We start from the raw sequence: 288,358 nt of genomic DNA on the forward strand, positions 1-288,358 counted from the left end.
TTATGGCGAACAAAGCAAAAACCAAAGGAAATGATGGACGGAGTGTTGAACATTGCAAGCACTCACCCCCAGTCAACTGATCTGGGTTTAATCCATCACCGTTCTTTAGCCCACTCTGCCACCCCAGTTCAGACATGGCCATATGCAAATCAGTCTGACCCTGTGCCTCATGGGAACAGTCCAGCCCGAACTGCCAAGCCATGTCTTCCCTGGACCGGAAACAAGCTTCCTAGGACCGGTTTCTGGCATTTCAGCCGTCTTCAGCCAGGCTTGCTTGAATCCAGTGGCAAAGTGAGCAAGGGACTCACGTCTGAGCATACCCTGCCAACTTATGGCCAACAAAGCAAAAACCAAAGGAAATGATGGACGGAGTGTTGAACATTGCAAACACTCACCCCCAGTCAACTGATCTGGGTTTAATCCATCACCGTTCTTTAGCCCACTCTGCCACCCCAGTTCAGACATGGCCATATGCAAATCAGTCTGACCCTGTGCCTCATGGGAACAGTCCAGCCCGAACTGCCAAGCCATGTCTTCCCTGGCCCGGAAACAAGCTTCCTAGGACCGGTTTCTGGCATTTCAGCCGTCTTCAGCCAGGCTTGCTTGAATCCAGTGGCAAAGTGAACAAGGGACTCACGTCTGAGCATACCCTGCCAACTTATGGCGAACAAAGCAAAAACCAAAGGAAATGATGGACGGAGTGTTGAACATTGCAAGCACTCACCCCCAGTCACCTGATCTGGGTTTAATCCATCACCGTTCTTTAGCCCACTCTGCCACCCCAGTTCAGACATGGCCATATGCAAATCAGTCTGACCCTGTGCCTCATGGGAACAGTCCAGCCCGAACTGCCAAGCCATGTCTTCCCTGGACCGGAAACAAGCTTCCTAGGACCGGTTTCTGGCATTTCAGCCGTCTTCAGCCAGGCTTGCTTGAATCCAGTGGCAAAGTGAGCAAGGGACTCACGTCTGAGCATACCCTGCCAACTTATGGCGAACAAAGCAAAAACCAAAGGAAATGATGGACGGAGTGTTGAACATTGCAAGCACTCACCCCCAGTCAACTGATCTGGGTTTAATCCATCACCGTTCTTTAGCCCACTCTGCCACCCCAGTTCAGACATGGCCATATGCAAATCAGTCTGACCCTGTGCCTCATGGGAACAGTCCAGCCCGAACTGCCAAGTCATGTCTTCCCTGGCCCGGAAACAAGCTTCCTAGGACCGGTTTCTGGCATTTCAGCCGTCTTCAGTCAGGCTTGCTTGAATCCAGTGGCAAAGTGAGCAAGGGACTCACGTCTGAGCATACCCTGCCAACTTATGGCGAGCAAAGCAAAAACCAAAGGAAATGATGGACGGAGTGTTGAACATTGCAAGCACTCACTCCCAGTCAACTGATCTGGGTTTAATCCATCACCGTTCTTTAGCCCACTCTGCTCAGATAAGTAACCAGCCACACACTTCTCTGTGATTATTATTTACCTTGTTTATGGTGATATGTAGAGAATCACGTGGGCCCAGATTTGTTCCTCGAAGTTAATAGACTGTTGCCGGTTTTCTACCAAAGGAATTCAACTGAACTTACTGCTTGTGTGGTTCCATTATACAAGCTGCGTTAGTGAGGAAAGCATGTGAGTAGACCAGTGTTGAGGATGAATGCCATAAACTGTATACATGACAGTGAGGTTGCTGCTGAATGTTAATGCCTCCTTCTGTTCTCTCTTACATACAGGGTCTCACGTAAGGCATACATCTCTTAGAGAAAGAGGTATTTCCCTTATATGAGAGTGAAGACTGAAGTGGCCTTCCTGTGGCATTCTGTTGCATTTTATTGTTTTATCCAATTCCCCGTGTGCATTCTTGCAGGGTAATGGTTTCCTTCACTCTCTGTGCATTTGCACTCATATTGTGCACAATATGGGTGCAAGGTCATAGCACCCAAGGTGTTAAAATGGGGTTAGGGGGGAGGTGTGGGCTATACACCCTCAGGGTGTATTGGGGGGTGACTTGGGGGTTCAGTTTGGGAAGGGAAGAGGTGTGGCACAGGGTGACTGGAGGGGAGAAAAATGGGTACACTAGTGTAGAAAGTGTGTGGGAGGTTTTTAAAGCCACCATTCGTGGATACATAACTGCTAAAGATATAGCAGCTAAGCGCCTCCGAAACACACAATTAGAATTAGCAGTTAGATGCGCCAAAGAACAATATATAAGGGATAAAAGTAGTAAAAATAAATTAATATTAGAACAAGCACGTAAAACTATGACAGATTATTACTACACTAAAGGCTACTTGGCCAATTCTGTATATCTCAGAGGAGTCTATGAGAAGAGTGAGTTCTCAGGTAAATTTTAGCATGGCAAACAAGAGAGAGACAGGCATACAATAGAATCACTTTGAGAGACAAGGATACAAATATCTGCATTACAAATGAAACACAGATACAAGAGAAGTTCTTAAAACATTATGAAACGATATATTCGCTTAGGCAAGAGGTTGATAAGTTAAAATTAAAGGTTTTTCTTAGTAAACTCTCCATTCCAAAACTACAGACAAGTCAAATTGAGAGTTTGTTAGCAGATGTTACATTAAAAGAAATAGAAGATGTAGTGCAATATCTGCACATGGAGAAGATGGATTGCCAGCTGAACTGTATAAAAAATGTAATTCAATATTAAATTCTGAATTAGTAACACTAGCCAATCATATCTTGAAGGGAGCCGAGATTCAACCCTTTTTTCGTACGGCAGTAGTAGTTCGGTTTAAAAAAAAAAAATAAAGACAAGAAGGACGTTAATTCTTACAGGCCTATAAGCCTCCTTACCACAACTATGAAATTATAGCCAAATTATGGGCAAATAGAATGAATAAATGTATGGGTCAGTTATACATTTAGACCAATGTGGATTTGTGTCAGGGAGACACTTGTCTTTTAATACTAGTTTTTTAGTTGAAGCTATAGACTATTTTAGTCAGAACAAAATGTTGGCACAGATCATGTAATTAGATGCCGAAAAGGCATTTGATTTGGTCTGTTGGGAGAGCCTTTGCTACATTTTAACAGAGTTCGGATTTTCTGATGAATTATTAATATGATATCTGAGTTCTATAAAGGGGTTTCAGTACAGATAATTATAAACTCCAGCACGATTGCTGTCTGTAAAATTAACAGAGGAACAAGATACGGCTGCCCTCTGTGGCCATTACTTTTCGCTCTTTTTACAGAGCCGTTAGCTATAGCCATTCGGTCAATTAGAAATTCAACATCTCTAATTCCAGGAATGGCAAACATCAAGCTCTATGCCGATGATATTTCTTTGTTTCCCAGACCAGACTTAGAAGTGCAAAAAAACATATTTGGAATCTTCCAGGAATACCAGCTAATTAGAGGATATAAAATAAATGAATTAAAGATGGAGATTTTACACTGCAGTACGGCACCTGGCACTTTAATAACAGACTTGGTAGACTGGTCAACACTGGGCCTAAGAGGTACCTTGGTATATATGTCTCTGAGAATATAAATGACTTGTACATGTAAATTATGTCCCGTTAATTAATAAGATAAAAGGGTTGTTTTCTAAATGGAATAATTTACCTCTTTCATATTGGGTTGGGCAGCACTGATCCGTATGTTGGTTTTACCTCTATGCAGCTTTTTATTCTCAGCCATCCCTAGTGAAGTACAAATGGAATTTTTTTTTAAAGTGCAAGGCATGTTTTCTACTTTTTTATGTGCAAACAAATCACCTAGACTAGCTCTGGATTGCCTTTTTTAGACTAGTTAATGAAGGAGGCCTCCCTAATTTGAAAGACTTCAATTTTGCGAATTTTGCACACACCACCTATAGATCAACTAAGTTTTTAAATATTAATAGATATGATAATTTGTTTTAGATATAATTCATCTAGAATATGATATTAAAGATTTTATGCGTTTAACAAAACAAAAAAAAAAGTCAGATATAAGATGCTACAGTGAAGTACTAAATGCAAGCAACAATTGTTTCGGTATTATGAGATTCCCATAAGTAATGGAGCAACATTGCTATCAGATATATACATACGGGAGGATCCTCTGATAGACAGGAACGCAATGTCTAAATGGATGAGCAATGGCTATGGGAAAATATGGGACTTTTTTGAGGGGGATTGGAAAAACTGAAATCAAATGGAGCCCAGTATTTGATACTGTAAAAAAATTATGCAATGGTCCTATATTAAAATTAGGCATTTTTTACGGGAATTAAATCCTTTACACATAATTGAAACAAAGAATCTTGCAGAGGAACTGATAGAATCTAAAACCCACAAGACAATTAGTAGCTGGGTTTTGCTCCTACGCAGCCAGGGGGCGGATAAACTGTATAGGAGAGCCCCAAAAAAATGGCAGTTGAAAGAAGGCCTCCAGATATCTAGCGAAGCTTGGGATCAGATTAATGAGTTTAATTTCTCCGTACTGAAAGGGGCCAATCTACGACATATGCAATTTTATTACAAATTTCTTATATATAGAACCTCTGATTTCCTCCATAAAATAAATCTGCAGATTTCGGCAAATTGTTTTCACTGTAATATGGAAGGAGGGGGGAGTTGGAAACATACTATATGGGGCTGCCCTAGGTTGAGTACGTTTTGAGATGAAATTAATGGGTATTGCACGGATAAATTTGAAATACAACAAAGGCTGGATGCTCAGACAGCAATTTTTAGATACTCTCCAGATTTAAAAGCTGACCTGCTGCAAAACAAACGATTATATAATGTGGTCTTATTAGCTAGATCTTTAATACTACAAAGATGGCGGTCTGGCGATATTCCGACTTCTCAACACCTACAGTGTAAACTTAATAGGATTAAGTAATCAGAAAAAAGCTATGCATTAAGATCTGGGTCGTATAGGAAATTTTTAAAGTAATAGGAGATTCTGGGCTAAGAGTTCTCAATTTAAAAATATATATGTTTTTATTTCAAGAGAATTTTATTATTTTAAAGGAGCAAATAAGGACATTAGATACAGGCAAAAGTGATACAATTGATATCAGACAAGGATAAATATTATAATAGAATGAAATTAAATAAGAAGAAATATAACATTAACATTCATTAATCTGCAGATATCATATAAATAAATTAATTAAGGAAGAAAAAATTGATATCCTGCAGAAGTAATTATCAAAAGTATCACCAACCGACAGCAAAATATGGATGAGAGGAAGAAAGAAAGGAAAGAAGAAAAGACGGAGAGAATAGGAAAGAGATGAAGAAAGAGAAAGAAAGACAGGGAGGAGTGAAGGAAGAGGAGAAGATTTCCAAAGGATTCATCCAACACACAGGACAACAATAACCAGACAACATTAACCAGACAAATCAAAAGGATATTGATCCACCAACCCCTCTGAGGCCAAGTCCATATACGTATCTAAAGCTTTCCAAACACCAGCAGATATAGAAGGAGAGAGATGAGCATGATCCAGTGACGTGTGAGCACTTCGTAAAAAGGAAACCCAAGCCCACCAAGTATGGTAAGAAACTGAAGAGAACGATTTCCACTCCATAAGAATTACTTTGACTGCAATAGTCAATAAAAGATCCAGCAACTGTAATTCCAAGGGATCTAAAGGCAGAGGGACCTGGGCCGCCAACGGACCTAAAAGAATTAAAGGAAAAGAAAGTTGAAACTCAATATTAAAGATAATCATAAGGTGTTTGTGAATTAAATCCCAAAAGGGTTGGAGAAGGGAACACTCAAAGAACATATGTTGAAAGTCACCTGGTACAAGACCACAACTCCAACACAGATTGTCTTCTTTGAGATTTAGCGAATACAAACGAATGGGAGTCCAGTGAAGAAGATTAATAGAGAAAAACTTAGACTGCATTAATGAGGGGGCGATTTTATTACGAAGAGAAAGTTTACCAATATCTTGCCATGTGTCTGAAGAGATATGATCGGTAACACTATGATCAAAATGATGTAGCCATTTTTGCTGTGCGACAGTATGGGAAGGAAGTGTAGAGGACGATAAGAATTTGTAAATCCTAGACGCTACATGACCAGTCCTGATCCATAATTGAAGCAGCGTAATCGTAGGGGAAGAAGGATGAAGGTGCACTTTAGCAAGTGCTACCTTTATCTTAAGAAAGGTATAAAAGTCTAAGTTAGAGAGGGAAAATTGTGGAGCTAGGGAGGAGAAAGGGAAAGGATCATTATTGGAGTCATAGAGATGTTTAACAAGTGAGATACCTTTCCCAGCCCAATAAGACATCAACTCTGGATCAATATTAATTTTGATTTTAGAATTCCGCCAAATAGACGACCATCTAGTTTTATGCAGTGGAATTGCCACTTTCTTATCCACCTTGCGAACTGCAGCAATAGTGTCTAAAATAATAGATCGAGAAAATGGAATAGAAAGGGTATTCGTGGTTAAAAAAGAGGCAGTCGGCAGAGGGGAGGCTAATTCTTGTTCTATTAGCAACCAAGATGGAACATGAGTAGAGGAAGAAGAAAACCAGAGAGCACCCTGAGACGCCAGAAAGGCAGTTTGATATTTCTCCCAATCAGGAAGATTACAGCCACCCATATCGTAAGATTTCCGTAAGAATTTATAAGCAATTCTAGCCCTTTTGTCATTCCATAGAAATTTGGAGGTGAGTAAATCAAGTTCGTGAAAGAAGGAATCAGAGAGCTTTACCGGCAGCATAGAGGAAACAAAATTAATAATAGGTGTTATCATCATTTTAAGAGTCTGCAATCGACCCCACCAGGAAATATGCTTCGGAGACCAAGTTTCTAAAAGACGTCGCACCTTAAGAATAGTTTGAGATTCATTATAAGTAGCCGTAGCATAAAGGGTGGAACAAAAATAAATACCCAGATATTTTAGTTGTTTAGATTGCCACTTAAAACCCGCCGAACCCATATGAGAAGAGAAACAGTACGCATTTAAGGGGAACATCTCTGTCTTATCTTTGTTCAGGGTATATCCTGAAACCCTTGAGAAAAGAGAAATCGTATCAGAGATAGCAGGAATGGCCAGTGCAATATTGTCAGAAAAAATAAGAACATCATCCGCATAAGCAGCTGTTTTTATCTGATGAGACCCAAAAGAGAAACCCTTAATGTCTGGATGTAAGTCAATCATTCTGAGAAGAGGATCAATGGATAACAAAAATAAAAGAGGAGACAAGGGACATCCTTGCCTAGTACCCTGGCGAAGGGTTAAAAAAGGACGACGTAGCTCCATTTACTCGTATGTTAGCTCTGGGTCGGGAATAAAAAGACATAACCATACGGATAAAAGAATCACCAAGATTATGTGCACATAAAACAGCTCGTAGAAAAGGCCAAGAGACCTTATCAAAGGCCTTTTCAGCATCAAGGGCCAAGGCCGCCGCCGGAAGATTGGATCGCTTGGCTGAACCGAGAATGTGACAAAAAGTACGGATGTTATCACGCGCAAGACGACCCTTAACAAAACCTGTTTGGGAAGGATGAACCAAATGAGGAATAAAGGATTCTAAAGGTTTAGCCAAGATTTTAGCAAAAATCTTAGCTTCCATATTAAGAAGAGAAATAGGGCGAAAATCTTTGGGGTCCGAATGATCTTTTCCTTCTTTGGGGATTACTACAATAGTAGCATCAGCAGCAGAACCAGACACGGAACCATCTTTAATAAACGCATCAAAGACGGATTGAAGTTGCGGCACAATCACAGACAGAAAGGTTTTATAAAACAAAATAGGATATCCATCAGGATATGGAGCTTTACTGGAGCGAGTAGCTTTAATCGCAGAAATAATTTCATCAGAGGTAATCGGGCCATTCAAAGAGTTATTATCTTCCTCCGATACAGTTTTCACAGGAACTGTCTTTAAGAACTCCTGGCATTGTTCAAAAGAAGATTGAGTAGAGGGGGTATATAAATTATTATAAAAATCTCGAAAGACCTCAAGAATTTCTTTAGACTGAAATTTTTTCTTACCAAGATGGTCATTAATAGAAGAGATTTGGGAAGATTTATAAGAAGATTCCTGGAACTTTAATGTAGCCGCAAGCATCTTGCCAGCACGATTTTTTAACAACTTCTTAGATTTCTGAGCCTGAAGACCTATATGAGCTCTCTTAGTGACTAAAGTATTGTATGTATATTTTAAATTCTTAATAGACTGTAGGTGAGATTTATCTTTAGATTGTCGAAAAAGAGATTCCTGACTTTTCATCTCAGCTGCTAAGTCCGTGAGTTCCTTTCTAATGGCAGCGTTTCTCCTTGACATACATTTGATGACCTGACCACTGAAAGTACATTTAAAAGAGTCCCAGAGAACAACAGGGGAATCGACTGAACCAACATTCTCAAGGAAAAACGTCTCAATATCATTGGAAAACTCTCGAACCTGGGAATCATCATGTAAGATTTCTGTGTTTAATCTCCAAGACCGAGATCTCGCTCTAGGGGCAAAAGACAAAAGTGTGAAAGTCACCGCGGCATGATCTGAAATTAAAATAGGATGAATAAGCGGAGATGAGGAAGATTGAACAAGAGAGGAGTGCACCAAAAGATAATCAATGCGTGAAAAAGACGAATGGGGGGAAGAAAAAAAGGAAAAATCACTGCCAGTGGGATTATGAAGACGCCAGACATCCTGAAGATGAATAAGAGAGCACATATTAATCATTTGTTTATGTGAATTAGGGGGATGAAAATTAAAGGCAGAATTCCTATCAAGGAAGGGATCCATTGGTAAATTAAAGTCTCCACCTAAAATAAGATTACCAGAATGAGGTGTGTCATTTAGCTTTTTGGTGATTGCTTTCCAAAAAGACGGATCATCCTTGTTAGGGGCATAAATATTCATGACAAAGAGGTCAACATTACCATCAGACAACTTAGATAGTAACCGACGTCCCTCTGTATCCTGTTCAGAGGAAACAATAGACAAACCAGAATGTTTAGAAACTAAAGTAATTACCCCATTTCTTTTGCCACAAGCATCTGAACAAGCAACATCAGAAACCCATTCTTTCTTCAAAAATAGCGCCTCTCTGGCGGAGACCTTCATCTCTTGAAAAAGGACTAGATCCGAAGAAAGAGGTTTGCAGTAGTCTAATATCTTTGACCTTTTTACTGGGTGATTTAACCCTTTCACATTAAGGGAAAGTATATTCAATCCAGTCATAGAACCAATAATAGGGAAAAATGATGCACCATATATAATATAGGAAACAGGGAGAATCCAAGGAGGAAATCCGAAGAGAAAAGGAGAAAGAAGAGGAAAAAGAAAGAAGGAAAGTGTAAAGAAGAAGAAAAAGAAGAACCAACAAGGAAGGTCTGAAAGAGACCAAATTCATACCAGGGGGAACATGGAAAGATGAGCAAGGGGACCATCACGAGGAATAAATACAATCAGCATAAAGGGCCCCAATACAAAACATAACCGATTATACTTAATTAAGAAAAAAGAAATATCTGAAATATGAACTAGAATTAATTGTAATATTCAAAAACAATTCATCATGTAAGACTATAAAGGCGACATGTACATGCCAAATTGATAAAAAGGTAACATGTAAAGTATATCATAAAAGAATGGAGAAAGTAGAAGAGAGAAAGATAGCTAATGCTACAAATGGAGAAATGAGGAAAAATAAGCCAATAACTATCTCTAATAATAGGTAGAGCGAAACCAAAGCAGACACCATGAAGAGCCGTAGAGAAAAAAGAGAAAGAAATATATTTCCAAAGAAGACTATAAGATAAAATATGAAGAAAATAAATGAAACATAATAGATAGAGGCATAAAATAGCTGAACCGTTATAACACTCAATAAAGCCCTATGGCAGATAAATAGAAGAAACCAGTATATATTTAAATATGTAAAAACTAAAGATAGACATCTAATTGACTATCCACAAATATATAAATTTATTATTCTAATGCAAGTCAAAGAGGCACGAGTATCGTAAATATATAACTATAGAAGTAAAAAACATGAGACTAAAAGTGCAATATAAATATAGTAACTTAGAACTAGTAGAGAAAGGCAGTTAATAAAAATAAGAAAACAAAACAATCAATGATATAACCATAAAATAGATATAAAAATTAGCTATACAGAAAGTAGAATTAACTCTATTTATGGCAATTAATAAGAGTCTATGAGGCAATCTATGTAACCAATCCAGAAAAAACAATCAATGAAGCCCTATGGAAGATAAATAGTCTTTAAAAATGTATATCAAAAGATAGGCATCTAGTTAACTGTCCACAAATATATAAACTTGTTATACTAATTTAATTTAAAGAAGTAAGAATATCGTACATATATAACCATAGAAGTAAAAACACATGAGAATATAAAGTGCAATATAAATATAGTAATTTAGAGCTAGTAAAGAGAGGCAGTTAAGAATAATAAGTAAACAAACCAATCAATGATATAACAATAAAATAGATATAACAATTAACTGTACAGAAATTAAAATTAACTCTGTATATAGCAATTAATAAATATCTATGAGCAATTTATGTAACCAATCCAGAAAATAATACAGATAATAATCAAAGGCGTACTCCATAGAGACAAAACAACAAGAGAAAAACAACACGCGAAAAGACCAAATAAAAGTACGGCAATGGAGGTAACATTAATTGGGGTCAGTAAGAAAGGAAGAACAAAAAACAGAGACAAGACCAAGTCACACACAAAAATTCTAAGGAAATAAAAGAAGCCATAAAGTGAGGTAAAAAAGATCCGGAACCTGCCATGGACAAAAAGCAAGAAAGGAGGAAAAAGATTGATAAGCACAAAAAAGAAAAACAACGAGCAAGAGAGAGGACACCCTATAAAGAAAACAATACCAAGAAAGATTAGAAAATACAAAAAATAAATATATCAGAGATAGTAGTTCACTACAACATAAAGATATGAAGGTAGAACAGATAAGGAAAAGGAGAAAAGAAACACAGCCCATCACATAGCTTACAAAGGCACACACAAAAAAAACAACAAACGCACACCAACAACAGTGGGCAATAAGACCACCACGCAGATCTAAAAAAGACAAACTTAATAGATCTGGAAAAGAGAAAACACAATGCAGTTATATGAAACCACATCAGGTGCCAGAGGAACCAGGATCCCGTGAGGCTTCCATTTGAAGATCCATCTGCAACTCCATCTGATTATCCAAAAACGAAGCCAAATCAGCAGGTTCATCAAAGATTCTGGAACGACCTTTGAAGGTAATGCAGAATTTTGAAGGACCAGAAAAAGAGAAGGGGATATTCATCTCAGAGAGACGCTTCCGGAGATTAAGAAAGCCTTTCCTCCTTATTACCGTGTCTCTGGCAAAGTCCTGAGAAATTGAAATGCGATGGCCATTCCATGAGACAACTTTAACCTTCCACATATGAGCCAGAATTTGCTCCGTATGTTGATGGCGCAGTGGCTTAAAAATTATCGCTCTTGGTTGCGTGGCTGATTTAGAGCGAAAGGTGGGAACTCGGTGTGCCCGTTCCAACTCAAAGTCTCTTTGGAATGAAATTTGCAGCGTAGAAGGAACCCATTTATATAAGAAATCAATCATAGAAGGTGCATCTTTCTCAACTTCTCTGGAAGACCAAAAATGCGCAGATTAGATCTGCGATTACGATCTTCTTGATCAGTGAGATCCCTCCGCAATGCCGCCATTGAGCGCTCAAACTGGCAAAGAGACCTAGATTGTTTTTGTATAGTATCTTCTGCACCACTAATACGTGTTTCTGTGGCTGAAACACGAAGGGACAGAGCCTTGAGATCATTTCTGATGGCTGACACCTCCACTTGCAACAAATCTGTGTTAGTCTTGGTAGACTGCGCAATTGCATGAACATCATTAAGGCGCGTCAGAATAGTCTCAAGAGTGGAATTTGTGTATTTTTGAGCAGCCTCCGGTGTAGGAGACACTTGTTTGGACCTCTTAAGAGAGGCTTTAGAATCTTTGGCGTCTTTAGAATTTGGTGACAAGCCCATATGCCCAGCCATAGAGTCCACAGTCACAGCGGGAGCAAAATACCCCCCCTCAGAGAAATGAAGGGAAGAAAAAAGCCAGAGGAAACTAGTATACACAATATGTAAAATAGAAATGCGCAAAAAGTAGAGAGCGCATGATCAGCAACCAATCCAGGATAATAATAATGGCGGGCTTACATGACAGAGGAGAGAATTCACATCACAAAAATACCATGCCCTGCAGGTAGCAAAAAGACGTCATCTGAAACTAAAAAAAAACAAGAAGCAGGGAATTATAAATCATGGAAGCGCCATACAAAGGTATTGGAGGCGCTCTGAAGAGAGGTATAGTAAAATAAAATCCAAACTGCTCTCACCATAGGCAGCAAAGTAAATTAGGAAAGGAAAAAAAAATCCAATATACACTTTATAAGTAAGGAAAAAAGTCACCTGTTTGCCACCATTCCTGACCAGTTCGAAGAAAAAACGTCGTCGTGAAGTGGAAAAACAAACATCTCCGTCAGTGAAGAAAAACAAAATGGCGGCCGCTCGTAAAAACACCGAGCTCCACCATAAACGGCATAAATACAGACACCGGCAGTTTCAGAGCACAGGAAAGACTCTCAGGCAGCACACGGCGTCCTCAGAAGCATGAAGCCACATTTTGGCAGCAATGGGGCACTTCGAAGCAGTAGAAAAGCCTCCGGCGGCCCTCGCTCGTTATGGAGCTCAAGCGCGATCCGCCATCTCGCAGCGGCGCGCAAGCCACGCCCCCCATTTAAAAAAATTTTTTAAATGAGAAATTAAAAAGAAAAATGTGCATTATTATGTGGTTTTTAAAAAAAATTTGGGGTGGATCGTGTATAAGAATAATGGGCAGTGTTTCCGATGCTTTTCTATACTTCTATGTAAATATGTATTTATGGATGTGATTAACTAAAAAAAACTCTGTGGATTTGCATAGGGAGTAGTGGGGGAACTGTCATCGCCCCTGCTAGTTTTGTGCCTGAAGTTAAGTGGCTTGTGTTCTCTGGTAACCTGACAGCAGAATTGTGTCTATGGTTGGCAGCAGCCCTAGCTTGCTGTCAGGCTCTGGAAGACTGGTGCCAGGAGCACGGGGGACTTCATGAAGGAGCCACACAGTGCAGGGAATCATACCTCCAACGCAGTTTACGGTGTTGTGTTTTGATTCCAACATGTTTGATACCAAACATGCCAGGGTTCGTTACAACCAGTTTATAGATAGCCATCGCTTAATGACGATTGGCCACAATAGGTATCGTAATGGCTGACGCACTTACAACGCCTGGAGAATGGACTCCGGGGTTTGTAGGGGTGTCCTGCAGGACCACTCTCACACTTATAACCAAGCATCCTGCTGTCAGGATTGAAAGGACTGCCTTGCGGGTGACTTATAGGTTTTAAGTGTGGTGACCTCCGATATAAGAAAACGTATATCTGTCGTAAGTGGTGCTAGCACTAGCTTACACATGCTGCAATGCAGGCCTGTAGTTACACTTTGAGTGGTCTCCCATGGGTGGCATAATACATGCTTCAGTCCATGGAGGACCCCTGGTGTACCTATGCCCTGGGTACGTTAGTACCATGTACTGGGGACTTACAAGGGTACTCCAGTAGCCAATCTGGGGGGGGGGGGTATCTAAGTACTCACCATGGTCCAATTTAGGGAGGAAGCACAGAGACTGGGGTCCTGATTAGCAGGATCCCAGTCAGACTATTCAGAAAGCAGAATGATACCAGCAAAAAGTGGGGGTAACCATGAAAGCAGATCCTACTTTCCTACACCATCCTCAGTTCCTCCCAATGCAGTTTATCATGTATTAGGGTATCAAGAGACAATATCATTTTCTTTACATGCTATCAATATTTCAACATCTGTGTATCACTCCTTCAAACACTTTCATATGAAATAGAAATTACAAATGGCACATATGTGAACATCGCTCTGCAGAAAGGCCAAGGGTTGGATAGTCTGAACACCTTTATTTGACCCCCGACAGGCACTATGAGAAGCTCTTGTTATGTTTCCTAACCTAGGCCTAAGGAGCAAAGTGACCTTTTACCTTATTTTGTCCTACCTTGCTCTGCATAATGGTTCTAGCAATGACCTTTTACCCAGTTCTTTGCTGAATAAATATCGATTGGTTTCCTTGAAACGAGCCTCATTTATTATGCATGAGGATCTTAAATCCCCTGCACATGATGTACATAACAGGCTTAACATACTCTGTACAAAAGTCATTGCTATTTTTATCCTCGGGCGACAGGGCTACTTTGCATAGTTACAATTATTGATTTAGGCTCATCTACTTAATCGTACTCACAACATATTGATTGTGGTAGAACCCTGAAGTTAACTTTTTGGCATAAATCATTGCACCTTCACTAGGTACCTAGAGGAGACCCTTCTACGATGACACTGACACAGAGGTCCATACACGCTGAGGCTTCAACAAGCAGCGGTCTGACAACCCTTGCGGGGTCTCCAACTTGTGACCAAGACAGGGTCCTTCATTCACTCCCATCAGGTAATGGGGGTTGGCTCTTTCCTAGGGGATTCTTGGCTTTATATCCACATACATGCTAGGTACATTTAGGTAGGATCCGCATCGTAGGAGTACGCAAAGATTACTGTTTTCATAAATTCCTGCATATATTTATTGCTTTAGCACCATGGTAGAAATGTACCTACTGTTAACTCTTTTGGTGCTTGTAATCTCTTACGTTTGCTTCTGTCTACTGATTATTGCAGCACATATGTTTTATACTAGAACGGCGCTGGTTCAATAAATGCTTATTGAAAAACGACCCCAACGTTTATTCTGTGTATCTCTTTGAGACTAAGTGAGCACGATTGACTGAGCGAAAAGTACTTTACTGTTTCCACGATCCCTGAAGGATCAAGGGTTGTCATGTGCGATAGTTGGCGGAATGTATTTCGCTCCTTGGTAAGGTTAGGGGGCTTAATGGTGGCACTGTGAACTAGCTGGTCTATAGGCTGACATATCATCTAGACACCAATCCCTTAGTTTATTTTTCACAACAAATGCGCAGATCATATGTACTTTTAGGAACTACACAACACTCTGACCCATAAACTTTAACTCATCCAGACACCTACAAATACTCAGAAACAACATTGTGTGGAATATTCAAATGCTTTTAGGGAACGTAAGAAGTGATTTTTTTTTATAGGTTTGGATTTCCATATAATGCATCATGATGGAGTAGGTACCATCTGAAATCTAAGTTAGCAAAGTATGTTCACTTCTCTATCACACCAACCCACATGGGGAGAGGCTCCATTACCTCAAGAGAGTTCATGTGTCTTATCTTGTCTCTTTGCCCATGAAAACAGATTTCCACAGCATCTTCAGCGCAGGAGAATATGTGACGTTACAACGCGATCAAAATGATTGTGGAACGTTATATCGCAGTTTTTACAATGCAAGTTGATACAACAACTTGCGCTGGAGGGCGCAGGACTTAGGAATAGTATGATTTACTATTCCAACACCAGTCTACGCACAGTAGGGAAGGTGTTGGAATAGTAAATCAGACTATTCCTTAGATTAGAGCGCCATCCAGAGCAAGTCGTTGTAACGACTTGCGTTGTATTACCCGCGATGTAAAAGCATTGCGATGCAATGCCCGCATGGTAATGGATGTTTCCCGCACAGGATGGCAAAGGCGATCTACTTAAGTTAGCGAGATAGCACTGCACACCCTGCCACACATATGCAATAGTAACAGTTTACAGGATCGTGTAAGTGATGTGAGCACAAACAGCATGAAAAAATTACAAAAACAACATGGTCTACAACATGAATATGGAGTGCAAGATTAAATAAAAAGTGGCTGTATTGCTGAATTGGATTACCAAGAGGCTGCTGCTGCCAGTTTCAAATACGTTTTGGAGCCAGATGCAAATATATGACAGAAACGGTCTGTGACCTGCTCCCTCATCTGAAATACAGTGAGGGGGCATGACCCCACTCTAATGCCTCTGACCAGGAACAGTTGGATAAGATTGCTGCAGTAGCACTGGATCTATCATGTGAGGCTGGTTTTGGCACTTAATATTATTAGTTTATTTAGCCGCCGCAGCAGGACCAATGCTCCAGCACCCCACGGGTGTCTCTGATGTGCGAGGCTGTCAGAGGACAAATAGTTTTTTCCACACTGCGCTGAAACAATGTTTCTGATTAAACTCTAAGATTAGCAATGAGTGAATCCCTCAGGCTGCAGTATATTAAGCTGTAAATAGTGTGCTGAGCCACCTGGAGCTCACCTAGGCGGACCCTCACCCAGATGTAGAACTTGCACATCCTCTGGCCAGGCGTGTCCAGAGGCTAAAAAATGAAAGAGAAGTCTTTATACCCGTACACTACTACTGCGTATGTGTGTGCTTTGTGGGCTGAGCGTGGTGCAGCGAGGGCCTACTGAGCAGTGGGCTGATCACACAGGTGTCCCTGCAACACTGGCGATGAGGGTGGCTTCCCTCCCATGTTTTGCATTCTCAGGGGTCTACCAACGCTTCTCCCTGACTGATACGGAGCTGTTTTGTTTTGTTTGTCAGGGCGTCGTTTCTGGTTCAGATACATCAATCATCATCTTCCACAACACCCTATTTATTCGTCAGTCGTTGGTAACAAACTTGGCAACAAGTGCGCAAGCTATCCCATTGACCTTTTACCACGTTAGTCAAATACATACAGTAAATCATTACATTTACTCCACCTGTCTTCATCCGTCCTCCTTACTCCCGTAGCCAAACTGGTTCCTGGATTGAAGGGAAGAATAGGCAAAAACAGGTTAGTGGTCCCTCCAGGGCCCCCCCTCCAGTAATGGGTAGGGGGACCCCTTTAGGTCCGCTGTCGTCGCCGTCGTTGACTGAGCCTTCCAGGCACCCCCCGTGTAAGGGTACAAGGGGACCCCTTTGGGTCCTCAGGTTTCGTCGTCGCTGTCTCCATCTGATCCGTCCAGTGCTGCGTAGTTGCACAGGAGGCTGTGGATCATCTCACGGCACACCAGGGTCGATGTCTCCTTTTTCCCTACTACCAGGCGGTTTCTGGAAAACAAAAGAACATCTTTAAAACAGCACAGGAGCCTCCAGCAGCCCTGGAGGTCACCTAGTGCATGTGTCTCTGGGAACAGTCCATACATCACAGAGTCAGCAGTGATGCAGGTCGTAGGTATCCAGACCCTAAACTTCGTGCCTAGGGCCTTCAGCAGGTCCTGTGCATACGTGCACTCCCAGAAGAGATGGTATGGTGCACCCTCTTGGGCAGGACTTGTATTGGTTGAGTCCTCTTACGTGCATGAAGGCTTTCACGGGAAATTCTCCTTGGATGGCCATGCATTCGATTTCTTTGTCCTGGTTCGTCAGGCATTTGAATGCAACGTTTCCCCACACGTAGTCTGATCTGGCTGAGGGCAGGGCGCCTATCGGTTCACTGATGTCCCTTGCACGTATCTGGCGTTGGACAAGCTTTGAAGTCCATGTGGGGGGGCGGGCTGCCTCCAAACCGAACTCCTTCACAAACTTCTCCACTTCCTTGTAGAACCACGGGGTCTGCCAGTTGTATGGGACGGCGCTCACCCACTCTGCCCATCCGAGGCGCCTCCATGTTGGTAACAAGAAAAAGCGTGCCATCAGAAAGCTGACGTGGCTCTCATCTTCGGTCCTCAGGGTGTTCCTCACGCAGTGGCACACGAAGATCCCCCTCAGGATGGTGGCGATGTCTGGCACTCATTTGCCTCCCTTGTCGTGGGTCTTGAACATCAGCACCCTCTTCATTCTGTCCATCTTTGAGCTCCAGATGAAGTAGAAGATCATTCTTGTGATGGCCTTGGCCATTCTGGGCTGCACAGGCCACACTTGAGCGACGTACTGGAGTACTGGCAGGGTCTTGTTTCACAGGACCAAAGACATCCCTTCAATCGCCAGCTTCCGGAGGCTCTAGAGTCCCAGCTTCTGCCTCGTCTTCGCCAGTCTTTCCTCCCAGGCCTTCTCCATTGCACCTTCTCTGCCGAACCAGACTCCAAGGATCTTCAGGAAGTCCTGCTTGATGGGGAATGGCAGTGGGTCTCAGGTGGGGGTGTAGTGTCCAAAGAGCAGGGTTTCTGGCTTGCTGCTGTTGATCTTTGCTCATGATGCTTTCCCAAACTCAATACAAGTCCTCTCCAGCTCTTTCACAGACGGTCCGTCCGCGCAGAATACTGAGACGTCGACCATATAGAGGTAGCACTTCACTTCTCCTCGTCCTCCGCTCCCTGGTGCTTTCACTCTTCTGATGTTCCTGTTCTGCCAATGCATTAAGCGAGGAGTTCCATCATGCAGATGAACAGAAGGGGGAAAGCGGGCAGCCCTGACTCACCCCTGACAGGACGGGGAACGGGTCGGTTCTCCAGCCATTTACCAATGCCGTGCTGGAGATGTCTTATACATTATTTTCACCACGTCACAGAAGAAGTCCCCCAGTCCCAGTGCTCTGAGTGTCCAGTTCATGAACTCATGGGAAACGCAGTCAAATGCCTTTTCCTGGTCCAGGCTGACCAAGGCCATCGGGACCTTGCAGCCCTTGACGTACTCGATCGGGTCCCGGACCAGGGCCAGGCTGTCCGCGATTTGCCAACCCGGTGTCCCACAGGACTGGTCAGGGTGGACATCTTCGCTATTACTTTCTTTAGGCGGTTGGCCTTTACCTTTGCGAGAATCTTGTAGTCCACATTGAGGAGAGAGATGGGCCTCCAGTTCTTGAGGTCTTCTCTCTCTCCCTTCTGTTTGTACAAGAGTGCTATCATACCTTCCCGCAGGGATTGCGGCATACTGCCCTTGCCCACCATTTCCTCGTAGAGGTCTAGCAAGTCTGGCCCGATCAGGTCCCACAGTTCAACATAAAGTTCCATTGGGAGACCGTCATTCCCGGGTGTCTTGCCTTTCTTGGAGGTTGTGGCGGCCAAGTGCAGTTCTTCCAGGGTGAAGGGCACGTTCAGGCCCTCTCTCTCTTCCGGACCCAGTGTCTTTGAGATGTCCTCGAGGAAACTATCCGCCTGGGCTCTCTCTGACAACTTCGGTGAGTAGTGTTCACCGTAAAAGTCGGTTACGACTTTCATGACTTCCTCTTTATCACCTTGGAGGTTGTCCTCCGAGTCCCGAAGCTCAACCAGCGGTGAGTGGGTCGAGTGAAGTTTCTTGAAGAAGAACGAGTTGCATTTCTCGTCCTTCTCGAGGTTCTCGGTTCTGGTCCGGAAGATGATTTTCTTGGATTCTTCCATAAAGTGCTCTGTGAGCCCTTTTCGGTTTTCCTCCAGGTCGTCATCCACGTCCCATCCCCTGAGCTTGAGTTCATACAGTTGCTGCAGTTTGCTCTGCAGCTTCCTGAACGTCCTCTTCTTTTCCCGTGCAGCAGCTCTGCTTGCATCCTGGAAGAAGCTCCGGAACCTGTCCTTCACCCATTCCCACCACTCGCTGGCGGAGTGAAAGAGGTCCTTCATGTCCCTCCACTCTACGTACACGGTTCTGAGGTTCGCCACTAACTCCTCGTTTTCCAACAAAGAGCAGTTCAGCTTCTACGATCCTGGGCCAGCGGGGAACTTCCCTGTAAGTTCCCCCTCGAAACTGACTGCTCTGTGGTCTGAGAAGTGAACGGCGACCATGGAGCTTCGCCCAGGCTTTACTGTTGTGGAGGTGAATAGGAAGTCGATCCATGAACGCACGGATCCGTCCAGCCTACTCCAGGAAAGATTCCTGGCATTCGGCCCCATGCTCCCGATGACATCCTGGAGGGACGCCTCACCTATCATCTCCACCAACAGCCTGGACGTCACATCCATCCTTGCAGAGCCAGACCCACTGCGTCCATCTACTATGCAATTGAAATCACCACCCATCAGAATGGTTCTGGAGGTCACGAGTTGCACCCTGAGCACCCTGAACATCTCAAGTCGCTCATTCTTCTCTGGGGGGGGGGGGGGGGGGCATAGCCCACGAGCCGTTCACGACCAGCACTCTGCTGTTGACCTGCTCGGTGACCGTGTCCACGGTGAACTGCCTCCCCTTGATTAGAATGGCCACTCCAGATGATTTGTAATCGTTCCCTCCAGACCAAAAAGATGGCCCGTGCGTCCACTACCGTTCAAGCTGGCTGTACGACTGGGCGTACGGAATCCCGCATTCCTGCAGAAAGTAGATATCTCAGTTCTGAGTGGACAGGAAGCGCAACGTGCCGACCCGCCTAACCTGATCCTTCATGCTTCTGACGTTCAGGGTGAACAATGATATCGCCATTGTCTCCGCGCTTTCGGTCAGTATCTGGTTCGGAACCTACTGGGGTTGAAGGCTCTGGGGTGCTCTACTTGGGGTCCTGAACCACCTGTTGGTCCTGCTCCCCCCCTTCTTCTGGGGTGTTTTCAGTGCTCTCGATGAGGTGACGGTGGAATTCTTGGAGGACTGACTCAACCTCCGCCACTTCCTTGTCTCTCTTGCCTGTTACGGAGCTGTTGCAGTAGCTGCCTGCACGTGGCCTGCCTCCGTGCAAGTGTTGCTCCCACCTCCTGCTCATCGAACGCGGGGCTCTTGATGCCACCGACTTACTGCTGCTGCCGCGCAGCCCTGGCCCATGGGCCCAACTATTTCCATCTACATTGCTTTGGGGTCTCAGCTGTTCCCTCCTGAGTGCGGCCTGCCTGCCTGCAAGCATGCTTCAGTGGGTGCCCCGCCCAACCTCAATTAAGCTGCGCACCACCCCAGCAACCTTTCATGCTCCTGCCCCCATGCAGCTCTTGTAGCCAGGCCCATATGTTCCCTGCCCGTTTTCGGCCTGCGGCAACAGCACTCCTTCGGTCTTCTGGCTTACTATCTGCAGCCTGGCACGTCACGTGCTCTAACTGTCCTACTGCTGTCCTCCCCTTGCCTGGGCCCTGTGGTGCCTCCCCAGCCTAACGATAAAGACGGCCCACTGTTGGACTTGCCTGGGAAGCATGTGCTTCACAGCAGGGGAATGGCATCATACGCTTCAGTCCACTGCATAAAGCCTACTAAACTAGATAGGAGACCAGACATCGCACAGAAACAAATAAGGAGAAACCAGAAACAAAAACACACAATACATGGAAAATTGATAAGGGTGGCAAGAGAGGACATCACACAAACAAGAACTAGTATGCAACAGCTTAGCAACCAAATAACTGCCCTTGACTTTTCTTGCCTCACCCACCATGGCTGACGACGCTGATGTTGCGCCCCCAGGGGTACAGCCACAGAAACAATTCCCTCCACAGTGGGAGTATTACAGCCATTCAATGAGCTCTTTGACCCAGCGAAGGCATTCCGTAGCTGGAAGACCTGAATTGGCATGTTAGAGAATTATTTTGTTGCGACACGTGAGACTGATGGTGCCGTCAAACATTCTTTACTGCTTCACTATGCCGGCAAAAAAATCTACAAAATGTTTGAACAGCTGCCAAAAACATGCCTTGACACAGACTATGATGCCACCTTCTATGTGCTCAATGCTCCCTTGGACCCGCAGTTGAGTCCCGATTTTGAGCAATTTAAACTCTGCCAGGCCCGCCAATGAAAGGGAGAGTAATTGATGCGTTGTCAGCATACTTACATGAACTGGCCAGTACCTGTATTGTGGATGATCAGTTAAAGGAGATAAGTGCCCAAATCATCCAGGGATGTCGCAATAAGACCCTAAGGGCCTCATTCTGAGACTGCCCAACATCAGCTTGGATGACATCCTGGTATTGACACGCTCTCAAGACCTGTCTGCCACGAGAGCCAATGAAATGGACCTGGCCATCACTCAAGCTCCAGAGAAGGCCCCTCCTATCAAGACAGAATGGGCGGATGATGTCTGCATGAAGAGCAAGACTGATCCATCCAAGGTTCGTGGACCCCCACAGTCGAAGTCTTCCTTTGGTTACTATGGCTGCGAAAAACACCCACCAAAAGAATACCCTGCACATGGCTGTACATGCTCCAACTGTGGGAAGAGTAACGACTTTGCATATTTCTGTCAGGAAGGTGTACGGAGAGGAGGCTCCAGAGGAGGACGACCACTGTTCAGAGCGGTGCGACAACTGTCCCTGGATGATCCAACAGGGCCAGACACCACCAGACCTCCACAAAGACAAGGTCATAGGCTAGAGGACTCATCCCCGGACGAAGAAGAAGAGGTGTTCCTCATCTCCATCACGAACGAGCTGCAGCGCCACCAGAGTCCGCAGCCCACGTGTGTCCTCTAAATTGCTGGGTCTGAATTAAAGGTCCTCATCGACACAGGGGCGTCAGTAAACGTCTTGGGGATTCAGCAATACAACTGCCCCCGGCCCAAGCCAGCGCTCACCCAGTCACATACCAAGATCTTCACATATGGAAGCTAATCTTCTCTGCCTGTGCGAGGGTGCATGATCATGCAGGTGAAGTCAAATGACCAAGAGGTCACAACAGTATTCCATGTGGTAGATAAGGAGGCCGACACGCTGGTAGTAAGTCACACCTCTGAAGATTTGGGCCTTGTATCATTCACCTACAACGTGAAAGCGCACTAGATTGACCACTTGTTGGATAACTTTCTGGGATTATTCAACGGACCTCCAGTTAAATTACACATTGATTGCTCTATTTAACCAGTGGCACTGTGCCACCGCCATGTATCTTTCCACCTGAGGCCATTCCTGGATCAGGACCTCAACATGCTCGAGTAGCACGTGTGTGTCAGGATTCCTGCTACATCTCACCACTCTTGACTATCACAATCTACCGTCACGACTCATATCATTCCTCCCAACACTTATGAATGAACAAATGTCTTGTACCCTGACTTTTGGCCATACTGTTGGTAATAGCTAGCTGCAGCTGGTGTTTCCCTGTTTGTTTGAAAAGGTTTAATAGCTTTTACAAATGGTTTACCATGCATATGCAAGGTCAGGTTTCAGGCGCCACGGAAACATCCAAAAAATCCACCAGAATAAGCATCAAGCAACTAGCATAGATGAACTCAACGTGAACCTTCCGGAAGACAGCCTCATCAAATTAATCATCTGCACCTGTTCCTTGCTATAAGCAATTAGAGCACGACCTTTGTGAACATTCTAAAACACCTTCTAGAAGAAAGCCTCATCAAATTAATCATCTGCACCTGTTCCTTGTCACAAACAATTAGAATGTGACCTTTATGAACTTTCTAAAGCAGTCTCATTTAAAGACCGTCCACACTCCTCCCCTTCGCTTAGCCTCTTCGCCTGCCAATTACCTGTCCCGGCTTCCAGGACTCTATCTTGCCAGCTCCCTTGATCCTCCCACTTCGACCTCACCGCAAAGAACGACCCGCATTAGTGTCGCACCTGGATGGAAAACAGAACGAGAAGAAAAGGAGAGACACATTAATAGACTAGATTTTACAACACACTGAGCTCAGTAGCAACATTGTGCTGCAAACAAAGGTAACCAGTGTTTTTGTTCAACTTGTACATTCTGCTGGCAGGGCTCTGCCTGAGAGGACTTGGGTTGAGCTAACCCCGTCCAAATTTGCTTGTTGGTTTGATGCTGAAATCATACTCACAACAGTTTCGAGAACTTTGATGGAGGGGTCTCTATGGACAATCTAAATGAAAACAAAACAACAACAAAACTAAAGGTTGGTTGAGATTTGAAAAGCTTTCGTTAGGTGACACCTTTAGAGATACAGTTAATACTAAACTAAAAGCCTTATTATTTTTTGTTTATAGGTATACCATATCTGCCGGTATCCTTCATCAGACTGGTGTGAATGCCTGCTGCAGTGTACTTGTTGAGTAGATGAGCCACAGCATCTTTGACTCTACATTTACTCCATCCCAACCCCCTTCCCCTTGGGATTTGCCACTGGAGCAGTGTCTCCTCCTGTAAACCGAGGGCAAGTCTCGGGAGGATACGGGAACTAGTGTCACCGCCCCATTGGAATCATCTGGGATCCAGACAGGTGGCTTATGACAGTGTGATTGAAAAGGTATCGAGATAGACGACCCTGGGTGCCCCCGAGGGTGATCACTGAAAAACCGATATAACCTGGGATGATAGACCTCTGCATCACATGTACCTCCCGAATCAAGCAATCAAGTGGGAATGGCATATAACACCCACTATGGATGATATCGTAGCTGACTTGAATGATTCAAGGTGGTTCTCAAAACTGGACTTAAATGCTGGATACCACCAGCTACTCTTGGCAAAAGAAGGTAGGTACATTACGACCATCACCACCCACCTGGGGTTGCATCGTATAAATGCTTGAAATTTGGTATAATCTTAAGCAGCCAAAGTACTCCAAAATGCAATAAAGAAAACACAGTCAGGCCTTCAAGGAGTCATGAACATGAGTGATGACAGCCTCATCCACTCAGCGACAGCTGCTGAACACCACCAACACCTGCGCACCCTGGTACCTGGTACCAGAGCATCACGCTACACAAGGAGAAGTGCTTCTTTTCCCGACCATCCATTGAGTTCTTTGGCTATGTCTTCAAAAACAATGGGGTGCAGGTGGATCCACGCAAGTCAAAGGCCATTAAAGGAGTGCCCGCTCCAAAGACAGTATCTGAAGTACGAAGCTTCCTTGGAATGGCAACATATTGCGGCCGCTTCATTCCAAATCTAGCTACCCTAGCTGAACCACTAAGAGCTCTAACGAGAAAAGGAACAATATAGAGGCTAATTCCGACACGGAATTGTCGGTTAAGAAAGCACAAAGACTCCAAACAATCAAAAACCTAAAAGCTGCCGCAAAAAACACTGGGCAACTGATAACTTCTCAACCTAGAATCTACACCATCTTTAGCCCTCTACCAAAGGATTGCTTAAGTAAATCTGGAAATAACGACAAACACGACAAACATGACAAACATCCTAGTGATCCAAATAGTGATATGAATAGACCCAGGGATGAGTATATGGGTTTTGTTGACACTATGGGTTTTGTGCAACTAAACTCGGAGGAAGGTACAGATCAACATCCAGCCTCAGGCAGATTAATCCCAGAACCCACTCTGAGAAAAGAAGGGGCAAAGATAACAACAATGGAAAATAAAACAATAATTAGATATCAAGAACAAATTAAAAGAAGAGAGGATCATCCAACAGGATCAATAATACAAGAATTTGCTCCCGCTCCAGCCATGTTAACATCTTCAATTGAGATTCAACAGCAATTAACAAATAAAGTAACTACTGAGGAAGACTCGGACTCTGATATATATGAAACTGGGTTATCTACATCAAGCGAATCTAGTGTTATTACAGATACGAGTGAACTGAGCTCCGGAAAAATTGACGATGATTTAGCCTCCTTTGATTCTCGAAAATCTGGTAAAATTGATACAGGCACAACTCCCAGGAAAATATTAGGAAAAAAAGATCAAAACATCAAAAACATAACAAAGCTGTACACAATGAAACTACTGACCCTGGTATCAATACTGACAGTGTCAAAGGAAAAATAGGCTCTATACGGAAAAATCCTTTTCCAAAGAGTATGGACGAAATGGAACAGCAACCCCCAGGCCTGGAAGAGATAAAAGGGGGAAATCTCAACCTGAAAAACTCTGGTCCAACTGCAGAACCATCGCTTAGTGAAATTCTGAGCTCAATTAATAATTTTCATAAGGATGTTAAAAAAGATAGTCAAAGAAATCATGCTTCTATTGAAAAGTTATAAGGTGCAATCAAGAAAGTTGGAAATACATGCACCGAGATTTCAGATAGAATGGTCTCTGTAGAAGAGCGCACAGAAAACTTGGAAATCGATGTTATCGATCTGCGCAAAAGGGAAAAGAAACACGACGGGATCATAAAAGACTTCATGCTTAAAATCGAGGATTATGAAAATAGATCAAGAAGAAACAATTTGCGGTTTCTTGGAATTTCCGAAGGATCAGAAGGAAACGACGCAAAAGGTTTCATGATCAATCTCCTTAAATCTACCTTTCCGGAACTTGAAGGTTGGGATATGGTTAAGGAAATACAGAGGGCTCATCGATTCCCCTTGATGTTACCTAAATATTCGCAGAAACCACAGCAATACCCTAGAGCTATGTTAATTAACTTTGGGAACTTCCTCCTCCGTGAATCCATATACAATTTAGCCAGACCAACATCTCAAAGGGAACACAAAGGGTTTAAATTCTTTGTTCAACCAGATTTCGCACATTCTACCATAGAAAGAAGGTGGAAGATGCGACAATTATTTACACCCTTTGAAAAAAAAATTGCCGCGACTGTCTATCTTCAAAATCCGGCGAGACTGAAAATAATATATAATGGCACTACGAGAAGCTTTACAAGTGAGATTCAAGCACAAGAATATTTAAATGGAATATCTGAGTCTGGGCCAAGAAATTCTGGAAACCCAGCTAAAAATACAGATAGGAAATTAACTTTGTGTAATAAAGAACTACAATTTTGAATGCTTGAACACAGGGGAGACAATATGAAGGGGGAAAAAAAAAAAAGAAATGAAGGGGGAACTGCTATATGCAACAATCTATGATTTTATATTGCAATAGAGCATATCTAGCATATTGATAGAGATGATTAATCATACCTCTTTTAACTCGCATTTCTAGGGATACAGGGGTAGGCCACTAGGGGGCTGAAACGGGTGGAACACTTGGACGCCCACACCTGGGTACTTTGGCACCTAGGATGCCTCACTTGTTGGTTTGGGGGGAGGGGGGAGCCGGGATGGGGAGAAGGTGGAAGAGAGAGGGGGGGAGTGGAAACTCACGCAAGGGGGAGGAGAACAGGACTCAATACTGCCATAAAGAATATAGTCAACATATAGAGACCATTAAAAAATAAAAACGTAGTAAATCTGATTGTGTCGGGAGAATGAAAAATTGTGATGGCTAGACTTAATATATTATCAATAAATATCTGCAGCCTTAACGATACAAAGAAAAGACAGAAATTTTGGAGGGTCTTAAAGCTACCGGGGCAGCCATTGTTTGCCTTCAAGAGACACATATCGAGGGGGCTCAGCAATACTTACTCAAAACATTAGGATATCGAATTATCGCCGCCACAACACAGGGGACACGTACCAAGGGGGTCGCTGTTTTATCAAAGGGCGGGGGGGTACAATTTCCGCAAGCTATAGCAGACACACTTGGACGATTTGCAATAGTTGAATGCCATTTTAACAACGGGGAAGGAAAACTAACTATATGTACAGTATATGGTAACACTAGTGACGATCCGGAGGTATCGATTCAGATTTCTAATGAATTAACCCATTGGCCTCTACCTATGATTATTTGTGGAGATTTAAATATCCATTTACCTAACGGATGGCTTACAGATCAAAGGTTTATCTTTCAGGGTAGGAAACGTAAAGTTTTTAATGCTTTAAAAGAAATGTGCATGCTTCATGGCTTAATTGATGGGTGGTCAACAAAATACCCTACAGACCCTGGCTATACTTTTTTTTCATACCCTCATTCAAAACAGGCAAGACTTGATTATATGCTTATGTCCAACTGTATGAGATCAGCTTATCAAATAGATAGATTACCCAGAGTTCTTTCAGATCACAATCCTTTAATGCTTAGCCTTACGAATATTCCAAAGAGATCTAATGTCAATACATGGACATTTGAAAGGGCGTTACTCTATAATGATGCATATTGCCAACAAATGAGCACATGGATCCCGGTCTTTTTAGAAGATAATGTTGGATCTACTACAATTGACATAGTATGGGATACATTGAAGGCTTGTGTCAGGGGCGAAACTATGAAATTCTCTTTTAAATATAACAATATTGAAAAACAAAATATGGCATTGTTAGAACAAGATCTACGAAGAGTTGAAGAGGAGCTAACTAAAGCAATACAGGAAGGCAGGGCGACAGATAATGAGATGGGCAAAGTGACAGTAGCTAAAAATTATATCTCCGAAATACTAGTTGGAAAAGCTGTCGCTCGGGCTAGCGCCAATATGGAAAAAATATACGAGTTTAGTGAAACAGTGGGGCACCAACTAGCTGTTAGAACTCGAGAAGAAATCTCATCTGCATTAATTAAAGAAATTAGAGATCCAGATCTGGGTCTAAGATCTGAACCCGCTGAAATAAGAATGGCTTTTCAGAAGTGTTATAGGAAACTATACCACAAAGATGACAATGATAGCGGTGACCCTAAAACATATCTGGATCTGTCAACCCCCGAATGGTTGAGATCAGATGACCGGGAATTTTTAGATAGTCCAATTTCTTGGGAGGAAATATTAATGGCAATAAAGGGCTTAACCAAGGGAAAAGCATCGGGTATGGATGGAATTCCTACTGAATTCTATACTAAATGTGCTCCACAATTAAGGATTATCTTAACATTACTTTTTCAACATATCTTCCAGGGGGGGAATCCACCGAAGTCTTGGTCATCCGCTAAAATAATTGTGTTCCCGAAGAAAAACAAAGATGTCAAAGAAACGGGCTCTTATCACCCGATCACTTTGATCAATGGGGACTCAAAAATCTATTCTAAAATCCTAGCAGCCCGACTGGCACCAATTATCCATAAAATTGTTTCGGAACAACAACACGGTTTCATTCCCGGGAGATCTACAACTGATCACATACAAAGAGTTATCTCCCTTTTTGATTACACAGGAGTGACAGGAGATGCTATGTCGCTTATACTGTTGGACGCAGAAAAAGCTTTCGACAGGGTCTCCTGGAAATACCTGTGGGCAGCCATGGCAAATTGTGGGATTGGAGAAAAATATATACAGGCAATAAAACAACTCTACATAAACCCCACCGCCCGTGTTTTGATCAATGGGATCTTGTCTGACAGCTTCACCATCAATAGGGGTACAAGACAGGGATGTCCTTGCTCGCCCCTTCTGTTTGCCATCTATATTGATGTATTTATACAAAGACTAAAAACTAATACCTTAATCCCTCCTATTAAAATACGAGATCTAGAAACAAAATGTCTGGGTTACGCAGATGACATTGCTATTGTTACAGGTGATCCCATTGAAGCGATGAAACATATAGAGAAAGAAGCACGGGATTTTGGTAGAATTTCCGTCTACAAATTGAACTCTAGTAAAACCCAGATAGTTGTAAATAACAAAATTAACATGAACGATATGAGGATTGTTGATAAAGCAATATATTTAGGGGTAAGCATTAGTGCTAAAATTGAAAACATTGTTGATGACAATATTCAGCCCCTATTAATCCAGACCAAGAAAGAACTATTTCGGCTGCACAATTTACATCTAACTATTGGCGGAAGAACCAATGTGGTTAAAATACTATTCTTTCCTAAATTTTTATATTTTTTTCAAACTATTTGCCTTGAATTTTCCCCATTAATTTTTAAAAACATTGACACTATGTTTTCACATTTTGTTTGGGGATACAATAAATCACGTAGAGCACTTAGATGGAGCACTCTACCTAGAGAACGCGGGGATGGTCATTACTGAATTTTAAATTATAATACTGGGCTACAGTACTAAAGTATAGCAATAGTCTCTTAATGGAGAATTCAATGGGTCGCAATACACCCAGCCCGCAAGAACTTATTCTGGGTGACGGCAGCATCGGCTGCCTGTGGCGCCATATGAATGATGATTATTTCAAAAAAGTAAAATTTAAGACTATCTCTAGCATTTTTAAAGTATGGAGCAGCACAAAAAAATTAGTCGTTTTAGGTCGATACTCATACTACACCCCCGTATTTCAGAATGCGGATCTCCCAGAAATATTCCATGATATATATATACAGAGATGGGTTGAATTAGGGGTTAAACGACTTGGGTGTTTTTTTTCTAGTAGCGGAATAAAATCATTTGATGAACTAAAAATAGAGTTTCACTTGACAAATCGGGATTTCTTTACATTTCTTCAGGTGAGGGACTTCTTATCAAGGAAAATGGGTGGCCGCATTAAATTTCAGCCTTGCGATATTATAGACAAATTGAGATTAGTTAAAACTCCGAGAATTGGGGAGATATATGCAGGGCTAAACGCTTTATTACCCGACGATATGGATAAACATTTGGTGGCATGGCAGACCAGGTTGGGAGTAACCTCTCAAATCTCCTGTGACGCCCATGAAATGTCACTCACTCATCTAATGTCTATGAAACTTCAGGCACAATTCTTTAAAACGTTTTTTTCACTTTATTACACTCCTGAAAAAATGGCAAAATGGGGGACGGGGAATGGAACTTCGTGTCCGCGGTGTGGTCTTCCAGCAGCAGATATAACGCATATGTTTGCCTCGTGCCCCATTTTAGCCAAAGTCCTATCTGAAATCTCCGACTTTCTCTCGGGTATTCTACACAGTAAGGTTAACATTGCGAATGTGCTGTTGGGCATCTCCAATAACACTCGATCTAGTGAAATACAAGGGCTGATCTTTGTTGGTATGGCCATCTTCAGGATGTGCGTCGCCTCAGCATGGATAGATCCAATACCCACTTCATTTTCTGAATGGAGAGCTCGGCTATTGGCGACTTGCAGTCTATAGGTTGCCATTTATAAGAGTAAAGGGAGGGATAAGAGGAACAGGGGTATGAAGATCTGGGCGCCTTTGATTGCTTCGACACAAGAAGTTTGATTGTGGAAATTTAATATTTATGTGTCATATACTGTAAATATGATATGTTTTTCATGTCTTCTATGTATAAATAGGTTTTCTGTTAATAAATATGTCAGATACCTGTTCTCCGGGGGAGGGAGAGGGGAGGTGGGGGGCTGATGTGATGTAATGTAAAAATTTGGAAAACAAATAAAATAAATTGTTTAAAAAAAAAAAAAGAGCTCTAACGAAAGTGGATGCCAGCTGGGCATGGGGTCAGAAAGAGGATGGCATGTTCCAGAAGATCAAGGATGCCCTCCTGAGCAAAACCACTATGGGCTAGAAGGGAACAGAACTGCTTGTGCACGCAAGCCCTGTAGAGCTGGGAGCAGCCTTACCCAGAAAGTGAGCCTGATAGGTGTGCCCCACTAGTGTTCCCTAGCAAATCATTGACCTTCACAGAGACACACTACTCCCAAATTGAAAAAGAAACTTTGGCGATAAAGTGGGAATGCGGACAGTTCCACTTATACCTGAGTGGCAGGCCTTTCAAAGTCATCATGGACCACCAGTCTCTGGTCCCACTGTTTCGAGTCTTAGCTCCACACCCTTCACCGTGAATAGAAAGGTGAGCCCTCCAACTACAGCACTACAGCATGGAGGTAATATATAGACCAGGTTCAAAAACCCTGCAGCCCTTCTCTCCCATCACCCCCCTCCAACAGACAGCCAGGACACAGACAACGCTAAAGCCTCAGAGGAGTACATTCACACAATCTCGCAGATGGCCTGCCCTAGGGCGCTAAGCCTAGGCGAAATCGAAGAAGCCACAAAATGGGATGTGGTAATGTTCAAAGTGACTCTGACTGTACAAGAGGGTTCCTGGCAGAACTTCCTGCGAGACGACAATGATTGATCTGGGCAGGACAAGGAGAGACTAATCAGAATGTGGGAGGTGCGTGATGAGTTCAGCACCACTCAAGATGGTATCTTGCTAAGAGGTTACCGGCCGGTAATCCCTGCCAAACTTTAATGCCAGATGATGCTGCTAGCCCATGCAGTGCCCCAAGGCACCATAAGGATAAAATCCCATATGTGTGAAAAGGTATAGTTTCCCAGCATCGAGGTCAAGGGTGAACGAAGTGGTGTAACAGTGCCCAGTGTCCCAAATCACAAACCCCCCAGACACTCCTAGACCCATTATCGCAGAGGAGTTGTGCACCACCCCTGGTCAAGGCTTAGCCTTGATTTTGGAAGTTACCCGGATGGGAGGACCACGATGGTCATTATTGATAACTACTCCAAATATCCTGTTGTCGAAGTAATTGACTCTACTGCCTGCATGAACTGGTGCTCATCCTGGAGAAGACATTTGCAATGTTTGGCCTACCCTCCAAGATCAAGCCTGACAATGGGCCACCTTTTCAGGGATCAGATTTCAGGGACCTACTGAACCACCTAGGGATAAATCATCATTGCATCGTTCCTCAGTGGCCGCAGGTGAACGGGGAGATTGAAAGCTTTATGCGCACTTTGAATAAAGCACTCAGAATGCAGTCGCAGAGAGAGCCAACCTTGAACTCAGCTTCCAAAACTTCCTCCACGAATATTGTGGAACACCGCACTGTACCACCCAGCAGGCCCAATGGACTCTCATGTTCAATGGACCTCGGCAAAACACGATACTCATACATCCAGGGTGGCTCCCAGTGCCCTATGATCCTCAAGAGACCCACAATAGGCGCAGGTGGAGCAACGTGCACGTGAGCCAGAAGCAGCGAGCAAATACACAGCTGATCCAACCAGATGACAAAGTCATCATCAGAGTTCGCCGGCTGGGGTGGAAATTCAGAACACCTTTGGAACTGGGGGTGTGGGCAGTACGAAGTGTCAATGGCACTATGATCACTGTGACAAAAGGGAGCGAAACAGTGGCAAGAAACATTTCATGGTTCAAAAGGGTTGATGCATCCAGTCAGCAGGCACCTGACACAGATGACACGGCTGAGGTCAGTTGGCCTGAAACTGAAGGATCGTGCGAGACTGTCACAACTGAAGGGAGCCAAACCAGACGTCCGAAAGGGAGAAGTTGGCCGAAGACACCCAAGCCACCAGAGTTGTTGGAGAGATGCTGGATTACTCACAACACTCGCTATTTGATCTCCGAACAAATCCTCGACCGAGTGAGCAGCTCTGAGAATTTGTATGTAAGGTTTGATTTTGATGATTTCCATGACTGAGTTGGGAAGGGTTGTAGCGAGCCCCGCGGAGCTCCACTAGGTGGACCCTCACTCGGATGTAGACTCTTGCACATCCTCTGGCTAGGCATGGCCAGAGGCTATAAAATAAAAGGGTGCAGACGTGGTCTTTATGCCTATACACTACTTCTGCGCATGTGTGCGCTTTGTGGACTGAGAGAGGTGCCGCGAGGGTCTACTGAGCAGGGGCCTGATCACACAGCTGCCCTGCAACACATAGCACAGCAATTGCCTGCACAGGCTGCTTTTATTCAGCCTGGAAGAGCCTCTCATGATCCTCAACTATCTCGAGGAGCTATGTAAATGCGTGACTGATGCAGTTTAGTGCGATGATGCACCCACCAGCACGAAAAATGCATCAATCTAACCTCTGATGCGTGGCCCTTGACAGGGCTGCTAAGGACTTTGTGCTTCCCATTTACTCAGTTTACCAGCTTTCATTCCCCACAACTATTTTTGTAATCATATTTATATAGCGCTTAGTAGCCCTGATGAGGCATTGAAGTGCTTTTTGGAAAGTAACTCACTACTCCGGAACCCAAAGGATTAGTGGTGGATTAGTATAGGGAAATTTAAGTTGTTAATTTGAGTGGTGGACATGTGAGTCTGTTAGTTTGAATAAATAGGATAAAGAAGGGATAGAGGAGGGAAGAGCCTAGAAAGTGTTATGTGGGAGATCATAGCAGTAAAATTAGGCTTGGGATGAGTCTAGGAGGGATAGAGGTGGGAAGAGTCTAGAAATATTATTAGGGAGACCAACTTATAAAATTAGGTTTGGGATGAGTCAATGGAGGGAAACATGAGGGAAGAGTATGGGAAGTGTTATTTTGGAGATCATGGTAGTAAAATGAGGTTTGGGGTGAGTCTAGGAGGGGTAGAGGAGGGAAGAGTCTAAAAAAGGGTTTTATGGGCGATCATAGTAGTAGAATGAGATATGGGGTGAGTCAATAAAGGTTTATTAGGGAGATTGTAGCAGTAGAATGAGGTTTGGGATGAGTCAGAAAGTGGGGGAAAAGGATATTTTGAGTGAGGTATAGGACGAGACATAGAGTAGTGCATTGGAGGGAGTTGAAGGCTTTTTTGTACAGTAGGAGTAAAGTAAGAAATATATAGATACATAACTACATAGAAACGTGGGTTTGCAAAAATAAGCTAATAACATATCTAAAACATATGTTCTAAAAAATACATTACACAACCATTGCTATGCATAAGGGTTATACATATTAAAGGCAATGTTTCATTCTAAGCATAGGATTACATTGGAATGCTAAATGAATTAACCAAAATATATACATGTGATGAAATGGCTCGTAAATACAGAAGAAAAAGGGCCGAAACCATTTCATATCAGGTTACATAAGTCAAATTGTTATTCATGACAAGGTGGCATACTGTCCCTGGAACTGTTATCAAAGAATTCTGTTCTCTATGAATAGTTCTACTATAAGCAGATTACTGTGCCAAAAAATGAAAAAAATACAAATTTGGAGAAAAAAAAACATTTGATCATAGGAAAAAAGGTTCCAAAGTCAGTAGCATGTCTGAAAAAGAATGAAGGCCAAATTCAGAGTCTCTCCGGAACACTGTGTGCTTGATTCAAAAGTCAGTGTGTGGGGATGGAGAAAACATCAAATGTTCTAAACTTGTAGACAACAAGTCGTCTACCATTGTGGGTGAGAGTTGGAATATCTCGTGTAGAAGATCAACAGCACAGAGATGCGAACTATCGCCTTCAGCATGGGAAGCATCAGCAATGTTTGGATTGGATGTTACCTGCGCGCCTGGTGTTTCCTCTCATACCTCAGCAGTAGCATGTTGCGTCTGTGAGATCTCAATGAATGCCGCCATCAGGATTGGTAGCCGCTGGGGACAATACATAGCATGGGCCGTAATCGGGTCCAGCAGAGTATCGATATCCGTAGGCATGACTGATGGGAGTGTCAGACAAATATCCAGCACGCATTCTTCACCGCATAGCAGGCAGTGTAGAACAGGTAAGATGCAATCTTGCCAGATTGGTCTGAATGACAGGGACCAAGTGGTGTTTAATTCTCGTAGACGAGGTAAACCCACAATTTGGACGATGCGCTCACGACACCTCATCTCCAATAGAGTTCTTTCCATGGTGAACTGGGTATCGCTGGTGATTTGGCTTGCCATATCGTAGCAGTAGGAGCAAAAATAGTATCTCTGCAACGAGTGCTAAAAGGAGCGGCAGTCCGCCAAACACAGAGTGCACGAAGTTTGGAAAAATTACGAGGACTGCTTGAAAAGGTGCTAACAGTCCTGCACACACGTTCTTAAATACATGTACAATACCGCTCGTATCAGACATGTTTAAGATACGACCTAACATTTCTGAGAAATGCACAGGGCAGTTTGTATACAAATGGGTATGTATCTCTACTGAAGTCCTTGCGACTTGGAGATCATAGGTTTCTTTAGCAGAGGTTAATGGCACAGTTTTTGTAAAAGAATGGCTTTCATTCTGCTTAGAGTATCAATTTGTATAGAAGAGATACTCAGTGAAGGCCATAAAGGCGACTCCCTGACTAGGTCTATTTGGGGAGCAAGACTTGCATACAGCAAGTGACCCTGGAAGTAACCATTACTAGATATGGGATATCTGGCAGCATGCCACAGCAGCTGTGATCATTCAACATAATGTAACTCCCATTTGGAAGTTGACCAAAGATTGGATTTATCACTGCTGCCGGTGAACCGTGCAGGTGGCAGGATAAGTTTGTAGTGGAACCATCACAGGCCCCGTGTTAGTTAATACCCTGACAAAGGAGAGAACCGCTTAGTGCGTGTTCACAGTTTTCACCGCTAAGAAACACTTCACGTCCCCCACTCCAACATCTGTGTGTGTAAGGTAAATCCCAGGATGTCTTGATGTATTCTTTACCCAACCTTTCATATTTGCCTGCTGGTATATTTTTTAGGCAATACTGAAAATGGAAAGTCGTAACAGGCGGAGTAATCTTACCATGTATGATCCACTCAGTAGCTGCTTTTTCTGCCACTGTGAATGGTAATTTCTCCAGTTTTTCAATGCTCAGCTCCGTATAGTCTGCTCCCCTTTGCGCCAGTTTGATCTATCTGTCAGTGAGATTGAATTCCGCAAACAGTGACGTTGTATTGATTAAACGCCAAGGCACATAGCCAGAACGCAGGTTTTGGAGCATCCAGAATAACAGCATGATAGAACGTAACTGAGACTGACCATATTGCAACATGACCAAGTCTTGTTCCATGATGTCTATGACAGAGGATACAATGCTGTCTAAAGAATATATCCTGGACGACAGAGTCGTTAACCCATTGTCTACTACAGAGAGAGATTTCTCTATATTAATACGATCAATTTCTCGTATTCGTTCTGCAGTCTATGCTTGGGTGACCTTCCATGCTTCATTATAAGCAGCGTAGATACCGGCATATATGAAACGTTTTTGACGCGGTTTTCTTGGTCCTAACAAGAATTCCCTATGGTCTGCATCTTCTTGAAGCAAAGTTAAGTGTTGTTTTACATCCTCTAGTGTAGCTTTCTGTAGCCAATCAAGGCAAAGTTTCCCTACACCGTAAGTTGTTACTACCCCCGGATGCTGTCTTTGGACATAACGTGGGTCTGGCCTATGAAAGGTAAAACCTTGTGTTTTATTCAGGAATCTATCTTGACAGTTGTTTGTGTCTAAGGGCCAGAGCAACCATTTTTACAATCAGGATCTGTTCTGTTGCGATGCAAAATATTATGTATGTCGACCTCCCCCTTTGTAGTGCTTTCACTTGTAGGAGCAGGTATAGACGGTTTGTTCATGTCTTTTATCTTGACTAATCCAAGGCATGATGTTTGTTGGACAGTGTCGTTCAAAAACATAATTTGCTCAGGGATGATACAGGCTTTAAACAAAGCTTCTATTCCCTGTACTTGCCAATCTTAAGTACCCCAGACAGTTTTTGTCTCAATATTGTCTTTCCAAAAGTCGTAACCCTGTCTAGACAGTTGGGCAATAAAGGCTGCAGAATAAATCTGTTTGGTATACGTTAACATATTTTTCATTCCTGTCTTATTGACATTTTTAAAGTAAAATGATTCTGCATTTGACACATTGAACCCTGAAAAATACGGAAATTTAATTGCAAATGTTTTCGAGCTACCCTTTGGTGGCGTAGGACAATGTTCCCATTGGTTATACATAAATACATTTCTGGGCATTGCAGATTTATGCAGGAAATGATGGCCATAGTGGTTATAGCAATACAGTTGTTCATAGTCTGATGAACCTTGTAAATATTCATTATTAGTAAATGCAGTTTACATTTCTAGATCAGACATCATATTATTAACAGTCTTGAAGTCCCAATCATCAGAAAAGGTACTAGAGGTAATAAGGTTACTTAATGAAATTTTCAATAAATGTGGAATCTTCAAAAGCTCCGACGGCCCAAAAATGTCATATTCTGTTTTGTCCTACACTATACCATCAGGTATAGGAACCGCTGTGATGTTCACTGCTGACAAGTCTCTTGCTTCACGATGGGATGATTTGTGCGGCTGGAGAAGTAAGTTCACTCTTGTACTTGCTGTGTCCATTTGAATATATCTTCCATTAATCAGCATACCCAGAGTTATTACCAGAGCTAACCAAAGCAGAAAGAAGAATATTCCCAAAACAATCGATAGTTCAATCCATGATGAAACCAGATAAGTCTTTTTCAGGAGTTGAAAAAAGTCTGTTGCTTGTTCTTTGAAAGTTCTATGTACTGGCGTTGTTTCAGGCTCTCTGGGATCCTCAGAAAACGTATCAAAGTTCATGAAATAGCCAGAAGTAGTTCTGTCAATGGTTGGAATTGCATCAGGATTTGTTGAATTCACTGGAACCAGTTGATCACTTGTTACTTCGTTGTAGACATGTGTATCAGGACAAACTGTTAATTGGCTCTCAAGAGGTACAAGGTCCATAGCATTGTTGCTTAGTCCTCTATTTCTTACTGTCGAATCTTCAAAGGTGATGAGTCTCTCAGTTTGAACCTCTTGGATTGTAGCTAGAGGAGTGCGTCTGCTACATTGGCGGAGTCCACTTGGGCTACTATTCAGTATCGGCCACATAGTGTGGTTTGATCAGGTCGATGGACACAAATCTTTTCTCCTTTTTACCAGCAAGGGGCGGCAAAAGTACTATTCTTGATCCGTGGATTGCTAGGACAGGTACTGGTTGTCTATAAGAAGGCCCATATTCCTTCTTGTCCACGATCTTTTCTCTGACTAGATCCCCAAGCTTTGGGACCCATACAGGCCTTGCTGGGACGGCCGGATTTTTCTCAGTGGTGGTTGGCTTCAGGACCACGTTGCTTTGTTGTTTTCTCAAGTCATTTAAGTCCTATAAAACAGCCAAATGATCTTTGATATCAAATTGTTTGTTTTCCACCACTGTGCCTTTCATATCCAAATCCGGAACTAACATTCTTGTCCCAAACAGGACCTCATATGGAGTGACACCCCCTAGAGAACTTCTTGGAAGGTTGTTTAGTGCTCGCTGGACCCCATATAGATGTTTGACCCACCTATCACCCGAACCTAATACCCTAGCTGTTATAGACTGCTTTATGTCCCGTTTTTTTCGTTCCACAACAGAATTTCCCTCAGGATGGAATGGAGAAGAATACCGCAATGCTACGCCCAGACTGGCCATGGCTTCTTTGTAAGCCCTAGAGCTAAACGCAGGACCCTGGTCAGAATGTAGTGTGCCTATTGCGTATGTGCCGATAAAGACTCGCAAATCTTTTATAACAGTTCGAGCGTCTGCCGAGGGCTGAGGCCATAACCATAGGAACCTAGACTTAGTGTTTCTGGGATTGCTTTTGTCCAACAGGACGTTTGCACGTAGGTAGTCTAATGCTGTCTAATAATGGTGTCTGACCTGGGCTGGCTATGTTGTAGTCAGGTATCTGGTGGCGTTCTGTACTGAGATCTTTATTGCATGCTATACAGTTATCAATGAATATGTGAATGTGAGTATTCATCCCTGGCCATCAGTACATCTCTCTTAATTCTAATATCGTTTTAGAGATCCCTTGATGTATCAGACCCTCGCCCAGATGTGCTTCGTAAATCAAAACTGCTCTACATTCCCTGTTTGGAATTACTCTCTCCCACTCCAGCGATTCAAGCAAACAGAACGCCATTCGCATCAATTATATATGAGTATTTAAGTGGAAACTTTATAGGTAATGCCGCACCGCTGCCTTTGCTTGATGCATTGACAGCCAGCATTATTTCGCTGTCTATTTTTGTTTTTGAACGAGTGATTGCAGCTACGGAAGCCATTTGCACAGCCCCTTTCACGGCTTCATAAGCCAATGAATTCCCTTCAACGTGAACGCCATCACGTTGGTGACTCAGCGTGTGTTTCACATGAGTGTTTTGTAGTCCGTTTCACAACTGAACTACTTGTTCCCAAAGTAATTTGTGCTTAATTGTGCCACCTTTTGCATCTTTGAAACCATTTTGAATCCAATTCAGTAAATATTCATTGTAAGATTGAACACAGTAAAAAAGAATCGCACACTATCAGTGTGGGGATTTCGCGATCTGTATTTTCGAGTGCCATCTTAAATGCTTGTAGTTCAGCTCGCTGAGCTGTACAATCTCCTAGAGATTGTGTTTTTGTGACCATTGGTCTGAATTTGCCATCTCGCATGCGACCTTTAATGATAGCACACGCTGCACTGTAAGCTTGTTTACTCCCCGTAGCAGGTTGTGCAGATCCGCCAGTATAAATTATAAATTCGTACTGGTCAAGAGGGAGAATTTCAGTAGGCAGAGGACATTCGTGTTCATATTGCAGGAATGCTTGTGTTTTTAAATATGGATGAAAAACGTATTCAACATCAGTTGCAGCAAGAGAATTAACCCATTGTATCCATCTCGGATATAAAGCTTTTGCATTTGGAATGCTAGCCTTTGTAACTGCCTCTAAGGCTGGTACAGGAGTCACAACCATAATGCGTTTCCCCTGTGCTAGGACTCTCTCTTTTGCTACAGCGGTTTGAACTACTGTCAGAATTTTTCCTGTAGAAGTGAATTTCATTTCTGCTTGTGTATACAAGTGTGATTTGTATGCAAAGGGTACTTTTTCACCTTCGTTAAAAGTTAAGTAGGTGAATCCGCACTGACCCGGAATTATTCGGATCACTAAGTTGCGTACGTTTACGCGTGTTTGCAAGTGTGTTGTTGCTAACATATCTGTTTGCAGTGAAAGCAAAATTTCAGTGTGTTTTTGTGTCCAATGTGTGATTTTAAAATCAGGTTTGATTAATTTGTAGAGAGGTTTAACCCTTTCTGCGTAATTTAAAATGTAAGTTCTTCCAAAATTCAGGAAACCTAGAATCGACTGTAAATTCTTCATTGTTTTCGGAGGTTGGAGAAGCGCACACTTTTCTAAAAAGTTGGCTGCCAGGCTTTTGCCTTCACTTGATAGTTCATATCCTAGGAATAGGACATTGAGGTGGGCAATTCTTGACTTTTTAAAGTTGAATTTGTAACCCTCTGAGGCGAAGCCCAATATTATGGTGCTCACCTTGTTCAAGTGCCTATCCAGGTCATCGTCTGTTAGATATATGTCATCGACATACGACAGTGCCTCATCATAATAAGTTTGTAATAACTCTGTTACCCTTGCTGAGAATAACCCCGGCTGTATTTGAACCCCTGTGGCAGTCAACAGAATTGACGCTGGGTCCCCATTATTGAGAAAGCGGTCAAATATCTGCTTTCTGGTGCAATATTTTGACAAAAGAAACCATTTGAAATGTCTAATGTGGTTTTATATTTTTTACGCACAATGTTATTCATTGATGCTGTACTATGTGCATTTTGCACTGCAGATGTTTTGCAACAAGAATTTAAGTGTCTGTAATCCAAAACTAGACGATATGTATTGTCTGGTTTGGAGACAGGAAACAAAGGATTGTTCATTGACGAGGTGCATGTTTCAATCACCCCCTGATATTCAAGTTGATCTAAAATCTCCCTGACCTGTGTTTGTAGCTTCTTGCTTAACTGGGTACTGCCTTTGTGCAGTTGGTTGACCTTTTAACTGGATTTTATGATGAGGTGACTCCTCATCCCATCCTGCATGATTTTTATACAGTGCTGGGGCTTGGGCTACTGCCCATTTCCTGGCTAATGTATATTTTAAATGAACTGGAACATGGTTGGAGAAGGCAGGCATAATGATGGCCTCGCCATGTGGGCACTCCCTGACAAATTCTGGTGGCCAGTCCTTTTCTGCTAGAAGTATATCATAACCCTTGAAAGATGCTCCCAAAAGAGTGCTTTCACTTTTCTTGGTATGTCTCCCTCCATCTGGAGTGTTATTTCATATAACCTACGTGGAGAACTAACCCTGGTGTCTACAGTCTGAACTTGTATGTCTTCACTCAAGTCCACTGTCTCCAGAAGTCCCTTCAGGTTCTGGCGAGCTATTGTAACTTCTGCTGCACTGTCCAGCATGGTCTGGGCCCAGTCTCCGTTCTGTAGTTGGGTTCTCAGTATTCTCGGCATGTCTGATCTTCAGACCTGATACCTTTTTCTTGGAGAATTGAGGTTTTGCTTTATTTTTCTGAACGTGTTGATCATCTTTGGACTTCACACGTTCTTCCTTGTTTTCTGACCGTCCTCTTCTTTTGGATGTCTGTGACGATATCTGAAAGGTACGAGAGGAACATGTATCATTATCTTGATATCTGTCAGGTTTTCTCAAATTATCCCTATTCCTGAGGTTGTACCTCCTTTCAGCGGGCTCCTTCTGTGACGGAGACCTGCCTCGGGAATGAGAACGCTTCTCTTTGGAATGCTGTTTGCTATTTTCCCACTTCTTTTTAGAAGAGGTAGGAATGTTTTTAGTAAAGACCTTATCAGGACTTTCAGACAGTTGTGGTTTTACTGGTTTCCCTCCCAGACTGTCTCTACCTAATTCCTCATAGGATTTTTCAATTATTCTGGCTAGTTCTTGAGGTTGTTCTGTTACATCAAATTCCCTTAGTTTCTGGGGGATCGCCACCAATGCTGCTTCTCCTTTAATATTCGATAATAATCTTGCTGACACCTGGTCGAAATTTTTAAGTAACTTCATAGCTAAATTCAGAGCAGGCTCTGCCCCGTATTAGTTTTGAATCTGTTTCAGGACAACAGGTAATACCGCCATTGACGGAACACCATGTGTTTTTGTGTAGATTGAAGCAAAGACTGTGCCCCAAGACGTGCAGTCTTCCAGATGTAGTTTGATCCCCATTGGTAAACAAATTATTAAAATTCTGTGTTTTTTCAAAAGGGGTAGTATTAGGAAATACTGCTTCGATTTGAGTAATTTTGTGAGCTAACCAGAATGGAATTTGTTCGCGTTTTGCGGGTAATTTACCCATGACTGAATGTAAAGTCTGTGGAGTAATTTTTAGTGTATTCCCCTGATAAGGGGCTGGATTTGGAATTGTTAATGGTTGTTGGACTGTGAAAGTCCACATGACATATTGAACCAATTGTCTATATATCTAGATCAACTCCTTGAGTTGAGCAAGTAAATCTATGTCTGACATAGTTTCAATGTCAGGATGAGGTGTGTAGCCGGCTAAAATCGGTCATGTTGCTCCTGGTCTACCTAGTGGACTGAGCCTGGTAATGTGATTGTAATGTTTTAGGGCGCCTTTAAACCAGAGCTTATGCTCCTGGTATGTGAGTGGAATTTCAATATCCTCAAAAGGAATATATTCCTCAGGTGGTTCATCTTCTTTGTAGAAGTGAAACATATGTGTTACTGGATTTGATTCTGGGAATACTATCCATGAGTAGAATGCCTCTGTCTGGTGAGATTCATGTGCCTCTATCACGAAAACTGCTCTACCACTTCTTGGTGTTAGACCATGTTTTATAAGTTTTAGAGTGATGGCTCTCCTTAAATTTGGTGTGATGTGTATAACACACGCTTCGTTTTCATTTCAACCTGTAAGGTCAGCCGCAGCTGCACCGTTGTCGACGACAGCATCTCCTGTGTCGGACATTGTTTAATGAAAAATTGCAGAGCGAGTTTCAAGGAAACAAATATAAGGTGCACAATATTTTGGAACACTGTATCCTTCAACGTTGAACAAAACCAAACAGCTAATACATAGGACTTACGTCCTACTCAGCTATGGTGGATATTATCCCTACCCACTCCAGACGTCTTATGGAGTTTTATGAGTAGAAGGTCTCTGAGAAAAGCACGACTGAGTTACTTCAGTATCTAGCGTTAAATTAGTGCCTTACCAAGCCGTTGGGCGCCATGTAGTGTAGTTCCTATATCCCTAATAGGCTCTGCGCATTGGAATAACATACACTATAGATTTGACATAGGACTAAGGTCAGTATGTCTCTATCGAGTATATTAAACTTAATTACTTGTGTGTGCCAGCTAACTCAGAGGTCACTAGAAACTTCTCGAATATACAAGAAGGGATTAGTCTCTGACAACCGCATAAACATGACAACTTTGTTTCCCTTTAGAATCAGAACAGTCTCAGAATTGTGGAAACAATAGATAACAGTTTAACTCAGTCAATCGTGCATGCTTCGTTTCTACAGAGTTGCACAGAAATAGAGAGACGGGCATTTTCAATAAAAAGGGTTTATTGAACAGTCTTATTTCTCGTGCAAGAGATATGTACTGCTACAAACGTAAAGACAGACTGCGAAGTACAATATGTACGAGGTTAGCAGTAAGATAAAATAATACTGCAATAGGGTGCCGTCTTACACGCATACCGTGAGGGGAACGGTAGTAGCAGTAGCAGTCACAGAGTCTTGAGCGCCGTGAGGGGAACGACTAGAACTACGTTGCCCAGCAGTCCTGGGGCCGGCGCACACCAGCCGCGCCACGCCACGAACGCGCCCGGAGGCGCTTTAAGAGCTTGGAACGCCTCCTGCACCGCGGGACGCGCGCGGGCAGCGCCGGGCTGAGCCCGGGCTGAGCCCGGGCAGAGGGCGGGCCGTCTGAGGCCGTCCGAGGACGGAGGAGGCCGGGCTGGGCCACGTTATATGGATCCGTTGATCAACGCTACTCATACCCACAGGTGACCGTTATGCATATGGGCGGCTGCAAATCCTGTCACTTGCTGACATTAGGGTGTGTTTAGCATTATATAAGTATGTCTCGACGTAAGGGAACGGTGGGAACACTGGACGCATTTATGACTAGGGCAGAGAGCTTACTCACACACGAGATTGAGCTGACTGAGCGGCGACTGTCCTTAGACTTACTTACGGCCCAAAGACGCTCTTCATTGGAAGCCCTAACCCAGGGGGACATACTACATCCTCGGCTCTCCGTATCACCTACCCTTTCTCCTACGCTTGAGGCACTTATCCCTCAACCACCCCCATCAGCAATCTTGGTTCCTCCGTCCCCTACCATCCCAAATAAACAAAAAGCTCGGACCCGGCCCCGCAATGCCAAAATGTTTATTGAGCCTAAATCCAAGGAACCACCAGCTAAACGCAAAAGGGGCTCAAACCTCACATCCAAATGTATCAACTGCATTGGAGCTCTTAGCGTTGGCCTTCTACAAACCCCAGCTGCTCCCACCACTGCGTCTGTTGGCACTCAAACCGACGACATAACTTGCCCCCCAAACAAAGATGACATTATGGCAGCCCTGGAGTCGGGCTTGAGAGCACTAGCTAGCCATTCCAAGGCACTATTCGATAAACATTTTCCTCCTTTACAGGAAAGACTTGCACGCATGGAGCAAATGCTAACCCGGGAGCCGGCTTCTGACCTCCCGCCTGTTAACTGCAACCCCCCAATTACAATTACTCATATGCAGGGGGATCTTACAATTCCCGACTTCAGGCCGATTGATGCCAATAACAGGACTCAGCGCCCTCTTAGTAGCTCACTGCAACAGCACCCCGTGGTTGCTCCCCTTCAATCACCGGTTCATAAAGACAGACAACCCATTACTGGTTCAATGCTGCCAAAGACTTGTCCTAAATCTGATGTTTTGAACCTTCCTCCCGCCTCCTATCCTTATGTGATAGTTTTGGCAGGAGTCCCTTGCTTGTCAGGTTCTGGGAAGGAGTCATGGGTGGAGCTTCGTAATAAATGTGTGGACTGGTTGAGGAAACACAAAGGGTTCGACCCGGCCAGACTGCACGAAATTTTAATGGTGCGAAGAGTGGGCTGGGTGGGTGAATCCGCCAAAAACGTCACCGGCGATTGTATTGTTGTTAATTTTTGTAGTCCCCATACTGTCCGATCCCTAATGCAATCCTGTGAGTTATTGCCGGGCCTACAGTCTAATATATGTATGTTTAACTTGGGTTATTTTTATAAACCTACCACCAATGCACACGTGCCCTTGTTTAAAACCCCTTCTTTGGCTAATCGCTTCTTTGCCTTGTCAGACTTAGATGTTCCTGACTGACCATTAAGAGTGAGCGACGAATCCCCCACCCTGGCACAGTCGGAGGCTATCTCTGTTTTTCCCCCACCTTTAGTACCCGCTACTCAAACTAGCTCAGATAGCTACTCAGGAAGTGTTGTGTTAAAAGCGGGTACTCTTAATGTTTTAAGTTGGAATGTAGCAGGCCTTCAACAGAGGTTATGTGACCCTGGGTGGCTTAGCTTAATCCAAAATTACGACATAGTTATGTTGCAGGAGACATGGGCTACCTCGAATCTGTACGTTAATGGGTTCCATTGTTATAACATCTTGGCAATTAAACCTAGCATTGGCCGCCCCTCCGGAGGTTTATCTATTTGGGTCAATATCACCATCGGAGGCATCACCAGGGTTATTTTTTTAAAAAAAACATTTTTTATTGTTTTCGTACCAACAACTCAGTACCGTTCCCAACAACCCCCCCCCCCCCCTCCAAGATAGTCTTTTACATTCAGCATCGCCCCCAAGTATGCAGGAGAAAAGTCGCCCTTCCCGCGTGAAGCCCCCCCTCCCTCTCCCTCCCGCACCCCATGTCAGTGTGCCCCCCTCTACCTACTCCCCTCCTGACGCGCCCCCCTCATTACTATGAATCGTGTACAGGTGCTCAACCTTCCCTAGGCGACTCGGGCTTTCCCCCATGTCAACCCATACTTTACACGTCCAGCCCTCATCACGACCCCCTGCCTACTACCCGCTCGCCGCTTCCTCCTGTCGATCAGAGGTGCTCCCTTCTCCGCCCACATCAGACATCAGCCCCTGAAGTTCCACCACCTGCGCCTCCCAAGCTCGGGCCGTCGCTAGTGCCTTTTCATCATCCCTCCGAAGGGCTAATTGCAACCGGAGATTGCCCTCTGCACCTGCCCATCTCGCAAACGCTGTCCTCCACCTCAAAAAGCTAGGCCCCGCTCGTGTTTTCCAATGCATAGTCAGTTCCCTCTTGGCCATGATCAACCCTAAGTCATAGAACTTACTGGTAATCTTTGTTCGGCGGGTGTGGGGAAACCAAAGTAGCAGGCAGGCCCCCATCTCCGGTGCAATAGAGCGATCTGTCACCTGATTCAAGCAATCTATAACATCTTCCCAGTAGTCACCCAACTGCACGCATGACCAGAACATATGACAAAAATCAGCCCCTTCTCCCCCACACCGCGGGCACTGAGAGTGTGCGCCCCCAAAATATTGCGATATCTTAACCGGCATCAAATAGGCCCTGTGTAGCGTAAAAAACTGAACCAGCTGAAACCGGGCATTACGCGTTCCCTTCCAGGCCCGCCGCACCAGCGTGGACCATGTCGACTCGAGGATGGGTTTCTCGAGGTCCACTTCCCACTTATCCCTCAACGTGTCTAGGGGTCGCAGGCATTCCGTCGACAGTCTGCGGTAGAGACCGGTGATGGCCTTGGATGTCCCCGCCGCCATCACTACATATTGGCAGCCCGCGGCGATCGGCGGCTCCGAGAGCCCCATATTCCAATGTCTCTGGAGGCCCGCTACAAGGGCTGCGTGAAGTAAATAGTCCCCCCACGGAAGCCCATAAGAGTCTTGCAAGTCTTGGAAGGGCAACAACACCCCATCTCTGAATAAATCACCCACTACTTGGAAGCCCAGTTCCTCCCAAGCGGCTAGTCCCGACCAATCGCCCCCGTGCGGGAGCGCCGTACACATACCCAGGGGGATCTCCGGGGCATAAGGGTGAGTTATGGCGGCCCTCTTCTGGCACCGGTTCCAGCACAACCTGAGGGTGCGTTCCTCTAGAGTAAGTTGGGCAAGGTCCATCCGCTGCTGAAGGACTATGAAGGCAATCACATGACGCGGGATCAACCTGCCCTGCGGGCCCTCCGGGCCTCTATACTCCCTAGCCACCGCCTGTGTGAGCCACTGGAGTTGTGCCGCCAGATAGTACCATTCGAAGACCGGGGCCGCCAGGCCCCCCTCCGCTCTCGGCCGCCGCAATGTAGTCAAAGCCACCCGCCGCCTTCCCGAGCCCCAAATAAAGCCCGTAGACAGTGCTCGAAGGCGCTCGAAAAGCGATGCTGGTATCCATATGGGCAGGGCGCGAAAGAAGTATAAGAGGCGGGGTAACGCCACCATCTTCAATAGCGCCACCCTCCCAGCGCACGAAAGTGGGGGCGTACTCCAAAAACCTATGCTACCGCGCAAGCCTCGAATGGCTCTGCCAACATTCCCCTCCAGCTGATCCGGCTGGGTGCGATATATATTAACCCCCAAATAGCACAGGCAGCTACCCTCCCATCGTATCTCTCCCAGCGACTGGGGAGCTTGTCCACCCGGCAACAACGGGAACAAGCATGTCTTGCCCCAATTTACCTTGAGCCCGGACAGGCGACCAAAAACCTCCAATAAGGCGACGGCTCCACGTAGCGCGCCAGCTGCATCTGCTAAGAACATCAGTAGATCATCCGCATAAAGGGATATATAGTGGGCTTCCCCCCTTAGTTGTACTCCAACGTAGGAGCGCCCCAGTCGGGCATGCGCCGCCAAGGGCTCAATGGCCAGGGCGAATAACAATGGGGATAGCGAGCAGCCCTGCCTCGTTCCCCTCCGCACTCGGTAGGGGGCCGATATGGTCGCCCCCGTCCTCACGCGGGCTGTGGCATCGTTATAGAGCAAGGTGGTCCAGCGTACAAAGCCATCCCCCAGACCAAATGCCTGCAACACTCGATCGAGATATGGCCACTCTACACTGTCAAAGGACTTTTCTATGTCGACCGAGAGCGTGAAGGCCTCTGGGTATGTGTCCCGGCCCACCTCCATCACCCGCAGCAAACGTCGAACTGAGGTGGCCGTGTTACGCCGGGGAATAAAGCCCGCCTGATCTGGATGAACTAGGGCGGTCATATGGGTCAACAGGCGTGACGCCAATATTTTGTAGTCCACCGTCAGCATGGAGAGCGGACGGTATGCCGTGCGGGCATTAGCATCCCCTCCGGGTTTCAGCAAAGGTACCACTATCGCCTCCCGGGCGGAGGCGGGTAAACGCCCAACTCGCCATGCCTCACTGTAAATGACCATCACCAGGGTTATACCTACACATAACCAAAACTTCCAGGCTATATTATTTGCTCAGAAAATTAGTTTTTTCTGATCAATTTTTATAACAATGATTTTAGTTCATCACCGAACTTAACTTTTATAAATCTTTTTAACTTTATTACCACCCTAGAATCCAGGCACGACTTTGTTGACACTAGAGGGCTTGTGTTAGGAGGTGATTTTAACGCCAAACTTGCTGCGGTTTGTCCAGCCACGGGGGAAGGTAGTCCTGGATCAGGGTGCCAAAGGGGAGCAGAATTAATCTCTTTCCTGAATTCTCAAAATTTGGAGAATGTAATGGATATTATGGCCAATGGTCAGGCAACAGTTCCCCCAGTACCTACATTCAGAGGCAGAGGTTGTTTCTCGACCATTGATTACATTTTTATTTCCCCCAGGTTGGCTGACCGCATCAGTGAGGCCATAGTAATCCCCACGTCTCAAGGGGACCACAACCCCATCAAGCTTACCCTAAAATCAATTCACCGCCCGGTGTATAACAAGGAATGCGGAGCAAGGAACCTCTCCATATGTTCAAATAACCTTAGACTTAAGTGGAGAGGCATTAACATCATGGGGACCCTCCAGACACTGGTTGGTGATAACTTACCCCTTTTCCTCTCATGTTTGTCAGACCTCAATCCGAACCCCGCGGTTGTTGAGGATTTTGTTAAAATATGCTCAGCTTGTCGAGCCCAACTTATGACCCCGCGGCGCATAGTTCCGGCTAGCCCAAGATGGTTTGACCACGAATGTTCCTTAGCCAACCGTGACTTGCGGCGTGTTTTATCTTCCCGCCCGAGGAATCTGACCGACGTAAAAAATGCCAGGATCCGATATAAATCGGTCATTAGGAGCAGGAAGGAGGAGATCTTAGAAGAACGCTGGGAGGTGCTAGCACGTACTGCCGAGCGGGGAAGGGGGGACATTTTTTGGGCCGCGGTCAAAGACCTGCGTTGTTCAGGCCAGTTTTTGACTCCAATAGACTGCACCATTTCTGGCGCAGCCTGGATGGACCATTTCTCCAAGATTTATGCTGCCCCGCATTCAGTAATAGCTATTCCCGTATTTAATCACCCCCCGTGGGCTGAAATATCATTGTTAGAAGTAGAAGAAGCCATTACTCAGGGTGCAGGGAATAAGGCCCCGGGTCCGGACGGCCTTCCCATTGACATTATTAAATCTCATCCTGACCTGTGGGGCCCCCTCCTGCTGAATGTTTTTAACAATTTAACATTTACTTCACCTCCACCTACTTGGTCATCGAGTATAATAGTGCCAATGTTAAAGAAGGGTGACCGGTCACAACCATCTTGTTATAGGCCAATCTCCCTTATTGATAATACTTTAAAAATACTAAGCAGAGTACTTTACAATAAAATTTTGACCTGGACTGAGGACAACCACATTTTAGAGAGTTGCCAACTGGGTTTTCGAAATAAGGTTGGTACTGCAGAACAATGTCTTAACCTCAACCTTATTCTGGGCAAATATACCGTAGCTCGCAAAACCCCCATCTACCTCGCCTTCATGGATTTATCCACCGCCTTCGACCTCGTTAACAGGTCGCTGCTCTGGAAGGCATTATTGCAATACGGCCTGGATGAATCTTTGGTTCATTTCTTGGCCTACTTGCATAGAGACCTGAAGGCCCGTATTAGGATCAGCCAAGGGGGAGAGGTGACTGACGTGGTAAGAGTACACAGAGGGGTTAGACAGGGCTGTGTTTTAGCCCCCCTTTTATTTATTATCTATGTTAATGGGCTACATAAGTCCCTGGTCTCCCTAACCCGTGACGTCCCTAAAATTAAGGGCAATTATCTTCCTGCTATGCTATATGCAGACGATGCGGTCCTTATGGGCCGCACCCCTAACGCGTTACGAACTCTAGTGAATGGTTTCGTCGACCATATGGACTCTGGATTTAAAGACCAATTTTAAGAAATCTTTCACCATGTCCTGTGGCTCGAAGAAACGACACATTGGAAGTATTGCAGTGGGGAACGAGAGACTAGGGTCTATTAGTAGCTTCCCGTACTTGGGGGTGGTCTTTGCTGCGAACAACTCCTGGAGTGGGCATATCGCCCACTCAAGGGGTAAGTTCTCAAAGGCCATTAACTCCATTTTAAGTCTCCCCCGCCCCAAAAGGACGGGCGCATTGACCGCTACTTTAAAAATATGTAAGGCCCAATGCGTCCCGGTAGCCACATACTGTGGTAAATAATTTAATTACCGGGACTTAATTTGATACGGAACATAATAAAAATAGCTCAATAAATAAGAGGCAGAATCCGTGGTATTAGAGGTTAGGAACGGGCTTTATTCCAATGGACGATTTCGAAATCGTGGACTCCAGGTTCCATCACCACGGAGGCTCAGGAAGTGAAGTACATACATTATTGATAATTAATTACTTTTATACAATAGGCATTACAGTGAAGCAAATGCGAGAGGCGTAACAATTGATAAGGAAGATAACATTATTCATGCGTAATGAAAATGGGCGTGATTGGGCGTAACAAAGGAACGTCATCAGGCATGATGTCATAATGGGGTGGTTCCATGAAAGAATTTCGCAATGTCAGCAGAAATACTTGGCAGAAATGCGCGCACAGCAGCATGACGTGTGATTGACGTGCAGCTAGGGGGTGAAGGGGACTTGACATTTAGCTCTACATGTGGCGACAGATGTCTAGAGGGTCAAGTCAACCTAATCCCAAATCATATCTAACATCCTATGTTTAAAGAACTATGTTATCCAAAAGAGAGGCCTTCTTGGAGTAGAATCTTATTCTATACTGACTATACTGACTGTTAGTGCGTGTACAAGCGTCTAAGTGTCTACACTAGATGCGAGGGCAGAAGTCTTCCATGGTAATAGGGCTATGAATTACTTGTATAAAGACAGAGAAGCCGGGCCTCTGCTCGGTAGCTGGCAGAATGTTTACTTAAACTACTAGACAGGAATGCATTGGATAGGGAACGGAGCAGATAATTTCGAAGGTGAAATACAGTTCTTGGCAGGCAGCAAGCTGATGTCAGGCACTGTGAGCCGCGCAGAGGATGAGACAAAGTTCATGGTCACAGATGCGAGTTCAGACTGGAGCTTTCAGAGGCAGAAAGCAGAAAAGCTTGATGACAGAATCAGGGCCTACTTGCCTGGACTGTAAAATGGCATAAGTGAACCATATAAAGCCGGTGGCCTTTCGTACTTAGGAATGGAATATCCGGCCCATTCATGGCAGGTCTGAAAGAGGCCATGTTAACGATGGACGCACATGTATTTGCGTCTTCATAACTGGAACTGGAGGGAACATACATGTACTTGTAACATGCGAATAGAACCGTTGGGGTCCAAGATAGGGGACATAACTGACCAGAAAAATCCATATTTCCACATTCCCTCCTTGTCCCCTACTTGCCCGTCAAGAGATATCAATCTTCATCAATCCATTGATCTGTTCATATAACATCATTTGTTCTTCTTTCTTCTTCCGGGATTTTGAACGAAAATTTTGATGTGGAATACACGATGTGGCACACAGACCACAAATCGCTGGTCCACATTGTAAGCATAAGCAGCAACTGAATAGTATGAGAAGGCCAATACCTAGGAAGGATAGAACTCTCCATCCCCAGGCTGATAACACGCTCCAAAACCACCCGGACCAAGTCCAAGTGCCTGGATTCTGGTGTATCTGGCTCACAATCTTATGAAGGCGCGTTATAGCTTTATATACAGATGGCGAATTTTCTGGTATGAAAATGCAACAGCTTGATCCGATGACCCTACAAGCTCCGCCCCTATCAGCCAGGATGACGTCAAGGACAAGACGATTTTGAAGCACAACAATCCGCATGGCAGACTGCTCTTCTGTTAAATTGCCTAAGGCGGAAATAGTTTCGTTCACTACTGCTTCAAGGGTTCTAGTTAATCTACGTATCAGCTTACTATTAGTAACGGTACCTATATAGGGAAAGAGACCTTTATTGAAGTCTGTGTATTTTTCCCATGCTGTTTCAGTGTAATCGACTATTGGGAGATCTCTCCTTTCTCTATTGTGTACTAAATGAGTATTTCTGTGATAATCAGGAGGAGCTAGAAAAACAGGTGGCAAAAGGAATCCAATGTAGCAGGTACCATCCCAATCTAGAGGCAAACGTACATATGCCGTCTGACCACATATAAAATAGGAATGGCGGGAAGCTCTAAATGTCGACTTGCCTTGATCCCTGAATTCTATTACAGTGGTGCATCTACTATGGCCCATATTTATGGAACCATTCTTTCTTACACATAGTTCACCTTTTACTGGGATTACTGACATGGCGGGCAAAATTGGATTAGCTTCGGATTCGATATTTAGGATCATAAGATTAAGCGTAAAGTTACCTAATCCATATACTTCATTTTCTAGATCAGTTCCTGTTCTTTTGGGAAGTCCCTCCTTGTTGGGGTGGCAGACTTTAAGTAAAACTAAGTTCAGATTTCCCCATACCCCGTTGTCTTGATAAACTGCGGAGTTCGAATCTTGGGAATTAAGTAAACTAAACCATGCTCCACAGGAGCCGTTGTGTGTGAACGGGTATGGAAAAAGAGGTAGAATTCCTTTATAGTTCTGATAGGGAGGGAGTCGGCCACATATCCAACAATTTGTAGCATTGCTAACCTGATGGGAATGATGTAACATACTTATAAAAGTGTTATTGCGCAGCGCAAATCTGTATGACAATTCATGCGGAGGTAATTCACTAAAAGAATGTTCAGCAGTAACATTATAAACATGTCTAGAAATAGGATAATATATGTGCAACAATATACTTGCAATAATTATTAAAAGACTTAAGAAGAACAAAATTAATAACGTCACTGTGCAATGACTACGCAGTGATTTACAGTATGCATGTCGTTTCAACATTTTTCGGGTTCTTTCTCTATTCAGATCTAAGGGATACATGTCAGAGACAAATTCAACCGCTTCACCTTGGAGAGGACTTAAACAATCAAACTGCCCGACTGATTAGACCTGAGTTTTAGTTTGTATTGTTCGTGACTACTTGAGTCAACCAAAGGAAGTTTTGAGTCAATGGGTGAAGACACGCGAGGTGTAGTTTTTACATCGGATGGTAGTCCATAAAATTTCTTGATATGACTTGAATGTACCCAGCCTTTTCTGCCTTCGATCTTCACGGCTGTCCTTGTGGTGAGCAAGACCAATTGCGGCGACCTCCACCTAGGATCCAGCTGAGTCTTTCGATCAAAGTTCCTCACTAAAACGAGATCCCCCGGAATTACGTCATGGGGTTTCACCTCAGTGTTGTCAGGAAAAGCTGCAGCTACCTGTGAACGACAAGATTGTAGTGCAGACATCAAGGAAGCCAAATAATCTGTCAGCATATTACAGTCAATATCAGTTATTTTACGTGGTATAGGCGTCCCCCACATATTTGGTGGTCTGCCAAAGATCACCTCATACGGGGATAGCCCTGTTCGAGAGTGTGCTACCATTCTCATGTAAAAGAGTGCAACTGGTAATGCTACTACCCAGTCGACACCTTTCTCCCTGCATATTTTGGACAATCTAATTTTCAGGGTCTGATTATGTCTTTCCACGAGACCTGCTGCCTCGGGGTGTCGGACACAGTGGAATTTCCACTGATAGCCTAACAAAAGTGAAACGTGTTTCATTAGTTCGGATGAGAACGGCTGGCCGTTATCTGAGTAGACAGCACGTGGTAAACCGTATCGTGGGAAGAATTCTCGAACTAACTGTTTGGCAGTAGTCGGGGCAGTGTAATCTGAAACCGGGTATGCCTCTGTCCAACGGGAAAGAGCACAGACAACTACGAGAACATATTTGAATCCTCGACATCGTTCCATCTGGATATAATCCATCTGGAGAATTTCAAAAGGGTGATCAGGAGGCTGAAATCCACCCTGCTCTACGGGAATGCTTTTTCCTGGGTTAAACTGACAACAGATCATACAGGTACGAACTTTTTGTTTCGCTGCTGCTCGTAAATGCTTGTTGAACCAAATGTGTTGAATGCTGTCTAGCATAGCTTTCTCTCCTAGATGCGCTGGACTATGGACAGTGTTAATAATGACTTGGACCATTGAATCAGGAAGGAACCACACAGATTTTTCTTTCGTCATCCATCCTTGATCCGTTTGGATCCCTCCTAATTCAGTCCATTTCCCTATTTCGTCTGGAGTAGCATGTGTCTGTATGTCAATTACATCAAGAGTGGGATCCTTAACCATCATGCAATCTGTTGGCGTCTGGACTATTGTCTTTGTCATATCGGATGTTTGAGTTTGAGCAGTCTGTTTAGCTGTTCTGTCAGCTAGATCATTGCCTTGAGAAATGATATCAGTAATTTTCGTATGAGCTTTGCATTTCATAATCGATATTGCAATGGGTAAATGTATTGCATCTAATAAGGCATGAATGAGGGGTCCGTGCTGAATGTGGGCACCGTGAGAAGTTAAATAACCTCTCTCTCGCCACAGCACGCCGAAGTCATGTACAACTCCGAATGCATAACGTGAATCAGTGTATATGTTGACTCTTTTATTTGTGGCTTGAATACAGGCCTGTGTCAGAGCGACGAGCTCTGCTGCTTGAGAAGACAAGGTATTTATACACTTGGTTTCAATAATTTCAGTGTCTGTTGTGACTGCGTAAGCGGCCACTAACTCTCCTGTACTTGTTCTCATACATGAACCATCTACATACAACGTCAGGTCTGGATCTGACAATGGGACATCTGTCAAGTCTTGTCTGGGTTTCGTCGTTATTGTAATAACTTCAATACAATCATGAGCTAGTGGGTCTGTTCCATTTACAGGTAAAAGTGTGGCAGGATTCAATGTGTTACAACGTCTGATTTCTATATGTGGCTGAAACAATGTTAATTCGTAACCTGTAAGTCGCGCTATAGTCAAGTGTTGTGTTTGCGTTCGATTCACAAGAACCTCTACTGCATGTGGTACTTGTACTGTCAATGGATGTCCTAACACTATGGCATCGCTTTGTCTGATTGCTAAAGCTGTCGCTGCCACTGATTTCAGGCACGCAGGCAGAGCCTGAGCTACGGGATCTAATGTACTAGAAAAATAAGCACACGGTTTGTGTGATCCTGCTTGTTCCTGTGTGAGTACTGACAAGGCAGTACCTTCTCGTTCTGTAACAAAGAGTGTAAAATGTTTTTTGTAACATGGTGTTGCTAAAACAGGTGCTTGGCATAGAGCTTTCTTTAAGCTTTCAAAAGCTAGTGTGTGTTCCTGAGTCCAAGGGAGGACAGTCGATGTGGCTGCCTCCTGTGTTGTTAATTGAATGAGTGGTTTTGCTAGAAATGCATACTGAGGGATCCACTGCCTACAATATGAAGTGAGGCCTATGAAAGCCCGCACCTCCTTTTGTGTCTTGGGTATTGGCATGTTAGCTATTAACTGAATGCGATCTGGTGTAAGCTGCCTTCCCTCCTTGGACAGCGAGTGACCAAGGTAAACAACTCGCTGGACACAGAATTGCAGCTTAGAAGGGGACACCTTGTGCCCCTTTTTGGCTAGAAATTGTAAAACCGTCAGTGATGCTTTTTCACATTCAGGTTCGCTTCGGGCGGTGATCAGCAGATCATCGACATATTGAAGCAGAGCAGTGTTGACTGGCATGTGTATACTGTCAAGTTCTCGTTTCAGTGCCTGGCTATAGATGCTGGGGCTTTCTGTAAATCCTTGAGGTGCGCGTGTGAATTTAAAGCTACGTCCATTTAAACTAAATCCGAACAAGTATTGACTTTCCGGATCTATTGGGACGCTAAAAAAGGCGTTCTTGAGATCAATTACAGTAAAGAACGTTGCTTCGGAATCAATAGCTGTCAGTAATGAAGAGATGTCTGGAACTACGGGGTATTGTGGTACAATACATTTATTTAATTCGCGCAGATCAATAACCAATCGATATACTGGGGGAGCCTTTGGATCAGTTCGTTTAAGAATCGGAATTATCGGTGAATTACATATATTGGAGTCGGTCTCCACAACCACTCCTTGGCCAATAAGCTCGTCAATGATTTGCAGTAAAGCCATTACAGCATCTGGTGGTAACTTATATTGTCGCATTCGTGGTAGTACCACTCCTGCCTTTAGTGTGACTCGATATGGTGTAATGTTCATGCAACCAACATCTGTAGGGCCTTGTGCCCATAAATGTGTCGGTAAAGTCTGCAGTCGGGAATCCATATCTCGAGACACATAGTGACCTTTGAAATCACGTAAAAACAATCTTACTCCTTCCGGAGAACAACATATTATAGCTCCTAGAGCTTTCAGTGTTTTTATACCTAACAAGTTTTCTGGACATGATTTAGTAAGCAATAAATCTGTAGTTCTGGTCAAGGGTCCTATCGTAAGAGGAAGAGGCTGTGATACTTCATTAACAATAGGTTTTCCTGAAAAACCAAGGGAAATATTCTGTGAGCCTGAGAGGGGTGCCCCTGGAACTTCACTACGTTTTATAGTTGTTCGACTTGCCCCTGTATCAAGTAAAAATTTTCTATCTTGGCCTAATAATTCACTATGTACATAAGGTCCTTCTTGGTCTACAGGGACCTCGATAAGGGGTAAGTCAACTTCCCTCTCTAGGCTGGTTCATGCATATCGTTGATAATCAGGATAGTCATACTGTGCGGTCTGGTACAGCTGTCGTGTCGTGGTTTGTGTGGCAGCAGCAGGCAACGCTGGTGCGGCTGGCACAAACTGTATAGACTGTTGTGGAGCTGGCATGGCCTGTGCATGCTGCGGTGCTCCTTGTTCATTCTGATCCTGTCTAGGTGGCCGTGGTCTTTCTTTTGTAATACCTGTGGCGATATTACGCTTCAGGACTGGGCAGTCGTGTATGTAATGTCCTGGCTGTTTACAATAGTTGCATGTCCCTTTTACAGGTCCTGCTGAATCACCGGACTGTGTCGTACCCTTTTTATGACCTTCAGCTGGAACTGTCGTGGAGACTAGCATTTTCATTTTCGTGTCTTTCATGCGTCTTTGTTCATGTTCTTGTTCTTCTCTAATTCTATTGTAATGGTACTGTAGCATTTGTAACATTTGTGATGGGGTATTACCTTGCCAGGTACTCTCGAATTTTAATACTCTATTCTTCACTTGGGGCAAAGAATTTTCAACTAATTTTGTCACAAACAGATGTGGGTATGACTCGCTACTTGCTTTTATACCACTATTTATACCAAAACATTTTTCGAATCGGGCATAGAAATCACTAGTGTCTTCATCTTGCTTTTGTTTACAGGCTGAGATTGCACCCCAGTCTTCCTTTTTCGTGGTTAATAAACGTGGCAGTACCTGTACTAGTAAACCTGGTAGTGCTTTAGTTTTGTCCCCAAGCCCCGAACCTGGACCTCGGGCCTTTTCTTCATTTTCTAATGCTGTCCAATCTATCTTTTGGTCTCCTACCTCCCACTCTCGTTTTGTTCAAACTGGTCTACCGCTAATCTCTCTTCGTGTAGGCGTTCTATTTCTTTACGGATCTTTCTGCACATGGCTATTATACATTTTTGCCTATCATGTCTCCCTTCTGATATATTTTGGCTCCATCTGGTAAGAGTTTCCATTGTTTCCGGGTCTACCCCCGGTCGGTCTTGATTTCTGATCACACAATTTATGAGGAAACGTAACAGTTCCCCCTGTATCTCCACTTTCTGGTATTCCATAGCTCTGTTAATACTTTCAGAATCTCGCCCTGTTTGGACAAAATGATATATATTATCTAGATGCACAGTCATTCCTGGTAACTTCCCTAAATACACCGCGGCTCGTCTGATACGTAATGATGCCAGGATCATTTCGTCCTCTTTGCCGGGCACAGGGTCATATCTACAATCTATAAGAAGTTCCTTAAGCGTGCGGGCATTTATGAGTTTGGGGGTACGTGGATGTGCTGACTCTTGAAAGGTAAGTTTATTTACTCTGGGCGGCGTAGAAAAAATGTTGGTAGCACCTCCAGTAGCCCCGTCTGGAGTATCGGGCGTGAAAGGATTCGTAGAACGCGATACAGCAACTATAGGTGTGGACACAGTTATAGAAGTAGCTGTAGGAACAGATGTGGAAACGGACGTGCTTGCCGGAACTTGTGTCAGGATTTGATGCTGTAAGGATACAGATACAGGATCTTGGCGTTGAACCTCCCCGGCCGACGGTCTATGTGGGGCGGGGTTAGCATACTCGGGAGCTGCGTCATCTAAATATGAGGAAAGAAAAACATCTTCTGCGGTTCTAGGATGCCCCTTAGGATGTACCTTTATTGGAAATAATGGGGGTGGCAAGTCTTTTGGTATCCCCGGAGTAGCCTTAGGTAATCCCTCGGCCAGAAGGGGATACATACCCTTCATAAGGGCATTTCTTTGTCTGTCTACTTGTTCTGATTTTACTCGTGTACCTTCTTCAATTAATAGATTTTCTCGGACTTTATTTGAATTCTCTCTACTCTTCTCTTCCTGTCTACGTGCTTTTTCTGTGCGTCTATACGATTCTTTACGCCATAATTCAATGGCGTCTTTCTGTGACTGTCTGGCTTTCCTTTTCCATAATTCTTCCTCTACTTTCACGATGCAATCTGCATCCCAGGTCCCAGCTGCGGGCCACCTCTGACTTTCTGGTAATTCCTTAGTGTAGTCTACCCATAGATCAAGAAATAATATAGCGTCTAGGCCGTGTTTATGATACATGAAGTACCCTGGAGTGTCCCTAGGAGGAATGGGAACAGCTTCTTCGAGTACCCCTTTTCTAGTTGTGATCTGTCTTAGTTTCGAAAAGAGCGGCATATTGAGAACTGGTCTGATACTTGATCTTGAATAAACTTAATACAATAAACCACGATAATGAACAGTCATTCACACCACAATATGCAGGACGTATTAATACATTTAACATTTAATATTTAATGAGCAGCGATGATGATGATGATCTAAGAAAATTTAATCATAAAACATAATTCTCGACATTAACGGAAATTATTCTGAATTTATATACTTGATATACCAGATATACTGCTAAACAGTACAGATACACTGCTAAAACAGTACAGACCGGATTTGTGTACCCAAACCCGTCTGGACCGGCACAACTTATGTGCACGCCAGAACGCCTCCCCAGTAATGGTACTCACCGGGTAGCTCGGAACGGAAGGCCTCGGAACGGAACTGAACTGAACTGGACCGGACTGGACTCGAAAACTTCGGACACGTCGGGACATCGGAAACCTGGTGGGCCTCTGTATACCTCGGATCTTGCTCTCTCAGCTAGGCTCTGGTCGGGATACTTCGCACTTCTCACCGCCTCGTCTGGGTGTTGATCGCAGCCTCAGTCGCCCCCGCTTGACCGGAGGGAGATACAGGAAATCCTGCTGGTACGCGTTGTTGTCCGTCCAGCTGTGGCAGGAGACCGGGCCTGCAACGCACCGCCGGCGCGTGAGATGAGAAAGTGTCCCTATTCGGGCGCCATTTATGTGGTAAATAATTTAATTACCGGGACTTAATTTGATACGGAACATAATAAAAATAGCTCAATAAATAAGAGGCAGAATCCGTGGTATTAGAGGTTAGGAACGGGCTTTATTCCAATGGACGATTTCGAAATCGTGGACTCCAGGTTCCATCACCACGGAGGCTCAGGAAGTGAAGTACATACATTATTGATAATTAATTACTTTTATACAATAGGCATTACAGTGAAGCAAATGCGAGAGGCGTAACAATTGATAAGGAAGATAACATTATTCATGCGTAATGAAAATGGGCGTGATTGGGCGTAACAAAGGAACGTCATCAGGCATGATGTCATAATGGGGTGGTTCCATGAAAGAATTTCGCAATGTCAGCAGAAATACTTGGCAGAAATGCGCGCACAGCAGCATGACGTGTGATTGACGTGCAGCTAGGGGGTGAAGGGGACTTGACATTTAGCTCTACATGTGGCGACAGATGTCTAGAGGGTCAAGTCAACCTAATCCCAAATCATATCTAACATCCTATGTTTAAAGAACTATGTTATCCAAAAGAGAGGCCTTCTTGGAGTAGAATCTTATTCTATACTGACTATACTGACTGTTAGTGCGTGTACAAGCGTCTAAGTGTCTACACTAGATGCGAGGGCAGAAGTCTTCCATGGTAATAGGGCTATGAATTACTTGTATAAAGACAGAGAAGCCGGGCCTCTGCTCGGTAGCTGGCAGAATGTTTACTTAAACTACTAGACAGGAATGCATTGGATAGGGAACGGAGCAGATAATTTCGAAGGTGAAATACAGTTCTTGGCAGGCAGCAAGCTGATGTCAGGCACTGTGAGCCGCGCAGAGGATGAGACAAAGTTCATGGTCACAGATGCGAGTTCAGACTGGAGCTTTCAGAGGCAGAAAGCAGAAAAGCTTGATGACAGAATCAGGGCCTACTTGCCTGGACTGTAAAATGGCATAAGTGAACCATATAAAGCCGGTGGCCTTTCGTACTTAGGAATGGAATATCCGGCCCATTCATGGCAGGTCTGAAAGAGGCCATGTTAACGATGGACGCACATGTATTTGCGTCTTCATAACTGGAACTGGAGGGAACATACATGTACTTGTAACATGCGAATAGAACCGTTGGGGTCCAAGATAGGGGACATAACTGACCAGAAAAATCCATATTTCCACAATACGAAGCTGAGGTCTGGGGAATATCTAGATGTTCACCCATCGTCGAAGAGGAAAATAGATTTTGCAGGAAGCTCCTTCATGTCCCTGTCTCTTCCCCTCATTATATTTGCCATAAAGAACTGGGGTTGCAATTTATCGAGGACTTTATTCGTGCACGGCCGGCTCTTTTCTGGTTGGCCATTTGGAAAAACCCTGCCGCTAAACTGACCCAGGATATTATAGAGGATTGTCTATGTTGCGACAGAGGCATGTCTATTCCTTGGCTCGCTGGAGTGCAGAGCGTTCTTGGTAGTGCGAACTTTCAAAAACAAAATTCAGACCCTACCACCACTTAGCTCCCACCCAAGTGTGTACTTAGACAAGCTCTCTATACATTGTTTAGCGACGAAAGGGCTGTGAGAGAGTCTGCGAAATCCAGTGTCACTAGATACCTTGCCCGTAATTTTTCAACACACCCCTTGCCCTGTTATTTAACTCTTCCAATGAGTTCTTGGGAGCGAGGCCTTTTATTTCGTCTTAGGGCTGGCACTATTAAATATGCTCTGAGCTTCCCATTATGGAATTTTAACGATCAAATTGCAGTGCCCTGCCCATGTGATTGTAGGAGTGACCAAACCATCTTACACTTTTTATTCTTTTGTAAATTTTATTCCAAATATATTAAATGGTTTTTAATTCCGTATTTTAAAAAATTAAAACCGATTAGCCTGGATCTTTCACTACTTATGATATTAACCCTGGATGAGCCCGAACTAGTTTTTCGCGTGGGTTCTTTTTTAAAAACTGCGGTTCGTGCCCGTCTGACCATGTCTTAACATTTGAATGAACTGTCGTTTTTATTATGTGAATATTTGTTCATCTTACATTTGTTCATGTTATTTGTATCTTGTGCTTTTATGGATTTTTCTTGTAATCCGAATAAAGTCTTTTTGAACTTGAACTTGAATACTGCAATAGCATGGTTTGTAGCTATGACATCTATTAATGAAAATACATACATAAATAACATAATGCTAAAATGTGATACTCATCTGATGCTTCTAAATTGTTCTACCCCAGTGTACCTAACCTAAGTGTAGTACGAAGTTTGAAGTAGGTGCTATTTCTAAAGTATAGCTAGCTATAATTTAGTTTAGCCAAGAGTTGCCAAAAGTTTCTCTAAGTTCTAGTCAGCTCCATACCTGAGAATGAGAGAGGTTGGAATCTATTTTCTGGACTCGATAGTCTAACCCCCGCAAGGGAAGTCAGAGAGCACTGGAGCTGGATTATCTGCGAGGAGGATGACAGCGTCAGGTCAGTGCATCAGGCTGGAACTCGATCTCCTTCCGAACTTGCCGTGGCAAACCGCATAGTCTAGGTTGGATCGAATCCTCCGGGAACTGCTATTTGCCAAGGCAAGTGCTGGTATATTTATACCTTGAAGGTGTCTAGGAATGCCAGTATTGACGTAAAAGTCGGGCAGAGGAACGTCATGAATGAACCCCTAAGGAATAGATGTTCATGCATACTTAATGAGTTCTTGGAGAAATCAATATTCAAGCTGGGGGAAATTCCTTAAGGCTTAAGGGACTGGTTTTCAAAGAAATCGTTGTGACGTAGATAGACGGATGTAGGTGGCTATGCCTGTATTTGGTTTGTACGGACAATGTCTAAATAAGGGCCGGATTTCTATGTCCAAATAAGGGCAATGTGAATTGTACCTACATAAGGGCAGAAATCGGGATACCTATAAACGGAATCTAAATCTACACACAACAAAACGGCATACATGTATAAGGAAAATAATAAAGAGATATCAAGTTGTATTGTATAACGTTCCATATGTGCATGTATGGATACATAGCTGAAAACTCAGACTTTCGAGTGTTGCTGTATGTAAATCTATTTATGTGTGTATTTTTAAAATTATTTTTTAATTTATAGTTATTTTATGATTATATTTTCCTAAATATTTAAATAGTGACGCACTTAAAGATACAATTGTTATGATCAAATGTACATATTGTGATAGATAAATAAAATAAAACAGAGACCCATAACCATCTAATCAAATAACTTATATGAAAACTATACAGTGACCTACATACATGTAAAGCATAAAATAGTGTATATATATATTTTTTAGCCACATGTAATGTAAACAGTTGTTAAGTAGACCTAAAGAATATCTATGATTTTAAACCATAGTGGTACAAAGAAATACACATATCTACATATGCATATAATCAAATATGTTTACATGCACAGACTTATGCTGTATATTTGTGTTTGAGTATGGTGGTCAAGTGGGAAAGAGCCAACTCTCTAGAAGTCTTCTGAAGATAAGATAGTTATCCGTGGATCTTATGTTTGGGGGTAGTAAATTCCTTATTAATTCCGTAGTTTGGCTGCTTGAACAGGGAAAGATGTACCACTCATGTTTTTAGGTTGACCCTAGGCAGCGCTTGCGCTCTTGCTTAGCAGCTTGTTATATAGGCTTTGGGGAGTTCTAACTCCACCCATTGCTTGCCTTTGATTTTCATTTGTCAATGTCAGTGTCCTTTAAAAATCCGTGCTTGCTAGTGGTCAGTCCTGCCTCTTTGTCCCTCCTTTTTTCCTTCCGTTCCTCCCACGGAGCAGGGACTAAGTACTGTCTCATTACGCCATGGTTCTTTACCTGTTCTTTGGAGGACTATTTTTGTCTAGGTTTCCTGCTCTGTTACTGTTTGCCTGTGTTCAGCTTCAGCGACGTAGCTGCTTACATTTAAATATAGCATTCCTCCCTCCCACCTCCTCTTAATGCCACATTTGTGTTAGTGTTGCCTCCCGTGCCATGCTTCCCACTTTGTTTCTTGTTTTCTTATTATTTTAATATTTTTGCAAATTTTGATGTCGACCCGCAGTTGGGTTTCTTTTGTTAAGAATACATTAGGTTTTGGGCTTCCTTTTAAGGGGGATTGAGCTAGCTTTTTAACTGGAGGGGTAGACATGCTCCCATCATGCTCTGCTTTGGGGGCATTGTAATTGCGGCACATAGATGCTGCATGGTGGCTGATTCCAGTACGCATGACTGCAGAGCAAGGACATATGGGAACCATTGCAGATTTAAATCTTTAGGTGATTGTTTTTACCTCTTGAACACATCTGAACATTTCAATGCGTATGTCTCTTGCGAACTCCGTGTCTCACACTTTTTTATCTTCTTAGTGGCAGATGTATGATGGCACTTTTCTGTGTATGTCTTGGGCAACCTTATCCTCACTTACGATGGCAGCCACAATTTTTCCATGAGCGTTCCAGTTTATTTCTATAGACTTGGCACCCACGAACTACATCACCAGCGCTTTTAAGTGCTTCGGGCACATGCGCAGAGCCCTCTTTTTAGGCGGGCACATAGTCAGCTTATTTTGGCCGCCTTTCAATCCGTTGCCATCGGCCCCTAAAACCTTCCCTACTCTAATGACATTTCTCATTTGGGCTCTGTACATTTCAGCGGTCGATGGGGGATCGTTATTGCTGTGAAGAGAGTTGAGGTAGGCAACTTGTTTTTCATTAGCGTAGAGTTACCACTATAGGCTATAGCTTGGAGTGTCAGATTGTGTCTTAACTAAATAAAAACACAGAGTCCCATGTCCTGAAGAACTGGCAAATGACCCTGTTGCTTGTTATTATAATTACCATTGTATTTTGAGTCGCCGTGTAAACGCTTTGAAGTTTTGATTCCTTTTTTCATGTGTTCTTTAAGCTACACAGTTGATGGGAGCTTGTTTGTTAATTTCAGTATGCTAATTATATTTTGATAGTACTTTAGTGTGTTGAGGCTTTGAAGGTTTCCTTCATTTATTTTTGGTGAAAAAATGGTACGTTTTGGTGCGTTTGGTGTTAGTGCTCTTCCGTAATGTCAGCACTTGTGGTTGATTCAAGGCTGTCTCTGTTAATCTCAGCAGAGGGTTTGCCATTGTAAAGGGGTTATATTGGTCCATGGGGAGCTTTCGGTTACGGTGGCCCACGTGTAAAAACATGCTCAGTCAATAGCAGCTCTATTTTTGTTTTCACATTTTTAATTTGAATTTATTGAGAAATACAATACATCTTGATTGAATTTGCCAATAATCAAATTACTTTCAGGTAGTCCCAGAGCGCATACGTGAATTTGCATAATTTCTGTTGCTCTCACCATCAGTTTTTCACGAGGAATATTAACACAAATAAGGTTCTTACGGTGCAGTTGCAGGTATAAGTATCTCCCCCAACTAAGCCTATCATCCACCAGTCTACCATTAAGATCTAACCAGGGCACGAGTCAGGGGTACACGCGGGTGGACGGCGCCCACCCGCTTTTTTCACAGGGTGAACGCCGTCTTCCCTGCCAAGAATTTGAGCCCCACTGAATAATGTGCTGAACTCATCCAGGTGTAATTTAAAAAAACGGAACACTTTCTGCAGCGCCTGCACATTGTCTGCTTTCCATCTGCAACAAAAAACAACATACAGGCGGAGACGGGCTTTTTTTTATTTAAGACTCCTGCTGGGCCCATAACAAAGGCCGAATTTGAGGGGTCATCAGGCCTCCTTTTGTTCGAGTCTCTTGGCTGGGAGCAGTCAGGAGCCTCACACCTGATGCAAATGAAGCACCTGGGAAACAAACGCTCACACCTTGTTAGCACTTCACACATACTTAAGAGAGGCAGCTTTTCACTTTGTTCATTCCCTGTTTAGGAGATATGCATGCACTGTAAGAATATCAGATGTGTTGGTCTTTCCCAGTATTTACACAAAGCAAATTGCATTTATATAGCGCTTACTTCTCCTGATGAGGCGTTGAAATAATTTAAGTACCACTATTTTTTCTTGTATACCCCTACTCATTCCAATGCAGGGTGTCAAAGCGCTTTACATCAACACGTGCATATTACATGTACAATAAATTATATACGTTTGTAAATGAATGTACAGGATGTGTTACATAAAACTGGGGGATTGCAAGGTGTTAGAAGTCACATATCATCTTCCATTGCCCACTGTGCTATTATACTTGCATTGCGCTCAAACGTACACATGATAGACCTGCTAAACATATATGTGAAGGCTTTAGATCTGATGTCACTTCTTGTGATGCCACTTCCTGTAAAGTCGTGGCTTGTGATGCCACTTTCTATGATGTCAATTCCTGTGATGCCATGTGTGATGTCGCGCGCCGTGATGACGCGTGCATACTGTCTAACTAGGTTAGTCCCCCCACTTCTTTTTTTACGACTTGTGCCCTGCATCTAACACATGTTTAACTATCCTTGCAGGTGCAGTGACGTATGGCCTTTAATACTGGCTGCTTCACCCTAATTGGTTATATAAAAGGAAACTATTTTATAGGTAACTGACTCAGCTCCAACCATAGCAGTTCTTTCTCATCAAAATACGCATAGACAACAGGCGTTTTCTTTCATCGTCGGTATTGTAATTACCGTTGTTTAGAAGCTTTATCAAAATATTTACAGTAAGTTTGCATGTATTTGCAAGCCTGCTAGTCAGTGTTTGATGCACTATTGTTTTGTTTTTTAATTCTGCCATTAACTGCTAACAGATGCTTAACTGACCTTACAAAACCATTTACGTACGGTCTATAACAGTGTCTGCTCTGTCCCACACAAGCGACTGACTCTGCCACTGCCCCAACATCCCTACCTATCTCAAAAGTCACTAATTCTGCACAATATTATTATCTGTTCAGAAGCATCAGCTGCCTCACACGTGTCTGAAAAAGCACCAGCCTTTCTGGTTTGTCAACAAAAAAAAAATCAGTTGAGCAACTCAGAGATTCTCTGTCAACAGACGCTTCTTCCAAACTACCAATTTGCCTTTCAAGTGAATATCACTTGCCCTCCTTATCAGCCCATGTGAAGCACCATTCTTTGCACAATTCCTTACATTTGCCCCTCTTTACCGGTACTTGTGAGACGTAGCATATCTTGCATATAAATAACTCTGCTCCAACCAGGAAAAGACAGCCCCCCCGCCCCCCGTCGCAATTGTTAGTCGGCTGCCATCCATACATCATGTTTGAATTCACAATGATCAAAGTGCTCTCCTGTAACACCAGCGTGCATAGGTGATTTCACACAATCTCTTTTAATCTCAGCAGAGGGTTTCCACTAGGCATATATACACAAGTAACCCACTTATGCTGCTGTCACAGGTATTATTAACTTCCCCCAACCAAACCTGTCAGCCACCAGTCTTCCATCAACATCTAACACATGTTTAAATATCTTTACAAAAACTGTAACGTACCGCCTCTAACACTGGCTGCTTCACTATAACTATTTATCCATAAGCATCAAACTATTTTATAAGTAACTGATTCAGCCCCAGCTCTACCAGCCCTTTCACACCAAAATGCACTCGGACAACTGTAGTTTTCTTTAAAACTTGGTATTATAATTATCATTATTTAGAAACTTCAAAGAAATATTTATAGTATATGTACTTTTATATGCAAACCTGCTAGGCAGCATATGATGCATTATTGTTTTTATTCTTAATGTTTTTACTGATGCATCATTGTATTACAATTTTCATATTTTGAGTCCGTGAGCAAAGGCTTTGAAGTTTTACTTTGTTTTGCGTGTGTTATTTACTTGTAATTCTTTATTTTTGTTATTATAATTTCATTTGTATTTTCAGTCGCTGTGTAAGGGCTATCACATTTTGATTCATTTTTTTATGTGTTGTTTAAGCTACATAATTGACGGGAGTTTTTTGTTAGAAAAATGTAGTATTCTAATTACATTTTGATAGTAAGTCAGCACGTTAAAGCTTTAAAGGTTTGTATTGTTTATTTTTGGGAACATTATGGTACATCTTGGTGCGTTTGCAATTGCTTGTTTACAATACAATACATCTCTCCCTTGTACTTCCACCAACCCTTTCATCTCTACCCCCATACACCCACTGACCCTCTCATCTGTACCTCACACCCCCACTAACCCCTCTCTTATCTTGCAACCCCAGTGCCCCCTCTCCTCCCTCCTTCTCACTACACTACCTATCACCTCGCTATACTGCCTGCTCACACATGCTACCTTCCTGTACCTCCTCACGCTGAGCACTGGTACAGTTCTCGCCCCTTCCCTCTGGGTGCCCCTCCCACACGTCCCTCTATCTCTCTCTTGTACTCTCTCTCACTTTGTGGGAATTTGGCAGAGATCGCTGTTAGCATGATTTGAGCTCCTGTGTGGGTATAAAAGACCCACAGTTCTTCTACTCCTTGTGCTACCGCATACACTGCCTGAGGGTTTTGTATAGATGTAGTTCCACTCATGAGGTTTAATAAACTGTTTTCTTGATACTAGGACTAGTGCTCATAGAAGGGCGAACCCCTAGCACCGTTAGGCCTTGCTGAGGTCTACTTCTACAAACTGGCGCCCAAATTGGGGCTCATCGGCGACTTGGATGCCCGACGGAGTGGTCTTGACGGAGGATTGGAATCTCGCTACGGATGAGCACTGCTTGAGGAGACCCGTGTCTTGGCAGCCAAGGTGCCTTTCCACTTTTCCCGATCTGACCCTCCAGGTGGTGCCGGTCCCCGACTGAGATTCATTCTGGTGTTCGCCGTGCAGAGACCATTTGGTCGATTCAGAACTTGGTAGTGGGAGGCTGGAGATTTGTGCTTGGTAAGGTCGTCGACATTTGTTTGCTTGTTTGGCCAAAAACGTGAATTGTCTGGGTATAATGAATTGCAATTTATATAGGCAGGCAATGAGAAAACTGTGAAAACTTGAACTGCACACTTTGAGCTAAGTGCCACTTTATGTATAATATTGTATATGCTACAATATTCTGGGCATGCCTGTTTCAAGCGCACTTCGTAGAATGTGCTGCTTTCTTGGAGGTACCAATGTGAATCTTGAACGAACTCAGCCGGCTCCCCCTGAGGGGACACCAAATAGGGATATGTATATTAAACATGGTATTTCTTCTATAATGTATAGTACACTATGGAATAAATATACTAGCAAGGATCCTGAGTTGCGCTGGCCTATAAATGGGTCATTCGATCTTAGAAAAATTCAGTATGTGGAACAATGTATGTTTAAGTGCAAAAGTAGACAAGATATGTTTGACTGTGTACGAATGTGGGAGAAAGAAGCACATGAACGTGTGAGACGAGAGCAAGCTTTAGCAGAAAAAGAACAGCGCAAAAATATCTATGCGAAAGCGCTGGAAATGAAACTTAAAGATGCGAAGGAAACAAAAGAGAGGGAGGCTAGGGAGCACCGCTTACAGGTAAATGGCCAATATCCTGTCTGGAGTCCCCTTTACCCTCTACTTAATAAACCACAGGACGATTCACTTCTATTAGATTGTTCTCGGCCTCCTTATACTTTTCCCTCTGCCCCCAAGGTTGATTCTGATTATGACATCTCTCTCTTAGATCAGGACAAATCAGGATCAGGTACTGAACAACAGACTCGCTCTTTTCTGACGGCTGACCGTGTGGCCACTCTTAGATCTTTTGCTCAGAAAGCGCCCCGTGGTGATATTTCTGCTCCAGATCTTCTAGCGGAAATTCAGCAATGGCCAGAGAAAGAGCAGTTATACTTTGCAGAGATGTTTACTGGAGAAGTAATTGAAAGGTTTAGAAAACATTCCACTGAATTAGAGCCCGTTGATATAAAAAATGATCATAAACAGTTGAGTGACGGTCTTTTTCTCCCTTCCCAGGTGGCTGACTTAATTAGACGCGTGGTTAAACGGCGAGCTGATGCATTCCGTTTGCGAGAGGAGAAAAAGGCAGCTGCTAAAGCTGAGCAAACAATTTGCACCTCCGTGTCGCAGGATGACGATCCGGGGACAGATAAGGCTATTGTCGTTCATGGGAAACCAATACGTGAAGCCGCGCCTTTGTATGTCCCTCCTAAGGGTGCGAGAACGGATGACGATAAAACTTCCACTGATGCGAAGGAATATTTTATCTATAATTCGGTGTATACTCCTTGGAGTAGAGCAGATGTTATGGCTCTTAAAGCCGCTTTGCCAGATCCGCTGAAGAATCCGGCTGATTTTTATGAAGAGGTTGAAGGAGCTATTAGTTCTTGTACCTTGACTTTGTCTGATATTGATATGTTTTTTGGGCTTATTCTACCCCCTGATATGTGGAGGTCTATTCGTAAAGTTGATGATCATGCAGTTTTTGGAGATACTTGCAAGGTACTAGAGAAGATAGATTTAGAAAGGGAACCAGCACAGAAACCGCAACAAGAGATTTTAGATCTTCCAAAGGCTATTGTCGTTAAATTGAAAACTCTTATTCCTCCTAAAAAGATAGACTGGACTATGTTAGCATGCTGTAAGCAAAAGGCAGATGAATCAGTCTCTGACTTTTTTACACATTTTGAGGAGACATTCCGCGACTTTAGTGGCCAGTCATCAACAGATGACACAGGCAGGCATCTGTTTGTCGATAAATTTGCTGCAAACATGTTGCCAGGAATAGTTAGTCGCCTAAAGGCCAGCGAGAGTTCATGGACTACGTCTTCACCAGTCTCTCTCTTGACTATGGCTCAGTATTATGAACGTCAGGAATTGAAAGCTAAGGGCAATGAGGATAAAAAGGCTAAAGATTTAAAAACGAAGGTTATGCTAGCTCAGGTTTATGGTCCATCTTATAGAGGTGACAGCAGGGGCGGACGTGCGATGTATCGCCCTGGCGCAACCTCTTTCACCCGAACTACTTTGTCTCCTGATCAGTGTGCTTATTGTAAGGAGATTGGACCTTGGGCTGCTGACGGTCTGCAATTGCGTGATCAGCGATATCAGCGTGGCCGAGGACAAAAGAGAAGCCACCCAGGGAATTCAGGATATAGGGGAGCTACGGACGATTGCACCAGGGTTGAGGCTGTTGAGCATACTCAGAATTCTTCTAATACTTTTGATAGACGCAACCAATATCAAATGTCTGATTATCCGATCGCTGATTTGAAGGATTCTGCTTATGCATAGGAATGCCTAGGATGGGGTAAGGAATCAGTTGAAGTCCCAGTAGATCAGAAGGGTACCTATGTTAATGCACGTGTTTTGGGTTCCACTGATCGGTTTTTGGTTGACACAGGAGCTACTCATAGCGCCCTGTCTAAACAATTGGTTCCAAGGGCTTCCCTGTCTAGCTTAACCATTACATCGATAGGTTTCGATGGGACACATTCCCTTAGCCCACTGTCACAACCACTTGCATTTCATGTTGATAAATTCTCTGCTGCATGTCCATTTTTGCTTTTCCCTAACACGCCGGACAATATTGTGGGTCTCGACATGCTCAAGCCTTTCAGGGCTACGATACATTGTTCCCCAGAAGGTGTGCATGTTATTTTGAATGACCACTATTCCTTGTTTGAAAAATCTTGTCTTGTTAGAGAAGATATTGCATTGGCTTCACTCCCTAGTATTTTGTGGGCTAAGTCAGACACAGATGTAGGACAAATGGTTATCCCACCAGTTCATATTCAAGTGAAGGAAGGTGCTTCATTACCTCGATTGCCTCAATACAAAATTTCTCGAGAAGGTGAAGAGGCACTCATACGTATTGCCCATGTTGCTAATTTCACTACATATGATGTGGGAAGATTGAACTATCAGCTGAATAATGTCTGCTATCCTGATGAGAAAGGAGATCCGCAGGCTAAAGGAACTGTATGGGAAATGGAGGAGTATCGCCGAGGATATTACTCTACACACTATGTTTTCCCAAATACTCGAACTGCTAAGGGTAATGGACTTTTTGTTATAACTGTTACTAGGGCTCGAGCAGACGTGTGTGAACAGTGTTGGCAAAATTCCCATGGGAAAAAGCAATTGTACTCTGATTTTAAATATTACTGGAGTAAATAACAGCAGTTTTACGTCATCGCATAATGCCTATTTTATATGTGGAAATAAGGGATATTATAATTTACCCATTGGCTGGTCCGGTACTTGTTTTGTGTCCTTTTTGTTACCACCTGTGTTTTTGACTCCTGCATCATATTACAAGGACTACAAACTGTTCAATGACATTTCCAAAAACAGATTTAAGAGGACTACAAATCATGATGAGGTGGATCAGACTGATACTACGCTACAGCAATATGTTGATTTCAATTTGGGGCTGTTCTTCTTTGTTGGTGCTGCCTTGAACAGCAGAAAGATCAGGTGTTTGACACGTGTCGTAGAAGCTGTGACCAACCAGACAGCTATTTCACTTGGGAACATCACTGAAGAGCTGCAGATTGCGAGGATTGTGGCCCTCCAAAATCATATGGTCCTGGACGTTGTTCTGGCTGATCGAGGTGGTGCATGTCGCATCATCAGGAGCAGTTGTTGTGTATTTATCCCTGATCATGCCCCTTCAGTTTTTGATGCAATATCCAAATTACATAAAATAGCTGCTGAGATTCACCCTGATACTGGAACATGGACTTTGGCCAGCTGGCTATGGACGTTGTTTACTACTTGGGGCTGGAAACTGTTGACAATATTATGTATATTGTTTGCAATTCTGATGACCTACTGCCTATGTATACAATGTGGACCTATGCTTTGCTCCTTCTGTGTCACTGCTTGTACACCTGCCAGACATGATGTTAAACAAATGAATGCCCAATTTGTACTAGACAAAGAAGTTGATGAAATGATGCAAATAGATGTACATGTTCTATACTTAGACTCTTCTAGATTATAGATGTCTTCAGCTAATGCTAAAAGGGTCGTCTGTGGGAATTTGGCAGAGATCGCTGTTAGCATGAGCTGAAGCCATTTTGTTTTTGGCAGCCATTTTGACTGACCATGTGCTCGCCATGTGCTCCTTCCTTCTTCGTTGTTGCTTACCCTTGTGCTTTACTAGAATAACTATCTATACTTAGCTCCTGCAGCACTGAGCATGCTCAGAAAAGTCTGTAGCTGCTCTTGCACCTTTCTTAGTCTGTAACTGTCAGGCTGTTTTAACTGATATCAGCAACTCATTACTCCTCCTTCTTTGTTGACTGTGCATTCTCTCTCTGACCATCTATGTGTGTAACTCTTCCTATGTGTACTTGTACCACATCTTTTTGAGCTCCTGTGTGAGTATAAAAGACCCACAGTTTTTCTACTCCTTGTGCTACCTCATACACTGCCTGACGGTTTTGTATAGATGTAGTTCCACTCTTGAGGTTTAATAAACTGTTTTCTTGATATTACAGCTTCCGTGCCAATCTCTACTTATTGGTCTGAGGACTAGTGCGCATAGAAGGGCGAACCCCTAGCACCGGTAGGCCTTGCTGAGGTCTACTTCTTCAACTTCTCTCTCTCTCACACATTATTCCCACCTCTCTCATATGATTGACTTCAGGTCTTAAAGCGCAGTTTCTTTCCAATGCCTTTTCAAGGTTTCTGTCCTTCGAACCCACGCTTTCCTCCTCCTCCTCTTAGGCTGCCTTCTGTGTACACAGGTGCTCCTTCTTTATGCGTCTATGTCCTGCTCTCCCCTTCTTTCTCTCTTTCACAAATACTTTCTGCTCCTCTGTCTCGAGTTCACTTCCTGCACAACCTAGTAAATACAGATGATCCGTGGTACAGACCATTGGCGTAATCAAGTTTAGACAGTACAAGAAAGATAATAGCTTGGACCATGTGTGGAAATCCTAGGTGGAGCATGATGTGTGGCAGAGTTTTCATAGTAATGAAGCTTGAACGTGCTAACTTGTCCACTTGCGCATTCATTGATAATTTGGAGTCCATGGTAATTCCAAGGTTTGTTACTTTCTGAGATACTTTAGGAGGTGGTCCCAGATCATCAGGCCAGGCGCAGAGTGGGCCATAACTTTTCCAAGCGACACATGTGAGTATTTCAGTTTTAGAAGCATTCAATTTGAGATGGCTCCATGTCATCCACAGATCAACGGCTCTGAGGCAACTGAAGATTTTTGAGCTTCCAATGTCTTTGGGGATTTCCATATTACAAAGTATTTGTGTGTTATATGCATAGTTATAGCATGTGAGCTTAAATGCATTGATCACTGCCGTAATGACTCTGTGTAGATGTTCAAAAGCATGTGTGAAATGATAGAGCCTTGAGGGACCCCTGCTTTTGTGAAGTATGGTTTGGATGAGATAGGGGGCGTATGGATGACATTTGTTCTGTTTTGAAGTTAGGATGTGAACCATTCGAGAGCAGTCTCCACCATGCCAACTTCATGGAGACTTTGGATTAGAGTGTTGAAAGCAGCTGAAAGGTCAAAGAGAAGTAGTGCAGTGACCCCGTTCTCACCTACTGTGTTTTTAAGGTGTCAAAGCACACCTAAACAGATAAACAGTCAGTCCACAGTTGTGGTATAATAAAGAGCAAATTTTATTTGCCCAGCTCAAGCGTGAACTCACAGTTTCTATCCGCCAAGAGTTCCGCCTGGCTGGAGGTACATTGAGTCTTCTATACCTGTGTGAATACATAGGAATACATTAGAAGAACTAAATCATCTACTACTTGCATCAATAAGGTCACTCTTACCGGACACTTGAAAGCATCAATTTCAACAGTTATGCAGCTTAGCAGTAAATCTGTTACCTACAGCTAATTAACTTACTTAGGTTCTAAGGCCACATGGCCCCAATCAAGCATTCTTAAGATAAAGTTGATTTTTTGTGCATGTCCTTGCATTCTTTCGGTAATTGGACAGGGAGTGGAAACTTCTTCAATCGAATGGGCTCACCCACGTTCTGCACCTGCATCCTGATAATAGAAGGCAAGTAATCGAAACTTTACAAGTTTCTGCCTAAACTACTAATTGGGAAAGCAACCCCAAGCAGATACAGGATGAAGGGTCAGTCACAGAATGTTCAAACAAAGTTCAAGCAATAATTAATTGGTACTTAAACACAGTTATCTTGATCTCCAAGGTCCTAGTTAAAGTGAAAACATTATTCTACCAAGGTTACATAGCTGAGCTGAGCCCACCCCTAGCCTGCATCTATGATTTCTGTCACAAGTGTCCATTAACAAGCTTTTACAGAATACGAGTACATTTTAAAAAGGTACTCTTGAAACAGTCATAAAATGGAGGACCAATGTAAAAACTGATTGAACGATGGTTCACTTATATATGTTTTTTTTTTAACTTTCACAAAAGTCATCTCAGGTGGTGATGAGGGCAGATTCTATGCCTCTTCCTGGACAGAATCCTGCTTGGAAGCAGGAAAGTATGGAGTTATCTTCAATGAACTGTGACATCTGGGTGAATGTTGCTCTTTTTATCAGTTTGCCCAGGAGAGGTCTATTTGTAATCAGTCTGTAGTCGTTTGGGCCAAGTGGGTCTAGGTTTGTTTTCTTTAATAATGGGGGTATGTATGACTTTTTTTAGGCCTTCTTGAAGGATTCCTCTAGTTAAAGAATTATTGATGTTTCTTCTTACTAGTGTAAGAGGAAGTAGTGTAAGAGGAAGTTAAAATAATATTCTTGTAGATTTGTGGCGGACAAGGGTCAGAAGGGCAGCCTGCTGGCCTTCTTGCTTTGACAGGATCCATAAATTCACTTTGTGATAGTTGTTTGAAGGAATGCAGAGGCTGGATTAGCTTGGATGGTATTGTTCTAAATGGGTTGGTTCTGGTGGTTTTTCTTTGTCTTAAATAGGAGTCCAACATGTCTGCTTTGGTTGTGTAATGATCTGCTAGTTTGTCAGTAAATTCTTGAGTAATAGGATGAGCTCCTTCTGTGCATTTAGGTTTACGAAATTCAGTGAGGATTTTATACATTTGCACATTTGGCATTTTGAATTCTGTCTGAATACTACCTTTTTTAACTTTTCTGATTAATTGCTGATGTGTATGTTCTGTTACGTTTGTGCAGGTGAAGCTTGCCTTGATTACTATATGTTTTGATGTCTCTTATCCTATCAACTACGTCAACAGGAAGCCCCTCAGTTGATCCTTGCCATCAAAAATGCCTCTGGTGAGGCACTAAGACATCCCCCAGATATGGTTCAGGGCTTCCAGTCATTTTTACAAAACACTCTATTAGGCAGATGGTGCTAATATGTGGTGTGACAAGTAGCACTTCCTCTTCGCTACCTTGCAGCCTAAATTATCATCAGAGGGGTCAAGCAAACTTGCAAAGGATATCATGGGAGATAAGGTACGTCAGGTTATTGATAGCCTCCCTATCTCAAAGTCTCTGGGGACAGATGGTTGCCCTACCGAATTTTAAAAGATAAATAAAGAAATGATAGCCCCCCTGCAAGATGTTGAATTCTATACATGAAGGATCTTCCCCACTTTCTGAGGCTCATAAAGCTAGAACTGTTGTGTTGTTGAAAATAGGCAAAGAGCAGCTTGATTGTGCCAACTACTAGCCAATTTCGCTGATTAATACCGAGCTTAAGATTCTAGCGAAAGTGGTAGCAAATCGATTGGGGGGCCTCTTACTGTCACTAATACACTCCAACCAGATGGGCTTCATTCCGCATCAGTCTTCAACTGCACACCTTCGAATGTTGATGCATATACTCTGGCAGGAACAGAACGATATGGATGAGAAATTGATTGTATCACTGTATGCTGAGAAGGCCTTTGATAGGGTGTAGTTGGGGCTTCTGTTCAGGCTCTTGGAGTCCATGGGCTTTGGCCCAGATTTTCTAACCAAGATCAAATGGTTATAAACATACCCAACTGCAGTGGTCTTATGTAATGGGCACATCTTCTGGCCCTTTCTGCTCTTAAGGGGAACAAGATATGGATGCCCACTCTCTCATTGCTATTCGTGCTGACACTAGAGCTGCTGGTGATAGTCCTATGTCAGCATCTAGAAATCCGAGGCATACCCACCTCTACTTGGGAAAGTAAAGCGTAATTATACGTCAATTACATCTTGTTGACATTGTCAGCTTTTTCTACCTTCCCATCACAAATTACTTCATTGATCTCTGCCTTTGCAGCCTTCTCAAGCTAATGGCATTAACTGGGAAAATGTCAGGCAATGCATTTTACCCACACCACCATGTTAGCTAGGGCCTCACCCTTTTCATTGGGAACCCTCCAAACTCAAATATTTAGGCATTCTCTTGAATCCAGGAGAATATAGTAGAGGATAATATGAATCCTCTGTTAACTAGGATCTGTCAGGATACGGAGAGTTGGGCAACCTTAAATCTCACCCTTTAGGAAAAGGTGCAAGTGATTAAAATGAATGCAGCACCAAGGATCAGCTATATATTCACTATGCTCCCATACTGTTGCCCGAATCAATTCTCACAGATCTTTCCTGTTTGATCAATTTGTTTCTTTTGAGGGGAAAAAGACCCAACTGAAACTTGGCAAACTCTATGAAAGTACGGAATGCAGAAGCCGCCTCAATTTACACAACCCTTAAATGTATTGGCTGTCGTTTCAACTTTCACATCTTAAACACTTCTTTGAAACACTGAGATGGGTGTCCTTTGAAAAATCCTTGATGGGTAAAACAGGATTCTAGAGGGTGCTTTACTCTTAGGAGACACATCTGCAGATCAAAGCACACCCTGTCCTCAGGGCCACCTCACATATGTGTGGCATAAAGCCTACACCTTGGTGTGAGTGGGTGGGAGACTACATACAGGGTGGCCTATGTGGGGCAATGCAGAGTTCAGATCGGCTACTGCGACCCCATATGGACAGATTTTATTAGTAGATGGATACTCCCCATTGACTATTTACTAAAGGACAGCAGCGTACTGTCGTTTGAGGGTGTCCATACCACTAACAAACCTTTAGTACAAGAGTCATAGAGATACCATCAGTTGTCACACTGCTTACATGCAATGTTGGGAGGCTCACTGTTGGACCTGTCAGCCCTAGGGTGGTCTCCCCATTTATTTTTGATCGTGCCTCATTTTTCCACCCTCATTTTGATGTTGGACTTAGGTCTCCGGGCGCCTTTTCATTGCCAATCAGTGTTAAGGTACAGGTGCTCCCTTCTCCCAAGATGGCTGCCACAGGCCCCTGCTACTGCAGAGTGGTCTTTATTAGTAGCACCCTAGCTGCCAGGAGCTGGCTGGAACCCCACAACAATGTTGCGACACCAGCCCGCCTTTTTTGTCCCATAGGTAGAATGGGGAAGCTCCTGGAATGTGCTGGAACCTTCTAGAAGGGAGGTGTGGTTTTACTTTTGCCGCCTTGGCTAGAGGTCACCTGACCTAGGGATACATAAGTGAGAGGGGGAACTTTTTCTAGTCAGTTGGCCAGTGGGGTAAAGCAGAGCTGGAGAATCCATGCAGGAGTGTAGGCGGTAGGGCCTAGCCAGGGACTTATGCCTCTGAGAGTGACAGGATTTAGGTGCTGCCTCTTAAGTGAGTGAGGGATTCTGTGAAACCCACTGATCTTGCCCAGCAGTAGGAGGACCCAGGGAACCTCTGCCCAGCCTGACTAGGAAGGACCTAGTCGCCAACTCACCCCCTACCCCCCTGTAACAGAACCCCTTAAGGGCGCCAGATACATCTGCGCCATCAAGACTTTCAAGAGCAAACTGATTGCCGGAACTGAATGCTGAGACTGCGTGTCCAGATTGAACCTTGAAACTACCTACCTAACCCATTGTGGTATCGCTGAGGATCAACCAGGTCTTAGCGCTGTGAGCCCTGCGCTCCCTGACCTGGCCTGGGATCCCCGGCAGTGTGCTCCGTTGAGCGCGGAGCCCCCCAGCTTAATTTGAGCCCCCCCTGTGGCGCGGAGGCTGAAGCGCGCTCACCGCTGCGGCCCGGAGGCCGGAAGAGCGCCCCTCATCGTCGCGAGGCCCGAGGAGAAGCCCGGGGCCCCGTCGCTGCCGTCGCAGCTGTGGTGAAGGTGCGTGAGGCCGTGGCCGGCCCCCGTCGCAACAGGATCGCCTGCGGACTTCGGAGCCGGTGTGGACGCCTTCCCGACGTCGAGCAAGGTAAGCCCGGAGGCTCGGGACTGACCCCGGTGCGCCCCCTACAGGCTGGGAGCCACACCGCACCCTGAGCCTGGGTTCCCTCTCCGTGGGAGTCCCCTGGTCACCACGACAGGAACTTTATGTCTCCCGAACTGCACCGGAGTACAAGAGGCTCGCTCCGTGCGACTCGTTGTGCTCCGTGAACTGCTCCGTTCTGAAGTACTCATTGCTACTGATTCCGAGAAGCGCTCTGTTCTAAATGCTCCGTTCTGAAGTATTCCTTGCTATTGATTACGAGTAGCGATATGTTCTAAATGCTCCGCTCTGAAGTATTCATGGCTATTGATTACGAGAAGCGCCATGTTCTAAATGCTCCGTTCTGAAGTATTCCTTGCTATTGATTACGAGTAGCAATATGTTCTAAATGCTCCGTTCTGAAGTATTCCTTGCTATTGATTACGAGTAGCGCTCTGTTCTAAATGTTCCGCTCTGAAGTATTCATGGCTATTGGTTACGAGAAGCGCTATGTTCTAAATGCTCCGTTCTGAAGTATTCATGGTTACTGATTACGAGTAGCGTTATGTTCTAATGCTCAGTGCTGACGTATTCACTGCTCACGGATTACGAGTAGCGTTATGTGCTAATGCTCAGTGCTGAAGTATTCGCCGCTTACTGGTTACGAGTGGCGCTACGTTCTAATGCTCTGCTCTGAAGTATGCACTGCGTGCTGGTTACGAGTGGCGCTATGTTCTAATGCTCTGCTCTGAAGGTGTTCGTCAGATTTGTCCCAAGGTAGCGGTAGGCCCGCGAGGTCTGCTCTGGGTCCCTGCACACCCCCAGGAGTAGCGCTACAATCCCCAAACCCTACCACGGGGAGTAACAGATACAAGGTACTGGTGAATATCATACTGGTGAATATCATACTGGTGAATATCATACTGGTGAATATCATACTGGTGAATATGGTGCTGGCGGATCAAACGCTGACATAAGTGAATTGCCATTGTCATCTCCTTAACTGAATTTATATCTCATGAAGTGCATATATATGTTATGAATTGCATTGTTATCCCATGAACTGCATTTATCTCGAACTGCTTGGATAAACTTGAGTTATTTGCATAAATCTCTACAGAGTGGCGTCCCTTATTGTGTGCGTTCCTTGCTTCAGTGGATGTGCGTGTTGTATGGTCGCTTTACACACAAGCCTTTGGGTGCCCAGCCGCTCGTGTCACGTTACCCCCTTAGGGCCTGGAGACCCCAGGTCTTACACTCACCCATTGCCCTGGTGATATCTCCCCAATGAACCTACCTTCAACAATGGGGAACTTACAAGGGAGTGGTCTCGAGACAATACAGACTTCTAATAAACTCAATCTCCTCTGTCCCGGTACAGAACCATATAAAGGAATGGTGGTCTGCGTGACTGGATTACACAGAAGGAGACTGGTCCACACTCCTCATGCAATACAAAAATATTTGTGTGAGGCCAGACTAAAATTAGCATACTTCAAGATCTTTCATAGGTGGTGTTGGTACCCACACATAGTACACATGGTGAGGATCTTTGGCGGTCTCACTTGCTGTAGATGCAAGGCAGCAGGCCGGTGACATAGTGCACATAATCTGAGACTGTCTGTCACTGGGGACATGCTGCAAGGAGGTTTATGGCGGAGTTGTGTGCACACGCAAGGATTACAGGGGGTCCAGAGAGGTGCAAGTGTGATGCTTCACGATTTCTCCCCTTACCTAGAACTCATCCACAATTGAGCCGCTGGTGCCCTACAGCACTGGCGATCACCAAACAATGCCTTCATCTAACATTGGAAGACAACCTCACTACCTACGATTGACACCTGGCTTTGGGAAATGTTCCTTATTGCCTCTTATGAACAATTATATACAAATTAGAGGACTACTCTTCTGGGCTAGGATCTGGAGTAAATTCATATGACCTTGACGCTGAATGCCTGTAGTTTTATAATGATGTTTTATGCCCGGTTCATGGGTGGGGTACGGCTTAGTAGCTGGAGACTCAGAATGGGCTGCCCCTAAGAGGACCAACCACAGCTCACAGTCGCATGGGTCCCAGGGAGGATAGGATTTTTGACTTTCTCCTTTACTTCTGTTTCCCGATTTCATGATATCCGTTATTGTTCTTTGCCACTGATTAGGGATGGAGCAGGAGAGGGGAGTACAATGAGAGTTTCTCAAGTCGTTGTACACTCTTTGTTGGGTTGACAGTTGCTATGTTTTGCTTTGAAGGTTATACGTCTCAGCTTTGATAGTGTAACCTTTAGCACATTCTTAGTTTTCCTAGTTAAGGTAATTATAAGTGGCAGAAGTCGGTACTAAGCTTCTTTCTGACTGTGCCGGTACGATAATTACTTGGACGTTCTTATGCTATCATCAGTACATGCTTGTTGTGTCTAGAAAACAATAAAAATTATTATTATAAAAAAAAAAAAGAACTCAATGAGTTTCACGCCAGGCAAGAGCCATTGCCTGAATGATGGTGTTGTATTCTACTGAGGCAATGGAAGTGTTGCATATATCAAGCATGCTTGTCATGGGTATTAAATACAGCTAAATGAGAATCCACATGGGTTTGTCCAGCACATTAGCAACATACATAAGTTGAAGGACAGCTGTTGTGACCCCTCCATGCTTTCCCTTAAGACTGTTTTGGAATTGTTGTTGTTGATTTTGATCTATTGCCCTCCATGGCTACGTGTTGGTACCGTGTATGGGGCTCGCTTAAGCCCCATTGTTGTTCTGCTGTACAGCACACTGGCACTTTTTTTTGTTTAGTGGACCTTTACAACGCTCATTTTTGTTTTACACATACTGTGATAGATATATTTTCGTCTCTGTTGTAAAGCACACTGATGCTCTGGGCCAAGTCTGCGCTAATTTGATTTGGTTGTATTTTGAGAGAGGGTCCAGTTTTACCATATAACAAATGCCCTTGGCCATCCTTATCACTCAGCCTGTCAGCTTGGATTGTCCTCAGGATCAGGTTGATGCTCAGGAGGGTCCACCTCTTGATATACCCTAGCCTTGATGGCCGTGATAGCCAAGGTCAAAGGGAGGATCAAGCGAGGGAAGGAAAGTATGGGTACAGCAGGGAGGGAGACCTATAATGACAACAACAATAGTAAATACCGTATGGTGCTCTCTAACTAATTTAACCAGTATAGGGCACCCCGAACCCATACACAGACCATATACCTGTAACAAATGAAAAGGACACTTTTGATTTCAGAACCTCCTATCTAGTATGCGATGAGCGGTATTAGCACCAATTGCTCCGTTAGGTCTCTAGTGAGGGAAACATAGAGAAAACCAATCATTGTACACATGACACAAATTCACAAAAGCAATGACCTATACTCGTGTACCATAAAAACATATATGAGTAGTTCCTGAACCTACCCTCTATAAGACTCCACTACACTTCACAGGGATAGAGCGTAGTCCCATACCACTCCGTGTACCACTGTTAAATAGAGCCAGAAAAGACAAGTAGAATATGAAGGAATATCGCTGCACACACACTGATAGTCATGTAAATGAGTAATGTTATCAATCAGTTCTGAGATTCAGCCAAGACCAGGTTATGTCACCAACATTCCGGATGTAGATAATCATACGAAAGTATACGTGTTCTGTAGTGCTTGGTTCAAACCAAAGATACACCAAACACCACAGAGAGCGTCTATGATCCAAGCGTGCAAAAATCCAAGAATCCCAATGTGACCGTATGAAAGCCACAGCTAGGAGGCAAGAACGCAGGAACCTGCCTGCTGCAAAGCCAGTTCACGTCAGTTAAAACCACTGACAAGCCCACACACTGTATGAGCCGGGAGAGGCTCTCCAACCGAGTAATGCCCAAACAATATCCAGAATACGGGGCCCAAATCCTGTATGAAGAGTATGGTGGTGCTCAGCACCCTGACCCTACCGCTACAACGGCTGGACACTCCCGACTGCAGGACGAAGAATTTCTGACGCTCTCGCGGGTGCCGCCACTTCCAATATGGGCGGTTCCGCGCGGCATAATACGTAAAGCCTTAGGCTTCATGGGAATTGTAGTTCGCGGCAGCGCTTCCGTTTTCAAGCGCCGCGGACCGAACTACAGAATGGCCTCCGTGTCGCCGGCAGTAGCGCGCTCGAGACTGCGCTCATAACACAGCCAGTATGAACCCCTACGTAGGCCCTGCTGTCTTTTTCTGTTGGCCTTTTGTTAAATTGACCAGAGTTCTGCACCCATTTTACTAAAAGAGCAGGCTCTAGGTCTGTCTGACTAAAGATCCCAGCCAGCTTTTCTCTGCGAGGCATACTACTCCAGACTGGGTAGCCCCCACCCTTTCCGTGTGTGCAAAGTTCACTGTCTCTCTCTCTACCCTGTTGAAATATAGCCCACCACATCCAGGATACGTCTGACTATGAGACTAGGGATGTTACCACCACAAGAACATAGAACCAGGATGATGGATGTGGCAACCCGGACATATATTTATATATATATTTTATTCCTTTACATTACATTTTTCCGCTTGCCCTATGCAACTTAAGACAAGCGCTTGGCCTGAGAACATAACCTTTCACCTAGTCTATGTTCCACATTTAGTAGGATAAGTATGACACTTCTGATAAATGTGCGACCCGTGGGCGTAATTGACGTAGGTAGGACTGACGTTGCAAAAGGCACTTTTTGCTTCAGATCCCAGCATTAAAAGGTATGAAAGGAAAGCCCACAGGGTTCTTGCTGGACTACCTCCCTGTCTGTATGTAGGTGACAGACTGAGTGGGTTTTCCCCAAGAGCTCTTAATATCATTAGGATACATTGACATATATCTATCTATCTATCTATCTATCTATCTATCTATCTATCTATCTATCTATCTATCTATCTATCTATCTATCTATCTATCTATATATATATATATATATATATATATATATATATATTATCTACTGGCGGTCGCCAGTAGATAGTTATACTTACAACCTAGTTTCCATAGGAAATCTCAAAATTCTATTTTGAATAACTTTGGCGCCGGTTGATGAATCCTCGCGAAATTTTCAAAACTAATGGGGCGCTCCGTTCAGCTCCTACCCTGAAAGTCTCGGGGTGATTCGTCAAGCGGACGCCAAGAAAAAGGGGGGTCCCAAAACGCATTTTCCCCATGCATTTTTCCATAGGACCTTTAGTCGCAGCTACAGCCCGAACGGCCTGAACAGAATTACGTGGAATTTGGCAGAGAGGTAGCCATAAGGTCAAGGAAGTGCCTTTTGCAGGTCTGGTGTAAATCTGTTCAGTATTTCCTGAGAAAACGGCATTTAAAAGCATATCAATATCTATACGCGCGCACCGTGCGCGCACTGTGCGCGCACCCTGCCATGCGCGAGCGCAATTCTGATTGGTTGTTAGATGTCGGTAAACATTCGAATCGGTCGAAACCAGGAAGTGTCAGCCGCCATTTTGTCTCTCGCAGTCTGAGGGGGTGAAAAACAAAGGTGGAGAACGTGAAAAGGGGGCAGAGTGGACAGTTCCTGACCCCCTAGCCTTGGTCAGGGGGTCACAGAAAGACCTCCAAGGGAGAAAAAAACAATTATTTTTTTTTAAATCGCGAGGTGCGCGCACCCTGCGCGCACTGCGAACCGTGGGCGCTCGGTGCGCGAAGCGCACCGAGTGCCCACAGAGCGCACCTTGCGCGCACGGTGCGCGCACGGTGTAAAACCTGAAAAAAATAAAAAAAAATAAAAACATAACTTAGCATTTAAAAAAACGTACAAATTCACTGAAAAAACCATAGGTTTCACACACGTTATAGTTATGAATTAGCATTTAAAAAACCTTGCAAATTCACTTAAAAAACCATAGGTTTCACACATGTTATAGTTAGCTGGACATTTCACTCGTAAAAAACCAATGAAATTCCCCCGTTATAGTTACTGCAGGCAACTATAACTCACGCGACCGCAATCCTCTGCTGATGACGTCAGATATTACATCACTGATGACATATGTGTCTTTCTGAAAAATAAATATTTGTAATATATGTATAGCTAAATATAATGGAAGAAGACATGGGTAAATAAGTGTCTAAATACAGTGATGTAATATCTGACGTCATCAGCAGAGGATTGTGGTCGCGTGAGTTATAGTTGCCTGCAGTAACTATAACGGGGGAATTTCATTGGTTTTTTACGAGTGAAATGTCCAGCTAACTATAACATGTGTGAAACCTATGGTTTTTTAAGTGAATTTGCAAGGTTTTTTAACTGCTAATTCGTAACTATAACGTGTGTGAAACCTATGGTTTTTTCAGTGAATATATATATATATATATATATATATATATATTCACTGAAAAAACCATAGGTTTCAGGGGTGTTATAGTTAGCTGGACTTTTCACTTGTACAAAACCATTGAAATTTCCCCGTTATAGTTAGTTCAGCTAACTATAACTTGCGCGCCCTCAATGCACTGCTGATGACGTCACATATTACATCACACATGACATGGTCAGTGACATCACTCATGACATCACTGATGACATCTCAAATGACATCACTGATGACATCACTGATGACATCATCCAGTGAATGTGTGTTTTTCTGAAAATTAAATATGTTTTATATATGTATATCTCAAGGTCGATGGAAGAATAAATGGGTATATAAGTGTCTAAATGGATGATTTGTTTTTGAAAAATTGATTGTGTAACTGACTGATTAAGTGTATCATAGTGAATAAATGGCTTAGTGAGTAATGTTATGTTTAAATATGTAAATATCTGTATCAGTCTCTCACTTTGTGTATAAGTGGCTGCATGGGTTGGTGAGTAGCTACATGGGTGTCTATATAGGTTATTAGTTGGTTTTTTGAGTATCAGTCTGAGTGTCTGCATGGTTCGGTGGGGGGTATTACGTAGTGCATAGGTGCATGAATGAGTGACTCACTGTTTGTATGTGTTGAAGACAGCATGTGTGCAGGACTGTATGGGTGGATGAGTGTGTGTATGGGTGTGTTAGTGAGTGAATGACTGTCTCAATAGTGTCTTTATGAGTAACTACATACGTTTTAAACTAGTATATGTGACTATTGGTGTATATAAGTGAGTATATGTGAGAGTGAGAGATTGAAAGAGTTCCTGTATGAATAAGTATGTGTTTCTATAAGTGATTGTTTAAAAGACTAAGTATGTGTAAGTTTCCGTAGAAGTAAGTGTGGTGGTGTGTGTATAACTGTATATGCAAGTAAATGTATGTTTGATTCTTTATTAGCATGAGTGACTATGTGTGTGAGTAACTCTATGGATGAGTGGCATTGTGTAACAGGATGTATAGGTGTATGAGTACATATGATGAGTGAGTACATGTATGAGTGAATGTATAGGACTGTTGGTGAATGAGTAGATGTGTATGTGGATCTTAGAATTACTGAAGAGGTTGTTGTAACTGGTATTGGTATGTCCATTGTTTTGAAAATTTTAGTCTCTATTTTTGAATGTGTGTATCAAAGGTTATATTAGGGTGATAGGAGGTCTGCCACTCTATCACAAGGATGATGTCATCAGTGATGTCATTTGAGATGTCATCAGTGATGTCATGAGTGATGTCACTGACCATGTCATGAGTGAGGTAATATGTGACGTCATCAGCAGTGCATTGCGGGCGCGCGAGTTATAGTTAGCTGAACTAACTATAACGGGGGAATTTCAATGGTTTTGTACAAGTGAAAAGTCCAGCTAACTATAACACCCCTGAAACCTATGGTTTTTCAGTGAATTTCTGAGGTTTTTTAAATGCTAATTTCTAACTATGCCTACAGAGATAGGACATGTGAAGAAAGAAGAAAAAATTCACAGAAAGAAAAATAACAAGTGCAGAAAGAAGCAACAGAAGTCCTCAAAGACGAAGAAAAGTGCAGGAAGAAGGATAACGTGCAGAAAGAACAAAAAGAAGAGCAGAAAGAAGCCTTGTTGCAAAATCATCCTGTACCCTCAACTTTTTCAGACGGATACTGGTGGTAAATGAGTCTGACTAACCAGTCCTAGAGCCAGTGCTATGTTAAAAGACACTTAGAATACAGTGAAAACACCTACATACACTAGGGAACATTATGCGTTGGGGTCCCCCTGTGATTAGCATGACCTCCTCTGTAAGCCCCTAGTATATAATAGGGCAGGGGGATTAAAACTACCTCTTAAAACAGGCCACAGGGTGTTTTTGCACACGTTAACTCAGGCCCCGTCCCCTCCCTTCACCACTGTTTAAACACGCCCTGTGTCCGTTTTTAGTTGGGAGATTAAGTTCATTTGAATCCTGAGGGTCCCTAGGGTCCAACTAGCCCACTAGGTACCTCCAGTAAGTGCCACAGAGCTGCGTTGCAGAGAGGTGTAAAAAGTGGCACGGCCTGGACCACCTCTCTGCAATACAGCTCAGTGGCGCTTACTGGAAGCACTTGGTGGGCTAGTTAGCCCCCAGGGGCCCTCAGTATTGAAGGGAAATTATATCCCCAATTTAAAACGTGCCATAGAACGTGTTTGCACACGTCACCTCAGGCCCCGTCCCCTCCCTTCACCATTGTGTAAACGCACCCTGTGGCTGTTCTAAGTTGAGAGATTAAGTCCCCTTGAATCCTAAGGGTCCCTAGGGTCAAACTAGACCACTAGGTACCTCCAGTAAGCGCCACAGAGCTGTGTTGCAGAGAGGTGTAAAAAGAGGCTTGGCCTCAGAACACCTGTCTGCAGCGCAGCTCCCTGGCGCATACTGGAGATGCCTGTTGGGCTAGTTGGCCCTCAGGGACCCTAAGTATTGAAGAGGAATTAATTCCCCAACTTACAATTCGCCAGGGGGCGCGTTTGCAGAGTGCTGCAAGGAGGGGGCGTGGCCTCCGGCACGATGCCAGTCTTTTATTTATTTACATTTTTTAAGAAGGGGGGCTGTGTGGTTCCCCTTCTTATTCTAAATTATTGGCCCTGATGACCCCATCCCCCAGGGCCTGTCTCCTAATTATATTTTTTTGACCCCAATCCCCAGGGCCGGCCACTGTTTTTTATTATTTAAAAAAAATATATATTTATAGACACACCTAGGACATGCTGGACAAACCGTACGTACCTATCACCATGACGATTTGCGTGATATTCATTAAAAGGCGACTATGCATACAATGAATCCACGTGGAATGTATTTACACCACTAGTGAAGCTCTGACATGTCTGATGCCCTACCGTGCCTAATCCTGGTAGATACCCTTGTCGTTTATTTCTACAAACATGGGTAGCTATTGACGGGCACATTTAATACACATGCACACCAAGCCATTCAAAGGGGATTCGACAAAAATTCGACCAAAACTATGCAAGAAACCCCCCTCACGGTTAATAAAACACACATCCACTGCCGGATGTGTAATACTTTTTATTTTACTTTCTGGAAAGGAGACGAACATCACTTGAGAGTCACAGCGCGCTCCTGGCAGAGCCCAATGCTGTGTTACACCCACCATTGCCTGCTGAGTGCCACACACCTCTCTGTTGTATTCCACTAGCTAGTGCATATGCTATGACACTCTCTAGCCCATGTGCACTGTAACACCACCCCGTGAATATGCCATGCCACACTTGTCTTCGCACGGGTTATATTGCCCCATCTAACGTGCCTTCCTCGATGCCTATGTTATAACGCACAGTGCTATGCCATACATATTACAATCTGAGATCCATATCTTTGTCACAGCGCATATGCAACGTTAAACTGCCCAGCACATATTTTATATTACTACTTTAGAGACTAGTTAGGTTACACAACACTGCCCTGTGCATATTACACTCCAAGGCGCATATCGCATAGCACGCGCTAGTGCCTGTGCTATCTCGCGCTCTCCAATGAATCTGTAATTGCGCACAATGTATTGCATATTATATTTCACGCCGGTTCATCTTATATCACACTTTTTGGTGCATAGTTTATACCATACACTATATCTAGTTTTCATTTTCAATCGTGCTCTCAGGACTATGTTCTATATAACACTGTGTTCACCTACCCTTTTCACGGGCATTACATTTTGCGATAGGGGGTGGAGGGTCAGGGGTTGTTTCTGCCAAGTGAGCCCGGAGTCACAGTCACAAACGTCCTCTTCTTCCTGGATAAAAGTGAGATTATGCTGCATACTTGTTCATATTTTAAGTAGTTCGCACAGACACACGTTTTAAAAACAATAAAGTTCCTAATACCCGCCTTCTCTGAACAGTTAGCTTGCTGCCCCATCCCCCTCCTCCCTATCCTCTGTTGTGTGAATCCATGGACTAGCCTCCTCCCTCCTGCCATGCATGGTCTGATGTGCTGCCACTGCCCTCAATTTAGTATGATGTACCATTCCACTCCTCCTGCCCTCCATTGCCCAATTCTATGCCCCATCATTGACCTCCTGCTTAAACTCTGTGCTTAGCTTGCTGCCCCTTTTCTCCTTCCCCCTGCCCTCCGATGTCTTTGTGCATGCCCCTGCTCCATCCTTTTTGCCCACCATGTTCCATGGACCTGCCACTCCTATCTACTCTGAGTGTTCTGTTGAGCTGCCACTCCCCTCCCACCTGCCTAGCATTGTCAGATGACTGTAACCTGTCCCTGCCACCTCCACCCTGCCTGTCCACATGCCATGCCCCTATCCTCTTCCTCCTGTCCTACATGTTCCATTGTACTGCCACACCCTTCTGCCCTCCCTGGTCTGTTGTGCTGCAACTGCTCCTCCTGCCTGCCCCGTGCGGTCTGTTGTGAGGCCCCTTCCCCTGAACTTTCTTGTCTGTGCACAGGTCCTGACCCTCCCTTCTATCCTCCATCGTCCTTTGTGCATGCCCCTGCACCCTCCTTCTTGCCCATCATAGCCATTGTGCTGCCACTAACCCTCCCACTTGCCATGCATGGTCTTCTGTGCTGCCATGGCCTCTCACACCTTCCCTGTGTGGTCAGTCAGCTGCCCCTGACCCCCTCCCACCTTCCCTCCATGGTCTGTGTGTATGCCATCACAGTCTCAGTGTTGCTCTTCATGGTGTGTCTTGCTTCTAGTGCCCATCCTGCCTGACCTCCATGGCTATCTTGCTGCTCCTGCCCTGCCCCCTTGCCCCCAGCCCTCTGTTTACATGTGCAGACCCCTACTCCCTCCCTCCTGGCTTGTCTGTTCCATTGTAATGCCCCTGATCCGTCCCTCCTGCCCTTTATGGTCTGTTATGCTGCAGCTTTCTCTCCTGTCTGTCCATTATGGTCAGCTAGCTACCATTGCCTCTTGCCCCTCTGTTCTCTGTTGTCCATGTGCATGGTCCTGTCCCCTCCCTCTTGCTTTCTATGGATTGTTGTGCTGCACTCCCATCCCGCATGCCCTGTGTGGTGTATTGTGCTGCTGCAAACCCTGATGCCTGCCCTGCAGGGTCAGTTTGGTGCACCTCTCCATGTCCCTCCTGTCCTCTGTTATCCAAGTCCATGTCCCTACCCCATTTCCTTCCATGATCCAATGTACCATACTTGCGAATTTTGAACTTGGTAAGAGGGAGATTTTGAAAAAAAACTGGGGTATTGATTTTCCCCTTTGAGTTACATTGAAAAAGAGGAGATTGTAGACAGGAGACAGATCAAATAAAGCCCATTTGAGCTTAAAAACATTGGACGTTTCCTGGCTGAATAGGGTCTGTTGGCATGTATGGTTGTACTACCATTGCCTCTTCCTTCTGCCAACAATGGTCTATTACATTGCCACAGCCTCTCTTGCAAGTCCTGTATTGTTGGTTTGTTGCCCCTGTCCCCCTTTCCACTGCCCTCCATAGTCTATTGTGCTGCCACGGCCCTTCCTGCCTGCTCAGTGTGGTTAAATTGTTGCCTTTGCACCCTCCTACCTGCCTTCAATTTTCAGAGTCCGTGCCCCTGGCCTCTGCCTCTCAACAGTATCCTAATGAACAACTAGATTGCTAACATTCTATATTTATTACAAAAGTGTGGAACGCCTGAAGTCATCTTGATGTAATCAAAACTGTAATACCTAGAGCATTTCCTTTAGAAATTACATATATGAGAGGGTCTTATTGGCATCAAAATTATGGTTAGTGCTCTAAAAGACTAAAATAAGGACATATTTTCTGACTTTTCAAATAGCGACAAAGCACTTTTAAATTATTTGTTATCTTTATGTTTTTTTATCCAGTTGACCACTTGATTAAATGTTGCACTTAGGGGAGAGGATGTGGTGTTACTTCCAGAACTGCAGACTTTGCAACTGGGGAACCAGGTTGGAGTTTCTGCTTCAGCTCTACATTCTGTGATTCTGGTCAAATCACTTAGTCTCCCCATGTCTACAACCAAAATGAATTTGTTCTTGTGTGATGTAACCAATGCTCATGTAAAGCACTCCAATACCTGACAAGTCTGCCCTATATAACACTGAAAAACACAAAATAATAAGTGTTTTGCACACTTCTGTCATTGGGCTATATTTGGGCTACATCTGGGTGATTTTGGGCTACATTTGGGCTCTTTTGTTTCCAGTGGCCATCTTGGGAGATTTATTTGTTTTGAAGTTTCCTAATTTCCTCATGTACTGCAGTCTCCTCAGTAGGAAATGCTTTCAGTTTTTTACTTTGATTCCATCATGAAGGTATTCAGATGTGTCACACATTTGCCATAAATTCTGAATGTTAGCACTCTAGTTGCTCATTAGATCACTGTAGTAAAACTACTGTTCACCATTGAAGTCTGCTCCTGGAATTAAAAGTGCATGTTTCAGTCTGCATGTCAGAATTTTTTAATGAAATAGAAGAGGATTTGAGAAGTCACTCAAAATGTGCCCTCATTTTCTTTCTTCAGCATTAATCATAATTTCTATGGCAAAATGAACCCCCTCATTCTGTTCCTTTTTAAATTAAATGTTTTAAGTGTTACCAGTTTATTCCAATCAAGATGGCTTCAGGTGTGCCATACTTTTGTCATAATGAAGACAGTAAGCGCTCTAGTTGTTTTTAAGAACACTCTGGGACATTCTGTCATTGGGCTATACTTGGGCTACATCTGGGTGATATTTGGGCTACATTTGGGCTCTTTTGTCTCTGGTGGCCATCTTGGGAGACTTATTTGTTATGAAGTTTCCTAATTTCCTCATTTACTGCAGTCTCCTCAGTAGGAAATACTTTCAGTTTTTTACTTTGATTCCATCAAGAAGGCATTCAGATGTGTCACACATTTGCCATAAATTCAGAATGTTAGCACTATTTTTGCTCATTAGATCACTGTAGTAAAGCTACTGCTCACCAGGGAAAACTGCTGCTGGTATTGAAAGTGCATGTTTCAGTCTGCATGTCAGAATGTTTTAATGAAATAGAAGAGGATTTGAGAAGTCACTCAAAATGTGCCCTAATTTTTCTTTCTGCAGCACTAATCATACTTTTTATGGAAAAATGAACCCCCTCATTTTGTTCCTTTTTAAATTAAATGTTTTAAGAGTTACCACTTTAATCCAAGCAAGATGGCTTCAGGTGTGCCATATGTTTATCATAAGTAGGACTGTTAGCGCTCTAGTTGTTCTTTGGAACACTCTGGGAAGCTGCAGTAGAACACAAAGGAATCAACTGACAGTCTCTGCCCTTGTTGGATGTACATGTTTTACTGAGAATGTCAGACTTCATTCTCACATGACTGAGAAAGATAATGTGAATTTACAGAAAATAAGCTCTCAGTTTAGCTTATAGATCACCTTCCAAACCTCTGTGGGAAAAGTATGAGAAAATATTTTTCTCTCAATCATGATATCCCAGCAGAAGGCTTTTTCACATGGTGAAATCACCTTAGAACATACCACAATTCCTAAAATGAGTATGGTACCATCAACAAATGATTTATAATGTAACTAACGTCTTAAAACCTTCTATTAACTGCAATGCTTTTTAATGAGGTGCTATCATGTATATTGGTCCCAAGATGGCTGCCAACACTTCTTGGATGAAGTGCTGACAGCCAATCAGATCTCAGGATGAGATGTGTGGTTAGGCTCCGCCCACATATATATATGATTTTACTTTTGATTTTCTCAGGAACTACTGAACAGATTGACACCAGACCTGCAAAAGGCACTTCCCTGACCTGAGGACTACCTCTCTGCCCAATTTCAAGTAATTCTGTTCAGCCGTTCGGGCTGTACCTTGGACTAAAGGTCCCTATGGAAAATTGCATGGGGAAAATGCGTTTTGGGACCCCCCTTTTTTCTCAGCCCCCGCTTGACGAATCCCCCCGAGACTTTCAGGGTAGGAGCAGAGCAGAGCGCCCCACCTATTTTGAAGATTTCGCGAGGATTCGTCAACCGGCGCCAAAGTTATTCCAAATAGAATGTTGTGGATTTCCTATGGAAACACGGTCCTAACTATAACTATCTACTGGCGACCGCCAGTAGATAATACATATATATTTATATACATATATATATTATCATACTTGCTGTATTATTTTTTTAACTGATGTTCACTTAATTTTAGGAGTCAATATTTACATTGCAATTGCAAGGCTGCTTTCTCTTATGTTTAAACGTGTGTATTTTCAGCATTTTAAACCAAATGTGTTTTGCATTCTGATAACATTTCCCTTGATCTAAGCTATATTTTTCATATTGCATTTATAAATATGTCTTTGAGGTTTTAATATGCACACCTTATGTTGCATTTTCTGAAGTGTCTCTCTTCTAACAATTTCAATGCCTTCTGAGTCCTATCGAAAGTCATATAAAAGTGACTTCTGAGAAGTGTGGCTTTCTGTGAATGCGAGGTCACTATATTTTGTATTTTGTATTTTAATGCCTTTCTCTTGAAGCTGCGCCTTCTAAATAAATCTGTTAAGCCTTTTGGCTTAGTTTCCATGACTCACACATTTGTTTCCTTAATTTTAGTATGAGCGTTCCTGTGCACCCCACCTCAAGTTAAGTTGCCCCTAGAACGCTCCTCCCAACATTTGGTGACCCCAACGCGATTTGCAGCTCCGGCTGACAGGAGACCACTGTGACCGCGGGCGCATACTGACCTTTGTGCCTCTTTCCTGACTGAACCACAGAGAACAGCCCTCGGGTAAATTTATTTTGGCTGCCTGATGTGCTGTGTCTGGGAACAGTAATTAAGGACATCTGTGTCCGATGTTTCAGTGTTCTGTCTAACTGGTCTCGCTTATTAATAGAACATTCCCAAGCTAAGGAAACGTGTGCGTAGTGGACTCTGAGCCAAAAAGTGACGTTAGGAGATTGTACGAATTATGTTTTTTTTATAAATAGAAATAAGTTGTTATTTGTGCCTCTCTGAGAGCTAGGGAGGGCCTCCGTCTACTTACAAGGACAGACAGGGAAGCGAAGACTGCGTCTTGCGTCTTTCATTGTGGATTTTGTCATTTGTGCCTCTCTGAAAGCCAGGGAGGTCCTCTGTTTAATTAAAAAGATTGACAGGGAAAGGAAGATTGCGTCTGGCATCTTTCAGTGATCAATTGTGGGTTTGCTATAAATAGATATACGTTGTTATTTATGCCTCTCTGAGAGCTAGAGAGAGTCTCTGTCTAGTTATAAGGATTGACAGGGAAGGGAAGATTGCGTCTGGCATCTTTCAGTGATCATTTGGTTTTATCGTGCCCCTCTGATGAAAGTCAAGGGGACTCTCATTCAATAGTTATGAGAAAGAAGACAAATCCCGTGCCTGCCTAGCTAACAGGTTTACAGTTTCCTCTTGTGTTACGGTTTCCTCTTGTGTAGGAGAGAAGAAAGTGGTTTCCCCAGGATCTACAAGAGTAATTATTAGTTTTTTGCTAGCTATAAGCATTTTTGTGTTAGTTTTTTTAGTGAAGTATTATGATAAGAAAGTGCTTTATCGTCCTCAAGTGGCCAAAGTACGCAATTGTTGTTTAAAAGTGTCAAACATTAAAACATATACATTGTTTTCTTTTTATTATAAAGCACATGTACAAAATGTTCGTCAATTGTTATGCACCTTTAGGATTCGTTAGTATTTACTTATGTATATAGGGTTTATTGTATTTATTAAGTGCTGGAGCAAAAAAAATTGTGATTATTGTATTGGAAGCCGCTGTCTGGCACAGAGTCTGTTTTATTAGTGAGACCATAATATCTAGGTGCATATAGATTGTACTGTTAAATTCCTTTTGATTATATATGGATATATTGATTGTATGAGTACACGTGTCAATTCTAAGCTGGCTGGCCTTATACCAACTCCATCATTTAAGGGTAAAGGCCCGATAGTTAGTGTTGCTGTGGTATGTATTACACCTGACACTAGCCTTACAGACCACCGCTAGTTATTGATGCTGTGGTCTGTAGTAGTACACCAGTCCCCTCACCAGCACTACAGACCCCGCTAGGAAGAAGTAAGTGAACATTTTTGTGTCACCCAGTTTTCCAAAACATTTTTTGTGCTACAGCTCTGTCAGGACCAATGAATAGAATACATGGTTACAGAACTTATAAGACTGCAGACACCATATATGTACAGGTTTCTATGGTAACACCAGGATTAGAGATACCCACTGTAGTGACAACTTCTTAGCCCCATAATCCCTTGCGAAGCAAGGTCCTTGTTGCTTGCTTGAGCGAACACCCTAGTGCCCTCCACTTTCCTGACTTTTCTCCAGAAGGTATTTATAACGTCCCAAACAAACAGGAGATTAAGGAGGCATTTTATCTTGTCATCAAAGAGGCACTAGGAGACGGCCTTGTGCTCGACCACCCCACCTCCTTGACCGCTGATACATAAGGGCAGCACTATATATATATCAGTAGGAGACACAGATGAGCCCTAACGAGCAGCAACCAGTTGAGATAGTTCTACATGTACTAGACAACAGAATAATAGCAGTATACTATCCAGTCACACAGACAATAACTACATTTCAGCCTCATCAAAGCAACTTGCTATCCCTAGCGTGGGACCTGCTGGGGGTCACATTTACATGGGGCACTGTGGTAAGAGTATCTGCACTGCACCTTGTGCAACTATGCCTCCCAATATCAGCCAATAGACCTACTACACGGAGCCAACACCCTACACTTAAGGGGCCACAATATTCACAAAGCTCCCCCTCTGTGGGGGACACTCAAGACATACCACTGCAACAATCACCAGTGTCCCCGCCAACAGCATATACTTTTGAAGACTCCTCCACAGAATATATCCAGTCAGTGGGAAGTGTAGTAAACAACGGGAACACTGATCTCACCCACCAGCACTCACCGACATCATTTCCTTCAAGCACCAACAGCCTAGGGCAGCGGGGAGTTTCCCAAGATACCCACGCCCCATTAGGCTGTGAACATCACGCATCGTTGCTGCAGGCACTCCGCAACCCTAACTTGCCCCTGGCTTGTGAACGTCACGCACCACAGCTGCGTGAACAACTGCAGCAACACCCCTCACCAAGTATCACAGAGCAATTACAACAACACCCCTCCTGAACAACACACTACCTATTATTGAGGGCATATTTGCAAAATCGTCAGTTAAGAGGAGAATAACATTGCCACCCCGCTATCACTGATCACCCTCCTCACCTCAAAGACAACTTTAGGGAATGAGCGAAACACCCACACAATATCCAATGTTACAGATCACAGTACATATAGTAAACAGGTATGTTATTGCTCTTTCTGAGGATACTTCAGCATCGTTTGTTCAGGTCCCATCCCTAACATGTACAGTCCTCTTGACACTGCTCTCAGCCCTGGGGATTGACGTGACACATCTGCAGCAGGTGAGGCTGACAGTAACACCCAGTGGTGTTTCACCGTCACTCATTTCCACAACGTTATAGAATAATGGCTACGCCACTGGAACACGTGATAAACAACTTCACAGCTCAGGAAAAGCGCATCATGAAACATTGTAGAGAGCTACACAAATTCACACATAATATGCTACACCCATGGCCAAGAGAAGGTACATTCAATAGAACAGTTCTAGACCACGCTGCAACATTCCTGGAGGGGAAGTACTCCGGTAGCAAACTCAAAAAACGCAGAGATACGCTGGCTCTGTGGAATGTCTTCAAGGAAGATGACAAGCCAGCCTCAATGCCCACGGCACCCCCACCAGCTTGCCACCAAAGTGGCATGTATACAGAGACCGTACTCAAGGTTGAGCTAGAGCCCTTATCCAATGACAGGGCAGCCATAGGCCATGCAGGCATCTCTGTCCCAGGTCCCTCATCCGAATTACAGGACAGTAGCCCAGAGAACGCCCAAGACCTACTATCATTGCACGCCCAAAGCCCAGTAATGCAGGGTGCAACATCAGGAATGCCAGGTCAGATTGACGCACTATTTACGATAAAACTTACACCAGCATCAAACTCTGCAGCTCCTCAGTCAGAAGAAGACTCAGAGAGCGATGGGGCCTCTAGTGTTTCACAGGACAGCTCCCCTAAATCGCTTTCCAGGCCTAGCTCCACGGCCCCCACATACTTCACTGAGGACCATGAACTCCTAGACACAGCAACCAGACATTAAAGCCCGTTCCTCACTCCCGGGCAGCAGCAGTTTCCTTCAAATACACGGACTCACTATAATGGGCGACTGCCCCTTAACACCAGTCCCAAGCGAGAGGGAGAGCACTCCCAATGCACCCGCTAACATTCAATGAAGGAAATAGGGATAGCGAACTGCATCCCTCTGAGGCAGTCACTGAGGCAGATATTAGCAGATGGAGAACAGAGCACGACCTATTTCAAAGAACAGGTAGAGGGACAGGGGACGTGTTATACGAACAGCGCTCACCCAGCCCCACTGGCCCTAACGCCAACATCCGGCGGTTATCAGTACAAGTAGACAAGGTTAAGGGGTAAACTCACTGAACTACTGGATGGCATGGGCCAAATTGGTAAAGAACACCGACTGACACTCAATGAATTGGCTAGTGCTGCAGGCCCGGCGGCTCCACATAGTAGTGGGGTCCCAACCATCTCGCCACAGCAGGTACCATTGATAGACTTACATCAGGAAGCCCAAAATGTAGCCACACCACAGACCAACTCAGCAGCTACCTTAAATACACCCCAAGCTCAGCCAACAGGTATTAGCCATAGCTCCCAGATGACACCACCACGTGTGCTTATACCTCAGATATCACCGCCAGTAGTAGCACCACCCAGGCCCGCGACGCCACAGTTAGAACTAGATAATTTGGACCGCCCAAGCGCAATTGAATGAGCAGAATACAGGAGGAGAAGGCAGAGAAGAACAGAGGCAGAAAAATTGGTGGTGTTGGGTACACACGGGCACCCAGACGACCTCCCATACGATTATACGGTCTCTGGCTCAGCACGACTGCGTTTCCATAAGGAACAAAAACTTGCATAACATTGCTCTCAGAAGACCATCCCTATCACTGACTACCGATCTGACTCCAAATGAGATAGTAATACTTGGAGAAGGGTCATAATTTGGCAGGTTGGATAGAAGCTAATGCACCTCAAATGAATGTCTGGCCTCGAGATGGGTCATTTGAGCCACAGGACATGGCCACAGCTGAAGAATGTATCTTCTATGGGGCAGGAGATGACGATTGGGATTATGATTATATGCGCCCAGCCCTTAGGGTCTGGCAGAAATATGCACGCAGATATGATCACACACGATCCACAGGGGTGACACACCAGATGCCCCTACTATTTAAAAACGCCAATGACTACTCCATCGATGTCCCATGGACACTGATGGACAAAGAAAATTTGAAGAAACAACTCCCGCCCCTCACAGAGGGCGCTGGGAAGTGGATACAAGCCTTTGAAAAACACACTGCAGATGTACCATTGGCTATTGGGGATGTAAAGAGTCTGCTCAACTCCCTCGAGAGGATGCAGAAGATATGTTCACACACGTTGACGAAAGAATTTCCACCACTGATACACAATGTGATAGTAATTCCGTCAATAAAATTAGAGCAACCATATGGAACCAACTGCGCCGTAAGTTTTCTGATGTCCCTGACATTGGGTCTTTGATGTCACAAACACTGCAACCCAATGAAGACCCATACATTTCAAGAATGAAGGAAAAATGGCATCAGGAATTAGGAGAGAAATGGGACATGACTGGGGGCAACTGTAGGTTCTTTTACCACACAGTAAAAAAGGGACTGCCCACCGCAGTACAGGACAAATTAGACAGGATAGTAGCGATGGAATTCAAAACATGGCCAAAAATACAACTCCACATCATTCACTTTTGCAAAAAGTAGCAGGAACAGGAGAAAAAGAGGCAATTAGCAATTGTACACGCAGCTGCTAAATTAGTACAGCAAAAACTTAAGAAAAGAGAGGCTCCTGACACAGTCATGGTAGCTACACCAGTGAGTCAAATGACTGCTGTCACCAATTTTCCACAAAATGTCCAGAATGCACTAAGAGGTAACGCACAGGTAGTAGCACCACCCATGCAGGCACAGCCCCCCTATGACTATGCACAGCAACACTCATATGGCAATGGGCAATAACATCAGTATTATGGTAATCAGCAGATGAGGCCTACAAATACAGGGATGCGGGGAAGAGGTAGAGGATTAGGCTTCCAGAGGGCTGCACCACAGCCCGGAACAACACTATCAGGCACATGCATCAATGTAAAAACCGGTCGCAAACGGGCAGATTCTCAGAATCTGCCCCTTTGCGACCGGTAATTTTGCATTTGGGATGCATCATCCCAAATGCAAAAATCGCAATTTAAGGAATCTCTAAATTGCGATTCCTTAAATTGTGATTGCATTTAAGGAATCCCAAATTGAGATTCCTTAAATGCAATGCATGAATGTGAAAAAATTAGCGATTTCTCTAATAGGGGGAGCAAATTACCATGAAGTTGAACTTCATGGTAATTTGCAAAAACTTTGAAAAATGCACTTTTGTGCATTTTTCAAAGTTTCATGTTGCGCACACACATGCCCTTAGAGCATGTGTGTGTGCAACATAGGTGCACAGATCAATTTCAGGGGTGAAATAGGGTGTCATTTTGACACCCTTGCACCCTTGAAATTGCATGAGCAATTTGCGAGTACCTACTGGTACTCGCAAATTGCTCAAGCAATCTCCAATTCATTCTTATGGGCTTGGAGGCCCATAGGAATGAATGGGACGGCATTCCTTAATTGCGACTCGCAATTTGCGAGTCGCAATTAAGGAATTTGTAAGAATCGCTATTTTTATAGCGATTCCTACATGCATAGGCTTTTGCATTTCCTTAATTGCGATTCCTTAAAAATCGCAATTAAGGAATCGCAAAAGTCTTTGTTGATGCATGTGCCAGTATGTTTCTACTGTCAGCAACCAGGACACTGGATGAGAAATTATCGTACTAAAATGCGGGATGAAGGGACGGTAGCAGTCAGAGGACACCCACAGCAAGCTCAGGCCCCAACCCAATACCTTCAGCAGTAGCACCCACAGCCACTTCAGCCCGAAGTAGTGTACTCCTATCTTTCTACGGCACAGTAACAGCCCATGCAACAGCAAGTACAATTACAGACACCTGTGATGGCCCAAGTACAGCCCCCAATTCAACAAGCACAGCCACAGATACTCCAGCCACAAACACCTGTATACCACATGATGCCCCAGGCGCAAGCCACAGTGCTGTCCCCTACTAATCCGTTCTCACAGGGCACCATCCAGCAGTACCAGGCTGGAGGGTATTCAAGTTAGGACAGCCCACAGACAACCCTTGTGTGTCCCGTGTTCTCGTGCCTCACAGATGTTAGAGAGGACCCAGTTGTGTATGTCACGATTAACAACAAAACGTATAGTTTCATGATTGACACAGGTGCTACATATTCCTGTATCAGGGAAGGAGCACTGCCCATCTCCAATCACATCGCAGACACACAGGATTTCTCTGGGGCAATAACAAGGGTCCCTTTCACCAAGCCAGTACCAATGGAAACAGGAGGTAAATGTGTTGAACAGCGTTTGCTGTACTCAACACAGTCCCCAGTAAATCTCTTGGGACGTGATCTCATGGCCAAATTAAATATGACAATACATTTTGATGAGAACGGCACGATGATTTGCTCCATTCCTGGTACACCACTTGCCAGAATGATGGCTGTCACTGTGGATTCCTCCCTAAAAGATCAGATAAGAGCCCGCCCAGCAGATGAACAAGCGTTCTCCACTGCGGTGCACATCGTTGTTGCCAACACGGCAGATATGCATGGCCGCACTGTCCAGCTCCCAAAAGAATTCCCTTTTCACCCACAATCTCAGGATTTCCCAGTACCCGGCAGGAACATGACCCTAAACATACATGCTCTTGAAATTACACCTAAATATGGGGCTTTCCTAGCAATTGACGACAATGCCCACACCTGGGCCTGCGTCATTTTCCTAGAACCTGGACAATTGGTGAGAAACATAACAGATAATGAACTCTTTGGCCCCCCCTGAAGATTTTGACAAAACAGAAATAGTCTATTTGAATGAAGTTCCTCTCTCAGTAACAGTGGAAATTAGGACCCCAACTCCAGTCACGCTGTTTGATACCACACCTGACTCAGACCTAGCTCAAGTACCCTCCAACTTGTGGACAACAGGTCCAAATGATGTGGGACTTATTCAATCAGCTGCACCATTCAGAGTAACACTCAAACAGGACACCATACTCCCTACAGTGCGCCAGTACCCACTGTCCAAAGAAGCAGAGGAGGGCATTGCCCCCACTATACAAGCGTTGCTAGACCAAGGTGTAATGTACCCCTGTGTCTCGCCTTGCAACACCTGTCTGTTTCCTGTGAGAAAAGGTCAAACTAATCAATGGAGGCTAGTTCATGATGTACGCTTCATTAACAGCATAGTGGTTCCAGAATTTCCCATTGTCCCAGACCCCTCAGTAATACTAACAAATATTCCTTAAGATGCACAATACTTTTCGGTCATAGACCTAAAAAATGCCTTCTTCAGTGTCCCATTGCACCCTGACAGCCAGTTTTTATTTGCATTTCAATTCAGAAATAGACAGTTCACGTATAAAAGATTACCACAAGGCTATTGCGAGTCCCCCAGCGTGTTCAACAGAGTTGTCAAAGATGATTTGTCAAATTTCTAATGTGACAGCACCCTGCTACAATATGTTGATGACATACTCCTCTGTAACAGTACAGAGCAACAGTGCCAGCAGGATACAATTGCTCTGCTTACAACACTAGCACAGAGAGGATACAAAGTAGACAAACAGAAACTGCAATACTGTCAGAAATAAGTACAGTACCTAGGTCAGCTGATTTCAGCATCAGGGGGAAGAGTTACCCCAGAAAGAGTAGAGGCAATCAGAAACACTCCAGAACCACAGACAGTCAAAGACATGCAAACGTTCCTAGGACTGGTGAACTACGTTAGACAATGGGTCTTTGACTATTCTACCATCACTGCACCACTCCCGAAAGCTGTCAAAATGGCCAAAGACAGACATAATAAGCTTGACTGGACACCTGATATGACATCAGCCTTTGCACAATTGAAAGTTGAGATTACAAATGCACCAGTGTTAGGCTCTCCTGACTACACAAAAGAGTTCTATCTGTTCACTCACTGTAATGGACAGGTCATGACAGTAGTCCTCACTCAGAAATACCCCATGGGCCACAAACCAATTGCATACTTCAGTGGCATGTTAGACTCAGTAATGAAGGGCCAGTATCCCAGTGAACAAGCTTTATCGACCGCAGCGTTTGCTGTTGAAAAAAGCACCCCCATAGTTATGGGTTCCCCTCTGACACTGTACACTGGGTATGCTGTCTTTGCAATAATACAAAAAGCTAAAACGACCCTTACCACACAAAGAGTGTCAGGCTACGAAGTCATACTGTCATTACCATCCTTGAAAGTTGTTAAATGTCACACTGTAAATCCAGTCACTTTCTTTGCCCATCCCATTGCCACCACAGATGATGACACTCATGACTGTGCCACATACTGTCCAGATGAGTCAGGAACAGCAAAGGAGTACCCATTGCCAGACAGTACAATTTACTTTGTTGACGGTTCCTCTACCATTGATCAAGAGACAGGGATAAGATACACAGGAGCTGCAGTGGTCAGAGCACAACAGAATGGCTCCTCCGATTCTCTAAGCATTGTACAGCAAATAACATTGCCGTCACATTACTCAGCACAAGCAGCAGAATTAGTAGCACTGACTGCAGCTCTAAAACATGGAGCAGATAAACGCATCACTGTATATTCCGATTCCGCATATGTCACCACAACAACACATTCCAGCATTGTGAGATGGAAAAGGCGTGGCTTTCTCAAAACAGATGGCAAGCCTGTGATGCACAAACAGTTACTTGAAGAGTTAATAGACACACTGACATTGCCAGCCAAAGTAGCTGTAGTGAAGTGTGCGGCACACACAAATGGCCAAGATTTCGTTTCTAGAGGTAATGCCCTGGCAGATTGGGCTGCAAAAGCAGCTGCCAGAGGACCCCAGCCTGTACCATCACCATTCACAGCATCACCACAATATCACTGTGCCCCCATCCTGCTTGCCCAAGATGAACCTTTACCAGTATAGGAAGATACACGTAGTGCAGTTGATGACACCAGTGATTCGCCACTCTCAGATACCCCTGATCCAACACTTCCATACCCTATTGACAGTACACAGCAATATGATCACATTGCACAGCTGCACCTCCGAGAGGTCCAGGAGAGTGCCCCACCTGAAGAAAAAGAGTTATGGAAGAAGAGGGGAGTACAACAGGATGCTTCAGATTTCACTTACAGGCAGACGATGACAGGAAAGCCTGTCATGCCACAGGCCCTATTGCAAATAGCACTCACTCAGTTACACCTTCCTACACATGTTTCTCGTGATAACAGGTCCACTATTTTACAGACAGATTGGTTCATCCCCAATGCTTATGAGCAGATACAACTCTTTGTTCATCAATGACTCATTTGTCAGCAATATTCACCTAACCCAACTATGAAAACAGTTGCTTCAACAAAACCAAAGCCCAAATGTCCTTCTAGAGAGCTCCACATGTACTATGTAGACATGATTGACAGATGGCAAAATTACCGGTACCTCATTGTAGTGGTATGCCCATTTTCATGGTGGATTGAGGCTGGACCGTGTGTCGATTGTGACGCAAAGGCCGCAGCTACTTTCCTGCTTCGTGAGGTCATCTCACGCTGGGGTTTGTCAGACGCCGTTCGTTGTGACAAGCGGGAGACATTTTTCAAACGATATTTTTGACATGATTACCACAATGTTAGGAATTAAACATAAATTGACTTCAGCCTATCACCCACAAAGCAATGGTATTTGTGAGCGTCTCAACGGCCTGCTCAAAGCTAAAATCAGTACGATAAGTGCCAAAATTGGAAAGAAATGGCTCTATTGCCCTCCCATTGCTCTGTTTGCCCTCAGAAACACTCCCAGTTCTGATCATCACCTCACACCTCACCAGCTTGTCACTGGCAGATCAATGAACGTAGTAGTTCCTGTTAGAAATGGGATTTCTGGTTGGCTAAGGCTTGAGCCAAAGCCAGGCAGAAACCACCAATCTAGTCAGGGCAAGGGAGTTACACGCCAAAGATAACCCCTGCTCACCCCCTTGGTAGCTTGGCACGAGCAGTCAGGCTTATCTCGGACGCAATGTGTAAAGCATTTGCGCACGCACACAGCAACAATATACCAGGCACACTACAAAAGGAACTCCACACCGGGTTATATCAAAAATAGCCTTTGTATGCTCATAACACATTAGAATAGTAAACACATAATATACATGGTGCCACCTGGCACTGGGTCATATTTACAAGGTATTATATACACCTGACAGTGCCCACTGGACCACTGTCAGAACCATCACAAAGTGAACTTAGTAAAAGTAAAACATATCATAAACGTACAACCAGTAATCACTGGTAACCACTGTACTCAGCATCAGCCTGTAACATAAACTACATTATGCACAGTATCACATTTAGGCGTGAAATACATTTTGCGCCAACCTCACCAGCATAAACACATTATGCAATCCTCTCAAAAGACTAAACGCATTAGACCTTAATCTCCTAAGTATAACTCACATTAGGAAATAATCTCAGTGGAACATAATCTCACTAGCATAAACCATAATATGCAAACCAACCTCATAATCATAAAAAACACATTTAGAGGTATAAAACAGGGTGCTTAAATCATACTAAATGAATCACATTTCCTAGCACCACATAAATCACATTTGGGCCTGGCGCCCTACAAACCTCCCAGTCCCCCTGGCCAACTGGCCTTCTCAAAAGGGGCTCAAATGCCCTATGTCCATAATGTCAGGGTGGCTGCCTGCGCTGCGGAAGTCAAGGGTGGGCAATTTGCACAGACCTAAACGTTGCAGCTGCCCCCTACTTGCTGGGCAGCTGGGAATATCAATTGAGGGCCTAAACGGAGCAGCTGGCACTAAGTGCTGCGCAGCTGTGACTGAAGAGAGAAAAAAAACACCATGTACTGGCACGAACTGTGCCTCTGGTCCCTCTCAGGGACTCTCTCTCAATTGTGCCCAGTTCATGGCACTTTGCATAAAGGAGGGGGGCCCGGCACCTCTGTGCTCTCTGGACCCCACTAGCATTAAATCACATGCCCCCATCGTTGGGGTGGCCCGCTCTCTTGCGGGACCACCCAGGCGCCGACAATGCGCCTCGATCTGACTCCGAGACTCTGGGGCCCACGGGGGCTCTCTTATGCACCCAAAAAGAACTTGCCCCCAAACGTCGGAGCGCACTGGCTCTGCAAATAGAAGATGCCCCTCTTGTGGGAGCGGTAGCGAAATGCGGCCATGGCCCCTGCCCAGCCCTCACTCACCGGACAATGTAGGGGAGGCTTCACTGCTGTGGTGCGCGTGGCTCCCTTGTGCTCAGAGGAGCCCCGCGTTGCATCTGGCTGCATCCACGCAGGGGGGTGGGCTCCCGTCTGCCTACGGCATCTCTCTCTTCACCCGGGCCCCCTCCTGGGACCCGGGGCTTGAACGTGGAGCCTGCGAGGCTCCAGGCTCCCTCTCAGCACGTCCCAGCGCGGGGTGGACTCCCGCCTGGGTTTTCCGGCAGCACTGCTCTTCCGCTTCCTGAGAAGGCCCCGCCCACATCACCACGAAGGTTGCCTGACTTCCGGTTTCGATCGGGCCGGCAGCGGTGATTATTTCTCAGCAGTAGAATACAGGGTGTGCACCCGCGTTTTAAAGATAAATATAACGAGGACCATGACGGGTAGGCTCCCTACTAATTTAAAATAAAAGTATGAGCGGGGTGGGCACCCGCAATTAAAGCACAACGGGGGAATCCCTATGCTGGGGATTCCCCCAGCAAGGGCTGCAGCTCAGTGTTGCGTAGCCCCCAGGCTCTCCCTCTCCTTTGGGTAAAGTTTTTAGGATAAAGCGCTCACAGGGCGCAGAGGACAGCAAAAGGTCCTGGGTCCTGGAAAAGAATAAGTCCCAGCAAAAATGTCCTCAAAGATGAAAAGGGCAATGTAGGGCCCAGGGAGGCAAGCCCTCCTGGTAGCCCCCCCCCTGGGCCCCAGTAGCAGCATGCCCTGGCAGGAACAGTACTCCAGAACTGAACATTTTTCATGGGGTCACAGCCCCTATATGTATACTAACATTTCCCTTTGTGTCACAGCACAGGGCTTGGGGATACTAGTCAGAACTGGTTTAGGGGGGATTTGGAGCACTTTGTTTTGCCCAGCTCCTCTTCCCTTTGTCAGGTGGGGGCTCAGTGATCAGACACACCACAGGGGGCGGAGCCAGCATTGTACTAGGGAAGCACCATCCTATTCAGAGTCAGGGGATTTCTCCTCCCACCACTCTTAGCTCATGTGTCCCAGCCTAGTTGACTCACCCTGCCCCTCCTGGAGTCACCCACACCTCTCAGCTCCTGTCAATCACAAGCCAGACATGCAATTCACATCAGGCAGGCAGACACACAGCACACAGAAATGCCAACTTCTAAAAGTGGCATTTCTCCACCAGTCACCATAAATCTGCGCACACCGTCGCGCAGCATTTATTCTCACGAGTTCATACATACTAAACTCGACCCTGCACTCCTCTCATACCAGGAATTACCATGGACACACTTATCCCCTATGCGTTCCTATGGGAGGACAGGCCAATCTCACCACACGCACTCAGAGAGCGCACGCACTTTACACTGGGCCACAGTGCTAAAGTGCCCAGAGGCCTAAAACCACTACCACCATGTCAGAGCTTAAGGCAAATAGTTCAGGGGTGAATCTGCCAAAAAGGGCCAAGTCCAACAGTTCCCTCCACAAGACCCAAACTAGATACTGAGACTTCTTCTGAGATTGTGAAAGCTGAATTGTTTGATTATTTATGTGCACGTACACGTGCTGCAAAGTTCCTTTCTATTCAGATATCAAAGAACAAGGGTCCTATTTCTGATGAACTTCCACCTATCTGCCCTGGGACACAGATCTTTGTAAAGAAAGGGATCCGAAAGTGGCGAGACCTTAAGTACGACGGGCCTTTTAAAGTCGTGGACTCTTCACCCACAGCTGTCCGAATAGCTGAGAGGAAGGCATGGATACATTGGAGCCACATGAGGATCCACCCGGCACCATCCCAGACATAAATGATGAGCAAGAGGAGGGCGTCTTGTTTCCACTGACTATCCAAGAACAGGAGGATGGCGATCACATGGTGGTCTATGGACTGAGACGCAGTAACAGACGCACCCCTCATGAGGAAATCTCATTCAAAAAGATATGTACTATCGTCATTATATTCCTTGTTACGTTTGGTTTCGCAATTGCTGTGTTCCACTGGCTTGCAGTACTCTCACACTGCACAAATAGAGAGAAGTGTGCTATTGACAAGATTAGAACTGCCACCACCACAGTGCACCCCAGGTCCAAGACACTTCCTGGTAACGCGCGAACTAAGAGAAGCACCATTAGTTATGGAAAAGGTCCCAAGACCTTTGTCAAAAGTACTAGCACCCCCAAGAGTGAAGAGAGTTCAACATCCCCGATCTGTTGGACTAGTAGCTATGATTTCCGTGTACCCCCCCACAGTGACACCATTCCCACCCCCTGACAACCATACAGAGTGGGACATGATACTTGATCTCACCCTAAATCCCCCTGTGCCAGATACCCCTAAACGTTCCCGCAAACATAGACAAAGTATTAGTTATAAATTACGTACCCAACGCGAGAAAGCGCTGGTCAGGTATACGTTACGTACCCAACGTACGAAAGCGCTGGTCCCACCAATCTCAGACTGGGTCAGTGATCTCCAAAACACAGTTGTTAACACTTTTGAGCAGCACTCTACGCCTGACTTCCCCTCCCAGCGCCCTGACAAGCCAGCAGGGGATTATGGGGTACATAACTCACTATTAGACAACATGTGGTATATGGAAGTTGGGAAGAAGGTTACAAATGAGTCCTGTGTTGTGTGCTCACACATTCCCCACGCTGTAGGCGCAGATAAACTGATTTTTCCCAGAGAAGTCCCACCACCCACCACCAAATGTCTTCTCCACCTGTTTCTTTGCCGTATACATGGTCAGATTCAGCTTCATTCAGCTGAAATAGACAAAGCACTTGTAAATACTACAGAATGGGATTACAACTATGTTACATTCACAGTTGTTACTGATCCACTGGAGTTTGAAAGGGGAGTGGAAGTTTACTATAGCATGAGAGTGCCTATCGCCATAATAGAAGATTGGAACAGAACTTTAAGAGATTGGGGTACTTCACCTTTCCAACACCTCCATCAAAATGCCACTCAAATGACCATATTGGAGTCAACCATACAGCTGTCAACTGCCCTTGTCAGTGGAGAACAATAATTCGCCTAAAAGCCAATATTTATTTAAACAAAAAGTGGAATAGCCCGCATGACTTGATATGTAAGGCAGCCTCCTTAGGACGCCCCATTGTAGATACTGAGCACAAGCATGATATTGATTGGGATCTTGGGAAGGAGTGCGCTGAGGCATGGGCACAGGAAACTAGAAGATACACCTTCAATCAGGGCACAACATACAAACCGAAAAGAGCATACAAGCTAAAATCACCTCTTCTTTGCTTCCTGGTACAGTTCCTGTGGGCCAGAACACCAATTGCACAAACACTATTTTTAATTTGGACCTCCAGTACGGCACCTCTAGCCTCATGGACATCTATTGGGCCTGCGGAGAACACATATATCTGCAGCTGCCTCCCCAGTGGAACGGACTCTGTACTATGGTAACAATGCATGAACTGCATCTGGTCGTACCAGCAGCAAACATTTCCCACATTCATGCCCACCCGATGACAGGTGATGCCATCCTGCTCCACCGACACCGAAGGGGCATCATGTGCTGAATAATGCCATCAATATACTCGCACCTGCACAAAGGGAAAGAATTAGGGACAAGGGGAAAGGAGCTCCTTGGTTTAGTGATGCCCTACGAAGTATGAAACAAGAGCTTCGCCAATGTGAGCGAGCCTGGCGCAAAGTCTATGATCCCGATGCCCGATTAAAATACCATGCAAAATTTGATGCGTACAAAAAAACTATAATAACAAGAAAATCAGAATTTTATGAAGTCAAGATCGCGTCCGCTAACAATACACAAAAAGAGATTTTTAAGACCCTGAAAGAACCAAGACAAGTGAAGGAACAGAAGCCTTCCTTCTGTAGGGAAGACAGCAATAAATTTCAAGCCTTCTTCACTTCTAAAGTGAAGGATCTCCTAACTGAAATCCAGCGTACCCCTACGCTCCCCTGCCTTTTAGAACCAACACCCCAGCCTCCCCTCTTTGACAAACCCCTCACCTCCTTTCCTACACTTACGCCTGACTCTTTGGATATACTTATAGGGCGTGTGAAATCAGGTTCGCCTGCTGACCTTTGCCCCCCAAGGATCTTTAGGATGGCATTCCCTGGGATCAAAGCCGAGATCCTCTCACTTCTCAACGTATCCCTAGAAACAGGACAAGTCCCTAGGGACTTCAAGGAGGCACGTGTCATTCCGCTCCTAAAAAAATCGGGGGCCGACACAAAGAACCTGAAGAGTTTTTGGCCTATCTCTCAACTCCCATTCCTTTCAAAGATTCTGAAACAGCATGTTTTACTTTCACTATCACATCACCTAGAAGTTAATCATCTCTTACAAACTAACCAGGCAGGATTTCGGGCCCACCACAGCACGGAACTGGTCCTGCTCTCGGTATTGGATGGATTGAGACTAAAGGCAGATACAAAAAAAACATGTGCCCTGGTTCTGCTAGATCTATCCGCGGCATTTGATACTGTCAGATAATCCCCAGACGAAGGCTAAATAGCCGAAATGCATTGGGTTTGAAAAATGTATAATTAGAAGTTGGATACTACAAAACAATTCTTCCGGAAATAATGCATTCTGGGATTTGAAGTTTGTTAATAATATTGTGGCAATATAACAATATTAAACAACATCAACATTGATGGATTACACTTGTTTTATTTAACTCAACACAAGCCATTGAATCCTGCGATAAGGATCATACCTGTGCCCGGGAGACACACCCCAAGGATTTGGGGGTGCATCCATAGATACAGTCTAGGCTCTGGCAGATCATGGAGGCAATGGGGATTGATGTACAGCTGATTCATATTATCCGCGATCTATACTCAGGTGCCTCAGACTGTGTTCGCTATGGAACCGGAGGTGAATGCACTATGCACTTTAAAATTGCCAGAGGGGTGAGACAGGGGTGCGTTTTGCCCCCCTTCTTATTTGCATTATACACTAATAATGTTGAATCCGCTCTTCTGGGAACCACTCCGGATGTTCCCTACATTAATTCATTACAAGTGCCAATATTACTATATGCGGACGACGCAGTGATTGTAGCCCATACCAGCAATGCTCTGCGCTGCCTACTGATGGAACATACACAATTTATGAACAAGTTAGACATGAAAATTAACTACTCAAAGTCATTTCTCCTAGTGGCAGGCACGAAGCAGAGGAATCAACCCCAAATCACTGTTGAAGAAAGCACGCTGGGAGTCGTGGACTCTTTAAATTATTTAGGGTTTATGTTCGATCGCCAAAATAATTAGCTATGTATGGTCATAAACAGGGGGTTGCAGATGGGAAAGAATATTGGGGCACTTTTGACATTTATAAAAAAAAAACAGGCTTAAAACCCATTGAAGCAATAAAGACAGTCTATGCGGCAAAAACAGTATCTGCTGCCACTGATGGAGCAGCTGTCTGGGGGCATTAGGGACTGCTCTCAACTGCAATGTACAGAAGATAACTTTCTAAAAAAGTTAGTCTCATTACCAAAGTCGTGCTCCAATTTTAATTGTCATATGGAATTAAATGTCCCATATATAACTGACAAAATATATTTGGCGCCAATCCTAATGTGCCACTCGGTATGGCAGAAGGAGACTCTCTCTCTCACAAAAGATATTATAAATGACGTTCTGAAACTAGATGGTGTGGGTAATATTAGTTGGCTACGTTATGTTGAATCTACATTAAAAGCATCAGGGTTACACCATCTCTTTGTTGACCCTATATCGTGCCAGTCTATTTCTAAAAAAGATATAAAAACTCACTTGTTGTCTAGTTTGCAAGCAAGAAGGAATTTTACAAATAGTAAGTTATCAAGTTATCAACAGTTAGAGCATACCTGACTGCCCCGAGTATCTTGCAAATAGATATGAATTCAACTTATTTATCGTTTGTCACTATATTACAACACAGGTATATATTAGTGAGATTTCGGCTAAATTACATCCCTTTGATGCTGGGCCTTCCACTAAACATCTATAAAGCCTCTGATCTCCCATTTTGTACATGTGATGATCGATCTATCCAAAATGATTTGCACATTCTGTTTTTCTACAAATACTACTGCGATGAAAGAAAGAGGTTTATTGTCCCCCTGTTGCGTAAAATGAATTTTAAACAGTTTTGTGTGGCCCTTTTCTTTTTACAGTCTTTATCTGACCCCTTTACATGTTTTCAGTAGTGTCTTTCTTTTTATCAGCTTTAAAAAAAGAGACGTTTAATTCAATGAACTCTACACTCAATATAATAACTGATTTACTGACTTGTCTCAATAACTGCATGTGTTTATGAATGATATATATATATATTTTTTTTTAAAATCTTTTTAATGAGACCATTGTATTTTATCATGCATTTGCTGCTGGAAATGTGTAATTTTTGTATTTTAAGCCTATTGCAATATTGAAATGTTTTATGTGTAGTATACTTTTTATGCCTTCATTGTGATGGCGAAATAAAATTATTCTGACTGACATAATGATTTAAAAGCTATATATAAAGGCTTTAAATTCTATTTTTTTTTTTGCCCCTGGAAGCCAGTGCTAAAGAAAACAATTGTTCTGTCAGGTAGATACACTAATTTGCACTAGGTATTTTATACCTTTAAACAAAAATATGTTTTCATTCATATACCCAAGCAACACACAAGGTACACAGCTTTTTATGATCAACAAATGTTTTTCCTTTTTATTAGTATAGATTTGAAATCAATAAAATTGCTGTGTTGTGACATGAAACACATATGGCGAAAAAACCACTGGTTATGGTGTACATTTAGTGACTGGTGGTGATATATGAAAAAGGTGCTGTACAAAAGTGACATAAATAACACAAATAACAAAAACAGATGTTTTAGTTTGCAAGTCCAGACTAAAAAGCATAAATCCCAGCAGTAGTTATGATTCTGTTGTTCAAGTCATGGAAATTGCGTGGACTAATTGAGATAATAATGTCGACGTTTTGACCCTTAACACATGTGCAATGGATTATGCATCAGAGGTGGGTCTTCATCAGGACAGGGGGAAGAGCAATGACAGCCTGTTGGATAAAAATTGTATAAGTAAGTAGGTGTGTGTGCTTGACAAGGAAAACAACAGCACCTGGTGCATTAGCAACATCATGCTTACCAATAACTTTTGGTCCTAGTGTATGGGCATTCAACTTGCATCAATTTTCAGGGAGGTGTCAGCCGACACCTCCGACCCACATCCAGTCATTGTGGTCTACAAATAATGCAGAGCATTAATTCAACAGTGATACAGGGGTACTTACCACAATAGAAATGAAGTGACAGTGCTCCCTTCATACCTGTTTGTAACGTAACTTCCGTCTTCGCCAGCCGGAGGAAATAATTATTTAGGGAGCCGCCAGAGCGATCAATAAACTGTGGAGGCAAAGGGGGCCATCAGTACATTTGCTAAGCCAGTGCAGCTTGACCAGAGCCTGAGACACAGATTGACACTTTGGAATTCCTGAGAGGAGCCGAGCTGATGCATTTTGCAGCATCTGAAGTTTGTGGAGAAATCTTTTCTGAATACCCATGAATAGGGCATTACCATAATCCAGTTTGGATAGGGCAAGGGTGGTAACCACTGTTTCTTGAAGGTCTGAGGGGCTAAACGGGTAGATTTTCCTAATAATTTTCAATGCAAAGAATACGGAGGAAACTAGGGCATTAACCTGATCTTCATAGTTAAGTTTATTGTTGAAGACAATTACCAGGTTCCTGACTTTTCTCACTAGTGAAGGGAGTGCACCCATTTCCTAAGGCCACCAACTCGGTGACCAGAACGAGATATTGTTTCTTAAGAGAAGGACCACTGTTTTCTCAGAGTTAAACTTTTAAAAAGTAAGCCTCATTCAACAACCTATATGTGCAATACGGGAGCTAAATCTAGGGGCAATGTCTTCTGGGTTGCTGGATACAGATACCACTATTTGGGTATTGTCGGCGTATGACACCACCGAGAAACCAAATGATTTGATGGGTCTTGCCAGTGGGGTGATGTAAGGATTGGGAGTAGGGCTCAGCGAAGAGCATGGCAAGCAGAACTGGTTGAAGATTAATTATCCCATGGCAATTTGTTGCATACTTTCTGATTGGAAAGATGTATGGCCAGGTACTGCCTAGACCCCCTCCTCCCTTATCAATACTAAGACTGTAATACGCTTAGCACAAGGAAATTTTGGATTAGGGAGTCGTTAATCCCCGGCCGTATTTATTAACATAAAATTAAATCAACAATTTTATATATAATACTTAAACAATACGCAGAAAACCATTACATTGATTACTTGGATAGGTACAGATGTAATTTGCTAACCTTAACATATCTCTAATACAAAGATATTCCTATCCGAATCTAAACATACAATAATCAATAGTCATAATAATAACATTTCATTTCTGCGTATCCCTATTTGGGCCTACGGCAAGGTCACTAACTGGTGCCAGATCCTTATCAAATTTTGCCCGCACTCCAACGGAGTGCGCATACGCAGGGGGCCCATTTACCGTGAGGGTACTTCCCCCCAGGTCGCCCCCGTACGCCCTTATGCCCGCCCTCCAACCAGAGTGCGCATGCGCAGAGGGCCCGTTCCCCGTGAGGGTACTTCCCACACCCAGGTCAACCCCCTATGCCCTGTAAATTATCTCCATAAGGGGCCCTTGCAGTTATGCGCCATTTACTTGTGCCATTGTGCACGTGCGGGGTGGCCAAGCAGCCTACTGGAAAGCGTGACTCCCCCTACCCCGCACCCATACAGCCAACTGGCTGTAACTGCCCCTGTAGTTCTATGAGAGACCACTTGTCCCTCCCCCTTGGACGATGCTATTCAAAAATGGCGCCGCACTCTAAGGACCTTAAATTTACTGCTCACCAATCATGACCTTACCGCCTGACCAAGGAATCGCACTAAAAATACGACAATGAACATAACTTGTTCAAGGAAACAATCGCCTCACATAATGGGAAAGAAAAGTTATCACACATATGAGTAGACATAACCATATCAACTTGACGGAATAGCACTAAAATATGACAATAAACATGACCTGTTCAAGGAAACAATCTCCTAAAACAATGGGAAAGAAAATCACACATATGATGAACATAACCATGTCAACCTGAAAATTAAATTCCTAACAATACACCCTGTAAACCCTGCTTTTAGGGGACGGTGGGTGGGGAAATTAAAATACAGGCTCCTAGCGAGGCTGTTGTGCTTTAGGGCAGGCTGTGGGAGCGGCGAGCAAAGAGGAAGACTCCGCCACTCCACAGCCTTTTATTCTAAATCCTAATCAAGCCAGACCGGTTCTAACTGGCCAGCACTGATGCGACGCATGCCCCGGAAGTGATTACAATCACTTCCGGGGCACGCACCAACAACCCGGAGACCAATCATTGGCGGGGCGTGCCTGTCGCGTCACCATTGCGTGCGACAGGCCAGCCCCTGTGTGGTCCTCACGGCCGGCACGACCGCCATATCGGCGGCGTGTCTGATGCCGGCCCCGCCTTCCTATATGGCCAGGTACTGCCTAGACCCCCTCCTCCCTTATCAATACTAAGACAGTAATACGCTTAGCACAAGGAAATTTTGGATTAGGGAGTCGTTAACCCCCGGCCGTACTTATTAACATAAAATTAAATCAACAATTTTATATATAATACTTAAACAATACGCAGAAAACCATTACATTGATTACTTGGATAGGTACAGATGTAATTTGCTAACCTTAACATATCTCTAATACAAAAGATATTCCTATCCGAATCTAAACATACAATAATCAATAGTCATAATAATAACATTTCATTTCTGCGTATCCCTATTTGGGCCTACGGCAAGGTCACTAACTGGTGCCAGATCCTTATCAAATTATGCCCGCACTCCAACGGAGTGCGCATGCGCAGGGGGCCCATTTACCGTGAGGGTACTTCCCCCCAGGTCACCCCCGTACGCCCTTATGCCAGCCCTCCAACCAGAGTGCGCATGCGCAGAGGGCCCGTTCCCCGTGAGGGTACTTCCCCCACCCAGGTCAACCCCCTATGCCCTGTAAATTATCTCCATAAGGGGCCCTTGCAGTTATGCGCCATTTACTTGTGCCATTGTGCAGGTGCGGGGTGGCCAAGCAGCCTACTGGAAAGCGTGACTCCCCCTCCCCGCACCCATCCAGGCAACTGGCTGTAACTGCCCCTGGAGTTCTATGAGAGACCACTTGTCCCTCCCCCTTGGGCGATGCCATTCAAGAATGGCGCCGCCCTCTATGGACCTTAAATTTACTGCTCACCAATCATGACCTTACCGCCACAGGCCTGCATAGTTGACCGACTATCAGGCCCCCCCCAAAAACACGCACTGAAAGGTCATGCCCTAACTTTGACAAATGGATGCCGTCTTTTTAAGAAGCACAACTCTATAGTCTGGAGGTGTGGAGCCCTAGATAGCCTCCCCCTTAGGGGATCCCTGCAGTCTTTGTGCCAGGGTGTACCCCGGGCATAGACGTGCCTACCAACCTACTTCAGTGATTAGTGTTTCGCCCAGCCCCCCTATTACCCAAACGTACCTGATCATTCCCACCCCGAGTGTAGGATAATAATGCTAGGGATGACTGGCTAAGAGGAAAGTGACACATCGTCTGGGAGTCACTAAATGGCCTCAATTGATAGCAGCGAGATGTGCCCGATAGACACGTTGTCCCAGACAATGATACCCATTGCTGGTGGAACTGTACCATTGGAAGGCTACACAGGGAGTGCCCCTACGGGCCCCACGATCCCCCATTAACATATCATGGAAATCCGTGAACAACCTACATCAGACCACCATGTTCTGGGATAGGATCTGCGCAAGCTTCTCCCCCTACTACGGAGCATACCAACAGCTCGCCTAAGATGGCACCTGCGAGCACAGGCACCGTAATGGCAGAATACCTTTTCCCGACCAGGGGTGTTGGATCCGCCTTTTATCCCTGGGTTCAGTCAAGCTGGCAAGGCATACACCTGTGGAGTAGCGTACTGCTAAATTACCAGATCTGGCAACAACAAATGGTTGACACACCTACATCTGTAAAGTAGCGAACTGCTAAAATACCCTGGTTGGCAACAACATATGGTTGACACACCTATATTCAACCAATATAGTGCATGGCCAGCACCATCTCACCCATGCACGCTGGCACCTCTTGAGCTTTTCTATTGATCGCCCATCAGCCTTGATGCCGCAGCTTGCCACTCCCGTCCCGGATCTTCCGGTCCGCCTGCCTGCCCACATCTTGCAGTCATTGTGGTGTGGAGTGCCTCCCAAGTAACAGTCATGGATCCAGCCATACATAAATGAAAATCAAATACAGACGATTAGTGCTTTTTGTCTTTGGGTAAAAGATACAGTGTGATACAATGTGTGACACAAAACTAATGCAAGATAACATAGGCATGCAAAACACCATAAGTGCACAATTCATGAGCGGTAGGTACAGTGTATCACAGGAATAGATTGCAGAGATACTGTGTGACAAACCATAGGCCTATAATGTTTGATCAGGCATATAGGGTGCACCGGTACCGTGTGCCACAACACAGACATCCAATGAACCAGTGCTCAGGCACCTGGGTGCAGAGGTACTGTGTGACACAATACATTAGTAGTATGCATACATACAAGTAGAGCACATGGGTGCACCTGTACCGTGTGACAACCACCGGCATATATTGCTGCACCCTCCTTGTGACATAACGGGTTTCTAATGTATACGTGTCGTCGTAATGGGTGTCTAGATGCTTTTTGGCAGTCCCCTACTTTGTATGTGTAACTGCACACGTGTGCTTAAGTACTCATGAAGGCGTGACAGCAAGGCATGGGACGTACTGATGTGACATCATACATGGCGATAATGCGCTTGAGTGACATAACCGGGGCCAGCGCCTCGCAAGACTGACCTCAAAACCGTGGAATGGGTTGTTGTCACATGACGGCTTGGAATATCTAGATGTGAATGGCCACCAAAAGGCAAGTCATGTTTCGTACTACAAATGCCAATGGTTTGGCCATTCTGGTGGCAACAAATTGCCCCGGCCAGGTCTTTGGTGGCAAAGGCCTGCCGCTGACGCACTTAAAATGTGACCATTAAAACACGCATGGGCATGTAACCTTGAGGTCTTTGCATTCTGATGAACTAGCCCCCCTCATCACGCTAACAGTAACTACACCAGTCAGTAATACCCCAAAATTGGACTAAATGTGGAATGAATGTGTAACTGACAAAAGCTGCATCTATAACTTGCATTTTTTTTTTTTTTTTGTGAAGCGGTCCAAACTCAAATTTAACCGACAAATGCTGAATCTAAACTTGCATTCCTTGTGAAGCGGCCCAAACACACTTTTCCATGCATGGTGTTACAAACCATCATGGGAGCGCAAACCTTTTGCTCTTCGTTTTTCTATTCAGAAGATAAATTAATGTGCAGAACATTGACATCAGACTTTTCAACGAGGCCTAGCATAGCACCAATTGCCTTACCATCAGACTGTCAAATGAGAGTGCTTAGCATAGCACCAGTTGCATTACAGGGTTTGCTCAGTTAAAGTTTCTTGGATGACTACAGCTCCTGGAATGCCAGGATCTGAGCATAGTGCTGCTAATTAATTAAAATCATCTGTTAAACCTAATTCCTATATTTGCCTCCAAATGCATTGTTTCTGAGTTTATAAGTAAGCATGATAAAGTGAGGAATCAAATCCTATCACTGTGTTTGCAATCCCATGGAATACAGCTAAGGCACAGACCAGAGAGTTTCTCAGAGGTAGGAAATGTGATCGCTGGCTAAATGTGGGCTTTTAGAACCAAGCGGCGTGAGTTTTAATCATGGCTGCCTATCTTGAGCAGACCATATGCTCCTGGGCTAAACCCTACACCTAGCCACTCACTCACTGTAGATCATATAAGGCATATATGGACCCTCTCATACAAAGCTGGCTTTGTACTCTATTGAAAGCTGAACAATATAGCACCTGCGCCACAAGTATTTGAGTTATTTCGAGGCAGCACTGGTGACACATGATGCTGTACAAAAACTCCCTTTAAATTAAAGTCTCCTTGTCAGTCATGTACCATAGCTGCCACCACCAGTAGAGCTCAGAAACTGGCCCCCTTTTAACAAACAGACAACCAGTTCTATTCACAAACACAGGCACGTTGATGTAATATACACCTAACAGAGCAACTTGACAATGTCTGCAAAGTGGCAATTGCTTAGCTTTTGGCATCCCTGTTAATATCTATTATCTTACCAAAACGCCCGTGGGATTGTTGCTGACGAATTAGACGTCACCTCAGTATTTAATCATCTGTAGGTACGTAACTTGATTATCACGAATTGACTAGTTATCACATATATTGTTTGAGGTGCTTAAAAGTTCACTTTGAAGCAATAGTTAACAGACAAGTTGTGTCTAAACATTTGCCAAGAGAAAGTCAGCAATACACAACATTGCCAAGAGTAACTGTACCGTATAGCTGCAGAAGCCTTAACATACAAACGCCTCCTTAGGAGTAAACCTAATATAAATGCACATGTAATACAGTGCCACAAAGTAATAAAAATGCACCGACGAGCCACGGGCTAATAAACACTTCAGGTGTTGCTAGCACATTCTTGACAATTGGCAAATTCGTTTAAGGTGACGGAATTCATGTTTTGCCGTTTGGTGGCATTAGTGCGCCTTGACACTTGAGAGTACGCCTCGACGTGAGAGGCAGGGGACGTCCTTGCCCCTGCCGAAATGATGGCGCATTCAAGGATCAGCAGTGCTGCTCGCCCAGAATACAGGCCTGGGCATAGGCTCCCAACGCAAAGCTTGATTGCCTCACGCGCTGCCAAATGCAACTTTAAAATTCCAACAGCTGATGCGAAAGAAGACCTTTACTATCGAATTCTTATTACAGCCAACAGGGGTATCAAACGTTATATCACCATACGCTATAAGCGTGTGTTTACCTATGTTGAGACAGTAGCTGAGCAACCCAGGAGGCACATCACAGCTGATCCCTTCTCCGTTGGCGAAACCCTGATCTTGCACCGGCCCATCCGCTCAGCTCCCGCAGCTACTGCTGGCCTCTTCTATCCTCCGGCGATCAAAAACCAACGATGTGGGTATTTTATCGACAGGGCTGCGTACACTGCATTGAATCCCAGTTGCTTGTAACCTAGAATACAGCAAGAAAACAGATCGGGTGATGCCTCCGGTGAGGCCGAGGAGCAGCCGTGCCTCCCATGATCCAGGAAACTGGCTTACTAAGGATAAACGTACCATGAACAGCCCTTGAGTCTCAAAACAGCCTAAATATGGTGCTAATAAACAATGGGGAGAACACTGCCCAATAGCGCTGTCCAGATTTCTCACCAAATACTTTTCAAAAGTCATCAGCGCTTTAAAAACGTAATCCTCCCAGCCCCTGATCCCCACTACAGTCTAAATGTGGTGCTAACACAATGGGGAATACCCACTCAACAGGGCTGTTCAGATGTTCTACATCTACACTTTAAACGAGACCCCAGCGCTTTTAACCTTGTTAAGGCCTACATCTTTAATTGAAGATACATTGAAATACCAGCAATCGAACACTCAAACTTGAGCGTAAGAGTCTAAGACCGTAACCATTGTGCCACAGTGACTCTCCCAAGGACCAGCAGGCGCTTGTTAAATAACGCGCTCCAAATACAGCTTATCTGTTCTATGCAACCAACAGCTGATCCCCTTGTGGAAGCGTGCAATGCAACCTCGCGTCAAGCGCTCCTTAATAAACGTGCTCATTTATCGCCCCTAACATCCGCGCTCGGCAACCCGGGGGAGGCGCTCTGTAATCAAGCCGCCCCGCAGCCCACAATGATGAAGGTGCTCCTCACTATCGCGCCTTAAATCGACCGCACGACAACGGTCAGCTGCTTTGCCCGCTGCTCCCTCTTGCCGCCGCCAGCCCGCTTTCGCTTCCGCCTGAGAGAACTTCGCTCCCGGTACTCAACACAGCGCTCCTAAATTGAAGACAAACCGCAGGCGAAATACGCGGCGCTCCTTTGTGAAAGCGCGCGCGCGTCAATTACTGCGCTACTGGACTTAAAACAGCGCTCCCGGTGCTGGAAGCTACACGATCATGGAACCTGCAGCACACTGCTACTACGTGCTCTAAAACCCCCAGCCTGGCAATGAATCTGCGGCGCACCCAACACATGGCATTAGCGTTAGTAACAATACCGAGTCTCCGCTGAGCCCCCGAGAACGGGTCACTGCCCTCCGCAGCCCGCAAAGGAAGAACAATTCCGCAACCGCCATCCAGCAAAGCATCCCACGGCGACTGTCCTTGATCCCGAACCTCCTGAAAAAGGGAAAAAAGAAGAAATTAAAATACAGCCTCCTAGCGAGGCTGTTGTGCTTAAGGGTAGGCTGTGGGAGCGGCGAGCAAAGAGGAAGACTCCGCCACTCCACAGCCTTTTATTCTAAACCCTAATCAAGCCTGACCGCTTCTAACCGGCCAGCGCTGATACGACGCATGCCCCGGAAGTGATTACAATCACTTCCGGGACACGCACCAACAACCCGGAGACCAATCATTGGCGGGGCGTGCCTGTCGCGTCACCATTGCGCGCGACAGGCCAGCCCCTGTGTGGTCCTCAGGGCCGGCACGACCGCCATATCGGCGGCGTGTCCGATGCCGGCCCCGCCTTCCTATATGGCCAGGTACTGCCTAGACCCCCGCCCCGCCTTCCTATTATCAGTCTAAGAGCAAGACCTCCTATTCCTAGCTCAGGGAGCCAGTCAATTTAGATGTATTATTGACCGTATCGAAGGCCGGGGAGAGGTCCAATATAATTATGCAGCCTTACCACCTCCATCTAGAATGGACCTCAGCACCTCTGGTGCAGCTATTATTGCTTTCTCAGTGCAGTGTATACTTCTAAATCCATATTGTGTAGAGTCCAACAGATTGTTGGTGTCTACAAGGACATAAGCTCCGTATTCAGAGCCTTTTCCAATATTTTGGCTGGAAATAGTAGCCTAGATATAGCCCTACAGCTGCTACGTTCTTGTGGATTGATACAGGGTGTTTTTAGTAAGGGGAGACTAGAGGCTTTCTTCCATTCGAGGGGAAAAATACCGGTTTTGATCATTTCATTGAAAATCACAGTTAGTTGTATGCTTAGGATATCTGGGACCAGATGTGCGATTTTTGGAGGACAGGGATCTAATGGAGAGCAAGATTTGGTGGATTTAATTTGGTTATATATAATAATAAAATAATAGATGAATAGAATAATAAATAAATACATACATACATAAATAAATAAATAAAATAAAACCCACTCCAAATGAGACGGGGGTCCAATTTAAGAACCTGTATTTTCTGTGTGCGTGGCCAACTCTGAAACACAATCGTCTAGCGAGGGAGGTTGGATATAATAAAAGGTGAGCAGGGAAATAAATAATCGCTCCCGAAAATCAATGATGGAAAATCGAAGTTTCACCCCCTCCTTTCTTTTAAGTCCACGAATTATTAATAGTAACTCTTTGCTTCCACTGGATAGCTTTTGAAAGAGTGTCACCGCCGCCTAATGACTCACGAGTGCAGATGCACACGACTCTCGCTTGTGAATGTGGCTTGAGCGGTGGAAGTCTCGCGAGACGCGGTGGCTGTCTAGAGGCTGCTCATTTTAGTGTTCGCTGAGCTGCGTCCTCGCTGTAGTTAGTGTGAACTGTTGTTGTAGTAGCTGTGTTTAAGGTGAGTAGCGAGCGCAACGCACACCTTTGTAGGCTTTTGGTTTCTTTCGGCTTGGTGAAAGTGATGCGCCAGACCATTCTTCGCACCTTGTAGTCGTGTACGACAAGCAGCGCAAACACGCAACCGAAGCGCCACTTATTCGCGTGGACTTAGCCGAACTCGGCAGGTTTTGCTTTTTTTATTTAATCGCGTGATTGCAGATGTATTTTACGTTCAATGTTGCACGGAAGTTTTTTTTCCCGACTCCGTACATTTCAGCGTAACGCATACCCGTCAGTCCGCCCATATTTGGAGTTTGTCGCTATTCCCTCAACCTCCAAACAAGCAAAATGTCTCTTAACAGATTTAATTCAAGAAACAACCCCTCGCCCACAATGTGTTTATTCATTTCCTATGCTATCACGCACCAAAAGTAGTCCATGTTATGTTACGTGTATTTCAATACCACGCCCTTGAACACTAAATTTTGAGAGATGGTAGCATTGAGGAGCGACGTGACCTGCGTGGGGCGCTCAGCGTACTCTGTGTAAATCGGAAGAGCTCCTTTTTGTGCACGGAAGCTGAACAAATGTTTGTTTATTGTGTTGTAGGGAGATACCGCCATGTCCTCGGTAGTTGTTGAGCCGCAGCAGGTGAGTCCACTGGCCTGAGGATTTATCCATGTGTTCTGCGGATTATTTGATTCTCCGGTGACTTTAAGTGTTTCTTCCTCACAGAATGTGGTGTCCCGGGTGGTCAGCCTGCCCCTGGTCAGCTCCGCCTACGGCATGGTGTCGTCTGCGTATGCCAACACCAAGGAGAACCACCCCTACCTGAGATCGGTCTGTGAGGTGGCGGAGAAGGGAGTCCTGACTATCACCGCTGTAGCTTTCACCACGGCCATGCCAATCCTCCAGAAGATGGAGCCTCAAAGTAAGTCCAGCAGTAAAATTAATACTTATGAGTGTCTCGCGACCCTTGTCCGAAGTAATAATGTCCTCCTCAAGCCCTACAGTTAATTAGTTCTAAATGTTTTCTTTACCCTCTAGAACACCCATTCTGCCATATAAGCGTATTACATTGTTATGTCTTGTAATAGCACACTCGGCCCACTTACCGCTGCGCCCCCACTCCCTGCAGCGAAACTAAAACAAGAAGGCAAGTGCTGACGGGAAAGCCATATCTTTTGACAGACTTCTGACACGCTTTCCTTTTCCTATGAGCTCAAATCTTGCATAAAATACCGCCTGTAACCTTTCATCCACTTTCAAGCTGCGTCTCGACGTCCCCTTTGCCTAGTTTACTCATCGTGAGTTATTTGGGATTGGCAGCAGTGCACTGTTTGTGTTGGCACACATCTGCCATTGGAGCATATCGGTTCTGTTGTACTTAAACTCCGAAAAATCTTTTCTCTTTCTGCCAGGCCATTTTGTTTATATTTTTCTAGCTGTTTGCTCTGTGGTTTTTATGATTAGGAGCAGCATTCTGCATTCCCACTGACTTTCTGTTCGTGGGTTGCTCGATCTTGCAAGCCCATATTTCTAGCACCAGCAGTGATTCGCTTAAGTCAGAAGGCCAAACATACCACATTGTAGGAGTCGTTTTTTAAAAAAAATTGCTTTTGTGCAAGTTAAAAAAGTTAAAATATCATGTCCAATTTTCCACTCGACACTTTTTGCCATATATTGAACAATACATCTTTGATATCAGTAAAGTGTGTTAACATTCGCCAATCTTATATTTAATTGAATGCCATCTTTTTATTGTGTAAATGTTATCCGTGCTCTTTTCTGACTTAAACTATATCACCACCAACTCTAAAAGTGTCATACATTCCCTCAAGCACTTAATTAAATTATTCATTTGTGGCTGAATCGTTTATTTGCCTCATGAATGTTCATTACAATTATTGCTTTTGGAGAACTGGGTAAATGGATAACATCAGCACCAAACTCTGTTCTCTGATAGATGGAACAGTCTCCAGAGTGTCTTGCTTTTCGGTTATACTCCAGGTTCCTGGTTTATCAAGCGGACACATAATCTTATGTCTGTACCTTTTAATGTTTTGTCTTGGTACACTAAACCTGAGCAGACCCAAATTTAACTGGAACCCAATGTCTGCTGCTGCACTGTAACTTCTCAATTCAATTGTTTCTTTATTCAACCTTCCGAAGACAGATCATAAAAGGTACACATTATATCATTCAACATTAAAACTAGACTCATTAAAAACAACAACAAAAACACAATTTCCATTTAAAATACGAAAGATCGCAGGCAAAAACAATGGTTTGATTGTATCTAAAGTGGCAGTGCAAGTAAACTGAATAGCAGCAGGTATAATCCAATGACATTAAATATTAGAATCAGTCTTGTAAACGAGTTAGCAACAATAAGCATTATAGCAGCAATACAAGTACAATAAATACAGGAGCTGATAAAATGTATAAATATTAAAACAACATATTCCTTCTTTTTGCTAAGGTGCATTTCAGAAAACCCGCAACAGCAAAGCAAACGTCAGTCATTAAGTTGCAGGAGAAAATACAAAGCTGCTTTACAAGAAGTGGTAGCAAAACTTCCTAGTGAATGGAAGATAAAATTGACACACACAAAATGTAAAATAGTTTGACTCGAATGTTAATCACGAGCAAGTGATAAAAGTTTCAGGAGAATACTGCCCCAAGGGGAAACCTATGAACCAGCTAAATGACTCGAGCCTAAATCTGGTCAGCAAATTCTTTTTGTAAACATTATTTACATATAAAAGATACTGGGCGATAGAGGGGGGTACTTGAATAAGGCAATAATATGACAGTGGGTTTTGACACTTTAGACAATTCCCTAGAAGATTCTTTGTGCTTTCGGAAGTTATCCAACACCCTCTGTTGGTCCCCTTTGCAAATTGATTCTGGGTGCTCAAACAGTGAGGTCCAAGCAAGTTTTGATGTATTGGAGCCAAGGAATAAAAAAGGCCTCGGGAACAACTTAAACAGTCTCTAATAATTGCCCGGTTTAGCTCAGCTTCTTCCTTTGCCCAGATAGAACACCAAGTGACTAGAGGTGCTGCATTTATAGTGTCTTGAACATAATCAAGACCTAACTCCAAATGAAGGGATAAATGCGGCGGTGAGGGGGGCACTCCTAGTATTCTATGACAATCTATTCTCCTCAGTCTGTATAGCAAGTGCATCCCCAAATACCCATAACATATGTTAAAATCGGTATGCATTTAAGATTATGAATCTCTAAAATTGGGGCAATAGGCTTTTCACCTATGGCCATTGCAAGGGAGAAAGTCGTCCCAACTGCTTGCGTATATCGTATTATTCTATTTTTTATGCAAGTGTGCCATGTGCAACCTTCCTCAAATTCCATGCCTAGATACAGGAAGGAACTCCAGTCTCTTGCCATCTACATTCAGATAGCTGGATGTAGCATTTTCAGGGCCACAAATCATTATAAAGGATTTTTTTTTTTTTATTTCAAATACTTTATTGAATTTTTCAATAGTATACCAAAACGACCAAAAAGACAAGCTTGGAGTAATGTACAAGCTGAATATTTGTGCTAAAGTTACAAACTATCACTGCATAAAATTTTGCAATCTACCAAAATTAGTAATCCAAACCATGTAAACCCAAAATGAAGTGATAGAAGGACTAAAAGAAGAAAGAAAAAAAAGAGGGAAAGGAAGGAAACTTAAAGTCCTTTAGAAACGGAAGGGAAAGAAAAGAGAGAAAAAGACCATATGATAAACAAGAGAATCCTATATTAGGGAACTGATATCCTTAGTATATAAATGTTGGAAAGTTCACTGTAGATCAAGGAAAAAAAAAGGATGACAATCAGAGCATCAAATATTATAGGCGTAATATTACAGAGAATACAAACGAAATATGAATAATCACGGAGGTTTGTGTGTGTTGAAGTAAATGTCCAAGGAGTTTCATAATCTAAATGAGGGTTTCCAAGGAGAGTTCTGTAGCACAATATTGTCTGCACCCCTAAGGTGAGTAACCCAGTTCATCCATCCACTATATGAAGTCTTGTGTGTCTCTTTCCAATTTAGAACCATCTTCAATGCTGACTTGAGCAAAAGGTCCAAAAGATCTCTGTCCGTATCAGTACATAAATCACACGTTAAAAAAAACAATAGTTAGTACAGAAAACTCTTTTTAACTCGCATTTAAATATTTTGGAGAGAAAAACAAAAACCTTGTCCCTAAAAGAAGACACAGCTTTACAGTGTAAAATAAGATGGGCTAAATCCCAAGTTTCCTCTTTACAATTCCAACATAATGGATCATCTTGAATGCCCAGAGAATATAGCCATGCTGGGGTCCAAAATGCCTTATACAAAAGCCAATATTTAGTTTGAGATAATACTGGGGATATTTTATTGCTTGTTATCGAATTCCAAACTTGTGGCCATGAAGAATCCGGTATTGGGTCAGTAGAGTGCGAGTCCCAAAAAGCAACCAGATTATCATTGAGCTTAGAAGATTTTGGTTGAAGAAGTTTATAGATATGTGACACTTGGTGGCCTAATTTATTAATGTTTGTCACAAACATTGGTAAAGATGGAGGCCCATTATGCAATTTGGCTCTAGTTATTGCAGCTCTTACTTAATTTTTTTTTTTAATAAAATTCGATGTTATCTAAATTATAACTGGTTTGAAGATTTGCAAAAGTCACTGGATACAGAGAGTGTTCCAACTGATATGGGGAAAAAGATACCCTTTTTTAATCCGATCATCTTGCTTTAGTGATTTCCCTTTGTATAGTACCCTACGATGAAGCCATAGAGACTCCATCTTAGAACCCCTAATGTTTGTCTGATTTCTTATCTATCAACAGAAGTGCCAATTTTGAATTTTTAAAAATAGATTTAAATCTTTTTCGGTAAAGCTGGTTAGAGGTAAGTAATACCAGAGGGTTAAGATTATCAATAATGGATTTTTCAACATCTAACCACACTGGGTTATAATGAGTTGGAGGTGAAATCCAATAGGAACCCTGTTTTGCAACAAACGTTAATTGATGCATTTTAAAATCCTCTAAATTGACATACCCCCCCCCACCCCCGGCAATTCGAGTATTTTTGCAGTGCCATAAAAACATAGTAAGGAGGATGTCTAGTTTATGATGAGTCCTCCGTCAGGAGAAGAGGGAGCATGTTTATAAGATAATTAACCAAAGGTGTGATCATCATTTTTATGGTTTCTATCCTTCCTCATCATGTAATACATTTTGGTGTAATCCAAGAGGTTTGTTATTCCACACCCCCCCCCCCCCCCCCCCCCCATCCCCAAGGTTACCTTCTCGTTGTGATGCAGGGTATCCATGATATTGCAACCAAATTTGATCCCTAAATATTTTATATTTCCCTGTTGCCAAGCCAATCCCGAATTACCTAAAACGTCTTTTGTGCAATGCACATTCAAGGGTTTAACTTCTGATTTGTCCCTGTTAAGTTTATAGCCTGAGTGTACGGAATATTCCGCAATAGTAGCCATCAAGGCCGTAATTGAAGGACCCGGATTTTCAGTCATAATTAGGATGTCATGCACATAAGCAGCTAATTTAACTTGAATATCTTTAAAACCTACCCCCTTTTATATCCAAGTTTAATTTAATGTCTTGAATTAGTAGTTCCAATGCCAAAACAAAGATGGGGACAAGAAGCAACCTTGTCTAGTGCCTTGATGAAGGGAAAAAGATTCCGAAAGAGATCCATTAATCGCAATACGAGCCGATGGCGCTAGGTAGAGGGACATTACCATTTTTATATATGAATCTCCCAAATTAAATGAATACATACATTGTTTTTAAAAAGTCCCAAGAGACTGTCGAAGGCCTTTTCAGCATTTAATTTGATAAGAATAGCCGGATCTGGTTTAAACGCAGCATTTTCTAGAACATGACACAACAAGCGAGTATTGTCATTAGACATGCGACTTTTAAAGAAACCTACTTGAGAATTACTTATTAGACATGGCAGAACATTGTCTTGTAGCTAAAACATGTTAATACATTTTACAATCGTCATTGATGAGGGATATTGGTCTATAATTCTTTGAGAGTAGTGGATCCTTCCCCTCTTTAGGTATGACAACTATGTTGGCTTCTGTCATGGAGTCTGTAGTGCACCCTTCACTAGCTATATTGTTAAAAACTCGCAACATGGTCGGTTGTAAATGATCTAAGAAGGTTTTATAAAATTTGGCTGTAAAGCAGTCTGGACCAGGGGCTTTATTATCTTTCAAGGATTTAACCAAATTCGTAATCTCCTCTGCATTAATTGGTTTCCCTAACGCTAGTTTGTCTTGTTCACACAATTGGGGTAATCTAAGTCTGTTCAAGTATTGGATGCAGTTCTCTGAATTAAGGTCTTGACCCTTTTTGTATAAAACTTCGTAGAAGGATTTAAAGGTGTTTAATATATCTTTACGTTTTTGTGTGTACCTGATCTCTGGTATCCTTGATGGCCGAAATAACTTTCTGTTTATGCTTAAAATATGAAGCGAGTAAATTACTCCTTGTTCGCTTCGCGAAGATTTAGGGCTTTACATTTATTAACCCATACTCCCGCTCGTTCGCTCAGAATTTTATTGTATGCCTATTTCTTTTGTGTAAGTTATGAAAGAAGAGAATTGCCATTTAGAGAGCTGGCATGAGAAGACTCCAGGTTTATTATTATTATTCTTTTAAACAGATTTTATTGGTCAATTTGCATATATGGCGCAGGACCCTGCACTCCAGAGTCATCTGCCAAAGCAAACCAAAGACAAGCATTACAGCAAACGACGACCCCCCCCCCCCCCACCGCCCCCCCTCTCCATGAACAACAATACAAAACATAATGGCATTTGATGATGTTGCCCTACACCCGAACTCCTGCCCATCCCCTCCCCCCCCACCCCCCGGGCGCTCTAAACCATATCCCTCCAACTGCAGCATCAAGGAAACAATCCACAGGTCCTAACCCAGGCTCGCCACCCCCCCTGCTCCTGCTCTCCCCTCATGCTGGACTCCGGACTTAAACCGATATCAAAGGCTCCTCCATTACCGGAGGTTCCAGCCAGAGGCCCCAGTACTCCGCCCATCTCTACCATATTTTATAATGTTTGTGCGGGCACCCCCTGGCCACAAAGATGGGCTGCTCCAGACCCATGCAGAAGTCTAGGCCATTTTTCCAGGCCGCCACGGAGGAAGCCCTCGTCGCCTTCCATGCCTTGGCAGTATCTCGTTTTGGCAAAGTTAGGCTGAGGAGCAGGAGGTGTAGTTTATATACATTTCCCCCCACCCCGTCCATAACATGCAGCAGCGCCAACTTTGGTGTGTGGATAAGCTCCCATCTCAGAACCTCTGAAAGACAGGCGAAGACCCCCCTCCAGAAGTGGTCTAACGCCGTGCAGTGCCTAACCATGTGTATAAATGTACCCTCCGCCCGTCTACAGCGAAGACAGTCCGGAGATGCGATCATCCCTGCCCGCCACAATCGTGTCCGGGTGAAATAAACTCTGTGTAGGTATGTGAATTGGACTAGACGTAAGCGAGTTGCTATGGCCGCCCCCCCCCCCCCCCCCCCCCCCGCGGGGCTGCCAGGTCCTCCGTCCAATCCTCCTCCTCGAGCCCATCCACATCTGCCTCCCAGTCCCCCCAAAGTTTCTGTAGTGTGGGGGAGCAGTGTATGACCAGGGACTGATAGATACGCGAAATCTTTTTGTCTAGTAAGTCCCCCATAAAAACTTACGCTTCAACAGGGCTAAATTCGGGTATGGACTCCAGGCCCTGCAAACTAGGGGACAGCGCATGGCGCAGCTGAAGATAACGATAAAATTGAGCCTGAGGCATATGGAACTCCTCCTGAAGATCACGAAAAGATTTCAGTCGTGCCCCTCAGGACATCACCCAAGGTGGAAATGCCGATGTTATCCCATCCCCTAAACCCCGGAAGAGCCGCCAATTGGGGCAAACGCCCATTTTCCCACAAAGGAGTCTCCCGGGTCAGAACGTTCCACCAGCCCATGCGCCGCAGCGCCTGCCTCCAAACCATGAACACTACTCGAGTGGCTGGTGGCAGTTGACTCCGCAGCCGTGCTGAGTAGAAGATTGTATGCAGGGTGTGGTTCCCCATGAGATAACGTTCCATGGCGTACGCCGGGTCCCCCCCTTCCCCATACCACCACTCGTTAAGGACCAGCAGGTGCGAGGCCTGATAATACGAGAGGAGGTCCGGGGAAGCCAGTCCCCCACTATAGGTAGATGAGAAGCATGTTCGTATGGCCACTCGCACCGTCCCCCCCCCTCCCCACAGAAACTGTCCCAATACGGAATTCACCACCCGGAACCATTTAGGCAGAATCGGGTATAGGTGATTCTGTAGCTGATAAAGAAGTCGGGGGAGTGCCACCATCTTGAAGATTGCCGATCGACCTAACAGTGTCAGGGGCATGCGAGACCAGGACTTAAGGTCCGCCCGAACGCGATCCCACACAGGTGTCAAATCACGCTCCCAGGCCACCACTGGTACATCCAACAGTACCACCCCCAAATATTTCAAGCCACCTGCAGCCGACTGGACCTCGGTCGCCCACGAGCCCACACCGTCTGGCCTCCCAACACCCACAGTGTGGATTTGCGGGGATTCATATATAGACCCAACGTTTCCCCAAAGATCTGCAAAAGCTGTGGCCCCGTCCTGTCTAGTGCCATCAGGAAAAAAAGGACGTCGTCTGCATATAGCGCTATTCTATCAGATAGGCCCGTGGCCCATTCAAATCCACTTACCTGGGCGTCTACCCGCACCCAGGCTGGCAAGGGCTCCATGGCGAGAGCAAACCGATACGGCGAAAGGGGGCATCCTTGCTGCGTTCCCCTCTGAATAGCAAAGGTAGAGGAGGTGGCACCCGCAACCCCCACCGATGCCATCAACCCCGTGTACAGGAGTTTCACGTAGGAAAGTAAGTGTGGACCCAGATAGTCTAGGAAGCAGAGCAAATGGGTAAACCCAACTCAAGGAATCAAAGGCCCTGTCCATGTCTGCCAAAAGTAGTGCCGCTGGTTCCCCCAACCGCTGGATCGCCGCAATCACCACCTGCGCCCTTCTAATATTGTGCCGGGTGGCCCGCTGAGGCATGAACCCCGCCTGATCAGGGTGCACGAGTGATGTGATATGAGGCAATAGTCGATTGGCCAACGCCTTCGCCAGAACTTTGGCCTCCACATTTAGAAGAGATATGGGGCGGTAAGAGGCATGATGTTCCGGGGGACGCCCAGGCTTATGGAACACCACCACTTCTGCATGTATCAAATCCGGAGGGAGCAATCCCCTGTCCCGAGCCTCCTCCACCACTGCGCGGTATTGTTGGGCCAACTTCACGTGGTACCGACAGGAAAAACTCACTCGGAAACCCATTCAGTCCGGGAGCCTTCCCAGGGTTAAGTTGCCCCAGGGCCGCTCCCAGTTCTTGGTCGGACAAGGGGGCCTCCAGCCTATCCCGCAGCTCGTCCGATAACGCCCTGGGAGGCAAATCTGTAATACATTTCTCAACCATATCTGCCGACAGACATTCCCTGGGGGCATAAAGGTCCGCAAAATATGTAGCAAAACCCTCTGCAATTGATGAAGGATCAGTAATCTGGTTCCCCTCAGTGTCTAAAATGCCCGGCAGGGCTTGAGCGTGGAAGGTGCCCTGGCACAGGCGATGCAACATCTTACTCGATTTGTCCCCCCATTGGTACACTCTGCTGCGTGTTGCCAGCCATACCTGCCGTGCCTCATCCTTCAGCAGAGCTGCACACTCCTGTTGAACCCACAGCAACCGTCGCACTCCCAGAGCACTCCCCGACTCTCGGTTTGTCGCTCAAGTATCTCTATGTTCGCCTCAGCTTCTTCCTCTGCTGCCTGCGAGCCGCTGCGCACCAAGAGATGTCCACCCCTCGCAGTGTGTGCTTCAATGCCTCCCATAAAGTGGCCGCACTAGAAACGGAACCCACATTTGCCGTTAGATACTGAGCTAGGGATTCGCCCACATGCGCTGCATATTCTGCTTTCTGTAGATTCCATACCGCCAGGTGCCAACGAAACAGCTGCCTTCCCCTGCCTGCCTCTAGTTGTATGAGCACTGGGGAGTGATCCGAGAGCCCCTGTGGCAGAATCGTCGCCGCCGCCACCCTCCCAGCCATCGCTCGGGGAACAAAGATGTAGTCCAATCTAGAGAAGGAATGGTGGACTGCCGATAAGTACGTATACTCCCGAAACGTGCCATGGGCCCGCCGCCATGTGTCCGTCCAGTCCCGTCACCAGAGAATGTAATTTAGTTGGGAGATCTCTCCCCCGACCCTCCACACCCCTTGTCCTGTCCACGCTTGTGTTCATAACATCATTCCAGTCCCCACCCACCACAGACATTATATCCGGCATGTCGGCCCACAATGTTGGTAGCCGCTCAATTAAATTCCACTGCAACGGGGGAGGGGCATATACACTACCTAGGAGCAAAGGATCCGACCTTACCCCGGATAAATAGGTAGCGACTCTGCCCATCAATCCACTGCTGTTCTTGCGTGTAGGAGACCCTGCGATGTATCAAAATAGCCACGCCACGAGACCCTCTCATAAAGCCTGCATGAAAGACCTGTTGGAACCCTTAACGCTGCAAGCAAAGGGCCTTTGTGCCCATGAGATGGGTCTCCTGCAGCAGCAGAATATCTGCCTTCGCCCGCTTCGCATGATAGAGTATGGCCCCCCGCTTAACCTTGTCCAGGACCGCTCGTACGTTCCGACTCAGGATACAGTGACCACCCTGCGTCCCCTGCCCCCACCAGACATTTCAACCATGGGGGATGGCATCACTATCCCATATTATCATGAAGCCTCGGAGGCATGTGTACAACCTGCGTTGGACCTGTAGTGGACGTGCGACCTGAAACTGACAACAACCCTTCCCCCAACAAACCCCCCACCCCATACCTCAAAAAACCCTTGAAGTATCTTGTCGCGGCGGGGCAGGCCCCCACCCCCCCAATGGGGGGATGTGAACCACCCCAAACAATGGATCCCCAAGTCACAGCCCCGCCACCGGACAGGTAATTTGTCGATAGGCCCCTACCTGGTCGAGCCGCCGCCGCCCTTGTCTCTGGTCATGTTGATGCCGTGTGCGTCTAGGGCTGGCCCGCCCCGCCTGAGCGATGTACAAACCCAGGGAATAGTGGATCCCGCGGCCCGATCCAGCCGCCGAGCGTGCTCTGGTCGACCCCAGATTTTACTCCTCCGAGCACCCCAGATGTGGGGGACCGCGGACCCCGCCTCACCAACTCCCGCAGACACCAGGCGGAGCTCACCCACTCGCACCGGCTAGTATTTTTGCGTATGTCCCTCACCCCTGCAGCTCAATCCAGATAGACACCCTGGGTAAGTCCTGAAGCGGGCGACGGGGTCCAGACGGGTGACCCGATCCTCGGTCCCAGCCCCGCGACCCGATGGTGCCACCAAGTCCTGCTACTTATTCCCCTCCATGGGGCACAGGATCCTCCCTCTGGCTTCCACACCAATTCCACAGCAGGCCCAGGCGATCTTAACTGTTGGCGGTGGCAATTCTGTGGGACCATTGGCCCCTGAAGCTGACCAGCTGCCCCTCCGCTCTCCCACTGTGGCTAGCTATGCGGAAGAGCGAGGGGTGCGCCACCACACTGCATATAGACCCCCAAGCGGATCCTCCCACGTGGCCTGATCCAGCCTCTGGTCCTTGTCTGCACTGCCGAGAAGGGGGGGGGGGGGGGAGAACCAGGGCTCAGCCACCGCTGCCACCCCAGAGCCAAAAGGCAAAGAAGCCAACCAGACCCCCTGTAGCCCCCACGCGGCCTGACTGTGCTGCCGGTCCCCCCGCTACACCAGAGATATGGGGCACTGCAACACGTAGGCCCGCCGCCTCTGTCGCCGGCCACCTCCGCCCTAGAGCGTCTCAGACCCCACAGAGACCCAGGATTGGCCGCCTCTCCCGCCGCAGGCACTCCTTATTGCCGCGGCCCGGCCGCCGGATCACTCCTACTCCCCCTCTCAGGGCCCCACAGCTCAATCGGAGGGCAAGCCTCCCACCGCAGGACCAGTCCGCTCTCCCCCGTCCGCCCTTCGCCCTCAGCAGGGACGCAGCACGCCTCCCCTGGGGCCTTCTGCGCTCGGCTAGGCCTCTCCCGTGTTGCGGCGAAATCACAGCGCTACCGCGGCTCCCCGCTCCCAGACTTCACCAAACAGGAGGGAACCGGGTACCGCGCCTCAGCCACGTCTATAGTTGCCTCAAAGTATACCGGGATGCCAGGATTATCGTCGGATGTATGGCGGGCTGGCGGAGCCGGCCTAGAACACGTCCGCCATGTTGGCTTCCCAAGCCACACCCCCAAGACTCCAGGGTTTTGATTTCGAGCTGTAATCTAACTAATTCAGCATTAATGTGATTTGTTTATTTTCGTTTTAATTTAAATAATTATTCCCCTAATAGTGGCTTTCAAAGCATCCCATAGAGTATTGACATTAGTGTCTGCAGTGTCATTATGTTTAAGATAATCTATTATTGCCTCTTCAATTTTCTTTGTCCTCAGGGTCTAAAAAGACATCATTATTAAAGAGCTATCTTTTTGGAGACGGTTCATTATGACTACCTGCCAGTTTGAGACTCATGCATGAGTGATCCGACACCAATTTAAGGGAAATGTCTGAATGTTCAATTAAATGTGTGAACGAGCCTGAAATGAGAATGTAATCAATTCTAGTATAAGAATTGTGTGGGGTAGAGTAAAAAGTATAGTCTCTAGAATCTGGGTGTTGAAGGCGTCATGCGTCCTTAAGATTAAATTTAGAGCATATGATGTGAACTATGGCATGCGATCTGGTAGGATGGTATTTACAGTTGGATTGTCTATCAATTATAGGATCCAATGGAATATTAAAATCTCCTCCAACTATATGATCCTCCAGGTGCAGATCCTCTATAGTTTTAGATATACCCTCCCAAAACTCTGGGTCATCTATGTTGGGGCCATATATATTCAGCACATGTATACGGTCTTCTCCTTTCTTTAAGTGGGTAACTAAAAGTCTGCCATCACTGTCATGAGTTTGTGATTCTAATAAAACATTTGAATAAAACATTCGCTTTTTTAGCTCAGTGTGATCACCCCCTTCCTCTTATGATCTGCTGGTGAACAAGCAATTTGTGAAATCCAATTATTCTTAATAAAAGTAACCCCTTCTCTAGATAATTTTGTTTCTTGTAGTACGATGATGTCCCCTTTGGTTTTAGCTAAGTAGTCAAATATTTTTCTACGTTTAATTTGGTGGTTGAGCCCTTTAACATTTAGTGATACTACGTTGAGATCTTCAGCAATCTTGTGTGACCTAGGTTGTGCCATCATAAATAGGATTGAAAACAGGTTGTTCTAAGCTCGTACCTTATAAAATAGTAGCTGACTTCCACACTGAGGACTAAGTCACTATCGGGAAACATCATCACAACATAGATATAACCTGTCATGGCAAGAAACAAGCTGTAAGTGCCAGCCATAATTATATATGAAACAACCAATAGGTACTCTTGTCTGATAGGGTCCAAGCATTGCCCAACAAATAATAAAGGACAGCGAAAAGAAGAAAAAGAGAGAACACAAAGCAATAAAACCCAAACATCCCTCATCCCCCTCCCTCCCCACCCAACCCTGCAAACCTCAAAGTAGAAGGTGCGAAGACAGGAGCGTCAACCTGTCGAGCAGATATTGATAAAATCAACATTAAGATTTCCCAATACTTGCATATGGAGTGAATCAATTTAAGTAGGACATAAGAACCTCCTAAAGAACAAACTGACTTGTATGCAAGGCTACTAAGTAGATAACAAACAGAGAGAGGCCCCACCTTTTAATCATCTTATAACACAATAAATGTAGCCGCTATAAACAAGCTCCATATCTTGAAAAAGAACTCAACTAGGAATAAAGATCTGACCACAATATTCTAAACTTCACACAAACTAAGCAGCTAAGTAACCAATGACTTATTTATACAGTAATACAATCATTGATTAAAAACAAAACTGGTGTTAACTGTTATCCGGTTAGTAAGAATATGAGTATCATGATTTTCTTCTATTGGAAGCAGATTGTGCAAAGTCCATGTCTTGAGGTGGGGACCCCTCTAGAAAGTTAAGTAAATCTTTAGGATCCGTAAAGTAGTGTAGGCGATCATTGACTATAATTCTAAATTTACTTGGGCCTACAAAGGAAAATTGAATGTTATTGGCTCTAAGTTTGTCTTTCAAGCTGAGAAACCCCTTTCTGGTATCTACTGTAGGCTTGGAAAAATCCTGTGTAAAAATTATTTTGTGGCATTCCAAATCAATTGACAACTTTTACGAACAAAGCTGAGTATAGCTTCAGTATGCTGGAATCTCAACGGCTTACAGATAATAGGACGGGTTATTTGACGTGAAGAAGAATTGAAAGTAGGTACCCTATGGGCACGATCTAGCTCAAAAGGATTTGAAAATTTTATACCAGTAAACTGAGGTATCTATTCTTTTAAAAAGGCCATACAGGAATCTGCTGAATCGTCTTCTCCTTCCGGAACACCTAAAATCCTTATGTTACCTCTTCTATTTCTATCCTCAAGTTAGGCTGTTTGTTTCCTAAGATTGGCTGTAATGTCAATGAGGGATTTCATCTCCTTATTGGTTTTAATAGAAACATCTTCAACATCACTAATTCTCTCTTCCACTGCTGACACTTTAGTATTAATTGCACTCATGTCTGCTCTAATTGCTTGAAGTTCTAACTGCAAAGTGTCTGTATTTTGTTTTGTAGACTTGGCGAGATCATGTACGTCTGCAAGCTTTTTAAGGATCATATCCATAGTACTGCTCACATCTGCTTTTGCTTTGATGGGAGAATCGGATGGTGAAGGATCCCCTTTGATTATAAAAGATTTCTTATAGTTTAGTTCCAGCCCCAGGTCCTTCATAAAATTGACATAGCTGGCAATAAGTTTTCTTAGGCTATTTGCAGTCCTTGCCAAAAGGACTGCGTCGTCCGCATAGAGTAGCGCTGGCACCACTTTTTTCTCCACTTGTGGGACGTCCGCCCCAACTGGAGCTAAAGTGTTCTCCAAATTGTTGATGTAGAGGAGAAATAAAATTTGGGCAAGGACGCAGCCTTGGCGCACCCCACGCTTGATATTGAACGAATCTGAGCACTCTCTGGCATTACCATACCTCACTGAAGCGGAAAGGTCGTGATGAAGGAGCCTCCGAAAGGAGACCAGCCTTGCATCAACGCCCATGTTTGTTGGAATGTCTCACAACTTAGAGTGTGAGACAAAGTCAAACGCACTGGTCAGGTCCATAAAAGCAAGATGAGTGGAAGCACCCTTCGCGTATTTATATTTTGCCAAAATGAGATGGAGGTTAAGGCACTGTTCGATTGTGCCTGGCCCCTTCCTAAAGCCATATTGACTGGGCGCCAAGATATGATTGACGTTAATCTAGTCCAATAGGCGATCTAGCACAACTCCCCCCAATGACTTTGATGGAGGAATCCAAAAGGGATATCGGTCAGTAACATTTGGGGATTGTGCACATTTGCCTTTTTAAAAACGGGCATTATGACTGATGAACGCCAAGACTTTGGCACTCCCTCTCTACAAACTTAGTTAAAAACTACAGTGCGTACCGGAGTCCAGAATGCTGGATCTTCCTTTAATAAATCCAATGGAATTCCATCTGGCCCTGGGGCCTTCTTGCCTTTACTATTATCAATTGCCTTTCGGACTTCCTCTTCATTAAAAACACGATTTTGACATACTAAGTTCGACTGTACTGAAACTACCTTAGCAGTAGAATCAATAGAATTGAAACCAGCAAAATGCGTCACCCAAGTCTCAGATTATATATGAACGGTTACCTTATCAGCCAGTAGGGTGTGAGATAAAACTGACCATACTGCTTTCCAGAAGGCTTGGGGATCTTTGGAACAGCAAGCGCCCACTATTACATCTCACTTCCCCTCCTTCAGGGCTGACTTTTTTTTTTTTTGTGACCAGCTTGTACAGTTTCCTGCTTTCCGTAATCACAATCTAGTCTCTAGGTTTTTGCTTGGAGCCCTGAGTAAGATGTTAGCTTATCTACAGGCATTGTCAAACCAAGATGTGCATGTAGGCGTGGCTGGGTAATAGGTCTAGAGAGTAGAAATTTGACTTTATCTAGTAGGTCTACTAAGCTCGATAGAATGCGGGCTGAGTCAAGTGGCATACAACTGCAGCTGAGCACCAGGGCAGAACTAATGGATATCACCTGGGACATTATGCTATTCATATTCACTGAATGCCATACCACCCTACGCCCAGCGACCTTAGTGGATAGTGCCTTAGTAGGTGGAGGCTTTGGCTTTTTGCGCATGCATGGTAGCACTGTCTTTGCAGAAATAGGATTGTGATCGCTATAGGACAGAATAAGAACCTTGCAATCTTCAATTAGGGGAAAGATGCTCCAAGTGACAAATATATAATCAATAACGCTTCCTGCATCCCGTCCTATAAAAGTGGGAATATGTTGGTCTGTCAATTTGGGGGCTGTATTGACCATACCCCGTTATAGTAAATAGGAAAATAGGACCGCCCCGTATCATCCGTCATATTATGGTCCGGCTCTTGGGAGATTGGCTCAAAGGTAGTTTGGGAAAGGGACAGAGGATACCCTAAGTTTGCTTTGAAGTCCCCTGCCACCACCAGCTTGAAAGGGCAATCCACTTGAGCCTCTCTCTCCACAAGCTTGGTAATCTGCACAAATTGGCCATGGAAGTCACCTTTGGAAGAAAAGTTATTATAGAAATGTATCAAATACAGCTTATAACATTCCAAGTAAGACAAAAAGCCTGTGCTTCCCCCCCCCCCCCCTTTTTGGTGTGATAACTGTACAATCAGACCAGCAATTTCTACTTTGAACCAGGCCGTCAGTCCCCCCCCCCCCCCCCCCCATAGTTCTAACTGCTGTAGATGGAGTAGCAGGCTCGCTAAAACACGTGAACCCATCAAATATAATATCCTTACTCTCCCAAGTTTCTCGTGAGTCATAATGAAGGATCGCCATCCCTCCATCATAATCTTTAACACTACTCCCGCTATATTCCAACGTAACATTTTCAAGCATACACTGTCTATTTGGACTGCATCGTTCACCCCCCCCCCCCCCCCCACACACACACGCTGGTCCTTAGAGGGAAATAATTCTGTAAGGGGCCGGGGGACAGTTGGGGAGTAGAAGATAACGTAGCAAGAGCCTCCTCAGGGTTCTCATTGCAGGGTCCTACATCCAAGAGATCATGAGGGGGAGAGAGATTTGCTTGTACCGCCAAGCTTGAAATACAAGGAACCCCAACCTTCTCCGTAGGTCCAGACATCGTGGGCGGATTGTGATGGGGTGAGGGTGGCAGTTGGGTAGCAAAAACTATATTATCAGATGACCTAACCATCACCTGGAGGCCAGAACAGACAACCACCTTCTTAAACAGTCAATCAATATCTTCCAGCCCAGCCAATGGGCCAAATCTATTGGTCAAATGGAGTGATGCCAAAGGAGGGGGGTCTGGGCAGCACAGAGTCACTGAGACCAAGACTACCAGGAGTACAATTTTGATTCACAAAGTGCTGATAGAAAAAACAAGTGGGACTATCTTGATGGAACTAATTTTGACCATTCCCATACTTGCAGTATTTCCTCGACTAATATCTGGGTGCGAAAATTAACCACCACAATATCTCAATTATTTCCAAAGCCCCTGCCCCCAATGCCTCCCACCCGTCTAGCCATCAGAATATCTATAGATGTATCCCAGTCACCAGTGATGCGGTTATTAAGCCAATGGATGGTTTTGTTCATTTGGCCTCTGATGGTTTCCATGTTGATTCCTGTAAGCATGGGCACATTTGTCAGTACAATGACGTATGGTGCTGATGCTGTGAAGAATGGCCTGATTAGGAGCACGGGATGCCTGTTGAGTGACAGGGTTGATTGTTGGTACATTGTCACATGGTTGTAAGGCAGCATTGCTCTGAGGAGGAGTAGTAGAAGTAACACTGGAAACCGAATACTGAGTACAAGTAGAAGACCTGGAATCCGGCGACTTTGCCAGAATGGATTCAATTTTAGATAATCGATCAAAAATGGGGCATAGGTTTGACTCCAGGGGGGTCACCAAGGCATTTACTCAGACCACCCCAAGTATTCTCGTTCGCTTCAACTGCTTCCCCCAGACAGGATTCCATCTGTAGCCTTATTATGCTGAGGAGTTTTGCTGCTTCTGACAGTTTCTTGCCTTAACAGATATAGCAGTTTTCCTCCTCCGCTTAGCTCTTGCGCCACTCTCCCTTTCAGAATCGCAAAGCTGATCACCACCGTCTATACTGATTGAACTAGACACAGGCCCCCCTCCAGGTACCCCACAGTCTTTACCTTCACCCACATTATGGACCAGCGACATGGAACAAGCCTGGCTCGGTAGTACCACAGGTGGGCTTGTTGCCACTGATGCACTCTGTGTTGATAGATCACAGCGACTTTGATCAGTGGGTGGATGGGTGATCTCTTCCGGTGTAAGGGAAAGGTGACACTCTACCAACCGGATCTCATTTTTAACCATGTCCACAGCTCGGGTTAGGTAGTTGTCAATTGTCAAGCGGGTACAGGGGTAGTATCGTACTTGAAGCACCCTTTCTCTTACCCATTATGAAGACCTGACTAGCAGGAGGGATTATATCAAGCACAGAAGTAAGGTCAGCAGAATAAATGGGCGTAGTTTAGACCAAGCAAGTGCGGCCAGCCACCACACTCTCATTGCGTCAGAAGATAAAACACTGTACCTTGGGCCGCATACCATCATGAATGTGGAGAAGTGTGGCTCACTGGTTAGAGTAGACAGACCTGGAAGCAGAGGTCAGCCCGGGACCAGGGTTCAATTCCCGGCTCGGCTGGGTCTTGAGTCCATAAATTGTCCATGGACTCGATAATTCTCGCTCCAGTGCATACTCGATTCATGGGTTCACACTCTGCGACTCTGGGCAATAGCTTGCTTAATCTCCACAATGGCCCCTCGCGGCGGGATGCCTGGCTTTCACCTTGTGGATGCCCTGCTGGGTTATCTCACAGGGGAATACCAGGACGGGTTCCCTAAGCAAGCGCTTAGAGACCGGTTGGTGATTTGCGCTATATAAATATCTGCACATTTACAATGCCAACGAATTCCACTGTAGGCCTTGGGGGTGGGGGTGGGGGGGGGGGTGGCCCAGCCCAGCCCAGCCCAGCCCAGCCCAGCCCAGCCCAGCCCAGTCCAGGCTTTGACGGGCCTGCGCGAGTCCCACACTGCGGGAGCCCGCAAAGGATTTTAAAGCACCTCCAGGCGCAGGACACTAACGTTGGCAGCAACGCCGCTTGGGAGGCTGGAACTCGTGGTTCTGGTCCCCCTCTCCTCTCAGCAGGCGGCGGCAGCAGCAGTAGTAAAGACTGGGTGTAACTTCTCAGAATTGTCAGCCTCAAACCTTTTGCACTACTTTGCCAATGGATCTGCCTAAACTAATATATTGAGTGTGAAGATGGTGGCAGTTGCAGCCTGTATTACCTGTCTTTTATCAGGCATCTGAGCAGTTTCTTTTCAGAGGTTTTTGACCCCAATCCTTAGAGACCTGATTATCTCCTGCCCTCTTTTTTTCCCCTGTGTGGAAATAGGGGTTGAAGAAATGGAAGCATTGAAAACCAAAGCCTATGGTCCGAGGGGTTGTAAATGTCTGATATATCTTTGAGGTTCGGGATGGGATTAGTAGGGTTTGCAATAACGTAGACTCTTTATTCGGCTATTACCCACACCTTCCCATACTGAATAACCAAATTTAATTTTGTCTACCAGTAACAATAAAAAAAAAAGTGTGTGTGTGTGTGTATATGTATATATATATATATATATATATATATATATATATATGTGTGTGTGTATGTATGTGTATCACGATTTTCTGCTCTCCTCCACTCCAATATGTTGTTAAAAGCAGACACGGACCACTGAATCTGTACGCTGAAAATACATTCTTTATTGGTCGGCCATATATATTAAAATTCACTGAAACCCAAAGGTTACAGGGATGTTATAGTTGAGCTGATGTTTCACTTATACAAAAACAGAAATTCAGCAGTTTTAGTTAGCTGAGCTAACTATAATTCGTACCCCTGCAATGCACTGCTTATGACCTCACATATTACATCACTCAGGACATGGTCCCTGACACCACTGATGACACCACTGATGACATCATCCAGCAACTGTTTCTAAAAAGTTTTGAGTGTTAAATATGTACACACCAAGGTGTATTGTTGAATCAGTGGGTGTATTAGTGCCTGTATGGGTGATTTAGTAGGTGCGTGACTGACTGCATAAGTGAGTGATTAGTTGTCTCCGTGAATGTATGGGTGAGTGACTAAGTTGTGTGAACGGCTGTATCGGCCTGTCAGTTGGTGTGCAAGTGGCTGTATTGGTTGGTGAGTAGGTACGAGTGGCTGTATGGGTTATTGATTGGTTGTCTGAGTACCTGTATGAGTGGGTGAGGGTGTGTGTGAGACTGCCTGCAAGGATTAGTGAGTGGGTGAGTCAGTGACTATGGTTTCGTGAGTGCATCTGTGAGGGGCTGTATGCGTGAGTGTGCGTATGGCTGTGTCTGTATAGTTGAGTGTTAGTATCTGTATGAATAAGTGAGTTGGTGTGTTTATAACTGTATAGTTGAGTAAGTGGCTGTGTGATTGACCCTATGGATGAGTGAGTTGGTGTGTGAGGAGCTCTATGGGTGACTGAGATTGTGTGGCTGTATGGGTGTATGAGTGGATATATCTGGGGCTGTATTAGTGAGTTGTTGTATGAGTGGCTGTATGGGTGACTAAGTGGATGTGCGTGTAGACCTATGAATCAGTGGGGTGGGTGTGTTCGTAGTTTTTTTTGTTTTTGTTTCCCCTTCTTTCGGAGGTTTATATAGCGCAAACTTGACATGAAGGTATCGGAGTGCTTTACATGAGCACCAGTTGTTACACAGGGACACATTAATTTTCTTAGGCACAGCGAGATTAGGTGATTTGCCCAGAATCACAGGATGTTGAGAATCATTGCTGAGACTCTAACCCAGTTCCCCAGATTTGAGATGACCGCCCTAGCTGTTAGACCACATCCTCTCCCCTGGTTGTGTCAATGGTTTTGAGCATGGTAGTTTGGAAGTTGGAGTGGGTGAATAAAAGGTTATATTGGGGCATGAGTGATTCTGTGGATGATGTCATCAGTGACATAATTTGAGATGTCATCAGTGATGTCACTGACCATGTCATGAGTTATGTAATATGGAGGTGATAAGCAGTGCATTGTGGGAGCTTGGGCTATAGTTAGCTCAGCTAACTATAACTGCTGAATTTCTCTGGCTTTGTAGGAGTGAAATGTCAGCCTAACTAGAACGTCCCTGTAGCCATTGGATTTTTCAGTTAATTTCTATGCTTTGTAAATGCTAAGTCCTAGCTATAACGTCCCAGTAACATTTGGATTTTTCAGTGAATTTCTATGTTTTTTAATTGAGTAGTCCCATTTGCAGAGTAGTGGAGAAAGGGGGTGGGACCTACGACCAGCTCTCCGAAATTCCGCTGTGTAGGACTTCTAGGAGATACCAAGAGGGTTTCTTGACACCCCCCCCCCCTCCCCATCCTTCCCCCCCCCCCCCTCCCCCCAGCCAAGGGGACTTCATCCCCCAACTAGAAGTGCGCCAGGAGGCACGTTTGCTGAGGTAATTCCAACAACCTTTTGTGTGGGTCTTACACTGTTTGCCAGGGTTGTTGCTGCCCTTTGTCCCACTGTGCCAAGTACCTGCCTAGATGTCCTAAAGCTAGGTTGTGTGCACACATTCTCATTGTTAGTCAGCTAGAGCAGTGGTTCTTAATATTTTACTTCTGTGGACCTACACTGAATCAGTACCAGAAGCCAGGGACCCCCAGCTAAGAAATGTCTGCTATTTGAACCTAAAATCAATACAAAAATATACAGAAACCACTAAACATCAGATATACAAATTGACATTTTATTTAATTCATAAACAAAAAAATGTGATAGATGTGTACATTTTAATAATAAGATTTGAGCAATCAAAAGTTTATTTTATTTCTGAAAGACAAAGCAATATACTAAATTCTAACACATCACTGTCTTTTTTGCTCCTAATGCACTTGTTTTGTCGGTGTGTACCAGTGCTGCTTTAATTGAGGCTACTAGATTCCTTTTAATGTACTTGCACTGCTCTCACGAATCAAGATAAAGATACCAACTTAATTTTTAGCTTCCATTTTCAAACTCCTTCACATTGGAGCATTGTGAAACTTGCATGTTTGCTTTTTATGCATATGTACTTTATTAATATGTTAATATTTTAATTTTCCAAGCTGTTGCGGACCACAAGTCTGCTTCCTGGACCCGCAGGGATCTGAGGTCCGAGGTCCACAGGTTAAGAACCACTGTGCTAAAGAAGAGACAGAAAAAAGTGTCCCAGCTTGTAACCCATCAACTCGTGCTCATTGACTGTTAACTAATCTCAGTTGGTGTATGAGCCACAATTTGGAATTTCGCAGGGATTAGGAAACCAGTTAGTTGATGGATCTGCATAACTGGATCAATCCAGGGACTTGAGGTCGTGTCTTGACCTCCTCTGATCATGTGTGCTAAGCAAGATATAGTCTTTAGGGTTTGTGGGCTTGTTAGTCAGAAAGACAGAAGATCCTTGATAATATCTAGAGGTTCACCCTTTGTAAGTGCAGCCTGTACTCTGTAACTTCTCAAATAAAGAAACGTTCATCACACTGATTGTATGACTGTGATCAATGAGAGAGGAGAAGTAATGTAGTTCCTGGTCTATTAAAAACACTATTGATAGCACTTGATAATTTTAGATTACTACGGGGCATGATGTGGTGATCCCTGCACTGCACACACTGATGCTTGGACTCTTCAGACCATTCCTTTTAACCACCACAAGTTGTTCAATTCTGTGGCCTATCCTACTGCAGACCAAGATCTTTACCATACTCTACACTCATTCCTCACGAGGGACTTGCCATGACCAGGGATTGTACAGCATATACACTGATATCAAAAGATTGAAAACTCGTGGCAACATAATGTCTTCTGTTATAGACTAATGGACATCTATGTAGGCAACCGTCATACAACCCTCTTGTTGCATGATGTATTTTTGAAACTCTGTGGATATGTAATGCACATTTTAATTCCAAGATTCACCCTTCTGGATACAGATTAAGATAGTCATTTCATCGTTTTGTGGTGTTTAAAATGGAGGGATACCCTTCCTGTTCCAAGCGACGGCAGTAGTTGACTCGTCTAGTTGGAGCATCTCCATAGGAAATCTCAAAGCCCCAGTAAATTGTATTTGTGGCTGTGGTCTTCTTTCATGAACCTTCCAATAGCTGTTCACTTTCCTCGATTCCTTTTGCTAATTCTTTCTGTTTAAGATTCTTCCCTTCCACATCCTCACTATTGCCACCACTTATTGTAGCTTTGGATTTTGAAATCTATTGCAGATTTTTTTCCCCTGTCATCCCTCTCCCCAACTTTGAAATTAGTACCTCATAGTGATGCTTGGGGTTTTCGTAGTTGTGCCCTTGAAGGTTTCATGCAACTGCTGGGTGTTTTTATGTGCTTTGCTATAGTACTTCTAATTGTTGTCCTCCGAACTTGTTGTAATCAGTTTGTACAGTGATCACTGCGAATCTTGTCACCTTAGCACTTTCACAGCATTTTACATTTCAACTACCCACATCGTTTTAGGTTTGACGTACAGTGGCCCCTGCACCATTTATGATGAGCATAATGTATTTTGTATGAACACTAATGAGCTTTTGTTGGCCAATGGTACTTTGGGTCAGGAATTTCTGCAGTTTACTTGATAATAACAGTTGTACCATGGATCAGCTCCCAGGAGTATTTTAGTTTCTCATTTCTTTAAGGTGCTCAACTGTGTTCCCCTCCCCTCCCTCCTCTGGAATGCCTCTACTAAAATGTTGTTGTGAGTATATATGTGTGTGTGTGTGTGTATATATATATATATATATATATATATATATATATATATATATATATATATATATATATATATATATATATATATTTTCGAGGCGTATGAGCTGCAGCTCACACACTTGGCATAGATCGCCATCTAGTGTTGGGCCCTGATGTTTGCGCTTGTCTTGGAAAAGTCTTTGGAAGTCACGGGACAGGTGACTCCTCCTTTGGACTATAGTGCACATTGGGCATTGGCTCCATCCTCCGATTGTTTTTTCCCGCCATCGGGCTCGGATGTGTTTGTCGCGCTCCAGTTCGGAACCGTTACGATTCCACTTTCGACGCACAATCTTTCACCCTTTCGACGGTATTGTCTCGATTACGAACCCTAATCGTTGCGCATCTCTCTAAATCGAAGTCCTCGATTCAGATCGTCGACGAAGGCCTACGGACTTAACTGGGCCTTGGCTTCTGGCTCATAGAAGTTTCCCCACACTGATCTGCATGAGGTGTGCAACCTCTGCCTTTCACCAGAGCACGAGGGCAGAGACTGTCCAGCTTGTGCCTCTTTCCGCTCGAAGACCATTCGGGACCGACTCGCGCGAAGAACCATGGCTCGCTTGTCGACAGCACTCCCCGACGACATCGACGTGCTGGAGCGAGAGCGGGTCGATGAAGGCCTAGTCAGTGCCTGAGAAGCAGACGTCGTCGAAGAGCTCACTCCGGCGCAGTGGGTCGTAAGTAAGAACTTCGACCCTGACCCCCTCCCTGCACCCTCGAAAAAGACTTTGGTCACACCTTCCCCATCGGGCCCGGGTGCACACCAAGAGACTGCTTCCCATGCCCCGCCCTCGGGCACGGCAAAGAAGCCTACTAAGCCTTCAGGCAGCTTGGGCTCCAGTCAGCCTGCTTTCGGTACCGAAACACAATCACTGGCACCGAAAAAGAAACGGCCCTCCTCCTCCTCCTCCTCCTCCTCCGTGCCGACAGCTGCGTCCACATCCAAGCACACAGCAGCAAAACCCACAAGCACCGACTCGTCGACACTGAAACATACTGAGCCAAACAAAAAACCACTCCCGAAGGGCTCTGATTCGGAGCCAAGGAAAGCCTCGGAACCGAAAAAACAGCCACAGAGACTGTAAAGACGCACGGTTCCAAACCAAAACACCACAGAACCGCTACAGTCTATGCCGAAGAAGCCTACGAAACGGAAACGCTCTGCACCGAAAGACCAACCTACAGCAGAAGAGCTGTTCACACCAGACCCTGCTCAAAAGACTCTCATAAGGGATCCTAAAACTGGTCAATTGACTCGAAGTTCTAGGAAAAGACCACTAGAGGCGCTTGCACTGGCTCCACCACCTAAAAAGAGTGACATTGCTACATCTCCTCTAAGACTCCCTCCTCCCCCACCCCCACCACACCGTTCCCCTACACCAGTAGACTGATGACACCTTGGATGACATGGGGGAGGGTCCGGACGATGTGACACTAGGGGATCCTAGTCCACCTTCTTCCCCAGACCCCTGGGATGACTATAACACGCCAGATGTCCCTAATGTTCCACAGGACGACATCTACCCCTCCTGAGGACACCATGGGCTTTAATCAGCTCGTCTACAGAGCTGCCCAATACCACGGGGTTGCCTTGCATACAGACCCCATAGAGCAGGACTTCCTAATGGATACATTTGACACCACTCAAAGACCCACCTCAACACTACCGGCGTTAAGCATGCACCTGAAGTCTTTGAAGATCCTGTTAGGGCTCGAGTTATTAACCCCAGGATCGATAAAATATAAAGATGCCCCTGACGACCCAGCTTACATTAAAGGCCCAGTAACCTTAGACTCCCTGGTAGTTTCTAATGCTAGGAAAAGGGCCAATTCTCAGACATCCGGTGACGCTCCACCACCTGACAAGGAGTCTAAACTCTTGGATGCCTCTGGCAAGAGAACAGCCTCACAAGCGGCTAACATATGGCGCTGTTAGCCAGGTATGATCGGGCACATTATGATGAACTAGAGTCCATAATGCAGCACCTCCCAGAAAAATACAAAAACAGGGCCAATGAACTCATACAGGAGGGTAAGCTTATCACCAGAACTTCAATACGTGGCAGACACCGCCTCCAGAGCAGTAAACACGAGTGTCCTTTTGCGCAGCCAGGCATGCGTACGCATCTCGGGTTTTAAACCTGAAGTTCAGAGCTCCATCCTCAACCAGCCTTTTGATCAGGAGCACCTATTTGGCCCAAATGTGGATTCAACCCTTGAAAAAATGAAAGGATACGGACACAACTAAATTAATGGGAGCTGCAAGCTCCCAGACGTTCCTTTCGTCGCTCACCTTACAAGGGCACCCCCAGAGGCTACTCCTCAGACAACCCCTCCACCTCTTACAAGGCTCCCGCCCAGTCTACATTTACCAGAGGTTACCAGAGAGGAGGATACAGAGGCAACAATAGCAGAGGCAAGACCAACAACACCCGCTCTGCCTCCACCCCTACCCCATGACTTCCCTCCACTTCCCCCAGACCATTCCACTCCAGTTGGGGGAAGACTACAACAGTTCCTGCCTGTCTGGACCAACATCACTACAGACAGGTGGGTACAACAAATAGTTCAATCAGGTTACTGTCTGGAACTTACTTCTGCCCCCCACACATACCACCCAAACAACGCCCAATGTCCTCACAACACTTAGTTCTGCTAAAACAGGAGGTCATCTCCCTCCTACAAAAGGGTGCAATAGAACCAGTTCCCCTGCAACAACAACAAAACAGGAGTTTATTCCCTGTATTTTCTCATACCAAAGAAGGACGGATCTATCAGGCCTATTCTAGACTGGAGACCTCTAAACCTGTGCATACAATCGCACCACTTCCACATGGTTACACTCCAACAGGTCCTTCCTCTTATTTCACAAGGCGACTTCCTTGCTACTCTAGATCTCAAGGACGCCTATTTCCATATTCCCATTCACACAGCTCACAGGAAATATCTAAGGTTTGTAGTGGACGGCCAACACTATCAATTCAAAGTGCTCCCTTTCGGAGTCACAGCAGCACCACGGGTATTCACCAAGTGCCTAGCGGTAGTGGCAGCCCACTTAAGAAGACAACACATTCACGTCTTCCCATATCTGGATGACTGGCTCATAAAAGCCAGCTCATACAATCCGTGTGTTCGTCACACTCACACCACTATCCAACTACTCCACAACTTGGGGTTCACAGTAAACTACCCAAAGTCTCATCTACAACCGTTACACATACAACAAAACCTCTGTGCCACAATAGACACCTCAAAACCATTAGCCTATCCCATCTCCACCAGGATAGCAAACATGCAAGCTCTCAAACACATTTCAGCCTCAACACTCTCTCCCAGCAAGAGCTAATAGGGATGATGGCATCTTGCATACTCATAGTAACTCATGCAAGACTCCACATGCGTCCTCTCCAGGAGTGCTTAGCACGCCAATGGAACCAGGCTCAAGGTCAGCTAACAGATCTGGTGTTGGTATACAGTCGCACTCATCATTCTCTGCAATGATGGAACACCAAGAACCTTTCCAAATGGCGACTGTTCCTAGAGCCAGTTCCACAGATAGTCATGACAGCGGACGCATCGCTCTCCGGCTGGGGAGCGCACCTATCGCAACTGGCACAGAGCATATGGAGATGGGCTATACCCCAAAAACATCTTTCTCCTAGCTCAACATGTCCCAGGAGTCCAAAACACTATAGCAGATCTGTTAAGCTGTAAAAACGCAACATTTTCACGAGTGGGAACTTCATCCACTAGTTCTTCAGCCATTCTTTCAAATGTGGGGGCAGCCAGAGATAGACCTCTTTGCCACCCACGAAAACGGCAAATGTCCAAGCTTAGCCACCAGGTATCCACACCCATTGTCCAAAGGCAATGCGATATGGATGAGTTGGTCAGGCAGATTTGCGTATGCCTTTCCACCTCTCCCACTCGTTCCAATGGTGGTGCGCAAACTACAGCAACATGCACGGACTCTCATCCTAGTTGCTCCAACTTGGGCCAGACAACTGTGGTACACCACACTACTGGAAATGTCTGTAGTTCCGCACCGAAGACTACACCTCTCCCCACGCCTCCTAACCCAGAACAGTGGCGAGATCAGACACCCGGACCCAGCTCAGCTCAACCTTGCAATCTGGCTCCTGAGGTCTTAGAATTCGGTTACCTTAATCTACCCTCTGAATGCATGAACATCATTAAGGAAGCTAGACGTCCCACCACTAGAGCCTGCTATGCAGCCAAGTGGAAGAGATTTGTAATATACTGTCGTACCAACAACCTCAATCCCCTAGACGTGTCTATCCAACACATCATAGGTTACCTACTACATCTCCAAAGGTGCAATTTAGCCTACACATCTGTTAGGCTACACCTCGCTGCCATAGCAGCCTATTTACAATATAGACCACACCGATCACTTTTCAGAGTGCCTGCCATCAAAGCCTTAATGGAAGGCCTCAAAAGGATAATTCCACCTAGAGTACCACCCTCGCCTGCGTGGAATTTAAACATTGTTCTCACAAGACTAATGGGTCCTCCCTTTGAACCTCTGCATTGTGAGCTCCAATTTCTAACATGCAAAGTTGCTTTCCTAGTAGCTTTCACTTCTCTTAGAGTTAGTGAACTGCAAGCGTTAGCTATTCAGGAACCTTTCCTACAAATCCATCACAATAAGGTTGTACTCAGAACAAATCCAAAATTCCTCCCTAAAGTCATTTCTCCTTTCCACCTCAATCAGTCTGTAGAGTTGCCAGTGTTCTTCTCACAACCACAGACCGTCGCAGAAAGAGCTCTTCATACCTTAGATGTCAAAAGAGCATTGCTCTATTACATTGAAAGAACACAAGTTTTTCGTAAGACCATTCATGTCATTTTCACCTCCACACAAAGGCAACCCCATATCAAAGTCTGGGATAGCTAGATGGATTGTTAAATGCAAACAAATTTTCTATCATAAAGCAAAACGTACTTTATCTGTTCCTCCTAAAGCCCACTCAATACGAAAGATGGGGGCTTCAATGGCATTCTTAGGGAACATTCCCTTAGATGACATCTGCAAAGCAGCTACATGGTCTACACCGCACACATTCACAAAACATTATTCTGTGGATGTGCAAACAAAACAACAAGCTAGTGTGGGCCAGGCTGTACTCAAAACACTATTTCAAACTACTGGTGGTTGGGGGCGTGGCTTGGAGGCTGATGGGGATGGTCGCGTGAGCTGCGAGCTCCGCATCCAGCCCGGCCGTTATCCTGATCATTGAAGCCCCGGACCTGCTGTGAGCCCTCCAGGGGCTGGACCTGGCCGCCCCCGACTCCCGCCACTGCGACGCGGCCAGCCGGGTCCCGCTGAGGTTGAGCTGGCTCCCGTAGCGAGACGGCCGGACGGATTGCCGCCGGCCATTTTGTGCGGCCTGACATCGGAGGGCAGTCCCCGGAGTGGCGTGACTGGGACGCCGGCCGGAAGTGCGGGGCGACTGGCCAGGAGAACCGGAAGCTGGGGCTCGGAGTCGGAGACCCGTTTGCAGCACTAGCGCGGTGGATTGGTCGGCGAGAAGGCGGAGCAGGGCCACCGGGACTGCAGGTCAGCGCGCAGCCTCGGAGCCCTTGTAGTGGACCCTCAGACTGCGGCGAGCCCCTAGAGAACGGGGTGAAGGCAGTTCCCACCCCCCCCCCCCCGGCGCCATCCGACACTGGGGCCACCGCGTAGGACACGACTGGGGTTGTGAGGTGCCTCCCGGGTGGTGGCGACAGGCGCCGGGACAGAGCGCTTGACCTGGCGGCCCGTCCCGAGTGGCGCACGTTCAGCGGCGAGGCCGGCTGTGGGCCTGAAGACGGAGCGGACCCGCTTACTCTCCCGTGTGGGACGCGGAGGGCGAGCCACCCGCCCCCCCCCCCCCCTCCCCCCCCCCCACATCCCTTGCTCCAGGTCGGCTGGGACGCTCTGGTGACTGGACAGGCTCCTCACGGCGGCGGCGCGATCTGTGAGAGCGTTGAGCAGGGTTGCCTTGTCGCTCCCCACTGGCCATCGTGGTGGGTGCCGGGCTGTGGCCTTGTCCGGCATCGCGTGGGTAGCCGAGAGTTGGAGCAGTGGGGCTCCGGACGAGCTGCCCTCACTTGACCGTGGAGTGATGGGGAAATCATACCTGAAGCAGGGCGCCGCTGCCATTGACGCAACCGGGGACACGCATGATGAGAGGGTCGGAGACGGAGTGGGAGACCCTTCGGGGGGCCTACAACAAAAGCAGTTGGACCAGATCCTACAGGCCATATCTGATACACGGATCGCACTGCAGCAAGATATAGCGCAAGTCTCCACGGACCTGGGGTTGCTCTGGGGGGGGATCACCGGAAGCTGGCCGATCGAGTCGAACAGACGGAGGCCACGCTTGCACAGCTGGCACCAGCCCAGAAAACCTCTGAGGCCGCTATTGAGGATCTGAAGCGGAGGATGCAGACGCTGGAGAAGAGAGCTGAGGATGCGGAGGGACGCAACCGCCGCAATAACATATGGGTGGTGGGGCTGCCGGAAAAAATCGAGGGGAGTGACATGCTCGCTTACCTGGAGACTTGGCTGCGAGACGTGGTCGCACCTGAGGGTCTAACACAGTTCTACACGCTGGAGCGAGCACATAGGGTCCCGTCTCGCCCCCTGGACCCTGGCAGACCGCCCCGCCCAGTGGTTGCACGCCTGTTGCACTTTAAGGATCGGGACATTCTCCAGAAAGCCAGAACGCAGGGCCCTTACCGCGTGGAAAATATGTCGGTCTCCATCTACCCTGACTATTCCTTCGAGGTCCAACGACACCGGTCATCGTTCCTGGCGATCAAAAAGGCTCTCAGGGAAGCAGGCATTCAATACGCGCTGTTGTTCCCTGCTCGTCTGCGAATCATACTTGGTGGCAAAACATTCTTTTTCAACGACCCTGAGGCTTCATGGAGCTGGCTGGAACTGCACAGATCTGGAGCGCGGGACCACGCCGCAGGAGGGGAATCACGGATGTCTTTGCCGAAGCCTCGTCGAAGCTGACGTAACAAGAATCGGCCGTCTGGAATACGGGCCCCCCTGGCGTCCCAGACGGTGATGGAGCGGAGAGCAGCATTGCAGGCGGTCTCCGCCATTTCTGGTGCCACTACGTCCGTCCCTCCCGAGGACTCTGGCTCCCACAAAGGGTCTGACACTCTGCAGAGGGATGAAGCCGAGGACGACGCTGCGGGGCTGCCTCATGTCACGCCGGGGACGGCGGACGGCATCCTGGACACCTGAACTATTCCTGGCTTGCCGATGACAGTAAGGAGGGTTGCCGGGGGCTGGAGGGGCAATATGTTGCACTGCCGACCCTGCCCTGGGGATGGGGCTGCCGCGGATCAACAAGGGCTTGCCCGACTTTCCACGATTGCGGGGGTGGGGGGGTGTTGGGGCGGACGTACCGGGGGCGAGGGGGTATCCGGGGAGACACTGTAGAGACTGGGCAAGGATGGTTGTTGAGAACTCTTACCACACCCGTTCGGCCCCGGCCTACCTCCTCCTACTCACACTAGTTGTGAGGCTCTGGTGGCTATCAGAGAAGTTGGTTAATTGTATTGTATTTGGATGGGTAACTACGGTTGGGAACCTGTTCTGGGGGCGGGTGGGATTGGGGGTTGTTGGGGAGTTGTGAAGGGTTGGGGGGCTGTCAGTGTGCCTGGGACTGGGTGAGGTGGGATGGTATGTGTTGCACGGTGTGATGGCATCCCCTCATGAGTTGAAATACATGACCTGGAATGTGAGGGGGCTCACCTCCATGGCGAAACGCTGCAAAGTCCACGCTTACTTGGTGCGCAGAGGGGTGCAGGTGGCTTTTCTGCAAGAGACCCACTTAGATGGGACGGAAGGGCGGACCCTGCATAGGCGCTGGCGGGGTCAATTGTTCTACACCACCTATTCCAAATGCACACGGGGTGCCCTGATCTGGGTTAGAGCGGGTCTTCCCTTCCAGCCCCTTGCTACACTGGTGGATCCAGAGGGACGGTTTGTGGCGGTCCGGGGCAGGTTAGATGGGAGGGATGTAACTCTATGCAGCCTTTATGCCCCGAATGTAGAGCAGGCGGCCTTCTTTACGCGCCTCTCAGGGACCTTAGCGGAGTATCTAACGGGTCCGATCATAGTAGGGGGTGACTTCAATCACTGATGTCCACCTGGATCGCTCTCATCCACCCCTTCCCCAGTCAGCAATGCATCGGGCGGCTAGAAGTAGACGGGACTGGCAGGCTGCGTGGGGGTTGCTGGATACCTGGCGGGAGCATCACCCGATGGAGAGGGACTACTCCTTTTATTCCACCCCACATGAGCTGCATGTGCGCCTGGATGGCATATTGTGCTCTCCAGACGTACAGGCTTTGACTCGCCATAGTGAATATCTGGCGAAAACCATATCGGACCACAACCCTTGCTTGGTTATAGCTCACTGGAGTCGGCAGCGTCAGGCGATACCCACCTGGCGCCTAAACACGCGGATGCTGGAGGATTCTGTCTTCCAAACGGAGGTTCGCGATGGCATAACAAATTATTTTGCAGAGAACACGGGGACAGCGTCGCGGAGAGCATGGGAATGGGACTCATTCAAGGCGGTCATCAGAGGGATCTGCATTTCCTCCACGTCCGGGGTCCGGAAAACGCTATTGGGAGACATAGAGAAGGCGGACACCCTGCTGCGCACGACGGAAAAAGTCCACCACACGGGGGAGAAATCCCATGATGAGGTGGTTGCGGCACGAGAGCGCGTGGCAGTGCAAGTGGAAAGGCTCCGCTGCTTTGACTACAAGGCATACCTCACCAGAGCGCATGCGGAAAGGGACAAAGTTGGGTCGCTCCTGGCCTGGTTGGCGAACCCAAACGTGCGCGGCTTTCCCATACTCTCTTTGACTACTGGGGAGGGGACGATGGTGTACTCTCAGAGAGAGATCAACGATCAGTTTCTGACATATTATACCGCCCTTTACACTAACACCATGTGGGATGCTCCTGGGGAACTGGAGTAGTTTCTGGCAACGGCCCGACTGCCGAGACTAGATCCCACCTACAAGGAGGCGTTGGGAGGTGACATCTCGCTAGGCGAGATTCAAATGGCGATCAAACATATGGCTCATAGGAAAACTCCGGGGACGGACGGGCTCCCGGTGGAATTCTACGCGACCTACGTGGAATTGCTTGCCCCGCAATTACAATCCGTCTACAGGGAGGCCTGGAAGGAAGGACAGTTGCCCTCTTCCGCGCGGGAGGCACTGGTTATACCTCTCCTGAAAAAAGGAGGGGAGCCGGGTGCCAGGACGGCCTACCGCCCACTCTCCATGCTAACGGTGGACTACAAGATTTTGAGCAAAATCTTAGCCACGCGGTTGTTGGCTCATATGACCTCCTTGATACACCCTGACCAGGCCGGGTTCATCCCTCCACGTAACACGTCGACATGTATCCGGCGCCTGTTGCGGGTTATGGAGGTGGACTGCAGGGACTACCCAGCCGCCTTGACACTATCGGTAGATATGGAGAAAGCTTTTGATAGTGTGGAGTGGCCGTACCTGTTTAGGGTCTTGCAAGAGTTCGGTCTGGGGGATGGGTTCGTGCGATGGACTAGGTTGCTCTACACCAACTCGGTGGCTAGGGTGCAGACGGGGACCACGATATCTGCTCCCTACCCAGTGCTACGGGGAACGAGGCAGGGTTGCTCGCTCTCACCCTTGCTGTTTGCCTTGGCGGTCGAGCCCCTGGCGTCTCATGCACGACTGGGACGCGCATATGCCGGACTACTATTATGGGGGGAAACCCATTATATTTCCCTTTATGCGCATGATTTATTACTCTTCCTGGCTGATGCGGATGGGGCCCTCCGGGGCGCCAAGGATCTACTGAAGGACTTTGGTCACTGGTCGGGCCTGAAAGTCAACTGGAACAAGACTTGTGTGTTCCCCATTACACAGCATGGGCGGACCCCCCCCCCCTCCTCCCTGGGAGCTGTGCGCTGTGAAGACAGCTGTCTGCCGTATCTTGGAGTGCATATTTACCACACCCAGCACGACCTGTTGGAGGGGAATGTGGGGAGGGCAATCAGGGGCCTGGTGGGCAGTATTGGATTCTGGAGCACTCTTCCGCTCTCGGTGGCTGGACGGGTGGCGTTACTGAAGATGGTGGTGCTCCCACGCCTGTTGTATTTATTCCGTACGCTCCCTATTTGGGTGCCGGTGTCGCTTTTCCGCAAGCTCACGGCCATGATCACGGGTTTCATTTGGGGAGCGGGCAGGAGGCGGGTGGCGCTGGCCACCCTTCGACGTCCCAGAGCGGAGGGTGGGCTTGCGGTACCTGACTTCGAGTGGTATTATTTGGCCGCCCAGCTACAATGGCTCACGCAGGCGGTGGCTAGGGAGTTTAGAGGCCCGGAAGGCCCACAGGGCAGACTGATCCCGCGCCATGTGCTTTCTTTTATTGTCTTCCAACAACGACTCGATTTGTCACAATTAACCCTTGAGGAGCGAACGCTCCGGCTGTGCTGGAACCGAAGCCTCCGAAAGGCCGGCATTGCTCGCCCCTACGCCCCGGAGATCCCATTAGGTATGTGCACGGCCCTCCCGCATGGCGGGGATTGGTCGGGACTGGCGACCTGGGAAGACCTAGGGTTACAGATGGTGGGGGACCTGTACCGAAATGGAGTGCTTCAGCCATTCCAGGGGCTTCAGGACTCCTTTGGGATCCCAAGGGGTGACTATTTACTCCACGCAGCCTTGGTGGCAGCTCTCCAGAAGCACTGGAATGCGGGACTCTCTGAACCCCAGACGGCTGCAGGTTGTCAATATGTGGTCATGGCGGCGGGCACACTTAAGGCCATTACATGCCTATACCAGAGACTGGCAACGGAACGTCTAGCCCCGTTGAACGCATTGAAAGGCAAATGGGAAATGGACATCGGGAAACTTATCCCGGCACTGACATGGCCCAAGCTGCAGCGACGGGCTTGGAAGAGCACACGTAATGCCCGGTTTCAACTGGTGCAGTACTTCATCTTGCATAGGGCATACTTTACGCCAGCTAAATTATTTCAGTATTTTGGGGGCCCCATACCGCCTTGCCCTCGCTGTGGGGAGGAGGGGGCTGACTTTAAACACATGTTCGGGTCCTGTGAGGCATTAAGTCGCTACTGGGAGGAGGTTATTGATTGCATGTCCCAAGTGACAGGGCTCGACTTGGGGGTGGAAATGGGAGTTTGTCTGCTGCTATGGTTTCCCCACACTCCGCGCACGAAAATCACGAGCAAGTTTTGCGATTTAGGGCTGGTTGTGGCCAAAAGAGAGATCACCCTGCACTGGAAATCGAGAGCTGGTCCCAGCTTTAAGAGATGGAAAGCGACCTTCACTAAATGGGCGGGTAGTGAGGGCACGCTCAGGCTACAGTCAGCGCTGCGGGGGACCGATGAAAAGGCGCTGGACATGGCGCGTGCATGGGAGGCGCTAGTGGTTGAGCTCCAAGGATGGGGAACGGATGTGGTTGAGGACGATGAAACACTGGAGCAACTTGCAGAGGCGCAGTCATAGAGAGGTACTTGGTAGAACACACGAGCTGGCGCGAGTGCTTCACTTCTCCTTATTGTGCTGAGCCTGACCATGGGGAGGGGGAGTGGCCCGCAACCAATCACACGGTAACTTAAAAAGAGGAGAATTATCCTTGTACCTTGTATTATGGCACACTGACATGGGGGAGGGGGTATATGCATATGAGAGTGCTGATGGTCAACGAATATCTGGATGGTAGTGGATTAGATGATATTATGCATTGGTTCCTAGAAGCTGGATATGACCATTGGCACGACGACACTTCACGATGGTAATTGTAACTGTGTGATGCAATAAAAATTGTTTTTGCCCAAAAAAAAAAAAAACAGGTACTGGTGGTCACCGCTAAGGATGGGTACTGCTATACAATCTATGCTAAGAGTGTGATCTGAAGCTCATATGCCTCAAACGGAAATGCTACTTACCAGTATGCATCTGTTCTCGTACAAAACTCTATAATTTCCCTGCTGGCAAAAAAACAATCGGAGGATGGAGCCGATACCCATGCGCACTATAGTCCAAAGGAGGAGTCGCCGGTCCTATGACTTCCAAAGACTTTTTCCAAGACAAAAAAAAGTGCAAACATCCGGGCCCAACACCAGATGGCGATCTATGCTAAGTGTGAGGATCTGCAGCTCTACATTCCAAGAACAAATGCATACTGGTAATTGGCATTTCCCATATATCACTTTCAGCCAGCCGTATTTATCCATTGGTCTGTTGTTGTGCCATTCACATTTTTCTTGTACCGACTAGCAGCATACATCATTGGCAAGTGGGTCAGCCCGATGTAGCCATGCGCGTTCTGCCTTTTCAAAAGCTACCCATCTTCACACTAAGTAGTTCTCTTCATTGACCAGACTACCATGGCAATGCATGCTTTTTGAGACCAAATGAAATTATGCTTTTAGACCTTTTTCCCCTTAAAAAATAAAAATAAATCTATATATATATATATACTTCAAAAGATGCCCTGCATTGACAACGCACTCCAAAAGCGGGTGATTTTCACAGTCCTTTATTACAAGAAACCGGCATTCCATGCCGATCATTAGCAGTCCGTGCCTGACGCGTTTGAGCATGTGTGCTCCTTTCTCAAAGGCAGTCGATTGCACCAACAAAAACTGGCTCCCACAATTCCATTTGTGCTGGGATTCGTGGTCCAATACGCCCTATTTTACCCTCCAGGGCGTATTTGACCACAAATCCCAGGGTGCAACGTAATAAATTCCACTAAGGAGGGCACACCGGAGGCTCATAAAAGAAGCATGAATGGAATTGTGGGACCCAGTTTTTGTTGGTGCAATCGACTCTCCCTTTGAGAAAGGAGCACGAATGCTCAAACGCGTCGGGCGCGGACTGCTAATGATCGGCATGGAAAGCCGGTTTCTTGTAATAAAGGATTGTGAAAATCACCCGCTTTTGTAGTGGGTTCTCAATGCAGGGCATCTTTTGAAGAAATATATATTCACGAGCGCCTAGCAGCTCCCCCAACAATAACGTTTTTACCATAACAAAGCAAGCACTGACCACGGCAAAACACTTGTTTCCAGTGCCTGATGTATATGCTTTGCTTGTGGCTGTCTAATTGTTTGCACTGCTATAGGCATTTTCTTTATTGCTTTTTACGACCGTTTTATGAGAATTTCAAACTTGCTGACTTTACTATTGCTTGTTATCCTTCGGTTTTCTAGTTTGATTTGTTATCTATTATGTCATATTTCCTTGTGTTTAGAAAATTAAAACAGTACTTGTTGGACAGGAATAATCTTATTGTCTGGCGTCCCAGCAACTGAAATCAAAACAGGATGTCATGTTTTGTTGCTTTAGTTGACATCATATAAGTAGACTTGGCTTGTGCAAATGGGAATATCTGCCGCGTCATTAATACACGTTGAGTGACTCCAGTAATGTTTTTGTTTTTAGTTGCAGTTGCAAATACCTATGCATGTATTGGTCTGGACAAAATTGAAGAGAAACTACCGATTCTTCATCAGCCATCTGACCAGGTAATGTATTTACAGAGGTAGCAATGGTGGTGGAAGAAGACTTCATGAGGGGACGATTGCTGTGTGTTGTAAATACCCAGGCACAAAGAAACAAGACTGTTAGTTGGGTGGATGAGACATGGATTGAAATTCGGAATTAAATCTGTAACAACATTTCTTGGATGGCTTTCTTTGGTTTAAAATGTTTTACGCATGACTGAGTAATTTTGCCAAGCGAGCTTTTTGTCTTGAAACCTTGGTTTTCTATCCATTTTGTTACATATTTCCGATACCTATGAATAAGATGGCTACATGTGGAATCTATTTACTAATGGCATTCAATGCATAAAATATTTGTTGGTAAAGTATTCATTATAGAGAGTACATTTTTCCTTGCATTTCAACAGATAGTTTCTAAAGCTGCTGATATTGTGGTTGGTGCCAAAGATGTCTTGTCCAGCAAAGTAACTGGTGCCAAAGATACTGTGGCTCATACAATCACTGGAGTGGTTGTCAAGACCAAAGAAGCAGTGCATGGCAGCGTGGAAATGACAAAGGCTGCCGTGAATGGGAGCATTAGCACTGTGCTGGGTAGTCACGTTGTTCAAATTATGAACAGTGGTGTAGATACCGCTCTAACCAAGTCTGAGACTCTAATAGACCAGTATCTTCCATTAACAGAGGAAGAGTTGGGTAAGTACACCTAATGCTGCTTTTAACTTCCACACAAATTATATATGTGTTTTCTTACCTTTCCTTTACTAGAATCGGCCACTTGGGCTTCAAGGCGAACGTGGAGTGGTACTATGGGTTTGTATGGAAGGTTAAACTTGCAGTTTAGATGCTGTTGAATGATAAATTCTCCATCTACTTTCTTTCCGGCTTCTTAAAAGGAGATGTTTAAAAAGGTTTCTAAGACTGATTGTCTTTGAGTTTTAAGATCATCTGTTAGTGGCAAGGCTAAGTCCTGTCTACCTGTGTAAAGTTGGAGGCAAAAGGGTGGTGGTGATACGAGTGGATGCTTTTAACATCTGGATTTTTTGTTTAACAGAATATACAAATAATGAAGACTTTCACGTGGCGATGCAGAAGCCAAATTGCTATGTTAGACTGGGGTCCTTGTCTGCTAAAGTTCGCAAGCGTGCATATCAGCAAGCCTTAAACCGTGTTAGAGATGCAAAATCCAGGAGTCAGGAAGCCATATCTCAACTCCACCATACCGTTGATTTGGTGAGTACCACTGCATAACGAATACTTTAAATCTATCTGAGCATATTCGATAATGCAAATGTATTTTTACGCAGGTTCATTTGCCCTTAATACAAATATTCCAGATGCGGTATACTTTTTTCGTAATAACAGCTCTCTCGCCTTTAAGCAGTCTTAACCTGTGTCCCCCCCCCCCCCCCCCCCCCCCCCCCCTCCAATAGAAGTGCTGTTTGGTTGCATGTTACATGCATCATGCATGACCTGCTGCTAGTCATCGCAACCTGAGCTTCATAGTTCTATACCAATACTCTGACCTTAAGAGGTGTCCTAGGTGTGTCAGAGGAGTGCCCAGCCTGGCCAGACTCCTTAAGGAACTAAAGCAGGGTGTGATTGGCCTGTAATGGGGTGACCGCCGTACACTGACCAGACATAGGTTCCCATTTACATATTAATGTTGGGAAAAGTTAATATTTTGAGTAAACTTTGGAAGGACCATTTCATCCAAGGTTTTGAAGTGCGTCCATTTTGAAAAATGTTTGTACTGTGCAGTTGTTGGCATTGTCCTGCAGTTCCTACTTTTCCCTGTTTGTTTTTATGGCTTCCAATTTGTTCTGGTGCCTGTCTTCCTGCCGCCCCTGATGTTTCCTTGCCACTTAGTATGTTGAATCATGAAGGAAAATGAATTGGAGACTCAAACAAGCTAAGAGTCGAAGCTGGCAGCTCAGACCGTTTGAAAAGCCTCCTGGGAATGCTGGTTAGTTCACACAGCTTATTTGCCCAGTTTCAAATCTCTGCTGCTGCTGCAAGGCAGCAAGATTGTCTTTCTGGAGGTAAAGATATTTGTTACATATTCTACTTTCATGAACGTATCTGAAAAATTATTTTTTAGGCTTTATCTTTAATGCTTCAGCCCTAGCCATGTTTCGGAACATATTATTGTAGATGGTAGTCCCAATGAAATCGTATATAGGGAGAGACTACCAAGAGATGACTGGGAGAGAGTATATGATCTCTCTGTCAGAGGGGAACCAGATTTTTAGACGCCCTCTAACAGCAGGGCAGTGGTGTGTCCTCTACAAAGATTCCTATATGTATACCACATGAACTGAAAGGAGCCTGACATTGCCAGAAGCAGCCAGAAAAGGCACATGGAACGAAGATGAGATACGCATTGAAAAGAGTACTGGAATAATGTGAAGTAGCTCTTGCCCACAACATGGAATTTATATAGACTGGATGCAGGCTCCAGCTAGGACCACAAATTCAAATATTGTATTTATTCCATGGAATAGAAGACAATACTGGAAGTATGCTCACCCCACGACTAGGGGAACAAGAAAAGAGACCTCATCCAAGCCCCTATCCCTTGAAGCATAGAGCTGTGAAGCCGAAAGGCTGCTAGTGCCTGTTAGCAATTCTGGTGTTCCTTGAAAGAAACCAAAGGATGAGGATACTGGAAATTGAAAGGGTAGATGAGGGAGCAGGGTGGCTATATTGATCCAGCCCTAAACATGACTGATATAGCTCGGTTAGATTGAGGTTGTGAAGAGGTGCACCAACTATGCTTAACCCATAAGAGAGACAGATGGTGGGTCTGAAATCCAGCCCGAAATAAAATTGGAAACCATTGTATTCAGCAGTTAGACAAGCATTCATATCCTCATTGAAACCTTCCCAGGCCGAGATCAAGAGATGATACTGGAAGGCTTATGCAAACAAAAAAGAATATGGCAACACCTTTGGATCAAATGCTCACGATCCAGATTAACAACCAAAGGTACTCACCAATGTTCCAGAACTCCTTCATTTAAAAAATAAAAACAAAAAAAGAACCCTCAGAGGTCCTGTGAAATGAGGCTCTTGCATGTCTGAGTAAGAAATTTGGGCAAAATACAGTCTGGTGCCAGAACTTGGAGAGCCCTTGGTGGGTTCAGATGGCAAAAATTACTGCATCATTAGCAGCTGTGGAATGGGCATTTTGGCAGATTACTTAATGGAGAATTACAAATTTGGAAATAAAGTCTTCCGTGTTGGCACTCATTATATTTCAAATACCTCGCGCTCTTCCCTAATTCCTCTGCAGCCATATTCAAAGAACTGAATCTATACTAAATGAGAGCTGTAGCCCATCACCTTACAGTCGTTTCTTGTTGATTTAGCTTGATTTTTCTGTTTTCCCCTTTTCTTCGTTAATGTTAAAGCTTTACTATGCTTAATGAGCTGTATGTGTACAGTTGTATAAAAGGCTTGTGTAGCTGAAAGTTTTCAATAAGAAGTTGATCTTGAATAATCTTAAATGGGAATGTACTGGAATTGCATTGACTTTCCAAATCCTGACGCCGCCATATGCTGTAAATAAATTCCATGGTTGTTTGAATTGTGATTTGTGTTGGGCAGTGATCAGGCGAAAGTGTATCTGAAAAAGTGGTAAACCATGCTATCAGTCTTTTGATGTTAAAAATAAATAAAAAGCATGATGTCTATAATGGTGTAGACTTTCAGGAGGTCACCGCTGTATTTGTATTCACACAATTAATCCAAATGGGTTTTATTCACTTGCGGTTTTATCATGACACTCTTGTAAGGATCAGTCCCTATGGACCAACATTGGAAACCTGATTAAAGTGTTATCTGCTTGGAAGATTTTCAGGAGTACTTGTACATTGCCATTTCAACTTGAATTGAAAGGAGAAGAATAATTCACTGATGACGCCATCCTTTTTTTCACCAGTGACCCCAAGATGACCTGCAGAAACCTCTAGTCCTTTCTCGGTTCATTGTTGGCATTTACCGTAGCTTGAACTAAATAACTGAATTGGCTTGGATTGACCCGTACCCCTAAAACTGTAGCAGGCTAGTTAAATTGTCCGCTCATATGAGAGTTCCCTGGGTGAATCCCAACATTGTACCACTTAAGTACCTCCACATTTTGCACTTGACCCAGGAACCCAAAACATAGTCAGATTAAAAACACTTGCATATCAGGCTATGCTTCATACTGCAGTCTTTATTGCTACCATATTCTGTTTTTCGTCATAGTGTGGGGCTGAAGTGCCTCCTTATTGCATTGTAAGCTAGTGTCCTTCCCTCTATGCTTGCGAGCCCCTTCCCAGCACTACCTTCATTTGTAGGGTCTAGCTACATACCGCTTTAGCTGCCTGTTAGCAGAGCTTATGCCATCCGTGAGCCATAGAGGGCACTGGCAAATCGTGCACAGCTTTACGCTTATACTTACTGTACCATTACCATAATAATATGGCTTTCTTATTACATAAAGTAGTGCCCACAGTTAAACCAGCACTGCCTTAGGGTGCCATTGCGGTGTGTACTGTGTATTAATGCACAGAACAAAACTCTTCCCATGTTTGTCGCCTATTCATTATATTGCTCTAACATTGACTGATTCATAGCAAAATCGCAGTGTACCAATCAACTGGTATTTGTCCCCCAACTCTTGCTCTGCCCTCTACTTCCTTGACTTAATCTTCTTGTTTTTTCATCTTCTCAGATAATGCATAATCACCTTCACGATTCCTCCATGCCACTTTAGCAATGAGTTACAATTGTCTCGAAGCTTTCCCCACGTGATGTTTATGCACTGCCTCATGCTTAGCCGCAAAAAACACTTCTGTGCATCAGCTTGCTTCTTCAATCTTACATTCGTTTTCTGCCTTCAGTGTACCAGTCCACTTAAGAGAGCAACTTGCAGTTCTTCATCACCTCAATTGCCTCTTTTGTCTGTTGTCATCAATTGAACAATGCCACAATCTAATCTTGGGTATTGTACTTTCTCTTGTGAAACATTAGAGGGCATTCTAATCCTGTTCTCACAAATCCTGCAAAGTTCCCCAGGTGTCTTTTGTCCCAGATGAGTAAGGCGCCTAGCAATGTAGCACTCTGCTCTATTGAGTTATAACCTTTTTATAGCAGTAATCAATGTAATACTCCTTCCCACTCAAGGAGGCATTCACCCCTTACCCTGTCCTACTTGTACTGTTTGTATAATTTTCTCTTGTTGCATCCCTTCATTGAATCACTACCAGGTGGCCTTCAAAATTCAGCTTCTGATATGGACCACCCCAAGAATGGCGTCCGCACTATCGGCACATTAACTCAGGAAAAGAGACCGTTCTCAAGAAGAATAGTTTCATAGACCCTATTTTCCTAAAGTATAGCTGTTTTCCTTACACCCCTTTCTTTCCAATGCATAATCTATCCCCTCTTTAAGAGTAACGAGCCAAAACATTGGAATAAACCCTTTAACTCTTGGAATCTTTAGTCTCTTTTCACCAAAGTCTTTTCAACATGATATCATTCAACAACAAAAAAAGTGAGATGGGTGCCTAGTTGTGTTAAAGACTGAATTGGCCCTAGGGCCATATATTGCGCAATCTCGATAACTTCTGTGTGTTCTAAAATATTCTAACCAGTTTTAGGATTTGAGATTGATGCATCTTGGCCCTACTGTGCCATTTGTGCTCCCTGGTTTGACACATTTGAAGTGCAAATATGTTAATTTAGTTAGAAATAGAGCTCATTAATCCAGTAATCTAACTTTAATATTTCAGTTTTACTTGGAGAAAAACTTATTGTGTCTTAAATTTGAATATAAATAGATTGAGTATGCCAGGAGAAATATAAACAGTGCCAACCAGAAACTGCAAGATGCCCAGGAAAAACTATATCAGTCTTGGTTCGACTGGAACAAAAGCATGGTCCAGAGTGATGGGGAAGTGTGTAATGGCACAGAGGTAGGTTCTTTTCATTTGGTGCTAATTTTATTTAACAGTTTTCTATAGCGGAGTAGCTGTGAATTGGTATTGGGTCACTTATTGTAGAGAACGTGGATGAATAATATAGTTGAGGAGCAATGTACACATTCAAGTTTTTTCTGTACAAGTTAGTACGTCTGTGGCTGGAATTGTTCCTTGACAATTGTATGCGAACCCACAATTATGTGCAGGTGTAATTTTCTGTTTAAAGTTGAAAGCTGTGAGTTGCGACCTGTGTCTGGTACAAATATGTGTGACCATAAACAAACACCTTATTTCAGTACAAAACGTTTGGGCATCTTGACACATGCTACTGATAACTGCCTGGTTTTGTTTTTAGGATGTTGAGTCTCGCACCCTGGCTATCGCCCGTAACCTGACGAAGCATATTCAGACCACCTGTATTACATTGGTGTCCAGCATACATGGTCTGCCCCACAACATCCAGGAGCAGGCTCACCACTTGAGCTCAGTGGCTGGCGATCTATACCAGAACTTCCACTTGACCTCCTCTGTCAGAGAGATGTCGGACAGTCTCATTGCAACCACTAAAGGACAACTGGACAAAATGAAGTATTCTTTGGATGATGTGATGGACTTTGTTGTCAACAATACCCCACTCAACTGGCTGGTAGGTCCCTTTTACCCCGAGTTAGGTGGGTCTCTGCATGCTGAGCTCGAATGGAACTGGGAGGACAGTTCCAGCTAGGATGCTGCCGCACTAGCTAAACAGCCCAATATCATATCACAGAGGGTTATCCCGAACTGTTTTTTTATTTTTATTTATTATAGTGCTTAATGCTGTTGGGAGGTGATACAAACTGTTTCATTGCCCACCTTGTTCAACTTGCTTTAGTGCTACAAATGTGTGTATGATGGGTTTCCAATAACGTACCATAAAGCATACCATAAAACTAATGAATGAACTGAATCCTGTGCCTGTTGCCAGTGTGAATTATATCTCCAAATCCTTTTGTCTTCAGTTTTTGGGATAGTCTTCTCTGTTAATTAAGGCATCTATAACCCCCTTGTACATATCCAGTATTTGTGTGGTTGTGGTTCTTTTGTTGCTTTGTATATTCCTTGTGTAGCACTTTGCCCCTATTTATGACACATAACTGGTAGTTGCTTTCAGAAAGAATTTTCTTGAGCTCATGTACTGACTCATAAGCCTCAAAACAGAAATGTAAAGGCTACTTTGCATTGGTGAGTGTTTAAAACAGGTGGGGATATGACTTATGAAGGCATGGACAAATCGATGCATATGAGTGCCATATAGCTACCTCCGGTTCCAGTTTTGCTGAAAGAAAATACATTCTCTGCTATTTTTGATCCATCTGGTGGGAGTACAGAATCGCAAATGACTTGTTACTGCAAGTTTACTATATAGTTGCTCAGATTGGATAGCTCTGCCTTTCCTGGCATAAGCCTAGCTGAGTGTGGTGTTGGTTGGGATTAGCCATATTTTAGCTGAATCCATTGGAAAAAATCAAAACTTTAAAAATCATAATTGCTTGAGGGGATGGCAAGCAAAAGATGCCAACATGCATGACCTTGTTTATGGGTTAATCCATTCTTTAGACCTTCGTGTGTAACGTAGTGGACAGTTCTGTAGAGCTTTATCCATTTGCCACATGCCCTCTTGTCTGCCTGATTGACATATCCCATAACATCTTAATACTGTTTTAGAAAGCTGTTATGCCCTATGTTGATTAAATGTATATTCCTGGCTTTTGCTAAACGTTTTGAGTCCTTTTAGCTTAATTGATGTTCTTGAAGCCCTTAGCTTCTGCAAAATTGGGGCCACCCCTATTCTATGTCACCAGCAGTTTGATGCGCTGACATATTATTTTAGGGTCTATTACCTCGGGATACAACAGTCATGGGGTAATCAAAATAACAAATATTCTGGAGAAAAACAATGGGGAGGCGTAAAGGTGATTAAATAGTTGCTGTTAAGGGAAAGGTAAAGTCAATATCCTAAAATAAATCGCAAGCTTTGGCACACATGATGGGTCTTGCCTACGAAAGGTATTGGCTTTGTCAATGTTTTTTAGTTATGTTGTACAGCAGCCCAAAAAAAGTCCTATGACGTAGGCACCAGTGTCTGTGTCATGGCAACCTTTGTTTTCAATTTTTTTTTAATGTATTTTTTTTTAATTGCTCGATGAGAAGCAACGCGGACAATGGAGACTGGGGGCAAAAAGGTATTATGATGCACCAGCAGTGTGTGCATCTGAGTTTTTTTTTAATGGATGGTGAAGGGGGGCAACATGGACAGCGGTGGAGCAATAGAATGGAGGGAGGCAGTTGGGGGCATTTACACTTACATCGGAGTGTTGGTGGGGGCAGTACTGACTGAGGGAGAGTGGGTTGGGGCAACCTGGATAACTGAAGGAGGGCATTGCAAAATGGAGGGAGAGCGAGTGGGGGGGGGGGGGCAACATGGACAGCCAAGGGTAGTAATGAGGGGTGGGGGGTGTCAAGCAGGACAATGGAATGAATGAATGAATGGTTGGTTGGTGGGAGGGAGTGGTTGGGAGCAAAGAGACGAAAGAAGGTGGGAGGGAGGAACTGGGGGCATAGGAATGGACATCTGAGGGTGGGCAGGCAGGAGGAACAAGAAGGGGTCAGTAGTACACGAGACAACTGAAATGCACGCACTCCCTTAGAGTGCTTAAGCACAAAGAAAAAAGTAGCACATGAAAAAAAGAGCAGTGGTAGGACACAAGCAATGCATCCATGCTCCAGGGGAGGGACAAACACATGAGGATGAAGGAAGCCCATGGCAGCTGGCCAATAAGAGGCACGCAAATAAGTGACAACGAAGCCAACTAATGGTAGGCAGTGGGTAACTTCTAAGCACATAGAAAACAGAAGATCTTGCAAGTGCTGTTTAAGGAGGGATCTAAAGAGGTGCAGCTTTAAAAATAGTCCTGTTTATATGTAGCACAACACTGCCATCTTCGAACCGATATCGGATAAAGACAAGATATTTATTCCGATCTAATTTCTAAAAAGAAACAGTTTGGATTCGAAAGGAATTGCTGCTACATTAATCTGAGATTAATCGGTCCTTAATTAACCCACTTTAAACACTTGAAACCACATGCTGCTGCGGGAGATGCTTTTTCCATTTGTTTCAGTTTTTTTTAATACTGCTGAGGCACCTCCTTGCTACAACCTGGAAGTGCTTTGGTATCAACCAGTCAGTATTTCATGACTGGATGGAGAAAACCTGTTTGTACTTGTCTGTACACTCCGAACTCCATTACACCTACAGAGGCAGGCATATGATGCCTAAAATAATACATCAAATGTGACAAAAGGATAAGGATTCAGCTGCAATCGAAGTAGTTCCTCCGTGTAGACGTGTGATGTGACAGCTAAGCAACACTGCAACTGGAAAAGGCTAGTTTGCTTTTCTCACTTTAACTAGTTCTCTTGTTTCTGTATCTGGATGGTCCTATTCGACCTTGTGTCTGGGCTTCAGCAAACAAAGGCCTCTATGCCCAATCTGAAATGAGCATGCGCTCTATGGAAGTTTGTCTTCTGTTGGTAGCGAAGTTACACAAATTCTCAAAGGATTATTTTTTTGAAAGGGTACTCAATAAGTGCTTAACCTTTTCCATAGATATTCGTTTCCACAACCTGGTGTACTAAAGTGGTGTGCTGAAACTTTTTATCCCACAGATCCACTGTAGTCTATTTCACTTTTTTCCCTTAAGGACTTCAGTCTTCTTAATTGCCACCAAATCTCTAACCTGCCTCTCTTGCTCTTTTACACCATGTTTAATATCATACCTGTACTGGTTTTGAAGTTCCTTAATTCTTTTGGTAACGATGTTATGTTGAACCCTCGCTGGATTACCACAAGTCAACCAGTTAGGAGTCCAATTAGTACCTGGTTCCCTTCCTCTTGAGGAAACAAATGGTGACATGCCTGTAAGAGAATTGGGCAGGGTATGGTATGGCCATACCTTGTCTCGTAATAATTTTTCTACACAATTGTGACACACATTAGCTAGTTGGATACAACATTCCTTCATTGACCTTTTGGCCCTCTCCACCAACCCATTACCCCTAGGGCAATACAATGCTGATCTCTGGTGGCATACAGACATTTTCTAGAAACTCTTTATGGAGTCAAAGGTAAATTGTGCACCATTATTAATATGCTAGGAATGCATTCAATAGAAAAAATACCAGTCAAAAATTATAGCAAAACCGTGGTGGTAATTGGGCCACGTAAAAATGGTGAACACTGTGAGTGATCATCCACGAAGACAAATGTGAAATGTTTGACAACATAGTCTGTTTATTGATCCAGTTATGTCCGAACCTAATTTGCCCCATGATTTAGATGGAACCTCCACTGGGGCTAAAGGATGCTGGAATTTGATCAATCTATCAACCCACAAGCATAGCAGTCTCTTACTTTATGATCAACTGTAACATCCATGTTGAGAAACCAACCAGCAACTCGCACTCTACTCTTGTTGAGACTTTTTCCCAGATGACTTTCAAGTGACATTTTCGCTTATTCTCTCTGGATATATGATTTTGCTTGCTCTTGATAAATACAAAGTCACCTTGTAAAGAAAGCTCTTGTTCGAGGCATATGAGCTGCAGATTGTACACTTAGCATAGATCGCCATCTGGTGTTGGGCCCGGATGTTTGCAGTTTGTTTTTCTTCTTGGACAGTCTTTGGAAGTCACGAGTTTGGTGACTCCTCCTTCGGTCCGTACTGCGCATGGGCTTCGGCTCCATCCTCAGATTGTTTTTTTCCGCCATCGGGCTCGGATGTGATACTTCGTGCTCCGGCTTCGAACTTCTACGGTTCCAGCCTCGACGGAAAATCCTCGTTTCTTCGAGTTTCTTCATCTCTCGAAGCGGCACTTTCTCCATCCCGTACATCGGCACCGGCCTTCGGGCCCTTCTCGACTCCGGTCCCGGCCGATGGAAAGGACTCCGTTCAAAAAGTGCCCAAAATGTGGGTCTAAATTTCCCCACACCGACCTCCATCAGGTGTGTAACCTTTGCCTCTCTCCAGAACACGAGGCTAGAGACTGCCCCGCCTGCAAGTCTTTTCGATCGAAGAAGACCATCCGAGATCGAAGAGCTCGACGCACCATGGCGCACTCATCCTCTGCAGCTCCACCGGACATCTTCGGAGACGGCGCCGAAGCTTCGGGGCAAACACACACCGAGCAGGAGGAAGACGTCGTCAGCGCTTCCGAGGCCGACGACTCCGACGTGGAGGACGTTACACCGGCGCAGCGGGCCGTGAGTACTATGCCCCCTCCCACCCCCGCGCCGAAAACCAAAGAGACTCAGGTTACTCCCTCGCCTGCCGGCCTGGGCAAAACCAAAACCAAAGCTTCTATCACCCCACCTACGGGCCCGGTGTCGAAGCCTCCAAAGTCTCATGGCAGCTCGGGATCGAGCCAGCCGACGCCCGGTGCCGAAAAACAGCATCCGGCACCGAAGAAAGCAATATCCAGCTCGACTCCGAAGCCACCGGTGCCGAAGCCTGGACACTCGGTGCCGACCAAACACAAACACAAATCTGTCGGCACCGACGCCCCGGCGCCGAAACCTCATTCGACGCCGAAACACCAGGAGACCTCAAGAAAGCATGGCGCGCACACACCATCGAAACCCTTGGTTCCGAAATCACCGGTGCCGATAGACGATCCGGCACCATTGGCTCTGTTTACACCAGACCCTTTACAAAAGACTCTGTCCAAAGATCCAAACACTGGGCTTTTGACTTTAATTACCAAGAAAAGACGCCTTGATACTCCGGCTCCTCCTCCTCCACCCAAAAGGAAGGACTCTGCTACTTCTCCCCTCAGAGTGCCCTCCCCACTACCGCCTCCCCTACCTCCTCCACCTCCTCCACCCCCTCCCAGGTCTCCGCCACCTCTACCTCACTACGATCCGGCCCCATCCCCAGATCCGGATGACGGGGACCCGGACAATTACCCGGCGGACGCCCCAATGGATCCCACTCCACCAGGGACCCCAGACCCATGGGAGGATTACAATAACCCTGATATACCAGATATACCTCAGGACGACCTATACCCATCCAGGCCGTCTCCTCCAGAGGACTCCTTAGGGTTTCATCATTTAGTGCAGAGAGCAGCACACTACCATGGGGTGGACATGCACAGTGAACCAGTGGAAGAAGACTTCCTACTGGATACATTTGACATGCAAGACAAATCCACTTCTATTTTACCCATGCTTAAGGGTGTCACCAAGCACGCTACAGAGGTGTTCAAAGACCCTGTCAGGGCCAGAGTACTGAACCCTAGAATAGAGAAGAAGTACAAAGCGGCACCCACAGACCCTGCATACATTAAGGGCCCTGCTCCCCTAGATTCCCTAGTTGTCTCCACAGCTAGAAAGCGGGCTAACTCCCAATCCTCAGGAGAAGCCCCACCGCCAGACAAGGAATCTAAACTTCTGGACGCGTCTGGTAAACGCACCGCCTCCCAAGCTGCAAACATGTGGCGCATTGCAAACACACAAGCACTGCTTGCGCGATATGACAGAGCACACTATGACGAACTAGAGGCTCTTATGCAGCACCTTCCAGAAAAACACAAGCGCAAGGCTCATGACCTGATACAGGAGGGTAAACTAATTACAAACACCTCCATTAAGTGTGCCCTCGATGCAGCCGACACTGCTTCTAGAGCCATAAATACAAGTGTCCTGCTTCGTCGCCATGCCTGGCTCAGGATCTCAGGGTTCAAGCCTGACGTCCAGGCGTCCATACTCAATCACCCCTTTGACCAGCAAACTCACTTTGGGCCAAAGGTAGACGAAGCGTTGGAAAAGATGAAAAAGGACACAGACACAGCAAAGTCTATGGGGGCACTCCAAACACAAGCCTCTTAACGTTCCTTTCGACGCTCGTCCTTTCGTGGCACAGGCAGAGGCTCCTCCACCGATAACGCCTCTACCTCCTACAAGTCCCCTCCTCAAAATACCTTTTCAAAGGGCAATCAAAGGGGTGGTTACAGAGGCAACAACAATAAGGGCAGGGGCAAAACCAACAACACCCGTTCTGCCACCCCACCCGCACAATGACTCCCCTCCGCTCCCCCCAGACCATCCCACTCCAGTCGGGGGCAGACTACAAGACTTTATCCACACATGGGAGTCCATAACATCGGACAAATGGGTGACCCAAATCATTCGGTCAGGGTACTGTCTCGAACTAACATCTACCCCACCCAATATCCCACCAAGGCACCGTCCAATGTCTCAAGAACATTCCACACTGCTCAAACAAGAGGTACTCTCACTCCTCCAAAAACACGCTATAGAGCAGGTCCCCGTCAATCAACAAAATCTAGGGGTCTACTCCCTATATTTCTTAATACCAAAGAAAGACGGTACCCTCAGACCCATTCTCGACCTCCGGCCTCTAAATGCCTACATACATTCAGACCATTTTCACATGGTCACCCTACAACAAGTCCTCCCACTCCTCTGCCAGGGAGACTTTCTCACAACCTTGGATCTGAAAGACGCATACTTTCACATTCCAATACACCCCTCTCACAGGAAATACCTCAGGTTCGTGGTGGACGGGCAACATTACCAATTCACGGTTCTCCCCTTCGGGGTCACCACCGCACCACGGGTGTTTACCAAATGCCTAGCAGTAGTAGCAGCACACCTCAGACGTCAACATATTCACGTCTTCCCTTACCTAGACGACTGGCTGATAAAAGCCGCGTCCTACGACCAATGTGTGCAACATACAAACAGCACCATCCAACTGCTCCACCAGCTAGGCTTCACGGTGAACTACCAAAAGTCCCACCTCATACCATCTCACACAAAGCAATATCTCGGGGCCACTATAGACACCTCCAAGGGTATTGCCTATCCAAACTCAGCCAGAATCACAAGCATTCAAGCCTTACGCAAAACATTCCTTCCTCAACACTCTCTTCCAGCAAGAGTGTTTATGAAGCTCATAGGAATGATGGCGTCTTGCATCTTCATAGTGCCCCATGCAAGACTCCACATGCGTCCACTTCAAGAGTGCCTAGCACAACAGTGGAACCAGGCCCAGGGTCAGCTAACGGATCTGGTGTTGATGGACGGCCGCACACATCACTCTCTGCAGTGGTGGAACACCACAAACCTTTCCAAAGGGCGGCCGTTCCTGGACCCGGTTCCTCAGGTGATTCTAACAGCGGACGCATCGCTCTCCGGCTGGGGAGCGCACCTCCTACACCTCACCATGCAAGGTCTATGGACGCCACAGCAAAAAGCGCTCCACATCAACCATCTGGAGCTCTTGGCGATCTTTCTAGCCCTAAAATCCTTCCAAAAACAGATTTCGGGCAAAGCAGTCCTCATTCGCACAGACAACATGACTGCGATGTATTATATACAAAAACAGGGGGGGGGGGGGAGGAGCCTAGCGCGCATCCAAGATGGTCGCGTGAGCACAGGGCTCCCCGGACCCTTGCTGCTCCTCGGAATTTATCCTGAGAATATCCTGATGTGGTTTATGGAATCTGGTAGATGAAGACCGGCTGAGCACGTATCTCTTTTCAGAACTCGAATCGGACCTGGGAATCCTGAGTTGTCGTTGTTCGAACTTTTGGGACCCACCCGACGGAGGTGCCCGGGGCGAAGGTGAACCGTGGAGCCGTGTCGTAATTGAACAACAGCGGCTGCAGTACGGTGCCAGTGGCCGCCCTACCACTTTCGGTTTCACTTTCGGACTTCAGGGGGCTGGCCTGCGAGGGCGCTTGTTGTGGCGGGGTGTTTCCTTGGCCTCTGCACGAGGCCTTGTCTCCGCCTGCCACAAGTGTGCCCATCGCCTTGGGTCCCCCCGCACCGCTATCTTGTGGTCCCTGGTGAGGCGCTGGTCTGCGGTGCCCCTACGACTCTTGATCGGCGGTCCCCTTCGTTATCCGTGAACACATGGGGGGCAAGGGGGGCCCCGAGGGCCGTAAGACTAAGGCCTCCCTCCGCGGGGGACCGGTCCAGGCCAACAACATGGACCGCTACACTCAGGGCAGAGGGTCCCCTGGAGCGACCGCCCCCCCCCCCCCGGATGCCGCCGGCGGTGGCACGACCGTCTCTCCGGGGCTTTCCCTGCAGGACATCATGGGCGCCATTGATGGCATCAGGGAAACCATCGCCACGCAATACGAGGCCCTGGCCCGTAAAATCGACACGGTGGCAATCGATGTCACTTTAATTCGGGCAGACCTCTCAAAACTAACGAGAGGGTTCAGGCTCTCGATGTGCGGACCTCCACCCTTGGTGCGGATGTGTCGGACCTGCAGGCCGCGCTGGGTGACATTAAGGCGGTCAACGACCAGATGGCTCGGCGGCTGGAGGACTTCGAGGGACGGGCCCGACGCAGCAACATCCGTGTCATAGGCGTACCGGAGTCCTCTGACGACCGCCCGGTTGACCTCCTGGTCGAGGAACTCATCCTCCAACAGTTGGCCCCTGCAGGCCTAAGCAAGTTCTTTGCCGTGGAGCGGGCCCATCGAGTTCCGGGCGGTCGGCCGCGGCCGGGGGCCCCCCCGAGGCCTATCGTGGCCAAACTGTTCCACTATAGAGACCGAGATGCGATTCTGCAGGCCTCACGGGTCCACGGCCCGGTTCGTCATGAGAACTCCTCCATTAACTTTTATCCGGACTTTACCCAACTTGTCCAGAAACAGCGGATGGGATTCCAGGGGGTGAAGCGTCGTCTCCGTGAACTGGGCCTAAAGTACTCTATGCTCTACCCTGCAAAACTCCGAGTGGAACATGAGGATCGGACTGCCTTTTTTGACTCTCCTGTGGCCGTGAGTGACTGGCTGGACTCGCTGCCGGACAGAGGTGGCCGTCCCGGGCCCTCTGCAGGCGCCGAAGGTGACGGGTCCCCTTTGGAGTGACTTTTGTTCCTTGAATCTGCCATTTTGCACTGTTCAGCTGGGTTTTACTTCTTTTGTTCATTTTGTCTCGCTAGGACCTGTGTGGGGGGCGGGCGGGGACGGGTCCCTTTCCTCCTCCGGGGTCTTTTCGTAGAATGGGGTTAGGAGGGCGACAGGCACACTGCAAGTTGGGGGGGGTTTTCTGGCCCGCAGGGGTGCAGGGTGGGGGGAGTTGGATTTGGGGGGGGGTTGGGGGGAGGGAGGGGTTGTTTTGCTGTGTTTTTTTCGTTTGCAGGGCGAGGTACTGATTTTTGTCCAGATTCGGGAACTGTGCTACTGAATGGGGGGCCTTTGATCTATCGGAGGGGATGGGGGGGGGACGGGTTGAGGCTGATGTCATGGAACGTCAATGGGTTGGGGGACCGTATCAAACGGGGTGTAGTACTGCAGTATTTGCGCCGTCTGACTCCTGATGTGGTGTTTATCCAGGAGACGCATCTGGTTGGTAATGTTTGTCATGCAATGAACAGGGGGGGATACCGCCTCGTGGCCCATTCTGGTTTCACAACTGGTTCCAGGGGGGTGGGCATTCTCCTGCGATCCTCACTTCCGTTGGATATCACTAGGGTAATCTCGGATGACAGAGGGCGCTGTGTGTGTCTGACTGGAAGGTGGGAGGGGCAGCCCCTTTCCTTGGTCTCAGTTTACGTCCCCCCGGGCCTCCAGAACTCCACCTTTGCGGACTTGGGTCGAATGCTGCTTGAACTTCCGGATAGTCTTTTGCTTATGGGCGGGGACTTTAATTCGGTGGTTTCGGGTGACCTGGATCGTCACCCACCCAGGGCCCTCCCCGCTGCCCAGGCATGGCTTGGTGGACTGCTGGAGACCTTCGGTCTGGTAGATAGTTGGAGATTAATGCATCCGAACCAATGTCAGTACACCTTTCACTCCGGGGCGCATGGGAGTCTTTCTAGGTTAGACTATTTCCTTATGCCCGCGGCACAGACTGGTCGGATACGAGAGATTAGGCACCTGGCGCGGGGTATCTCCGATCATTCCCCGCTGTGGTTGCTCTTTGACACCGAGTCGCGGTCTGCAGGGCGGATCGCTCCCATCAACCTGTGGTACCTGCGAGACCCTACGACTCGCGACAGTCTGGTTAAGGCTATGGACCAATACTTCCTTGAAAACGAGGGGTCGGTGTCGTCCGCAAGGTCCCTGTGGGAAGCCTTTAAAATCGTAATCCGCGGACACGCCCTCTCCCAGATAGTGGTGGCTAAGAAGCATAAGAGTGAGGCAGTGGTGAAGCTGGAGACTGACATCTCGGGGCTGGAGTCGGCCTTGGAGACGGGTGTCACTCCGGACGGGCTCCATGCCCTCAGCCTGAAACAGTTTGAATACAGGTCTCTTGTCACTGACGCTGCCAAAACGATGTATAGGGAGCAGCAGGGTCGATTGTATGATGCCGGGGACAAGGCGGGAAAGTTGATTGCGTGGCTGGATAAGAAGGAGAGAGTGAATCGTGTGGTCCCGGAGCTGCGTGTCTCGGATGGAGTGTGTCTGACTGAGCCTGGCGAGATTGTGGAATGTTTTGCTGACCACCTCCGGGCCGTGTACTCCCCGGTGACTGATAGGGACGAGGAAGACTCTTGCCTTCTGCTGAGGGATATTGCTTTGCCCTGCCTGTCCGTCGAAGACCGTGAGCAGCTGGACGCCCCCTTGTCTGTAGATGAAATTGCATCTGCGATTCGGTCCCTTCGTTCGGGCAAGGCGATGGGTCCCAACGGTCTGCCTATTGAACTATATAAGTTGCGCCTGGATAAACTCGCTCCCTTCCTCCGTCGTATGTTTCAGGAATCCCTTGAGGCAGGCTCCCTTCCTGACGACCAGCGTCTGGCTACGATAGTCGTGATCCCCAAGGACGGTAAGCCACGAGACCGCTGTGCCTCCTATAGGCCTATTTCACTGCTAAACGCAGAGCCTAAAATCCTGGCCAAAGTCCTTGCCAATCGTTTGTTGAGCGTTATCTGCGATCTGATTCATCCTGATCAATGCGGCTTCATCCCTCACCGTAACACCGCTCTTAACTTGCGGCGTCTTCACGGCGCCCTCGCCAGGACGGCGTACCTCTCCGAACCGGCCGTGCTGGTTTCTTTAGACGCCACGATGGCCTTTGATACCATCGAGTGGCCATTCCTCGGTGCTGTTTTGACCAAATTCGGTTTTGGGGAAGGATTTCTTGGCTGGGTGAAGCTTCTTTACACGGGACCCATGGCTCAGGTGGTGGTTAATGGTCTGGTCTCTCGGCCCTTCGCTCTCGGTAGGGGTACGAGGCAGGGGTGCCCGTTGTCCCCTCTGCTCTTTGCTCTTGCCTTGGAACCGCTCGCTGCTTGGCTCCGCTGGGAGCCCTCGCTCAGAGGGATTCGGTGGGCCCCGGGCTTCGAGGATCGGGTCTCGTTGTATGCAGACGATATTCTTCTGTATCTCACCTCGCCGCGGCAGTCGCTTAATGTTCTCTTCGATGTTCTGACTTCCTTTGGGAGAAATTCGGGTCTAACGATCAACTGGTCTAAATCCTGTGTCTATCCTATCTCCGGCGACCCTCCTCTCTTGCCGCCTCGGCTTCCGATCCAATTATCTCTGTCCGGCTTTAAATACCTGGGAATATACGTCTCGATGGACCCGGTGGCTCGCTATGAGCAGAATCTCCTGCTTCCACTTCGGCGTTTGAGGGAGGACACGGCTCGGTGGTGTAAGCTGCCCTTGTCCCCGCTGGGTCGGGCAGCGCTGTTTAAAATGATGTCCCTTCCCAGATTCCTCTATGCACTTCAGAACTCCTTCGATGTCATTCCTGTGTCCTACTTTCGGGAGGTGGAGAGCCTGCAGAGGAGACTGGTGTGGGACGGACGGGCTCGTATCGCTCTGGCAAAACTTACTCTCCCCTGGTATGACGGGGGCATCGCGCTTCCCGACATTCGCAGGTATTATTGGGCCTCACAGCTATCGGCCATTAACCATGCCACGTATGCGCCTGGCTTGAATCCGGCGTATGAGATGGATAAATTCCTGCTTCCCGGTGGAAATTATAACAGGGCACTTTACTCCAGCTCGGCTGGACGGACCCTTACGGGCCCTACTAAGATTGCGGTACGGATCTGGAGGGCGGCCAATGCAGCCATGGGCTGGAGTGAGCGATTAACGTGTGCTACTCCCCTGTTTGCCTCCGACCGACTGGGAAGCCTCTGGACAACGAAGGGGTTTGAACGTTGGGACACGATTGGTATTAGTAGAGTGGGAGACTTATGGATAAAGGGTGCGGTTAAAACATTCGCGGCGCTCCAGAGCGAATACGAACTTACGGAAAGGGAGTTCTTTCGCTACGCCCAGGTTCGGCATGCCCTGCTCTCGGTTTTTGGGGAGGGGACCAAGATCCCGGCTTCTTCGCCCCTCGAGGACCGCATGCTTGATGGTCATGTCCCCGACAGTACTATCTCTTTAATTTATAAAAAACTTATCAATAATCGGGCTGACCTCTTGGTGCGCCTCCGGGAGGCGTGGACGGGGGATGGGGTGGAACTGGACGACGAGGACTGGCAGTCCGCACTGTCGTCCCCCAAGGAAGTGACCATTCCAGCCCGTCTCCGCCTGGTCCAGCTTAAGATTCTCCACCGGGTGTATGTGACGGGTCCCCGTTTGGTCTCGATGGGATTTTCTGAAGACGGGCTCTGTAAGCGGGGATGTGGGCTCAGTGCCACCTTTCTCCATATCCTTTGGGAGTGCCGCGAGGTGGCTGAATACTGGCGCCGGGTTCATGAGGTCATGGGACAAGTCACCGGGGTTGCGCTGTTGCCAGAGGTGCGTCGCTGTGTCCTGAATGTGTGGGAGCCCAATGATTATAACGCGGCTCAGACTCGGTGGGCGGCCCTGGGGAACATGATTGCCAAGAGAGATATAGCGCAGCTATGGGGTTCCCAGCGGCCTCCCACCGTGTCCGTATGGAAGGAGAACATGGACTGGTGCATGTTCAGGGAGAAGACTGTGTATGTGGCTCGTGGTAAACCGGGGGCATGGGGTAGAATCTGGGGGCAATGGAACGCGTATCGTGGAGGTATCTGTACTCCCCCCCCCCCCCCCCCGCCCCCCCCCCCTAGTGGACACCGATATTGCTTTGTCCCCCGGACCCTTGATGGTTCCTTGCGACTTTTGGAATAACCGACTATAGACGTTCCTCTCCCGTGACCCCCCCCCCCCCCCCCCCGACCTATCAGTACTCCTTCCTCCTGATAGCTATTTGAAGGTCTGAAGTAGAGTCCCCCGGAGGTAGCCTGACCCACACTTTTTTGTCCTTATGCCTCGCCTTTTGTTTTTATTTGTTATTTATGTTAAACCTATGTATCCTGCTTCCCTAGGACTATCCGGAGCCGTGTACGGGACTGGGCCCCGGGAGTCGACTACTGCCTTAAGTACTGTATGAGCCTTTCTGAATCTAGCGGCCGGCCCCGGTGGTTGTAGGCCCATGCTTGTAATTGATTTATTGTTCAATAAAATTTTCAAAAAAAAAAAAAAAAAACAGGGGGGGACACACTCTCCCCAGCTCTCCCGCTTAGCCCAGAGCATATGGAGATGGGCAATTCCCCAAAACATCTTTCTCCTGGCACAGCACGTTCCAGGCGTACAAAACACCATGGCAGATCTGCTCAGCAGACAAACGCAACAACTACACGAATGGGAACTGCATCCACAAGTTCTTCACCCATTCTTCCAACAGTGGGGGCATCCTCAGATAGACCTCTTCGCCACCCACGAAAACAAAAAATGCCCAAGCTTTGCCGCCAGATACCCACACCCATTGTCCAAGGGCAATGCGATATGGATGAACTGGTCCGGCAGATTTGCATACGCCTTTCCACCTCTCCCACTAATTCCATTAGTGGTCAGGAAGCTACAACAGCACTCCCTCACACTCATTCTGGTAGCTCCCACGTGGGCCAGGCAGCCGTGGTACACCACGCTACTACAACTATCAGTGGTACCACATCAAAAACTGCACCTATCCCCATGCCTCCTAACCCAGAACCATGGAGAAATCAGGCACCCGGACCCAGCTCAGCTCAACCTGGCGATCTGGCTCCTGAAATCTTAGAATTCGGATACCTTAACCTTCCCCCTGATTGCATGAACATCATCATGGAAGCCAGATGTCCTACCACTAGAGCATGCTATGCCGCAAAGTGGAAAAGATTTGTAATTTACTGCCGTAATAATACAATCAACCCTCTAGATGCATCCATACAGCACATCATATGCTATCTGCTCCATCTTCACAGGTGTAACCTGGCATATTCATCCATACGCCTACACCTAGCAGCGATCGCTGCTTATCTACAAAACAGACAGCATTTATCACTCTTCAGAGTGCCCGCTATTAAAGCCTTCATGGAAGGCCTTAAACGAGTAATTCCTCCCAGGGCACCACCTTCCCCTGTATGGAATCTAAATTTAGTTCTTACACGACTAATGGGTCCGCCCTTCGAACCAATGCACAAATGTGAGCTACAGTTTCTCACCTGGAAAACAGCCTTCCTTGTAGCTATCACTTCCCTTAGAAGGGTTGGTGAAATACAAGCGTTCACCATACAGGAACCCTACATACAAATGCATCACAGCAAGGTCATACTTCGCACAAATCCGAAGTTTCTGCCCAAAGTCATTTCCTCCTTCCATCTCAATCAATCAGTGGAATTACCTGTCTTCTTTTCGCAACCCCAATCTGTTGCGGAAAGGGCCTTACACACACTTGATGTGAAAAGGGCGTTGCTATACTACATACAAAGAACGCAACCCTTCAGGAAGACTAAACAATTGTTCGTTTCCTTCTCTCCACCACATAAAGGCAACCCCATTTCGAAATCAGGGATAGCTAGGTGGATTGTAAAATGCATACAAATTTGCTATCAAAAGGCAAAGAGAACATTATCTGTTCCTCCTAAAGCCCACTCTACAAGAAAGTTAGGGGCTTCTATGGCTTTTCTAGGGAATATACCCTTAGATGACATCTGCAAAGCAGCCACATGGTCTACACCGCACACCTTCACAAAACACTACTGTGTAGATGTGCATTCCAAGCAGCAAGCTAGGGTGGGCCAGGCTGTACTAAAGACACTTTTTCAAACAGCTGCAACGGATACCGGTGGTCGCCGCTAAGGTTGGGTACTGCTATATAATCTATGCTAAGTGTACAATCTGCAGCTCATATGCCTCGAACGGAATATGCTACTTACCAGTATGCATCTGTTCTTGGCATGTAGAGCTGCAGAGTTGTACACGCCCACCCGCCTCCCCGGCTACCTGTATCCGTTCCAGTACATCTTATTTAGATACAACACATGGGTTTCTCACTGTTATTACTACGCTCCATCATTTCCCTGTTGGCGAAAAACAATCTGAGGATGGAGCCGAAGCCCATGCGCAGTACGGACCGAAGGAGGAGTCACCAAACTCGTGACTTCCAAAGACTGTCCAAGAAGAAAAACAAACTGCAAACATCCGGGCCCAACACCAGATGGCGATCTATGCTAAGTGTACAACTCTGCAGCTCTACATGCCAAGAACAGATGCATACTGGTAAGTAGCATATTCCTTCTGACTTCTCAGAATGGTTTAATAGCTTAATTCACTCATTCGGTTGGGCCACCCATCATGAACAAATTCTTTGAGAACTTATGTTGTCTTGGACCCATCAATAGGAATGTAAGACAAACGGGTAGCTGTTTGGTTGTGGATAGCAAGAATATACTTGATAGTGAAATTATAATCTTCCAAACCCAATCTGATGATTCTGGGAGTAGTTTTATCCAAACCTCTAGTGGAAAATGCATACATCAGTGGTTTGAGAGGTAGTTATTACAAAAGGTAAACCACATAGTAAAATGTAACATGGTTTAGAGCCCAATAGCATTTACGATCTTCTTTCAATGCTAGAATAATTGCACTCCGATTTTTAAGAGACCTGGAGATGGTCACAATCCTCTTTGCCATCAACTTTTTGTAGAGTGTGTCTCCAAGCCCCTTTTCAACTGCCACCTGTAGTTAAACTAGTTTTGAATTTCACATCAAATTTACCATTGGTGGGAGCATTATTTGTCTAAAAGGCAGATTGATAATCTGTTCTATTGATTGAAAATGAGTGTCTTTCTAAAAGAAAGCTAAGGGGATGAGCATGCTCTGCAAAGTTCTGAACATACTTTGACATTTCAATCAAGCCTAGAAAAGACTTAAATTTTTCTTGGTCAGAAGGTTGAGGAGAATCTCTTCCTGCATTCACAAGACAACCTTGGGTTGACCTAAAAACTCAAAAGAATTCACTCCTGTGACACTTTTTTCTCTTTATTGTCAGACCTGCTATACGCAATCTAGCAAGATCTTTTCTAAAGAGCCAGTGTGTACTTTTCAGATGGGCCAAAAATGAGTATGTCACCCTGAAAGCGCACCACATTGTGTAGACCTTCTAAAATGTTAATAAATAGTTGAAATGTAGCTGCTGCAGAGTCAAAGCCAAACTGCATTCATCCTGCAAAAGCAATAATGCTCCAAAGGGAGTTATAAAGGATGTGTGTTCTTTAGACTGAATGTAAGGCCATCTGGTGGTATGCTGAAGAGAGATCGAAAACACAAAAATAATTAGCTCCTAGAATGATGCTAAAGTACTTTATTCTGGTTAGCAGATGTTTGGCCAACTATATATTGGTTTTCAAATCTCGCATCTATGTGTAAACGAATGCTTTTACCATCGCCTTTGGTAGCTATAATTATTGGAGCAAGCCACTCCTACCATTCAGTTTTCTCGATAGCCCCTATTTCCTTAGTTTAAGTTCTTTTGAGAGAGGTTCCTGCATCCAAAGGGGCTTTGTACGAGCCCTGTTTGTTTTATGGGTTTAGCCATTTGTTAAGTTTAATTTTATGAACGGAATCTTTATGTAATCGAAAGCAATCTGAAAATTTCTGGAAAATCCTCGCACACTTGCCTACCTATAAAGGATCTATCTAAAAGCATGACTTGTTGTTTATTGTTGGGAACCAGTTTGATTCCTAAATCCTTTTGGTGTCTCCATCCCAAAAGACTAGAACCCTGTTAATACAAGTATATTTTGCCTAGAGTCGACCTGCCTTTAAATATGTGCATTCTTTCTAGCAGTATAGGGGCCTTATTATATTGTTCTGGTTTAATATCAGGCAGTTCATTGTCATAGTTTCTGCTCCCCATTCTTCTTTTAAATGTATTCCTGTCAGTGGGGGTAAATGGCAATCAAGAATCGACATACACCTCAAATGGTATATCATCAAGACTGATGGTTCTTGTGGGATCAAATGCATTATCATTAGAAATGGTGGTAGTGTTAACTGGAAATACAATTTTACCCTTGCGAAGTGTCCTCTTTTGCTACACTTCTTGCAGGTTACCCCTCCTAGCTGTTTCTTTTGTGGATTCACTTGATACTCCCATTTCTTTTATGCGTAATGCTGTGTTCAACACTTACAGCTTCTTTTAATAGGCTTATTGAGCTCAGGATTAAGCAATACGTGTTTTTTTTGTGTGCACCTTGGGGATGTTGATGCATCTAATATGAATCTGCCAGTTGACCAAAATCACATGTCCGAGATAATCCTCTAAGGACCACTATGTATCTAAGTCTCTCATTTTTACTCTGACTTCTGTTTAAGTCTTTTTTTATGACTGTATTAATTTTTGCCCAAGAATGTTCTTCTGATTTCTTTAAAGTAATTTATTTATTAAATTGTCATCAGCATTTGCTTTACGATCTAAAATAAATGTATTACAAGATACCACGATTGAAATCTCCACAAAAATCCAGGTCTTTACAATGTAAAAATATTTTACAACACACACATAAAGACCCTTTTGTATCAGGGCCTGTTCATTAAACGGTCACAGATTGCATCCCATATAAAAACCACATATCACTACGTGATCAGATCTTTTCAATAGTAACAGTCAAATACGGATCTCTAGAGGGGGCGAGGCTTGCCTGGTTTGAAGATGGTTGCTATCTAAGCAAGCTCCTTCAGCCGCATTCAATATCCTGTCGACCTGAGTGCGGGAGGTGACCGTTATGCACACTCGGCTGAGTGTGACACAACTACCTGCTTGCATCACACCTGTTGAGTCAGGAGGGACACCTGAATTCCAGTATTGCCAGACGCTGAGCTAACTGGTATTTAGGGGAAGACCGGGTGTGCCAAGCAATGCTTGACATGGGGTCGGGTATGTGAACTTCCCTGAGCTGCGGATGGGTGGGCAACAGTGAGCAGAGTAGGCTTTGGAAGAGTGCAGTAGCGTGCTATTACTCAATAGTTCAACAGTGCTGCCTGGCCTGTGCGTCCCTAGATAGTGCGAACAGGCGATCCTACCACTGTGGATTGCTACAAACAGTCATTGCAATGTCGCACAATTCCCCCAGTGGAACCAGAGTCCAACATGGGGAAAATAGATAAGACACAGCCCAAGCTACAGTTTGAATAGATTATGCCCCAGTTACCCTAACTGCCTTTGATGGCAAGCTAGATGCGCTAATGTACAGAGAGTGGATAGGCTGTCGGAGGGGATGGATAAACACGCAGAGTGGATATTATGGAGCGCAGGGTGTCTGACAACGAAGATGCCCAGGGTTCGGTCGCAGAGTCCCAAAAACAGTTTGGAGGCACGTTCAAGAGGTAATCTTAGAATCACCGGAATTGCCAAATCCACAAACATTGGAAATGTGAATAGATTTGTAGAAAAGCCGCTGTCTGAAGTACTAGGCCACGGTACATACTCCAACATCTTTGTGGTGGAGAGTGCTCCTAGATCGCTGGTGCCTCCACCGCTGCCGGGGGTAAGGCCTCGCCCCATTATTGCGAGGATCTTGAACTACAGAGACCGTGATGTGGCGTTGTGCCACTCTAAAGAGCTGCAGACACTCCGATACGAAGGAACAGGGATCTCCCTATATCCGGATTTCACACCACAAGTCCAGGAAGCACGAAATAAATTCCTGTCAGCAAAGAGGTAGCTACAGGAAATTAATATTATATATGCTATGCTCTACCCAACTCTCCTGAAAATAAATGTCAACAGCAAGCAAAAGTTTTTTGGTGACCCTACGAGCTTGCAACAGTTATTGCAACAGCAGGAGCGAGCTGGGAACAGACCTAAATCTCCACGAGGGGACAATTGTGAACTAGTGGCTCCCTCCAATCTGGAAGATCCGAGTTAATGCTGACTTCCAAGCGAATAAGTAGATTCTATATTTTTAACTTTACAGGACTCAAGTTACCAATTTCTGGAATGCTGTAATATGCGAATTAGTAGGTCAGGTGCCCCTGGCACAATGCTGTAGTTAAGATGGGGTTAGATAAGATACAGGAAATACTTCGAGATAGGAGGGCTGCAAACTGTGGTTCTTTCTCTATCTCTAATATAGGTAATTTACGCATGAAGGTCCAGTTTATGCGGCCCCCTCCGCACTATGTCGTGGGGTGGGGGAGGGTCTAGTGGGCTGTTTCTTCCCTATGGGTGCACCGTCACCTCCAATCTGGATATTTAAGATTATTATTTTTACAAGGCATAGGTAGATTATATACTCTTTTCTCGTTTGTTCCAAGATGATGGAATACTATATAGGTGGAATTAGCAGGCCAAGCGCGTTTGGGCTTATTGTAGATTGCTGTAATAGTCAAGATGTGTTTAATAAGAAACAGGAGTTACTTTAATGCATGAGAGTTGTGAAAATACGTTTTTTTGTCACCAACATTGGCGTATGGTGCATGGAAGATTACTATATTCAGCCCCCTCTGTACTTTCCGTTGCGGGGGTAACAGGTGGGCTGCTCATGCCCCTATGTGTACACCACTGCCGTATCTAGAAATAAGTTGTTCTCAGAGGGTGCGCGGGGAGTTGTTCATAAGGGTTATTTACAAGAATGTAAGGTCTTTGGCGCGATTGGGGTGCTAAAGTGGGTGGGGGAAGGCACTGGTTGGGGCTGTTAATGATGCGTCATGACACCAAATAACATGACAATAACATAATACTGATTAACGCTGCACACACAACACTACCTTACTCCCCCAACATGTCAAATAGGTCGGCGCATGGCACAGAAACATAGGCCTCTAACTCTACTCACTTGGAATGTGAGGGCACTAAACAATCCCCAGAAAACTCTGCTTGTTTTGGCATACTGAGATCGGCATAACATGCAAGTCGCACTGCTTCAAGAAATGCACCTTACCAAACACTCTGAACTTAATATAGGCGCCAGATGGGTGTCTGTACGCATAGCCGCCTGGTATGACTCCTATGCCCGATGCGTGGTTCTAATGGTTAAAAAAGGGACCCCATTTGTAGTGCTACACACGGGTAAAGACACACCAGGCCGAATTGTCATGGTTCAGGGTGACTTCAGTTGTACTATCCTGACATTGATAAATGTGTATGGGCCGAACATGGATGACCCTGCATTTTTCGCTCAGATGTGGGCGTGACTGCACAAACTACTATAAAGAGAAAGGGTCCCCCTAAAAATACTTTGAGGTCTAAGAGGAAGGGGGGAAAAACGAGAGGAAAATACAATTGAAAGACCTCTATCCAGACCTATATTCCTTTCAATCAGACCTATTCAGGTTCTGCCCTGCCAACAGCTAGTCAGTAACACTCCATACATTGGAGTAAATGCAGCAAACTATTTTAAGCTAATTTTTATTATTCATTTTTTTTTAAAAAAAAAATTTAATTATCCAATAACACACATTTGTCATTTTGTATTATTTAAATACATTCAGTTGTGACTGCGTGAACTGCCACCCTCCGTGGTTAAAAAGGAGATTTCAATAACTCTATAGATCCAGATCGAGCCACTCACGTTGATCGATATGGTAAACAAGCGTCCAAGGTACTAATAGAGGGTATGGAGGAACAAGATTTAGTAGTCCTATGGAGGCTGAGACACCCGACTAGGCGCGAAGGCACATACTCCTCTCTCACACACTACTCTTGGTCTAGGATAGACTACTGGTTAGCTACTAAAGAGGTGTGCAACTGCACAAAGGCTGTAGAGCAAGACATATGGGGCCCACTGATTCAATATCAGCGGGTGCATTTAGATACCCCACTAGTTGATAGGTAGGGAAATGATCTCGCTGGTCAACAGATGTTGGAGGCCAATACAGTAGATGTTTTACTCAGGAATGTCCCATTGCAAAGAAAGCTGTAACATGTTGTACTGAAAAGATGTGTGTAAACATTTAATGTACATTATGGTGATTTATGACCTAAACTGATCAAAAATACTGAACTCCAGTTAGTGTTGAAACAAAAAACGAAGATGACATCCAATGTCGTATTTTTGACTACTCTGCCCATAGGCAGCTGCAACAGTAAGAGGGTCATCTCTCCTAATGCAAAGCATCATTGCTTTCTCTGCTAACCAACTACTCTTTATTCTAAATAATGGGTGGGTTTATGCTCCTCAATAAATTGTGTTCAGGACATCATTAGGTGCATCACAGCATATTTTCCGCCTACCAAGCAGTTATAAATACTCACTTTTTGGATTCCCTCCAAACCAGACTAGATGCACCTTAGTGAGAAAAATCCTCAATTTAAATCTTAAGTAGAGGAGCGCTTCAGCTCTGAATATAACACATCTGAGTACTTGAAAGTCCGTTGATATAAAGCCAGTCCTCATACGCATTTGTATCTGCAGCTGTTAAATTCTCAAATTTTCCTACCATGTGTGTCTAAATTACGTAATATGCGCCACTTAACGTAGAGAAGAAAACTTCTCTCACCCAATGGCCATTGGTAGGCTTCAAAATGTTTTACCCAAGAAATGCACCTTACCAAACACTCTGAACTTAATATAGGCGCCAGATGGGTGTCTGTACGCATAGCCGCCTGGTATGACTCCTATGCCCGATGCGTGGTTCTAATGGTTAAAAAAGGGACCCCATTTGTAGTGCTACACACGGGTAAAGACACACCAGGCCGAATTGTCATGGTTCAGGGTGACTTCAGTTGTACTATCCTGACATTGATAAATGTGTATGGGCCGAACATGGATGACCCTGCATTTTTCGCCCAGATGTGGGCGTGACTGCACAAACTACTATAAAGAGAAAGGGTCCCCCTAAAAATACTTTGAGGTCTAAGAGGAAGGGGGGAAAAACGAGAGGAAAATACAATTGAAAGACCTCTATCCAGACCTATATTCCTTTCAATCAGACCTATTCAGGTTCTGCCCTGCCAACAGCTAGTCAGTAACACTCCATACATTGGAGTAAATGCAGCAAACTATTTTAAGCTAATTTTTATTATTCATTTTTTTTAAAAAAAAAATTTTAATTATCCAATAACACACATTTGTCATTTTGTATTATTTAAATACATTCAGTTGTGACTGCGTGAACTGCCACCCTCCGTGGTTAAAAAGGAGATTTCAATAACTCTATAGATCCAGATCGAGCCACTCACGTTGATCGATATGGTAAACAAGCGTCCAAGGTACTAATAGAGGGTATGGAGGAACAAGATTTAGTAGTCCTATGGAGGCTGAGACACCCGACTAGGCGCGAAGGCACATACTCCTCTCTCACACACTACTCTTGGTCTAGGATAGACTACTGGTTAGCTACTAAAGAGGTGTGCAACTGCACAAAGGCTGTAGAGCACGTCAAACTTTCTGACCAAGCCCCTGTTCGCCTAGTTATTGCTACCCACTCATACACCCCAGCAGATTACTTGGCGTTTCCCGGCTGCTGCAATGCTAGATCAAGTTTTCAGGGCTGAAATCCGACAGGCCAATATTTATTTTATTTTTATTTTTTTGACCTAATACTGGTTCGGTCAAGTGCGCGATCGCAGTAGGAAGCCTTCAAGGCTACATTCTGTGGGGTCTCTATTGGCAAACAAACCAGGGTCCTTTGCTACATCCGCCAGCAACTACATATGCTCGAAAGGGACATTCAGGCGTTGGAGAGAAAGAACACGAACGGACTCTAGATGTGACACCATTGGCCACTGTTTGAGAAAACATTTCTGCATACCAGGGATGGTGGACAAAGAAATTCGATTTTCATACAGCACTGGCACACGGTGAAGATGGCTGCCAAGGCCGGATTCTGGCCAATAAACTAAAAACAGCGAGGAATCCTACATAAATAGTGCAGACAACAGACAATCAGGGTAAGGAATGTCACAACACACCATCTATACTTCGTGTCTTTACTGAATATTACTCGCACTTGCATTCCGCACGTATGCAGGCCTCTGACATGGAGATTGCTGATTTTCTACAAGACCTCTCTATGACCTGGCTCTCGGACGGGCAAAGGGAGTATTTTATGCAGCCCATCACAGAAGAGGAGGTTAGATATTCAATACACTCTCTACCAAGTGGCAAGGCCCCGGGGACGGACTAATTTCTGGGGAAAGTTTATATGGATTTAGGAGATTTGTTAATTCCGCATCTGCTTGAAATGTACACGGGGGCCTATGAGCAGGTTTTCCTTCCAGCGACACTTTGAGAGGCGCTACTAATCACAATACTTAAACCGGACAACGGTCAAGACTATTGTGACTGCTATAGACCGCTCTCTTGTGTAAATATGGATACCAAAATATTGGCAAAAATACTAGTGGCCAGTATGCAGCCTCTAATGCATAACCTGGCCCTGCCTGATCAATCTTGTTTTATCCCTGCTCGGTAAACGACCTAAAATGTGCTCATGAATTTTTGCCCTTTTCCACCAGCTGGACTTAGATTTGCCGGCAGCGGATGCTTTGTTGAACGCCACCAAGGCTTTTGACTCTGTGGATTGGGGATATCTTTGCGGTCCTGCGTAGGCCAGGGGGATCCCAACCCTTTCTCTGCTGGATCCAGCTACTGTACACTGAACCGGCAGTCAGGCACCAGGTAAATGGTAACACAGCGGAACCATTTAATATCTATAGAGGGATGCGGCAGGGCTGCCCTCTATCTCTGCTACTGTTTGCTCTAACATTAGAACCACTGGCGAACAAAATACGACAACTACACCCGGAAACAGCGCTGAGGTTTAGATTGAGACCTTTTAGCATATCTCTCTATGCAGACGATATGGTCCTTTAAGTGCGCAACCCAGCAAATAACTTGGAGTCACTAATAAGGGAATATATCCACTATGAGTGAGTCTCTGGTCTAAGCATATATTGGGCTAAATCTGTAGTTATTTCGCTAACCCCCTGCACGCAACAGTTCACAATAGAATTTCCCCTGCTTTGGCGTACGGACCTGGTTAAGTATCTAGGGTTCTGGGTACTTCGGGATCTGGGATTGGTGATTTGCGAGAATTGCGGAAGGGCACAGGTAAAATTGGAGGATCAGGTGGCCCGCTTGATCCGGTTGCCTTTGTCCTGGGCTGACTGAATTGCGATTGGAAAAAATGGTTATACTACCACGTTTATTATATTTATTTATAAATATACCGATCACCCTGACACAACACTCCTTCACAAAACTGCGCTCTCATTTGATCACACTTGCGTGGGCAACCCGACAGCTGAAAATCGGTTGGGAAGAACTCACTCGTCCGTACGCCCGGGGTGGTTTTGGGGCACCAGAGCTGTATCTCTACTACCTCTGGCACAAGCGCACTTTGCGCAGTACTCGCATGAATATGTCCCAAATGTTGCCATAGAATCGGATGAGTCTTATCATTCGATTGTTCGCCCTTCTACCACAGAGAAGGTTGGGCATCCCAGAAGTTATAAACCAGTACAGAGTACAAATAAAGCATGGAGCAAACTAGCTCAACAAGCACACAAGACTCCTCTCTGTTCCCCTGCACTCCCCTTTTAACATCACCCAGACATGTCAGTCACACAAGAACAGAAAGTACAAGAGTTGCTGGGCACGATGGGCTTGCGTACCATGGGGGATATGTTGAGAGTGGCTGTTTAACTCCCCGGGACCTTTTCACCGGCATGATGCAAACCCCGCTACTTCTCTTCAGATACATGTGTTTACGGCTTGTCAGAACCCTATAAGTCCTTCCTGCAAGAACCACCAAAACTGTAGGCATTACAAATGTTGCTGTCGGACCCTTCACTGGAGCGCCTAACTGCCAAACTTTACTATGCAGCTCTACAGGAGAAATACAGAGACTCCGAGCGGGCACTAGAGAGATGGAACACTGTTCTAGATATACCTCTGTCTAGAGACGTGTGGGGGTTTTGCTGTACACTCCGATGCGAACGCCAAACTGTAACCTGCGTTTCATTAATTTCAAATTTATGCAACAAATGTATTATACACCTGTACAATTGCACAAAGACTGCAGGGAAATGGTGCTTTATCAGGTGTGGGGATAAGCAGGCAGATTTCTTACATATCGCTTAGGCATGACCCCCTTTTTGAAAGTATTGGAGGGAAGTGACAGATGGTATGGGAAGTATGTTGTCTGAGCCTGTCTCCAATACTCCACAAGAGACTCTACTGGGTCTGGTAAAGACCCAGAAACCGCCCAACCGCAGATTAACTGTAGTAGCCCTTTTACTGGCCACAAGACGCATAGCCATGTACTGGGGTGCAGAATAGCTCCAAGAACAAAATGCTGGTTTAAAGACATGGTGTACTGTAAAGAGCAATTGGGAACATAGGCCCAGGAGCTATCTGCGACTTCAAGGCCGAAAGACATATGGGGCCCACTGATTCAATATCAGCGGGTGCATTTAGATACCCCACTAGTTGATAGGTAGGGAAATGATCTCGCTGGTCAACAGATGTTGGAGGCCAATACAGTAGATGTTTTACTCAGGAATGTCCCATTGCAAAGAAAGCTGTAACATGTTGTACTGAAAAGATGTGTGTAAACATTTAATGTACATTATGGTGATTTATGACCTAAACTGATCAAAAATACTGAACTCCAGTTAGTGTTGAAACAAAAAACGAAGATGACATCCAATGTCGTATTTTTGACTACTCTGCCCATAGGCAGCTGCAACAGTAAGAGGGTCATCTCTCCTAATGCAAAGCATCATTGCTTTCTCTGCTAACCAACTACTCTTTATTCTAAATAATGGGTGGGTTTATGCTCCTCAATAAATTGTGTTCAGGACATCATTAGGTGCATCACAGCATATTTTCCGCCTACCAAGCAGTTATAAATACTCACTTTTTGGATTCCCTCCAAACCAGACTAGATGCACCTTAGTGAGAAAAATCCTCAATTTAAATCTTAAGTAGAGGAGCGCTTCAGCTCTGAATATAACACATCTGAGTACTTGAAAGTCCGTTGATATAAAGCCAGTCCTCATACGCATTTGTATCTGCAGCTGTTAAATTCTCAAATTTTCCTACCATGTGTGTCTAAATTACGTAATATGCGCCACTTAACGTAGAGAAGAAAACTTCTCTCACCCAATGGCCATTGGTAGGCTTCAAAATGTTTTACCCAATCCTTTTAGAAGAATAGGATCACCTGAGTCATTAAGAGGTGGGGGTTGTGATATGATGGCTACAGCCCTGGTGAAAAATAAAAAGGAGAAAATGGGCACTGAGTGCGAGAAGAACATGTGCAAGGAGAACCAAAAAGTCAGAGTGGTCCTAGGAAGCAGTATTGAACTAAATATAAAAATTGTAAAAAGGACCAAAAAGAACCGAGCACGAGTCTTAATTTTATGTAGCTAAAATACAGTCTTCCTTTCTGTGGTGCTTTATAAAATTGTACCTATCATATGATCTATTGTGTGAGTGGGTGTTTCAATGAGAAAAGGTCAAGTAGATAGGCAGAAGGAACAAAAGGGAAAATCTGGAAGCTTCAAAACGTAAGAGCCTACACGTCACACAAAAGGTAAGAATACATTGTATGTATTAAATTAAACTTGATTAATGCTAGAATTGTGAAAACCAAGTGAAGAAATGGTAAGTACAACAGCACTTGAGTGGTGCCTGAGATTTTACCTAGAAAGGAAGCATTCCAATCCTTTGTAAAGGAGGCCTATTATGAAGAGGATGAGACTGTGAAACAAACCACCAGTTGTGCTTTTTAGTCCTTTATCCTGTGGAAAGTGAGTCTGTGCCGACAGGAGGCTCAAGCAACAGGAGAGATAGCAGCCCCCTCAGAAGAAGAATAACGGTTCAACACACTGCAGGAAATAAACAAAATAAAGTGAGGGAGTGCACCCTGTTGCTCCGTAAACTGACACCTGGAGGTAACCATACCAGAGGAATAAGAGGCTCCAGAAACCAAATGCTGATTTTAAAAACTGGTGCCTTTAGCAGAGCCTACTGCTTCACAAAAGGGAAGGTGGATCTCACCTTAGGTCCATGTGAGGCGAATAGAAGATGGTTGCCTCTGCTATTATAGCCAACCTCAACTGGAGCCAGCCAACACAGTAGTGGGGACTTTACCGTCCTGCTTCCCCACCAAATAGTGATCGTAAATTTGTCGCCAGTTTTTATATTGCAGTTCCAAGAATTGAAACGGAAAAAAAGAAGAAACTTAGTTTATTAGCATCCTCCAGCTCCACACCAGTGACAACAGTATTCCTGTCACCAACATTTGAATTTAACTTCCAAAGAGGCAAACCATTGAAGAGGAGACAGGAGGGGGAACAAATGGGAAGAGACTGATCTATCTCACGGAGTCCATAAATGTAACATGTTAGTTTTAATTTGGCTTCCATCCTCTGTTTGCCTTAGGATTGAACACCACCATAACACACAAACATGTAAGGTCAGAAAGACCTCCGCTTGAAAAAGGGTTGTAGTCCACACTGGGACAGCTTCTGATTTTATATGAGGATGTGAGCAAGGTCTTCCGTCATTTGAACAAAAAGGTTTATTAAGAGATACACTCTCAGTAGGGATAGAACTTAGGGATAGAACTTAACTGCTTTTATTTTCTTACCTTTTAAAGGATTTGTCATTTTCTTCTATTTTGGTTTCCTATGCAGCAAAGTAAGCCAACAGCATTAAATCAGATAGTGTGCTTAGACTGTATTTCGGTGGTGTGCAGGCATGGTGTGCTTGGACATGTCTGGCCACCATAGCAGCAGTTTGCCTCAGAGGTTTCTTAAACTCTTCCCTTGTTCGCTTGTCATCTGGATTCAGTATCTGTTCTTTACCTCTTGTGGAGTCTGGGAAAGTCATGATATTGGGAGTCTGACTGGGCAGCATTAACATGGCTCTGCTCTTACCATCTCTATGGAGTCAGATGTCCTTAAAACAGAACGGTTAACAGATGCTCCTTCAGTCTGGTTTAAATAAGTGAGATTTTCAGCATGCCGGGCAGTGTCTGTGTTGCCAAACTCTGGAAGGGAGGTGCATGTCCTTTTCCTTTCCTCGACCCTGAAGCATGCTCCCTACTCCTTCATGGGAGTCGGTTAAACTTCCTTCCTCTTTGTAGGAAACGGAGTTGTTTTGCCGCAGTTCCATTGCTGCCAATACAAGTGATCAGGGAAGCCATTTTAAAACCTATGCTGGACACTGGTGAAAACGAGTACCTTTAGCCACATGATGCCTTCACTGAAAAATAAGGGATGTTTGGTATCAAACATCTGGTATTAATAAAACCAGCACTGATTCAAGTGATGTATTTATTAATACATGCACTCAGTGGGCACCTTGAAAACCTACCAGCCACTGGTGTGCTGGCTGACTGACTGGCTTCTGCGAGCCTCCCACCAGAGTGGAGTTGCTGGCCCCTAAGGTTGAGGACCTCTGCTCTCAGGAGGTCAGAAGGAAAGCCTGCTCATGCAGAGGGTGGTTACACCCCCTCACACAAGATGACCTGCAAATTAGCATTCCAGGTCAGGGGAGCTTCAAAGATACCACTGCCTTTTGGTATACTTATCCGGATTCTCACAGGAGAGGATGCCACCCCCCCCCCCCCCCCCCTTTTTTGTCCAGAGCCCTTTGGCCCCTGGACAGGTGGGAAAATTAGACAAGTAGGCATGTCCACCCTCAGGCTAGTGCCACCCCTGAGGTGGACTACCTGAAGTGGATGCGACTTTACAGACTTGGCCATCTTGGTGATGGCAAACTTAGGAAGTCTGGGACAGGGTTATGCACATTTCCCACAGGAAGTGTTCATAAAGGGGCGTGGTGACCCAGAGGTCAGTAGCCCATTGACAACTACCCTAAACTCTCCTAACACCCCTAAAGTCAGTATTTGGGGGTGGGGCCTGGCACCAGAAAAACAGATCCTGCTTAAAAAAAGAATGGCCGAAGAGCTGTGAAAGCAAGAAGTGGAGAAGAAGCAACTGACTTGACACAAGCCCTACCAGCCTGTTCGCCTATTCTCAACAATTGCGCACATGTTGTCTTGCCCTCAAAGCTGCTGATCCTCCAAAGACTCTAACACCCGTGAAGTAGCGAAGCTGTTACCCCTGCATCTTGCAGGTACCAAAGACTGAGCTGTGAGGCGCTAAGACCACAAAAACCAGACACCGCCAAGCACCACCGCACCCAAGCCCCCTAGCCTGAGTCGAAGTGGTCCAACAGTGTCTGCTTTGTCCCCAAGCCCTCGAGACAGAATACACCTTGGCTTCACCCCTCGTGAACTGACATCGCCTGCAGCCTTTGTGTTCAGGCCATGTTCAGACCCCTATACCGTGAATGCTCCCTTACAAAGAAACCGGACACCTCAAAGAGGACCAGCAGTGTTCCCATGTACCCTAGCGTTGCAAGACTTTAACCCACATCTGGGTTCAGCCCGACTGGCCTCTTTCCAAACCTGCAGTTGCTGTTCTTGAAGACCGATCCCCGTTGACTTGCATTGGGCACCCAAAGCTGTTTTGCACCACTGCCACCCGTCCATTCTTGTGGTGCTCGAGGTGACCCGCTGGTGCTGCCTTGGCCCTTACCCGATATTCACCTGAAGTCCATGAGGTTAGTCCTGTAAGTCGCTGCAAAGGACTTAAATACCGTTTTGTTTTTCCTCCCATAAGATAACACTGCAGCCTATGAAAAATGCACTGTTGACTTTTTAAACACAAGTATTTCTCTTCGAAAACTTACTTACCTGATCGTATTGATTCTGGTGCATAAACCTATATAAAGATATGTGATATTTTTATAAATTGGTGTATCTCCTTATTGATTCGTGTGCCTCCTTTATGGATTTGCAGATGTCTAACACTCTTCTTTGATAAGCCTAAGGCTGCGCGACCACACTACTCCCCTAGAAGAAGCCCCTATCCACTCAAAGGAATACCTAGACTCTGCATGGTATGCATCTTTTTGGTATGCCATATAACTACACTCTAGTATAGTCCTTTCTGCTCTACTTATGTATTGAGCTTCTTGCAGTGGATAGGTGATATAAAATTACTGTCTCACGGTGCCGTCTTATTACAAAACACTGACCACTCTAAATTATCTGGCCAATCAAATGCAGATGTCATCAAACCTATGGAAGGAAACAGCAAATGCCATCCTATGGTAGGTATAGGTGTTCAACTGCAACATCCGATAGAAGTGCTTAGTTGCTCTGGTTTCTATGGTAAATGCCGGCATGTCTTGATGTTCGCAGATATGTACTTCAAGCCAGAGACTGTTCAAATATTCAGATTCCGTTGCTGGATTTTTGCTTTCTGGGCAAAACTGGATGCACTGGCTGGGTAGGCGGGTTATAGATTTTGTGAACTTTTTTTTTTATTTTATTTTTTTATATTGCAGTGGCTAGAGCCTTGTCTACATTGCTTTGTTCAATTGTCCCTTTTTCCAAAACTGGACATTGGGAAAGTAGACCCAAATGATACTTTCAAGAATGCAACTAACGGCGCATCCAAGATGGTCGCGTGAGCACAGGGCTCCCCGGACCCTCTCTGCTCCTCGGAATTTATCCTGAGAATATCCTGACGTGGCTTATGGAATCTGGGAGATAAAGACCAGCTGAGCGTATATCTCTTTTCAAAACTCAAATCGGACCTGGGAATCCTGAGTTGTCGTCGTCGGAACTTTTGGGACCCACCCGACGGAGGTGACCGGGGTGAAGGTGACCCGAGGGACCGGGCTGCAATTGAACAACAGCGGCTTCAGCGCGGTGCCAGCTGCCGATCTACCACTTTCGGTTTCGGTTTTGCACTTCAGGAGACCGGCAGGGAGGTGCGCTCGGGGTGGAGAGGGGCTTCCTGGGCCTCTGCATGAGGTTTTCTTTCATCTGCCACTAGAGCGCCTATCGCCTCGGACCCCCTATACCGACATTTTGTGGTCTTCTTGCTGGTGCCTTACACCTCTTGATTGGAGGTCCCCTCGGGTGACCGTGTTCACATGGGGGGCAAAGGGGGTCCCGAGGGCCGCAAGACCAAGGCTTCCCTCCGCGGGGGGGCAGTCCAGAGCAATAACATGGACCGCTACACCCAGGGCAGGGGGCCCTCTGGCGCTGCTGGCCTCCCCTCGGATACTGCGGAAGGAGGCGCGACCGCCACTACGGAACTATCCTTGCAGGACATTATGGGCGCCATTGATGGCATCAGGGAAACCATCGCGACGCAATATGAGGCCCTGGCCCGTAAGATTGACACTGTCGCGATCGATGTCACCCTGATCCGGGCCGACCTCTCCAAAACTAACGAGAAGGTCCAGGCTCTCGACGCACGGACCTCCACCCTCGGTGCGGATGTGTCGGATCTGCGGGCCGCGCTTGGAGACATCAGGGTGGTTAACGACCATATGGCCCGGCGGCTTGAGGACTTCGAGGGACGGGCCCGACGCAACAACATCCGCGTCATAGGTGTACCGGAGTCCTCTGACGGCCGCCCGGTTGACCTCGTGGTCGAGGAACTTATCCTGAAACAGTTGTCCTCGGCTGGCCTAAGTAAGTTCTTTGCCGTGGAGCGGGCTCATCGAGTTCCGGGCGGTCGGCCACGGCCGGGGGCCCCCCCGAGGCCTATCGTGGCCAAACTGTTCTACTACAGGGACCGCGACGCTATTCTGCAGGCCTCACGGACCCACGGCCCGGTTCGTCATGAGAACTCGACCATCAATTTTTACCCGGACTTCACGCAACTGGTCCAGAAACAACGGATGGGATTCCAAGGGGTGAAGCGTCGTCTCCGTGAGCTGGGCCTAAAGTATTCGATGCTCTACCCTGCAAAACTCCGAGTGGAACATGGGGATCGGACAGCCTTTTTTGACTCTCCTGTGGCTGCAAGTGACTGGCTGGACTCTCTGCCGGACGGAGGTGGCCGTCCCGGACCCTCTGCGGGCACCGCAGGTGATGGGTCCCCTTTAGAATGACTTTTGGTCCTTGATTTTGCCTTTTTGCACTGTACAGTCGGGTCTTATTTCATTTGCATATTGTGTTTTACCAGGACCAGTGAGGGGGGCGGGCGGGGACGGGTCCCTTACCTCCTCTGGGTTCTTTTCGTAGAATGGGGTTAGTGGGGCGACAGGCACACTGCAAGTTGGGGGGGTTTTTTGGCCCGCAGGGGTGCAGGGTGGGGGGAGTTGGTCCTGGGGTGGGGTTGGGGGGGAGGAGGGTTTGTTTTGCTGTGTGTTTTTTGTTTACAGGGCGAGGTACTGATTTTTGTCCACATTTGGGAACTGTGCTGCAGGCTGGGGGACCCTTGATCTATTGGGGGGGATGGGGGGGGACGGGTTGAGGCTTATGTCATGGAACGTCAATGGGTTGGGGGACCGTATCAAGCGGGGTGTAGTACTGCAATATTTGCGTCGTTTGACTCCTGATGTGGTGTTTCTCCAGGAGACGCATCTGGTTGGCAATGTTTGTCATGCAATGAATAGGGGGGGATACCGCCTCGTGGCCCATTCTGGTTTCACAACTGGTTCCAGGGGGGTGGGCATTCTGCTGCGAACCTCACTTCCGGTGGAGATCACTAAGATAGTCTCGGATGACAGAGGGCGCTATGTGTGTTTGATTGGGAGGTGGGAGGGGCAGCCCCTTGCCCTGGTTTCAGTTTACGTCCCCCCGGGCCTCCAGAACTCCACCTTCACTGACTTGGGTCGAATGCTGCTTGACCTTCCGGACAGCCTCCTGCTCATGGGCGGGGACTTTAATTCTGTGGTTTCGGGTGAACTGGATCGTCACCCACCAAGGACCCTCCCCGCTGCCCAGGCATGGCTGGGTGGGATGCTGGAGACCTTCGGCCTGGTGGATAGTTGGAGATTAATGCATCCGACCCAATGTCAATTCACCTTTCACTCGGGGGCGCATGGGAGTCTCTCTAGGTTAGACTACTTCCTTATGCCCGCGGCGCAGACTGGTCGGATTCGAGAGGTCAGGCACCTGGCGCGGGGTATCTCCGACCATTCTCCGCTGTGGCTTGTTTTTGACACCGGGCCGCGGTCTGCAGGGCGGATCGCTCCCATTAACCCATGGTACCTGCGAGACCCTACGACTCGTGACAGCCTGGTTAAGGCTATGGACCAATACTTCCTGGATAACGAGGGGTCGGTGTCTTCTGCAATGTCCCTGTGGGAAGCCTTTAAAACCGTGATCCGCGGACACGCCCTTTCCCAGATAGTGGTGGCTAAGAGGGTCAAGAGTGAGGCAGTGGAGAGGCTGGAGACTGACATCTTGGGGCTGGAGTCGGCCTTGGAGGCGAATGTTACTCCGGACGGGCTCCATGCCCTCAGCCTGAAACAGTTTGAATATAGGTCCCTGGTCACTGACGCGGCCAAAACTATGTATAGGGAGCAGCAGGGTCGACTGTACGATGCCGGGGACAAGGCGGGAAAGTTGATCGCGTGGCTGGACAGGAAGGAGAGAGTGAATCGTGTGGTCCCGGAGTTGCGTGCTGCGGATGGTGTGTGTGTGACGGAGCCTGACGAGATTGTGGAATGTTTTGCCGACCACCTCCGGGCTGTGTACTCCCCAGTGACTGACAGGGATGAGGACGACTCTCGCCTTCTACTGAGGGATATCGCCTTGCCCTGCCTGTCCGTTGAGGACCGTGAGCGGCTGGACGCCCCCTTGTCGGTGGATGAAATAGCGACCGCGATCCGCTCCCTTCGCTCGGGCAAGGCTATGGGTCCCAACGGTCTGCCCATTGAGCTATATAAATTGCGCCCTGACAAGCTTGCGCCCTTCCTCAGTCGCATGTTCCGTGAGTCTCTGGCGGCGGGTTCCCTCCCGGCCGATCAGCGTTTGGCCACGATAGTCGTTATCCCCAAGGAGGACAAGCCGCGAGATCGCTGTACTTCTTACCGGCCCATTTCACTGCTAAATGCGGAGCCTAAGATCCTGGCGAAAGTCCTTGCCAATCGTCTGTTGAGCGTCGTGTGCGATCTGATTCATCCGGACCAATGCGGATTCATCCCGCATCGTAACACCGCTCTTAACTTGCGGCGTCTTCATGGCGCCCTTGCCAGGGCGGAGCTCCTCTCCGAACCGGCCGTGCTGGTTTCTTTGGATGCCACGATGGCTTTTGACACCATCGAGTGGCCATTCCTCTGGGCTGTCTTGGCTAAATTTGGCTTTGGAGAAGGATTTATTGGCTGGGTGAAGCTTCTGTACACGGGACCCATGGCTCAGGTGGTGGTGAACGGGCGGGTCTCTCGGCCCTTTGCCCTCGGCAGGGGCACGAGGCAGGGATGCCCGTTGTCCCCTTTGCTCTTCGCTCTCGCCCTGGAGCCACTCGCGGCTTGGCTCCGCTGGGAGCCCTCGCTTCGAGGGATCCGGTGGGCCCCGGGCTTTGAAGATCGGGTTTCGCTGTATGCGGACGATATTCTCCTATATCTCACCTCACCGCGGCAGTCGCTCAACGTCCTCTTTGACGTTCTGACTTCCTTTGGGAATAATTCGGGTCTCACGATCAATTGGTCTAAATCCTGCGTCTATCCGATCTCCGGTGGTCCTCCACTCCTACCGCCTCGGCTTCCGATCCAGGTATCACTGAGCGGCTTTAAGTACCTGGGGATATACGTTTCGCTGGACCCGGTGGCTCGCTATGAGCTGAATCTCCTGCGTCCGCTTCGGCGATTGCGAGAGGATACGGCCCGGTGGTGCAGGCTGCCCCTGTCCCCGCTGGGTCGGGCCGCGCTGTTCAAAATGATGTCCCTTCCCAGGTTCCTCTATGCACTCCAGAATTCCTTCGATGTCATCCCAGTGGCCTACTTTCGGGAGGTAGAGAGCCTGCAGAGGAGACTGGTGTGGGACGGGCGGGCGCGTATTGCTCTTGCTAAGCTTACTCTCCCCTGGTATGACGGGGGCATCGCGCTTCCCGACATTCGCAGGTATTATTGGGCCGCGCAGCTTTCGGCCATCAACCATGCCACGTATGCGCCTGGCCTGAACCCGGCGTATGAGATGGACAAGTTCCTGCTTCCCGGCGGGGACTATAACAGGGCGCTGTACTCCCGCTCGGCTGGCCGGACCCTTACGGGTCCTACTAAGATTGCAGTGCGGACCTGGAGGGCCGCCACTGCGGCCACGGGCTGGGGTGAGCGACTGACATGTGCTACTCCTTTGTTTGCCTCCGATCGCCTGGGGAGCCTCTGGACTACGAAGGGGTTTGACCAGTGGGACACGATTGGTATCAGCAAAGTGGGAGACCTGTGGCATAAGGGCGCGGTTAAGACTTTCGCGGCCCTTCAGGCCGAATATGAGCTTACGGACAGGGAGTTCTTCCGCTATGCCCAGGTTCGACACGCCCTTCTCTCGGTCTTTCGAGAGGGGACCACGATCCCGGTTTCCTCGCCCCTCGAGGACCGCATACTTGACGGACATGTCCCGGACAGCACTATTTCTTTAATTTATAAGAAACTGATTAATCATCGGGCTGACCTCTTGGTGCGCCTTCGGGAGGCTTGGACGGGGGATGGGGTGGAATTGGACGACGAGGACTGGCAGTCTGCACTGTCGTCCCCCAAAGAGGTCGCCATTCCAGCCCGTCTCCGGTTGGTACAGCTTAAGATTCTTCACCGGGTGTATGTGACGGGTCCTCGCTTGGTCTCGATGGGATATTCCGACGATGGGCTCTGTAAGCGGGGTTGTGGGCTCAGTGCCACCTTTCTCCATATCCTGTGGGAGTGCCGCGAGGTGGCGGACTACTGGCGCCGGGTACATACGGTTATGGGACAGGTCACTGGGGTTGTGCTGCTGCCGGAGGTGCGTCGCTGTGTCCTGAATGTGTGGGAGCCCAATGATTATAGCGCGGCTCAGACTCGGTGGGCGGCCCTGGGGAACATGATTGCCAAGAGAGATATAGCGCAGCTTTGGGGTGCCCAGCGGCCGCCCACCGTGTCAGTATGGAAGGAGAATATGGACTGGTGTATGTTCAGGGAGAAGACTGTGTATGTTGCCCGTGGTAAGCCGGGGGCATGGGGCAGAATCTGGGGGCAATGGAATGCTTATCGCGGGGGTATCTGTACGCCCCCCCGGGTGGACACCGATATCGCCATGTCCCCCTGACCCTTGACGGTTCCGGGCACCTTTTGGAATGACTACATATGGACGTTCAGTTCCCTTGGCCCCCCCCCCCGTCCCCAGCCTCCCGGTACCTCTTCCTTTCGTGTGCTGCTTAATGGTCTGACCGGGAGTTCCCCGGAGGAAGCCTGACCTGCGCCGTTTGTCTTTATGCCTCGCCTTTTGTTTTTCTTTTAGTTTTCTGTGTTTGTTTGATCTAAGTCTCCTGTGCCTCTAGAACTATCCGGACTCACTACGGGGCCGACCCCCGGGAACCGACTGCAGCTTTGATAAATGTATATTTCATTCTGTACTTAGCGGCCGGCCCTGGTGGTTGTAGGCCCGTGCTTGTAATCGAATTATTGTTCAATAAAAACTTTAAAAAAAAAAAAAAAAAAAAAAAAAAAGAATGCAACTAACCCAACTCATATTTCTGCAGCTGGACGGTGGTGGTTAACGGTAGGGGGACGGGTGTGGAAATTTTAAGCTGGGCAGGTGGAAACTCCTAAAAAGGAGAAACTGCATCCTTTTTGCTTAACACTGTGAAATACATGCACAACTCGGCCTACATGTATTCGGGGGGGATCCCCAGACTGGGGCAGCTGTATCCAAACACCACTCGCATATGTCGGAGTCAGGGGGAATGATCAGGCTCGGCCTTGACGCAGTGTGCCAAAACACAATCACCCCATTTTGTGATTTATTTAAAAAGGTCAGTCCTGCTAGAACTATACATCAGGTGTTGGCTTTGTCATGGCATGGTTGTTGGGCAGGTAGTCATTCAAGATGGAACAATTTCCATGTCGGATAGATCTCTTCTATCGAAACGGCAAGGTCAGCCTAGGTTTCATATATAGCAGCTGTCAGCAGATTCATCCTACAGAAGAAGTGTACCAGAATGAAATGAGGAACAGTATGGAATATGGCGACCGTGGCAGTGATCTGCAAATATATTTCTACGAGTTACTTATGTTAAAAGGAAGTGTTTCCTGTGATTGTTTTCTAAACCAAGAATGTTTAAGAAATGAAAATTTGACAATGAGTTACTTAATGGTGCTTATGGGTGAAGATATTAAACTAATATGTATTCAAAGAAAACCTATGAGGAAGTCCTCAAAAGATATCTTCTCCGCTTTACAGTGGAGAGTAAAATGCATTAAGTTCAAGTGGTTTGACCTCTTTAATTGTTACACGTAAATGAATGTGCTAGTCGGGACCGTTTGAATTTATACAAATCCTGCAGGCTCGAACAATTGAGCCTCTTTTCAGTGACCTTGTCCTGACCTTTTCAGTGTGTGACTTCAGTTAATTCTATCAGTAAACAGTTGATCTGTTTAGGCGTGGCAATACACACTTAAAAGTGAGAAGAGCAAAAAGTAAGATGCTGTATCTAATGCATTATGCTGCAGTCTAAAAAAAGCCTGGATTTGCAGATGCATCTCATTGGGTGTCTTGCAGCATCTCTTCATAACAGATTTGCTTCTTCAAGGCTTTTAGTACTAGTTTAAATTCAGTCACGCCTCTGAAAATAATTGAAGCAGGGCTCAGTCAGTTGCACCTTAGGATAAACTCTGGAAGGACAGCTGTGCTAGAGCAAAATCTCATACCAGTTTTATAGCGGACGTGCAGTAGTGTTGAGGCAGAATTAATAACTTCACCACACACTCCTAGATCTGATTGACTCTACCCAGCACTGCTCTGCATCCCAGGATGAAAACTAAGTAGAAACAAAAACATAACTGGTGTTTTCGTAGGGAACAAATTCCATGGACGGCCTCTTGGCACTATTAATTGATAAGAGGTGTTTTTGTGTGGTTTGTTTTTAGGAATCTCAATGATACTAATTTTATTAATCTCAGAAAAATTAAAGGCTGTAGAAATTTGATCCTGGCAATGTGGTCAAACACAAATCCTTGCAGTGGAGGAACCGCATCCCATATTTGAGACCATATCCATGATATATTAAAACAGTAGTTAATTTATACACCTAAATAAAAACAAGTTAAGGTGGACAATCTGGTTGGCCTAGTTAACTTTATTATGTTACTCAACCAGAAGGAATGGTGGCATATGATTGTTCGGGCCCTCTGATGAAAAAGTAGTATTTACATGTAAGAAAGTTTTTATTTTTTTTCCAATTTATATGGTCATGTAGGATATCCTGAGCAGTGCAGAGGGTTGGGATGGTGAGGATCGACATAGCTGCCACATACCATCAGTCTTAGCATTTTGGATTGTATGTATTATGCTCAATCATTCAACTGAGATTTTTCCATAGAATTTCTAAGGCTTTTGACTCATAGGTGTGTATGTATCTACAATATATAATGCAGTGTGTACTATGCTATTTATTACCATTAATGAGTTTGGGGAGGGGCTATGACTCAAGCATGGCAAACCCAACGTTCCTTTGATTGTTTTTTTGTTAATCAAAACCTTGTGGATCTACTGCTGGATGGATTACAGTAGAAAAAAACTCCCTAATCCAATGTGGTGCAACTTTGTTTTTTGAATAACAGTTGTAAATCCTCAGTGGATTTAAAAATCCATGTATGAACCACAAATTAATGGTCCAGTTATATCTAAAATTTGACTTCATGTCTAAGCCATTCAAGTTTTTAACTGGTAATTTCTCAAACTACTGACTAGGAAGGAACTTCTGAGCGTAAATTTCTACCTTCATACCAGTTTGTGTAATTCTTTTATTTTTCTGTAGCAAAGAATCCTATGGGATTTGAAATGAAAAATATTGCTTTTGTGCCCCCTTACCGCGTACTACCTCCCGAAGGACCCAAAGGATGTATTTTTTGTTTTAGAAAGTTTTGTGCAGTTGTCAAAAATTGAAGGAGAACAAAAAAAAGCCTTTCCTTTTGTAACTCTGTTCTAGCCATAACCCTACTGGTGCTATACCTGACAGTGTAATATAGATTATGCATCTGTTACACTGTGGTGGTCACTACAGTGCAATTATGGCTAAGCTGCACTCTCTATTGAAAGAAAGCACATTTTTTTAACACTAATTATTATTTGATTTTCAAAAATGAACACATGCCATCTGGCATAGTATATAGCGAATGCCTAGATATAACTTAAAACCAAGCATTATATGAATAAGTAAAAGGACCCACATTGAGCATACAACATTCCATTTTCTTATAGCTATGTCCACATTCAACAAAAAAAATATTTAATGAGGTGATGGGAAGTATGAGGTTGGGGAAGTTGGACCAACCAACATTCTGCATCTGAACAAAAATCCCTTCATGTATTAGTAAAAAGAAAAAAACACTTCAGGAAGTTGTTGCATCTGAGCCATTTCAGTGTTATAAGACATAGAATCTGTTTCAAATAAGGGAGGTTTTGGTGAACCTCCAACAGTCCTTTATCAGAAGAGCAGTTAAGACCGGTTTCATGTGGTTTCCAAAACGTGCTTTGCGGTGATAAATTATCTTCTCATGGTTTGCTGCTGTTCCTATGACTTGTAGTCACTTATGGGTAGGTGGTGGGCACGGTTTTGATCTTCGTAAAATGCACATTTTGGCATAACCAGCACTTATCAGTCCATCTTTTCTTGTGTTTGGTAATTCCCTGTTAATCTAATGTGTCTTGTAGGAAAAGCAACACAGGGGGGCAGTCTAGAACTGTGCAATTTGAAGAGTTAATTGTATTTACTACTTTCCACCAAAGGGTTTGCAGAGGTTGGCAGGACCATATTAAATGCATTATACCTCCAACTGGGTCACCACACTGCCAAAAGTTAGAGGTTGTAGTCGTATTGGCAAGTCATTGTCTGAGGAGCCCAGTGCCAGTAATGTTGCCGTTTAAAATGGCTGTTTTTTATCCTTGCTTCAGAGTTCATAATCGGGTGCCGTTTTCCTCTGAGTAGTCTTTTGTAAGTTTTGTTTGGCATTTCTCTTAAGTGCTGTGGCAGTGTTTTGGAGGGGAGCTCTTCAATTGGAGTGTTGTATAATCTAGAAAGAACACCCATACAATTGCTCCATCTCTTTAGGTACAAGTGTACTTTAAATTAAGGGAGGGAATCCTGCAAGGACGAGATTCCTGAGAATTTACAGTGTTTCACTTGGATATGCCTCCATTTTTGTTTGTCCTCTAAATTAAATTATTTCTGGAGAGTTTCAAACGATTTAGCTCTAGATTACATTGTTTGACCATTCTGTCCAATTTATTTTATGGTTATCAGTCTTCAATATTTTATTATTCTAGATGGAGCATGCATGTGCAGGACTCATTGGCTATTCAGTCGTTTGTGGGTTCCAGCCCATAATCGTTCTGTTTCCTTTAAGATTGGGTGCAAAGTCACTTGAGATAGCTACACTTTCATATAGCGAACCAGAGTCTAGCCGTGTCCTCATGTGTTGCTTAAAACGTAACCCAGTTTCCAATGTTTTTATCAAATGAGGTGATCTGACACCAGCAGATGTCAGTCATTTAGAGCTCTTTAATTGTGCTCTCTGTGATCCCCATTTATAATCTTTGATTATTTTGTAATGGAGATAAGGAGAAGGGGAGCATCCCCAAAAATATAGTTAAATGTGGGTGTTGTCGTCCTTTTTGTCTGTACTCTTTTCCAAAGGATAGCTTTAGACCAGGCCATCTTGTAAAATCTAATTTTGTCTTTACAATGAAGAGAATTACGTTATTGAGGACTGTTGCTTTCATATGTTTACCAATATATATTCATATGTACTTAATCAAGGATGGGGAGACTATCTAAAGGGTAGGCTCTCTGGTGAGGACGTAAGTGTGAGAATTTACCTGCAGGGGATGTACTTTTGTCCCATTTTACTCTGCATCCTGAAAATCGGTCAAATTGTGACAATTTCCAGCACACTGAGCAACAATGTGTCCTGTTTTGTAAGTAACAGTACTATGTCATCTGCATGGAGTAATTGCGGCTCGACAACTACTGTAGGCAAACCTTATATTATTCAGGAAGGTCTATTTCCGCAGCTCTGGACTCCAGTGCCAATGAAAAAAGAGGCGCTGATAAAGGACACCATTGACATATGCACTTACTGATCTCATTATAGGTAACAAACTGTGGGGGATTAATAGAGCCAAATTGTTTTTTTAATCCACTTTTTTTTAGAACTGGCTCTCAATAAGGTGTGGAATAAATAAGGCTAATTTGACTCTACTCTATTGAAAGCTTTTTCATAGTCTAATCCACGTTCTGTTCTAGCTTGCTAAATCCGATGTGAGAGCAACCTCTTAAACTCGATGTGAAATAATGGTGCTATGAGCTTTTTTCAATTGTTGATCCAGAACCTTTGCTAGAAACTGTGTTAAAGGATGCGAGCCAATAGCTACCGCGGTGCAGTAGATCCTTATTTAACTTCAGTAGAAGAGAAATTGCTGCCCTATTTAATTCCAGAAGAATCCTGTTTTGCCTCTTTCCTTACAGATTTTGCGTAGCAGTGGGGCAAGCAGTTGAGCGTTCATTTTGTAGAATTCAGACTGAATTCCCCTGGGGAATTTCCCCATAGCATAGATTTTTAATAGCTTTTTCTGTGTCCTCTACAGTAATGGCATTCTCCAGTTCTTCGGTTACCTCAAGGTGTGGCTGTTGGAAAGCGCAAATTCTTGAAGTCATCTTCTATTTTATTGTTGTCTTCATTATTGTCTGAGGTATACAAGTAGAATACTGCAAAATCTCCTGTCTGTATTGGAATTATTAGTGCACCCCCTCGGGTTCTAAAAGCTGGTATGGAGCATGGAGGTTACATCTGCTTTAGTTGCATCACGAAGGCCTGTTGGCCTTTTCACCTTGCTGAAACGTCTTCATTCTTAATAGGGTTTTCTCTGCTGCTGAAGGGAACAGCAAGTTCAGATCAAGTTTTATAGTGTTTGCCAAGGATGACACTTTGTATTGTTTCTGTACTTACCTGGATTTGCTTTTCCAGTTATAGTTGGTGTTCCTTCGCTTTTTACTGTGCAAGTGCTTTTTCTTTTATTAGTTGCCCTCATACATACGTCTTGCACCTTGCCCATTGTATTTGAGTCAGTGTGACTGAATGCTCATTATGGACCACGTGCTCTTGCAAATGTGTTTTTCTCTTCATGGTTTTTTAGTTTCCTCATTGGAATTCTCCAGAACAAGCCCCTAGGGGCAACAACACACAGTATAATTTCTAGCTGCAGTGCTGAAGGGTCTGATAGTCTGTTATCCAGTATCCTGTAATCTTGCAGTTTCAAAGATAATGTTCCAATCCTCTTATTATGACCATGGTGTAGCCTGTTCACATCCGCATAAAAGACTGGCTAGTTATTGTTAGACACATATATTGACCCTATGATTGTGAGAAGTTTGGATACCCCACTTGGCAAACCTTCCGTTGGGAATCAGACTATAGTTTACATATGCGAGTCATCCATTTTAGATGGCGTAGTATTTCAGCACCACCTCTCCTGTGCGATGGTCCTGATGCGAAGAACACTTTTTTCTAAACTAGTTGTTTATAGTTTCTGTGATTCAGTTCTTGATAAATGTGTTTCTTGGACTAAAGCCATTTCTGTTTTCTTTGAGGCGAATTATGAGATTTTCTTTTATTCCTTTTATTATAACTATTGAGTCCTTCGACATTCAGAGTATATAAGTTCTTTATTGCAAGTTTGTTGCAGTGAAGTGGCCATGTTCGGATTGTTTCAATCATTCAAGAAGTATGAGAGGAGGGCATTACATTGCTTACAATTAAGTTTACCACCCCACACTATGCTTCTATATTAGTATGTAGTGGTAGTTGATGGCTAGATACAAGTGAAGTATAGTACAAATAGTGACAGGTAGGTCGATAATATTTCTTAAATCAGCCCAGCATGCGAAAAATTTAAATAATATGAAAGGAAGTGTAATAATTGGCAATTATATTTTTTGGGAACAGTTATACTGTTAGAACTGTGATTAGCAAGCTCTGAGGCATCCTTGCCAGACTAGTTCTTCATATAAAATTAGGTTGTTTCTTAAATCTATATAATAAGTCAAAGGAAAAAAAAAAGTGTCATTGGGATTACACTTCACTTAGTTCTCCAAGGTGGAGAGGTCTCACTAAGGATGGGGTTGTTGCTTGTCAGACTTGGGGACCAATATGTGTATTTTTCAGAGGTGATCTCAATGTATCCCTTTTTGCTAAGGAAGTATCCGGGTTGTTTCTGCGCTGAACCACCTCTGAGCCTGTTCAACTGGTAACCTTCTTCCTAGTTCCACCAATGTTTTCTGTTGCACTCATTCCTAGTTCTCATGTGTGGATATCTGACTTTTTGTGCTGGGGTCGCAGCAGTGTCCATACTCTATTCTTCCAATGACTGCAACAATTTCTCCAGCTCGTCTGGGTTGTGATACTGCTGGTATTGCCATATAGCATGACAGTCATCACAGTAGGGTCTAAAAGGCTGCCTCTAATGTCTCTTTTTAGGAATAGGTCTGAGGCCCAGGAACCTTTTGAATAATATTGATCTGCTGTGAGAAATGTGCAGTCACGGAGACCTATAGTTTTTATATTGATAAGGACCGTGTAGTCTGATCACCTGAAGTGTGATTCTTCCGTGGCCATAGTGCAGCAGACAAGCAATTACAGACCTACAGCATCTTGGCTGGTTACATGTTCTGCAAGAATCCTGTGTGCCCTCTGAAATTCTTGTGGTTGATCAAATTTGATAGGCTGAGTTGGGAACCATACCTTTTAACAAATCTTCCATGTATTGGGATGCCAAAAATGCGTATGTTATCTCACCTGTGGCTATCTTCCAGATCAGTTCTTTATAGATTCCATACTTTGTTTTCTTAGTCAAGCAAGATAATTATCTTCTGTTATCACTCCTCCACTCTTTAATCTGTAGAGTCCAATTTTGATTTGAAATAGGGTAAATTAGGATGCATAGAATTTTAATTCCTTATTAATGTCCATTGTTGCCTGCACTGCTGTCTTGAGTGAGCCCTCATAGTGTTTAATGAAGCCACTACATATCTTGTACCGATTGTGGATTCAGATCACTAGGGCGTTTTCCTTCTGTACCTCTGAAAAAGGAGGTGTCTGTATGGCTTCCCTTTTAACAAATATTAAGTCCACAGTGTTTGTTATTGGGCCCTCAGTAGAGCAAGTTAGAGTCCAGTTGAAAGGTTTTGAAAATCTAGAGTTTTGGCCCTTTTTAAGCGATTTGCATAAATACCCAATGTCCCGGTGTGAGATGCTGGTCTACTGCTAATCATGCATATGTGGTCATTAAAAGGCTTTAGTGCTGCTGCTTATGTTAATCAACATTTCTGCATTAATTGCCTTGAAACTGTTTAGATTTCTTTTTCTGTTGAAACCAATCCTATAAACTGGTTAGCACTCTTTAAGCCAGTAGAGAGCAGACATGAGGGAATGTATCTTGGTGTTCTGGTTGGTGGTTCCTATTTACTTTGACATCTTAATAATGGCACCTTTACTAAGTTTGTAGTCTACACTTTTGGGCACCCAGCCCAATCCAAGATGGCCTGGAATTACGGGCAATCCACAGATTTCTACAAGTGGGCTCACACCAGCACTCCACGTCTCTTCCCACTGACCATTCTGAGTTCCTCGCTACTAAGGGCAGAAAGACACCTGTCGAGTGTGGGGATGGTAGTGGCTTACTGACACCAGGCCTCAGTCTCGGCTGCACCAGCACTCGCACAGACAAACTCCCCAGCAAGCCTCCAACTATGAGGAACATCCATCATTCCTCCTAGGGTGCAAGAGGAAACCTGATTTCCGTCAAGACCTGTCTTGTTTGGTAAAGCTCCTTTAGAATGCAGCAGTCTTGCCTCCTCTCCCAGGGCATTTTTTAATTTGCCTATAACTTTTGATCCCCTGACCCCCTCCCCCTTTGCGATCTGCACCAAAATTTGAGTAAATGCCTGAGCTCCTTCTCCGGGATAGTATGCACTGTCGTAGAATATTTTGCTCCTCGTCTGAGTTTCCCACCCAGTTCTAATTGTGAGTAAAGGAAACCCCATGGAAAAGGGGATTGAGAAGAGATACTGCGACCAGTTAACTATAGCACTAGAGAATGGTCGATTACCTTCGGAAATAAACATACTTACTATGGACATAATAGTGCATGTGGTTTTATACACCAAAGAGACGTTAGTGCTGCCTGAACTTTCTTGGCCGTCTGCACTCTTTTAAAATACTAGTCTTTTTTCCTGTAAACACTGTTTTAAAACATTATGCCTTTGTTTAGAACAAATAAAGGAAAGAACAAATTGTTGCAATTCTACATTAACTGTTAACCTTCCTACTACCTTCACTTTTTTCCTGAATCTGGTTTCAAAGTCCAACAAGAAATACTTGTCACTAGCGAGGTATTAAAAAGTAAACATACAGAAAAATAATCTCGCCCCAGGTTACAGTCACTTTTAAACAGATAAATGCCATAAATGTAAATCAATTATAAAGTAAAGGATATGTTCCTGAGTTGAGTTTTACATCTTAAAAGAAAACCTTCAAAGTTCTGTTTTACATTACCAACTTGTAAATAATTGTTAAATCTTCACCCTGGACGTTTGCTAACTATTAAAGTCAAGCAGCTGAAAGCTTGTAAATACAAAGCAAACAATCAATAAACATTGTTTGAAATCTTCACACTCGACCATGCTAAACTATTCAAGTCCAGCAGCTGAAAATAATAATCCTTAATGTCTTCAAGTAGATTATCAGCAGAACAGCTTGCACTAAAATAAACACCTCAGAATCATTGTGTTTGTGTTCCCAAGAGCTTTCAACTTAACTGCACCAACAAAGACTAAACCATAGTTGCAAAAAACTTCAGTATGGCGCGTGAAGCTACATGCTCATTCAGTGCTAAAATTCCTTTTGATACCAGTATGAATGATGCTCCGAAGGCAATTCCTGAGCTGGTATTTGAGAATTTTTTGCTGGAAACTTTAACTGAGGAATTTATTTTAATCGAAATAGAGCAGGCTTAATAAACTTTTCCAAAATACAATTTCTCAGACAATCAGTCCAGAATCTTCATTTCGTACACCGACAGGGCAGTTTTGTAGGAGATAAAAAGTTACTGTGGGGTTAAAGTTTAGCTCCCCTAGGCAATTTTGTTTGCACTTCCTGGAGTTAACGCTGGATGGATTTATGTCGCATTTGATAACATAGTAGAACTTCACTCCAAAATTGTGATTTCATTGGATTGGTGTAAATCCATTCAGTAGTTTGTTATCTTTGGAAAAAATAAAATAAAAGGTTGGGTAGGCTTGAAAGGGTTAACACTTATATCTTCACCGCTTTAAGTCACACTTTAAATTAATTTTTATCAACAGTGATTGGTTAAAGTGCTCAGAATATCTTTTCCTGCTATCCTTAAACTCATGATTTCAAACAAAATTACAATTTTAGTTATTTTGGGGGAAAACAATCCGCAGCCATGGGAGGCAGGCTTCGCAAAGCCAAAAAAGACAACACAGTCTGGTTTAACAGCCTGCAGTGATTAAGCACAGGGTGGGTGTTGACCAACTGCAGCTATTTGGATGTTTTTCGATGTGTGTTGTCCACTCAAGGCGGGGTTGCCCACACACGGTGGCCAGCCGCGGCTCCACATAGCCAGGCCTTGTGCCACTAGACAATGAGTGCCTGCCTTCCTGGAGCTTAGACATTGCCTCTGTGCTTTTGGAATGCCTGATTAGAGAGAGGTTGCTCACTTTGGAGGAGCCAAACTGCCTGTGGCTTCCATTTTATCTACATTAGACCCTGAAATCCGTTGCACTCCCAGGTTGCATGAAGAGCATTGCTGCTGTTTGTTTGCTATACAACAGAGCGAGGGGATTGTGATGGGTTACACAATTATTGTCAGTGCCTCATTTATTTGGAATTTTTGCTGACTTAGTCTAACTCCGCGTTTGGGAAACGGTATCACTTGTTTATATTTGGTCCATCTGCTAATAGCTGAGAATATCTGTCAAATGCTGAAGTATCCTGAATTCTGCTACACTCTTGCCAATGCCTTGTTAAGTTTCCGATGAAGATAGTGAACGAGTATGGATTTTACAGTGCTGTGCACCCAACCCAGACATTCACGATGCACGACTTGAATTGGCTGATTTGATTTTGTTTGTATATTGTTCTTGTCTCTGTGACAATCACGTTATTGTGAGAGCAGCATATGCAGTTTACACAATAGCTTACATTGTTGAATCATTTTACTTTTTTAATGTAATCTCAGCACAAGTTGCAGAAGTGTTTGCCCTTAAGAGCGCATGCTATATAGCCAGTGGATTGAGTGTCACACTGTATAGATAACCAAACTGGTTTTGGAGTTGTGCATGACTTTGGGCAGATTTTGTCTAAAAGGGTTTGGTAGTCTAGTCCCATTAGAAATGGAGCAAGAATTTTGGATTTGCTTCGTGTGCTGCAGTTAACTAAGGAAGTGGCTGTTGTAAAATGTGCAGCACATAAGAGATGATGACATGGTAACTCTTAGCAACCGATCCATTGATGAACCATCTGAAGACTGGAACTCCAAAAAGGAATGTAAATTGTTGTCAAAAACAGTTCAACTGATAGGAACTGCTGAGAATTCTGAAAAATAATGTACCAAATGATGAAAGAAAAAGATGGATTGCACCACGTTGTATTATGAACTAAAGTGGCATTTGGAAGTCACCTGATAACTCAATGTCATTCAGCTGAAAATATTTGTTTGGGTGTTTTTATAGCCTTTACACATGTTGGATGTGATGCCATGTTGCACGTTTTCAGAAAATGGTGGCTTAAACCCCATTTCAGAGCTGCATGTGAAGGATCTCGTCAGCGTTCTCACCTTTCTGCAGTTAAATATTGGAAAAAAGATTCTAGTGACTTAAGTCATGCTGGTCAGTCTCATGGCCCGTTTACCAGAATCCAGATTGACTTTGTCAAAATGCAAAAGTTAATGGTTTACATTACATTCGGATTGTTGTCTTTGTTCTCAAGATGGGCGTTTGCCTTACTTGACTAGGAGATGTGACAGCCTGACCGTAGCTAAGCTCTTCAGGAAATTTTATCACTTGATTCAGTTTTCTGCCTTCTTTAGAATTCGCTCTTTTCAAGAATGATTTGATGAGAATTTTGTGCACCACATTGAAGATCGATCAGCATTTCTATGGTAGTTACTTGCCTGAAGTATCCAGAGTAGAACGGTAATCTCAAATCGAACCTATCCAAGATTTACAATTCAACATCCCTTAAATAGCCAGATGCTTAGTTTGCCGTTGGAATTAATGAGTAGAAGCACCTCTAATAACAGTGATGAGAGTTCAGATTTTTCTGCTGCATAACATTTCTGGTGAACTTGTACAAGGGTAGGGCGGATTTGGTACACATTTTCATCAGGTGAGGTTGACAATATCATTGTCAAGTGAGGAGCCTTTCATGACCTAGTTCCCTGTGACTGGCTCAGCCATTGGCGTGTTTATGGGGCTGCATCCCAGTCTATTGCTTTTTCACCCACCATGCCACCTCAATTTAGACCCAGACATGAAAATCAGCCTTGACCCTGCTCCAATAAGAACAGTCCAGCCGAACTGCCAAGTTCTAATAAGACTGGGCTCACCACATGAAGTTCTCACGGGAAGAGTGATGAGAATTCCTGATTTTCCTGCTGCCTAACATTTCTGGTGACAAGTTAGACTGCTGCAAGGGTTTGGCTGATATGGTAGTGAGGAACCCTGCCATGACCTGATTACTGGTGACTGGCTTGTGGTGAAGAAGCACTTGAAGATCTGCGTCGACATAAGTTAGCTTGGGCCCGACCGAGTTATGTTTATGACTAGTACTGCTGTGAAGTGTGCAGGCTTGCCACAGTGGATCTACGCATCTCACACAAAGAGTGAAGGCAGCAGATAAAGTGGTGACAGCAACCACTGATTAACAGTGTCCAATTTGTTACGTGGATCCATAGTGTGGAGAAGTACAAACTGCACAAGAAACCCAAGTAGCACAAAACTCATAACAAAATGTTTCAAAAAACCACAGAAAAGTCAAACTGTTCTAATTGAAAGCTGCACAGATCAGGTGGCAAGTGAAAAAAATGATGATGCAGCAGTTGTCATAAGTGGGTCTTAAGATGAAAACTGGCCCCAAGGTGGTTTGTCTGAGCATGGGACGGAGGAAGAGAGCTGAGAGAGTCGCAGATTGGAAGCAGTTGACAGAGACTAATAAAACAGTGCTGCCAGAAGTAGATTTGAGTGAGTCTGAGAAGCCAGTGGTCAGAAGGTCGACAATAGGAAGTCCAAAACAAGAAGTATGCAGTACCTTAATGAAAATCCAGCCACAGCAGAGCTATTGATTTGAAAGAATATCTGTTAATTTTTGAAGAACTACTGTGAACTAGCTGAATAAGCTCTTAAATGGAATTTAAGAATCAGCATTAAATATAGACTATGGAGTGTTGCAGAAACCATTTCTTTTAAAAGTGCTTACATTATTTTTCCAGATTCTGATTTCTTGTTTGAAGATTCATTTTGCACCTTGCTTTATCTATCCAATGAAAGATGGTAGTTTTTATATGAACATTGTCTGATGGAATCTCTTATTAGTGGTATATCCATTTTAAAGAGTTTGAAGATATTTGCATCACACAATTCAAATTTAGACTAGAAGTTTCGATTTTTTTGTTGTTGTCAAAAGTAGTCCTGGCTGAAATGAAAAAAACTGTTCAGCTTTGCAAATTTTCTGTCTTTTTTTGAATTTTTTTTATATTTTTTTTTATAGTAACCTGATTAGCCTTTGTTCTTTAGTGTGAAACACCCCACCAAAATCTGAAATTGAATCATATATTAGTACTAAAGCTTTTTGGGATAAATGAAGTAATATTTGAAATGGTTATTAAAGAATATTCAGAGACGGTTTGTTGAAAGAGTGATTTGTAATTAAGGTCTCAAATGTTTATGTACCTATTTACCTGTTTCTTTTCCAGAGGGTTGTTAAATATAACCAGTTGCTCTTCACTTATGAACTCGTGTAGCTTTTTCGCTATGATTCTTCGTGATCAAATCAGATTTCCCTTTAGAGAAGCTGCCTAAGATTGGGGATTTGTTCTGTTTCAGATCATATTCAAATGATTAACATTATTACCAGAACTGATACTAACAATATGAACAGTGTGTGTGTAAATGAAGTAGTATTGAACAGAATTTTACTAGAGCATTTAATGAGGCGAGTAAACATTAGTGGTAATGCGAATGAAGCAAGAGACTCTGTTGTTATATGAAGCTGAAGTGTAGTTTATAATTTCGAAGTTGCAGTCTAGGCTTTAAGTTGGGTAAAGGAATTTCATTTGTAATTTCAGTGACCTGCAAAGGTACCGGGTTGAGTTTGGAGCAGATTCAGTTGTAATTTAAATTTGTCTCCATCACAGAGGCATGAGTCAAAACCTAGTTCAGGAGTTCTTTCCCACTGAAATCTCCCCGGTGTCCACTGTGATGAAATGCAAGTCTTTTCAGTAATGCCACAATGCACTCTTTGAAGCCACGTGACACCCACTACCCCGCCAGAGCTGTATTACTCCAAAACCTGTAGCGGTGCAGAGGATGCTGCATCTCCTGTTCTTGGATCGAATATACAACTGGAGTCTCCCCATCACACTAACAGGCAATCCAATGCCTTTTGATCCAGCCCACCATAGTGGTTGTTTGTCTTTAGGGTGCATCACCGTAAGAGTAAGCTACGTTTACAATGCATAACTCTATTAAATCTACCAAACTCTGTGACCACTACTTTCATTTCTTATCTTTGGGTGCATCCTTGTTAGCCCCTGTAGAGGAGTAAAACGAAGAATAAAGTATCATGTACCCACCCTCTGTACCTAGTGGCTTGCCTTATACATTTACTTGAGTTGGATGTGATCCTTGTAATACTTCAGACTTTATGCTTCAGCTAAGTTGGTGTGGCTGAATTCTGCTCTTCTTTAATATTCCACCAGTACTGATCTTCTTATGAGACGATTTTACGGATTGCTGTCCTGCCATAACTCATCATTAGCTACACTCCCTCCCACCTTTTGATATCTACGGAGTTGTCTTATCGTATCAATATTGTTTGATCTTCGTGCTGTGTGTCAGACCCTCCTTTCCACTAAGCTGTAAAGTACATTTCCAGCTCTCCCTCTGGAACTCCTATCCAAACATCCACACTGGATACATCAATAAATATTGTAATTTCTAATGGCACCCTCCAGTGACACAATAAAACCTTCACTGAGTGAAGAATGTACAGAGCAACCCAAGGTGCAGTGTCTCAAAGCACTTTTGCACAGGCTTACTCCCACCCTTGAATACCCATAAACAGAGTGCAGCAGCTAGAAATACCAGTCTCCTATCTGTGCTTTGATCCACAACAGATAGGAACTGACATGCACATTACCTAAATCACACTCAGTCAGTTAACATAATTAGTCTATTAATATGCCACATGTATCCGCTTCCCCTTTAAGGCTTTTAATTATTGTATCAATAGAGGGATGAACGATAATTAGGAAGCAAGATTGCTTCCCATTTAGTACCACACTATAGCAAGAAAGAAGTTGGTCACTGTTTAAAAAAATAAATAATAAAAATCACCATAGACCATTCGATTCAGGACTTTATTCAGCAAGTTAAAACTGGCATAAAAGTACATACAATTATAAAATAATTCAAGCAGTACAAATCCTAAACGATAAAATCCTTTAAGATATCATCAAATAACATATACAATCTTATGCCCTGGTCAGAATCTAACACAATACGTATCCTTAATTAGAACATTGGAATGTTGGAAGCTCCACTGAAAACCATGGAGAGCTCCGGGCTTATAATGGCTGGTATAAGCCCGGAGCTCCAACATTCCAATGTGTCTTTGTTCACAGCTCTGGCTGTGAATAAAGACTTCAGGGAGCCTGAGGGGATATCAATCCCCTCGCGCTCCCTGAAGGCTTTTTTTTGTTAGAACATTCTGCTCTCTAGTGGCAGAATGTTCTAATAGCCTTATAGCCCTTTGTAGCAGGGCTATACCGGCTTTTAAAGTCCCTCTGCTTTGTTAAAGTCCCTCGCCTTCGGCTCGGGCCTTTAATGCTGCAGCGGGCCTTTAACAGCTGGTATAGCCCGCTACGGCGGGCTATAAGGCTATATATAATAAATCGCTTTTAGAATAAAAAGGGCAGCACTAAAACACATAAATTAATCTTTTAGCGCAAGCAGAAACGTCAGTGCATCTTTATAATTTCTTACTATCTAAAAACCCTTTATTATGCAGAATATGACATTGCCACTCCTTATAAAACTTACTGAATTAAATTAAGTGATGTGCGCTTTGCTTACTCATTCCATCACAGGGACAAGGGGTTTTGTCAGAGGTACCAACATTCATCTTTGGAAATGCTACTAAGTGATGCCCCATGCCACATCTAAGTCTAGTTAGGACATACCGATGTTTGTTATTTTTAACACACTTTAAATACTCCTCACACCCTCCCTTTCCATGAAGGACATATTCATAGCAACCATCATTTTCTTTGTCTCTACACGAAGTCTTCCTTCAGACCTATGCAGAAAAAAAGTGGCCTTAATGTAACTCTTGGTTAATGCTAATACCGGGGATGGCTTCTCCCTTACTACCGAATTAAACCTACACTTAAACGTGGAAACTATATAGGCCAACCATCATATGCGAAAAGCATAATCCAGTTTTAAACAATCCAGTAATCTGTTTGGTAAAGGCCAGGGCTTTAAGTGGGCCGGGTCTGAGCACCGCAAGTTTTTTTTGGGGGCCCTCGAAACGGGTCTCTATCGGGCTCTATTTTCGTGGCTACTAAAGGTAGTCCTTTTTTTTTTTTTTTGTTTGTTTTTTCGGACCCGTTTTGAGGGCCCAAAAAAAAACTGCCGGTGCTCAGACTCTGCCCACTGTTGCTGCACTCATGGGCGTAGGAAGTGTGGGGGACGCGGGGGATATATCCCCCCCCCCCCCCAGATTTTGGAGTGGGGGGGACACGGGGGACAAGGGTGGGGGGGCCGAGGGGACAAAGGAATTTCCCCTCTCCCTTCTGTTATCACAGGGCCATTAGCACGTGAAAGCGCTACCTAATGGCCCTGCACTTGACCTGCCTGGAGTCAGAGGCCACCCGCCCTCTGCCTTTTGTTATGCTGCAGGAAGGCTCAGCCGTTCTGGGAAGGGCAGAGAACGGAGAAAAAATAAACGCTGTCTCTTTTCCTTCATGGCAAGGACCGTGTCCACTACTCCTGACCTGCCTCTGGCGGCTGCCCACCTCTCTTTATTCCTCCATCTCTTTCTGTCTCTGTCTCGCTCCTGCTTACGTGCTGATTTCAAGAGGCAGCTCTTAAGGTACTCTCTCTTGCCTCTCCTTTTCTTTATTTTTTCCCCTGTGAAATTGATCCAAAAAAGGCTGAACACTTTGGCTGTAAATGTCCTCATTTTCTGACCGTTTTCGATTGAAAAGAAAAACCTCGGAATGGAGAGAAAAAATAGTTAAATACCTAAATAAAGCAATACAGAGTGGACAGCAGACAGGCCAGACTGTTATTTACACCCACACACATTAGCGCCACTTTACAGAGTTTGCCAGTGAAAGCGCTACTTTCTTTTTATCTTCTTTCTTTGAACAACATTGTTTTCCCAGGGTGGGTAAGTGCGCCATTCCTAAAGAGACTGCAATACCTGGTTGATGGGTAGAGTGGAAACGTTTAATATGATCGTTTCCAACTTTTTAATTATTTTAGCTTATAAAATGCGGCTCTGTGTTTGGGGATGTGGTCTTTTTTAAACCAAACTGCATACATTTTGAAAGGATATAAGCAATGGACATTGAAAGGGGTCCCTTCCTGGTCCAGTAGCCATGTCTTGAACTTTTCAGGCAAAATCACTTACTGATTTCTGAATAATGAGTTTAAAACCGTTAATGTAACCATGTTTTTTTCTGATTACAGTTCGCATGCTTTGCTTATTCATGCATTCCCTATGAGTGTTTGCTTTTTCCAGGGTGTTATTCCTTTTTTTTCAGGCAGCATTTTACTGTTGCTTAGTGCATAATTTGAATTTAGTCGCAGCACAATTGAGTTGTGCTGAAGGCAGTGCGAGTTTCTCTCAGTGGGGCAGTATGGTGTTCAGTGTGGGAGAGAATGTGGCACTCTGGCCAGAGCTGCTGAATTTGGAACTGGAGAACCATGTTCAGACCTTCATGACCAGTTCACCATACCACACTCCTGACAGAGCTTATTCCGATGCTACACCTTAGAAGGCCCGATAGACCTTAGAAGCCCAGGTGTCTTAGCACCCGCAGGTGGACCTGTCCACCACAATCCATACTGCAGTTCAATTCCAGTCTTGCGGGCAGGCATATGAAGAAGCACATCCTAGATCGACAGTGAATCTGTCACTGAGGTCACAAGACCCTTGAGGCCAGTCCACCTCACCCATTGGTACCTCCATTGGCCTTTTTCCAGCACTAGCAGTGCAACTTGCCAGGGGTTGGCAATGTACGATTTGCATGCACACCAAACTTAGGGGGTGATTATAATAGTGTGTGGGACCACCACGTCACCCCGTCGGTGGCGGTCCCACCGCCATTGGTGACTGCGTCACAGCCCGCCATATTACAATGGCGGGTGGTTACCTGGCGGTCGGACAGACCAACCACCACGCACCCGACGGGCTTTTTGAGCCCGCCGGTGTGGTGGAGGGGCTCGTGGTTCCTACAATGCTGGTGGTGCCTACCATGCACTGCAGCAGGGATTACGATGTCCCTTAGCCGCCAGCTTATCAATGGCGGTTCACCTGCCATGGAAATGCTGGCGAAAGGGACATTGGGGGCCCGTAGCAGGCCCCTTTACCCCTGGCCCTCAGACTTGGGTCCTGGGGGGCATCTATGATGCCCCACAACATATCACTGAACCATGTGGCAGGCACCGATATATTTAACATGTTCCTTTTTTTTTTACTTTGCGGCGGATGATGCAGCCAGCAGCACCTGCTGCAATGTAAAAGATAGGCACTGCGAACACCGTAGTGGCAGTCGCATTGTAATGCCTATCGTGGGGCCTCCACCTTGAAGGCCAGCGGTCCCATTCCCCGATTCGATGGCGGTCGTACTGAAGTCCATTTGGACTGAGCTGAAAAAGGATAAGATTCATAAACTGTAATTTTACAAAAATTAATGTCACATCTAGCATGAATTGAATTTAACAAAAGAAAATTGTGTGTCCTCCTACTAAAATATTGACAGGAGTTAAAGTATATAATTATGGACTACAGCCATGTGACAGATAAAGGTCACAGTTAAGAAATCCTCAATTTGTCATCTGGCCGTGTGTGAAAGAAAATGGAAAAATCTTCATGCCTATGGATAAAACTCAATGGTCCTCCATTTGAAACATTTGACTCAAAGCTGTATGTAAAGAGTTGGCTTGCAAAAGGTAGAAGGTCTGCTGAAGAAAATTGTTGTGAGAAACCCCAGCAAAACAAACACACTGAATATCTTCGAGGGTTTTGGGGAATCCTGCAATAGATTTCTAAGTAATATAAATATTCTTTACATGTTTTTTAAAGTGTTTGGTATTTTTATGGGTTATACTTAATAAATATACCTTTTTGCCTATTTTATTATCCTTTGCTGGATGCGACTTCATGATTTTCTTAAGCACACAGTGCTAGTTATTTTGATTTAGACCACGCCCCTACTCGGATAGGCCACGTCCCTTCAAGACATTAACCACGCCCCTTTTAGAGCACCCCCCGTTTTTTCCCCCACTTAAAGCACTGGGTAAAGCTAGTTTCTTCTTTCATCCAGATGGAGAGCCAAAGCAACAATGGCTTCATTAAAAGAAAATCCTTCAGATGAAACAACCTCTTTATGCACAATCTGGGATGGGGCTGACACAGGCAAACAGAGCTGTTTTTAAAAAGATGTTTTCTTCAACTTGAAGAGGTTCGCTAGGAGTGTAACCCCACAGTTCAAAGGCAGCAGGTATTATTTTAACCTGTTAAATCTCAATAATAGGGCGCTGACCCAGTTTAGATGAAAAATGAAAAATCCCTTCACAATTCCTGCTCATTTTAACTTTAGCTTTGGCAGTCTGTGGTGCCCATATGTCGTAACTTGTAAACTGGACCGCCAAATAGCAAAATGTGTTCACTCTGATTTGGGAGCCTTCGATATAAAAGGGCATTCATTTATTTGGTTGTTTCCCACATATTATTGTGGAAGTCTTTGATTTATTGATTAGCATACTGTTAGATGCCATAAACTCCTCGAAGGCTGCCATCCATTTCTGCAATCCACTGGGGGTCCTAGATATTAATACGGCATCATCGGCATATAACCACACCGGTATAGGGCACCACAAAATGAGGGGTACATCTGCCTGAAGCGCCTGCAGGACTTCATCTACTCCATTGATAAAAAGGGAAAGCAATAAAGGGGCTAGTACGTAGCCCTGTAATACCCTTACCTACACTAAAATCGGGTGAGCACTCGCCCCGTGGACCATAGCCAATTTTAATTATTTTTTCAAAGAATATATATAAACCAGATAGCCTCAACTTAATTATTCCACACCATAGCAACTTGGAGCCTTGAGATAATCTAGCAGCTGGTTATGTATGGTCCTAATTTATTGGTTTTTCTGCAAGACAACCAGGCACTTATAAATGCTGTACTCTGCAACTAAGATGGAGACTTTTAGGATAAGTGTATCCAAGGGCAACAATGCAGAAACTTTATCCATACATTGATGTGATTTAAAGATGTAGGTACCAGTGACTAACCATGCCACTTTGTGCAAATGCCACAATTATGCTTCTGAACTAAACGGGGGTATGAACTTCACTCAGCTGCTGCTTTGCGTACTACGTGGACATTTGTCCTGCTTCATATGGTAAAACTATACATGATAAATTTCTCCACAATTTATCCTTCATGGAAACCTTTCTGGAGAGTTCTTTGAGTGAGCAGGTTCCTTCAGTCAGGTAGATATTTCGATTGGACTGTGTCATTTGTGATGCAGTACTCCTCTTGGGGGACCTATTGCTCCTCCATTCAGTCAGTCTTCTAATTTATACTCCGTTACCTAGCTGTCAACTCTCACGAGCATTCCAGCTAACATTTGCAAGGTGCACTGTTGTATTTGGTGCACTTTCCTGTTGCTTTACAAGTTTTCCTTGGACTTTCTTCTGATCACAAGGTATTGCATGTATTGCCTCGTGGCTTGCTTCTGGTAACAGATGAAAACGTCTGTGAGTGGGTCAGACTAAAAAGGGACAAACCACAGTGATGTATTCCCAACTCTTCATGGTCGCACTGAAAATCTGAGTTTCCCCCTCCAGGAATGGTTCACACAGCATAAAAGGCTCCATGACTTCACTTGTGGGAGACCACAACCCGGAGCATTTAATGTTTTTCTTACAATAGTCAATTGTAAAATAAAAGTGGTTGTTGTACTTCATTTATGTATACACGTTTTTTTTTTTTAATAAAGCAAAGATGGGAAAGACAACGGGCAGATAGACATTCGGCTTCATTTATTGGGAAAACACTGCATTTAAGACCCCTGCTGTCTAAGATATACAGGTTTGAGGCCGCTGATTGGAGTTTTTCAGTCTCAGACTGGATCCTGCATATGAGCTCTGCGTATTGCCCACATTTTGTTTGTTCAGGGTTGAACCAGATTACGATTTATTTAATATTAAAGTGCTTCTTTATTTTCTGTCGTTCTTTTACAGTCGAGTACTGTATTGCAAAGTGCTTTGATCCAAATGCACCACTCTTTCTCAATTTCGTGAAATGCCTTTCGTGTGGCGATTCAAATATTCAGTCAATCACTATTATATGATCTGTGCTTTTTTTTTTTTTTTTTTTTTTGGGGGGGGATACCGCATAGAAGGAATGCACATTCCTTCAGGACACGTGCAGAAGAACGCCTATGGGTAAGTGGAGCATGTTCTTCGGAGTCCCAAGTAGAGAATATGAAAGCTATTGTTTCCACCTGGCACTTTCCGAGACACCTTTGGTCCTATTCTTGAGGTGGGGAATGAAAAGAACAAAAACACTATTGCCATTCCTGGCACTTCAGTCACTGCCAGGAAATGTGCGGTTTAAACTCTTCACATCAAATACAATGTCTGCGGTGAGGCACATTCCACATCAACACATTCAACAGGAAGAACTTTGTCAGTGAAATCAACATCAATCGACTTGTGATAGAGGATGTCTGTGTCAAGGGACCCGCATCAACTGCTTCAACATTGAGTTGGATGGATCCTTACTCTTTTTGGTAAGTGAACAGGGCATTTTATTTTGTACAACTCAAGAGGCTACCAGCAACTCACCGTCCCATTGCTTCAGAAAATTCCTCTTAAAAGGAAAACATTTTCCTGCCTCCTGAGACTTCAGTTTGCAAGTATAGTTGCATCACCACTACAAGAAGACGGCCTAAGTCAGGTTTCATGCTGTTTAGCTGATATTAGAATGTCCCCCTCTAGCAGATGAAATGCAAGTCTGAGGGATGATAGAACTTTGGATTATTTGTTGCTTGCGTATATAGCCCAACCTTAAACCATGTTTTCTAGAGGTTTTTGCAAGGGACATCAATAAGCTCCACATTCTTCTGCAAGTGATACAAGATGAGTGCTTGCTGTTTTTTAAAGTCCAGAGATCCAACCAAGACTATTAATCCCACAGTTGTTTCATCCTGCTACTGTGTTTTTGCAGTTGTCTTGAAAGCAGCAAATTTGCAGTGTTCTTAGTTTATAGGTACTCCTCGTGGTAATCAGGAAATTTGCAGACTATTGTCATAAATAAAAAAGATGAGGCTTGGTTCTCTTCAAAGCGAGTAACTGGAGCATCTGCCTACGCTACAGAATTGACACCATCTCGATTTTGCAATTGCGTTTGTGAAGGTCTTTGTACTTTAACTCTATGGGTTGAAACCTACCTTCCTCCAGCACATTATACTTCAGTACTTCTGCTGATGAGGAAACGTACTGAATGTTATATTATTTTAAAACGCTGCCTATTTGGATTCCCGCCTCTGTCTTTAAGCAGCTTCGGTCAGTAGTGGTTGGGTTCCTTTGGGCCTCGGGCAGACTGAGGGTGGCACTTAACACGATGATGAGACCGAGATCGGAGGGCAGCTTAGCAGTCCCTGATTTTGAAACTTATTATTTAGCGGCGCAGTTGCAGTGGCTTACTCAGACGATTGTACGGACATTTCGGGAGCCAGCTGATATAGATGGGAATCCGGTTAATAGACGCTTTCAAGATTAATATTGCAGTAACAGCTCCCGACCTCCTCTCTCACTCGAGAAATGGTGACGTTTAAACTCTGCTGGAACAGAAGCCAACGGCTAGCACAAATAGCGAAGGCGTATGCCCCTGAGATCCCGCTGGTAATGTGTACTGCTCTGCCACATTGGGGCAATTGGGGGGCGCTGATTGACTGGGTGGAGAAGGGGCTGACCACCATGGGGGATCTATATGCGGATGTTGCTGTACTTACTTATGAGGTATTAGAAGACAGATATGAGTTGGCCTGCGGGGGCTACTTGATGCACATGGCGCTCATGACGGCCATCCAAGCACATTGGAAGGAGGGGCTTAGAGAACCTCCAACCTCAATGGCTTGTCAATATGTAGTTATGGCAGCTGGCACCATTAAAGCGGTTACGTGCCTGTACCTCCAAATGAAGCACAAGAGACTCACCCCTCTGTGTTCACTTCGACAAAAATGGGAGGGAGATTTGGGTGTGGACATCCCTGAGAAAGCCTGGGCGGGTCTAATAGAACGGGCATGGAAAAGCACGAGGAACGCGCGCTTCCAACTGGTGCACTTTTTTTATACTCCACAGGGCTTATCTTACACCAGCAAAAATTAATCCGCATTTTAAAGTGAATGCGGCAATGTGCCCGCACTGCAGTACGGTGGGAGCAGATTTCTCCCACATGATGTGGGGGTGCCCTCAGCTGGGAACGTATTGGGAGGAGGTGGTAACACTTTTGCAGGAGGTCCCGACTAGGGACATAAAACCCACTATAGGCCTCTGCTTGCTTCCCTCACACCTCTAAGAACAAGATAACGAGCACATTTATAGATTTAGGGCTCTAATCTGGGCTACGCCCCTCCAGGGGTGCTCATTAACACCCGGATGCCTTTATATGTGCCAGCACACTTAATAGATAAACAGAATAAAAAATGGAATACTTTCAAAGGCAAGTTCATCTGTAGAGGTCAATCGAACTGTAGCTTTAACTGCTTTTTCCCCAACCTTTTATACACCAACTAACTCTTCACACTAAATGTACATTGAGATACTGTATTGAAAAATGTGAATTTGTTCCATTGGCACAGTAATTATGGCGACATCCAAGCAGCTTTGATTTTACTGGCTAGTCACCTGTACTGGGCTTTATTAGAAAGCAGACAGCCTCTTATCTGGTAGATCCAGGGACCCTTCATCCAGAGGAAAAGCGGCAAACACAGCTCTTTGGAAGACAAGCCTTAGCGAAATCTGAATGCAGCGCAGTCATCCGTTTCAGTCTTTATTTCTACAAAGTACTAGCTCAAATGTGGCATTGTCAGACTTTTCATTCTCCCCCTCATATTGTGGTATCTTGTTTACGGGGTGACTTTGCCATTCTGTGCAGTATTCAAGAATACTGGCCGATATTCAATGAAGAAGGAAAATGCAGTCCTATCCCTGGTTCCCCTTCACGGTAATCCTTGTTGACTGCTCAGACAATCCACCTTCCTCAGAAACTGAGAGACTGGGTCGGCTTGGGAACACAATTAGGCCCGGGCACCCAAAGAAAAAGTGGCCCACATTTGTTGAGAACGATCTTTCATGAAACGTTGCTTAGTATTGGGAGTAATTTTGGGAGATATCTCTGGTAAATTCAGCGTTCTAAGCTCGTGGGGTCAGTAGCATTGGCCAAGACTAGACACACCACTACAGCGGAACCGCGGGAAGGACTCGCATTGAGCCAGGGTTTTCAAGGGGCACCACTGAGTTACCTCGCCCTATCCACCCGTGCTAGAGGTTCGTGAGGCATTGTTCTCTCATATAAACACCAAAAAAAGCATACCATGAGGTATTGTATACTAATGCTTTATTAATTGTATTTTCACTTATATCAATAGTCTCTAATTAGAGCACACGTGATCTATACAGGAGGGATCCTGTTCTTGTCCTGACGAAGATGCCTTGCTGCATCGCAACATGTTGACCTACTAGGAGTATCCGCACATTACGCAGGACATCTCCGCACTACCTTTTTACCAGCACCAGCCTCCCTTGACCTATTAAAGTTTCTACGTCTAACGAGGCCAGGTCCTTTTTAATACACCTACCTACATTCACTTCAGACCCTCCCTCTTGCATCACACATAGCACGACATTATCAGTGCTCCCGTGTAGTCGCAGGTCGTAGCACGCCCCGTCCCGCAGCGGGGCGGGAATACCTATGATGAAGCATGACACCAAGGGCCATTCTGGTGTGTGAGGGGTATTTAAACAAACAGTGTGTGTCCAACCACAGTAGGATACACACCTTCCACCATCCTAGATATCTGAACCCAGGTTCTTCTCCACCCCATTTTTATTTTCCCCCCCAGAGGTGGATCCTCTTGTATTGTAACTGATTCTGTGTGGAGAACGTATCCACCTCCTATGCCCGTGGAGGGCTTTACCTCTACACTCCCCAATCTTGGTATTTATAGACACACCACTAAACATACCCTTATTCCACCGCAACTCACTGGCAGGCCCTCCCCTGATCTTCAGGCCTATACATTTCTCGACTTTAGGGGCCTGAATGTGTTAGTCACCTATTAGTTTGTATCCCCTCCCCTAAAGATCTCTGAATAACCTGTATTATATCAGGCCATGAGTCAGAGAACCATCCCCATCCTTCTTGTCTAGAGACTTCTGTTCACCTGTAATGTAGTTCCTATATTACCCATACGGGGACCTGCGCGTTTGGATAACAAACTGTAGGATTGGTGGCAGACTAACTCTGAGCACCCCCACAGAGTATATTAGCCTGTTTGCATTAGTTAGCTTACAGTGCCACTATAATCTCCTCTTATCGGGGAGAGAATAGTTTCTGGCAACCTTAGAACATGACAACCCTGATCCCCCGAGGATCGTGTAAACAATGTACTACCTTTCGCTCAGTCACTCGTGCGCACTTTATCTCGGAGAGTTACACAGAAGAAACAGTTGGGCGTGTTACAATAAGTATTTATTGCACAGTTGTTCTTCTAGTGTAAAATATATATGCCGCGACAACCGTTAGACAGCAGAGATATATGATCAGCAGTACAGTGAATATAAAAGTATAGTACAGTTCTACCATTTTGCAATAGTCATGAACACATACATGGATATAAAATGCATGATAAAAGAAAGCGTGCGTACTCCTAGGATGCCTATTTAGATGTACGTAAGTGTACCTAGCATGTGAGTAGGTGTAAAGCCAAGAATCCCTCTAGGTTTAGTCTAATCTCATTACCTGAAGTAAGAGAGTGTAGGACCCCGTCCTTGTCTCGATGTGGACACCCCACAAGGGATGTTTAGACCGCTGTCAGCTGGAGTGTCTGCATGCAGGAGCCTCAGCGTCTCTGGTCAGTTTGTTGGGCTGGAAGTCTTGGTTCCCTCTAGCTAACACTAGCTAGAGGTGCTGAATTTATACAGAAAGAATCTAAGGTTTATTTGTCCCTTGTTTCTTGTATTCGCCATTGTTGAGTATGAGGATGACGTATGGGATGAACTGTGTACATAGATATGGGGAGGAAGGTGGTGTAGCCCCAGCCTGGTTTCCAAGAACACTTATGAATATTCATTCATACTGTGTCAGTCTGAAGTTGGAGTCATAGAACGCTATTGTTCAGGGAAACCCTCCTTCTGCGCCTAGGACTAGAACTAGGTAAAGGTTCAATCCTAAAAATCTTGTTACTGTGTAGTGTAGGGAAGGTGATGTAGGTGAAAGGGTATGATGCTACCCGGGCCTATATTTGGGTACCTATATGAAACATAAAACACCCTCAAGGAACTAGGGGTCTTCCTCTTTTTGTTGTCACTCAGGAGCCTCTCCGCAAGTGATGTGTTATGTAATGTGGGTAGTGACTTCTTTTGAATCTGGAAAAGCTGCAGGAATCGACTCCAAATGCCTTTCATTCTCTCTATACTCTTTTCTTGCTGTGTGCACCTCTCTAGTTCTCCCTATCACTTTTTACCCCTCTCCTAGTACTTCCTTTTTCTCTCATACTCTTCTTTTCCTCTCCTTGGTGTCTCTCCATACCTATGTCCGTCACTCAGTCTGGCACATATCCCCTTCTCTTTTCCTATCTTTCTCTGTCTACAAACCCCCTCTCTCCCACTCCTAACTCCCCTGTGGGCTCTTTTTTTTTTTTTAGTTATGTGTAAATCTCTCAGGCCCATATTCCTCCTGTCATTTTTTTTTTCTCTCTCCTTGAAGTTTTATTTCATATTTCTGTATTGCAAATCATTCCCTTTTCTCCTGTCTTGCTCTCTCCTGTCACACTTTCACATCCCTCTCCCCCCATGAATTTCTTTGTACTACACCTAAAGTTATGTTGTGTGTCTCTTTTATTGCTTCACTGTAGACAGTAACAAAGTCCTCATGTGCCTGGAGGCATCGTTTAAACCAAAGGATAATCCACAGGTGAAATTTCCTTTGCCATTCCAACCATTTGATGAAGGAAATTCCACTGGTGGATTGTAGTCTACATTTAGCATTACCTCCTTGAATGCCAACAACCTCTAAACTAAGTGGTAGACTGAGTGAGAGAATTAGGATGGTGCATGGGAGTTGGTAATCATCCTTCCTTTTTTCTTGTAGACCAGGAAATGTTTGACACCCTCGCCTACTTTCCCCTCCTCTCCATCATTAACTTTGCCATTCCCTTTTTTGTAGTTTTATATACGGCACACACTACCCAATGGTATTGAAGTGCTTTACATGTACATATTCGTTTTTTAAGGTACTGGGTTAGTGATATTCCCAGAATCTTAGAAAGTTGAGCCCACGCCAAAACTCAAACCTGGTTCTCAAGTTCCAAAGTCTACAGCTCTGGCAAGTACACCACATCCTCCATCACCACTTTCCTGCCTCCCCCTTCTCCACATTCTCTGTCTTTAACAATTTCTGGCCTTCTCGCCACTCCATTCCATCACTACTTCTCCCTAATCTCTTCCCCCTCACTCCTTCCATCTCTGCCACTCTTATCCTCTCTCCTCTACCTTTCCTTTCTTCCTCACTTGATTTTCTTTTCCCCTTATATTTTTGTAATTCTTCTCCAATCAGCTGTCTCACTTCTCCTTTTGTCTCTCTATACATTGTTCTCCTTGCTCGATCCATTTTGTTACTGTCCTGCCATGTCTATTCTCCTTTCCCTTTGTCATTTTGGCCCCAAGAGAACGTTTTTCACACATTAATTTGTGATGTCAAAAACCTATTTCTTTTTGCTATTTTGATTGCTTACATTATTTGTTATTTTCGTTCACTAGTGAACCGGTGTCCCCTCCCAGAGAACAAGGTGGCAGAGTGCTGCTAGTGAACCAGAGTCCCTCCCAGAGAACAAGGTGGCGCAGAGTGCTGCTGCTGAAAACGAAAGTAGAGCCTCTAGATGGCCCTTGCACATAATCTTTCACCATGCACAGCCCCCTTTCACTCCACCCCAGGTAACATTAGAGCTGGATGTGATGCTCAAAAAGAGCCCAGCCTCTCCCAGTGGTCTCACTGAGAGACTCGGGATAGGAGGGGGACCCTTGGCGTGCTGTGCCTGCTTAGTTTGGCACATTGTCCTACTGCACAAGACAATGAGCCCTCCATTCTCGGTACCTGATTATAACGAGCTCTGCTCTAAGGCTACTGCAGCATTTAAGCTCCAGCGCAGGAAAATTTGATTTTATCCAAGGCTGAAAACACAACCCACGAGCTGGTCTTTGCTTTGGGCCCCTCGGGCAATGTCAGATTGCCCGCCCTGCCAATCCGACGTTGCTGAGGGAGAACGGCTTTATGGACCATATTAAATTGTGATTCAGACTTTTTAAATATGCTCCAAAGTTAAGTGCCTGAGAGCTGTTAGAGCTGTGGGATAACACCGGGTCAACCTCGAGTCTTAAATGCATGTCCCCCTCCCCCCCCCCCTATACATACAGGACTGATGGCTGCCTGACACTTCTCTTACCACTTTGTTGTCCAAAAAAAAATGACAAATGGACCACTAAAATGTTGTGAAATTTGTGCCCGTCAAATCTAACTAAAACAGAAAAGGGTGTGTCTCTTGATGGGTGCTGTGCAGAGAGTCATTCTGTTTATTTTAATTGATGATTATGGGAAGGGGCCAAGACTCGCAAGAGGCGAAGCCTTGAGTGAGTCATGATTCTCTTCCTCTCCTTTAATAATGGTATATATTGTTTAAGCCGCGGCATTGTTTAAGATATTTACCCAAAACCAGTATGAAAGGGGATAAATTTGCGCCGACCTTGTGACTTTTATGAGTTATTCCCCAGTTTAAAGTAATTGTTACATTCAGTCTGTGAAGATGTTAAAACGTGTTCCTAAGGTCAAGTTTGCTGTAGTTTATTACCACCACAGTACAGAAAAATCGATACTTTCTAAAGCCTGACAGATTACCTGTAATTACTTTCTACGGGGAAACAAGTACAAAGTACTAGTCAGGAAGTCTCTTAAACGTAATTTTATCACAGTGCACAAAGTTAACCTCATGCGTTGTGCTTTGGGTTAAGGACCTTCATTTTTTTTATGCGCACTGCTTTACTTTTCGTGTCTCTAGTAATATCAAAACGTTTTCACTTATGATATTCATAATGAGGGTTATTTGTTAATGTATTGGGAAGCACAGTAGTGTGTAAGCTTACAAGATTTTGAAGTTACTCTTTGCAAAGTTCAGAAACAAATGTCTCCCCATTGCTGTTAGAAAGTTCACATTTTGTTTTCCTTGACTGGATAGAATGTGGATTAAAAAGGGCTATAAAGATGCTAAGCATTGTGTTTTTATGCTTTCATAATCTAAATATGGTGGTATGTCGGAAAATAGTTGACTGGTTTGAAGAAAATTAAACTGAGGTTAATCCGCTTATTGATTTAAATCCATACTTTACTGGCATGCAAGATTTATTTAATTTAATGTTTTGAAGCTACATAGCAGACTTTATATAGCTCTTCTGTTTACAAGTTGAATCACAATCAAGGAGGCAAACTCAATTATATGTGAATTTTATATGCCCATATGTTTATCACTTTTCGTTTTTACTGTGTACACATTTATAACCACACGCTCTATACAGTGGCAGAACGAGATCACCGCTACACAAAACATATACGCGATATTAAAACAATACATTTATTTTAAAAATCTATTTAGCATTACTTGGATACAGCAAAGGTTTGAGATTCAGACTAACATACTCCATCAATCTTGCCCAGCGCTTAGCTGTCCTCTCACGCAGGGCACCAAACCCTAACAATGCCGTACCCAAGTACCTTTTCATTGACTTTTGAAGCAATAAAAATACGATTCCCGAATATTCGAGCAAAAAGAACTTCTAAAATATTAGTTGAGTGGTCAAGAAAAGCAAAATTTTAGCAATTTTTATTTCTGCTTTAGTCCATATTATAAATGACAGGAAAACGCAGGCAACGTGTTGTGCGACCTCCCTGTACCACTATCTTCATGCTCAGGTGAATAATATATTCCATTGCAAATGAAGGTTCAGAAATTGCAGTTATTAGCAATACCCTGTCAAAAAAAAGTTTCCTCGCACCATTTAGGCCAATGACTGATTCTTGCTGTGCCCTTTCTTTCAGGTTAACACAGGCTTACTATATGGCACTGAAGAATTGTGCAAGAATGTTTTCCTCAGGCCATGCACTGTTAGTAGTGTATTAAGATATATAAAAAAAATGTTTTATACATGTGTACATTTAAAATTTGTTTCAGCCTACAACATTTATCACTGTCTAGTAGCACAACCATCTCCTACAGTATATAAAGCTAGTATTTTATTAATTAACATGATATAAGATTAGTAATTTGTCTCAGAATTTACAAATCAAATTTCATTGACCCTTGGAAGAACCTGTAACCTTATGGACATTTAGTTGTATCCTAGACACTTTATCCCCTGAATAATACTATCAAAATGCCTGCCCTGATATTTGATCTATGGAACAGATGCTGAATTTTGGCAAACTGTCCTGTACACTTCTTATATTACAGCTGACGTAGAATTGCCTCACTAGAGTGTACAACACACACAAAAATTATCTCCTGTTACGTGAGATTAAGGTAGCATTACTAGTGGTTGTTTTACGGGACTGTTTACTTCCTTAAGTGAAAAATCAGACTGTGAGAGAACTCAATAGTGTACTATGTGTCTGCTTGAAGAATTTAAATTGGTGCTAAAAAATGTTTTTTGAGAATAAAATAAAAATGAATACTTTGTCTCCTAGCTGAGACCAGTTTCTTGCCAACCTCCAGTTTCAACCTGGTCTAGTCTAGGTCCCTTTCTATTGTGCTTAATGGTCCCTGGAATTACGGCTCTTGGAGATACCAGACTGAATACTCCGCTTGTACAGCCCAACCAGGCAGACCCCATTCTTGTCTGGTAAATACTGTGCTACAATATGAAATACTTATCGGAGTGGGAGTGGAATGGTGGGTGATGCATGTTCGGTACTTCTTGACTGCGGTGGTGTTAGAGCCTTAGGTGGAGCCATGGGCCCAGCACCATCCAGGTCAATAATTACCTGGCAGGGCCCTCTTCCTTGGATAATAATGTTATTGCATATCCCACCATTAACATTTGGAGTGATGTTCACAAAAATTGCCTGTTTTATTTGAGACCATGTAGGCATAAGGTTTTAAGAAGCAAACCTGTTGGATTTTTTTGATGGTAAGACTGACATTTTTGACCCACTGTAATGCATTGCAGCGAATGCCTGGATTTGAGAGCAGAAAAAGGAGCAAATGGAAAGGGTAATTGCAGATTTTAGTCACAATATAAATGTTGGGTGTATCATACTAATTATTGGGATGAATTCAAAGATTTGTAAGTATGACATCCTCTGGGATTGTATGAACCATGTTTCAGAGGAAACCTTTATTACGGTTTTCTCATGGAAATTAAAGAAGGTGCACCCAAATCTATATCAAGGTAAAAAAAAATGTATCCATTCACAAATCACTTCCTCATCCATGTTAACTACGGTATGGTTAATGCTCTCTAAAGCTAAAACGGACATATTTCTTTAAATCTTAAAATATCTTTCTCATACATGTCTGAAAAAAAATCTGGCATGCGGAGTGGAATTTGTAGAACACCAGCAGCAGTCTGTCACTTGATCCCTCTGTGTTCTACTGCAGTGTTCTCACGAACAGTTACTGTGCTAACATTATATATTCATGATCAAGTGAGGCACACTTTTGACTCCATTTGGCTAGTAAAGGAGCTATTGAATTTAAAGCCTTTCCTATCAAAAAGGCGAATGTAAATGGGCATTGCCGTGTTAATGCGGCTATGAAACTAGACTATTAGAAAAATAAGGGCGAGGGGGGAGTATGGGTTTATTTATACCATAATTAGTTTTCAAAATAGTTAATGAGAAAAATCGCTACCAAAGGCGAGCATCTCCTTTCCACATCGGTTTACTCTTGCTACTTCTCCTCTGTGTTCCTTAATACCGCCTCTGTTTTAAAATAGTAACACGCTGGTAGACATTGAAGCTCTTTTTTAACTCTTCCGTTTAAATCTGAGTTTAGATATTATTTAGAGGCTATTTACAACAAAAAGATTTGCGGTCCAATAGAATATTCGACTTGGTTGCTGTTGGGCATTTGTTTTTCTTAAATTTTTCTCACTTTGGTTTCATATGGCTGCATGAATGTGCACTGGCTGCAAAATAGTTTTGTTATTGTGAAAGTATGTTAGAAAAAGTCTGAAATCCGTTTGTCTTTAACAAAGTTGCTCTATATAATTTATAAACAACTTCAATCAAGCTTAGTTGAATAAAACATTTTAAATTAAGTAACAATGTAAATCAGACAGTAAATTAAGGCTCCAATTTTAAAAAACAAACTATCATGGACTATCCAATTTTCACAGAATTAACAATTTAAATATGTAATACAAAAAAATGGAAAGGAATGTTTTCAGTAACTCCTTTATATAGATATCGAAATGACCCAATGCAATACTTTTTTGTTAGTGTACACCTGTTTAATTTACAATGTTAAATATTCTGTAGAGATTATTGATGCTTGTGTGTTTTTGTTAATCTTTCTTATTGTCAAATGTTAACTGGATATTTGTGGGTAACGATAAACATTTCAGGATTATCACTGAAGTAATTTATCTTGCCCAGTACCTAGTTCTAGTGTTAAACTCGGGCATTCTAGTTTTTGCTGTGAATGCAAGACGTAGTACGTGGTTTGGGGTGTTTGTGAGGGTTTGAAATATTTAGATGTTTTCTGTCTCTAGAGTTCTAGGCATGCAATTGGATAAAATGTTCCATTTTGCATCTACAGGTGCCAGACTTCACCATCTCAGATCTGTCTTCAGAATCCGACAGCCAGGATATTTTGGATTTTGATGACGAGTACCAGCAAGACTTTGTTCACACTAATGGCCACATAAACACATTACTGAGGGCTGAATGAATATTTTTCAAACAAATCTTTTATAAGGAGTTGTCTGCAGTTTGCTATGTTTATTTGTGTTTTTGTTTACCAGGTAATTTGACACGTAAATTTGGAGCAAAATAAAATGTTTAGGCCATTTGACAGTGCCATTTTCTAAGCTGTTATGGAAGCTATGTTGCACCATTCATGTAATTACTTTTGAGGATAACTTAAGAACGGGTAAATATTGCATATATCTCTGGTACTTTGTCATTTATAGTGATTTATTTGTACATATAATTGACATTACTTGGGCTGTTCGAAACATTAAGGAATTCTTAATTGTATTGCTCGTCAAGGTGATGATAGCAGTCCTTTATACTTTAATTTTCTCCTTTTGTGCTTTCAGTTTTCTTAAATTGTAAAATATTTTCCGTACAGTGGCATAAGATTTCACTGCTTAAATTCTCTCATGTGAAACTTCTCAATAAAATTTAAAATTTACAATATGCATTTATTTTGCAGTCTTATTGTAATGTATAATGTGGATCAGCATTCTTAAATTATAATTGTTCAGTGCAGCCGATGGATAATAAACTCGTCTGCTTGGCATAGTCTGTATCTAGAGTAAGCTGTATCTGTATTTTTTTTGTTCCCGTTTTCCTTCATTAAAAAAAGGGAGTTTTGGCTCCGCAAATGTGACTTTTGCTCAAATATGGGACATTAATTTAAAATTATTGAACTGGTGCTCAAAAAGCTCTATCAACTCTTCACAGAAAAGTGGGCATAACTACTCGTATGAAAAATGTATTGCCTGATCCCATGGGGGAACACAACTAATATATATATATAAGACATCAACCAGACGTGCCGCAATTTGGTAGACCGAATTATTGGCCTGAAAATAAGGGGCTCCTAAAAAATAAATTAGAGGGGCTAGACCATCTCTTGTGTGAAAGGGTTTGTGCTGGGTGTAAGAAGAATTGTTGAAAATGTATTGCCAGTATGCGTGGTTTTGGCACAACCTGTGGCTGTGAATAGTAGGATTGTATAATAAACCCAGTCTATATATTAGTCATACAAATGTACGCTCGCTGCATGGTAATGAGTTTACTGCAACAGGAGTTTTGCAGCACAGTATTGGTTGATTGTGTTTTCCTTACCTGCTTAAATCAAAGTACTACTGATCCAGCGATCAGGGACTAATACATTTCATCACCTAGACCCAATTCAGTACCCTACAAGTCCCTTTCACGTTGGGTGAGTGTAAACCAAACGTACCAAATTTTTAGTACCATATCATCCTCGCGTTATCTTTTGTGGCGATGTAATATTTATTATGTAATCAGGGTTTGGCAAAGTAATACTTGGATCTAGAATAAACTATTGTACACTCTTCATATAACCCAGTCATTAACCGTAATAAAGACAAACTCATTTATGAGTCAATAATGCTTTATCTATAATATTGTGATTGCTCATAAAGTACAATACAGCTCGAATCATAAAGTACAATACAGCTCGAATCATAAAGTACAATACAGCTCGAATCATAAATCACCACACAAGAGAAACATCAATGGAAATAACATAAGAACATCTCAAATACAGTGGTCTGAGTGAGTGGAAAGGCGTAGAGACAAAAGAATAGAGACCTAAGTCCTTTGCAAAGCAGTTATGCAAATTCAGAATATCATACTAACTAAGGTTCAAGAAATTTGGAAAGCTACCCTCTGGCCATGAGAGTAAGCAAGGCCCCTCAAGAAGAGTTGAGGAGCAAAGTTCAAAGTCAGGTAACGGCAGCCAGCCCATAGAATTTAGGAAACAGCAACACAGCTCTCTCCTCTCGCAAAGTAGGAAAATCACACCTAAAACCCACCCCTTTCTACAACTAATTATACCCTAAATTCACGAAAGTCCAACCCACATTGTATCATAACACGCAATTTCATTTTGTTCTATCACACCACTCTTATCATGACAATTTCGCAAAAAAAATCCATTGTCAGTTTATTCATTTTATCAACTTCCAGCCAAGAAAATACAGTTTGTACGCTTCCTCCATCTCAGTCATGTATCAACTTTTGTGCCACAATTGTTTTAATGCGCCGCTCACTGATGAAGTGTTCCGTTCTCTTTATTCAAATTGTTTCCTCCATTCAGCCTTGTCTGCACACAGGGACTCGCGAAGGACAGTTCACAATTTCTTCCCTTCTACATTTCTAATATGCTATATTAATTTCCATAAGTGCCACTTGGGCCTTTTCTGCAGAGCAGAAAAATGACACTTCTAGGAAAGACAAGTGTTATCGTTTATGAAGCCATACTATTAAAATGCCCTGTGTGAGTGATGCATATTTTTCTCACTTTATCTATGCCCATTTTAAGATTATTCTTTGATTCAGTTTAGTGTAAAAAAAAAAAAAAGAAAAAACTAGCAGCTTTTAGTCTGTTATTTTCTCCATTAACCACATGCATTTGCGGCCTACTTCAGTACCTTAACACGCGCTTGTGGAGTTTTCAGTTTTCCCCCATTAGCCTTTTGCATTTAGTTTGCATATCACTCGATTAGTATTTTCACACAATGGGGGTTCAATCCGAGCAGGTGTTATTTATCAAACCCATCCTCCATCACTACTAAAGACTTGCGCTAAGGGGCCTGATGGTACCTCAGATTGTGCTGTACTGTGATCAAAAGCGTGTGCATGTCACTATAAACTCTGTATCGAAAGCAGCACAATATTGAATTCCTAGAAAGGGGAGGATTGTGGTGCCATTAAATATACACGAGGCGCTTAAGCCACGCCCTTTACCTGCTAGCAGAGTCCAAGCCTGAACAGATGCCACTAGAATTATTTTTTTTTTAACAAACTTGTTCCAAGCCTGGTCAGACTCCACCGGAATACTTTTTTTTTTCCTTTTTTTTTTAAACCTTCTAGCAGATTCAAAGCCTGGACAGAGAAAACAGTTCAGATCCCTCGAGGTCAGACCGGTTTAGATGACCACTCCACAATAGATAACTGCTTATCCCTAAAACGTCTGAAAATCATTGCGCAAATCAAAAAATCAGTAATTGTGCAAATTGCAATGGTCAAATCTCAATATACGTCAATTTTTCCACTGCGATTGATCAAGGCAATGACAAACTCAAATGTGAGGAGTCTTAAATAACCTTTATTTATTTTATTTGCAAAGGTTAATATAGCGCTGGCTAGACCCGGAGGTATCCCAGCGCTTTACATGAGGATCAGCAAGTTACAGGTTACATAATTACTTCAGTTACAGGTTCCAAGTATAGACATGGGAGAAAGCTAGAGGGAAGGAAACATAACGGGGAGACGAGGAAAACAATGTCCGATGTCAGGCTGGGTAGGTGACAGCCAAGGGGGTGAACCAGGGCCAAACTCCTCTATAGCTGCATAGGACATCGGCCAAGGTTGCTTTGACTCCACGGTGAGATCGAACAGTAGAAAAACATGAGATTACACAATAACATTAGTTATGTGCGCGTTGCATACCAAAGACAAAACATCTTATGTGGAATGGAAGGTAGCGGGGGGGAAAGGTGAACGGGGGAAAGGAATGCAGATAGCATCAGACAGACCAGAGGGGGGGAGGGACTTCAGAGGAGACAAGCAGTCAAAGTGAAAGACCGACAAAACTGTAAAGCACTGTTAAAAACAATATCCGGCTGGGTAGGTGACGGCCGACGGGGTGAACCAGAGCCAGACTCCTCTACAGCTGCATAGGACAGCTCCACCGGGCAACGGCCAATGGTACTCTGGTTCAGCGGTAAGTACAAACAGATTCGGTTTTTGCCCATGGGGCATCATCATAGTTCAATCGAAGGCATCGGTCTCGGTGTGATTGGGAAACACCCTCCGCCTCGTCCTCTCGCTAGCCCCATGAGAGGAGAGGTGGAAGAGAGATTATCAGCCCTCAGGGGGCTCGCTCCCAAAAGCAGTAGCCCAATGCTGAGCGCTATCAGTGTTTGATGGCCTATGAGGAAGGCAACGATCCAGTCCTTCTTTACATCCCTCATGTTACACTGCGGAGCTAGATGCCGCAGAGGCACGTTAATGCGGCACCCCCTTCAATTAGAAGATCCTCTGCAGCGTGTCAGCCGCCATCTTGGGGTCAGGCTAGGCCAGGCTTGGATCTGTTTTGCTGCCGTTGCTAGCCTGAGGCGGGCTTGACTGTTCCTGAAAATGCTCCTGCTGCTGATCCCAACCAGCTGTATAGTATATGCCCAAGCTCGCACACCGTGAGGTCAGGAGCCGCGGGACGTCCATAACTCGTCTGTGCTCTGAAGACTGGCACTGGACGGGGCAATGGGTGGCCCGCTTAGGTTGGTGCAGGCGGGGAGACGTAGGGGGCCTGTTCTGTGGCCTAGGCCCGAGGCTACACGCCTTACATATGACCATCTAGAATGAAGTTTAAATGCAGAAAGGAGGAGACTTAAGTTCCAAATGAACACAATAACCACATTTAAGTAGGGTTGTATTTTGGTCCTCTTGCTCTTTTTCCTGTATGTTGCAGACGTCCAATGATTGGAATTTTCGGTCTAAGACTTCTTAATCAAATGTCTTCCCCTTCCATGTTTAGTAATGACAATGCCCATTGGTTTGCAAAGCTGCCATCAGAAGTTGATGTCTGCTACAATGAAAATTACTTTAGGGTTGTTCGAGACATGAATAAAATCTTTCTCCATCACAGCAAGAAGCTCTCCCAAGCAGCAGCATCTATGGCTTGAATTCTATGTGGGCACCAAACATAAGGGAAGCACATCCCCTCCAACACCACCTCCCCTATTCCCATATGCCTCCGAACCGGCCCTCCCCTAAAAATTCCTGCTTGCAAAGCTTGTGTACTAGCTCAGACTGAGCTAAAGTTACTGAAAATTAATGCTCACATGTATTGGTGCGCACTAGCAGGTCCTTTGTCACGCAGAGACAGGCCGTTTTTCAGTTGCCAATTGCTGTATTTGTCAGACTGATAGTAGTGAGGTGAAACCTTTATCTAGAGTGTTAGCATTGTAAAAATGACAAAATAGTGTATACTGCCACAAAATGTTTCACATAATGCCATATAATTTGACTTATGTTGCACAATTGTCAACCCTGCTGCATATTTCAAGTGGTCCTGTGTGTAACCAACACAGCAACGATGAAGTGGGCTCCACACAGAGGGCTAATTAATCATTTCGTATGGCAAGGTTTACATTTATCTAGCTATGGAACTATTCTATTGTCAAAGTGTCAAGTATGTAATGGGAGCCAACAACACTTCCACCTCCAAATGCATTTTATTTTACATTTGCTCCTCAACATTAAGTGGACATGAAACTTGGATCTTATTTGTCCGACCACTCCCTATGTGTGTGCTGGGTGAGGCGTGTGGTAATGTATGTCTTCTGTCTGCCGTGTCATAAGTAATTCAGGTGGTCTGTGTGCATTGATGCCTATAGGTCTGTGAGCAAGTAGCCCTGGCAGAAATGTTCCAACCAGCGCCCACTGCAGGAGACCACAACTAGAAAGGAGCATATGGAGGCGTTTATGATTGGGTCTTGGCAGTCTATCTTGCTCTGAAAGCGGGCACCTAGCTTGCAGCCCACTGGGAAAATGCCAGAGTAGCATGATCACCAGTCCAGCCCTGTGTAGAAGGTGTTCATAATTCGGCTGCCTTCTCGAGCTCAACTGAGCATTCAGATGGGCAAAGTGTGCATTCAGCATATGGCTGTTAACTGTTCTCCACACCAGTGTTTGGTAGCATGAGGAAAGGTTTCATAATATCTCTGCTTGCATAATTAAAGAGTAGCTGGTGCTTAATGTCGTTATCTCTTCATTGGCTGCCATCATTATGCCTTGCATGGTTGTTTGCCACCTTGGTGTCAGCTTGTTGGGTAGGCTGGAGAGGGTTGCCCACACTGGTGTGCCATCATATTGCTTATTTTCTATGTCTTCTGACACCTCTGTGTTCCCCCTGTTTGCATATGTCCGGTGAACTGCAAGACCTCAAGCACTGGGGCCTGCAACCATCCGTTCTCATAATGTGCAAGGAGCACTGCCACTCATTGACTGTCATTCTATGCCACGCATGTGGATAACCAAGCATAAACATTATTTTGTTTTGATTTTTACTTACCACCTGTGCCTGGTGCATACTTTATTATTCCACTTCACCACAGCTGTATTCCCATGTATGTTTAATTTGTGAAGACATAAATGCAGGTGCCAAAACTTTGATCAAACTGCTGCCTACTGTAGTGAAGCACTTGATGTTGCGTTTAGTTTAGCAGGCACCACCGCCATTGAAAGGGTAGCTGGTATAGTCCTGTGTGATGTGGTTTGTTTGAATAAATAAGGATGGCCCCGGGGTTAGTTTGAGTGTGCATTCCACTGGAGGTGTCCGTGTTCTATCTGCCATGCGTGGTGCAACATCACATGTTAACATGGATGGGGCATGGCCTACACCTCTTGCTAGACCCTCTAGCGCCACATGCATTGCCTGCTAGCCAGCACAGCTGCAGTGAGCTGTCCTGCTCATCAGCAGCCTGCTCGTCCAAAGGGTGAACTGAAGAACTCGTGCTGGCAATTTAATCCCATTGCCCCCGTGTCCCTTGTGACCCCGCCCACTACATGCACTAAGGCAGAAGGTGCAGTGGCACTCCACATGGCAGTGCTGACATAAGGTCACAAGAGGGTTGTAGGAGAGTAGGATCTGCTTCTTATAGTTACCCCCACTTTTTGCTGATGCTTCACTGTTTTTCGACTTTAGTCTGGCTGGGATCCTGCTATCCAGGACCCCAACCTAGCTGCTTCCTCTCTAAATTGATTGCATGTACTTTAGGTACACCACAGATTGGATTATGGGGTACCCTTATAAGTCCCTAGTATATAGTATACTATGTACCTAGGGCATAGGTACCCCAGAGGCCTCTCAGGGGCTGCAGCATGTATTTTGCCACCCCAGGGAGACCATTCAAAATGACACAACAGGTCTGCTACAGCAGCCTGTGTAAGGTGGTGTATGCACCTCTTACTTACATATAGGTTCACTATATCTATCCATATCACTGCACATATAAACCTATCAGTCACCCCTATGGCAGGCCTTATCAATCCTGAAGGCAGGGTGCTGGCTTTTATGTGAGAGGGTGTCCATGCATGAGCAGAGCCCCTCTGCAGCCTTCGGAACCTTTATTCCGGGGTTGTTTGTGATGCAGCCAAACCATATACTCTTAAGTGCATTATAACCTTGCGGTAAATGCTAACTTTGGAATGGCTGCATGGAAACATGTCGTGTTTGGTGTCAAACACCTTGGAATCATACTTCACCGCCAGTAACTGGCGGGGAAGGTATGATTCCACCCTACTAGAGGGAGAAATGACAACACCAGTACACCCGGTACCAGCTTTCTCAACCCTGGCATCACAAGATGGAAGCTGCCAGCCACAGACACGAGTCTGCCCTCCTGCTGCTGGACGAAACTCCGGCAGGGGACGCTGGACAATAGGTTTCCTGTCACAGGGAGGTGTAACCACCTCCCAGACAGGCTTTAGTGTATTGGGGCTGGGTGGGTGCACACCAAGAGTGCTTTGATGCCTGCACTGGGGGCACATTGGTGTCCCTGTGCATAGTCCAGCTCAAACCGGTTGCAGGGGCTACCAGCCCCTGCTCTGGCGCGAAACTGGACAAGGGACATGGGTATAGCCACCCCTCTGTCCTGACCCTCCCATAGGTGGGTCCCCAGAGTTTGTCGCACCCCTTCCTTGGGTATAAAGTATGAACCCCTGGCTACAGGACTTTAGATTTACCTGGACAAAACTGCTACAGAATCCCAGAACTTCAACTATCTACATGACGTTTGATGACTGAAGATTCTCCCTTGGAGTAAATGAGTTACTCCCCCTGCAAGGCAGGCATCAAAGACACATCTGTCCGGATTGCAACTACACAGCTCCTGAAGGACTCTGAAGACTTTGCAACACTGGATGTGGGTTTCCAAGCTTCCCTGAGGCCGATCCGTGCTCTCAGCAAACCTGAGATCCAAAGCCCTCGTGGGGACCGTGGAACCTGAACGCCTGGACACCGTGCACATTTGCAGCAGCATATGTTGTTTGGCGATCCCTGAGGCTGTGCTTTGGGCTACTTGTAGTCTACACCCCAAGCGAAGATTACTGGCCTACACTCCTCTAGTGTCCCGTGGACTTGTATTTAGTGATTACTCTTGAGGTCCCTTCACGAACCCTTGTCCGTCGACTTGTGGGTCCCTGAGAAGGGTACTTTAACTTTCAACTGGCTTACCTGGTTGCTCTAGACGTGCCCTGACTCCATCACTTGGGAAGTCCACAGGACCTTGCTGGTCCACACCGAAGCCGTTTTACTCACTGCATGGGTTGCCGTTGCCAAGGCTTTTTGGTGTCCAATCTAGACACCAACCCCCCAGCACTCTACATCCTTCGTGGGACAGCTTGTCTGAGGACTGTGGTCATCGTCGACGTCTCCTGGTCCCCGTGGCAGTGGAGTCAAATTCACCTCTTCGCACCTGAAACACCCGACATTGGTGGGCATTGGTTTACTGTGCCCCTGGTCACCCTGAAGTGACCTAGACTCTGTCCCCTCTGCTTTCAGGTTCTTCACAGCTCCGATCCAGGCTTGGAGAACACCGGACACTTTTCCTCTTCACGGCAGCAGCACTTTGCAGCAACTCTCCATTGGAAACGACGAAGATTCTCGACACCATTTGACACCTATGCACCCAGCTTCCCTGGGTTAGGTAACACGGGTACTCTGGTGCTCACATGGGTGCTGGCCTTAGAACCTTCTACGTCTCCAAGGGTTTGCTTCAAGTCCCCTCCCAAGTGTCCTTAATCTTAAAAATTCTTACCGCGACTTTGCCATAGGATTGTATGGAGCTCGCGGCTGTGTTCACACTGCACGCATCCCCCGTGGGTTCCCTGTGTCCCTGCCTTGGGTGGTTCCTTGGGGTCCCAGCGCTTCTACGTGCTCTAGGCATTGTGTCTAGTCAAGTCGTGGTTCTTATACCACTTTCTTAATATATGGTATTTTACTGTCGTTCTAGTGCTTTAATATTGTGCATCTTGGTCTCTAATCTCAAAGAGGTTAGTAGAGTGTTTTAGAAATAAATACATATATTTTATATATACCTTGTGTGGTTCTTCTTTCATTTGGTCATTCAGGAGGTTATAATCTGGTAAACCAAGGTGCTTTACATTCCTTGGAGACTTAGCCTGAAGGCTGCTCGCCATAGGTACCACTAGGATAGCTTTCAATAACGGTTGTCTTTAACCTAATCACCAATCGGGGTTGTTTGGACTGGTACAGGGTGCCCACTTTAATTAGTGGACAGCATATACCAGGCCATCTTCTCACAAGGGTGTACTAATGCGCTTTGTGGCTCCTCCTATAAAGCAGAAGGAACCACCACTGAGGGCTTCTTTTGAGTGCACCTCCAGCTCTTGACTGGACACTTACTGTTACCACACAGGTGACTGCAACCTGTAGGTTGGTGCATGAGCGCCACCCTAAATGGGCATGGGAAGCCTAGTCATGACAACCATTTTTCTTTGCGTCTCATGTGATGCACCTGCTGCCCAGCCGTCTAGCTTGCCAGAGCACAGTGAACCGGGGACGACCGCGAAAACCACGAAGCCCCTCAGAGGATATGCCTGCAACGCACAGCAGCCCTAGCCTCCAGCATCATTGTGATCCAAGAAATGCACAAGACTCTAGTGAACGGGTAGGCATATTGGTGTCAAGAGCAGGCCTTCCTGGTGATGGGTCATATGTCTTCCTCATTCCTAGAAACAGCCTACTTTCTCCAGAAACCATGCCAGATTGTGGCTGAGAATGAAAATTGTTCTTAATTATCGTGTAGGAAAGTTTCAATTCTATTAAGGACATGGAGGTGAGGATTATGCTTCAAACTGTTTATTAACAGCAGCCTTTAATTAAAAAAAATCTGCTTTAACTTCTACTTGAAAAAGAGCGAAGAAAACCTCTTTAAACTTCTTTTCTAAAAGAAAGCATTCAAACTCAAAGTTGCGCTCTAGGAAGGGATTCCAAACCGAGAAAGCCTTCACACCAGTTGGGATAATCCTCGCCTCCCTGTCCTTAATAGAATTGAAACTTTTATACACGAAGGTTGGGAACAATTTTTATCCTGTCAGGACAGAAGGGGAGGATTATGCTGGTTCAATGCTTGGTCACAACCATATGAGCCATATATAGCACCGGCTTGAAGTAAAATCTCTTGAACGTAGAATCTGAGGACCCATCTGTGGTGTTCATAATGTCCTCTAGTCTCACTCCCAGCAGTAAATCCTTAGAAGCCGTGGCTCCTCTGGTGCATGACCCATTGTGCAATGGTGGGAGTTCACTGCTTTATGCGGTTTCCTCAGAGCAATGAGGAGCACTCTCACCCAGAGGTCGAAACTCCTCAGACATTCGCTCGTATGCCTTTAGACATTGACCCACACATAGTTTTGTGGAATCTGGAAAGGCTCGATATGTGATAGTCCTCGTATTGGATTTTGTCCACCTGCAAATTGTGAATGGCAAATTGTGAATGGCACTCCAGAGGGGGAAAAATCCTACTTGTTCTATCCAGGGCTCGGACATTTGATACTCCTCTCCAAGATACCAAGCACAACAGCATTGCCAGTTTGTAAGAAAGCTCCTTTCGAGATAGGAACCCGTTCTTTTGCCAAGAAAGTAAAAGGTTCAGAACCTGGTTGACATCCCAAAGTGCTGAGAACCTCTGGGCAGGAGGGATAGATAGTCTAATTCCTCTGAAGAGTCTACATACAAAAGGGTGTTCCCCCTACCGGTGCGCCGTACACCGGAGGGTGACCTGCAGAAATGGCGAAACTAAAGGTATTGATAGATCTAACTTTTCCGTGGCCAGATCTGCTAAAAAACGACCGCCGTGACCACAGGATCCAAAACCCCTTCAGACACCCACGTGTCCAATGGGTCCAAGCTGATTTGTACCACTTGACAGTGCTGTCTGCCCATGCCTTAGAGAGGAGCTCTTCAGCTTGGCTCAAAATCCCTGGGATCGACCATCTTCCCCTGTAATCTGCCATGCCAGCAAGGAGCCCTTCAGTACTAACTAGTTGGGAAGCCGATCTGGATTGAGACGTATGTGAGGAAACTGGGGTAGTTGGATTGGAAAATCCCAGTAGAACCGGAAACCACACTTGAGACCTCTAAATCGGAGTGACCAGGATCACTTCTGCCTGCTGGCGCCAGATCTGGGCTGATCGAGTGATCATGGGGAAGGGGGGAAAGGCATATCCCTTCCCTCCGCCCACTCCTGCAAGAGGGCATCCGTCACAGCCACCAAAGGGTCCGGCCTCCAGCTAAAAAACCGGGGCGACTGGTGGTCCAGTCGGGATGCAAATAGTTCGTCGGAAAATGGACCCCATGTGGCCTGCAACTCTGCAAAGAGCCTGGGTCCAATTTCCAGAGGCTGGAGTCCCTCTGGTAATGGGAGTGCCAATCCGCCACCTGGTTGTCCTGGCCCAGTAGATAGTCCGCTGTGACCGAGACCTGATGGTCTAGACAGTACTGCCAAAAGTTTGTCGCTAGGTCCAAAAGTACTCTGGACCGTGTGCCTCCAAGATGGTTGATGTATCTGACTGCTGACACATTGTCCATCTTGAGCAAAACACATGAGCGAGCTCTGTTCTTTGTCCAACAACGGACCAAAAACTTTCCTACCAGGAGCACCAAGCAGTTGATCTGTAGCTCCTGTTCTGGGGAGACCACCACCCCATCCCCCCTCCCCGTGGAAAACTCGCTACAGCCGCATCTGCTGGAGTATGGGTCTGTGTCGAGGTCTGGGGCAGTTCTGAAGATTGCCCTTCCGTTCCAGGCCTCCCTGTGTGATAGCCACCATTAAACTTCGTCTCGCGCCTCGTCCGAAAGGCTGGGAATGCAGAAGACCTTTGCACAGGTGTGATGCTTTGAGTTGCTGCCAGGCCCGATAATGCAGCGGGCCCAGAAAGATGGCCTGAATGGAGGAAGATAGCAGCCCTACTAGGCGGGCAAGCTGGTGCAGGGAAGTCCGGGGGTTTGCCAAAGTGCACCGTAATTTGTGTTGTATCTTGGCAACTTTCAGTTATGGCAGGCTGAGCGTGGCAGTAAGAGTTGATTGTGAACCTCCAAAAAATCACGGTCTGAGATAGAAGGGATTTCTCCTGATTTATTACAAATCCTAACCCATCCAGGAAGTCTATAGCTGTTTGCAGTTGGATTGACAGTTGGTGGGGGCATTGGGCCATGAAGAGCATGTCGTCCAGGTAGACGATGAGGCGGATGCCATGTGCTCTGTGTTCCACCACTGGTGCGAGAACCTTGGTGAAGCACCAAGGAGCGGAGGACAGTCTGAAAAGGCAGACTTGAAAATCCGAATGCCTGCTGGCACCAAAGGAACTGGATGAAACGCTGGTGCGATAAGAACCACCAAATATGCATCCTTGAGGTCTAGGTGTACCATCCAAACTGATGATCGCAGGACAGCCCTAAGGAGGTGAATACCCTCCATCTTGAAGTGCCTGTATACCGGCCACTCCTTGAATTCCCTCAAATGTATCACTAGCCGTGGACCCCCTTCAGCCTTGCCCACAAGAAAAATATTGCTGACAAACCCGTGGGGGGGTAGATTAAAGTTGGTTGGATAGCCCGTTTGGTTAACAGAGCTTGAACCTAGGTGTCAATCAACACTTCTTCTGTCACAGAAAACTTGATCAGGTGGGGTCTGGATGCTTGGAAGGGGGACCCATAGAATTATATGTGAAAACCCTGGACAGCCTTAGGTCCCATGTGTCCATAGTGAGAGTCCGCCAAGCCTCTGGAAAGGAAGCTAGTCTGCTCACAACATGTGTACTTGAAGAAGGGAGAACACTCACCAGAATTGGAGTTGGTGGCGCGTACTCTGGAGCCTTTCCCACAGAATCGTCAAGTCCTAGTGGGGTAGAAGCTTGCGAAGTGAGCTTGATCTTGTTAGCCATTGCTTTGTCTGTCGCCTTGCCTTCTGGAGTTGGGTTTGGAAGCAAAGCGGCCGGCCGAGCGGCCCCAACCACAGCCGGCCCCTTGGAAAACCCGGGAGGGAAACACCTTTTTAATGGCCGCCTGTGCTTTGTCCAACAAAGTGAAAGTATTAACAAACTTTCCGAGTTCCTTGACAAAGGGGTCTCTGAAGAGACCCCCTTGGGCCACCGCTCCAACCTCAGACCCTGCCAAATCTCCAAGCTTGGGATCCACCTTTATCAATAGACTGTCTTTGTTCCATGGATAGGGCCCAGCTGCGTTACCCAAAAAGATAACTGCCCTCTGCGCCCATCCCGAAAGTGTCTGGGGAGATAGCGGCACCCGAGGCTTTGGCGTCCTCCACCATATCTAGTATCTTAGTCAAAGGGCCACTGTGTCAAAAAGCTTGTCCTGGCAAGCCCACCAGGAGCGATGAATCCCTTTTTTAGGTTCCTTCATGAACTTAGTCAGGAATGTCGCCATTTTTGGGTTAATTTCAGGCGTTTGGGCCACCTTGACCTCTAAACTAGGGCATTCTGCTCTCAAGCGCTTCCTTCTCCCGGGGCTTGTGTAGGCGGTTGGCCATGTACTGCCCTACCTTGTCGCAGGGGACCCATTCCGCGGACCATGGATGTAGAATCTGGTCGGGGTTCAGCATGTCCGACTGTGTTGGACCAAAGGGTACTTGACTGGGGGGGATGGGCGCCATGGTCTAGAGGAGCTTGCCTCATCAGGAGGGTCATCGTTCTGGGGGTGAGGAGACGCCGGGGGGACTTCTACCTGTGGTTCTGGAGCTGAAGGAGGCAAAGCTGGGAGGCTTTTTGCCATAAAGGCATGTTTTAAGCACTCAAAAGCTTCCAAGTCTACCCCTTCATGCCAGAGCTTGCATCCCTGGTGCAGGCTCTGGATCTAATGGAGCTGGGTCTGGGATCGAGGTAGGGTCAGGCACACTGGGAGTTGCTTGTGGCCTCTTGGCGCACTCGTATGCAATTAGCTGTGCGAGGCGCTCTTCCATATTGCTCATCGCCTCATCAATCGCCGATATATGGAGGCATCAACCGCATTATAAAAGTCATTGCCCCATGGTAAGTAACCCAGAGGATCTTCATAGGCCTCATCTGTGGGCTCCATGATATAAGGGTAATTAGAGCTTCCCCCTTAAAGTAAACTAGGTAAGGGTAATCTAGTCTTGTTGTTCAGGTTGCACACTGCGTGAGAGGCTATTACTGCAGACTTAGGCTGGTTTTGGAGGACTGAGGGTGCAGTCACAAGAACTGGAGTCAGCAATGCTGCACCAGAAATGGTCTATGCCCAGGGAACTAGCCCCCCTGGTGCCAAAATTATCTAAAAGGGTGGTGTTGTGGATTCCTGGGTGTGTGTTCCCTTCATTTTAATGCTGGTAATTACTGATGCGGAATACAGACCCCGGGGGTGTCAGCACTGGACATACAGACCCTGTGTAGGATCGCAGGGTGTCTGCTCTAATACGAGCGAGGGAGAAGATTTGAAATATGGACCTCAGAGAAAGGAAGTCTCTCTCCAGGCAAGGGCTCTGGCAGGCACAGCACCCAGCGTGCATCAGATCCTGTCAGTTTCGTAACGGACCGGAATCGCTCGCCCGATGGTGAAGCCGCCGGAGTCGCAGCGCCCTCTGGTGGGTGGTGGACTGTGGCACGCCACCGTAATTGTCGGCCACGAAGGAGCAGAAAGCTGCTCCTGTGGCTTAGAATAATTCTAGCAAGGTTTGCTGCTAGGAAAGAAAAATACACAGGCAAAAAAACATAGAAATAACTCCTCAAAACAGGTCAGTGGCAACAACTGCAGGCTGCGAGCAGTAAAGAAAGATGAAGATCAGTCAAGGAAGGCTATAACTGCCATTCGGGACTCCTGATTGGGTGCTCCTATGGACTACAGATATATGTTGCTATTGGTGGGAGACTTCCCCCACGGACTCATGGAACTCTGAGTTTGAATGCTTTCCGTTAGAAAAGACGTTTAATGATGCTTTCTTCGCTCTTTTTTCAAAAAGAAGTTAAAGCAGATGATTTTTAAATATTATTAAAGGCTGCTGTTAATAAAACAAAGAGTTTGAAGCGTAATCCTCACCTCTGGTCCTGACAGTACCTAGTATATTTCCAGAAAATATCCACCTGGATGGGAAACGTAGAGACAGGGAAAAAAACTCCCAGCTGATCAGGCAAGCCAGCTAGGCGATGAGCAAATCACAAGCAGGAACTGGAGAAGGTGGAGAATCTATCAAGTCCAGTGAGCAAGCAATCTAAAAGACCATTGCGATACAACTGGACTCGGTGGACTCACCTTCTATAGTGCTAAACAGGAAGTGACAATCTAGCAATTGGTTTTTCAATGTTAAATTTGGAAAAACACTATCCAGGTAAAATAATGAATTCATAATATAACAATAATCTGCCTAAAAGATTTAATTTAATCACCAAAGATGAATTAACAAATATACTTTCACACTGGCTGTAATTTCTTAGGTATTTATAAATGATCCTGCATGCGTCATTCCTAGTAATCAAGCATACAAGAGAGAATCCCCAAATCCCTACCTTAGGCGCTTATAAGCTCACTCGTTCTAGGTGGGGCAAGAAGGCACTGGCTGAGGACACGGTCATGTCCTACAGCCCATGAATGCCAGTGTGTGGCGGAAGATGCAGCAATGCTGTGCTGGTGCGCGGAACTCCTGCTGGCTGGCCTGTTCATTAGACATTACACATAAAAAAGTCACCACTCAAGCTGAAGTATATGTGACTTGAGGAGTAGGCGCATACTACTGAGCTGCCATGTGGGCGAAAGGCTTTGCCTGATTCAATTTATACTCTACCTAAACGCCACAAAGTTGGACAGCCTTGTGGAGGACTTCAAAGACCTCTTCCAAGGGATTGGGTACCTGAAGGGAAAAATGTTAAAGCTGCACACTGAGCAGTCAGTACAGCACATAGCATTGCAACACCGCCAGGTGGTGTTACGTCTCTGGCCAAAGTGGGAGAGGAACTGTGGAAGAGGCAGATATAAAAAGGGTGGATAGCCCCACTAACTGGATGTCGCTGGTCATAGTTATTTGTAAGCCAAAGCAAGCAGAAGAATTGAGGCTCTGCATAGACATGCACCATGCAAACCAGGCCATCACATGAGAGACATCGCTCTGATGATGGGCAATCCGATGAGCAAGATGACTTTATAATGCAAGCTTCCTATGGTTGACCTCTGTTTCATTACCAAATTTTGTTTCACCCAGGGTCCAGATACATTAACATTACAACGTTCTCCAGTCAACTAGGCGTCCGCTATTACAAGAGATTGAAGTTGGGTATATCCAGCGAGACAGAGGTCTCTCAGAACACCAAACAGTAAGTCCTGACGAGGGTTTCAGTGTGAGCGATGACATAGTGGTGTGTACCCCATCTCTCGAGGGAAAACATGCTTCCTCAAGGAAAGTACTGCAAGACTGCAGCCTCACACTCCAATCGGGAGACATATGTTTTTGGTGACCCCCTCATACGTATCTTTGGCTACCATTTCTCTACGGATAGGGTGGCACACGACCCTGCCAATTTCAGACACAAAACCAGCACAAGGCCCTGTCCTCTTTAACTGAAGTTAGAAGCTTCCTGGGTGTGGTCAACAATTGTGGGCTCGTCATCAAGAATCTGACATCGTTTATAGCCCCTTTTTGGGAACTCACAAAAGCATCAACCACCTGAGCATGGGAAGAAGAGCATGCAGCATCATTCTAGGACAAAATTAAGCACTATCTGCAGAGGCCACCCTAGCCTACTTCGACATGATGAAAAAAGTCAGAGCCGTAAGTCAATCACAGCCCCACGTGACTTGGGGCGGTCATACTGTAAAAACAAGCCTCCGTGGAGTGAGCCTCCACATATCCCAGTCTGTATCTCATCCCCACTGCACATACGTAATTGCCGATCGAAACCGGTACTGGCCATCCATTGGTGGTGTAGACATTTTCTGCACTTTTATGGTTACTCCTTCCCCTGTTCACACTGACCACAAGCTGCTTATTCAAAATTGAGACGTGGATCCTGCAGCTCAGGTGTGTTCTGTTTCTATGGATACAAACCTGGCTCCCAAAACCCCATCCATTACTTCTAACGTCATCCTCAGTCACCCATGTGGGAAGAAGCGATTGCTTGAGAAACAGAACAGTATGTACAATTCATGGCAGAGCCATCGGTGCCCAGTGGTTGGCAGAGTGTAAGAAGTTCCTTGATAAGCCGACAACTATGCTGCTATAATATGATTATGCATTGCACAACTCTTACCTAGGTCATTGTTTTGTACAAAAAAATGATTTATACATACGCTTCCCTACATCTACAGACTCTTAGCAGAGTATATAGACTCTGCCCATTTCACTAGAAGAGATCAGAAGTACTATGGAGGCAGATGACTGTGTACTGTTGGCTTTGAAAGCCACCCAGAGGGGAAACTGGAATTCCTTGCAAGCGCATACCTCCACCGAACCCCAGATACTCAAAAGAAATTAGCATCTCGCCTCCATATTCAATACGAATTGGCAGCCTTGGCAGATGGACGTCTGTTGATGGGTGTCAGATTGGTAATTCCAAGGAGCCTGGCAATGCAGGTAGTCTAATTTCCCATCGTGGGATACCAAGGAATGTTGAAAACTAAGAGCATAACGTGTATTTGTAAAGCGAACGTTCGCTCAAGGGTATCTTGGCGCTGAATAACACTGGTTTATATTTCCCCCAACTTAATGATACTCCAAGTAGGATTAGAAACAAAGTATGTTTTCCCCATTTGAGTGAGATAGTGGAGTCCATGGTCAAGATGCATTCATTGTGCCAAGCTACATGAAGCCCTGATCCGCCAGGACCCATCAACACAGAAGATATCCCGAAATCACTGTGTTAGAATGAGAGTGGACTCTGGACCGCTGGTAGTGAAAGGCAAGTACTCAAAATGTCCAGAAGTCTAGATTGTGCCTACCACTTTGGCTAACGAGTTAATCCCTAAATTGGAAAAAAATAATGTCCACTCATGGCCTGGTACAAGAGATAAGGGCAGAATATCGACCCCCCCCCCCCCCCTCCCCATTTCAGGGGCAAAAGGTGATCGAACTACCTCACGTTACTCAGTATCAAACACTGGAAAATTGATTGTTAGCCAGAGGCTAATGGAGAGGACAAAAGATGTATGCAGTCCCTGCCCAGTGTAATCTGGATAGTCCAGGAAAACTTTCTGAATGTAAAATGGTCGATCTATTCATTCATCAGGGAGTACCAACAGACACCCCATGTGAAAACTGGTCAATCTCCTAAACAGCTGTGCATGGGCAGAGTAGTGGTCGAAACCATTCTGCAACAGTCAGTTGGAATCTGGCTAGCCTGAGTGAGTCCACGTTGCAGAGAAGGAATGACCGAAACGCCAGTCCGCCAGCGTTGCTGAGCACTGGCATAACGAACCTTGAGGGGGCCTCCCTGAACGGCACCTGGGGGGACCCCCTCCGGGCTCAATCAGGAGCCCTGCAGCCAGAGGGCTGTGCTGAGGAGGCCCCCTGGAGCTTGGGGCCCCTCCGCACCGCGGGGGCTGTGTGGGCCTGTGTTACGCCCCTGTTGCTGAGTGAAAGACCGTGATCTTTTGGTGGAAGAACTAGTGTTGCTAAAAGACCAACATCCTGGCAGCAACTTTTAACTCTTGTTTGGACTTCCACCCTGCTGAATTGTCTGAATACAAGACACTGATGAATGCTCATAGAGGTCATGAAGACGTCACAATAAATGCCTCTTTTTTCAAACCCTTCTGGGAGCATATTGAATTGGTATCCCAAGCTGGTAGAATGTGGGGTACTGGAGTGAGGTGTGGTGACCTGACCACCTGGGTTCATCCTGAGTGTTGAGGTTTCCCTGTCCCTACTCCCTAGTGTCTTTTGTAGAACACAGTAAAGAGTGGACCAGATGGCTGGTGAGGCTATCCACCGTGCCAAAGGGGAACCACCCTTTATACCAGAGGTCTTCAAACTCTGGGGTGTGCCCCACTGGGGAGGGGGACATTTCTGCATTCCCAGAGGGGTTCGAATGCGCCTCCAACTATTTGTGTAATTGAAGATGGCCTAGAAGCACGATTTTGTTTAATTGACGAACTTACAGGCGTCTTCATTTACATAAATTGTGTGAACGGCTGATCCTGAGTGCCAGGGGGCAGGACATATTAGTGGGGTCACAGGCTCTAAGGCGTGGCTAAAAAGAGCAACGTACTCTGTTACACTTTGTTGTAGCACATATAAAATAACAAGCGCATGTTAAACGAAAAATAATTGCAAGTTAAACTAATAGCTGGGAAATGTACTGTTTTAGGCTGTGAAATCCCATTTGGCGAATACGTTCACTGCAGACTCCCTGTGTGTGACAAGGCAGTCTTAGAAAGTAATGGTAGTCGCACAGTGGGAAACAGCGGTTGTGTATTTCTACGGCTATGAAGTCCCAGCTGGTATCAGAAAGCATCATGAATATGTCAGTCATACTAGTAATGGGTAATCAGACTACATTGCAGCACATTTTTATAATTGTTTGTTAACAGGACACACTGCAGAACTCACCTGGTAACACCATGTCGGTACCTCTCAAGAAGAATACATATCTGTTACAGTGGAGCTCCAAGTCACTCCACCAGTTAAAGTCTATACCAACTCCCAAGCACTCTTTATATTTGGTGATTAGCCACTTGCACACATTCACCTTTCAGGTAGCACAGATGAGATTTTTTTTTTACACAGGGGCAGAAAGCCTGCTTTATTCTCAGGCCTAGGAGTGATGACCCAGTTGAGTCGACAGATCAGCCAGCCTGCTTCGCAGAGTTGTAGGTATGATTGGTGCGGCCAGTGCTGTGGCACCAGGTCCCAGTGGAATGAGGGGCCAGCTAAACCCCGTCTGTTTTACTATTCTTTCTAAATTGCATTAGGGCCCAGTGGCCACTTGCTCTTGCAGTGTTGCTTTGGGCCTGTGAGTAATGGGCCAGGGGTGGGGAAAATTGTGATAGAGGTGACACCTTACTTTGAGCATCAGAGAGATGGTAGTGACTGGGATTGGGCAAAATGGGAGCTCATGTTTTTTACAAAGGGCAGAGGAGACACCCCACCTGGCAAAGCAGTAGCTATCAGTGAAGCAGGTGCAGCCGCACTGGGGTCAAGGGATCCGAGTGGCCCACTATATTGCAATTATTTAAAAAAAAAAAAATATATATATATATATATATATATATGGGGGCTCATTTTTCTTGCTGGCATTATGGCCGAAAGCACCTTTTCTGCAAAAAGGGGGGCAACACAAGGCCTTATGGTGAGAGCTGCTGACTTTACAACTGGCTTCGAGTCCCAGCATTTGCTCAATATCCTGTGAGTCATTGCGAATCACTTTAATTTTCCTAAGCCCTAAAAAAATAAATCTCACTTTGTGTAATGTAATTGGAGGAGATTTATTGCTATTCAAGGCTACAGTTCTCATTACTGTAGCGGCCCAATTATGGGGAGCAGAGATTTTTTGGTTCATTTATGTTTTTGTTTGATGAATTTTCTCTTTTATAAGTCTCATTTATTGTGGATTATATCGCATAGAAAACATCTCCCTGAAATGACCTCATAAGCCCCACCCTGTGCTCAGCCCTGCCCCTCCCCAATCTTAGTCATAAAGGTTTGGAGGCACCCCCTGCTTTTGTGGGGGTAGTTGGTGTGGTCCCATGTGCCGTAGGTTAGTTAAATGAATAGGCCTGGCCCCGTGTCGGGGGTTCCGGTTGGAGAGGGAATGCGCTGGAGGTTTCCGTGAGTTTTATCTGCTGCACTGTGCGTGACACCACATTGCCCTCTTTCCCTGCATGTTCCGCCCACAACTCCCACTGGTGCCTCATCCATGGACATTGCCGAAATTCTTAGTACAGTGAGCGAGCTCCTTCTTTCTTAAGAAAGGATAGAGGCTTGTCCTGCTTGGAAAAAAAAATGAAAAAATAATTGCAGATGAAGCATTAACAGCACAGAATTTCACTTAAATTTATTACAAATCATAACATTCTAAAATAGCACTCCTGAAATATTCCAGTTTTCCTTGGGTCAATTTTGGAAAAGGGCACAGCCTTGGGTATCTCCAAATAAAACCTTATTACTCAGCTTTACTGCGTAATAATAATGTTGAAAGGTTAAGTGAACACACCAGGATTCCAACTGTGACCATTGGGTCAATCACAGAGCTCTACAGTGTATGCATTACTAAGTCGGTTCCCTCTCTTCTAGAGGTCAAGGTACGATAACCTCTGCCCATGCCCTCCACAGACATGCACTTAGACACTCTTTTACATCTATTTTCCTGTGCTCAACTCCTCTGGTTTCTGTCTTCTAGTGTTCAAAATCTGGTACCACCTCCATAAGGTGCGATCTGTGCTGGCCTCTATCCACCATATCTCACCTTATGTCCTTCCTTATGCCCTGATCTCTGGAACCCTTTTCCAGGAGGAAACCCTAGTATGGTTACCCACTTAGGACCACTCTCTGATGCTCTCATTTTTTGTGTTGAGGCCTCAGAAGATAAAACCAGTAGACTATTGTGGGACCAGGTAAGAAGCAAAACAGGAGTATTAAATACAAGGTATTCAATCCCCTATTTTCTCCAACTGTGCGGTCAGGTCGGATGTGCTTTTGATGGCCCCGTGCAACCAGACCCTGTGTTTCTATATCTCTCTTTGGTTCCCATCTTCTCTCATGCATGCTAGCTTCAAGTCTCCATGTACTGTAAAAGTGGCCTCTTTTGCGCCCCAAACACTACCCAGCCATCAATGACTTGACTGCACTTTCAATCTTGTGACTGTCTCTTCCTCTGCATGCCCACCATGATCCATGACCTCCCAGTGCTTTGATGGACCATGCTGCCAAGTGTCGGGCTTTGGTACCCCCAGTTGTAGCGTGTCCTTCACCACACTTTCCTCCCTGACATCCTCTATGTAGTGTCTCCCCATGTGACTCCCCCCCCCCCCCACACCCCAATGTTGCTTCAACTGCTGTGCTCCAGTGGATTCCCATGCCTTCTCCTTCATTCAGGGCTGTTGACTTCAGCTGTCTCGCGTGACTTGTATAAAGTTAACATTTTGGCCTAGCTTCAAAAATTGGAGAAGTCAGAAAAGCTGCAAATGAATTGTCCGGGACCGATTCAGAATATTAACAGCACAGTGTATGTGAACTTGTGCACAGACATTTCTTCCTCTGACAGAGGTTTCACACGCAGGCATGCGCCATAGCTCTTCAAGTGATAAAGTCGTCATGAGGGGCCCTGACACTCCAATACCGGTGAAACTCGAACTTTCATTTGAAATACACCAGACCGTGGTCGGACTCCCAACAGGAAATTTCAGGGTTTTTTTCTAAATAAAAATGTGACCATGTCTGTGACGCCCAATGGCCGTGATTTGAGAGATGTAGGTAGTGAGTAAATATAGGACTGGACACTCGTTAATAGTTCGTGGAGGCGCCCACGACCCAAATATATTTAAATAGCCCTGATACTCCTAATGTATGCATGTTTAGCGCTTCCTATTTATTTACTGTTTAAAAGTACAGATATGCCGATTGCCCAGGTATACCAACACTGGAGCTCCCTTCATTGTACTAGGAAAGGATGAAGGGGTGGATGTCCGGCACCTGCGCGTTCTATAAGAGCGACTAGTCGTTGTGCGGACGCGGTGACGTCACCACTGGAGTGTCACCAGCACAAGTAAATGTATGGTTATAAAGAGAAGGCAGACAGGGCATGCAAACGGCCTACCAGGAAATATTTAAAGGGCTTTTGGACCACTGCCCACTGGAGAAACCCAAAAAATACCTGGTCCCTAAAAGTAAGTGTCGGTGGAGTCCACTGGAACATATTACTGTCGATAGCTTCTAGGGGCGTATTTTCAGACCCTCCGTTATTTTTTTGACCTCTTATGTAGTCGGTGATGAACCCGTTCAAGGTCGCCTTTGGTCGGTTATTCTGGACATTGATGCACGCTGTACTACACCCCCCTCCAGCCCCACCCCTCCGCACGCAGCCTCAGAGTTCTGTACCTCTCGCTGCAGGGGCCAGCTCGCGCCCCTGCTGTGAACTCAAGGGCCTGCAGCAGCCCCTCCCTGACCTGGCACAGACTGCTATCGGCCCATTATCATTCTGATTGCCGGAGGATTATCACATATGGAATGATAATGGGCTTTTCTTTGCAGTTACAGCATTTGCTGGGCCCCCTCCTGTCCCCCCCCCCCCCCCCCCCCCCCCCCCAGGGTATGCCATTCTGCTCTTGTTCAGGGCTACTGTCACCTTTCCAGGGGCCAAGCTCTGGGGTGGTGGGGGACAGAGGGTTGCATTTTAACGCTTCTTACACTGTTAAAGACACAGAGTGGGATCCCTTGTGAGCCAGCAATTAATAGGGAACAGCCTCAGTTTAACTCTAATGATTAATGTATCTGTTGGAGAGATAGATTTGCCTAGTCTGAAATAAAGTAGCTCAGAGCGATAGTGTGCCTCAGCAAAGCACAAAGTGTAATATGCAGATCAAAATATATATATATATTTTTATGTAGGCTGCTCAGTGGGTTACTGTTTTTGTCAATTGCAGTTAAAAAAAATACAATCCTAATATAGCACAGTGAACTATGAACCAAAATCAAATAGCAGCATGGAAACTGCGAGACACAGCCTTCTTGTTTTTCTCTAATCTTTCATTTTTCTCTAAGGTTGATAAATAGGGTCTGTAGGACTTGGCCTTTTTGGTTAAAGTTCCCTAAACTTTTTGCTTTCCCCATAGACCGTTTTCCTGACCTAGAGATGCCAATTTAGATGCTTTGGGTACTTTGCCACTGCTGATCAGTGTCAAAGTACAGGAGTTCCCTGTGTAAAATGTAATAGTGATAGGTTGGCCATGATTGGTATGTTTTGCCTTACTAGTAAAAGTCCCTAGTGATGTGCAAGGGCTAGTAATGCAAGGGCGCGCAGAGAAGGGATCTCAGGCCTTCAGTGTAGGGCCTGCGTATAGAATGCTAAGTTAGCATGTAGTCCTGACAAGTGCAACCACTTGTCATGCCTGACTTTCCCTTTTACATACACATGGGGCACCCCTGTGGTAGGTACCATCCCTTTTACATACACATGGGGCACCCCTGTGGTAGGTACCAGGTAACCCCTGGGCAGGCTGCAGTGTAAGTAAAAGGCAGAACATAAGCTGAGGTGTGTGTTGTGTTCTGGCAACGAAAAACTCTCCATTTCGTTTTTCACTGCTGAAAGGCCATTCTGCCCATAGGACAGAATGGGGGAGGCTGGGTGTTGTGTTTGTTAGCCTAGTTTTGTGTCAGTTTATAATGGAGAGGTGAAGTTTGGTATGTGTGAACTCAGTGTCATAATGCATCTTTCTGTGAAGGTGGTTTTGTCACTGTGTGTTTATAAACCACTCTTTTAGAAAGTGGTTGAGTTTGTGCTCTGAGCATTTCTATGTGTCTCTGAAATGTGGATTGTCTGTCTGGAATTGAAAGGTGAGAGGAGCTGGGAGAGGTCTTGACCCAGGGAGGAGTTGAGATGGCACCAGGCTGCCCTGCATCTGGAGAGTAGGGGGGGGAGGAGAAGCCCGGGAGGTAAAAAGGCCTGGGCTGTCGCTATAAACCAATTGACCCATCTCCTGCTGAGTGATTAATGATCCAGACCCCCAGTATCGAAGGGAGAGAGGTGACACTGGGAGGGAGACACCCAGAACTGATTTAGGGAGGGGTCAGGGACCCCTGAGCACATACAAACTTCAAAGACATTAAGGGGTATAACTATGAGAGCTGAAACCCCTGAACGTGGGAATGAAACAGAAATGGATTGAGACTGAAAAGGCTTGGACCCATTCTGTGGTCAAGAGGAACCTCTGCTAAAGAAGGAGCAACTGAAGAGACTGCTGTGGATAGACCAATCCTTGCTTTGTGATCTGGGGCCGGTCTGCAGTTTGCTGTCCTAACTAAGGAAGCGGCTGTTGGGACTGTGCTTGGAGGCGCTGGGTCCCCCTGCTTGAAGAAGACTGTGCTTTGTGCTGTGTCTTTTAACCCCAAGGGCCTGAGGTGAGCTGGCTCTCTGTTTGGAAATACAGGAATATAAAAGTTTCCAGAGAAGACTCGCAGATATGCTGTGGGAGTGTGTGTTCTGTCTAGCCTGAGACCTTCGCAAGTTGTGCCCTGTGATCTTGGGCACCGGGAGTTTCAAGGGAAACTCGGACGTGCTGGGAGCGTGTCATGGTGCAGCCCGGGTGTTGGTGAAGAGCGCCTGGGCCTCGTGTGCACCAAAGGAAGACGCAAGACTCTGACGCACAGTGTGCGTGTCGTGGTGCAGCCAGGACGTTGGTGAGGAGCGCCTGGACATCGTGTGCACCAATAGAGGAAGTGAGTCTCGGACGTTCTGGGCGCGTGTTGTGGTGCAGCCCGGGTGTTGGTGAAGAGCGCCGGGGCCTCGTCGGCACCAAAAGAAGAAGTGAGTCTCCGACATGCAGGAGTGCGTGTCGTGGTGCAGCCAGGGCGTTAGGGAAGAGCGCCTAGACGTTATGTGCACCGGGAGAAGAGGTGAGACTCAGACGCGCAAGAGTGCGTGTTGTGGTGCTGCCAGGGAGTGTTGGTGAAGAGCATCTGGACATCGTGTGCACCAGGAGAAGAGGAGAGGCTTGAATGCGCAGGGTGCATGTTGAGGTGCAAGCGGAGCGTTGGTGAAGAGCGTTGGATCGTCGTCAGCACCAAGAAGAGACGAGTCTCGGACACGCGGTGTGCGTGTTGAAGTGCAACCTGAGATGCTGGTGAGGAGTAGCCGGTGAGGGTGTGCACCGAAGTGAAGTAAAGTCTCCACAGTGCTGAGGGCGGGTCTTGGTGTGGACTGAGACCGCTGGAGTGAGGGCCAAGTCATTGGGGCCCTCGGAGTCAATCAGCAGCGGCCCGGACCGGCAGCCACAGAAGAGCTGAGCTGGCGGCCCGAGTCCGCCGCAGCCCGTGATGGAGCTCTGGATCAAGGCCCAAGTCACTGACGTCTGCGAGGAGAGTGGGATCGCGCCCCCCCAGGTAACGTGGATCAACACCTGGAGTGGGGTGCCGGCCCGGAGGGACACTCTCTCGGCCTCCCGCTTCAGTCAGCTGCATGAGCCGTTGCTTCGGCTCTGATCCCGGCCCGTGCTGACCCGAGACTGGGCAGTACTGGGGCCCGAGTGGGAGCAGTACTTTTTGTGTCATCATTTGATCCATAACGGGGGCACTGTTAACGGAGCACGTAAAAATGTCGTATTACACTTTGCATTATTGCTGCTAACGAACTATCGTATGATGACTGACCTAATTTCTGCCTGACTAATTTTATGCTTGATGCGTTACGCACTATGATATTTCTCCCTTGCATGTTACCTGATTGTAACGCATCACATTGCATTATTTCTTCAGTGCACAGTATCTGAGTATAACGTAGCACAGTGTATTATTTCTTCATTGTATGGTACAGGATTGCAGCGTGACGCATTGCTTTGTTTCTTCCTGGTACAGGGCATGCTGGTGGTGATACGCATTGCATTATTTCTTCAATTGCAAAGTACATGACTGTGGCGCTACGTGTGGCATTGTTTCTCTGTTGCACAGTATAAGAGAATATTGTTACGCATTGCAATATTGTTTCCTTATGCAACGTGTGGGATTCTACCAATACGACTGGTCTAACCTTTTGGGAAACGGTTAGGAGTGAGCTTAAGTGCTGGTTAGGAGTGGTGGTTGGGATTAGAACCTACCAATTCACCGGAAAGAATACTACCCATTCTTATATGTTGATTTTGGATCATGTGGTTGTATCGTATAATTGCTTATATAAAGATTATACTCATTTTATCAATACTCGTGTGGAGTCTATTTGTGATGACATCATGGGGTTACTGTGAGCGTGGTTGCACATACTGAACACTCGTGCCTTGGAGATAAGCCTGGCTGCTCTTGCCAACCTACTAAGGGGGTGAGCAGGGCTATCTCGGATGGTGTCCTTACTTAGCCTAATGTTGAAGCAAGGGGTCGGGGACTCACGCATCCAGCATTCGGTGGCGGTGGTAAGCGACAGGGACCTCCACTTCCAACAGGGTCCCTTTGGATAATAATAATGAATTAGTAAACACAACCCCAACCACTACGTTATGTTTTAAATCCCGAGTTTGTACTTCTCCAGACTAAGCAATCTTAACATATAATGCCTACCGGTATGTATGACATGTGACTCCTACTACATGTTGTAGTCCTCATTCTCTTATGCAAGTATGGAATTATGCGTTCGAGGAGTGCCAAATTATGCAGCAGGGTTGAGCAAATTATGCAGCAAGGAAAAGGCAAATTATGTGGCGTAATGTGGCACATTTTGTAATAGTATTACTTAATTATTTTGTCATTTTCAAACTTGTTAACACTTCCTGGGCATAAGTTACACCTCATTAGTACCCGTTTAACTCCCAAATATAGCAATAAGCAACAGAAAGGTGACCAGTGACCCTTTGCAAAGGGTCTTCCACTGTGCAGAAATGTTGCTGCATTTTTTGTAACTTTTGAATAATTTTTCAGATAAAATCTACAGAATATGCGGCAGATGATGGATTATGTGACAAATGCACCAAATCTCTAATTATGTGAAAATTGCAGCAACCGGACAATTGAATATTTCCAGTGGACCTGGTCTCAAGTAAAATTTTCTATACATTGGTTTACACACTTATACAAGCCAATGTGCTTGTATAATGTGTGTGATATAATGCCCTCCAACATCCTACTCTACCCTACATACTTGGAATGAGTAGCAGTGTAAGAAATTACAAATGAGAGCGGGTCTTTGTAGAGATGAGGGGCATCATTGGAGGGTGGTATTGATTGAATCGTTGGAGAAGGAGTTATTTGGCTGGTGGGGGGCACAACAAATATTCTCATAGCATCTGGCACCAACACTAAAGCTATCCCTGTCATGGCTGCAGCTGTCATTCCTGCAGTCTATGCAGTGCCCCAGGCCCTGAGGTAAAAGCCCTTCAGCAGCCGATTGTAGGGCGGCTGGTAGGAAGGCATAGCCTACGAATGGAGGGATTTAATTTTCTTGTAATCAGTGTTTCTATAAAGTTTTATTTCAACATTTCCACTTAATGGAAAATGAAGAGCACAAGTAGAAATGCCTACATAACATGACCGATGTGCTCTAATCCCAGAATTTTCTAGTGCCACACTATAACCTGTCAGACAATTGCTCCGGGCTGGAACCTTGGATGGATTTCTCCTTCATTGTTTGAAAAATGTCCTTTTCTTAACAAACAGTGATTTTTCTGCCTGTATGTATGTATATGTTGTTTCAGTAGCACAACCCTAGCCAAAGGGCAGTGGAACACTGCACAAAGTAAAAGACAACATGTAAGTGTTAACACCTGTGCCAAATCTAAGAGGGAAATATTTACTAACATTTCACACAGCACAGTAAGTGAAGTTGTTGTGCTGCGTTGCGTGAAAGTGAAAGAGTAGATTAGCACCATATTTTTAAAGATTTGGTGCATTGCAATTGGGACTGAAAGGTCTGACGTCTTTGTTACAAAGTGAACCCTCACATAATCTCCTGTTCACTCCCTATTCAACCTCTTTATCTCTCGATTACCTATTCTCTATCTGTTCCCTCCTCTCCCCTACCTAGCCATTCATCTCTACCTCTCTCCCCCACATGCTTTCTCTCGGTTCCCCCTACTTTGCCATATATATGCCCTTTCTACCTTTTTTCTTCTTTTCAACCTTTTCTCTGTCACCCTCACCATCTTTCTGTATCTGCTTTTTGCTCTTTTCTCTGCTCCATCTTTCTTCTGGTGTTGTCTTTTCTCTATTCACTATTTGTTCTTTCTCTCAGCTGGCAGGTGTTCGCTGGCTTTCCTTTTATCTCACTGTTCACTCTCACTGTTCCAACCTTCTGTCTCTCCCTCTCAGCATATAGCCCTCTCTTCTTTCTCACTGTCAATTAATTCCCTTTTTCACACCCTCTAGTAATGCTACTGCCTGTGAACTCTAAGTCTATGTTCAGCAACAGATCAATGTTTCTGGCACTATCATTTTTGGTACGGGTAGAATTGTGAAAACTGCCTCTTATGTTGGCTGTCAAATTCTGTTTGGAGTGTATATGTTTACTAGTTTTTTCATCTTTAAATCTGTCTAGCTATTTGTGAATGTTTGCTCAACACTTGAATGTGTAATCAAACTAAAGAACATATGCCTATTTTGGCTTGTTCTTCTGTCAGATGTCTATTTTATAATTGAAACCACAAAGAGAGGGACTGGGGCTTAACAAGGCCAGAATAGTGCCCCTATGTGTCAGTAGAAAGAGCAAGGATATGCAGTTCCTAATGGCGGCAACGGGGGGAGGCGGGGGCGGTTGGTTTCCAGGTGGCAAAGAAAGGAGGACCGATGGAGAGTCGCTCCTTTAGGAGAAAGGGTCCTCACACACCCCAAGGGGTGTTCTGCTTCATCATCGGGCAGCTCCTCGTTGGGCTGGAGCTGCAATGCCCAACAGGCCCCGTGAGGGGGCTCTTTGCCAGAGGTCTTTTCTTTTTGCCGATATGAAATGGGCGGGGTGGAGGGGTGTGTGCTTAGGAGTGGTATGAGTAGAGGTGGAGAAAAGGTGTGTGCAAGATAAAAAAAACGCTACAAGAATCCCACAGGGTTCTTTATTGGCTTGGTTCCTATGCTATAGTAAAAAAAGAGACTAAAAAGTCTTAGCTAGAGAAGGATATTCTGTGCCTCTCAAGATTAAATTAGTGTATGTTAAGTGAGAGGGGTCAACATGTTTCATGCCTTTTATAGACAGAGGGATCTTGGCATTTCATCAGGACCGGGAGATCCTTGTCTACTCATATAGGGACGGTGTAGGTGCATGTCTGTGTGGTACCGTACCCTAAGGTATTGAACTTGTAGTGTTGTATAGCTTATATAGACATACAGTGTACCTTCTGGATGAACCTAGTGGAGTGGGCTACTGGCCCCTGTCGTTATGGCTTGGATGCTCGCGCATTGGCGTGACTAGGAGCATCAGTTGATGCTTCTTATGGTAGGGAACCTACCCTGCGTCCTGTCATCACGAAAGGTCTTCTGACTATAAAAGGCATGAAACATGTTGACCCCTCTCACTTTACATACACTAATTTAATCTGGAGAGGCTTCGAATATCCTTTTCTAGCTATGACTTTTTAGTCTCTTGTTTTTACTATAGCATAGGAACCCAGCCAATAAAGAACCCTGTGGGATTCCTGTAGCTATTTTTAGCTTGCACACACCTTTTCTCCACCTCTACTCATACCACTCCTAAGTAGATGCCCCTCCACCAGTCCATCTCACAACAGCAAAAAGAAAAGACCTCTGGCAAAGAGCCCCCTTGCTGGTCCCGTTGGACATTGCAGCACCGGCCCAACGAGGAGCTGCCCAATGATCAAGTATGACACTCCATGGGTTGCATGAGGGCTCTTGCTCCTAAAGGAGCTACTCCCCGTCAGTCCTTCTTTCATTGATAACTGGAAGCATTGCACATAACCAGAGTAATACAGGGAAAACCCTACAAAAGGACACCACACCAGACTTCGAAAAGTAGCCAATATTTATCTGTGTAAAATAAGTTCAAAATGATACAAATCTAACATACAGTTATTTAAAATACTCATAAAGCAACAATAGACTTTAAAAACAGTTCCTTGGGGCGTGGCCAAGATGGCGAGGTGAACGGATGTCTTCCTCGCGAGCTCCTAGGCCCCTAAGCCCCTAGACCGGTAATTAGCGCAGAATCTCCCCCTGATCTGCGGGGGAATAGGACACCACGGCGGTGGTGTGCTAGCAGCAGCCGCGCGGAACCCGGGGGGGCGCCGGAGTGACCTGGCGGCCAACGAGATTGCCGACGCGGCCAGAGGAGGAGCGAGGAGCCGGGCCGGGGGACCGCGCGCCTGGGCTGAACCTTACGCAAGTGCCCGGCGCTGAGGGAGCGGCCAGCCACCTCGCGACGGAGCAACCGGAGACGCCCGACGGTGAGCGAGGGCCGGACCGAACTGAAGAACGACCTGTGAGGCGGTTGGGGGCGCGGACTGTCCGAGTCGGCCCCGAAGACACGTGGTGCTAGGCCGGCGCGGGGCGCCCTGCGAGCGGCGAGGCAGGAGGGCAGGGCAGCGGCAGCGGAGGACGGCAGACGGAGAGAGCAGCGCAGACCAGCCTCATTCACGGGCAAGGAGGCTCACACGAGACCCAGAAGGGGCGAACGACCGCCACAGCGGAGGCCTGGAGTGAGCCTCGGGTCTCTGCCGCGGGACTGCTGGTGCCCAGAATCAACGGAAGCGACAGAGACAGCGCCGGCAGCACGGAGGAGGTGAGGAGAGATCCATCGAGGGGGAGGGCCGCGCGGTGACACACCGGCGCCAGGGGCTCACCGATTACAGCCTGCCCGGGTGCGAAGGAGGCACGGAGGGCTACTGCCAGGCAATTAACAGGGGTGAAACAGGGAGAAACACCCCCCCCCCGCCTACATATCATGGAGGGCTGACAATGGTGGAGCTTAGTGCGGCTCGGCTTATAGCACCAGGGAGTGGCGAGGACGGCGGCCGCACCAGAGGAGAGCGCTGAGCCCGTAAGCAAGCGGACAGCGGCAGGACAGGAAAGGAGCGCAGGGCCCGGGACGCAGCGACGACGGAGAGAACGGAGGGCCGGATCGCCGGCGCGCGGAGGGACTCGAGGGCCTAGCGATCGCGGACACTGGTGCAGGCAGAAGCCTCCGCAAAGGGGTGACCACACGGACCTGGCCAGGGGCACCTGGAAGCAGCGCTGAGGGCGGTGAGCGGAGCAGACCGGTCGCAGGGCCTCACGCCCCACCTGACATGGCAGGCAACAAGGGAGGGAAGAAGGGGGAGCGCACACTCCCCGAGCTCCTTGGCAGAAACCAGCAGAGAACGGAGAGGGGGCACCCGTCGCCTGGCCCCTCTGGCGGCACTGGGGATGTGGCTGGTGGCGAGCCTCCGATCACAAGGTCCTTCATGGAATCCCTCTTTAGCTCCCTCAGGGACGACTTCCAAACCCTGAAAAATGAGGTGGCCGGCGAGGTGCGGGAGATGCGCCGAGAGGTGGATGGCCTGGGGGAACGGGTGGCCACAGTGGAGGATGCTGGCCAGAGGCGAGACGAGGAGTTCGAACTACTGCAACAAGAGGTGCTGCGCCTCCGGGACCAGCAGATAGACCTCCAGGCACATGCCGAAGACCTCGAAAATAGATCTCGGCGGAACAATGTCAGGGTTCGGGGAGATCCGTCAAAAGAAGAAGGGGCAGACACTGCGGGATATCTACGGGAGCTGTTTCGAGAGGTTCTGGGAGAGGCAGAGGACTTCCCCATCAGAATCGATAGGGCGCATAGGGTGGGGCCACCGCGGAGGGCATCGGCGCCGCCCCCGGACATCTTGGCCTTTCTCCCGGACTTCCCCCTTAAAGAGCGCATCCTGGCAGAGGCGCGGAAGCAACAGTCCTTGACTTTCCGGGGACACCCGGTGGCCCTCTACCAAGACTTATCCGCCATCACACTTCAAAAGAGAAAAACTTTCAAAATTGCTACGGATTTCCTAAGAGAGCATAACATACAGTACACCTGGGAACACCCTTTTCGTCTGATATTAAGGTGGAATGGCACTATGCACCAACTCCGCTCTCTGCAGGAGACGTGTGGAGTTCTGGGCATTACTGCAGCGGAGGATGATACGACAGCGCAACGATGGGGGCGCTCTGGGGGGGATGGATGGCAGCGGGTATCCAGGCGGCGACCCCACGAGCGCTCCGGGAGACCGGACTCGCCCACCATCAGGGCCAGCATGGAAAGCGCAGTGATGGAGGTGGCCGAGAACACTGGAGCCACCGCGGTGGCACTGACTGCATAAATCACTCCGGGGGGAGATTACTCTCGCCATCTTCTACTTGCAGGTTTGGGGGCTGGGGGGGTGGCGAGCGGGGGGGGTCCGGTGGCAGGACGTCCACTTGAGTATCCTACCAAAGACGGGTCCTGGTGGGACTTGACTTGGACTATGATGACCAAGGGTTGGGGGAGGGGGAGACTAGGGAGGAGTTACCCAGAGTTACTGGCCCGTTGCCAGGGGAGGGGTTGGGGGGGGTTGTAGGGGTAGTTGGGGAGGGGAGGAGAGGGATGGGGGAGGCCGGGAGGAAGGGGGTCCGATGGGAAAGAAGGCGGGAGATTGAGGGGAGAGGGGGGGTCGTCCAGTGCGTGAACAGGGTCCCTGTTGCAGTCGCAGCGCCTGAGGCGCGAGTCGGAGGTCAGTTCAAAAATTACGCGGATACATCTGTTTCCTCCCGCGATGGCCACAACTCTTAACATTGTGACGCTTAACGTCAGGGGCCTTAATAACCCGGTTAAACGACGGGCTGTCCTATCTCTTTTAGAGAATACTCGGGCGGATATCTGTCTTCTTCAGGAGACGCACCTTTTACCCCGCGATTGCCTTCGAGTACGTTCACGCTCATTCCCAACACAGTTTTTCTCGTCCTGCAACACGAAAATAGCGGGGGTAGCGATCCTAGTAGCCCGACACTTTCGAGGAGAAATCCTCAACAAACAAGCGGAACAGAAGGGAAGGCTCCTAGCTTACAGGTTTAGAGTGGCCGGTCTCTCCTTCACAATCTGGTCTCTCTATAGTCCAAACGACAGGCAGGAATCCTTCCTTAGCTCAGCAGTGGGGGAGGTCATGGCTACGCCAGACAGGCATGTCATTGTCGGCGGCGACTACAACATGGTCTTCGACTCGGCGCTTGACAGGTCCGCGCACCGCTCCCCGCAGGCGGGGGAGTTCTCGGCCGGGTGCAAGGCCCAGCTAGCGGAGATGGATCTACATGACCTCTGGCGTTGCTTGCACCCTACCGACAGAGACTACTCCTATTACTCGCACGCACATAAAACTTACGCGCGGCTGGACCACTTTCTGGTCACGGGGCCAGTGCACTCTTTGGCCACGGCGGCTGAGGTGGGGGTGATATCTATGTCGGACCACGCTCCTGTCATGGCTACGTTTTGCTTGCTGCCGGCTTCCCGCTCCCCCCGGGTCTGGCATCTCCGGGACTCCCTGCTCTATAGGAAGGAGGTGGTCACGCAGGTCACGGCCGCGATCCGGGAATATCTTTTCCACAATGACGGTTCTGACACCTCCAGAGCGACCCAATGGGCTGCATTGAAAGCGGTTCTGCGAGGGGAATTTATCGCTATCTCCTCTGCGGATAATGCGGCCCGGCGGCAGAAGCGGGAGGAACTCACTCAGAGGGTCCGGGAACTGGAGCAAATGCACTGTAGGACTGGAGCCCCCCGGGTCTGGCGGCGACTCAAGGAGGCGAGAAAGCTCCTGACGGCGTTAGATATGGACCGAGCGGAATATGCGGCGTTGCGCTTAAAGCACGCCTATTACACAGGGGGGGACAAGTGCGGCCGGCTTCTGGCAAGTAAACTCCGGGTGGTACGACAGAAGCAGATGGTGAAAGAGCTCCTCAGCCCAGCGGGCTCGAGAGTCTCGGAGGACACTGATATTGCAGAGCTCTTCCGCAGGTACTATGCCGACCTTTACGCCGGGGAACCCCCGGACGCACTCACGACAAAGGGGTATCTGGATTCGGTTTCCCTGCCATCCCTGACGCTCTCACAGGCGGAGACCCTAGACAAGGAGATACGGGTCGACGAAGTTGTATCAGCCATTGCTCGTCTAAAGCATGGCAAATCCCCGGGCCCGGATGGCTATACGTCCCTGTTTTACAAAACGTTCTGCACGACATTAGCACCGGTTCTCACGCTCCTGTTCAAGACCTTCGCTGAACCAGGGGCCATTCCACCGGACTTGCTGCAGGCGTCTCTCGTGGTTCTCCCCAAGCCGGGGAAAGATAGATCGCAGTGCGGCTCTTACAGGCCGATATCTCTCCTAAATATAGATCTCAAATTATACACTGGGATCCTGGCAGCGCGCCTGGCTCCACACCTACCGGGACTTCTCGACCCGGATCAGGCGGGGTTTGTCCCAGGAAGGCAGACGGTGGACAACACTAAACGGATTACTCATCTCATAGAGAAGGCGTCACGGATCCCAGGGGAAAGAATGTTACTAGCGGTGGACGCGGAGAAGGCGTTTGACCGCGTCCACTGGCCTTATCTAGAACAGGTACTAGTGAAATTTGGGCTGGGGGACAAATTCCGCTGCATGATATTCAACTGCTACCGGTCCCCAACCGCCGTGGTGCGAGTGAACGGGTACAGCTCTAAAAGTTTTAACATTGAGAGGGGCACGAGGCAGGGATGCCCGTTGTCGCCTCTACTTTTTGCTCTTTACATGGAGCCCTTCGCGCACAGGATCCGTGGCAACTTGGCAGTGAGAGGGGTGAAATTTGGTGGGTTTTACCACACCGTCAGCATATACGCTGATGACGTCATACTCTCACTGGAAGATCCGCTGTGGGCCTTGCCGGCGTGCATTGCGGAGCTAACCTCCTTCGCGGAGGTTGCTGGATTCAAGATGAACGTGAACAAATCTGTAGCCCTGGACCTCTCTCTCTCACCGACGACCAGAGCCCTTCTGCAACACCGAGTACCGATAGTCTGGTCGTCAGATCCAGTGCCCTACTTGGGAATTATGCTGGCACCCACTTTGCCCGCAATGGTCGTGGCGAATATACCGCCTTGGGCCAAAAGATAAAGGGGGAACTGACTCGGTGGGACAGCAACACCCTCTCGCTGCTGGGTAGAGTGGCGGCAGTCAAGATGATGATTCTCCCTCAGATCTTGTATCTGTTTCGAGCGCTGCCGCTACAGCCACCGGCCGGCTGGATCCAGAAAATACAGTCTGACCTAGTACGCTTTATATGGCAGGGCAAGAAGCCTCGGATGCGGAGAGCGCTCTCGATGCTGGCACCGGAGGTGGGAGGACTGGGCATACCGGATCTCCGCAAATACTTTCAGGCGACGCAGTTGCGTTATCTGGTGGAATGGAGCCGGTGGGAGTCCGACAAACACTGGCTCTTCCAAGATCAAGCGGTAGCGGGCAGGCCCCTGCAGGAGGTGCCGTTTCTACGTAGGACCCACCGTCCCGCGAATCTATATGCCTCCTATATCACCAGAGTCCCTCTAAGGGTGTGGGACACCACCAAGATAGCGTTCGGCCTAACGTCCTTTCCTTCGCCACTGACACCATTAGTGGATAACCCTGATTTCACCCCGGGGATGGAACGGGGGGCGTTCACACACTGGCGTACGGCGGGATGCCGGGCGCTGTGTCACCTGTACGACTCGGAAGGGGTCATTCCCTTTCAATGCTTCCGGCAAGAATACTCACTCCCAGAAACTGAGAGAATGCGTTACACGCAGGTGCACCACTGGGCCCTACACCCTCAGGTGCGAGAGACCGCAGACAGACGGCTCCTCCCTTACGAACGCTGGCTTCTGACACGAACGGCAGACGCTAAACTCATAAGCGACCTATATCGGTTCATCCAACTACCCTCGTCACACTTTTATAACCCGGGGAGGGAGCGCTGGGAGTAGGAATTGGGCAGAGCCTTAAGTCAGGAAGAATGGGAACAGATAGCCTATAGAGCCAGGCACTGTGCATACCACACGGGCCTCACTGAGACCCTCACTAAAATCTCGACCTATTGGTACTACACCCCAGAACGCATACACGCCATGGACCATAGTAGGGAAGACACTTGCTGGAGGGGCTGTGGGAGGGTGGGTACGCTTTCACATCTCCTGTGGGACTGCCCGCTCTTGGACGCATATTGGAAGGAGGTGTTAGACAACCTAGATTCCCACTTTGACACCGAGCTACCGCGTCTGCCGGTCTATATCTTGCTAGGCCTCCCTAATCAGTTGATGTACCCCTTAAAATCTCGCAGAGGGAGACAGATAGCCATTGCCTTAGGATCAGCCGCCCAGAACATCTTAACACATTGGCGCACCGCTACACTTCCCACAGTTACGGGCTGGCTCCATAGACTGTGGCATGTACTGGGAATGGAGAAGATGTCGCTGGCGGTGGCGGGAGAGGCGGAACGGTTCGCGGACGTATGGCAGCCGTTCCAGTCTCTACTGGTCACGGAATTCAAGGAACTAACATGCCCACGATATCTTCGACTTCTGCGACTGACCGTGCAGGGGGAGGGCGCCTCTTGATTGTGTTTGCCACACGATTCCTGAGAACGACTGCTCGAAATCTCCTGGAATATCCGATGTCGCGCACTGGACGATGGGGGGAGGGGGTGGGGGGGTGGCGGGTAGGGGACTCTGGGGGGCGGGGTATTGGGGCAGGGGAGGGGGGGAGTTTGGAGGGGCGGGCTGAGTTTATTTTTCTTTTTGTTTTCTGGAAGTATCGAGGTGGATAACGCCCTAACGGGTAGATCACGGCCGCAGAGCCTTACGCCTAGAGCGGAATATTAGCCTCATTGGGGGAGTCCCCTATCTAGCATGTACTGGGCGGATTGGTTGCTCAATGGCCGGCCCGGCTGGGCAGCATAAGGTGGAGAATGGTCAACACTGGCCCTCAGAGACCCCGGGGGTCCTCCTGACCCCTTCAGTTTAAAACGCGGCCAGCCCCACGGGGTTGTAGGCAACATGCTGTGTGTACAGGGGTCCCGACCACGAGGAGCTAGTTGAAGCCTTGATGGACTGACCTCCAAGTGCAGCGATCCGCCGGCCCGCAGGGTTGTAGGCGTTAGCTGCTGATGCCGCTCCGATACTTTGTTTTCTCTAATAAAAACAGATTTAAACCTAAAAACAGTTCCTTGAATTCAATAGCTCCGTCCGGGGCTATTACGGCGTTGTGAACCAACAAATCCAACAGTTCTGGCTGACCGCGGCATCGCAGGCCAGCTACGGTGTCAGGAAGACCTGCAAAACAGTACGTTTAGAAATGCAGAGCATCTGGGACCTTGCGGTGAGCTCTGAAGAGCCAAAGTATGCAGGCATCGGTTCCTGAGGTCGTTGCAGGAGTTGCAGGTCCTTGAAGTCACACGCGTTGCAGGTCGAACTCCGTGCGGTTAAAGGCGGGGGCGACCGCATCAAGGCTACGGTGCAAAGTGCAGCATGCGGAGTGCTGTGCCCTCAGGTCGCGGTGCAGGCAGCGGCTGGGTGAGTGCGTCCAGCGGCATTGGTGAGGCCAGGATTGCGGTGCTCGTTGCGGTGCAAGCAGGTTACGGTGCAGGCAGCGGCGTTGGCGTTGCTGAAGCGCTGTCCTCAGCTGACAAACTGGAGTCGATGGTGCTGATGTCGTTGGGCCAAGGCTGTGGTGTAGGACGGGGCAGTACGTCGTGTAACTTACGAGCGGTGCCCCCAAACCACGGTGCAGGCAGTGGTGTTGATGTCAGCGTGGGGCGTCATCCACGGTGAGACCAAGGCTGCAGTGCGAAGCTGGACAGTGCTCTGTGTTCTCCGCGTGCTGGGTCCACAGGTCACGGTGCAGGTAGCGGCGTCAGTGATGGTGTCGTCTGGGATACCAGGGCAGCGGTGTGAAGCGAGCTAGTGCGGAGTGCGGTGCCCACAGGTCACAGTGCAAGCAGCGGGTCACTGCTGGCGTTGAACGGTGTTGTCAGCAAGACTAGGGTTGTGGCGGTGCCTTCTGCGGTGGCTTTGGGTCACGGAGCTGGCAGCGCCATCGTTGATGGCGTCTGGTTGCTTTTCCTTCTGTTGCAGCACAAAACACACAGTTCCCAGTGCTGATGGCAGATGGACATTGAAGTCTTTCTTGTTCCTGAGACATCTTGAACAGGGGGCAAGCTCTACCTCAAGCCATTGGAGAAACTTGGTGATAACAGATGCAGAAAGTCCACTCCAGTCCAGTCCTTTCACTGCCCAAGACAGAAGTAGCAACTGCAGGCCAATACAGCAAAGCATGCAGCAAAGTGGTAGTTTCTCCTCACAGCTTCTCCAGCTCTTCTTCTTGGCAGGTTTCTTGATTCAAAAGAATTCTAACGTTCTGGGGGTCAGGGCCCCAATATTTATACCACATTTCACTTTGAAGTGGGCACAAGCAAAGTTCCACTGGCATACATAAACCAGTTCTGCACGCCTCAGGCCATGTTCACTCCAGGAGGGAGATACAGCTTTATGTAAGGCAGCCACAGTCCATTCAGGTGCAAGTGACAACTCCCGCTCTAAATGCAGCCAGGTTTATTCAGCCTGGCTATGAGTCACCCAGGAAAGGCAGGGCACACCTCAACTCTCCTCTCCCCCTTGTGTCTGTCTAGTGTTCCCTGCTCCTGTCACTCTGAACTCAGATGGTGAATACACAAAAGGCAGAGGCACACAGGATGGTAAAGCAAGAAAATGCCCACTTTCTAAAAGTGAAATTTTCAAACACACGACATAAAAATCATCTTCACTAAAAGATGTATTTTTAAATTCTGGGTTCAGGAAGCCTAAACTCAATTCCTCCATCTTGTCCCCATGGAAAGTTATGCTTGTAAGATGTTACAAAGCAACTCCCATGTTAGCCTACCGGACAGATAGACTCTCAATAGTGAAAATGAAATTGGCAGTATTTCATTATTAAGACATGTCACACACATCAGCACTGTGAATATGTACGTCATTATTTTAAAACAGTATTTAGGCAGCTGCAAAATGATGCAGTGATGGAGATAAAACAAGTTCTTACAAAATATACTTTTTAGTAATAAGTAATCAAACTGTATCTAATGCAGACATTTTTGTAAGTGTCTTCACTATTCCAGATCTCAGCTTTACCACCATGAAGCTTTCAGCAGAACCACTAGAATTATTCAGCAGAAGAGGACCACATTATGCGGCAGGTTTGACTAAATCATGCAGCAAGAAAAGGTCAATTATGCGGCACAATACGCCACATTTTGTGGTTAGCATTACTTCATTATTTTGTCATTTTAACTCAAGGTAACACTGTCAGGGGAAATATGTCACCTCATTAGAACCAGTGTAACACCCAAATACAGCAGTAAGCCACAACAAGATTACCAGTCAATCTTTGCAAAGAGCCTTCCACTACTTCAGAACACTTTGTCACGCTTTAAGTAACTTTTGTTCAGTTTGAGCTAGAATAAAGTTGTTTTTTGTTTGTAATCTGCAGATTATGTAGCAAATGCAGTAAACTGATAATTATGTGGAAAACACTGCTGCTGCAGAAACTCATAATTCCAGTGGCCCTGGTTTTAAGTGACTCACTCAATGAATGGCAGAAAAGAAGGCTTGTTTCTTCTTTAACTTTCTGCACTATCACCACACTGTTCACTTTCAGGTAGAGGCACCTCAAAGTCAGTATTAATCATTCAGGGGTAGTTTTTCTGTGAACGCCGAGTCCATGGGGTGGCAGGTAGGCCAGCAGGGTTGCATTCAGATCCTCTCGATCTCTGGGGCCTCACAGTAGTGGTCTAGGAGACAGAGAAAAGGAGCGAGATTCATAGATATTGTCAAAGAGAAGGCCCAGAATAGGGAGCACTGTATGGGGACTCATTTTTATGTTTACAAATGGCCAGAGACAGCTTCTTCAGAGAGATACCCCATAGAAGGGGACAATATAAGTGTATTTCTTTTAAAGGGACATTCATTAGTGAAGCTGGTACTGCTGCCAAGTGTGTAAGTGGCCACTGCTGGTTATCATTAAGGAAGCAGATGCAGCAGGACTGGGCCCCAGGGATTCGAGGGGCGCACTGCATCACAGTTATGACAGTCTACCTTTAAAAAAGAGGCATCAGAGCTTATTTTCCTTTCAAGCATTAGGACCAAGGTGATGATCCGTCATGGAGGGGAAGAGGTAAAAGATGCAGGGTATCGCAGCCTGCTACTTAGGACTGCAGTTATGATTAATGCAGCAGGTGTAGTTGTATTGGGGTCAAAGATTGTGAGAGGCTCACAACGGGAAACAGCGTTTACAACGCTGGTAATACCACGCGGGTAGGTTACAACGCGGACGTTACATCGTCCACGTTGTTACCACGCATGGCATTACATCGCAAGTCGTTTCTACGACTTGCGCTAGATGGCGCACAACACCAGGGAATATGTTGGATTTCAAATCCAACACATTCCCTGCTGTTGCGCTAACTGGAGTAGGAATAGTAATTTATACTATTCCTAAGTCCAGCGCGCCACCTAGCGCAAGTCGTAGAAACGACTTGCGATGTAAAGCCCTCCGTGGTAACAATGCAGACGATGTAACGTCCGCGTTGTAACCTACTGCGGGGTAATGGATGGCGTAGTAACGTCATACATCCCTCACAACACCCCAATTATGGGCGGCAGTTTGTTTGGGATATCTGGTTTTGTTTGATGCATTTGTTTTATAAGTCTCATATTTAGTGCGGTTCATAGCCTATAGAAAAAGTATAAAGTATTCCTAAAATCATCTCATAAGTCCTCCACCCTGCACGCAGCCATGTCCCTTCTGCGCCCCCAATGTTTGCCATAAAGTTTTGGAGGGGGGCCCGTCCTCAAAACATTATGCTTTGAGGGGAGGGGAAGGGGGAGGGGGGGCTCAGAGTAAAAATGTTTGAAGACCTCTGCTGTAGAGGAAAGTGGTGTGAATGAGAGCAGAAGTGAAAGAAACACTCAAAAGACCACTACACTTTCCACACTCCTTAGTAATGTTTAACTGAGTGTCATATTTTCAGAACTGAAACATTTTTCTGTCTCTAATTATTCAACGGAAAATTGTTACTCGTGTATTTCATACATCTAATAAGTATGAGCAAAGGCAATCGGTCGGCCTTGTTTTAATTGTTTTAGGGATAGATCTGTTGTTGTGTCTGGATGCAATAACTGAAAACTTGGAGGCAACAAAATTCTCATCAAGGGGCCCACTTTGTAAAGCACAGAATTTTAGTTCACATGTTTTAAACCAAGTTCTTAATTACAAAGGGCACACCTATTGAAAAGGATTTCCAGTTATGTTTCTTTGGCCACGTCCCTTTTTAGATGACCCAACACCTTTTGTCACTCTTTAAGCACTGGCAGGCAGGTTCCAGAGTGGCAGGGAACTCTCTTATTGAAAACTGGATGCCAGTGCTGTGGGCTCTTGCCTGTCTCTCACTGTTTGCCAGTGCCAGAAGGACCCCAGCGGCCTTCGGTGCAAGGAGTCGCAAGCCACACCTGCAAGGGTGCTCGCGATTCAGAAAATACTTGTCTAGAACTTGAAGCCCAATCTTTCTCTCCGTGTCACCAGCAACAGTATCACCTTTTCACCTCTCACTTGCATTTGTAAACAGGAATTGTATGTTAGATCTGCAGATGATCTTTTTGGCGCTTGAGTCCAGTTATAATCTTTACCATCAACAATTTTGGAGCAGATTTTAATCAGGCCAGTTCCCGCAGCACTATACAGCATGCTTTACCTCAGGTGTCACCCACCCACTCCTGTACTTGTGAATGGTAAGGGGTTTGTGTGGTAATGTTAGCCATATACAGAATCTCAGCTCAGCATTGTTATGTTATGTTATGTTAAATTTAGCTTATAAAGCGCACGTACGCCCGTAGGCTTCATGGCGCTGTAGGAGGTTTTCAGAGCATAACACAACAACAGGAGGACAACTTAGAACGTCTAAGGATAAGCTTCTCTAAAAAGCCAGGTCTTAAAGGCTAGTCTAAAGGCTAGAATATCCTCGTGTGACCTTAACGAAGCTGGCAAGGAGTTCCAGAGGGAGGCAGCAAGAAAATGAAAAGAGCTGCCGCCCTGACGTTGTTTCCTAACAACCGGCACCATGAGCAAGTTTTTGTGACCAGAGCGGAGGTTGCGGGAGGGGGTGTATCTGGCAAGCAGATTGATGATAAATTTGGGGCCTTTACTTTGTAATGCCCTAAAGATAATGCAGCCGGTTTTAAAAGCCGCCCTCTGGGCTACCGGCAGCCAGTGCAGGTCTGCCAGGCCTGGCCTGATGGACTGCCATTTAGGAAGCCCACAGATCAGCCTGGCCGCCTGATTTTGAACCAGCTGCAGCCTCTTGAGCTGCCCGGCTGGAAGGCCCAAATATAAACTATTTGAGTAGTCCAGCCTAGACAGCACAAGGGCGATGGTCACCTGTATCAGGGCAGAATGGGTTAGGAAATGGGCAATCTTTCTAATCTTGCGCAGCTGAAAGAAGCAAGCGGAAACAACTGACCCTACCTGACTTTTCAGGGAGAGGTCTTCACTAAAGGTGACTCCAAGGCTCTTAACTGTGCGGGAATTGGAGGGGGGGTTTCCCATCTCCAGAGGCCAAAATTGAGGTCCCCAGCTGAGTTCGCTCTTCCCAGGCAAGATCAATTCAGTCTTGCCTGGGTTAAGTTTTAGGTGGTTAAGGCCCATCCAACTCTGGATATGAGCCATGACCTCCCTAAACTCAGTGACAGCATCCGGCGACCCCAGGAGGAAAACCAATTGCAGATCATCTGCGTAATTAAAGATCCACACTTTGAATTTCCTCAAGGAGTACAAAAGGGGACGCAAGTATAAATTAAATAAAAGGGGGGACAGGGATGAGCCTTGAGGGACCCCGCAATCGTTCTTAATTCTAGGGGCTCTGAAAGTGCCCAGTCTCACTGCTTGAGTCCGGTCGGACAAGAATGATTCCACCCAGCTCAGGGCAGCACCTCTGAGGCCTGCCTGCTCGACACGGCCGACCAAAATAGTATGGTCGACCGTGTCGAATGCAGCAGACAGGTCAAGAAGCACCAGTGCCTGGTGGACATCCCTGTCTGCGTTACACCGAAGTGTATTCTGGACTGCCAGGGTTACCGTCTCGGTCGAATGGCCTGGACGGAACCCAGCTTGATTTGGCTCCAGAAATCCAGTGGTTTCCACAAAGTTGGAAAGGCAATTGGAGACGTGAGCCTCCAATATCTTGGATAGGAACGGCAGCAGGGATATAGGACGATAATTTGATTAAACTAATCCCCCCTAGACACAGGTGCTCTTTTGTTCCTAACCCACTATATGAATGATCACTTTTTGAACTAGTGCTTGGTGCTGTCTCATTCTGAAGTGCTGTAAATCATGGAGGTTCTTGGTGTTTTATAACACATGTTGTAAACACACTTGCTGGTGACAAGCTCTGTAAACTCTGCCCCAAGGTCTTAATACTCATAAAATAACTTATAATTTGCCTGATCACGAGCAATGCATGTAATGCTATGTCAACAAGCATGTAATCCAAATAGGAGAGCTCAATGGGTAAATGTGTTTGTTACAGTCATCCTTTTGTAATCTGTGTGTCACAAGTTACAGTCCTGGTAAAATGTCTGTGTTACACATTCACTACAAACTATAGCAAGCAGGGCGTGCATTGGATTCTTGAAGGTTTCTCCCAATTTGTCATTAAATAGATGTTTATAACTTTGGTTTACTTGGGTGGAACTAAACACTTAACGATGTGCCAAAAATTTGGCTTGTTTTGTGCTATGTAAAAACATATTATTGAAATAAAACATGTTTCTTGTGCCAATGGGTTATGTTTTTTGCCCAGTCTGCCTCTACCTTTTGTATGGACTCCTTCTGCTAGTACTTAATTTGTAAAATATAAGTGTCAGGTCCCTTTTCAAAAGGCTTGCCCTCACTAGCGCTGCCAACGAAAGTATCATCACAACTAACCATCACACTCACACAAGTGTAACAATTCAGACTTTAAATATGCATTATAAATCACTAACACATGCTGCCCAAGCTAATCTTACAGCTTTGAGTGGCAAATATTTTGATTTTAATGTATATTTAATTATTAAACAACTGCTGTTGTGCTCCTCACAAAATCAGATAAATGGCAACATGTGGCAGGTTGTTATAAGAGCCAGTGTTGACAAATAAAGTGCTGGTGCCAGCACTGGAAACCACCAGTTCAAATTTAGCCCTGCCTCTGCTCTTGCCTGCACAGGGAAGCAGATAAATTCCTGATTGTGCTGCCCTGGCACTCAGTGCCAATCTGCCCCATGTATATCCGGTTCTTGCCTACATGTTTGCAAAGTGTGGTGGGGAGGGTTCTGTGGGATATTTTATCCTGTTGAAGTGGCAAGGACGTGGCTTTCAAACCATGTCTCATAGATGGGATTGAGGACCCTGTCCTTAGTTTTTACACTTCTTGTCCCCTCATTTTGTGTTTACCAAACGGTCCATTATGATTGGCTGTATCGGAGGGTGGGTGGTGACGGGTGCATTCTTGGTTTTGACTCTATGGGGGCCATTTACAAGGAAGTGGCCGAGAGAGGCGTTAGCCTTCCTGGCTTAATGCATCTCTTTGCCACTTCTGAAACGCAAGGTTGCACCATATATACAAGGATACGGTGCAGCCCTATGTTTCCCTCTGCGCTGGCGCTACACTTAGCAGTGTAGCGCCAACGCAGGCACCATTGCACCATAGTGCAAGGGTGTCTGCATGCAGGGAAAGATTGTTTATGTACAGGAAGGTATCCCTTCCTGTACATAAACAATCTTTAAATGCCATTTTGTCACTTCTATGTGTGCTGCTTAAGGCAGCACACATGAAAATCACAAAATTGAATTTTTTTTTTAAAGATTGTTTATGTACAGGAAGGGGGACCTTCCTGTACATATACAATCCATGGCATTTTGCTTTTTCCATGTGTGCTATATAGGGCAGCACACATGGAAAAAGCAAAAACGAGGAGAAATAGGACATTTCTCCTCGTTTCGCCAACTTAAGACCAGGTTTTCCCTGGTCTTAAATTTGGCGCTTCCCCATATTTACGCCACCCTTGTAAATATGGGACAGCATCAAAATCAATGGGTGTTGCGGTGGAACGCCCACCGCAACACCCACTGCCCACCCCTTTCATGCTAGGCATTGCATGAAAGGGGGCCTTATTTACAAGGCAGCGTTAAGCCACATTGAGTGGCTTAATGCTGCCTTGTACATAAGGCGAAGCCCCTATCGCCACCACAAAATCGAGAAAAATGACGTTGTGGTGTCGATAGGGGCTTGTACATATGCCCCTGTGTTTCCCATCTTCCTGCTTCAACCCGGTCTCATCTACGCTACATATTGTTACTTTCCTTTAGGCAGTTTAGGGCATGCATCTATGAATAACTAATCAAGGCTTCCCATCAAAAAACTGCTCTATTGCTAGTGGGTCAGGACTTGTGGGATATTAAATCATGAATATGTGGTTTTGGTGGATTGTTATAGATTATATGTTACTTTATGCTGGGCCACTGGAATTATTCAATGATGCGGCGTTTTCCACATAATTATGGATTTGCCACGTCATCCATCATCTGCTGTATAATCTGCAGATTTAAAAAAGAAAAAACTCTAGCTCAAACAGATCAAAAGTTGGTAAAATTGTAGCAATACCTGTTGCCGTATAACGGAAGGCCGTATGCAACGGTTTACTGGTCACTTATTGGTTGCTTATTGCTATATTTGGTTGTTAAAATGGTGCTAATATGGTGAAATCTTTTTAACAACCAAATACAGCAATAAGCAACCAATAAGTGGCCAGTAAACCGTTGCATAGGGCCTTCCGTTATATAGTACAAACACACACCTGTTGCTGTATAAGTACAAACACACACCTGTAGCCGTATAACGGAAGGCTCTATGCAACGGTTTACTGGTCACTTATTGGTTGCTTTTTGCTGTATTTGGTTGTTAAAATGGTGCTAATATGGTGAAATCTTTGCCCAAACATGATCAAATAAAGAAGTAATACTATCACAAAACGTGTTCCATTACATCACATAATTAGCATTTTCTTGCAGCATAATTTTTTCAATGTGCCTCATATTTTGATCCTTAGCTGCTGCATAATTCTAGTGGCCCTTGGTATATGTTAGAGCAGTGTTTCCCAAACTGTGGTCCGGGGACCCCCAGGGGTCCCTGACACTTTCCCAGGGGGTCCGCAGGCAGCAGTTTAAAAAGCACTGCACTTGTATAATTAGCAGTTTTCCAGCAACAATAGTGACAAGATAACAGTGATTAATGTACCTGCTGGAGAGAGATTAGAGTTTTGTCCTGTGGCAGCTTTGAGTTATCTAATGTAGCACAGAGTGTTAATATGCCTATTGCAAAGAACGTGTACCATGCATTTTAAATAACAGTATTTTATGTGCATAGGTGAGTGGGTTACTGCTTTTGTCACAAAGATTTTTTTGTTACTGTGCAGTACATAAGTGACAACCGTAATCTAGTACAGTGACCTATAAACTGTCATCAAAGAGCTGCTTGCAAACTGCATGGTAAAAGTTAGTAACTTATGTTTTTTCCCGGTCTTTCATTATCCCGATGCTGCTAAAAAGGTTTATCAGGGTGGAAATACATTTTTATTGTTAAAGTCGATGCTAACCACTGTCTTATGTTCTGAATCCCGAGTTTTTTGTGCTTCTCCAGACCAAGCACTCTTTAAAGATGCCTACCAGTATAAATGACATGTGAATCCTACACCTTGTAGTCCCCTTTGCCTTATGTAACATTTTCTATACACTGAATTACACTTATGATTAATTGTCTCTATATGTGTGTGATGTAAAGTGATAAACGTGTTGTAGACTGCACCATTGTTTTCTAAATTTCTTTGGGGGTAGAGCCTCCCAAAGCCCCCTTTGTAGTGGTCAGGCACACTCAATGCACTTGGTGTGCACTGTATGGGGACTGGTCTGAAAACATTTGCCAGGGCTGCTTTGGGTTTCCAGTCTGGCCCTGGCAGGAGTATGAGCCTCGTACTGCGAAATAAAACCAACCATTTAAAAGTTAGTCACAGAGATGCAGCACCAACCTTCCCATTAAAATTTTAGTTTTTTGCAAATTCTCTCAATATAAAATACTAAGGGGGATATTTACAAAAGTAGTGGTGGAGCGTGTTGTTAGCCTCTGTGGCTTAACGACACGCGCCGCCACTTCAGAAACGCAGGGCTGCACCATATTTACAAGAATATAGTGCAGCCCTACATATCGCCCTGTGCTGGTGCTACACTTAGCTGTGTAGTGCCAATGCAGGCATCCTTGCAACACGGTGCAAGGGTGTCTGCGTGCAGGGGAAGATTGTTTATGTAAAGGAAGGTCCCCCCTTCCTGCACATAAACAATCTTGAAATGGGGTTGTGTCACTTGTATGTGTGCAGCTTAATGCAGCACACATGGAAGTTACAAAATGCCATTTTTTAAAATGATTTATGTGCAGGAAGGGTCACCTTCCTGAACATAAACAATGCAAGGCGTTTTGCTTTTTCCATGTGTGCTGCACAAGGCAGCATACATGGAAAAAGCAAAAATGAGGAGAAATAAAGCATTTCTCCTCGTTTCGCCAAGTTAAGACCTGGTTTTTCCTGGTGTTAATTTTTGCGCTGCCTTCTATTTACGCTGCCCCTGTGAATAAGGGGGCAGCATCAAAATCAATGGGTTTTGCGGTGGAACGCCCACTGCAAAACCCACTACACACCCCTTTCACACTAAGCATTGCACGAAAGGGGGCCTTATTTAAAAGGCAGCGTTAAGCCATGTTAAGTGGCTTACCGCTGCCTTGTAAATAAGGCGAAGCCCCTATCTACACGCGAACGTTGCAAAAAGTGATGTTTCCATGGTGGTCGGGGTTCATAAATATGCCTCTAAAATCCTTAGTAATTTGAGTATTTGTTTTGTGTGCACACGTGTGTTTATTTTTTTCGAATTACAGTTTTAACGTTTGAAATTTAAATCATACAAATTGCTTGGGGGTCCCCGACTTCCAGTGGTAACTCAGTGGGGTCCTCAGGAGTCAAAAGTTTGGGAACCACTGTGTTAGAGAAGGTCGGGTATGTAAGGACTTGCCAAAGTCCAATGACCAATCAAGGTATATTCTCTTTTTGAGCTTTTAAAAAAAAAAACAAAGAAAAAAAAATCAAACTAACTTAATGTTTCCTCACCTACGGTGACCTTACGTGCTCTCAGGACCAGTGATACTACATCAGTTAACAACGACCGAATCAGAGAAAAGGATGTTATTATGACCTATACAAATTGAAACTTAAGAATAAACAACAATAAATAAATGAGTGATTCTGAGAACGGTGGTTAGCCTTAACCTCACAAGCATCTGACTTTGGTATAGTTGTTCAATGATTTAAGCAGCCCAGTAGCTTTTAAAGGGAGGCATGCATTTAAATGTATTAGGTGGTATTTGAAAAGAATGTTTGTAAATTGTCTTTTTTCTCAGATATGTGCCAACATCATCGTAGGACGTTCATTCATACATTCCTCAAAACAGTAGGAAGTATCCCAAAAAACGGAACCTTGCTTGATGCCCTTTTCTGTTTTGCCCCCCCTGGTTGCCTATTGTCAGGGGAGGAAGTGACCTATTGGTTCTCCCTACAGGGTGACATGCTCACAAAACACACATCTGGCCCTGTTAAACCCATTTCTCTATAGGGTACGTGTCCCATCTCACTCTTGAAAGCTTACCAGCACAGACCCGGACATGGGGAGGAAGGCGCTACAGACCAGCTGTGATTCCGTATGACAGGGCTCTTTGGCATCTACTGCTAACAAGCTGGTCCCACATGTAAGGTTTCATTGACCTACATATAGGATAATCAAAAGGACAATTAATGTCACTTCTTTATTCTGCTTACTAATGTCTTGAGCCTAACCAAATGACTGGTGTGTGATTCATGCATGAATGACCACAGAGATTGTGTTTCTCTCCTTATGCCCATCTCCCACAGGATAAACAAGCAGCCTACAGATCTTCATGGGTGGAATATGTGAAGCAACAGTCCACTTTTAATACTGAACCTGGCACCATTATTCACCCCAAAAGACTTCACACCACCGAGCTGGCTTACCATTTGGTACCTTCACAGCACATTCGGCTCAAGCTATAATCACAAATTGTCCTACAACATATACTTTAAACCCAACTCCTGTTAGCATCATGTCACAGAACACCGCACTTCATAAACAAATAGAAGTCAGTCTGAGTACTGGGTTATCTTGTGTTGTGGCTTATGATATGGTTTTATGTACAGATTATAATTCCACAAATGTATTCACTTTTCCAAATAACTCCAAAATAATTCCCTTAGCCCCTCAAATTATCGCCCCACTAATTATCGCCTTACTGCCCACTGCCCTTTGTAGTTACTGTTGCTTGTTGGGGAATCTCAAGCCACAGCCCCTAAAATTATTGACTAAGATACACACCCTTTTAGGCCCCTATTACACACAGGCCAACAAACCTCTAGATCCCTATGTGAACTTGCCAACTAACATACAGGGCCCATGGGCACATGCTACCACCCTGTTAATGCACCCTTTTGCACATAGACTAAGAAGTAAACATGCCCACAGGGACACCCCCAATCCACCTATTTGTATATATAGACACACAGCCACAGAAAGGAGAGACGCACAAACCAATGATGGTGCTGACAATAAATAGAAGAATTGATGTAGCGATAAGGGAGCAATGGGGCAGCATGCCCCCATGCTGACAGAAGCCCAGAACATTTTGAGTGGGCAAGCAAAAAGCCTTTGACAGCAGTTTCTCTTTCATTTTTTAAGGATGACTGACTTATAATAAGATCAAGATAACAAGGCCTTGCCATAGCCTGTTTTTAGCCTCTGTAAAAAAGATGACGGAGGGTGGTGTAACAACCAACTAAAGGTGTTGTAGACTGGCTGATGTTCTCAAAAGGCCTAGACCATGTCCAGGGGGCAAGAAAAAGCATGAGGCAGCACTTTCTCTTTCATTTTTTTAAACGATGACTGACTTGTAAGAAGATGAAGGACTTGTATATGGAGCATTGATATGTGTGATCATGAAAAACAGCGAAAAGAAAAAGAATAACAAAATAAAGAAAAAAATCTTTATTTATCGTATGATTTATTTGAATTACTTCATTTTTGGATCAAATAAGAATGTATTAATGATAAACTGG

At 45.5% G+C, this 288,358-nt stretch overlaps 1 protein-coding gene across 2 annotated transcripts; it reads left to right on the forward strand.

The window, feature by feature from the left end:
* The first annotated feature begins 122,443 nt into the window (after positions 1-122,443).
* LOC146866217 (perilipin-2-like) lies at positions 122,444-237,878 on the forward strand. Of its 2 annotated transcripts, XM_085634691.1 has the most exons (9): positions 122,444-122,639; positions 123,230-123,271; positions 123,356-123,551; positions 160,318-160,400; positions 160,787-161,072; positions 161,431-161,609; positions 166,205-166,339; positions 166,701-166,991; positions 237,279-237,878. In XM_085634691.1, the coding sequence occupies exons 2-9, from the start codon at positions 123,242-123,244 to the stop codon at positions 237,408-237,410; spliced, it is 1,332 nt and encodes a 443-aa protein (XP_085490817.1). In that variant the 5' UTR covers positions 122,444-122,639; positions 123,230-123,241; the 3' UTR covers positions 237,411-237,878. The 2 variants fall into 2 exon arrangements, with proteins under 2 accessions (XP_085490817.1, XP_085490826.1); XM_085634700.1 differs by lacking the exon at positions 166,205-166,339 and having other exon boundaries at positions 122,501-122,639.
* The last annotated feature ends 50,480 nt before the right edge of the window (positions 237,879-288,358 follow it).

Source organism: Triturus cristatus, chromosome 2_1 (assembly GCF_964204655.1).
Source record: "Triturus cristatus chromosome 2_1, aTriCri1.1, whole genome shotgun sequence".
NCBI classification, from domain to species: Eukaryota; Metazoa; Chordata; class Amphibia; order Caudata; family Salamandridae; genus Triturus; species Triturus cristatus.

Coding starts and splice junctions, on each gene's coding strand:
- LOC146866217 (XM_085634691.1), top strand. CDS start 123,242: ATGTCCTCGGTAGTTGTTGAGCCGCAGCAG. Junction 123,552..160,317: donor CCAGAAGATGGAGCCTCAAA/GTAAGTCCAGCA, acceptor TTTTGTTTTTAG/TTGCAGTTGCAAATACCTAT. Junction 161,610..166,204: donor TCCACCATACCGTTGATTTG/GTGAGTACCACT, acceptor GAATATAAATAG/ATTGAGTATGCCAGGAGAAA.